Source organism: Crassostrea angulata, chromosome 3 (assembly GCF_025612915.1).
Source record: "Crassostrea angulata isolate pt1a10 chromosome 3, ASM2561291v2, whole genome shotgun sequence".
In the NCBI taxonomy this organism is placed as follows: domain Eukaryota; kingdom Metazoa; phylum Mollusca; class Bivalvia; order Ostreida; family Ostreidae; genus Magallana; species Magallana angulata.
The window spans coordinates 19,607,296-19,895,653 of record NC_069113.1 but is presented as its reverse complement, the minus strand read 5'-3'; the positions used below and the strand labels follow the sequence as shown (position 1 = coordinate 19,895,653).

The 288,358-nt window shown below is 34.0% G+C and overlaps 15 protein-coding genes, 3 long non-coding RNA genes and 5 pseudogenes across 34 annotated transcripts; 15 read left to right on the top strand and 8 right to left on the bottom strand.

Annotated features, from left to right (window-relative positions):
- Positions 1-11,637: 11,637 nt before the first annotated feature.
- On the bottom strand, positions 11,638-31,103 carry LOC128176458 (uncharacterized). Of its 3 annotated transcripts, none has more exons than XM_052842823.1 (7): positions 30,438-31,103; positions 23,402-24,614; positions 19,006-19,247; positions 17,978-18,167; positions 17,528-17,557; positions 13,346-17,110; positions 11,638-12,875 (listed from the first exon to the last, which is right to left on the bottom strand). In XM_052842823.1, the coding sequence occupies exons 2-7, from the start codon at positions 24,317-24,319 to the stop codon at positions 12,774-12,776; spliced, it is 5,247 nt and encodes a 1,748-aa protein (XP_052698783.1). In that variant the 5' UTR covers positions 24,320-24,614; positions 30,438-31,103; the 3' UTR covers positions 11,638-12,773. The 3 variants fall into 3 exon arrangements, with proteins under 3 accessions (XP_052698783.1, XP_052698784.1, XP_052698785.1); XM_052842824.1 differs by lacking the exon at positions 30,438-31,103 and adding an exon at positions 29,766-29,905; XM_052842825.1 differs by lacking the exon at positions 17,528-17,557 and having other exon boundaries at positions 30,438-31,101.
- A 13,108-nt stretch (positions 31,104-44,211) lies between these two features.
- On the bottom strand, positions 44,212-65,382 carry LOC128177290 (proto-oncogene c-Rel-like). 3 transcript variants are annotated; one of them, XM_052843950.1, is made up of 15 exons: positions 65,017-65,382; positions 59,440-59,537; positions 57,333-57,439; positions 54,926-54,950; positions 53,839-53,930; positions 52,057-52,212; positions 50,822-50,973; positions 50,311-50,426; positions 50,059-50,187; positions 49,489-49,608; positions 49,112-49,182; positions 47,809-47,941; positions 47,360-47,437; positions 46,711-46,767; positions 44,212-46,552 (listed from the first exon to the last, which is right to left on the bottom strand). In XM_052843950.1, exons 3-15 carry the CDS (start codon positions 57,354-57,356, stop codon positions 45,606-45,608), a joined length of 2,100 nt encoding a protein of 699 aa, XP_052699910.1. In that variant the 5' UTR covers positions 57,357-57,439; positions 59,440-59,537; positions 65,017-65,382; the 3' UTR covers positions 44,212-45,605. The 3 variants fall into 3 exon arrangements, with proteins under 3 accessions (XP_052699910.1, XP_052699907.1, XP_052699909.1); XM_052843947.1 differs by having other exon boundaries at positions 52,057-52,229; positions 53,841-53,930; positions 65,017-65,379; XM_052843949.1 differs by lacking the exon at positions 59,440-59,537 and having other exon boundaries at positions 52,057-52,229; positions 53,841-53,930; positions 65,017-65,379.
- Positions 65,383-68,593: 3,211 nt separating this feature from the next.
- Positions 68,594-84,494, bottom strand: LOC128178147 (exportin-5-like). 2 transcript variants are annotated; one of them, XM_052845183.1, is made up of 32 exons: positions 84,300-84,494; positions 83,980-84,101; positions 83,311-83,383; positions 82,973-83,110; positions 82,233-82,415; positions 81,623-81,829; positions 80,200-80,276; positions 79,789-79,891; positions 79,192-79,275; positions 78,756-78,881; positions 78,384-78,474; positions 77,530-77,646; positions 77,021-77,190; positions 76,550-76,645; positions 76,205-76,336; positions 75,978-76,084; positions 75,716-75,808; positions 75,211-75,310; positions 74,742-74,807; positions 74,391-74,506; positions 74,085-74,185; positions 73,463-73,559; positions 72,796-72,932; positions 72,495-72,592; positions 72,146-72,186; positions 71,710-71,801; positions 71,232-71,362; positions 70,918-71,022; positions 70,503-70,643; positions 69,761-69,829; positions 69,231-69,332; positions 68,594-69,107 (listed from the first exon to the last, which is right to left on the bottom strand). In XM_052845183.1, exons 1-32 carry the CDS (start codon positions 84,399-84,401, stop codon positions 68,958-68,960), a joined length of 3,567 nt encoding a protein of 1,188 aa, XP_052701143.1. In that variant the 5' UTR covers positions 84,402-84,494; the 3' UTR covers positions 68,594-68,957. The 2 variants fall into 2 exon arrangements, with proteins under 2 accessions (XP_052701143.1, XP_052701144.1); XM_052845184.1 differs by lacking the exons at positions 68,594-69,107; positions 69,231-69,332; positions 69,761-69,829; positions 70,503-70,643; positions 70,918-71,022 and having other exon boundaries at positions 71,633-71,801.
- A 41-nt stretch (positions 84,495-84,535) lies between these two features.
- On the top strand, positions 84,536-87,466 carry LOC128177026 (uncharacterized). The gene is made up of 2 exons (XM_052843534.1): positions 84,536-84,675; positions 85,912-87,466. Exon 2 carries the CDS (start codon positions 85,912-85,914, stop codon positions 87,442-87,444), a length of 1,533 nt encoding a protein of 510 aa, XP_052699494.1. The 5' UTR covers positions 84,536-84,675; the 3' UTR covers positions 87,445-87,466.
- An 8,825-nt stretch (positions 87,467-96,291) lies between these two features.
- On the top strand, positions 96,292-105,056 carry LOC128175135 (uncharacterized). The gene is made up of 2 exons (XM_052840556.1): positions 96,292-97,739; positions 103,399-105,056. The coding sequence occupies exons 1-2, from the start codon at positions 97,463-97,465 to the stop codon at positions 103,884-103,886; spliced, it is 765 nt and encodes a 254-aa protein (XP_052696516.1). The 5' UTR covers positions 96,292-97,462; the 3' UTR covers positions 103,887-105,056.
- On the top strand, positions 104,386-107,362 carry LOC128175800 (transcription intermediary factor 1-beta-like; annotated as a pseudogene).
- Positions 107,363-118,996: 11,634 nt separating this feature from the next.
- On the top strand, positions 118,997-121,747 carry LOC128175799 (transcription intermediary factor 1-beta-like; annotated as a pseudogene).
- A 6,428-nt stretch (positions 121,748-128,175) lies between these two features.
- Positions 128,176-132,897, top strand: LOC128175798 (transcription intermediary factor 1-beta-like; annotated as a pseudogene).
- Positions 132,898-139,326: 6,429 nt separating this feature from the next.
- LOC128175794 (transcription intermediary factor 1-beta-like) lies at positions 139,327-142,077 on the top strand (annotated as a pseudogene).
- A 6,637-nt stretch (positions 142,078-148,714) lies between these two features.
- Positions 148,715-150,650, top strand: LOC128178699 (E3 ubiquitin-protein ligase TRIM71-like; annotated as a pseudogene).
- A 6,462-nt stretch (positions 150,651-157,112) lies between these two features.
- LOC128178698 (tripartite motif-containing protein 2-like) lies at positions 157,113-159,353 on the top strand. Its single transcript, XM_052845989.1, has one exon. The coding sequence runs from the start codon at positions 157,195-157,197 to the stop codon at positions 159,097-159,099; it is 1,905 nt and encodes a 634-aa protein (XP_052701949.1). The 5' UTR covers positions 157,113-157,194; the 3' UTR covers positions 159,100-159,353.
- A 1,374-nt stretch (positions 159,354-160,727) lies between these two features.
- LOC128178700 (uncharacterized) lies at positions 160,728-163,240 on the bottom strand. The gene is made up of 2 exons (XR_008242988.1): positions 162,891-163,240; positions 160,728-161,181 (listed from the first exon to the last, which is right to left on the bottom strand). It is a non-coding gene; the product is annotated as an uncharacterized LOC128178700 (long non-coding RNA).
- A 1,378-nt stretch (positions 163,241-164,618) lies between these two features.
- LOC128178391 (UDP-galactose transporter senju-like) lies at positions 164,619-169,907 on the top strand. The gene is made up of 5 exons (XM_052845527.1): positions 164,619-164,832; positions 165,645-165,762; positions 166,044-166,090; positions 167,135-167,274; positions 167,948-169,907. Exons 1-5 carry the CDS (start codon positions 164,748-164,750, stop codon positions 168,593-168,595), a joined length of 1,038 nt encoding a protein of 345 aa, XP_052701487.1. The 5' UTR covers positions 164,619-164,747; the 3' UTR covers positions 168,596-169,907.
- A 2,069-nt stretch (positions 169,908-171,976) lies between these two features.
- LOC128178987 (GTPase IMAP family member 4-like) lies at positions 171,977-187,554 on the bottom strand. Of its 4 annotated transcripts, none has more exons than XM_052846438.1 (3): positions 187,467-187,554; positions 173,274-173,324; positions 171,977-172,970 (listed from the first exon to the last, which is right to left on the bottom strand). In XM_052846438.1, the coding sequence occupies exons 2-3, from the start codon at positions 173,317-173,319 to the stop codon at positions 172,168-172,170; spliced, it is 849 nt and encodes a 282-aa protein (XP_052702398.1). In that variant the 5' UTR covers positions 173,320-173,324; positions 187,467-187,554; the 3' UTR covers positions 171,977-172,167. The 4 variants fall into 4 exon arrangements, with proteins under 4 accessions (XP_052702398.1, XP_052702395.1, XP_052702396.1 ...); XM_052846435.1 differs by lacking the exon at positions 187,467-187,554 and adding an exon at positions 187,238-187,436; XM_052846436.1 differs by lacking the exon at positions 187,467-187,554 and adding an exon at positions 186,467-186,598.
- Positions 184,671-189,346, top strand: LOC128178988 (GTPase IMAP family member 8-like). 5 transcript variants are annotated; one of them, XR_008243029.1, is made up of 2 exons: positions 184,671-185,258; positions 187,829-187,962. XR_008243029.1 is itself a non-coding variant. In XM_052846440.1 (2 exons), exons 1-2 carry the CDS (start codon positions 186,636-186,638, stop codon positions 188,533-188,535), a joined length of 735 nt encoding a protein of 244 aa, XP_052702400.1. In that variant the 5' UTR covers positions 186,621-186,635; the 3' UTR covers positions 188,536-189,346. The 5 variants fall into 5 exon arrangements, 2 of the variants coding, with proteins under 2 accessions (XP_052702400.1, XP_052702401.1); XR_008243027.1 differs by lacking the exon at positions 184,671-185,258 and adding an exon at positions 186,560-186,676 and having other exon boundaries at positions 187,829-187,966; XM_052846440.1 differs by lacking the exon at positions 184,671-185,258 and adding an exon at positions 186,621-186,663 and having other exon boundaries at positions 187,829-189,346.
- Positions 189,347-189,525: 179 nt separating this feature from the next.
- Positions 189,526-192,536, top strand: LOC128176596 (uncharacterized). Its single transcript, XR_008242796.1, has 2 exons — positions 189,526-190,802; positions 190,955-192,536. It is a non-coding gene; the product is annotated as an uncharacterized LOC128176596 (long non-coding RNA).
- On the bottom strand, positions 191,904-229,348 carry LOC128176594 (uncharacterized). The gene is made up of 3 exons (XM_052843027.1): positions 229,060-229,348; positions 196,366-196,539; positions 191,904-193,697 (listed from the first exon to the last, which is right to left on the bottom strand). The coding sequence occupies exons 2-3, from the start codon at positions 196,382-196,384 to the stop codon at positions 192,952-192,954; spliced, it is 765 nt and encodes a 254-aa protein (XP_052698987.1). The 5' UTR covers positions 196,385-196,539; positions 229,060-229,348; the 3' UTR covers positions 191,904-192,951.
- Positions 196,473-199,242, top strand: LOC128176590 (GTPase IMAP family member 4-like). 2 transcript variants are annotated; one of them, XM_052843022.1, is made up of 4 exons: positions 196,473-196,543; positions 197,952-198,002; positions 198,195-198,242; positions 198,343-199,242. In XM_052843022.1, the coding sequence occupies exons 2-4, from the start codon at positions 197,957-197,959 to the stop codon at positions 199,188-199,190; spliced, it is 942 nt and encodes a 313-aa protein (XP_052698982.1). In that variant the 5' UTR covers positions 196,473-196,543; positions 197,952-197,956; the 3' UTR covers positions 199,191-199,242. The 2 variants fall into 2 exon arrangements, with proteins under 2 accessions (XP_052698982.1, XP_052698981.1); XM_052843021.1 differs by lacking the exon at positions 196,473-196,543 and having other exon boundaries at positions 197,942-198,002.
- Positions 205,923-213,431, top strand: LOC128176595 (GTPase IMAP family member 4-like). Its single transcript, XM_052843028.1, has 3 exons — positions 205,923-206,245; positions 212,158-212,227; positions 212,548-213,431. Exons 1-3 carry the CDS (start codon positions 206,168-206,170, stop codon positions 213,399-213,401), a joined length of 1,002 nt encoding a protein of 333 aa, XP_052698988.1. The 5' UTR covers positions 205,923-206,167; the 3' UTR covers positions 213,402-213,431.
- Positions 217,579-224,914, top strand: LOC128176593 (GTPase IMAP family member 4-like). 2 transcript variants are annotated; one of them, XM_052843025.1, is made up of 3 exons: positions 217,579-217,701; positions 223,624-223,674; positions 223,995-224,912. In XM_052843025.1, the coding sequence occupies exons 2-3, from the start codon at positions 223,629-223,631 to the stop codon at positions 224,846-224,848; spliced, it is 900 nt and encodes a 299-aa protein (XP_052698985.1). In that variant the 5' UTR covers positions 217,579-217,701; positions 223,624-223,628; the 3' UTR covers positions 224,849-224,912. The 2 variants fall into 2 exon arrangements, with proteins under 2 accessions (XP_052698985.1, XP_052698986.1); XM_052843026.1 differs by having other exon boundaries at positions 217,624-217,701; positions 223,605-223,674; positions 223,995-224,914.
- On the top strand, positions 228,359-234,004 carry LOC128176591 (GTPase IMAP family member 4-like). 2 transcript variants are annotated; one of them, XM_052843024.1, is made up of 4 exons: positions 228,359-228,627; positions 232,657-232,707; positions 232,898-232,927; positions 233,105-234,004. In XM_052843024.1, exons 2-4 carry the CDS (start codon positions 232,662-232,664, stop codon positions 233,956-233,958), a joined length of 930 nt encoding a protein of 309 aa, XP_052698984.1. In that variant the 5' UTR covers positions 228,359-228,627; positions 232,657-232,661; the 3' UTR covers positions 233,959-234,004. The 2 variants fall into 2 exon arrangements, with proteins under 2 accessions (XP_052698984.1, XP_052698983.1); XM_052843023.1 differs by lacking the exon at positions 228,359-228,627 and having other exon boundaries at positions 232,647-232,707.
- Positions 234,005-239,473: 5,469 nt separating this feature from the next.
- Positions 239,474-246,627, bottom strand: LOC128178050 (uncharacterized). The gene is made up of 2 exons (XR_008242897.1): positions 246,373-246,627; positions 239,474-239,904 (listed from the first exon to the last, which is right to left on the bottom strand). It is a non-coding gene; the product is annotated as an uncharacterized LOC128178050 (long non-coding RNA).
- Positions 246,628-267,856: 21,229 nt separating this feature from the next.
- On the bottom strand, positions 267,857-281,768 carry LOC128176132 (repulsive guidance molecule B-like). Of its 2 annotated transcripts, none has more exons than XM_052842210.1 (4): positions 281,727-281,768; positions 275,901-276,046; positions 275,054-275,556; positions 267,857-270,097 (listed from the first exon to the last, which is right to left on the bottom strand). In XM_052842210.1, exons 1-4 carry the CDS (start codon positions 281,753-281,755, stop codon positions 269,411-269,413), a joined length of 1,365 nt encoding a protein of 454 aa, XP_052698170.1. In that variant the 5' UTR covers positions 281,756-281,768; the 3' UTR covers positions 267,857-269,410. The 2 variants fall into 2 exon arrangements, with proteins under 2 accessions (XP_052698170.1, XP_052698169.1); XM_052842209.1 differs by lacking the exon at positions 281,727-281,768 and adding an exon at positions 278,832-279,643.
- Positions 281,769-288,358: the final 6,590 nt, after the last annotated feature.

The following is a 288,358-nucleotide window of genomic DNA, read 5'->3' as shown; positions in this document are numbered from 1 at the left end:
TAAGCTAGATTAATTCCTTTCATGTAAAGAACATATTGTAGAATTCTCTCTGCTTTATTTCTCACTTCAATATTCTCCTACAGAAAGATTTTAAATTGACCTTTTCGTATAAAAAATCTTGGTGATAAATATATAGATGAATATATTAATTGATGGAATAATTGATTCGTGTTTAATCAAAGGCAATTAACTGTAATATTAAACCCTTTAATAAAAAAAATATGTGAATTTTATTAATCAACGAAACAATGTAAACAAATGTAGCTGATTCTATATTGTTTTTTACCTACATTACTGATGGCTTACAAATTACACACATAATTGTAGTCACCACTAGCCATATAATTATAAAACATTTCTTAATGTATGGCTTACGGTTGACCCGAAAATATTCCTTGAATAAAAAGTAAGGAACGTCCTCAGAGGTAGTTTGTTGAAAGCCAGTAGCAGCTAAAGTTAGCATATCCTTATGTACAAAGAATAGTTTTCCTTCTTCACATTTATGTAAACATAATTATCAAATTTGAGAGAAATTTTCATGTTATATATACACTTACATAGAAAGAATTACCATTTCATTATTATTTCAATTTGTTCGTTTTTATCAAAGTATTGATATGAAAAATTGTTCAATAAACATGGTAACCGGATATTCTAAATTAAACAGAATTCTCAAAAATCGACTTCTTTAATCAAAAAGTGAAATACAATTATATGTTCAAAAATTGCCGTTTAAAAATAAACGATATATATATTCTACAAGATATCACATAAACATATTTGAAGCCAAAAGTCGTCTTTTAACAAAAAGGATTATCATATTACAAATCATTGTTCTAACGTTTTCAAATTATTTTTTTTTAAAGTATCAAGAACCCAATATTTAAACCTTGAGATAAAATTGTTCCATCTCCGAGTCATGGACGTCTAAAATGCAATGAGTTCTTTGGTAGAATCAAACCAATATACATGTACACAACTCTCTTTAAGTAAAAGCCAAAAACTAATTTTCACTTTGGATCCACACAGAACACACCAATATGAATTTGGTTAGCAAACATTGTCGAATGAAAAACTGATTGTTTAAAAAAGATTGAGATCAATTGCTTCTCGACTAAGAAATAAAGATGTTCTATTCTGAAAATGTTTGAACATTGTAACCAAAGTTTGAAAAAAAAAGGGAAAAAAAATAATTTATTTGGCGTAATGCATCAGCTAGAACAAAATGATGAGAAAATAACTCTTTCATAATTTACTAGCAATATTTAGAAAAGAGTATCTAAATAGCACCGAAAGACCATGAAACAAGAGTTAAAAAATAGAAACCATCATAGGACAAATAATATTGGTGTCCTTAATAACGTTATGACTAAATTATGGCGGGATCGTAAATTTGGACAAGCTTTGTTATACTACATAACATGACGAGGACATCATTTAATTCTTGGAAATGGTCCTTGACTTATTTAATACATTGTAGTATGATTGAAAGGGCAATTTATGTACATTGTAACATATATTTTCAGAAATGTATATAATATTGCATTTTTTAAAAACATTGTAGGCTTTACGTTTCAAATATTTTTATTTCAAAAATCGAATTTTTTGAAAACATAAAAAATTATGCCAACCTTAATATTTTATGTCATGCTTCATTATTAAGCAAAAAGAACATTTAAAAAGTAGAGATTTAATGGACCGGTTATCAAACAATGTTTTGGGGTTTTTTTTTAAATTGAGTAATATTTTGTGGGCCGTACCCCCTATATGAATCTCTTTACAAAAGAGCTTTGTCTAAAGATACAATATGTTTATGAAAAATTGACATTCTTGCCTAAAATAATGAAACTGTTCAATACTAAATGACAGTTTATGGCTTAAACATAATGTCTAAAATTTAGAAAAGATAAATTTTGTGGGCAATTTGTTGGACATCCAGCTTCCTTAGTGAAAGCTCTATATATACTGCATGCGGAAAGAAAATAATAGTTGAGCGTCTTTGAGGCTAGCTCTCGATTTGATCATGTTATTAAAAACGTTTCGGGTGATTATTATAAAATGGATCGGTTAAATTTATGATATTTTGTGTGTGGTAGTGGGTTGTCGCAGTAGCAATTAAGCAGTTAAGCATATCAATATGATTTGACGAGATGTAGTTCTTTGATCTTTTTGAAAAACTGCAATTTCAAACTTCAGTCTCAAGTGTACACTTATTTTACCAATTAATGAAAAATGTATCATGTAATAACAGCTGTTGAAGATTCTAACTGTTAGAATAAATTCAAAATATTTTTCGAAATTTGAGCCATTTCCTGTACAATTACCCAATGAGAATTAACTTCAAGTATAACGTAATACAATGTAAAATAGAACTGAATACATATAATTGACAGATGACCAGTTGACTATCTTTAACAGTTCTTAAGGTAATTCAAAATGTAATAATATACTGCCATGCATATTAAATTAATATAAGTATATAAACAACAAACATTAGATTGGCACGGGACAGTTTTTTTGAATACAATTCACTGAAGTCAGGGGATGTGTGTCCTGTAAACTCTGTAAGTAGAATTTCCTCAGTTGCCATTCAGCACAAATAGCTTTAATTCATTCCGAATAGGGCCTATTACCAATTCTTAAAAAAAAATTACTAGTCATGACCTTAAAATTTTCTACATTGTGATTTTTCCGTTCTCCGTTCGCCCATTTTTCCAGATCGTTTTTAGCTTTGTAGTCCTCCATCAGCTAACCACCTGCAAAGGGTTGACAATCCGTACCATGTATACGTTGCACCTTTACATGTCAGGGACGTACGGGTATACAGTTTCTATGCACTATCCACCTATTTTGGTGTTATTTTACCTCCCGTCTGTATCTTGCAATTTTATTTATGTAAAGTCAACACAACATTTTGTAGCCGCAATTTTTGCATTTTACTTTTGATTCTTATTTCTTAACATTAGGAACCTACATTTTGCATAACAATTTTAACAGGAAACGTTCATATAACTAAAGATAATCAGTGAAAATCATAAACCATTTCACGAACTTAAGCAACACTCATACGCCATCAAGTACAGGACTATTCAATTTTACAAAAATATTGAGCGGTACTTCATCCTTAACTGTCCCTTTCTACCTAAATAATATATAGTGAACACCAATATGCTTGTTCTCTAACACAATTTTCAGAATAATTTTATGAAAACTAAAATATATTACAATGTAAAAGCGATATATTAACAATACTCAATGGAGTTTTGAGGTGCCCTGGCTCTTGTTAAATTGTGTATAAACTGTACAACATTAATTCTTTTTATCAGAGACAGTTTCTCTGATGGATTTGTATCATATAATTATATGGTTATTTTGATGCTTTAAAGACAAATAATAATCACCAAATTTAGTTTCATAGTTTCATATATTTAAATACATGTATTTAGAAATTTATGCTTCAATTTAATAACTAATTTACATTTATAAATATAAACATTACAATGTATAAATACATGTACGTGCGTCACCTATATAAAATACAGAACACGTTATTCTTAGAAAACTACCTGAAAGTATATGGCTTTTAATTCCAAATACAAACAGAGGCTTGTAATTGTTTGAGAACTTTATGAGACATTTCAACTAAGATAAATAATCAAATAAATTTCCTTTTATTACCTAAAACTATGTAAGCCATGAAAACTTTCTTAATGATCTCAAAAATGAATGACTTATAAAAAGATATACAGAAATGCGTTTGATTATGACTTCAAAGTTAAAAAAAATAACCGACTTTTTTAAAAATTGAGACTTTCAACGTTTCTAGATAATATTGAACAAACGGTATATAAATTAAGTTTGTAGACAACCCTTCTATTACAGATGCTTAGCTCATCAACTACCCCCATTTCAACCGAAGGTCAGTATCAAATTCGGTTCATTTCGGTACGTCCCGCGAGAATTTTTCTTGTTTTTTCAACGATAATGATAATGCATTTCCTCTGAACTCCCAAGACTTCAAATAATCTTCTATAATTGTGGGAAAAGGCTGAAGTTAAAAAAGCAAATATCTTGAAAATATTTCTGATATGACGGATTCTTATCTCTAAAGCGAGGGCAATCTACTGATTTATGTGAGGAACATATTTTAATTTTTACCTTAAACGAATCTGGAAAAGTAATCTTGCCTTTATGGTGGTTTTTATCTTAATACCTTAGAAAAATGAAAATGCATTGGATATATATAAAACAAATATGTTTCAAAGAAAATTAGCAAATTTTAATTTTAATGACCACTCTGAGTGAGGTAGGGGATTGTTAATCGCGCTGTATTTTGGTATATCTTCACATGTTGATTAAAAGCATTAATCTATAACCAGTTAAATTAAAATAAGAAAGGCTTCATAAATTATACCAAGGATATAATTATATAATCGCGCTGTATCTTGGTATATCTTCACATGTTGATTAAAAGCATATATCTATAACCAGTTAAATTAGACTAAGAAAGGCTTCATGAATTATACCAAGGACTTTTTTTATTCTCATTGCATCAGTCCGCAAACTTAGCAAATGTGACATAAGAATATATCATTTCGTGAAATTCTTCGGTTGGTAAATATCAATATTTTCATTCTCCTTTTTTGTAATATTTTATTCATTGAATTAAATAGTTTGGCTTATCATAGTCTTATATACATATATAACATTGATCTTCTTCTCAGTTTAGCTCATGCCTGAATTTAAACTTAAGAATGTTGGACCAATTAAAACTATCATATTCAAAACGGAGTTTTAAAGTTATTCTTACATTGAAACGGTCTTGTGATTTATTAATTTTTTATTGGATTAAAGCCAATTGCTAGCCTCTTTTTGAACAGAGGAATACTACACTTGGCCTTGAGTGTGCAGGATGGATGCGATTGAGTAATGCGGTTATCTTTCAACCTCCTTCCATTTTCCCTACACCAAAAAACACATTTTGATTCATATTGTCAGAGAGATCTTTTTCATCATATGGAAAGAATTTTCTACAATGTACATCTATTGCGTAATTGAAAGCCTGCGCAACATGTGTGTTTGCCTTCTTCATTTCACTATTTCATCGTTACTTTGAATTGCATTTTTTTAAAAGTGAAAATATCTCATTGTCTACCTATCAAGAATCAAATAAAATTTAGAAAAAATAGAGTAATACTATGTCTTGGTCTTGTATTTTAGTATTCAAATTGTTAATGTACCTACGGATTCAATTTCTGTTAAAATAACTAAGTTTTGGCAAAACTGAAGACAATTTTTGCTTTATTATTCTTTAATTATTCTTTAGTCTAGGTAAGAAATTTGTACTAATACTTATGCACATGAGCTATGTTTTTTGCCGCTAAATAATTCTTAAAAATTATTACACTAATTTTTTTTTTCAACATGAAATTCACAAGTGAGAAAATATATAACTTTACAAGTCATTAATTATCTCGGAAACTGTCATTTAATGAAATTGGAATAGCTAGAGAACGTGTATCATTAACTTTGAATCTGTGTAAATTTTAAATAAAATTGATCGTGTATTGCAGTTTCATAATGTGATTGAAATCCTAGTAATCTTAGTTTTTAATAAGACTACGCTATGAAAACAGAAGACAAACAATAAGATTCAGTTGCAAAACAAAACAAACTGTTTGTTGCTTTGATTAAAATACAAATAAGACCAACATAGGTATTATCTCATCATTCTTACTTCTTAATGAAAAAGATAAATGAATTTCTATATCTAACTGACATTCAATCAAAATAATTATTTCTGGGGGTCATTGTGTTTTAAAAATTACATACTAGTAAGTAAGAATTTTAACAATTTTGTTTATCTTAAAGCAATTCTTTTTTTTCAATTATATCCAATAACTTCTCCTGCTAGTCTTTATGAATAGGATTAAGTAGATTCACAGTTCAATTTTTTTTTCCATTTAATTATTTTTCCAATTTAAAAAATCTCACATTGGTTATAGGGTAGATATTTGTATTTGAGTAAAACTTTAATGAAGAATGTCTTAGGGTGTTGGTATTTTTTTTTATTCATACAAGAAATTTTACTTATAAGATCCAATAATGGTGAATTCATTTTTTTCAAAACAATTACATGAAAAATGAGAATACCAAACCCTCATCCATCATATCATTTATAAGAAACAGACACATGTACAGATACTTAAAAAAAATGAAAATTAAATAGTTTTGTTTTAAAGATTTAAGGCTATAACACAATGTTAATGCAGAAATGTATTTTTATTTAAAATATGATATATAATATAATAATTATAATAGATCAATCACGATAACGCATGAGAGGCGTGTTTTGTAACCGACAATTGTTTATTTCATAGGAATGAGTGTTGTTTAGAGGTTTTTCTTGCATGTACTTAGTTATTTAATATTTTGCAAAAAAATTGTTTTATCATTTGTTTTCGTGCTCAGGGTTTCCGTTTCACAAAGTTCCTCTTTATAATTTCAGAAGTTTGAAATTTGAATTGTTATTCTAAATTTGTTTGTTTATTTAGTTTATGGGAATTTTTCCGAATATCACAAATCATCAAACATTTTTGAAGATGTATATAATATCTTAACATAAAAATGAATTGTAATCAAGATCATTTCACTGCGCAATGTGTTACAAATACCCAGCCTTACTTTAAAATTAACACATTTTTCGGAACAAATTGTTATTTGTAGGTGCTAGATTGAATAGGAACACCTTGTTTGAACTGTATTATCTAATTTCATGTCCAGACATAATGAACACGATTCAATCTACAAGTGGGCTCCATAACACATAACTCATCTGTACTCTTTCATCTTTTTGGTCAAATGCTAGCACTGAAGTGCCACTTGAGCCCATAATCATTTTTCTATATCATAAGTGACGGCTTCGTCGATTTAATGCCATCGTACGTGAGAGAAATTAACAACGTAACCATACATTCCCATTGGAATCCAGTCACCTTTCGTTCGAAAAGATGGAATTATTTTTTTCAGAATGGTAAGCTTGGTTAGCTTCTAAAACAAACTGATACTGTACTATACAAGGAATATTTAATTTTTTATTTACAGTAACTGGTTTTTTTTTAAAACTCTTCACTTGTTGCATTTTTTAAATTTTGAACAAAATAAATATAGTGATACTTTATTGTAAAATGTATTTGCATTAGATGTTTTAAATTCAGTTTGATAAGTAAACTCTCTGTCTTATATTTATAACCAAGAACAATAGAATTTTGAGTTTTAAAACATCAACTGTACAATAGAAATACCATCAATATAAGATATCTATATGCTACGCGCATTGACAACTCGTTGGAATGAAAATGGAAAAAAATGCAGAGATGTCACTTGTCAGTGGTCCATTACACATTTCTACTATCCAAAAAAGTAGGAAAAAAAATAATCCGATTAGAAGTGGAGAAGAAGAGCTCTTTTAAAGCTTTCAGGTCCTTCAGAAATTGTCATTTACTTTCGTATGTCTCTCCATCGCTGCACGTGCCTCTGTTCTCATGTCTCCCCGTCAGTCTCACATAGGCGATTGATCACTCGGGGTCTTCAGTGTCATCGCTGAAGAACATATCAATGCGGTTAGAACGTTGACTGGGGAGATTTCTAAAGCCGTGAAAATGAACAGACATAGTCGATTGGAATTTCACTGGCCGCGTCCCTTTTCAATGTATCGGTTAACAATTAGAGACTGCTAAAGTGTACCTTATTACAATGCTTTATGACTGAGGGGATTTTAAGTAAAAATATCAAAGATTTATAAGAAATTCAATGTTTGACATAAATTACTATTCAAACTTCAACAAAATTTAAGCAAAATCCTTACAAAAATATACACGTATAGAAAATGTTTAGTTAATAATTGAACACAGTTAAATAAGAACTATAAAATGCTTTCAGAAAAAAATAATTCTGTTTCTTTCATTTGAAATATTCATAATAAGTACTTGTATAGTCATCATATATTGAAATCATAAACAATATTTATAAATCCTTTGATATTTTAGCATAAAATGTTTAACTTCAGCTTCATATTTTTTTATTCATGCCGATATACTTATACATAGATTGCGACTTTTGTCCTTTAATATTTTTTAAAATGCTGCCTATCTAATTTTTAAAGAGACCACAACCGCATTTGTTCAAAAGTTAATGTTATTAACTAGACAAACACATAATATTGGCAATTCTAGACTATCTGTATCTCATTTCGAACAAGAACTTTGTATAAAGATGTACGAACAAGTTCAAATTTTAAATCTAGATAGTTAGGAATATTCTTACTTGAATGGCAGTTATAATAGTTTTAAAATCGTGTATAAGGTTTTAAGGTACATGACCATCCAACATCCAATAATACATTCAAGGTTCATAAAGACACACATATTAATTCAAAAATACGAAATTGGTTCTTCGAGATGATATTTAACATGAACTATATACCCCTGATCTAATTTCATTAAATATTAGTGTTTGATTTTGAATAGTTCAAAATTACTGCTATATTAATATGTACACGTGCCTTTGATAGTCCTATCTTAAATTTTCAAACATTTCTAGATCGTAGAAGTATTCCATTCTACAAAGTTGCTTAGTTAAGTGAATTTAAATAGTGATATCCGTTCTTATTTGCCAATTGTATTAATTTTTATCCTCCGTGCCAATACACAGTTTCAGGCAGCTTGCGACCCTTTTATAAAAGTTACCTTGCCCACATCATATTTTTACAAGTATTTGATCCCGGTATAGATACACTTTTTTAAAACATATATTCGAATTTCGTATACCAGCGAGAACTCGAATTCAGATCATTATACAAAGTGTTTAGTAACTGGAAACAAAATTGAAATATATGATTTATTTCATAACGAAAAAGTTTTGGAGGGAATAGTTCCTATATTAACACTGAACAGGTTTTTTGTCATGATTGTTTCAAAAACTATTTTGATAACGGTTTGTTCCTCAAATTATGGTCGTGGTACATGTAAAACCTAGCCAAAGCCGCAGAAAAAGACTTAATCGTAGAAAAAACTACAGAAAAAACAAAGAAATGTTTTTAAAAAATTATTGAATAAATTATGAATAAACTGAAGGTACTTATATCTGTGCCGAGATGTATTTATTTCTTTTGATGCGAAATATAAATTATATTCAATTCATTATTAGAAAAGTAACATGTTCAAAACTTAAAGATATTGATGATGATATCAAGAGGTTTCTTTCTTACAAGAAAACTTAAATATGACAGTACGAGTCAATGATATACATTGTAACTTGAAAGAAGTCCTTACACGACACCTCTATCATCACTGTTTGGTTAAAATAAAAATCCTAAACTAGAATTAATATTACTTGAATGAATTCATCTCATTCAAAAAGAGCAATAACTCCCTTTAAAATTAAGGAAAACATGTTTAGATAAGCATTATACCCCGTTGATCTCTCTTAGCTTTCTGCCCATTAGAAATGTGGTTTTATCAAAATGTATGTCGATGTTTTTAGAGCTGTGTTTGATTAAATACCTCAATTTGTAAATATTTCAGTCTCGTTTAACGATTTTCCATGCGATTAAAAAAAACCAAAATGATTAACTAAATAATGTCTGTATATTTATATTTAATTTTTCAAGAAGAACTTTCGAGTGTAAGTAACAAAAACTATCGATTACCAAAATATACCAATTTAAAATTACCATATACTTTTGTCTTATATATTAACTACAGACTTAAGAAAGATAATTGTTTTAATGATAAATTATTGCAAAATAATTGTCCAAGGGTTCATTTTATATTTCTCTGTTTGATACACTTGAACATCGTTGTTCAATGACATGTTGTATTTTTGCGCGTTTAATCTAGATCTTCATATAAGAAAATCATGTGTTATGTAAACTTGCAGCGACTTAATCATTCTCTCCTATACAGTAAACTGTACGTCGAATTGACAATTGTATTCATTTAATTTTTTTAAAATATAAAACATTTTTATAGAAATCATCAAAGTGATCTATAATTGTTAGGCATGTTTCCTATAAATAGGAAAAAACTGTTTGACAAATTGCTGACCTTCATTTTTAAAAACAAAAATATTTTTTTTTTTAAAAAACAGGAGATCAATACTATATTCTATAATATATGATGTCCGGTGAATATAATATAAAAGTAAAAAAAAAACTATACATTACAAAATATATATAGCTAAGACCCAATGAAAAATGAGAGTTAACTATTCTACAAATGACACTTTTGCATAATGTTTACGTGCATATACATGTTCGTGTTTGATGATTAAAGAATTTTGCAACATCACCACCTACTTTAACCGTTGATTATTAACAATCATTTTCATTACCTGTTTTTTTTAAAATGTTTTTAAAGATTTTTCCACCATTTAGTATTTTTTTCCACATTACATGATTTTTTTCACCCATGATAATATAAAATTTTATGTAATGGAAAACCTTTACAATTTTCTACTTTGCAACAAATATATCATCGATAAAACTTATCATAACTTAAAAAGTCTTGTACTAATGAGGTGTTAGAGCTAGATCAATTTCAAAATGTATGACATAACGCCTTTATATTTTTATGGACCTTATAACGGAGATTAAAGTTTTCAGTGGTAAAATGTAAAGTAACTTGCGTTTTATAATCAAATGTTCATTTGCCAAAACACACGATTATTTACAATTAACAAATAAATCAATATTTTTACATTTAATCATAAACTTTTTTTGAAGTATCAGTTTTATAAATCACCATATATTTAATTTCTACTAAGAATTTTCTCCACAATTTTTTTTTTTACAATTTAATTGTTTCAAGTAACTATAAAAAAAAACAAAGACATAATTAATATATATCTACCATAAATAAATTATTTTATGTTAAGTTACGCACTCTTTTAACTGTGTATAACAAATTGATATTGTTCAATTGTGTTGTGCTTTATACTTTTAACATTTACATTGCGCGGATTATTTCGTAATGATCGAAACAATTAGTGCTACGTCTAGAGCACTAACTCCATGAACTTGCACGGACTGACCTAAGATTTTCAAATGGTTGTTATATAGTATTCTTTTTATTGTAAAAAAAATAATTGGCTGCTCATTCCCTGTAAGGAGTTAATCAAAAATATTGATAATCAAGTTATTAGTCCCCTTTCGATGATACGTGGGTCATTATCGCGCTTTGTCATTCATTCTGTCCCCTCTTCGTTTTCCAGACAGACTTTTTTCGTTACGGCAATTTGATTTCAAACTTCTTGTGTAGCTTCATAAAGACGCCCTGCAGAAACAATTTAACTGAATTTACATTTAATCAAAAGGCATTTACGTATTGAAATTTTAATTGTGACTCCTATTTACGCTCAAGTAAGATTAGTGTTCCAATATATGAGGGTAAAAAAATTAAAATATGACATATTGTGCAAGTCCTATTGTACCTTTGCATCAAACATCAGTTATCACTCACCAAGCTCGATCGCAATCGATACAGAAAGAGTTTTATTTTGCAATACTAGCTACCTTAATGCCCAAATAAAACAACAAAGATTTTATTGTTTACATAAGACGAAGAGAAAAGTACTTGATTTGTATATTTAATAGTTTTATTGCATAGATAACAAATATAAATATACTATCACAGTTTTAAAATGGCATCGATACAAAAAAATAAACAAGTCTATGGTTTCAGAAAATGTTAGTAAAAATGTAGATGTACGTATAATATGAAGGTTGCATCAAAATCACATTATAAGTGATCCAAAATTTAAAAAAATAGCAAAAGAAAATAAAGCTTATATATGTGCCCTTTTCTATGCTAAAACATATTTTTTGATGAATTATGTAAAAATATGTTCTCTTGATATTAAAACAAAATCATCTAATTCATAAAGAAAACAAATAAGTATATATCTTAATGTTCCAACAATTGAAACGTAAAGCACCAAAATGATATAATGCATGACAAAAATGATAAAGCACAAGAATTACACTAAAATTTCAACGAAATATGCTCACTTAATGGTAAATGCAAATATCAAGTTTGGAGTACGGAACAACTATTATCTCCTTATCGTTTTTAAATGAATAGTATTATGGAAAATAAAGTTGCTAAATCATTGATGCATTAAAAAAATCAAGTTAAAAACAATACAATGGAGTTTTTAATGGTTTACATGTATGTACTTCTATTATTAATTTTTTTGTAAGATAAGTCATTCCGAGTCTCTATTGCTATCCGGTCAATTGTTTGCTCTTTATTTATTTTAAATGATTTTTTTCTTCTCATTACACACTTCGATATTTATCCTAAAAATTGAAGTTAGATGTACATATAATAATTGCATAATTAAATAGCAAGAGATTTTTTAACAATACAGCGCATACCGGTATAGAAATAGAATTTTTTCGTAAAAACTATTTGGAAGACAAGTGCAAAATTTTTCAAAGAAAATTACATTTTTTCTCACACATTGAAAAATACGTATCTGTGTTACCAACCATGCGCATCTAAATTTAATTGTTAAGTAATATTTACTTTTTATTAGGTTAATTGTGCATGCGCATTGAATAAGAAGACTTCGAGAAAATAGTTTTATCAAATAACGTAACAAGATTTTGCATGATATTTCAATGACATGAACTGAAATTGGAATTCCGCGATATATATATTAATTTGGCACGAATGTGATGCAATTAATAAATGCGTAATATTTCTGCAGCTTTAAAGTTCTGTTTCCTTTACAGGATCCATCAATTGCATAACGAGGTCAAAAGAAGTGGGCGGGGTTTCACTCAGCCAACATTTGTTTACGATATCCAGTAGCTGAAAAAGAACAGAAGCCATGCATCAGATTAAATTTGAGCAACATCTTGTTAACAAATAACAAAACTTTCAAAGTAAAACATTCTTAACAAAAATCTTTAAAAATCAATGATGAGGGTTTATATATTATCCGGAAATTGCTCAGCTCAATTGAATGGTCTATAGTTAAAACAAACTCAATTCGCATGGCATAATACAAAGGTAGATACTTGTGTAGAAAGCAATTTCAGTGTATAAGATATCTTCAAATTGGATAAAATTTATTTTTAAAATCAGTTCAGCTTTTTCGAAATCATAGGCCTACATATCTTGCGTTACTTTCCCCCCCAAGTTATTTACATTGTCCGAACAGACCCTAGATACTTTATTACAAGAGAGTCAGAAGGACAATGTTTTATTGTTAAATAAAGCAAGCCCTCTCTTTTAAAAAATGTGTTGGTTCTTATGTTTAATGAGCAAAAATGTCATACCTGGCTTCCTACTTCACCAAGTTGGCCAGCTTGTTTAAGCTTGATTTTCATCATGTTAAATCCTTCATGTGTTGCAGGTAACAAATCATTAAAAGACACAAGGTGAAGGGCTGAAGTCAGTTTTTGGCAATTCGTTACATGTTTGTCCGATACTCCTTCTTTCAAAGGCACGTTTATTATGATTCTTTCTTCCTCTCTTCCGTGGTCGTGGACCGGTTGAATATCAAATTGTTGATCAGTTTGCGTAGGTTTTCCATTTTCAAGAAGAGGAGAATCAAAATCGGGATCCAAAATCGGAGGGTGGGGCTGATTATGTTCTGGTGTTTGTTTTTTAGAGTAAAGGCGATCTATGTACAATTCGGCATCTACCATTAAAGCAGATGGGTTTTGGGGATTATGATTTGGTGAAACTTGATTTGAATTACTCAAAGTTACATTGTGAGTACTAGATGTCTCAGAGTCCTCGCTTTGTGGCTGATTAAACATAGCAACTTCGTTCTCAGATACATGTGTAAAGGAATCGTCAAGAATACCATTGTTAGGAGCGTAATTAGGAGATAGATGGCTACCATTTGGAGATTTATGTACAGGAGAATGGTTTGAACAAACAGGACTTTCTCTAACAATGTCGTCCAAACCCAACGTAGTCTGTTGACCATCTAATTTATTTTTCTTTCCTTGATCAATTCTTGATTTCCTATTGAGAGAACCGTAGGTCCGACCAGGAATTAGTTTTTTATCTCTTTCAGTTTGGAAAAATCCTTGTGAATCTAAATTTATGAACAATTTCTCGTCTTCTGGCTGTAAATGTTGCGTTTCACTGTCTTCTTCATTCAACAGACAGCTTGATCTATTTGGGTTTTCGTTCACGGCCACTTCTGAAACTCGGAGTGGAACTCCTTTCTTAACAAGTTCCCTATACCGTCTTGCGGCATCGGCAGTGTGACTGCTTGCCATCACATTTGGACCTCTCATCTCTTTAGATATTCCTGGTGTTTTGGGACGATTACTACTTGGTGTTTTAGGACGACTTGAACAAGATGGGTTAAATATCTCACCACCTGACATTTTATCAACACGGGGGGAACTTACTCTTTCAATTTCATTGTCAAAGTCCATTTCCTTAGTTTGGTCTGGAGATGCTGAAGAAACTTCAATGATTCGGGAAAGACTTGATGTTGGGCGAAATTCTTCTTTCCCTTCAACTAGTTCTACATCATCTTCAGGAAGACACTCGATCTCAAGATCTGGTGAATCGGTCACAGTTTCAACAATCCTTGAATTTATCCCAGTTAGACAAAATGTTTTTTCGGACATAGGTATTGATTGTTTACTGTATTGACTCGAAGAGCTTTTAATATCCGTCACTACAATATCTTGTTTTCTGGGATTTGACCTTCTAGCCTTGGTTTCATGAAAAGCTGAATCATCAGAAAGATAATTGCTTTGGGGACCATGCGAAGATATTTCGCTGCTCTCACTGTCAAACCCACTGTCGACATTTTTCCTTAATCTGCTTTGAATTACCTTTTTCATATACACTTCCTTGGCAGGTGCATCGACATCTGTCGCAAAGTCATCGGTATCAGCATCAGCTTGGGAAGACAGAGAGGTTAATTCGCCACTTGTAAGCGAAACATCTGCGTGTCGACCTCTTATTGAGCCCCTGCTACTGAAGCTGTCTGTACTGCTGAAACTTGAGAATCTATTCAGGTTTGTTTTTAACTGTTTATCAGTAATGAACCTTTTTTCTACACTGTCCTTTTTCGGAGCCTGAATATAATGTCGTTTGAAATGTGCGTCTTCTTTTTCCTTAACATTTGGCTGGTTTGTTTCGATAACTTCGAAATTATTTTCAATTCTTTGCACATTTTCTTTATTTTCTGTATGTGTTTGTATGCTTAGTTTTTTAACATTTGCAAATTTTACATCCAACTTTTCATTCTTACTGTTTGTTCTTTGAAAACTAAAATCTCTCGATTTTCCACTGAGAGCTCTTTTAAGTGCGTTTCTGGCTTTTGATCGTTTATGTTCGTTATCTTCTTTATCTTCCATGTTTTGGCAAATTTCCTTTTCGGATGGAGGTGGTGGTGCTGGGTGCTTTTTAATCGATTTGGATCGTTCTTTTTTCTTCGTAGATTTTTTGTCCTGATTCATCGCTTTTGTTTCCTGTGGTTCTTGGATAGACTGAACTTTAATTTTATTCGTCTTTTTATCCCGCACCAGTTGATGAGATTTGCTGTTTGAGTACGATTCTTCCTCGTCCGTGGCTTCAGTTGCTTCCATTATTTCCTGAAGACCCGAATTTGTTCGATGTAAGACCTGAGTCCCTGAAAAAGTTCGATGCACGGGGAGAGACACGATTTGTGAACCAGATGATGTTCTGTGAAGAGAACGAACTGGTTGTAACTTTTTAACGAACACACCTTGCAACTCGTCATAATAATCAACAAGTTCAAAGCGCTGAGGTCCTGGTCCATCATATTGCCAGTATGCTTTTGGTCTTGAACCTATCCTGTCTCGAGCATTCATTATCTCACTTAGTTTAGGTCTATTCCTTGGAGAATCCAGAGAATCTGCCATTCCCGGAAGACAATCAATAATATGATCTAAGTCGTCTCTTTCAATATCAATAGATTCCAAAGGAAGGGGTAAATTTGACCAAAGCGAGGCTCTTGAATCAGCAGACACTGTATTTTTCAAACCATGTGGACGATACTCCATGTCGCTACGAATGCTCCACTGATCACTTTTTTGTGACACTGTTCGATGTAACGAGTTTTCGGACTGGAAAGATTGAATTGAATTCTTTGAATCTTGTCTCATTTTTTTATTCAATTTGTATCTATCAAATGGAATTTCTATTTCTTCCGTTTCTTCCTCTGATATTTCACCAGCAGATGAATCTTCTTTATCATTAGATTTAAATGCAGATACAGTTGTTTCAGAGCCAGTTAAGTTTTTCAATATAGAGACCGGTTTAGATAAAAGGCGTTTGCTGTTAGATTTCTTGATATCTTTATTTTTGCCTTTGATTTCAAATGCCTGTCCTTCAAGAGTTCTGGAATGAGATTTTTTACCCTTTCCCTTTTTCTTTTCCATGGGGGATTCAGTCCTTCCCTGAGCACTTTCTTGAATCGTGCTTCTTTTGTGAAACACCTCAGTTACTTCAGAACGAGCAGACGTTTGTTGTTGTAATATGTCATCTGGTTCAGGAGTTCCACTTCTTCCATTAAAGAGAGTAGTTGCAGACTGCGCTGAGGGAGATCTATGTATCATTCTCTGTCGATCTGGAGATACTGTTTTTGACCTTGTGCTGCGCCGTGATTGCGCTGACATTGGGCGACTTCCTGGCGACATACTTCTACTGCGTCGTCTTACTTCTTCGATCATTTCATATGGTGACCGTATACCATTGGCTGGTTGCCTTCTCACGTAGTGATCTATATCTGAATCATCAGACGGGTCATTCATGAGACCAAAATCCGAATGATGGGTCTCAGGGAGTATACTGGGCATCACAACAAAATTTCCATTTCTTTTGATGAGATCGTTTGGATCTTGATCATAGTCCCATTCATATTGCATGCTTAGGAAGCGTCGCTCACATGATTTTGTCACAATTTCCAGTGCAACCAATGCAAACGATCTGATGTCTGGTAAGAAGAACTGTCGTTTGCTGCACACAGCTGTCTCTGTCTGCTGCATTGATCCGTAAATTTGTGTATGCTCAAAATCACCAATAGCTGCCCTCATAACCATATTCTGAAACGAATAAATCAAATTTCATTGTATATTATATTTATCAGCAAAATGCTAAACTTTACATACCACAAATATCAAATTTTTTTTTCAACAGTGAAACATAATTGGTCATTAAGCAAAGTAAAATAAAAAAGAAATGTAAAGGAGAACAGGTATTACTTAAGGATGATTATGTTGAAGATCGATAGCAACAAGATTTTACCCGCATTATAGTTGGAAAGGTAATAAATAAAACGTAAAAAAAAATCTACAGCTTTTGCAAACCAGGTTTTTTTGGAATTTAATATCGTAGCAATTGGAGAATATATAAATAAGCACCATAAATAAACGTAAATTTGTTAGTATAATGCTACATATTTGGTATATATATGCTTATTGGAAAGACAAGAATGGAAATTCTCTGCATGAACCTCCTACCCTATAAATTGGCCTGTTGTACTCTTTTTCCTAGTGAAGGTCAAAATGTTAAATGAATACATGCATGCCTATGAAAATCAATACCATCATGCATTTCATGCAATCGAGTAAAATTGCGAAAGCTCTATAATAATGTAAGAAAACCTTTGTAATATAATTTAGCCGAGCTTTTTAAATATTAATTGTATCTAAAGCATATACGTACATGTATATATTTCATTCACTCAACTATTAAAATAATTCCATGTACACTAGATTTGTGTGAAGTAACCTTAATTATTTCTTTTGCTGAATTGTAAATGTCTAACGAAGACTAAAATAAAAAAAATGTTCAAATCAAATGAAATCAAATAGAAACAAAACCTAGTTTGTCTACGTAATACAAGATTTTGTTTTTCAATCTCGAATCAGGATATGTAGTATACATGTAAATAAAATATTTCAATTTACCGGAAGGGATCCTTTGAGGTAGATGCAGGAAGAACTGAGGTTGTTATGGAGAATATTTTGGCTATGAAGATAGAAAAGTCCCTCTGCAATATCATGAACGACCATCCTTTGACACGTTTCCGGAAGTGAAACGTCTTTCTGAAATAGTTCTTCCAGGCTTCCATTATTTGTCAGCTCCAGACAAATAATCCTGAATTATAATAAAATCAAATTTAAGAAGTAAAAAAACTTCAAAAAAAAAATGAATATTCCATTAAAGATTTCTAGAAAAACAACGACGCATGCAAAAGACCAAACAAGACAATGTGAACAACATGTATATATCTGTAAAAGTGAACAGAAGTCCCAATGTTATAATACAAATAAAATTGATTTAGAAAAAAAAATGATATTATTGCATAACATATGTTCTTTATTCTATGAATTGCATTTTTGTAAGTCACAGACACATTTAATATCAGATATACGAAAAACTTGTGTAAAATTATAATTTTGCATGGTATGCATTTTTTTTTTGGTGCTTGACATTTTAACAATAAGGAATTCCTTTATTTCTGTAAATATTATCGTTTCACATCATTAATTCATCGAGTTTTAACAACCATTGTCTAAAAGCCTCATCATTTTTTCACAATATTCAAGCAGAATTATGCAATAAAGTTTGACAAACGTAATCAACAATAAAAGGTAATTTTGATCACATTTCGATCAATTAAAAGTAGCGTAATAAGCTATAGCCTCTGTTAAAGTAAATTTAGACAATTCTTGTAAGAAATGTTTGTATTGCATAACGAATCGACCACTTTAAATGACGTTCAAAAATCAATACTTTGAATGCTAGTGAATGGATTTTGGTAAAAGGACTGCTACTACTTATGTAATACTTTGCTAGGAATTATGAAATACGGCATATACATACTGATTTGTAAAATTTATAATGAAAGTCATTAACGGTTCTTAGCTTGTAAATTACGTCACATGTTTCAATGCATGTTGGCGGCCATTTTGCAAACTGTAAAGTCGTGTACCTTGAGTCACTAGTTATTATCTCCCCTGTGATCAACGTCATCGTTTCGTAGTAAGGGTTGGAGCTGCTGGTCCACAGACATTGCAGAAGGCTCGGATGCTGCGCCTTCCTGAGCATGCCCAGTACAACAATTTCCTGTGCCCAAGCTTTGACGTTGTTTGAACCATAAACCTTCATAAGACCCCGTCTGACAGTTCCCCTGGATACACTCCATGTTGCCTTCAATCGTAGCTTTCCGGCTTCCTGCAAAATGTATTTTAAAATATCGTGATTTTCATATTTGTTTCCTTTATTTAATGAATTATAATTTTGCATTTAAACATCTTTAAAAATTGTTGGCTGTTAATGGTATATTTTGCCCTGTCTTTAACTTCTTAATATAAACGTTTATTCTTAACCATAGAAACGACCTGCGTGCAAGATAGTTGTAATAATTGCGGTGGTTTTAATAAAGTGTCGTGATGATGCAAGTAATAAACTGCAGTTATCGACTTACGTATTAATATTTACCTTTCTAAATAAATTTATCAGGTATTGTATATTGACACTTTAATTGCCTGTTTTGGGGTAGTAAAATGCATTTATTCGTGTAATTTGAGTTAAAGTACAAAAATCATTGCATATCTCCTCTAGCTTGTCAAGAAGGAAGGCCAACTTGATTCTTTACGACCGATCGATTCAGAAAACAAAAAATCATCAAACATTTACTGAAACACAGCCTTTTTCTAGAGATGTATTCAAGAACACTGTTTGGTTTTTTTGGTACCAGCTACTTGAGAAGTGCTGTGCGTGACAGAAGTTTACAAACCGATTTCAGCGGCCCACTTGACTGTTTCTGGGCATAAAGACAAATTATAAACTCTCCTTACAGCTCCGATTTAACTGTAACGGAATCAGGTCTACTTTTTCTGTGTTTTATTTCCAATTATATGCCTTTTAGGTTTTATCATTGTTTTCTTGTTATAGTGCGGAGCGGTGGAGATAAATTGCTAGCTAATATTTATTCAATGCATTGATTTATTTCAATATTTTGTGAAAACCCCTGGTAAACATAACACTAACTGGTTTCTCCTTTCCAAAGAGAGATGGGGGATGGGTTAAAATAAAATGTATATATGTTCTAGAAGGTAAGGTAAATGAACATATATGTATGCATTATCTAAATGGTATCAATAACCAAAAAGGACAAAATGAAGGTATTAAATTACTAAATTGAATGTAAACAGAGCTAACAAAGTTTTGAAAAATACATTCAAAATACAATTGGGTTTTAATGGTTCTTTCTGGAGTTCTAAATAGTGGTTAAAAAGTACGCATCTAGTTATACATAAAAATTCAGATGATATTTTGAAAACGTTCAGATCAATAGTCTCTTTTGAGATGTATTGAGACAAAATCAAATCATTGAAATCCACTTTAATTGATAATGTATATTAATTTCACTTTTCAAGCAATGGATAGCCATTAACTTGCAAAATTATGCCTAAATCTTGGCTCTTCATATATTCTGTTGAAATGTTGGTTTTCTTTACAGGAGTTTCCGTGATAAATTGGTATCTAATCTAATGGGGTCTCCTTTTGCCAAATCCAAAGGTTTAAAGGGATAATATCGGTGAAAAAAGAGTTAAAGCAATACATGACATTGAAATTTTTATCAATTCAGGATAATAAATGATTTTGGCTTTATGTTAAGTTGAGATATCGAATGAATAATGGTTTTTTATTGTTGACTTAATATCCATTAAATATTTGAAATGCATTATAATGCACACTTTTTGATATAAAAATTGACTTTTGGCAGTGTATAAATTTTAAAGATCGACATCATCTAAATGAACTTTCACCAAATTAGGTCTTTCATTTCATTTCTCCTTTCTTAATAATTTACAGAGACCTTATTTTGAAAATGATCTTTGATAACATTTGCATTAAGTTTAAAAACTATTCTGGATATATCTAAAGGCCTTTCATTATACGAAAACATCTCTATCATTTCTCTTTCATGACATTTTGAAAGGTTTGAAAAGTATAATGTTTAAAGTCGAACCTCTCTCACACTTTTATGGGATTAAAATTTACATACAAAAAGTTAGGACTTAAATAAATTCTAAAAACTGTAACAAAACGCTGATGAGGAGATATGAAAATCATCTCAAATCCATTAACACCCCCCCCCCTTTCGTGTTACTAAATTAGAACTCAATTCGAAGGATTCGTCCCTATCAAAAGCAGATAATATTTTTTTTTTATTCCATATTATTGTCTCAGTAACTTCCAAGAAGCTATTTAAGTCATAAACAGTCTACTAAAAATAAAAAATATGACTTTAATTAGACTCAGTCTTTTAAAAACGCTTTTATAGCATTGAAGATATTTCATTCATTCTATAGAAAACTTGTAACTATGTTTTGGTTCCCCTAAGACAACACTTTACTTCACAAAATCAAGTTACAAAGTCTTCAAGGTAACAAAAAATTGTTAAATTTTTCTTTACAACATTTAATAAGACAGTTTATTAAATTCACCTTATCCCAATCTGCATATTGGGATATTTAAACTAACCCAAATTCTAGCCCAACCCACACCTTTATCCCGTTCCAACTTTTTTGGATTTCATTTCGATAGCAAAATCCAAATCGCCCTACCCAAAAAGATGTCAAAAATATCCACCTTATTCGAATATGCCTTCACTACTTAATAATCATTAGGTTACCATCCAGGGGGGATTCATAAAAAAGAGTAGAGGGGTTGATTTACCCTTAGATAACGACCGGGGCATAATCACGCATAGTGACTTAATGATATGTCACCTATACTTTAATAAAGATTTCAAGGATACTAACTGTTTCGGTAAATATCAATGACAACCTCTCCCTCTATACATAACCAATCATTTTGAACTTTAGTCTTTTAAAAACAGAGTTTAGAGATTAGACCCACATAAAGCAATTCTTTGAATATGGTTAACGGTACGTAATGAACATATCCAAGACATGCGATTTTAGAGAATACCCTTTTAAATGATTGAAAAAAGTGTGAATATGATTTTGTTTATTATCAAACATCTTTGACGCTCGAATTCGCCAAATTAGATTCAACAAAGACGTACGAAATGTTTCTACTCTTTATCAGAACGAGGTTAAGTCAAACAATATTTCCTTTGAAAATTTTTCAATTTAAATAGATAAAAGATTATTTTTGTGAAGGTGAGTGGGTCTCACTATTGACATTTAGTTGTGTATTCGAATATTTAAAAATGTTTGAACTTGCTAGGTAACTAGATTCGTGGTAGGGCTGTTTATCTTTGACAGAAATCTGATAGTTGCGTATATTTCAACCACCCTCTGACATCGTTAAACTTGAAGGCCTCTAGGTACAATTAACTGAAAACAATTTTGCAAACGTCAAATTTAAATAATGAAATAAGAGGACTAAACAATTTATTATTTTTATTGAACAAACTTTTTATTATCCTGTACCTTTGGTATTTGTGCAAATAAACCCTTCATTTTCCAAATGTTTTATACCCCTCCACATTTCTTAAAATGGCTGCTACAGTTCTGCAGTTCTATGCGAATAATAGTATTACATTTATTCCCTTCTTTTTTGTTAAGGTTTTGTGGGTATTTTTTATTTTTGGCATTTTACTTTTGTAATATAGTCAATATGTGTATGTGCGAGAAAAACATCATGATTCCATGTGTAAGTGAAAAATTGTTTTAACAAAAATCATCCAAGAACATTTGTCGTTGTTTTCACTATTAATAAAAACATATTTATATTATCTTTTTAGAGATTACTGGTTTTGCTTTCTTTCCTTGTTTTTAATTTGATCCCGAATTAACTAAAATAACATCACATAACATTATGTTGCTAACAACGGAAACCCAAATAGTTGTTCTTTTATTTATGGCGCAGAATGTTGGTAATAAAGTACATGTGCATGTATAACTTGTTTTGATATTTTATGGCCGTTTTATACTGTCGACATTAAGCACTTACAATGTAACATATTCAAAATAACATTTAAAACACTTCAAACATTGAAGTAAAGAAAGTTTGGGTAAATAAGACTTGATTTTTCGTTTTCTTTTTCTCCAAAAGTTGGTTAAATTATCTATTCTGGCTTTTAGATTTTTAAGGAGAATAAATAGTAAAGTTTTTTGTGTAGACTTACTCGGATAAAATTTTTAATTTTAATTTCTCAATATGAAATACGAAATACAGGTAAACCTTACCGTTAATCTAAATTCATTAATATTCATTTATGCCTATTGAAATTAGTCATTGAATGTCAAAATTATATTAGACACTTATTCCTATCATTTACCATGGACGTGGAAAGCAAAACAAAGTCGTTTGATAAAAGAGTCTTTTAAGGACTTATCTTAACTTACCTCTACGTTTATCAGTTCAAGTCGCTTTAGTTTATGTTGTGGTTCTTCCACATCCCTTTTCGATCCACAGCAGCAGATGCTCCACATTGCATTGCCAAACTGAGACCACACACTATGAAGAACGGTGGCCAAACTTAAGGATACCCACACAATCCAAGTGGCGGAATCAAGATTTCCGGAATCGTAATATGTCACAAAATTAAACAAAAACAAAACAAGGAGCCACAGTATCAGCTCACATAACAGTAGCCTCTGGAACCTCTTGCCGTCAATCACTAATTGTGACTGCCAAACATTGACTGTGGAGGAATGAATTCGGTTGCTGAATCCTTTCCATAGTTTCACAGCGCTGATGACACAAGTCAGGAAGGCAACCAGAAGAGACACCCAAAGAACTCCAAAGTTTACAAGTCCCAATTCACCGCCATCTTCGTAGGGCTGAAGAATCCGTACGCATGTGATAGCAAGACTCTTTGAAAAGAGGTTGCTTCCTAAAGGCGTAAGAGGCAAGGTCGACAGAAGCAAGGATATGAATTTCTCGGGAATGACAATGAGCAAAAACACATTTCTATGAAACGTAGAAATTTGTGAGGATTTTCCCGGGTTGTAGATCCCGAATAGAATGATCCCCGCTGTGAGGAGACCGCATATACAGTCAAAAACCCCAAAGACGATCAGAAACCCCGCGGCACGACACACTGGCTCCGATCCAGAAAGTTTAAATGAAATTGAAAGAATCAACCCTACACTTAAAAAAACATGCCCGAAATCAATAGATAGGTAGGCATACTTCCAGAGCTTAGGCAAAGAGAATTGCTTTCTCTGTTTATAAAATATTGACACAAGATTATTTAAAAGACCCACAACAGAACAGACAAGGACAATGAATGTTAATGGCGTGTTTTCAGTGTCACCCATAATGTGCTGGCCCACTGCAGTTTAAAGGGCTGATCACACATTGATTGGTGCAGGTTTTCATAACTCTTAGTATGTGTGATACTTGACGTATCTTATATATTTAATTGGCCCTGTCTACGTGTCTCCATTTCCCCGTGCCGATAGCATGCATCTCCAGAAAAGCTTCATTTATTTCTTTATGTAAATGAAGTTCTTTTTTTCTCTTGTGATTTGGCCTTTAAATGGATGCCTCAAAATAACTCTTCTTTACTCAACATGACTCTGAATTCATTAGATGTCAATGACGGTTGTATACCTGTAAAATAATTTAGAGCAAGATATAAGCATTTTATGACATTAAATTCTGTAATCACGCACAGAGCCAAGCCCTTTTATTGCCCCACTAGGGAAGGGTTTTTAAATGCTTTTCTTCAATCATTTAAACCATTATATAAAACTGTGTTGGTGTGAAAATTCACATATACAGATGTCAATAAAATCAAAACATTTTTTGCATGGAGAATGACATATGAAGCGGAATCAAGTTATCAAATGGTGTTATTTTCTTTTCTTCTCTTTTTGTACTTTTTAAATATCCATTTGCGTAATCTGCCCTTTCATTAAAAGTTATGAGAAATGCAGAATTTTTTATAAGAAGTTATTGATTTGTCGGTAAAAATCATTAAAGATCGTTGGCGTTCGCTTCATGTATATCAATTGTTATTCAATGCGAGTTGTCGGTAGTGAAAAGGGTTTCATTAGGCTTCACTGAAATGAATCCTGCTAAATTGGGAGAAGATTTTAAACAGAGCTAGAATTGGATTGATCTTAGCCATTGATAATCGGCATCCATTAAATGATTATAAGGATTTTTTCACGCGTCATACAGGGGATACATCATTTTTTATTTGGATATGAATGCAATAGTAGATATCAGTTTGACGCATTTTTTTTTTACATCGTGGAAATGGAAATTAGATTGTCGAGGGCGGGGGTGGGGGGGGGGGTGGGGTCGGCTGTTTTTGAGAATTTCCTTTTTCGTAGAATGTATACATGTATTCGTGGAATCATTAAACCAATATCTAATGCATATCGAATAAAGTTTTTTTCGAAGAATAGATATTTGAAATTTAAATCGGAGCCTTATTAGCAGCAGGAAATGGATCGAAATATTGCCAATGCGGAAGCATTAATAAATAATGAAGAAATACCAAGACAACAGCGCTCCATGTAAAACAGCTGCAGTTTCTGCAAAATATATAATTTTGCGTCGCATAAAGGAATCTTTTCACTGACACGATTCCTATTTAGTTATCGTTGAACAAAAGCATCCCGTTGACAATGCACACTTACAAGTTGGATATTGATGAATGAGCTAGTTATTGTTTAGGTTTACTTGACTAATGCAACGTTCTAGATTAAATAGCTTTTACATCATTTCAATAATGGAAGGGTAAGGATAGAAGTAAAATGTTCAGAATAAAATTCGATCGTATATATGTACCGGTAATTCCATTTGTCATAATTTATAATTTTGAGAAAGTTTTGATAATATGACATGCAAAAAGACATGTTATGGGTACCACAGGCAATGTAACTCTCTCTCTCTCTCTCTCTCTCTCTCTCTCTCTCTCTCTCTCTCTCTCTCTCTCATATTGACTTCGGTAAATATTCTCTTTGAAGATCTTATCGTAAAATCGAAGAATTCTTGAACAAAACCAAACATTCTTTTTCCAAAAGTCCCTGACAGCATAAATCTTTCTGTAAACATTTCAAACCTCGACAATGCTATCAAAATGATAGCGGAATTAGCAGTCGGATTGTAGACTCAACAGGTAACGGTTCAAGGGGTCTCCTTGTTGAACACATTTATCTAAATTTCTCATTTCAACTTATAAATTCTTATCTCCTTGACGTTTGTCACTCGAATCAATGAATGACAAAGTTCGGGCACCACCTGCATGGTCAAAGAAAGTTCATAGAGTGGGTACAGGATTGATGGCTTTAATGAACCTCTCCGATTAACATTGTCCATTTCACATGTTACGTGAAAGCAAACACTTGGAATGGTTATCAAAAACCTTGACAGTTCTTATTAAAGCAATGCTTTGATGTTGTGAATTTTGGTGCATTTCTGTTAATATTAAACAGACAAAGGATGTGCATTAATAAAATGAAAGAATGCATCCTTCGAAACTGCGTTCTATTCCATGGCAAAAGGGTTGTTATGTTTTTTTAGAATGTGGAGGAGAGAAAAATGGTTGCTACTTGTTTATTTATACAACATTTAAACCGTGGGTCAGCGTGTTTCAAAGTGACAACAACAACTAATTGATTGTCTAAACACTACGGAACCATTATATATGACTACCCATAGATACTTCTTAACACGTGAAATGTCTTGTTCCAAAGGAATACTTAGCGAGAGAAATCCGAAAAGCAAACAACCCTTCACAACTGGCTTGGTCCCCTAACTAAATCCAAAATCTATATAAGCATTGTCATACATATCCACCAATTGTCAAATCCTTAATAATATATACGAGGGAAATAACATGGCTGTCATTGTATCAATGGGCGCGGGCCGAACGTTTATTCTTGTATTCCGACTAAATGCTAATAGATACAGTTTGAAAAAGTAGCTTTGGTGTAACGAGGTTCGATATTTTTGTTTGCTCTGCGACAATACTTAATATTAAACTGTTTTGTCAATAGTTTTAATTTCCGATACACAGAGAAAGTAAAATGAAAGACGGGCTCTTTAAATATTTTGAGTACACATAAATTGCATTGTAGAAATAGGTATCGTTCATTAAATAATTATTTGAGAAGAAAATGAGCTGCACTTATTTCTCAAAGAGATTGTTAAACATACAGAAACAACTTAGTCGGATTATATCGAATTATAGGACTCCTCAGATACTTTTGAAATTAGTTACTTAAATATATTCGTAAAAAAAAAAGCAAAACTATTAGCAACTCTTTCACATTTTGATATACAATGTAAATTTAAAAAAGATTTTTCTGTTGTTACCCATTACCGATTTATGTTTCTTTTATTATTATCTATGTTACATTTTCATTTTGGAAAAAAAAATTAATTAATAAATTAGTTTCCTAAAAAGTTTTTAAAATCTTATTTATGTCAATCTCCAGTATTTGATTTTTTCCTCTATGGGAGTAGATTTGTCTCATGTCAACTAGTTCTGAAATGTTCCTTGCATGCAATTTCATGGGGTTTTATTCATTTTTAATACCTGTTTTAACTTCTATTAAAACTTAAAGAGTTGTCGCTATTGTTTGAAATATGATTTTAATAGAGGTTATTTTAATAATTGGGTTACATTATAAGATCAAAGTAACTTTCCCAAACAAATCTTTTTTATCAAAGAGCCTATAAACGGAACGAACTAATCAACTTGACGAACCGGCAGAGCGAAAAATTAAACAATTAAACAAATCCATCTGTCACGTTGTAAATTTTAAATTTACTGGGTGGCGGTAAATACAAAATTTACAACATGTCACAACTAAATTTTGTATTTACTGTCACCCGGTAAATTCAAAATTTACAATATGACATATCGACGAAACGAATATATTTACGGAACGAACATATCACCAACAAATCAACGAAAATTATCAACTTACAAGAATCTATCAAAGGATAGAACCTATCAAACGAAAAAACCTAAGGGTTCACCATGAGATATTTTACTTACATGTATTTCAAATTGCAACTTTCCAATAACTTTAATTTTTTCCTCAAAATGCAGTTTACGCACTTTGCAGTAAAATTTGAAATTTAAAACGATGGAGAAACACAAAATTGCAACTGAACGAACCAATCAACGGAAAGATCTTTTCAACAGAATGAACACATTTATGAAACAACGAAAACCAACCGAACAAACCTACCGTACGAATCTTTATAATTATATAAGATTGTAAACGAGTCTCAACCAAATGCTAATTTGAACTTACTAGTTATAATCCGCTATACAATACTTTGTCCTCCATAGTTAGGAACGAAAATGCCCGTTTATGTGTGGGTGAGTTATGGGTTAACTGCTAGAGTTCACTTTTTAAGGGTACATCACTCGTGAAATTGATGACAGATTGAACTAGATAATGATCAATGAATAAATTTACGCGAACATTCTGTCCAGAATTGATTTCACATAGTTTCCATTAAGGTTTGTTTTTTTAAGTAACCATTCTGTGATAGTTTTTTGTTTCTTTATAAACACCCTTTTTTTTTGCCTGCGTCAATAAAGTATTGATTCCATCAAGTTAATAGCAGCAATAACAGTTTTATGAAGAAAAAATAAACCCGATCTTGTTGATATCAGATGTGGCGGTTCATGCTATAGCAATTAGAACTCCCCAAAAAGATGCAATGCTAATTAATTATATTATTTTGTGGGTTTTTTTTGTCACGACCTTTCCTTGTTTAGAATGTTCTTAAATACATTTATCCATAGTTTCTCTACGTTTTCCTTCGGTTTGGAGTTATCCATGATGAATCAATATGTAATTAGCAGAATTTACGGAAATTGATTATATTAATATTTATGTTCAATTTAATTGCCCTTGACTCGGTTGTCATTCGTCATGAGGCTTTAAATTATCATATATACAATTTCACAGTTACTTGAGTTACCGATTTTTTTTTTTTAAATATGTATTGATTTATATAAAGAAATTGTATATATACCTACGATTTACTAATTTAAACCTGTAAACAATGGAGGAAAAAAACAAAGACGATTTGAGGGATAAAAATCCCCTCCCCTTGGCTACTGTGATAGAAAAACGCCTCCTTTGAGTCTATAATTATAAATTGAGTGACTTTAGGTCGCTAAAGGAGAATTTGATAATCATGTCATCAACTCAGAACCATAGAGAAACTTCAAAGCGGGTCTATGAGTTCAGGGCCAGAAAAATACGACTTCCAATATGGATTCCACTCACGACAACAGTCTTTGTGCTAATCTTTTCTTTTCATAAAAACGATCTATCTCGTTTTTTTAAAGGTATACTCTGGTCGAGTTTGTTCGGGGTTTATTTTATTTTAATTTGTGAGTAGTTGCACCTTTATGAGATTAAGGCTTTTCAATAAGTATTATCGATGAATATTGGGTTTCTTTCAAAATAGCCTCTGAAATGGTAGTTAAAAGCATAAGTTTTTTAATCAAGTTTTTACGCTCTCTGTGTCTTTTTATAACAAAATGATCATTTTATTTAATATTAATAGAGAATATTTTAATTTTGATCTTGATATGTACAAATGTACATAAACAGACTACGTGAGGATTCGTAAATAGTAAATTACAGCATATACAATGCCATATAATTGATTTTATCTGCTTTGAATACCATGTACAATATCTCATGCAAGAAAAGTGGTGGTTAAACGAAGAATGTCTTATAATCTACTTAGAAAACACGGTAATTGAAGACCTACCTTTTGATGACAAAATAGAGCGTTTATACAGGATTAAAAAGGGACACTTTCCAGTTCTTTCATTTCTATCTCAGTTTGGGCTTATCCGTATATATCAAATCACGTGAAATTATATTAACTCCCAGTGCTGTATCTTTTTCAAAATCTAATAGGAAATAATGATATTAATTTCAAAACAATTAACTTTAGCTGATTCATATAGTTCAGAAACCCGAGACGTCAAACTGCTCCATGAGTCTAGACCATTGTCAAAACTTTAAAGAGTGCCCGTCCGATTCTGTTTGTATTACAGAATCAGTTATTAATTAAATCGCGAAATTTTAATTGATAAGAGATAAGACAAACCTCTAATTGATAGGTAGTTTGCCAGATTGATAGTATCTTGATTTGAAGTTAACTATAAGTATTTATCTATGACGTTAAACATTTGCAGGAATAAGATCGAAAATCTAGGCAACCTAACGCAATTACCGAAGACCTCCCCCCCCCCCCTCTTAAATTCAATTCAAATTACATCACTCGTACCATGGTATAATCATGGTACATGACTTGTATACATGAATATTTACAATTAAGCAATTTATCAAACGTAAAACATTTCATAAAATAAGACAAAAATATATTCATGATAATTCGATTTATATAGCTTTGAACATACCTTTTCAGTCTTACCTTTCGAGTTAGTTTCCATCAAAATAACATTTGTGAATTATTTCCATTTTACGCAAAAGTCTCCGTTACACTTTAATTGCTCCGACTATAATTATTTCCTTTTCTATTGCAGCGAAACATAAACTGTCAAAATAAATGACAGAAAATGAGGGTCAAATATCACCTATCCGTCGATACATTGCAATCCACACAGTGAAAAGGAGGCGCCTCTTCTAACAAAAGTTTAAGCAAGTTTTACCACAATATACGCGATCAACCCCAGACAATTAAGTCCATTATCATTCTACGGGATTGATCTCTGAACCATGAAGGGAGAGAGAGAAAAAAAAGAAATAAATAGCTTTAAATACACACTGAGCGGTGAGATATCTGTTATTGATCGAAGCAGATAGTTCCTGCCATCGCGGATTATTGGAATTGAACAGACGAGTTGGGACCTTATTACATGTAGTAGTACCCAACTACCGAGTGCTTGCCAAAGTTCTTATCAGGTCCCCTCGAGAGGACCCTTGTGATATATCTGTTGGTTTTACTTTTTGGTCCTTGATAACAAGTACTGTCACCCATTGGATCAATAACTTGGTGAATCGTGGGGTGAAGCTTTTACCCAGTCCCCCAGGTGCCAAGTTAAATTCTCCAGGATGCATGCAGTGAACTTGATTAAAATTATGTAAATCATAAATTATGTATTTCAGAGGAAAATTTATTTAGGTTTTGTTTTTCCGGGACTAGAAATCGATACAGCAAGTGATGAATTTTAATTTTTTAATGAAACTTTAATGGCAAATTATAAAAAATTATCATAGAAATTTAGGACCTGAACATAAACAAATTAGCCATTGAACTTGAAATAATAAAATATGTATATATAAGTCCATTTCTTATTAACAAATGACACTTTTCGTGTTGAGGCAATGAGTTGCAAAGTCATTCTTTACAATGAAAAAAAAAAACACACATACAATCAAACGAATATTCGGTATTCGTTTTAAAGTTTTTTCATGAAAGCTCTTTTCTTTTTTACCGACACTTAAATAAAACCAAGCAGATTTAAACATTTTGGAATTACATCTTTGTATGCGCAATTTGAACCCACTCGTACCCGTAGTGGCAATATTAAAACTCTTGCAATTCAGACCCCTTCGAAGCAATTAACTGGAAGAATAGCGAAGTACATAATCCAAGTAAAACACTTATTGGATCATTAAGCGGTTATTTCGATATCAATGGTGAAGCTGCCACAATTGTGAATCAACTCAAATTAACCGCCATACTGTACAGATCAGTGTCAACATGAGTGTTGTTTTCATTTCAAATATAAAACTAATGGACAATTCAATGTTGCATTGGATTCCGTGCTTGAAATTGATATAGTTATCGTATAATCCATTATGCAGAGGGCAAACATAGGTCAAGTTAGTTTTTAACCGTACGTCATCATATTGAAAGATTATCTGCAGTATAAAGTTTGTTTTGTCGATATACCCATCGTAGGTCCTTCATGATTTGTCAAAATACTTCCATAACAATGATAAAATGTGTTTTTTAACCAACTTGTTTCATCATGAAGTTCTTGGTAATCAGTATCGCAATATTTGTAAGCGGTCGTCGTTCAACGCTAAAACATGCGTTGAATTAATGCGATGAAGAAGAAATGTCTATATAACAAGTAAGACCACACGGAAGTACAGTGTTACATATTGTACTAGATGAATGCTAATCAAAATTTCATGCATTAAGTATTGTTTATACATTAGTCACTGAACTAGGCAATATTTAGGTCCCCGCAGTTTGTATGGGCGTATGCTGACACATGTCGGCAATCTACTGAACAATTGTGCAGCGCTGGAAGAACATTTGTATAGAACCATTTTAACAACACCTTGGACTTTCGGTATGACGTAGCTCTCTATTTCTTGCATCGATTGCGTAGTATTAGCTCAAAAGCCAGACAAGTACTGTTGATTTCAAAGAGCCATGGCTCAGTGGCGAACAATGAAATAGACAGGTCTACGTCACAACTACACAAAGTCCAAACTCTTGTTAAAATGGTTCTGAGAGTATGATCATAATTATTTCTGCGACTGTAAAACAAAATCTTGCATTTTGAGATGTCGTATATACTTTGCAAAAAGTAGGATGGTTATGAGAGGCCACGTAAATTACTAGTAATGCTAATGACGACCAGTACGTTACATAAAGAGAACAGCTAAATCTTCCATATGTAGAAGTTTACAACAATTATTGCGTGGACCCTGAGGTCCACGCAGAAAATATATAAGCGAGGTTAAACCGGATGCAATGGGGAAAATTCAGCCTGTGCATGAGCTAGCCTGGTTCCTGTGCGTAATGGGTAGCTCAGGGAACCAGGCTAACACACGTTTTATCTGAATCGGGATCGGGACACATATGCACACATAAGTTCAAAGGCGCTGTAAAGTTGTCGGTAAACAGTACAGAAACAAAGTATTCCTATTAAAGAAATGATTGGCATGTGATATGAACTATCAGAATTACGAAATAAGCCGAAACTACAACATGCATCAAATAGCATAATAAGCAATGTTTTGTTGTTTTTCCGAATACACAACTTTTATAGAAGGCGAAGCTAGGGTACTTCCCGATTAAATTTTTTTAAGCATTAAAGTATGATTGAATAATTATGTCCCTGTATAAAAGTTAAAATCTCAAGAAAAATGCATCAAAATATGAAATTTTTAATTTACAAAAAGCTGTCTCTGCATAGTTAACAAAGTAGTGCAAATCATAATGTGTGCGCAAATACTAAAATTCACCGAATGCCTGATACTATACATGCAAACTTCATTCATAGATAGATCATAATTATTTTTAGTAGTATGAACACTTTAAATTCTGAGATAAAAAGTCAGGGCTATAAATATATGTATACGTAATACAACGTACAAAAGTGATTAAAAGCAGAGGGCTAGAGTCGGTGGAATCTCTGATACTAGTAGTCTTAAGGCTTTCACGTTTTCGTTGGAAACACATGCAAATGGTCCACGTATTGTAGTCCTTTTTTAAAGGACAGCAACTTGTTTGGAAGTGTATGTCTGTGCATCCTGTGCTTCCAATGTAGCTAAATCCACACATAGTTAACCTCAGAAGTAACAAGAGGCCAATAGGCCTTAACGGTCACCTGAGTAGCATATATAACCCATACACAAATTTGTCGAGGAGTCTCATAATATTACTTATTAGGTTTGTTACTGACTGTTTAAAGAAATTTGTGGGGTCGGTAAAGTCCATAGAAGGCAAGGCGAACCTTCTATGGACTTTACCGACCCCACAAATTTCTTTAAACAGTCAGTAACAAACCTAATAAGTTATTTGTTTTGTCGAGGACCTAAAGTTTGATATGTAAACAAACGTTTGTGTAGAAAATCAGTTCAAATAACGTTACGTCCGCCATGTTGCCCTATAAATTTTGACGCTTGCCTTTTAAAGAAATTTGTAAGGCAGCCACGTGACGCGTTTCATCCAATGACGTCGCGACATTCTAGTCCGAGGCAAAACAAATGCATTTAATTGGGTTTCATTCTGGAGTAGAAATATTATAAATTTGTAATGACGACCACCTCCCTGCCTGGAATATTTCAAAAGAATACTATGAAACCTATAATTTTGGCGAAAAACATAAAGATCTGGCTACACAATCATGAATTCAGTTTTCCTTTCAGGTGTGTGGAAGTAAAGAAGACAATTTTAAACATTATATGCATTAACACCTATACATCCATTTTGACAATGTCCTAGAGTCAAAACACATACTCCAGGGGACAAAATTTAAAATTTTAGTAGAGGACTTTGTGGTAAACATAATTATGAAGTCAGTTTTTCATACAGATGTGTGAGAATAGAGAGGAAGATTTTTAAACATTATATGCCTTAAAACTATATTGCCATATTGCCCCCCATGTCCTGAATTCCTGACCCAGGGGCCATGAATTTCACAATTTAAGTAGAGGAGTTAGTGGACATCATAACCATGTATGCTGTTGTAAAACAAAATGTGAAATTGATGTGTGGGAGTAGAGAAGAAGATTTTCTAAGATTTAATACATTTTTACTATATAGCCATATTGGTCCCACCTTAGAGTCTGAACCCCTGACACAGGGGTCATGAATTTCACAATTTTGGTAGAGGGCTTCATGGACATCATAATCATGTATTTAGTTTTGAACAAATACATACGGAAGTAGAGAGGAAGATTTTATAAGATTTAATACATTTTAACTTTATAGCCACATTGGCCCCACCCTAGAGCCTAAACCCCTGACACAGGGATCATGAATTTCACATTTTGGTAGAGGGCTTCATGGACATCATAATCATTCATTTAGTTTTTAACAAATATATATGGGAGTAGAGAAGACGATTTTCTAAGATTTAATACATTTTTACTGTATGGCCATATTGGGCCCACCTGAGAGCCTGAACCCCTGACACATGGGTCATGAATTTCACATTTTGGTAGAGGGCTTCATGGACATCATAACCATGCAACCAGTTTTTTCCATATATGTATGGGAGTAGAGAAGAAGATTTTTGAAAATTTTGCGGGTTTTTTTGTTGTTGCAAATTTGGCCCCACCTGTGGTGCCCCGGGGGTGGTAGAACCATGCATTTCACAATTTAGATTCTTCTTACCATAGAGATGTCTCACACCAAAAATAGTAACAACCAGCCTTGTAGTTTTTAAGAAGAAGTTAAAAATGTAAAATTGTTAATGCACGACGGACGACGCACGACGACGGACGAAAACGGATAGCAATAGGTCACCTGAGTTTACTCAGGTGACCTAATAGAAAAAAGACATAAACTATAAACATAGTTCAATATAGCAACCTGAAGAAACGATACTAGATACATCTAATACTGCTAAATGATACGTCTGAAACCAGGTTTGAAAAGTTAAAAGAAATGCAAATGTTCTTACGCAGAAAAAAGTTACTCAAAACTGGTTAAATTAACATACAACACCGGTGGATACTGTATAAGTGTGACAGAGGCAGTAGGAACACGATCGGATTTAAGAAAAAATCAGTTGATATAGATAGGAGTTTATAGACGGTAGGGTATGTGATTTAGCATATCTTTTTTTTATCTTAAAGCCGCTTCCCTTTGATTATTTTTAAAACATACTTCACTGTGTTTGATATTACATTCATACGATGGTATAAGTTGTCAAAAACGCTGCAATGTAATTTAACCCCCAGTACAAACAATTGAAATTTTCATAAATGCATGAAAACAAGTATAATAGTTGTATCATCGATGAAAAGTAAATCTCGCATGGAATTGAATGCTTTGAACTCGCTCATACTTTACATGTGTTTAACAAAATCACCTGAAAATCAAAGTCTTTATCAGCGGTTTTTCATTGTATCGATCCAATGTTTACTTTATGTCGGAACAGTTGGAGCCATCCCGCTTTTGATCCATATATCAATTGGGCCACAAATCTGTAAACTTTGAGAAATTCTACAGATTAAAGTGCTTTTAATTTACAAAAGCAAATGGGCCCAAGATATCGTTTTGTGAAAAATCGCACAAGCCGGTCCAAAAATATAACAAGTGGTGGTAATGCATGACCATGCAAAATGCTCATATAATAAGTGGCGAGGCATGGGTAGAAGGAACTTTTTTTTATACTAAAGTAGGACCACAAATAATCTGCAGGTAGGTCCGAAAAGATGGAGCAGATTTAGCTTAACATACGGCGACTCGATTGAATTTAAGAAATCGATATTAATATACGTTTAAATCACGGATTCAATTCAAATCGAGTTTGATAGCAATAGTTCCAAATATCATACAATCTCTCATGACAAAACCTTAAACCAACATACATCGTAAGTTCCAACAAATACCGCTGAAAAGTTACAATTAAGGTATTCAATTTATAACGATCAACTTTTGTACCTAATCATGGGATAATTTTGAAAAAGATATCAAATAAAAATTAATTTTTTCGATTTTTGTGCAATTAATTTCACGTGAAATTTTAATTGAGGTCTATAGGTAGCGCATGATTTATTAAGATGTTGTAAATAGTAACTTAAATGTCATGCAAATCTCTTGGTGAATATATACCGTATTCATAAACTCCATCTTTTTATAAATATGATATAAAATATAAATCATTTACAGTGGATACTTTGAAAACTTGAAAATGGTTGGCTTCTTATATGTGATCAGTCAAGTGAATTTGGTTTATTTCACTTTTTAAATATTTAACTTATCTAAAATGATTCAGATTTGTTTAACATCCCTTCATTATACATGAACAAACATTGAATATACCTTTAAAACGGGGACAGGCATCTCAAGAACATAGTAAAAGAACTTCGCAAAACTCAATCAATATCCCTAGACTTACTACAAAAGGTAGTCTAAAAAATAGACCACTAGGAGTGAATACTATACTAGTATATACAATATAAAATACCAAAATCCCTATGTTGAACGATTAATAAAGCATAGAGATGTAACAAACCTATAGAAACAGACATTTTGGAAGATAAGCGCAGATTGCATCTGTTGAACAGGCGTAGAGAAGTAGACCTTTTGGTACAAAATACTAACTACAAATGTAACCTTAGCAACAGAACCAAATATTATATACACACATTTAGCGACACAAATTAATCTTCGGGATTTAGAGAAACAATCTTTTGGCAAAAACTTTCTCAATTTGATTTAGAACATTAAACTTTGAAAACTAGACACAAACACCCATGTTAACCTTGTAAGGAAATGCTTTTTATTGAATAAATCCACTAAATATGTTTTTCTCTATTCTTATGATACGAAATGCCTTCTGACAAAATCGAGTGGGGACCTAATCAGACGACTGTTAATTGATTTATCAGCAGATTAATATATTTGCATGTAAACAATGTAAACATTTTACGAACTGTTTACAATTATCGTCCAACACATTATTTAGCAGCGCTCAGTTTATCAAGGGACAGCGGCGTTATTCAAGTACAATAACGATCGATGTTCACAGTTTGAACTTTTTGATTGAACATGATATTTTATAGACACAATGTCAAAAGGATCAGACACAACTTCAGAAACTTATTCTTCTCCTTATACAATATCTTTCATACTTGCCAAAATAAAAATACACATATCGATAAATAGTCTATCTACTACATGTACTTGGATTTTGGTCCCATAGTTCACTTTGGGCAACTGTTTGTTAGTCTGTAACAACATCATGCGCAGCAATGGCCAATAAATCTATAAAAGCTTTAAATTAGTTGTATTATTTTCTTGATGATCTTGAAGAACTTTTTTTTATATCTGTTGATAATAATGTCTTCTGTAAAATATGTTATATTTCATACTTTTGAAGTTACTGTTTAATTAGCTGCATTAAAAAAGGAATTCATGGACTGGTATCAGACTTTTTCTACATCATCACTAAAACCTCCATTATTGAAAGAAACGGTTCTTCTCTATACGTAACATATACTGATCGGCAATCGTGATAATTATTTTGTATTTTTACTAATCCTTACTTATTTAAGCGAGATGTAAAAAAAAAAGATTCCTTGGTGATTTATAAGAGATATGACATAGGCGTCGGAACAGGAGGGAGGGGGGGGGGGGGGGGGGCTTTGTCCAGCACACTTTTTGTTGCAAAGTTAGACATAACCAAAACCAAAACCATTTGTTTGTTTTGTTTTGTTTTTGGCTTGTCAAGTTTTCTAATAAGTTCAGCCCCCTACTTTCAATTTGCTTCCGATGCCACTGTATGAGCTATGTTCAGTGAAGGGCAGTGATCATTACAGAGCCCGTGTGTAATGATTTTGTTGTTGCAATGTTCGCTACCTAGATATCGACATGCACCAAAACATTTTATTGTTTGAAAAGCAAAAACAACTGCTTCCGTTAAATATCATATCATTCAATACCTATATACGAATGTTGTCTCAGATAAAATATGGTATATATAATATTTATCCACATATTTAGACCACCAAGATGTAAAATCAACACAATCGAACAGCAACAAACTCTACTGAACACTTAGGGTCAGGTCATCAACAACACTGGAATCAGACTATCGGAAATACTGGTCAGCAAAAAAACCAATGTTCATGAATAAAGTAATGTAATCACTAATAATCATTGCAACTAAGGAACAAGAGGCCCATGGGCCACATCGCTCACCTGAGGAACAATGGGTATGATAAAATCAGCTTAATGAAGTCATAATACAAACAATCTGGACAATGTACAATAATACATGTAGATCCTGTAGAAATAAAATCCATTTTTCCCCCTGGATATTCTTATGTTTATAATCATTAGTCCCTTTTCTAACAGGATGATTTTATAGTCATATCACATATTGAGTATTGCAGTCCTCAAAAAGATCCTTTACAATTGTTTATATATGGGATATTAAGCTACATCAAACTCTGAACCTTCTTGTGAGGCCGAAGAATTGTCCTGGAGCCAAAGTCTTAACAATTATAAAGAATCATCTGGTTGATTAGTTTCTGAGAAGAAGATTTTAAAAGATTTACTCTATATATTCCTTTGTAAAACTTTAACACCCCCCCTTTGTGGCCTCTCCCTACCCCAAGGGATCATGTTTTCACAACTTTGAATCTACACTACCTGAGGATACTTCAACACAAGTTTAAGCTTTCCTGGCTGTTTAGTTTCTGAGAAGAAGATTTTCAAAGATTTACTCTATATATTCCTATGTAAAACTTTGACCCCCCCCCCCATTGTGGCCCCACCCTACCCCTGGGGGTCATTATTTTCACAACTTTGAATCTTCACTACCTGAGGATATTTCCACACAAGTTTCAGCTTTCCTGGCTGATTAGTTTCTGAGAAGAAGATTTTTAAAGATTTACTCTATATATTCCTATGTAAAACTTCGACCCTCCATTGTGCCCCACCCTACCCCCAGGGATCATGATTTTCACAACTTTGAATCTACACTGCCTGAGGATGCTTCCACACAAGTTTCAGCTTTCCTGGCTGATTAGTTTCTGAGAAGAAGAATTTTAAAGATTTACTCTATATATTCCTATGTAAAACTTCGACCCTCCATTGTGCCCCACTCTACCCCAAAGGGTCATGATTTTCACAACTTTGAATCTGCACTACCTGAGGATGCTTCCACATAAGTTTCAGCTCTCCTGGCTGATTAGTTTTTGATCAGGGGATTTTACAAAGATTTACTCTATATATTCCTTTGTAAATCTTTAACACACCCCCCCCCCAATGTGGCCTCACCCTACCCCTGGGGGTCATGATTTTCACAACTTTGAATCTACACTACCTGAGGATGCTTCCACACAAGTTTCAGCTTCCTGGATGTTTAGTTTCTGAGAAGAAGATTTTTAAAGATTTACTCTATATATTCCTATGTACAACGTCGACCCCCCATTGTGCCCCACCCTACCCCCAGGGATCATGAATTTCACAACTTTGAATCTACACTGCCTGAGGATGCTTCCACACGAGTTTCAGCTTTCCTGGCTGATTAGTTTCTGAGAAGAAGATTTTCAAAGATTTACTCTGTATATTCCTATGTAAAACTTCTACCCCCCATTGTGGCCCCACCCTACCCCTGGGGGTCATGAATTTCACAACTTTGAATCTACACTACCTCAGGATGCTTCCACACAAGTTTCAGCTTTCCTGGCTGATTAGTTTCTGAGAAGAAGATTTTTAAAGATTTACTCTATATATTCCTATGTAAAACTTCGACCCCCCATTGTGGCCCCACCCTACATCCAGGGGTCATGAATTTCACAACTTTGAATCTACACTACCTGAGGATGCTTCCACACAAGTTTCAGCTTTCCTGGCTTTTTATTTTCTGAGAAGATTTTTAAAGATTTACTCTATATATTCCTATGTAAAACTTCGACCCCCCATTGTGCCCCGCCCTACCCCTGGGGGTCATGAGTTTCACAACTTTGAATCTACACTACCTGAGGATGCTTCCACACAAGTTTCAGCTTTCCTGGCTGATTAGTTTCTGAGAAGAAGATTTTTAAAGATTTACTCTATATATTCCTATGTAAAACTTCGACCCCCCATTGTGGCCCCACCCTACATCCAGGGGTCATGAATTTCACAACTTTGAATCTACACTACCTGAGGATGCTTCCACACAAGTTTCAGCTTTCCTGGCTTTTTATTTTCTGAGAAGATTTTTAAAGATTTACTCTATATATTCCTATGTAAAACTTCGACCCCCCATTGTGCCCCGCCCTACCCCCGGGGGTCATGAATTTCACAACTTTGAATCTACACTACCTGAGGATGCTTCCACACAAGATTCAGCTTTCCTGGCTTTCTGGTTCTTGAGAAGAAGATTTTTGAAAATTTCTCGAAATTTTTCATTAATTTCTAATTATCTCCCCTTGAAAACGAGTGTGGCCCTTAATTTTCACAACTTTGAATCCCCTTTGCCTAAGGATGAGTTGTGCCAAGTTTAGTTGAAATTGGCCCAGTAGTTCTTGAGAAGATGTTGATAATGTGAAAAGTTTACGGACAGACAGACAGACGGACGGACAGACGGACAGACAGACAGACGGACGACAGACAAAATGTGATCAGAATAGCTCACTTGAGCTTTCAGCTCAGGTGAGCTAATAATTATTTGTTGCGTAGCAAAAGGGAGCACATGGCTCAGTGACGACGTGCGTTAGGCCGATAACCGCAAGGTCACTGGTTCAAACCCTGCTGTGGTCAATTAATGTTGTGTATTGTGCACTTTAATAATGCACATCATCTACATTGTCTCAGGGTTACGCTATGGGTTAACCTGCAATGGATTGGGGTCCCATCCAGGGGGAGTCATTGACTATCATCCGCCTAGTTAGCAGGAAACTGGGGATAAGCACCAGCCGTGTGCGCCTTCATGGCATGGAGAAGGATTTAACTTAAATTTAACTTAACAAAGTAAAAATCATTCAAGTAAAATAACATTTTTATTTTGCCATTGAAAATTTCATTATACATTACACTTCTGTATAGATGAATACAAAGACAAAAACATTGTAAACTGAAGCTGCACCAAAGATCAAACTTTAAAGAAGGATTTTCTATACACACTGTATGGCCATTTGGTTTTTTTTCTACTTGTGAAACAATATTCCGTAAAAATCTTTTTTCTAGGAATAAAATATGGACAAAACAACAAATTACATTTATAGATCGATGAACAAAAACCTCTTTTGGTGACTTTTGTTTTGGGGATATACATTATTTTGATTAACAACTTTGTGCTAAGTACATATACAAAGCCACCATAACTTTTTTTTGAAAAAATCAAGTCAGAGACATTTAATTATATAAGATAATTCAAATGACCTGGATGTTTATTAAACAACATTGGATTATGGGTAATGCAATATTTTGAGTTTATACGATGTCTATGTATGAAGTATTACATGGATCTCATACACAATCATGTAATTATCAAATAATACATTAGATATGCACAGAAACACAGAAAATCACAATTAATAATTCAGGTGTTTTGCTGTTTCCTCTAATGGGTATACGTAAAGGAAGTTGGATTATATTTTTAAAAAGGTTTTTTTACCTGTACAAAGAAGTTTTGTGGGGGGTTTTTTTTTTTTGCTGATAAGTATATATTAGCAAAAATATCCTTTTCACTCAGAAAAAAGAAATTTTAAAAACGTGGATACGATATGACATGACTTCATATAGCCTAATAAAGCATTGTATAGTAGTGGGTGAATCAATTTGCATGAGGTTTTCTTCTAGTTTGTAACATACCCATGATACAACTTCATACATTGTGTTCACAAACTCAATATACATGTATGTATGCAAGGTTACATAAAAAACACATTAAGAATATTATATGTTATTGAGGGACATTGAACCACAAAGTATGAACAATTACATTTCATTAACTACCAATACATTGCATTAGATTCATTTTCTATTGTTAACATCAATCTAGCAGGCAATATGGTGTGGTTGATATGCAAATATTTGCATTTCCATTGTTCTTTCCCACTGTAAGCCCATACGGAGGAGCTGCAATTATTTCTCTATAATCGCAATTGCTCTGTCAGTATACTATGACGTCATAAAGGTGTAACGTTATATATACTTTTCCATGACGTTATAGATTTAAACCACTATACGATACATCATGTGTTTTTCTCCATCTCCATTAAAATTGACGCATTTACATGTAATATTAAAACATGTTTTTGATAACAATTTAAAGGAATTACTGTTATAACATATCATTGATTCTTTTAACAAATCTATGTGAATTAAAAAGATACATTGCAGTCTGAATGTTTACTTTTGATGTAATAGCTAAATGTCAAGGTCTAGGCTAATACAGGGTATTTGCGAGTGGTAAAATGCAAATATAAGTAATAAACAACGATTATTTAGTGAACATGGCGTTATGAATAGCAACTGCTCTGCTGGCATATTTTCCATGATGCGCTAGCGCGCATCATGGAATATGCCAACAGAGCAATTGCTATTCATAACGCCATGTTCACTAAATAACGTTGTTTATTTCTTAACAAAATGCAAAAACAAAACACAAGGTACATATCTTAAAAAAAACCACAATTCCAGTATGGATCAATTTGCATACATAAATTGATGAACATGCATGTACAACAAACAAATGTATAATTTAAATAATACAGTACTCATCATAAAACTTAAAATTGATATTGTGAATCATATTTCACAATCACGAGGCATTATTTACAATACTGATTAAAACAAAACATGTTAAGAAGAAAATACAAAGGCTAACAAGTTCATCGAATAAATATCAAAATGCACACAATCTTCAAAGAAAAAAAAACATATATTGATGCATAGTATAGCATGATTTTTAAAAATAATATGTTTTACGGTGCGACCGTTGGGGCGAGCGCAGCAGGTGATCAAAATGAATTATGATAAATCAATAAAAATAAAAGTAATGACGTAAAGTAAATGAATTTGAATGCAAAATAAAATAAATATACCTATTTTTCCAGTACATTTTCATTATTCATAATTCATAAGATTTTTTATTTATTTATATACCAATCTGATTAAAATCAGATCTTTGTAACGCTCCGAAATTCTGATAGTCGCTAACCAAAGTGTAGCGACATCAGAATTTGTCGGAACGGATCAAAGATCTGATTTTAATCAGATTGTTTATATACTGGTCGCACGCCAATATAGAATTTATCTCAGATAAAATGTTGTTGAATAATAAAGATTTTAACATAATGTACTTTGCAGTTTATTTCCTCTTTTCTTGCACCAGACATTTTTATTAAACTTACAAATAAAAATTGACTCATCACAGATTCCCCCTCCCTATTTTAAACAAAAATCAAATTTACGTATAAAAAAATTTGTTGATCACATAAGGAAAATGGATCCCCCGGGAGCATGTATTATCGTAAATAGTAGTGAAAATAAAGACACTTTTGAGCAGCTAAAGAGCTAAAGGCATACCACGCACTCCCCATTCCCCACCCCGATTAGAATTTTCCTGATTTTGAGAATTTTATTTTCTTTTTGCTTATGAAGATTTTTTGAATGATGTTGCCACGCCCCATTTAAAAAACGTTCCTGGAAATTACCGTAAATATAGTGAATAAAATAATTGTGAGCATTCATCCATAGAGAGCAAGTTACAGCTGTTTCCTATCTCTGAAGAAATGTCCCGATTCGTTAGCTCTGCAAGATTTTGAGAAGATTTTGGTATTTATATTTCAGCAGATTTACAATAACTACTTAGAGTAGTTTCCCCTTATTGTGACGTCAAAGTTCACGTCAGTCAAGTGTAGTCTGTCTCTTTGAAAACACACTAGAAAAAACTACGCGAAAAATACTGTTTGGTTTACTTAAAAAGCATGATGTTCTGGAAATTACACAATTTATCTGTTTCTCAAAAGTTTTACTTTGATTCTCGCGAGATGGTATCCAGTCTAGTGAGATCGGCCGACATTGAGGAATTGCATTGTGGGTCTAAATTTACTGACTCCGAAAAATTCTGTCGGATCAATGTGTAAGAAATCCATTGTGACGTCACTCGAAAGGACGATAACTCCGGAAATTGGCGTTGTTTCAATGCATGTACGTAGTCTTTTATCTTGTTCTCGTGAGAGTGTGAAATGGGAAACCATAATTACAGGGAACTACTGGGACGATTAAAACAAGGCATTACTGGTCCGATTTACTGACGCCAAAAAAATCCGTTGAATGAATGTGCAAATAGTCCGAATTTTCTATTCACACACGCCTTGCCGGTAGAGCTCGCTTCGCGCCGGCGCTGCGCGCCGGCGAGCTGCGCTCGCTATAAAATACATGTATTGCAATGATAATATATATGAAAATTTACTGTGGAATCATCTTTTTTTTTTTTGGAGGGGGGATATTCATGGATTTCTTAGGTACCCCTCTTCAAAAAGAATTATTCATCCTTTAAAAAAGTACAGGGCACATTGTTTATTCTTGAATTATGATTAACTCAAATAAATTGTCTGTCTTTGAACTGTCTCTTAATGCAACTATATTTCATCACTGACAATCATGCACATTCACAAGTAAAAGCCCTGGAAAATATTATATTAAGTGTCAATTTGCTTCCAAATAAAATCCTTCAATACGAACCATTTCTTTGTGCATGCCAGCTGTGATTTTATTTCCTTGCTTCAGTATCCTATGTACATGTACACTTACAATGGATAGGCGTTTTCAGTGCAATTTTTTTTTAGGTTTTGTTCTGTTTCAATTCCATCTCTAATACCTGCTTCAATAGCATTAATGATACTGTCCCATCATTCTATTTCTTTATAATAGTGTAGAGGGTTTATTTAATACACATTGCCTAGCTTCAGTTACAAGTAGCCTGTTTCTCACTTCTCAAATTGACAGTGTACTGTGTTCATAAGATGTGAAAATCTTTTTAGTTTAAGAATCACTGCAGTCTTCCAAATTCAACTATTTATATACACTCTTTAATGAGTGATTTGGGTTTTTTAATGGACTGCACTACCAGGTACTCAAATACTGGCTTTCAAATCAAAAGTGAATCTTTTTATCTATTTGAAATCAGTAACTTTTCTGATACCTGAAAACAAAATTCTAGATATCTTTCAACTCCAGGCTCATTTGTTCCATGCTAGTAGCCGCTACATCCACATCATCACCAATGTCTATTACATCTTCATCAAAAGCCACCTGAGGGGTTTCCCTTCCTGGTGAAGAGCTGAGTCTGCTTTCACTGTTTATCACATCTGATGATTCTGAGACTTTTACCTCTGAGGAAGAAGATGGATGATCTGCACAATCCCCACCAGCATCATCCACCTCCAAGTCATTATCAGAAGCATTAGAGAGCGGATTAATTGACAAGGTATCACTCGCATCACTCATTGGAAAGCCCATTCCATTAGACTGGTCATACATGGAAGGACTGGTGATATTTGGAGGCATGGAAGTTATATCCTGTACAGCTGATACTTCATCATTCTGCCCTCCCAGGACAAGTAGAGGCTTTCCAAACTGGTCGATCAGAAGCCACTGGTTGGTTCCAGCAATGGCGACAGTCTTAAACTTTCCCATGTTGCTCATGGGGGAGGGAGGTGGTTGGGGGGAAGTCACAGTGCTGTTTGCCATAGTAGTCGACAAGGAATACTGAGACTGAAGGGATCTGGCTGACATACTGTTATCTAGAGACTGCATCGGCATGTTGATTTGAGGTGTTGGGACTGATAACGCGACATGGGCTGATGAAACTGGTACCTGATAATTAGTTGATGGGTTACTGGTATAAGCCATGTTCTCATGCAACATTGAGTTTTGACTGGAAGTGGTTTCCATATAACCTGGTTGTGTTGAAGAATGGAATGAAACATTCGAAGGCACCACAACAGCAGGGAAGTATGGTGCAGATGTTCCAGGACTGTTCTGAAGGAAATCGACAGCAGAAGTGTTATATACCGCTGATGACATGGTTGGGTCACTAAGACTGCCTTCCATTGGTGCAGCAGCACTTGGAGGTGGTGCAGTGGCGGTGGCACTAGGTTTACCTGCCAGGTGAAATGTATATTGACAATTTACAACGTTTTGTCAAAAAATTTAATCAATTTCTCTTAACATGTAAACATCCGAATCATTGATGATAAGGTTTTTGTCAAACATCTTAATTACGGTAGCCAACAGAATGCACTAAACAAATAGTACATACTCATCTTTTTTCTTCTCTGTTCCAAATGGGACTTCACTCTGAATTTTGTGATTGCACCTATAACATCATGAAATGGTACAAATTACCTCAAATTTTATCTTGATCTTTTAATATTTTATTCTTATTAAAGTCATGAAGAAATTTAATACTCTTTTTTCCTCATATCAAATGCAATATTCCAAATGTTAAGAACACTTTTACAAATGAAAATAAATCTTTTGAGATGTCAGGCCTGTTCTCATGAATTAGCTCTTTGTTAAAAATTCAGCCAAGTCTAATGTTCACATACTAGTATTAATCATGGGCAAACTAATAGAACTTTTCTCATTTTCATAAATGTTCAATATTCTAAATCAACCAACAAGATAACATATTTATTATATATTAAAACAGTTCACATAAGCACACTTGTTTTCATATGCATGCAATAGCATTTATGAAATGTGAGGAGTAGACAACCAGAATATGGCATAAATTATTCATGAGAAGAAGAAATGTTCAGTTAATTGTCCTATGGTCAGTAAGTATAAGTTAAACTGGTTGTTCATGGGTGTTCAACAAAGAGCTTAGATCAAGTCTACACATTAATTTACATATTTCATTCTGAAGCTGTACACTTAACATCTCATCTGAGAGTAGGAGGCCTTACTTGCTTCAGAGACAATGTCTTCAGGTATGTTGCTGTAGTCTTGAAGCTTCCTCTTTTTACTTTCAATAACTACTTTTCCTGCAATCAAAAATAGATCAAAGTTTTTATTTTAGTAACATTTACCAATATTATGTGAGAGTATATATGTTTCTTTTTCAACAAATCTCTGAGAGTAAAGATAACATAGAGGTTTTTGCAGTATTGTGATAGAAATTTTTAGTCCATTTTTTAAAAGATGACACATTTTTCAAATAAAGTAAATGGCACAATGCACCGCAGTAACCCCCCCCCCCCCCCCACACACACACTTTCAATTTGCTTCTGGCTTCTATGCTTATATAAAAAAGAATAACAAAACAAACTTTTTTCCTCAAATTGAGAGAATTAAGATATTAATCTGTCATCAAATAAATCTTATACATTTCATTTTCCAAATATATCTTAATTACCATCTGGTGTGTACATAAAGTCCATAGGCTTGGCCTCCAGGTCCACTTTGCCATCTGATTTCACATAAACCTGTATCTGTTTTGGATTTTCAATTTCCGAATTTTTATATGGTGGAATTTTGACCTCCAGAACCTAAATTAATAGGTAAGAATTTTTTAAATATAACATTGATGTTCTCCACTCAGCATTATACAAGTATACAGGGGCTAAACCAGAAAATTGTTTTGAAATGATATACATTTGTTAATTTTACTCATCTCCAAGAAAAATACTGATATGAAAAATACTGATATGAGGCCCATGAGTATTAACATTAAATCACGTAAATATATTAATTTAAGAAGTATTTTATTCAAGTATATAGATACATTGAAATGGATTGAACAGCAGGCATAATGCCTATTTATGTTCTCTCCTAAATATATTAGTGGCACCGCCCTATAAAAGATCAATAAGAATAAGCTTTGATAAAAACAAAACCATCTTGTGTACTTTAAAAGATCTGTATGCTATTGTAGTATCATTATAATGACATAAAACAAGGCGGAAATGTCTTCCAACACCAACCTAGGTTCATTCTTTTCAGTTCACCTCTGAATTACAAAATAACAATTGAAAGATAACACAGTACATTTACGTATTTATGAAGCAAAATCAAATATTGAACATAAATAATATTGTTTTTTAATCTTTAAAATTTACAAAGGTGAAATAAATAATGTACCTTAATGAATGCTGAATTTTTAAGGGGAGAGGGGATTAAGAGCTTGGTCCACAGACCAACAAGAAAAGTCCCCCAATTGACCGATGATGGTTGTATTTATACGCTTACAAACAATAGAATTTAATTAACAATAGACCGAGCATCAATAGCCTTAAAAATATAAACAGACTATAAATTTCCAGAATCAAACATACAAATACATGTACATATCGATATATACCACACTATTCAGGATATTGTTTAACTTGTGAACAATTTGGGAAAAAGGGTCTCATGATAACACTATAATGCACTTTCATATGCATTTTTAAATAAATCTTAATGCATGAATAAAATTGTATGGGTTTACATGAGGAGGGGTCTGAAAAACTTGAAAGTTAATTATCTCAAGAAAGACAATTCATGCATCACAACATTGTGATCATGGTTATTTTGGATACCCACAAAGGATTAATGGTACAAATTTAGTGACAGTCTTGGACTTTAAACCAATGCTAGAATTATCTTGTACTTCATAAACTCTTCAAATATTATTTCAAACTATTATCTCATAGGTTTTCCTGTAAAGGGAAACTTACATTTTTTATCACATTTGGCTTTTCAGCTTTCACATTCCAGCCTTCATTATCTGTAAATCGAACTTCTATCCCTGCAAAAAATATAATGATAGGTTTTCTAATCTACATTTTAAAAAATTATAAAATTACCTGATAATTTTAAAGTTTGGTATAATGTTGATTTTGAATCTCTCAAAGTATTTTATCTTTATAGCACTGCTGAAGGGGTTTGAATCCATTAAAAAATTCTTGTCTCATCATGATGGCTTTTGCCACTGCATTGCGAGTTTCAAGTCGTTTATAGATCTATTGTACATTAACTTCTAATACGAGACAAAAGAAGGTTAAAAATGTATCACCACTAATATGAAAGTATAGGTAAGTAAAACTTAAATTACCTTTCGGAATGAAAGAGTCACCAGTGAGAACAATCAACATGTATTCGTTGGGACTTCTGGAGCCTAAACAGGAGTGAGCAAAGGGACGAATGGTGTGGATGCTGAAGCTTCTTCCCTCCTCTGTAATCAAATCATTATGCTAATGAGCAAGCACATGTTCTGGTTAATTGCTGTTTGGTTGTGTTAGTTTTTTAGAGGATGGGGTGCAGATAAAAAAGGAAAAAATAACTCAAATTTTCATGTCTATATACTGTAAGATAATAAAAATTGAAAGATTATAATGTGAATTGATTATTCAAAGCAAGTGTATACAGTCAGTGTATAAAAAATCTGAAACATCCTATTCTCAGAATTTCCATCCTTTGAACAAGTCATATAGAAAAAAACCCTTATTAATAACTTTTATAAGTACAACACTATATTAATGTATTTAACCACATGGGTTTGAACCTGTGACCTTTCATTACCTAGACACAATAATTTTATTCAAAACAAGCAATATAAACATTTTTTGTTTTAAGAGAAGCTGACAAGATGAACTTCATTCAACACAAGCATTCAAACACTTACTGGCATTAAGCAAACTATGGGTGGCATCTGACAGCATGAACGTCTGTTTTCCGACCTTGTAGAAGGCTTCCACAAATAAAGACACACACTTGCATTCCTTTACATTTTTATTTATGTTCCAATACCCAGCTGCCAAATTGAAACAATACTGCATATCATTTAATGGACGATAAATAGTTAAGTATGTGATTTCATGGATCAATCCCCAATCCCCTGGCCCCACCCCCTGCATGCCCTTTACAGTGAACCTACCTTTCTTCATATCTTCACTGTATATGCCCATATACTTTTCCATTGCTTGCTTTCTTTTTGCAAGTTCATCTTCATATTCTCCTCTCTTGGGAATTTTAATTGTTGCTTTACATGATCTGAAAAAATGATATCATAAACATAAATAAATTTTTACCAGTCAAAAAACTTATTTTAACAATTAAAGAATAGGGAATAATTAACATTCTTTGGTTTTTGCTTTTGTCTGTGATATAACTAAAATAATAAGTCATGATAAAATTCTGTAGATTCTGAGAAATAAATACCTGCGTAAAACCGCAAGAAGCAAATCTTGGCGATTTTAAAATCTCGCTTTTACATATATTTTTTGGAAAGCTAGTTTTTCACAGAACTTCAAAATGTAAATATAAAGTCCTAAACACTTTACGTCCTCTATATTCCTAAGATCTACTTAGCCCCTGTTCTTTATACTGAATGAATTCATTATATTCATGCTTTTAATAACCTAAAAAAATATTTTTCATGTACTTACAATGTACACTTATTTTCTGTTGTTGGAATGAATTTTTCTACATACAGTCCATTTTTACACTTATCACCAATCAGACAATATGGGTGAGCCTTCTTGTTGCTGGGATCTATCACGTGGATTCTCACAAAAACCTCTGTATATATATTGAGGAACTATAAAAAGAAGTTTAAGAAGGATCAACATAATATGAAATAACAAAGTTGAAAACTTTCAAAATTATAGCTAGTATTTATCAATTTCATTTTTAAAATATCACAAATTGATTCATTGAAAATATTCAAATATGTTTTGTTCTTGACATGACATATTATATACACTATCAATTTTTAAGTACATGGAAAATTTAAAAGATTCTTTCAAAAATCATAATTCAGTGGTCCATTTTTATATAAGATTTTGCCGATTTTGTTTGTCTTCTTTAAACTGAATTCTCAAGAACAAAAAATTTGTAATGATATTTTTATGCATGCCCGTTTTTCCTTTTTACTGAGTATGGTATATTTTCTCATCACTCTAGGACTTTATGTATATTCTTACAAAATAGAACAACTCAAGATAGAAAATCTAATCTGGCCCCATCGTCACCAACATTATAAAAATAGTGTCTGTTTGGGAGGGTCAGTTGAAATTGACAACTCGAGAAAAAACATTGTTAACCTCCGCTTTGCGTCGGTTGACAAAGCGGAGGTTGACAATGGTTTTTGAGGGATGACAATTTCAACTGTTACCCTCCAAAACAGGCACTATTTTTCTTTTATTATACTGTATGTCAATTTCAAACAAAACTTACTGCTTTTATATAGAAATGACTTTAATTCTAGGGTGAACCGTAAGCACATAATTTACACACATGTAACAATTCGTTTTATTATACTTTCATGTTAAATACTGAAATCTGATTGGTTTAAACGCAGTTGATAATCCGTTCTATTACCCTCAGCGTTAGCAACACACTTAGCAACGGGCAACACAACGAATTGTTACATGCGCATAAATCAATTTTCCGCTTTGCGTCGGTTGACAATGGTTTCCTCGGGGTGTCAATTTCAACTGTTACCCTCCCAAACAGGCACTATTTATATAGTGTTACCCATTGCCAAATGTGTTGCTAAGGCTGAGGGTAATAGAATGTATTATAAAGTGCGTCTAAACCAATCAGATTTCAGTATTTAACATGAAATTATAATAATCCTATTTGATGCATCACCTTCTTGAATGTCTCTTAAAATATCTACCCTAATGGATACGAGCTCCTCCTTGCCAATGTTTCTGTTGTTAAGTTCCGTGTCATAACGGAATCGTGTCATCTTGTTAGTGACGACAACCTCCATTGTGGACTGAGGAATTCTGTGTCCATTGGTTGGTTCAACTTCAGGACCTGGGGTCCCAGAGACATGTAAACCAGAACCTAAAAATTTTCAACACATCTTAATGACATATAATGTATGAAATCAGAAATAATATACATACCCCCCAAAAAAATGTGACAGAGACATGCAATCATAAAAAGCATTGAAATTACCGGTATTGTCCCTATATGTCAAATGCAGTTTCTCTTTGTCTGCATTTTGCAAAAACAGTGTTCATGAATGATTCCTATACCATTTTGGCCCTTAAAGGCTCTTAAAATTAATTAACATAAATAATGATTTTTTAATATTTGTGGTACCAAACCTCATGCAGCATAAAAGCTTAAGGATTCATAGTAACTGTTCTACAATTTGATTGATATATATGCTTTCACAAAAATTTCAGAGAAGGACAGATTTTCAAGAAGGCATTAATTTTCACAAAAAATTAAGGAAAAAGAAGAAAGGAAGAGAAAGAAAAAAGAGCAATTTAGGTCAGGCTTTGAAAAATGTGATCCACTTTTTCCTCAAACCTAATTGCAAGTGTTAAAGCATAGTCACCCTTGATATGAATTTGCAAGCTAAAATATTTAAACTTATATGCAGCGTATACTTTGTTCGAACAGATTTCAAGTCATGTGGTCAAAAAATGTATACATATTTGGGCCATGAGGTACATAGAACAACACTCTTAAAGAGCTTGGTCACTAGTGAAATGTGAAAGAGAATAGCAACTGCAGTGATCATGATTCAGTAACTTAAAGCAATATGAGCTGCAATTTTCATGCTGAAAGTCTTTTTTACGAAAATGTTATTTTCTACTAAAATGACGAAAAATATCGTGGTTTTTAACTTCTGTTTGCCCTATTCTTGTGGAAAAGACCATTAAGAAGCTTTAATTGAAATAAAATTGAATTATTGTCCTGTACAAAAATTGACCTGCTATATATTCTTTAGAAGAGAAATCTTTCTTCTGACAAAAATTAATAACTTTTTTCAAACCTTTTTTTATCATAAAAGTTTAAGTTACATGCAGGCTTATCATACAAGCAAGTTTTTGCAGCAAAATAAAATTCTAAAAAAATACAGCTAATATTGCTTTAAGGTATTCAATGTATAATGAAGGGATATTGAACAATTTTGAATCATTTTAAACTAGTTAAATATGTATTGCTAGATAACTATGAAAGTGAAATGAACCAAATTCACATGACAGAAAACATATAAGGAGCTGGTAATTTCGCACTTTAAACTTTTTTAAAAGAGTTATCTCCCCTTGATGAAAAAAAAAAAAGAAAATTTTGATTTTGTCAAAATATCTGCGGTAAATGATTCATTTTATTTCATATTTCCATAAGAAGAAAGTTTATGCATGTATTAACCAAGAGAGTTTAACAAATCTCCAAGTTACTTTTTACAATATCTTAATAAAACATACGTTGCCCATAGACTTCAATGCAAAATTCAAGGTGTCATTAGTTGGACCATAATCAAAATTTTGAAAATTCCTTTGGTGGAGTATTTATATTTGATAACACCTTAAAAATGATATCATGATTAAGAATATCAGACCATTCATTTATAAGGTACAAAATGTGGCCATTATACATCGAATACCTTAATTATAACAAGCTATTCATTAATTTCTTATATTTATGTATTAATATTACCACTTATTAAGTCTTTTGAATCCTCTGCATTGATGGTAGAGTTTGAATTTGCACCAATTCCACTAAAAATTAACTCTAACGTAGTGGGATCTAGAATGGAAAGGTTAGATAACAATATCAATAAAGGAAATTTTACAAACAGCTTTAAATTGTCTCGTCCTTGTACTTAGCAATACTGACAGTACTGTACCAGTTACTGGCTAAGGATTTCTTTTCGTATTTCCTTATATTTCTTGATATTTTTGGATAAAACTTGATAATACTTTAAATGGTGATTTCCTTGTTTATACTCATCTGTTATATCATATCATATCATTATGAAGAACTGAAAACATCTTGTTTTTGTGCTTTTTAGCACACCCCGAATTTGTTGGGTTTTATGATTTACTGTACCAGTGATTGGCTTAATTTGTGATAATAACATAGTAAAATCCCTGTACATTTTCAGTTGATACTCTGCATAATGTTATTTGAATTATGCTCCTTTTGGGGTCAAACTCATGATCAAGGTCATAGGGGTTATGATACATATTAAACAAAACTCATAAATTATTCGTTTGCTATCATACCGTAATACACAAAAATGTAGACTATTCAATACATGATATTGTGCAATCAGGTGTTCAACTACGCTATGAATTTCTCAGAATTTAATGAATTCCTTTTGTTTCTACATGTTATATGTATAAATTGATGTTATATCAAAGAACGTATATAATTACTATCACAAAGAGGTAATATTCTATTTTCAACTTATTACGTCACTTTATCCCCAACTACTGAAAGTGCGAAGATGTAAATCAGCAATCATTTAAGCTCATAGTTAAATCATATTCAAGAAAGTTTTCAAGCAAACTTACTTTTCTTTATTCAAAACAGACGACTGAATATAAAAATCCGGATAGTCGCGTGCTATAAACCCAAACTCTCAGTTTAGCCGATAACTGTTACAGTACCAGCACATGTACTTCTAATGAATTTTACCATATCAATTGTCATCAAATATTTGTAGTACAAAGTATCTTTTATTTGGATAATAAGATTTTACTTATGTTAATCTGATGAAATGTTATTAATATATTTACCAAATAAATCACTCAAAGGTTCCTCCTGCAAAAAAATAATCAGTAATTTAATATAAAAAAAACAATTTCATTAATTTAGTTAGATATGGTTGATTTCACCATTAAACTTCAAAATATTTTAAAAATGTATACACAAAAGTGTCTAGGATATAGATTTAACCAGGCTTTGTAGGATGAATAGTCACCAAAAAAATTAATTTACATATACATCATACCATCTAACAAGAAGCCAACAGGCCACATTGCTCACCTCCGCAACAATAGCTAGACACGATTTTAAGATGAAAAATTTTATTTTTAATATTTATATGTGTAAAAGATGGTCATTTTGAATGATTCACCAAAATTTGAATGCTAGAAGTCAAGTTACACATGGAGATACAGAGGAAAGAAGTTGTAGAGTTTTAATGTTTATGTACATATATTACTAATAGGTATGTTAAAATTATAGATCATTGTGGCTCAATAACATCCAGTGATTATGTTTTAAACAAACATTATACTACACTATCTAAGAATGCTTTAAATAACATTATAAGGTTTTTACTTTTCTTGAAAAAAAAAAATTCAGAAAGATTTTTAAAGATTTTCCACTATCCTGTTATGTAAAGATTTGGCTCACCACTGTGGCCCTATTTTACCCCCAGAATCCTGATTTGAACATGTTTGTACATGTTTCATCTCACCCCCCATTCCTACAAATTCCAAGACAATTTCCTACATGTGACCCCCCCCCCCCCACAACATGAGGAAGCTTCCACATTTTCTGTTCAAATGGTTTTTGATAAGAAGATTTTTAAAGATTTTCCCATACAAATTCCTATATTTGACCCTCCATTGTGGCCATACACCATCACCAGGGATCACGATCTGAACAAAACATAATTAATCTACCCCATCAGGGGATGCTTTAACATTATTCTTTAATTTTTCTGGCCATATGGTTTTCAAGAATATTTTTCCCCGATTTATTCCTATGTTGACAATGACAACAAAGACAATGGCAGACAACAGTCAAATCTTATCAGAAAAACCCATTTGAGCCTTCTGCTCAGGTGAGCTAATCAAAGTACTGAAGTACTGTCGGGAGTTGATTTTATTGATTATTATCAATTTTAAAATAAACGATATGGTATTTTGCCTGGCAAGTAGTTTCTAATCTGTATTTTAATTACACACATTTTTTCAATATGAATTGTCAAACTTTTCCGACAAGAATTTCGAGAAAACCCCATATGATAGCCTAATTCCATCAAACTGTGTATCAGTAATCGAAATGTGTCTAAAATTGTACAAGTCTGGATCCTAGCAATATTGAACTCTAGTCTCGTTCAACCAGACGCTCGACTGTCTCCGTTAATCTCCGACTACCAAGAGAGACTCTCTGCTTGTCATAGATTTACGGAGACAGCCGAGCGTCTGGTTGAACGAGACTATACAGAACTTTGGCGTAGGAATACATACAATTACAAAAAACATTTAATTGTTCGTACTATATAAAATCTGACTATTTTCAAGGTATTTATAAATACGTTTCTTTTGAAAAACAATTATGGTACTACATACAGTACACCAAATTAATCTATTATTTTCAAGATCTACGTCTTGTCAGCGGTGATGATTTGTGCTTATGTCCAAACACTGTTTCAATTTCGGTTTGTCAGAGTAACTGCATAGGAGAGTTGATTAAAATCAACTCCCAAAAATGAAAATACATCAATTTGTAAAATGGTGAAATAATACTTAGTGTTGATAAAATTCTTATAAAAATTAAGTGATTTCACAGAAAGGACAATATATGATAAGGGCCTAAAATGGCCCCCTAAAATGAACATCATCATTTTAATATCATTCTCTGTTATCTTAGTACAGATATATATGTGATGTGTTTACATTATATTCATTTTGGTTCAAGTGCCCACAATTTAGAAATATGACATTGTAAAGACAACCCTTTCCCGCCATTTTTGCATTTTTAGCGCAAAACAGCTTGTTTTCAAGCAGTTTTTCCTTCCGAAAACATAGAGCGCATTCTTGAACAAATAAAATATTTTAATCAGAGATGTATCTAGCCAAGACTGATAAGTGACAAAAATATTTTCCTTGTTCAAGCATGCGCTCTATATTTCCCATTCGTAAATAGATAAGAAAAATGTCAATTTTTGGCTGATTTTGATTGAATTATAGAAATGGCGTCACTTCTGACGTCATATACTGCCAGTAAGTGCAAATAAATCAAATAAATATATGAAAAATATATTTTATATCAACTCTTCTAAAAAATTAGTTAACATTTTATTGTACCCGAAACACTTAAAAATGGCGAATTATGGGGGCCAAATTTAACTCTTATCATATATAGTTCTTTATATTGTATTATAAAATAATTTTATCATATTCTATTTACAGAGTCCTTCTGATCCTCTGCCATTTTGCAGTCTGTGATGACTTCAACCAAAGTTTGTAGACCTAGTCATATAATACTTGCTGTGCACTTCAGATTCCAAAATACTCCTACAAATAAAATAAAAAACATTACATGCTGGATTAAATTTCCCTATATTGATAATACATGTATATTGCATTTACATAATTATCAATTAAGCCATGACTACAGCGTTTATTGCCCTCATACCCTAAACGAAGTATTAGAACAAATGAAACTAGAAAACTGACCAGTCAGGAAGGGCCCCGCTATGACAATTAATATAGAGAAGTGAAAAAAACTTTGAATTCCATCCTCTTTATATTAACAATGATGAGAAATAAATGCCCAGCATAAGATGTAAAGAACTGCAATATATAGGATCTCGTGATTTGTAGTTGGATATGATTTTCATCCAACAATTAAAGTGTTTTTTTCTTGAGCCTTAGTGAGGGGATAAAACACACAAGTTGGATAAAAATCATATTATACTACAAATCATATGAGATTCTATTTATCCCATGTTTTATACACCACAATCAATGTTTACACTGTTTATTAAACTGCACATTATTTTACTTCATTATGCCTACGCAAATCCCGTTGTAAAGTCACAACTGTGGGATATCCAAAAAATATCCAATGAGTCATCTCCATGGGATAAAGGAGGTTAACATGGGATGAAATAAAATTTGTTAGAAAAACAAAGAATTGATACCAATGCAATGATACCTAGACTTTGCCTCAACTTCAAACAAACCACTTGCATACACATGTGTACGGTAATACATATAACAGATAAAGACAGACCTTAGATTTTCTGAAACAGGCAAGATAATTAATCTCAGGGAATTAATTATCCTGCTCTCATCCATTTATTGAATTTAATCAGGGCTTACAGAAGGAACGTTTTCAGGTACTATTCTTAAGTTTCCTTTAATATAAACATAGCAACCAAAAACAACAACACCAAAACATCCATTAAAAAGAAAAAAAAAAGAATCAAAAAACTGATATCTAATAAATTATTTTTTTTTAAATTTATTGTTATTCTTATATTTTTTTTTATTTTACAGAATATAAGTATTTGGACTAGAATGAAATATATTCTTTATCAAATACCATCCCTTAAACTGAGGGGTAAAAATATTAGGGTGCAGCTCATGGAATGAGAGTTTAATTTGCTTCAAAACAAACATCAGTGCAGACAAAGGTGTTCATTAATCTCGATATGACAGATAGAGATAAGCCTCTAAATTTTCTGCAGCAGGCAAGATAATTAATCCCAGGGGATTAATTGTTCTGCTCTCTCATCCTTTTATTAGGATTTTTTTTTCCAGAAATGACAGAATGGGGTTATTATCTGATTACCTGTTAAAATTAACAGCATTAAGGCAGAAAAAAATAAAATAAATAATTAAAAAATAAAATAGTGTGGAAGGTTAATTAATCCCAAAGGACAAATATTGCACAGCCTTCAATGTATACAATGGTAACATTCTAAGCAGTTATCTATCTTTGCCCATTCATTCTCAGCAGTTATCTCTCTTTGCCCATTCATACTGGAATCTACCCCACCACCCCAGCTCCAAACCAGAAGACATAGAGAACCAAACTTAGCATCAAAATATGTATTTCTGCCTACTGAACTACCATACCAAATTTGAACTTGATTGGGCAACCATAAAAAAAGTTATTAGAAAAAAACACGAAATTTGTGGACGGAAGAGTGACAGACGGACGGACAGAAGGACGGACGGACAGAGTGATTACTATAGGGCACCCACAAATCCTTGCGGGGCCCTAATAATATTATAAAATACTTTGATAGGTACACTATCTTTCCATTTTAAACTGTTTAAGATAAATATTTACCACAGTCAAACTTCGTTATTTTGAACTAGATGGGACTGTTTAAAAACTTCGAGATATCCGAGTATTCGAGATATCAAGGGCAAAATACTTAAAAAATAAGTGGCTGGGACTTAAAAATCACTTTGACATATCCACTGTATTCGAGATATCGGTGTTCAAGATATTGAAGTTCAACTGTACTATGACCTTGCTAATTTATTAGAATTTAACACACCTCTTTTTTTCATTGGCTGATCCAAACTTTTGCACCAATGAAATTGTTCTTCTCAATTATTTTTGTTTCTCAAAGCCTTCACAGTTAATTCAACATTACTGTAAATATCATTGAAAACAATTTAGATCATCATTAAATGGAATATTTTAGCTACTGCTAATTAGACAAAAAAAATTGGCTTATGTTTAAAATGGTATTTAATCCATTAAATCTCTACTCTTAATCCATGTGTTATAACCAGAGGGAACCGCATGCAAAGGGGACTTGTAACTTGCATTATAATGTACATGTTAATCAAGAACAGAAAAAAAAAAACATTTTAACATGCAGTGTACATATATTATACCAATATAATTAAACCCTTACCAATGCAATATGTTCTACCACACAAAAATTAAATCAATTTTATGAACAAACTACCTCAGGTACATGTATATATATTCTTTTGTACTCAAGAGGATTCTCAAAGATATAAATAGTTTCTGTTTCTATTTTTATTTAAGGAAATTTTTTTTATATCTTTTTAAATTCCATGTTTTAAAAAGATATGTGCCTGATCCTCGACATCCTGTGACTTTTGACTTTTTATGACAACACGTCACAACATGTGATATTTCAAACCACTGGGAAATTGTTTACATGTATATACTAAAGTTGCCAAAATTGGGTATCATTCTATGTAGTGCAATACTGACCAAATACAGCTTCGATCTACTGTATGACCCGCAGGTCCCAAGATGAGGACATTCACACACAGCAGGGGTTTTTATTTTATGAATTGTAATATATAATAAAGATGTTTTTTTTCTCCCAAAGTGATTTTTGTTCTCGCTGTCATTTTAAATGTCTAACACATGCTGCAAGCTAGCTACAATTTCACATCCCTACGAATATAAATTTAGGCTTGTATGGGAACTTTTCCCAAAGGTGTGGAACCTCCTAATAGGTGATGAAAATAGATATCTGCTATACAGTTCTGTTAGCAGATCTAACAATTGTTGTGTGTGTGTGTGTGTGTGTGTATGCGTGTGTGTGTGTGTGTGGTGGGGGGGGGGGGGGGGGGACCATGGACGAACTGTATGATATAACAAAAAGGACTATAGAGATGATGTGCTATACATATATTTGCCCCTGTACATGTAACTATATACCTATACATGTATAATAATGATTATATTTCTTACATGTATAAATTTATAAGCATACACTATCAGAATTTACACCTTGCATATAATACCTAAAGGCCTAAATCTTTTCACTTCATCATTCCTTCTTGCAATTGTCTTAGATCAGTGAATTTTTCCTTAAAGGCTTTCACAGATTTTGCAATAGTTATAACAAGATTATATATATACTTAAGTTCTGTTCAGTACATGGCACTATAAATATATAAAACAAACTAAAGTAGATATATCAACTTTCAAAAATTATTTCTTGTGCAACTATAATGCATTAAGATTGAAATCTAAAAAGAGGCGAGGGGGACAGGTCAACTCGGGGGACTGGATTCTGAACAATCTAAATCCTAAATAAATCAAACAACCATTCAGTTAATTTACAATCCTTTCAAATCCAGAATTTAAATGTTTCTGAAATGGGTTGGGTCCAAAGGACATTATCCATGGGGGAGTGGGAGGGGGGTCTATAAGGCTAGTTTCTTTTCCAAAATTCCAGTAGAATCTTGACCTAACCCTTTTGACCCCCACCCCCTTTCCCTCCACATCCATATATGACTAACCCCTGTGTAAATTTTCACCTGGATTTAATTTTTATATTTATAGATCTTTAAAATTCCCATCTATAAATAAATATCAGATACTTTAAATGAACTTGCATGAAGACAATATAGGCAGTTTATATACGTACTAGTTAATATAATATTTCATTAAGTTATTCTTATTTGAAACGAAAGAAACAAAAAACCCAAAGACATTTAACTTTAACAGACTTTGCACTTTCATGCATTTAAATGAGGGAGTATAGTGTATTAGTTGCTTAGCCTTTTGATTGAATATACTAATGTGAAACCATCCTGCACATGGGGTATTTAAATTTCTCAAAATATAATGAATAAACATACAATACATGTATTTCAAATATTTATCAAAGTCAATCAACAGATTGTTTGTATGTAGATACATGTATACATACCTGTAAACAAGAACATGATAGCAGAAATATGAAAATTTTGACAATCTATTTTTGTCCAAAGGATTTTTTGAAAATTTTATCAAATTCCTGAAAGTTTTCAGTAGGGGCTAGGGAGCAGTACCTAAAAGGGTTTACATTTCAATAAAAGCAGAGAGAGAGAGAGAGAGAGAGAGAGAGAGAGAGAGAGAGAGAGAGAGAGAGAGAGAGAGAGAGAGAGAGAGAGAGATGTACATGCATGTTGATCACTTTTAAGAAAGAAAGAGAAGCTTTTTGAAAGAAAGAGAAGCTTTTTGAAAGAAAGAGAAGCTTTTTTTAAATAATAGAATATTAAAAGAGTGGGGAAGAATGATGGAAAAGATAATTATAAGCCATGCATAAAGAGAGTGTTAAGCCATCTTCACAAGAAGTTAAACGAAGAAATAATGTTTATTTTCTCTCAAACCATATCAATGGTACGTACGTACATGGGGTAACAAAAATGAAATATTTACAAATGTACAGATACAGAGGGTGGGATGATCAAGGGGTCATTTGAGGGAGAGAGAGAGAACCAGACATAAAAAGTTGTCCATGATCTATCTCTAGGTCAGAGTCACTCAGAAATGCTTGGTGAAAGAATATGAAAGTGGGGGATAACCCAGTGTTTTTAAAAGAATGAGGAAATATTACATGAAAACTAGGGTGAAAAAGATGCACATAGGAAAACTTGACAAAGAGTTTAACACATACTATGAAAAAAAGGAAGGAACACATGTTCACTGAATGATGAATCTCTGAGAGATATAATGACAAGACAGTTTCAGAGGAAACTAACTTTATGTTTATATATATATATTTTGGTGGGCATTCCCATTTTTGTTAAGGTGGCTCACTACATCTCGATCACTACACCAAATAAATATATGTCATAGAGTGTAGCTCGGATAGGATGCCCCTGTGAATCAACGTTGTGATCCGCGGCTCACAAGCCCATTTCTTTAACCACTGAGCTATGATGATATTCAACCAATCAATTGAATGATACAAACAATTTAACATCTTGTGATGTAGTGTCTTAAAAAGAAGTGAGGTACATTAAAGCCAGCAGACAGAGCTTTACTGTCATGCATTGAAAATTTTGATGCACTACAATTCTTAACATTCAGTTTTGGTGCCTGTATAAAATAATCTAATTTTTGTGTCATTATGTATACTTATATCAGAAGAATATATGAGGAGAACCCATGGGTGGTGCCTATAGTATAAATAATATATATGCATGTGTAATGCTTATAAAGCTATATTTGTACATGTATTATATATACATGTAAGTCATGTTTGGAACAATTTATATCCATGCAACTCATTCTTTTTAAATTACTGGCCAAGATACAATGTAGCTTGATTCACATTTTGCTTTTATTACTCGATATCTATAAATACCTTAGGGTTCAAACGATGTTCATTCATAATTAGGAATGAAAAGAATTCTTCTTTAAATCGCCCCATCTAGCTTATCAGGTTTATATACACAGCTTCAATATGATGTCTATGTGGATTTTGCATTGCAATACTGAATATACATTAATTAAAGTACATGGATGATAACATTTAAATTGAAAAATTGTGAAGGTATTCCAAGCTAGTGACTTCAGAATTGAGAAAAAAATGTCAACATTTCCAGTTATAAATCTCCATAAGAAATATATTTTTAATCCTGTGAATTTTTCCAAGAAAAAAAAAGATAATGTGTTGTGCATTTTTCCTAGCTTTCATCAACTTCTTTCCCAGGTATGTGTATTTTTATTAAAAATTGTCAAAATGTGATAGTTCAGTAACTTGGGACAGACTATAGTACATTGCATTCTTGCCACAACATCTATCATTGTTCAAGTTAAATTTTGATGCGTTATTGCAATGACAAGATATGGTACTGCAGGTATACTTAAATTGGCAAGAATTAGTTCTAACTTATATGCCAGTATGGTTTTTACAAGAAGACAGTAATCAACATATAGTGATGGAGAAAAAATTAAGCACAGAGACTCAGGGGAGTCTTAAGCTCTTCAACAATAGAGCTAAAATACCAATAATAATACACCCCCTTGTTTTACAAAACTAATAGGTGTAATCATGCAGTATCCCCGAGTACCCAAACTCCGTCACCATAAGCAGAAAACCTCCCGCGTTTCTCTGTAAATTATTTTTTGTGGTTTTTATCATTTGCAATCACTAAATGTAATCTGAAACAATATAATTTATAAAATTATCAACAAAAATATTTTTATTTTTATTCAAATAAGCCCTCTGAATACGACGTTTATCACACGTGCTATCATAACTTATGAACCTAACTCCGTCACCCACATGCTCTATGATATGGCAGGGAATGAAGACACATTAACAATTTAGTTAAAACTCAATTTGTATCTAGGCCAAGTTATAATAAGTAAAAATGGTGCATACAATTTAAATTGTATTTAATTTCATCGAAATGAAATGATCGCCAGAATAAAAGATGGGTCCATGTAACAACAATCACAATGGCCTTTTCAGAATTTATGGATGCCGTTTGATTTATGTCCTTATATATTTCAAATATTTTATATCATTAATTAATATATTACTTATTAAATTATTTATCTATTACATTTTTAGAAATGTAGCATATTCTAAATAGCGATATACCGGATATGTCTATACCCTGTATAAGGCAAAAGTATCGGCATGAGCGATTTGACGTTATCATCAAGAGTAGTGCATAAAGGCTATTGCGGTCTAAAAAAAATGTATTAATTACCTTATTCAAAAAAGTATTACATGTGAAATGTTTCATCTTGACCTCTCTAAAAATGGCTGATCACCGTAAATGATCGAATGGGCCCGCATGTCAGAAATATCGATATTTTAGTGCACCCGTGAAAAAGTTTTAGCTGATTTCACACAATTAATGGTGCATAAAATGAACAAGGTTTAATTCTAGTTATTTTTTGACATATTTTTAAATTTAACCGTTGCAAGTTGTTGACATTTGATTAAAGATTTTTGACATGTAAAAAGTGACGTCATAATCGTACTTGATTTCAAACGGCGAGGAGTTTCCCAAAAGTGACGGAGTTAGGGTAGTGACGGAGTTAGGGGGCTATGCGATATATACTTTTGATAAAACATGCAATTACAACCCTTGTTTTACAAATTCAACTGGGGTGTGATATTTTCTTAATCTAACTGTACAACTGATAAAACTACAGACCCATGTGATATGTGAAATGATTAAACTGTCTGTTTCTGTAGTCAGCTCATCATCATGTAAACCAGAGACATAAATATTATTTATGTCTCTGTGTAAATATATCTTCATAACAAAGACAATTACAAATACATAAGTCCAAAATACATTGTACAATGCATCAAAAACTTGTTCAATTTTAACTATTCTATACTTACGATCTTACTGTTCAAACTGAAAACACAACTGGTCGCCTGCTTTCTTTATATATTAAATTCATGGATTTTTCGAGGGGAAATCACCTGACGAAAATGTCTATTTTTAGACCTCTACTTTCACTTTTACGAACTGTCCTATCTGTGGGTCGTTAAAACGCGATATATCATCTAATTAAGACTGGTCCATCACATTTGTGGAGAAATAATATTACAGCCGACATTTTTTGAAGAAGGAAATAATACGACGAAATTCTTCCGTAATATTCTTTCATTCACGATGGTTAAATTTCAAACTGGATCGTTTGGAAAGAATTATTCCGATTCTGAATATTCAGAATAGTCCGATTCTGTGACATCTCAAAGGTTACGTTTTCAAAGCTAATTAAACATAAAATGAATCAATTATTTGTATAAAATTTGTCGATATTGTTCATGATGTAAAGGAAATATCATACGTAATTAAAAGAAAATGTGAGAATATGGAATAACAGAATATGGAATAACAGACGGGGGGGGGGGGGGGGGGGGGGGGGGGGGGGTTAAGCTCAAGATGAAAGGTGCCTTCAGGTTTATAAAATTTAAGATATAAATTCTTTCAATAATGCTTCATAACAATAGCTAGCTTTGCTTGATAGGGTGAAAAAATCATGTTTTAAATTTTTTCATTTTCAATGAAATGTAAAGGAGTTAAGGAACAAATTTAAGAGGTTTGTCAATTTTTTTTTTTTTTTTTTTTTTCAAATAGACCTAATCCAAAAAACGGAATAAAACAGGCTCTTGATCACCCCCAGGCTCCCTAACATAAATAATGATGTCAAATTGAATAAAGGTATCGGGATTAATTTTCCCATGATTTAACATAAAATGTCAAGAGATTGTTTAACTTTCTACGTAAAGTACGGGGATATATTCTTCAAACCAATTATCGAGTCATAATTTGGCTCTAGCACTAAAAAGACGCTCTGGAATCATTTACCTTAAGGTCAGAAGCGACCTATTTTCCATTATAAATTTCTACTTTTTTTTACCATCACCTCAATGTGAAGATTTCTACTAGGCTACGTAATTCCAAAATCATTTTTTCATGATATATGTGATATTTTTCTATTTGGATATATATAGTTTCAATTGAAAATATATACTATGAATTCATAATAAGCATTCAATTGCATTTTGTATACAACTGCAAAGGAAATTCAAAATATTTTAACTCTGTCAACACACCCTGGAATTTGGACAGTAAATATTAAAGACGAAATAATCTTAAGGAAAATAATCTAAAACTCGGGAACGTCGCGCGTGTCCTTCAGATACAATGTACGCATGTTTAGTGTATCATAGAGGAAACAAATTTACAAACCCTTTTTTTAATAGGGCCAATTATTATAATGAAACTGTCCTTTTTGTTTCATACCAACCTAGGAATCAAAATGAACACTGATAATACCGGTTAGCTTTAATGCATCAACTTGACGCTTTTGAGTGTCGAGCACATTCAGCATTTATTTACCAGCAATATGAACATCCCTCTATGATCGAGTGAAATATTCTCAAACAGAATTATAAAGCATAGTTTTTCTCCTTCAGTAGTAGAGCATTTTGAAATCAGATTCAACTATCATCAGCGTTAACAGAGAGGCAAGATTTTACCCCCATCATTTTCTTACGGTGTATAAAAAAAACAACGACAAAAACATTTTCACAAAAACAGCACTCTACAATGTCAATGAATGAAAAAAAAAACAGCTTTTTTAAGGAACGGGAAGAAAATCGGCACTCTATAATGAATGGAAATTTGAAGTGGCCCAGTGAGGTTAATTTCAAATGTTGAAATCAATCTTCGAGTATTTAATCAAATCAAATAAATCCCAAAAGGCTTTTTAATAAATTTGATCAGGCTCGATCGTAATTGATCATTAATTTGATACATGTATTAATATTCAAAGAATGATTCCTTATAATTATATAACATTAAGCAACTGTACGATTAAAAATTAACAGTCATTGATGAAGTGTATTGAACTATACATAACTAACTGGATTCGTAGCGTTATCAGAGACAAGAACACTGGAAAATGTAAAAAAAAAAAAAAAAAAATACGAGATAAAAAGTTGTAAAGACGAGATAAAACGCCGTTATTTCGCCTTTCAAAAAGTCTCATTATATTAGAATATCTTCAATATCAGTCGATCTCCATGAACATGTTTGTGTTTCAGAATCTATTTGATTGCTGATGACTCTAGAGGAAATCAGGATCCATGGTATATCTGTAAAGACTCTCTACTGGAGCAGAAATAGCAAGCAAATATAACTAAGTCAAAAGTTCGGGAGATTCCATTACATTTCGCTTTTCCCGAATTATAATGAATATTAAATGATTTATTTTCATCGTTACACATTGTACATAGTAGCTGTAACATGTTATCTAGAACCAGACGAGACTGTTTAAAAACTTCGAAATATCCAAGTATTCAAGATTATCGAGGGTAAAATACTTAGAAAATAAGTGGTTGGGACTTACAAATCACTACGACATATCCATTGTGTTCGAGATATCAGTTTTCAAGATATCGAAGTTCAACTGTATTAAGTACAGATATCAGTTGTTTAAAAGTATCTTCGAATATGTCAAATAAAATATAATAAAATTAAATATCATAAATTTTACTTTCCATTGTAGAAACAGAGACATTTTATCTCGTAATATTTACATTTTTTGGTGTCCTTGCCTGAGATAACACTACTTATCGATTTCCACTATACACTCCAATAAATCCAAATGACGTATAATTGGGGCACAAGTGGGGTTTGCTTAATTATATTTAAAATTGCTGAAAATTATATAAATATAAGTAATAAGTAAAAATTATTTGAATATTTTGGTCAGGGCGTGATCAAATCTATAGTAAAGCTTTGGGCTTTATTGGATTTTATCATGCCCTGACCAATATTATAACCTCATAATACTCAAAGAATTCCTTAAATAACGTTAAAAACATAATATGTCACTACTACATCTTTTTCACGTGGAGTATTTATGTAAACTAGCTGCATATCTGAGGCTCTAAAGGAAACTGTTGATGAAATGTTGTATGACATGCCAACCTGTATTTTCCAACTTCACATGGACAGCCTCTTAATTATAAGTCACCTGTTTAGTAGCAGGTATACAAACAACTATCCTACAGCAAAAACATCATACATTAGCATATTTCATCATTTTAATATGCATTAAATTAGATTCAATATCTTATTCAAAGACACTGTAAATTAAGTCAGTCATACATATCTATTATGCATTTGTATACAGATACATAGAAACTTTCAACCACATATTCAATGATTTGAGAACTTTAAACAACGTATCTAAGTATCGTTGGCAGTTCATATGATCCACATCCATGTACTCACAACTTTTCTAATCCAATGGAATACAGAGTTTACATAAGATGCATAGCCATGTTATAAAACTAAACTTGCATCCATTGTACTCAACTGATGAGCTTTAAAGGCACACATCCATAGAATTCATTAGTGTAGCTAACATCCCATGGATATGAGAGCCCCCCCCCCCCCCCCCCCCCCCGATTTCATACCACAAATATATATGTACCACAGGTTGGAGAGTTCATTGAGCCAACATTCTTTTGGTATCCAATGATGAAAAGAATTAACAAAACTTGCACCAAATAGTTTCAACTACATAATCCCCAGATCCCCAAAAAAAGTGGATTAGATTGCTTTGCAATCATACAATATTCATCAACAGAATCAAAATTTCAGACAGCACACTTTCAATCAACTCCCAAGTTTATCCATAGGATTGGAAATATCACACAGCACTATTATTTTCTTTGTTTTCCCCCTCGACTACTGGATGTACGTGTAAACGTACATGACCTACACACTTTAAAATTGAAGCCAGCACAATGAATGTCCATCAGTCATCTGTCGGATTAAAGAGCTCACATAGCCCGCTAGCTCCTTCCCTCTGCTCTAAGACACTGGTAGATTTTGGAGGTCTGATTCTAAATATCGGAGGTAAGTCTTTGTACTGGGTCTCCCGTTTAAACTGCTGTCCAAGATTTTTCTGTAATTTAATGTATTTCATTCAAATATTTTGACAAACACAAAATTTTATCATTTAACAACATTGATGAATATATAAGTTCCCATTTCGTGAAAAAAAAGGATCAATATATTAAATACCTACCCCTATTACATCAGATAAGATCTTTTTGAATGCCTCTCGTCGTTTTTTGTCATTCATGATTTGTTTTTGTGAGGCTGTCTGAAGTACTTTAGCATCAAGATCCTGAAATTAAGAGATTACAAAATTAAACATACAAACTACAGCTGTAGATCTAGCAAAGATTCCATTTCTTCTGTCTCAACAACGTCCTAAAAATGGTCAATATATAATCTTTATATTTATTCATTTCTAACAAGCACATTCATTTAACAGGTGTTTTACTTTGTAACCACTGAAACTATATACCGGTATATTTTGTACGGCATTTATGGGGTTCAATATCATGTACATGTAATAATATATACAGTAAAACATGCTTATAATGAAGTACCAGGGATGGGCAATTTTATTTTGTTAGATGCGTAACTCATTTTATCAGTCAAGTTTACATGGAAGGCAAATCACTTTGCTGAAAGCGTCAATCCATTATAAGCGTTTTCACTATAACCGTGTTCTACTGTAAACAGGTGGTTGATTTTCATCCTTCATACCTTTATATCTGAAATGGTACAATTTGGAACTTGGAGAAGAACATTGGACAGATCAGGAAATACAGGTCTCTGAAATCACATAAGCATTACTATTTAAATTTCAGGCTCTGTGCTGAATTTACATAATTTCTGAAAATTTGAGAATACAATAACTACAAATATTCTTTCCCTACAATTAACATTTAACATATATATATATAAAGTTTTGATTCAAATATCAAAACCAAAATTCTGTTTGATATTTGATACATGCAAATCACTTTACATTAGTTGTTAGCTATTACCAGGTAACCTTAGGAACTTGTTACTTAGCAGATGTATCTAAAGAATATTGGTATATCATAAAATATTAAAAGGTAAAACGTTTCTTGCCAGTGAGTCATACTGCAATAATTCATGACTTATAATCAGGTCCTGCCTCATCATATTGTGACTTACCAGCAGTTCATACATCCTTGAGCAGTTCCTACCTCATTAATTATTGGTAAGTCACGATTTACCAGCGGTTCATACCTCAGTTAATCGTAATTTACCAGCAGCTCATACATGTACATGTACCTCATTCAGTCATGATTTACCAGTAGTTCAAACCTTACTAGGTCATGGCCTACCAGCAGTTCATACCTAATTGAGTCATGACTTACCAGCAGTTCATACCTAATTGAGTCATGACTTACAGCAGTTCACACCTCATTTAGTCGTGACTTACCAGCAGTTCACACCTCATTAAGTTGTGACTTACCAGCAGCTCGTACATCTGGGTGATCAGTCCCAGTAAGAGAGCCAGTGGCCCTTCATGCTGTCCATGCACCTGTAGTCCATAGATCACATTACACAGGAAGTTACTGGCTATGTCCAGAGTCATGTGACTAGTGCTGACCAACTGTGTAAACAACAATTCAATATACTGGTCTCATTGCTTTACAGTGTTTGCCATATTTCTCAAAATTTCTAGTAAGTGCACGTCAAGAGTATCACGCTAACAAGTTATATGATAGTTTTTTAAGAATCTTATCTTTTAAGGCAAGCATTGGAAAGTAAATATATTTTAATATGTAAATTCTACATACTAGAAACACAACATTAATGTGAAATTTATCATTCATAATACATTGAAAAAACAAAGTGACTGTAATTGTTTGGTTTATATCACTTACTTGTCTGACTGTGGACCAGCAAAGAGGGACTGATTTATTGCAGGCTATGGTGTCCCTCCATGATAGAGCCCCAAACACACACATCATTACAGAAGGATACACACTCTGCCAAGAAATCTACATATGCATTCTTTGATATTCAAAACTACAAGTAGTCTGCTATTCCAACAGTTTGAGGTCTGATTCTATATATACCTCATATGAGGTCCTAGATCTTAAATTTTACAGTCAATTTACTTCTAAATCATTAGAAGTCCAAGCAATGGTATACATGTATTTGTTTAAATCACTTAGGACACTATCCTGCCACTGACCTCACACCTCATACACAGCTGTCCTAGATCTGTCATGGCTTCCTCTTTCTGTGTCACAGGAATGTTCTCCGCATCATCCATCTTCACATCATCAGGGACAGGGTCTTGTTTCAACTTGTGAAATATGATTCCTGGAAAATACAATTCAACTATTCAACTATTCAACTATCAACAATTCAATTCTAGCCACATATATTACCCGGTTGAATGTCAGGCTACATGTAGATGATCATCAAGTCAAAACTAAGCACTGACTAACCCAAGAAGTCAATGTTTTTCTAGCCCATCTTTAGCAAGTCTTTACTTATCTTTGACTTAAATTACCCAACAAATTAATGTATTTCCTGGTTAATTGACTGGCTAGCTGATCTTCATCAAGTCTAGACTTATCTTTGACTTACCCAACAAGTCAATGTATTCCCTGGTTAACTGCCTGGCCAGCTGATCTTCAGCAAGTCTAGACTTATCTTTGACTTACCCAACAAGTCAATGTATTCCCTGGTTAACTGCCTGGCTAGCTGATCCTCCAGGATTTCCTGAGCTTCCATGTTGTCCTCTACACCATCTTCACTGGATTAAGTACATGTACATGCATGTCATAAACATCACATGGATAAAAGCATTTTGGTAGATCAAAATTACTTATAGCTTTTAAAAAGAATATTCTTGTTTTCTTCACGAATTATGTGAACAATTACAAGTAAGACAAGAAATAGATAATGGTGAATTTTTTTTATGCAAAAGATGTTTTCAAAACTATTAACTGGTCCCAGAAAAATACCAATATATTCTAAGGTATGCACAAAGGATTTACTTTGATTTTGTGAACACATCAGTTGGCAAATTGTCACTGATAATAAGACTATAAAATGTTTATCTCACTTATAATTTCACACGGCTTTTTTATATTTTACCTCAATCTTTGGTTAATCAGCTGCCATTTTGAATTTAATTTCTGAAAATGTAAATGTAACATACATAAGACAATAGAAAAAAAAAATTATTTGAAATTTTTAAAATCTAACGACGATAACTGTTATGATACATGTAGGTTAGCTATACTTCATATGAAAATATACACAATCAATCTTCTTTCACTGAATCTGAAATAACATGAATACAAGTAAGACTCTCGAAAACTACCAGTACATGTTGTGAATTGAAAAAGTGGCAAGATCATGTTTTAAATTTGTTTTGAGTATATGTGGTACAATGAAATATTTTAAAAACCATATTTTTGAGCCAAGTATTGCTAGAGCTCACCTGATAGAAGTAGGGACAAACAAATTCCAACAATGGTATCACAGCTACTGAGTAGAGATCTTTGGGACAATTCACAATGAAAGGCTTGAGTATAACCCCTGAACTTTTGTCAAGGATGATAAATTCAATCATTCAAATATAATTACTTTTTAACTTTCATAGAAAAAAAAAATTATCCAAGGAGACATTTTTGATCTATACTAAAGATCCCCCTGTGCTTTGGCATCATTTTGCGTATAGAAATACAATCAAGAGTTGCAGAAGACATGCAGATGTTTTCCAAGATTACTGTAAAGGATACTTATGAATGGTTTGATTCTGTAGTCGGGTAGATAGTCTAGATTGGTGAACACGGTGGACAGGATGGACTGAGGAAGGTTAGGAATGGCGTAAAACTCGTACCCAAGGCACTGTCCAGCATTGCCCAGGATATGGCAGCTGAAAATTAAAAATATACTACATCTTTATGTTGACTCAAACATATTTTTGTCTTTAGATGTTCTCAAAGTTTCAACATATACTGGAAGGCAAAGTTAATAATTTGCATTTCCAGGTCTTTTTGAATCACATAATACGTTGGATGACATATGCAATCAAGAAATTTATCCATCCTCAAGGTTCAACTGAAATTTTTTACTTAATTATACATGTATACTGGTGATGCTTTTATCTGTAATGTACTATTACCTTTCCAATGGGAACAAAAGTACATGTACAATATATACTAGTATTACTCTCAGAAAGGATGAAGTGGCTGTGTAAAACAGTTCGTAACTAAATTTCACACTTTCTGTCTGTGAAAAGTTAGCTTGGCCTTACTACATCAGATTCTACTGGTAAGTAATTTTATTGAGACTTGATATACAATGAAAATGGCATGTGCTTGCTCTAATATTGCACAGTGTGGTTTCTATATACCTGGTATCTAAACATCAACATGTACATAGAGAGCATGGTGTCTATCTTACCCATAGTCATGCATGGTGGTGAGAAAGTTCTGTATGCGTGTGACCGGGTTCTTACACACAGGAGAGCTGGTGTTGTCCACACAGGGCATGGGGATTCCTGTACATATATAGCAACAAGCAGGTATGAAGCCTGAACCCAATCAAAGATGAAAAAGTAACATCTACATCTGATTTTCATGCACTTGTTGATCCCATCATAATCTGATAACGGTTGAACTTGATCAGTGGTTTCTTAATACAAGATATCAAACAAGTTTAATTTCAAATCTCAAAAGCATAAAGAAAAAGAGTGCTGCTAAAAAGAGGATAGGTTAAACTGGTACAAGATTAGCTATTCATCCTAGCCCTCTCTTAGTTCTTTCTTGCAATCAGTAATCAGTTTATCTATAAAGATTTATGTCTCTACTCTATAATGGATGCCAACCCTTCATCAAATTGAATAAAATGGGTAGGAAAATATCAAAATCATTACATCAAAATACATGTACCGTAATTGACATGCAACAAGAGAAACACTATCCAACAATTCTTAACTTCTCAATAACTACACATTCAAGTTTGATTTTTATATTTACAGAATCTTTGAACATTTAAAATGTTAATAAATCTTGACTTGGTTTACCTAAAATTGCATATTTTTCATTTTCAACCAGATCAAAGGATTTTTCTAACTCTGGGTGTCTCCTTTGTAACATGTCTGGATGCCAGCTCCCATTCATGCTCCTGTGGAAGAAAAACATGGTTTTCAAATATAATAATTTCAAAATATCTGCATTTACTTAACAAATTCACAAAAAATTGGTAACTTTTACATGTATCTATAAGATTCAAAGCACAATACTTTATCTTTACAACTTAAACTATCTAACAAAAGAGGAAAGGGCAACTTATTACTTGCAATTAAGTTACATAAAAGAGGGAAACATACTTCATAAAGAGGAGTAGATTTTCCAGCATTCTGCTGACATGGACGGTGGCAGGATTCTTAAGAATGACTGATCCATCATCTCGCTTCATAAGTACAAAGCCACCATTTTCTGCAACCTATAATGCACAGACATATAACTTCTTGATTTGTAAGGAGAATTTTAAACATTCTACCCACATTAAGAGAAAAAGAACTGGTGATGCAAAAAAAAAAAAATAATTGGGAGTTATATTTATATGTACATAAACATCTGATAAAATGTATTTGAATATCATTCAAACTTTTAAAAGAGCAAATAAAATTGTTCCCCCACCAAAAAAATAAATAAAAACCATCATTTAAGAAGTGAACCTGTGGGTCCTCTGGCCATTTGCTTCTCTTTAAGACAGCCATCATCATGTTGATACAGTAAGCTATCTACACCATACAATATAAAAAATATATCTGTGTCATTTATGTAACCTTTAACCATATGTCATCTATGTAGACTCTCACATGTGAAAATATAAAATAGTTTCTACCTTTAGATATGCATAGTTAAACTAAGTGATACTGTACCCGTGGAAATATCTGTGAAAGGCTAATGTACACTAAAGACACAAGAAGGCATTTACCTTTGAACTGATGAATTTACTGAACATATAATTTTTTCTCTCAGAAAAATGTTTCCATTTCGAGGAATCAAACCTACAGTAAGTGAACCATTTCCATCTTGATTTTGCATAATTAACAAAATGTGAAAAATTTATCGTAACAGTATGTTTAAAATTCATGCAATCTAAACCAGTTTAACAAATAAATAATATGAGGGCTGACTTACATGTGACCTGTTAATTCCACAGGTGTCCTCTGAGCTTGGTTCCCGTGGGGCCTGATCTAGGCCTATATACGACATCCACTTGTCAGATCCACTGAAGGCTCTGTAATGTACATGTACCTGTATATCTGTACATCGTGTAGTTATCCAACAAAATAAAGAAAATTTGCACTATTCTGATCGTTATCTATAATAGCCTTCACATTTTTCAAACTATTTTCTCAATACTGTGGAATCATTAATAGTAATGGGGCCCCTCAACCTTCATGAATTTTATGGGTCCCTTACTCAGAAGTTAACATCCCCAAAGAGTTACAATACACAGTTTCTAATGCATGTTCAAAAGATCACAGCAAAACAAGCTTTAAATGATGGAAAATCCATGAAAATTGGCCCCTATGAATCTAAATGAGTATTCTAACTTCAATAAATAGAGAACGAATGTCTTAAAGACCAAAAAAAGACCGAAAAGACCAAAGACCAAAAACAATTATAGGAAAAAACTTACTGTTGGAATTGCTCAGACAACCACAATTCTTTGGCAGGCTGTAAAATTTCTTCCAGGAAAGATGACTGTTTTTCGTAATTGTTAAATCTATTGCTGAGAAACAGGAAAAATATGAATACATAGTCATAATTAAAGTAGTGGTCTATAAAAAAAATAATGCAGAGAAATTTACAGAGTGTTTAGAAAGTTACTCAATCTACAAATGACTTCTATTTATTTTCCCATTTTTGATGAACAAGAGCCTAAATAAAATAGGTTTTACCATACAAGTATAAGGGCCTCTATCAATATACACTTCTCCATCTGGGAAAGCTGCTCGACGTCAGAGGAAATGTTTTTTATGTATTGATAGAGCTCGTCAAACACAGGCTGAAAAAAACCCACCACAGACCATAAGAGCTACTTATGAGGAATCATTACCTTGCACATAAATTACAAAATTTTAATTATTATGAATGAGTATGATGTCCTCACTAAAGCAATACATACAAAGATTAGATCGGTCTGGGTTTTGCAGATCGTCACAAGCATGGAGCAGGCGTGTTGTCGGACGTTCTTCACTGACCGACTCCTGTTACTCTTATTCTGCCCAGGGAAAGCAAAAGTCACTCCCGAAAATATCTGTCGGAAGAAAAAAAGAAAATGAGGACCGAGTCAAACATAGTTTAAATGAAACTATCAGCCAACACGTAGATAATGAAGGAAAATATGGTAAGTGTTAAATATTTTAATGTTTGAAAGGTACTGGTACACATTAAGGCTTACTTTCTGAAATATGAGTCTTATTTTCTTGAACATTAATAACTGCTTTATTTTCTGGAATACAAGTCTTACTTTCTCCAGCACAGCTGGAATGGTTTCTGTGGAATTTCTCAAGAAGACAACCAAAGCTGACAAGCACGACAACAGACTAGACAAAATCAATGGATCCTGCCAAAATCAGAAGTATAAGAGACATTCAGGCATACATATACATTCATCATTTACGATTCTTCACAACTGTAAGAATCAACAAGAAGTGTTTTTTATGCACTTTATCCCTAAAGGTAGCCACATAAGATGGTCACTAATCTTACTGTAAATGGATTTTATGGCCTTCAACTTAACCTGACTTGACCTATATATACATCTTTATCAAAGGAAATTAAAAAAAAAAAAATCTATCTATGAATAAATTTTTGATAAAAAAAAAAACCAATATTAAAATTCTCTCAACTTTTAAGTTTCTATTAACTCTAAACAGTATCTTGGTTTTGTTTTGTTTTTTATAAAGGGGGGGGGGGGGGGTAACAACAAAATAATCACCTGTGACTGGTAGGCTAAGGCACTTTTGAGCAGAGCCACTCCCATATTTGGGTCAGGACTGTAATCTGTCATTGCTATACGTGACATCACACTTTCTATAAATAGAGTCATGGCATCCCACTCCAGAAAGGAAGGAGAGGACAAGTTACACATCACACCATCTTCTGTACCTGTCAATCAAAATGTCATCTCAAATTACCAAAATAATTTTTTTTTCATTCAAAAATCAAGTAACATTTAGCTATAGATATTCAAATAAAAGTCGATTATAACGTCTTCTCAAATTACCAAAAGTTATTTTTTCATTTATTGGTCAAGTACATACATGTGATATTTAGCTATAGACATTCAATAAAAGACAGAAAAGTAGACTAGGTTGAAGATACATGTACTGCATTAAAAGTTTGTGGGAAAATCTTGAAGAAATATGAATTAAAGAAACTCAAAACTTATACGAATTAGTTCTACATGTACAAGTGTATTCTGATCACAGTAGAATATTCTATTACCAGTGTCAATGGGTTTACATATGGTGGTTTCCAGCCATTGTTTGGCAAAGTTGAAGGCCAGCTCTGGTTGTAACAGGACGGCCTGACGGACCATGTCGGCAACCTCTGCTCTGTATCCTGCCAACCAATCAAAATACATGTAACTCTCTGAGAAATCATACACAATACCTGTCATCACAATGACTGAAATATGTAAATAATATAAAACTTTCAGATGAATAGTATTCAATGTATCCAGCACACAAATAACCTATCAATGCACCAATAAAAATATAGTTCATGTCAATTCCACAGAAATACTGTAGAGTCATTTTTATTCGTGGGTAACAATTTTCATGGGTAGCCAAAATTTTTCTGGTTCGTGGGGACATAACTTAGGCAATAGCAAGTTCTACTTTGTAAATAAATACTAAACAAATGATTGTATATATGTTCGGGTGGAAGTAAATTCCTGTGCAATGGTTACCCACAAAAGCCATGAACATTGGTCCCCCACGAACAATGATGATTCCACAGTCGTAAAATAATACCAATACACGTATATCCAACTAAGATATCAAACATGTAATATTATACACAATATGTCCTATGATAAGTATCCTGCCAATGATTTAATCAAAGTTTTCAAAATTCTAATATTAAATTGGCAATAAAATCAGTGAGTTTTACCAACTGTACATTAATAAATTTGAAACATACCTGTATTCGAAAACAGTCCACTATTTGAATTAATGCAATGGACATCTATTTACAAATGTTGAATTTAAAGGAAGAAAACAACAGTATTTTTACATAACTGTCTTTTATTAACTGATTGTCATTGATGTTTTAAAACAATTTGCAAAAGAACTTACGGGAGAAAAAGGCAGAGAAATCTTCATCACTGTCAAAATCCTGCCTGGAATAATCACAGCTTGGAGAGTTGTCCTTGGATGGAAAACCAACCTAAGAAAATTAAACACAGTCTTGTTGATAAATCACCAAGTTGTTAAAAATCTTATATAGTGTGTTAGAGTAGTTTTTATCATTAATATTTTCCAATGAAAATTATTTATAATACAGAGTTTGTCAGTATACATTAAAGAGAATATTTAAAGAGAAATCATTTTTAAACTTGACTGTTTTGTAACAAAAGGAATGAAAGTAGTGATGCCCCTGAGAGTTATCCCTCTGAAAATTTTATGTAAAGTCACAAGGAAACTATCTATTGTTGTCAACGCACTGACCTTCAACAGGATTTTGGTTGATGTTTCAAACAACTTTGGTATGAATGACAGGAGAATGGGGTCCTTACTGATAAACTCATGTCTCATGAAGGCCTGCCACACAGACTGGGTGTAACTGCTCAAAATCTGTTTAAAAAAAAATCTCAATCTTATGACAAAGCAACATAAAAATTCACCTTTATTTTGCATCTAATTTTAGGACAAAATCTATAAAAAACAACAAATCCATACAAGGTTATAATAAAGAACCAACATAATTAAAATTTAAAGTAGAAAAAACATCTTTACAATACATGCTACGAATGAACAAAAAATTTAAAGAATTATTTTTGGTAGTATATTAATATTTTGTCAATTCTAATGAAGTACACATATTTCATGATTTTTATATTGTTCTTATTTACATGAATATTTGTGACAAAGTATCAACCCTCACTTGACTTGGGTGCTGCGTAAAGGCCATCAGTGCTTCAAGGTACATGGCAAAGTTTGGGGGCTGCTTACAGTCTGGTACCACACCCTGCACAACAAACAAACGTATAAACAGGGAAAAACTTCATTGAGATGTTTCAATATGTTACCTTTCAATGTGTTACATTTCATTGTGTTCACTTTTAAATGGCCATATACTGTAGAAATGACTGTCAATATACTTCACCAAATGTAAACAAAAACATGAAAAAATAGTGAGCTCTGTATCTTGCTTGAAACTCTACGAATGACACTCAAATTTTGGTTGATTAGATACTGTAAATAAATGATTTTAAAAAAGTCTTTCTTTTTTATTTGTCAATAACATCTGCAATGGTTAAATTTCTGAACAAAAACTATTTTGCAGTCATTCTCCTTCACCACCAAAACATGAAGAAATTGACAAATCATTACATTAAAGAGATTGTACCTTTCCATGTGCAACTTTTAGTTACATGTACATCATATCAAATACATGTACAACATATCAAATATCGGCTTTTGAGCCCAATCAGGCAATGATTCATTTCACAGTATGCATTGTTGCAAAAAATAAGCCTACCCAGAGAGCACAGACTTGCTTCCCGAGATCTGTAAGGACCAAACACAGCTTCTTCAGAAACAGATAGTAGTACTCATCATGGGCTGAACTCTTCTCTGCTGCCCTACAAAGCACAAAACTCATGTAGTACTACATGGACTGTTATATTCTATATACATGTATACATGAGCTGATGACTAATTTGCAGTTATTTTTATTATTTTCTTTCATATTGGTTCCTTGTATATTAAAACAGCTGAAATGCCGAACAAGTTCCATTTCAAATACCTGAGTAGAGTAATAGGTCCAGATTTTTAATCCTGAATTTCTGCTAGAGTGTTGTAAGTACATGTGTGCATTTATATAAAATAATAATAAAGTAACCACATGTATTACAACCTCCTGGAGGATGTGAAGATACTTGACACTTACGCTGCTGTGCTAAGGATGATTTTCATGGCCTCATCACTAAACAGCACTAATAATGGCTTCCTTTCTTCAACCTTTCCCTGCACACAAGAAATAATAATACATGTATTATTAGCTTAAAGAATAAAGATGTATGATAGCTGCATTGAGAGAAGGTTCAAAAGTTGATGATCACAAAACAGCTTCTTCTTAAATGACAGTGTAAGAGATAAAAGAAATAATAAACACCTAACAACTGTGGTCTTCCAATCTTTTATCTTTTGATCTACCGTATTTTTGGGAAATTAGGTCGATACGGTTTATTGGGCGAAGGAGGCCGTTTTAGCCAAAAAATAAAAAAAAAGTATAAATAGGTTGACTTCGAAGAATTGGTCGAAAAATTACCGCTAGTTCTAATGAATAAATGGTTTAAACCAATAACGTTATCATATAGTAGCCTTTAATCTTATTTCACAGTTTTAAACAAAAGGGAAATAAAATGTACTTCTTGAAAACATCGTAAGAAAATGTCTGAAATTGCGTCAAAATTTTCAAACCAATTAAATCAGTACGGCCGGTTTTAATTTAAGATCGTTTTTTATTACTTCCCTGCCATGTGTACAAACTGGTGTTTACCGGGGGATAGTTACCTAGCCTGGAGGCATCACTACAGTAGCACATGCCACCCTGTGTCTCTGTGTGACTTTTTACTGTGTATATACACACGAGTCAACCTCTGATCTTATTGAAGCCTGCAGGCATGAGTAGCACGTGCGGAGAGTTCAACTGTGTATAAACAAAGTAAGCACTACCCAGACTGATTTCAGAGACACCTGGCTAAAATTTCATCGAAAGTTTTATGTTGAATATACAGAAAAAAACTTGCTCATGTATTCTATTATGAAAACAAATTGTTTTTTTTTTAATTTCTACCCGACGATATTTCCCCCCATAATTACCCTTTGTACGGTTCTCATTTTACTTTTACCGCGCGAAATCGATTTCCTGTTTATCGTAAGCACACGATCAAAATGCATGACAGCATATAATGATTCAGTCAGTGATCTAAGTAATAAATGTAAGAAGAAATAAATCTATTTACATTTAATTTTGTTTAAATAATAAATTACTACAGTTTATCGATTAAAATCCATACTATTTTTACACAGAAATTCAAGTAGTATTATAGTAAACACTCATGATTTTATTGGAGGGTTGCATAAATTTTTGCTAAATTTCATATCAAATTTTCCAACCAAAAAAAAAAAAAAAAACATAAATTGGGCGAAGCGATGAATAGGGCGAGGTCCACATGTCAGGGGGAAAAAGTATCGACCTAATTTCCCAAAAATATGGTATATACAAAATGTACAACATTTACCATGATTTTTAGTGTAAATACAACACCTGAAAAAACAAATGAAAATACTTCCTGATTATAATTTACCTTTCTTCCAACAATGGTGAGCAAGCATTCTGCTGCCAAGAGTTGCAGACTACTATTGCCTAGCAACAGACAAAGCATCTGCAGCAGAACACTGTTGTTTGTGAAGATGAGGTTCATGCTGACCCAGTCCAGGTATCCGGCCAAGGTGTACAACACGGCCTCACTGACCCGTAGGTGGGCCTTACTCTTCTGGGGGTCAGAGGTCAACTGTATTAAGGAATAAAACTTAAGGTAGAGTGATCCTTCCGATAGGAGAGATATCTCTCACTGCGATAAATGACTATATATTTCCCTTAAAAAATCTCTTGACAATTTTGAAAATTATTTCTGTCAGATTTTGGCTGCAATGCATGCTGAAATTATGAACATTTCAATCACAGTCAAGATTTTTTAAGGGGAAATTATTACAAAGTAAAATTTCGTAAATGAATGTACATAGGGATGTTACTACTTTATCTCATGTTTACAAATAAAAAACTTGTATATTTTTCATTTGATTTGAAAACTTTACTATTTCTTTAAATGGCTGTTATTCTTAGAAAAAATCATATCCTTAAACATATTGTTGTATATAGGTAGGTATCATAGAATCCCCATGCCTAATACGTACATTTTCCTCGGCAAGGTTTGTGTGAAGGCGGAGAAACTGGACGAACATTTCAAACAAGTCCTTCATGTTGGCAGTCAGTCCCAGCATGATCTCGCGGCGCCTCTGGTGGGGGATGGTCTGTAAGAGGACAGCATCCTCCACCAGGCGGAGGTAGACCTTTAGCACCAGCTCTGTCTGTGTCTCCTGCCACAGGGAAAAACAGAATTAGATTAGTCATAGTGTTCATCTATACACAGAAATACAGCCAGGTTTACCCAAACCATTCATCTACACTGTGAAATACAGCCTACATTATTAAACTACACTGTGAATAATAAATTTGGTGATCAAAACATGTACAATTCATCTACACTGTAAAAAGATATGAAATATTGTGAATTGCAATGCAATAAAAATTAGTATCAAAAATATTTTGGCACTGCAATTCAAAAGTGAATTTTCATCATAAATATTGTACTTAAAACTAAATGAATTTCCATTTCATTGATACAATATCTAAGTTCTGAGGTTCTTACTGTTGACAGTTTTGTGTTTTAAGGAGAAAAAGTATGGAAGGAGCAATAAAATTAAAACTTCCTTGTTATTGCTTTGGGTTTTTTTCCTTCAGTTTTTTATTTTTATCCAAACACTAATACCCTATCTTTCCAAGATAAGAACAACCAGAAAACCATTACAAACAAAATGAAACACAAACAGTCACTGTCTCAGACACTCTGGGTGAATTAACAAATGAACATTACCCCCATTTGACAGAGTTTGAAAAGGTCTTCCTGAAGGGAGGGCCATAGCTGTGGCCATTCTCTCTTGGCTAGTTCGACTGTAATTCGGGCTACAGCATCTTTTATATGAAACTCCTCCTCCAATATCCCAAGAGTACCCTGAAAACATGAAATATTTAAACCCTATAGTATCAACTAAATCAAAGATTAAATATATGCTATTTTAAACAAAAATTCATTATTGATTTGTGCAAATACAGTAACTATATTTACCTACGTATGTTAACTAACAAGTGAAAGAATAATTATCAGCATAAACATTTAAGATCAACTATCATTATATTTAACAGCAGACTTACATTGGCCATAAACTGTAGGGCATTTGTCTTCAAATATTCCTTCTCCTCTGTTTTCATGTCAATCCATCTGAATCTAGAAGAATAATTTAAATATTTACCCATTTAAATTTTAAATGTTAAAACTTGAAATGAAAGGGAAAAAGATTTTTTTAATTAAGGTGATTATTAATCACCATGATTAAAAAAAAACTTTTTTCCATTCATTTCAAATTTTAACATTTAAAATTAAAATGGGTCAGTGCTCTATTATAATTGTTTGGCCTTGCTCTGACATGAATTAAGTTATGTCAATGGATAAAAGTCTCATGATTGCAGGAATGGAAACAAATTTATAATGGGAAAATCTGATATATCTTTTTCCATTTGAAAGTCACTTCACACACCCAGGCGTTATCAATTTGACTCTTACATGTTTTTTTTGCTGAGCTGTGTAATAGAACCTTATAGCTAACCAAAAAAGCTAGAGTCAGTGGGAGTTAAAAAGGAGAAATCTTGGAATTTTTTCATACATTTCAATGCATGATCATCATCTGATTGAACATTAATTGTACTCATGTGAACCCAGAGATAGTACGGTAATTATTTTACATAAATATTAAAATAAATAATGTGCAGTATTAGATCCAATATCTTAGGACATTTCTAGCATAAATTGCATCCGTCTCTTACTTAATGGCATGTTCCAGCAACTGCAACCCAAAATGTCGTACCACGGGTTTATAAGATTTGTCAGCCAAAACAAGACCAACAGGGACACAGAAGGGAGAAGAATCCTTAAACTCTTCACAGATCTGCAAAAAGAGGAAACTGTTTACAAACAGCTGACAAACAAGCAACTGGTAATTCAGTTTTTACTATTAACAAAATATGTTTAGAGGTAACCTGAGAGTCTTTGACTCCTTAATAACAAAGTTCTCATGAATTAAAAATATACAAAGCCAGAAAAACTTAAGGTAGATGTACTGTTATAATCTCTCTAAATTTCTTACCTTGTGGGCTATTTGTCTATCATTCTGTGAACTAGAGGGGTTAAGAATTGTCTCTATTGAATTTGAAAGTTCGTTTGCTAAAGAAGAAATTTGCGGATCCATTTGGATATTAATATTTGCGAATAGTGTATCATATAAATGATCAGAGAAATCACATGCTACACATTTTCATTTTCAAATAGAGTTACTTCCCGCTTTTACAACGCCAAATTTTTGAATGCCAAACCCGATGCCAATGTCATTGCAAACAAATTTATGATCGGGACCGACATTCAATCGACAGAAGAAAGGGAGTTCACAGGAAAATAAGAAAGTTTTTAGTTAGACGCCAAGAAAGAGTAAGTGTTGGAGAGCAAAACTATTGCTAGCCAGAGAGGTATGTGATGTCATTACATGATTCTTACTAAAGATTTTTTTGCATCAGATCATCGACTCCTTGTTTTTGAAGATCTTGGCAAAATACAATGTTTATATGAATATTAAAGCTGTGTTACATGTATCACAATCATATTATAGAATTTGCACCAATTTATATCAGAATATTATTAGAAAATATATATGAAAAACTCTATTGTGTCTTGGAATAAATTAGTAGCGGATAAGACAGCTTATGGTAATAGTTTGAGAGAGATGTTTTATTTTAATAGCATAATGTGTATTGTCAATGTGTGCATTCGTTTGGTAGTTCAACAATCAGTGGGCAGTAACAGGGTCAGCAAATAGTATATACCTATTTACTGGCTATGAGGATGATAGCAAGTTTATAGTCCCCCAAGACAGCAACTATATGTCACGAGGCGAAGCCCAGGGAAATAGTTGCTGTCGAGGGGGACAATAAACTTGCTATTGTCCGAATAGTCAGTAAATAGGTATTTAATTATACTGGAAAAAACTTGATTTGTCGGCAATGCAGAATTTTTTGATGGAAAACAAAATTAGAGTTATCAGACTTTGAATTTAATTGAGTAATCGGATTACGTTAGAGGTGTTCCAAGGTTGAATAGGAGGGATATCGAATACTGCCGGTGAATAGTTTCGATGACTATTCATCATGGGCAGTTAACACGGAAACTATTTTATGGTTAGATAGAACAGTGTGTTTATTCGTTGTAATTTTACATAGAAAATATTCACAGAGGTATAATAACATATTTTATTTGAAATCTCATTTGATATTTTTACATGTTGCTTACCCAACCTATACCATATTACCTATCCTCTCCCTTTTATAGCCATGGTTGCAGTTAAGATTGGCCTTTAATAAAATTAAACCTTTATTAAGGCCAATCTTAACTGCAACCATGGCTATAGATGGGAGAGGATCATGGGTAATCTGGTATTGGCTGTGGTGAGAAATAATGAAGGCAACAATCATACAGCTCTGTTTCCTTTGAAAGAGGATATGAATGTTATTCTCGGAAAGTATGTTAACTTTATTATTAAAGTTGGAGATAAATACTGTGTGTTGCTATTATCATACATGTACAAAATTGTTGAGGTGAAAAAAATCCATAAAACAATTACCTAGCTGTGCTCTTCAATAGTAATGCTATTTTTCTTCTTAGTTTTCTTCCTAGTTATCTATCTTAAAACATTGTTTTTTTTATTCCAGATGTATAGACCATATTACAACAGACGGTCACACTACAACAGGGAATATTCCCCCTATCCAGATTATGAAATCGATCAATCTCAAAGAAGAATATGCTCCCTTTTCCAATCAAGAATAACACCCAGGTTGGGTAGAATAATGCAAAAGCACTATCAATTTACAAGGCCTTGGAGCCCTTTTGATCGATGGGAAAACCAGGCATTGCCCACTCTATTGCCATCTTGCTCAAATCTAGCACAGACTGTTTATCCTGACCCATCTCCTGACTACAACATGGTTGCGAGAAGACTCTCAAAAGAAAAGGAACAAATTGATGAAGTTAATTTATATCCAGACTTTGAACCTAATAATCACGTTTCTGGGGGTAGTTCAGCCAATTTGAAAGAGAGTTTTTCGGACCCTAGAAATGACAGTGGATTTGGTTCTATATCAGATACTCCATCAAGCTCTAGGCTGCCAGATTTCATTCCATTGAATTGTGAGGAGGACAGCACTTTTCGTGACCAGAACTCAAGTGCTCAGGATTTCCGTCCAGTAACTAGTGATAGAGCTAACATTATATTGTTGGATGATGATGATGATAACAGTGTTGTTGCAATAAGTGATGATTATGATGAAGATGACAATGAACCAAATGTTGGGGACTTCTTCGCAAAAGAAGAAAACTTGGCAACTTCAACTGGAACAAGTGTTAAAAATAATGCCAAAGCCTCTAACAAGCCTCCAGTCCTTAGCATACAGGATCAAATAGCATGTAATGTCAAAAACCAAAAACGCTTTTTCAAGTGCGACTATTGTGATTTTAAGGCACCAAATAAAGGAAAGATGATGAATCACTTCAATACAACTGGACACACAAGCAGTGCTGAAATTATGGGGTCCTTTGAGAACGAAACATACCACTGCAAGTCCATCATTGATCCAGCTGCTGTTCATTTGATTACAAGGAAGAGAAGTTTGAAAAACGTAACCGACTTGGTTATCTTGTGTCCTATATGCTTCAAATACTTTCCCTCAATGTATCAGTGTGCTAACCATGCGAAACGGGACCACAATGAAAATGTGTATGGTGTAGGAAAAGTTGTAAGACAACAGACAACCCATGTAGCCATCGGCCTGAAATGCCTATGCATGAGCCAGTTCAACCACGAATCTGAAGTTGCAAAGCATGTGCACAAATGCAAGAATTACCAAATCAATAAGGAATCCAACATGTCTTACATCTATGTCTGTCCGTATTGCATCCGAATGTTTGACAGCGTAATGGGATGTCATTCCCACATTCAGAGGGAGGCGGAGAAACATAAAGTAAAATATAACGTTCAGGTACCTATACTTCTGGTCAGTGAGGAGATCCCCAAGAAACCAATGCTACCGTACGCTTGTGGGCCAACTCTACAGGATACCTCAGAAGACAGAGTGATTTATCACCAAGAGAAGAAAAAAGTCATGAAAGCATGGAGGAGAAACAAAAGTGTGGTACTGGGCAGTTACCATAAAAGTAAACAGAATATGCGGGCAATCAAACATTGAATTTAACACCATCCTTTACAAAACTGACTTTTGAGCATCAAGAGGATCCAAAAAAGGGTCTAAAAGCCATATGGGTTCCTCTAATCCTTTTGGGTACTTTTGGGTAGCTCAGTATACCGACTAACTTGAATGTTTTATGTCCAAGTTGAACTACCATAATATTCATGCAAGCTAATTTAAACTTTGTATTAATAAAGTTCTCTGTACCTCTAGTAACTATTTAATGAAAGAAAAGGAAAATGATTTTAAATCATGCAGTTAAATATCTAACTATTAAAGATATTTTTTTAAAAAGTATTTGATTTACTTTGTACGTGTAATTGACTTGAATGTATAAACGGTGCAGATTATGGATCCGATGTTGATTTATGAGGAGTGTCATTACACTGTTTGGCTTGTGTTCAGTTATACACATGTATTATATGTAATACTCATACAATTTCTAAACTGTCTGATGAAGCCTATAAAAATACCATGGGTTCTGATCTTTCTGCAGGGCAATGCAATTTGGAAATTAAACTTTAAAAAAAAAAATACAAAAAAAGCAATTAACCATAGCAAAATTGATACCATATATTGCAATGTCATTATTATAGATTTGATTTATCTAAAAGGAAATGCTGTTACTACATTATGTACATGTTTTCAAGGGGCATGGTCATAATTTTGGTCAAATATATTTTTCCGATTTTAATGTTTTATACACTGCTTCAGTTAGACATTTTTTATAGGCATTCAAAATATGAGTGTCTTTAATTGAGCAATAATGAGTTGCATAGCCTACAATTCTTTGCTTTGTATACAAAGCGGTTGTTTACATTCTAAATGTTAAAGTGAAATTCCAGTTTTAAAGCTATTTTAAAAAAAAAAGTTAATTGTTAGAAACTGTTTATTTATGCTTAAAATTAAAAGGAAGATAGACAAATTAACTTGAAAAAGATTCTTTACTGGTATAGTGAACCTATCTAAGCAAAAACAGGGCGCAAGCATTGTTTACATGACAAAGAATTGTGAGCTCTGTATCTTGCTTTTAACTCTACGACTTGTTCTCAAATTTTATTTGATCATTAGAAAGGCAATCCTAAATGATTGTAAATAATGATAAGCGAAAAATAGAATTTGACCAAAATCATGACCATGCCCCTTGGATTTTTGTGCATGAGGTATCTTGATGTTTCTGAGACTGTTTCTGTTGTATGTATATGTAAACAAGCTTGCAAAAATGACTGGCGGAATCATAAGGTGAAAATATGAAAGGGGTATATAATTTGGATATCTATGATTTCAAATGACAGTTTGACTCCATATAATATTCATTTATCAGTTATTGAGTACATGTTTATAGTGCAAAAAAAAAATGCAGAAATAATGTTCATTTGTTGAGTTGCGAGCACTGTGTAATGGTTATTATAACTCTACACCTGGCTTGCAAATTTTTGTTCAGTGACCATTAAAATTTGTCCTATATAGTTAAATGTTAGGATAGTCCAATCCACACTTTGCAAAAGTTGTTCCCCTTTGCGGGGTCAACACAAAGGTCAAAAGGGAAAAAACAACTTTTCCCTTCTTTATGCAACCAAATATTTGGGCGTCCTGTGAAGAAATCTCTTGGAATTTAATTCATTCCTTCGATGTGTGGGTTGCCCCAACTTGGGGCAATTCAAATTCACAGTAGAAATGGATTTCTAATGTCAAATAACGAAGTTACAACCCTCTAAACTACAAAGGCTACTGTGAGAAATATATGGGGTTTTCCCCAAAGATGGCGGCCAAGGGACATAACTTTTGTAAAGTGTGGATTGGTCTATTGTAAACAAGAAGAAAAATAATTTTCAGCTATTAGAAAGCGTTAATTTATACAAACCAAAATGAACCATATTCGACCAGACTGACAACTATATTAAAGAATTGTTGGATTTTATATGAAACAAAAATTATGGACCTAACCACGGGCCCTGGAAGTTATTGTAAATATATTGAATGTGCATGTATAAAAAAGTACCTGAGTGCATCTAATAAAATTTGTAAATTTTGAGTGAAAAATTTTCATTCCGGTCAAGGTTTTGAGCATTTAAATCCAGTTTGATATATAAAACTAGTCTATATATTGTCTGAAAGGTGTATACCCAAGGATGAAAAAAATATTGACCGAATGGAAATATAATCAATGGTTTTTATGATACAGGTGATTATTTAGAGATGACTGCACGATTTCAGCATTCTTTTTTAACGAAAAATTTCCATTCCGGTCAAGGTTTTGCATACTAAATCTAAAGATATCGATTTAATTTTTTTACATTTTATAGGCCTGGTCGTTGTGATTAAAAAAATCGTTTCCGAATGAAAAAATATTTATACCTTTTTGAGATATTAGGTGTTTTATGAAGTCGACTTCGTCATTCCGGTGTAATGAAGAATAATGACCCCCGTAGAATAATGACCGGGGGTCATTTTTCTACGTAGAAAAATGACCCCCCGGTCCTTATTCTACGCAGAAAAATGACCCCCCGGTCATTATTCTACGTAGAAAAATTACCCCTTTGCCTGAAGAATAAGTGTCATTTTCATAAAAATGAGCACACTCCACATGAAGAAAAGTGACCCCCTGTAGAATAATGACCCCCTTGTAGATTAAAGTTTTTCAGTATATTTTTTTTATTATTTGTGAAATAGTCTTTACACTATTGCAATTTTTACTGCTGCAGTTTACAGAAAGTAACAGAATTTATAATTCATATTCAAATAAACTTAAAGTGAAAGAAGGGGTATATCTTAAAAAATAAAAATCCTTCCGTTATAACAAGATATTGACGTATTGCATCGGGGTATGGTTGTCATCTTAACAATTACATTTACATATATCTATGGTGTTCCGATAGGGCCACTTCGACCTTAGGGCGAAGATGCGAAGTTGCAAATGCGATAGTGCGAAGGCGAAAGAGCAAAAGTGCGAAGATGCGATGACGAAGCGCGAAGATGTGATGCCTAAAATGCGAAGGTGCGAAGGCGAAGGAGCGATACTTCTATCGCTCCTTCCCAACTTTGCACTCTGGCCATCGCATCTTCGCACTTTCGCCGTCGCCTTTTTTGATTGCATTCAGCGATTCTCGGTCGATTACATAGAATTTTATACAGGCACCGTACTCGCCAAGGTTTTCAGATTAATCCATGCTATTATTGGTACGCATGCGCTAGGCCATCGCGCTTACTATGAATGTTTATAAATATTTTAATGTGTAAATGTAACATATATGTTTACCAGTGCTGGCTATGCCTAATCATTATCTACTCCACACAAAATTTAATGTCCGCCATAATGTGTACATATGCACTTCCAGACTCAGGACTGTCACTTACCAGCCGTCTCTTTACCGTGGACCAAACCCAGTAACAATGTAATTTCATTATGCGACACTCCTTGCTCATGCATGGATCTAGAGGGGAAAAGGGGGTCCGCCCCCCCCCCCCCCCCCCCGGAAAATTCAATATTAATTATTTCACGCAGTAAAAGGGGAGAGGGAGTTCGGACCCATCCCCCTGGATAATTTTATTTTATTAATTTTATAAAAATAAAATTTCCAAAATATGCCTCGGAACCCTTTCAACGATGGAGAGCTCCGCAATTATAAAACATAGGTAATCACAGATTACAAAGCTCACCGAGACGAGGCATCACCTTTATGAGGCATCACCTTTATGAGACCACCTTTCTCATATTATATGAAAACCATCCTTTATGATCTTGGATATTCATGGATTCTGTTTGGAAACAATATCGTATATCATCTGTTAAAATATTGTATGTTATTCATATGTTCATATGTTAATCAATACAATAATATAAAATTAAAATTGCATCCTATCATAATTACAATATATATCATATAATACCATAAAATACCGTGAAAAATTGTGAGATATGATATTGTAACGTATGATATGACATTGTATTGTGTTATACATTATTGTATTTGATCAAACAATACAATATCATGAAAAATAATACAATATAGTATTATATGAAACAATATTAAACTGCATCAATACATCATAACATTGAAACATATGATATTATATTGTATAATTAAGCATTGAATCATTATTGTTTGAAAGATGTGGTCTCATATAACTGCAACGGTGTGTGCATACAAATTGTATAACGCGACATGTTGCAGTTATGAGACCACATCTTTCAAAAAATAATGATTCAATGCTTATATTTACGTTTTTTAAATATGTATTTCCTTCCCGCAAATATGATTTTTTTTAAAAGGCTCTGTCTTATTTAACAAGTAATGCGAAATTAACAGAATGGCCACTGGAACAGCCGAAATATACTGACAAAAATAGTACGCAGCGTTTTAAATTCTAATAGCACAATTATTTTTTTTTCTTTCTGTAATTTAATGAATTTACTCTTGGTATACTAAGAAATTAATCAATTGAATTAATTTGAGTGTCAAAATATATTTACATCAATGAAATATTAATCAGCGAGTATAATATCAGGTCGTTATCCGGTTTGAAGTCGCGAGAAGAGTCAGTTCTTGTTCTTCGAGAAATACTGAAGAAATACTGAATGTATTCATACGCACCAGATTTGGTGATTGGGTCTTCTGTGTTGTTTGTAAATATCACTAAAATTAACTAATGCAATTTAATAGAGGGAAAGAAAGTGAATGTAAACATTATAGTATGACATTGTATTGTATGATACTGTATCATATTTGATACGTAATATGATATTGTATTATATAATACAATATAATTTGATAAACATTCTATCATATCAAATGATACAATATCATGGGATAAAGTAAAATATTATATAAACAATATACAAATATTGACTGGGGTTGAGGGCAACATTGATTATATTAGCCCCCGAGGGACAAAATATTGCCCGACGCGAAGCGGAGGGCAATATTTTCGTCCCAAGGGGGCTAATATAATCAATGTTGCCCGAAAACACAGTCAACATTTGTTTTGTTATATGAAGAAACAAACCAAAATTAAGAAAGTAACTGAAAACAGATCGCCATAATTTTCTCAGCTCAACAAAGAATTCACGAATTCAATTTTGTGCAAAGTTCATTTCCAAAATATCCTCAGCATCAAACGGTCACTGGTGATATTCCGCCGACCATAAGAATTAACATACATATGTTCTGCCTTATTTTACTTCACAGGAATTCGCAAATCCTTATATCCGTTATGATAGCAAACCGTCGCATTGCGCGTCCGTTGTTTACTTGCATTGACTGACTGTCTATTATGACGTCACCTTGTTTTGGAGTCCCGAAGAGTTATTTACGTCATCGTTTACGAATCAACCAATCAGAGGCGATTATTTGAAATAGAGGGAATGTTCTCTAGATGTTATTCCTAGCCGGTCAATATCAAAAAAATATTGACCGGTCAATATTTTTCGGACGAACTAATATTACAGTTATTGACTATTTGTCTATATAGAGTTATATAGTGAGAATATACTACTGAATACATTACTATATTATACACATTGTATCATATGATACAATAATATATATTAAAATCTCATAAAATACAATTTCATGTGATATGATAATATATCATATAAACCAATATCATATTTTACAATATCGTATGATACGATATTTTATAATATTACAATATCATAGGGATCATGTTACATCATTTAACAACAACCATATCTATCTATCAAGCAGGTTTGAGTGAGGTAGGAGATTTCTTTAGCATCCTTGATAATGGAGATCAGGCTCTGCATCTGAAGCAACCTCTGCGTTTCATTTATAATATAGTTAAATCAACTATGCAAGCTATCTATCTAGCTATAAAACATGTGACCTGTTCCAAAAAACTAAACCTCATCAAGAATCATAAACCTATGGCTCTGATTCAGCATTCAAGCCTGTCAGGTGCATCAGTATCATAAGACTATATCAATGCAAGATTGGTGAAGTTAGGACCAGTAATAATACGATATCGTCATCAGAGGGCACATGTTTCAAAAACTTTAACCAGCTCTTAAAATCTTAACCTCCTCCAGCATCCGAAACCTGTGGCTCAGATTCAGCATTTAAGCCTGTCAGGTGCATCACTATAATAAGACGCACCATCCATACAAGTTTAATGAAGTTAGGACCAGTAGTAACTAAGATATTACATAGGCGTCGGAACCGGGGGGGCTAGGGGGGGCTTAGCCCCCCCCCACTTTTTCTGCAAAGTTATACCTAACCATTAGAAACATAGCATGATAGAGGGTTCAGCCCCCCCACTTTTTGTCGCAGGAAAGATAATTGTACCTAAATTTACCTTGAAAGATTGAGAAGTTGGATTCAGAAGCATACTCCCCCCCCCCCCCCCCCCACGGATTAGGAATTTCGTGATTTTGAAAAAAATATATTTTGGTAAGTAAGTTTTTTTTGTTTTAGAAGTATAGGTACTCCCCCCAAGCCCCCCCCCCCCCCCCCCCCCCCCGGATTAGGATTTCCATGATTTTGGGAATTACTTTTTTCACAACATTTCTGAGGATTAGTCTAGCCCCCCCACTTTCAATTTGCTTCCGACGCCAGTGTATTATCATTAGAGGGCACCTGCTCCAAAAACTTTAACCAGCTGCAAAAACCTTTACCTCCTCCTGCATCTGAAACCTATAGCTCAGATTCAGCACTCAAGCCTGTCTGGTATATCAGTATCATAAGATACACCATCCATGCAAGTTTGGTGAAGTACGAACCAGCAGTAACTTAAATATTGCTCTTTAAGGCACCTGCTCCAAAAACCTTAACCTCCTCCAGCATCTGAAAGTTAGGAACCAGATTCAGTAGGTCCAGATGCATCCTCCATGTAACTTTGGTGAAGAGAGGACAAGTAACAGCTTAGATACAGGAGCTGCAACTAAAACTTTAACCAGCTCCGGACGCCGACGCCGGGGGTATAGCATATGCTCCCATTGACTTCGTCTCGGTGAGCTAAAAGGCGAAAGCGCGAAGATTCGAAGGCGAGAGTGCGAAGTTGCAAAGGCAAGAAGCGGTAGTAGTTTCACTTCTTCGCCTTCGCAACTCAGCACTTTCGTCTTCGCATCTTCGCGCTTCGCCGTCGCATCTTCTATATTCTCCATATTATTCATGAATTATACTTGCATTGAGGATTTCCGCAATACAAACTGCTCGGTATACAAGTGCATCACCCAGAATTAATGATGAAAGCAAAATTATGAAAAGTTTACTCCACTGTTAGGCATTATAGCCAAGCTGAAGTTAGAGCCATTACGCCAGTAGTACTTTATCCTCGGCATACTTTAGTAAGTTTAGTTAATATCAAGATGATTAATGCATCAATAGTTTGTATAAGCATTGGTAACGTTGGATACAATAAAGATCGTGTGATCAAAATCAAGCGGGATATAAACCCCTAACATGGGTCCTAACCTCTTATCAACGCTTTTAGAAACAATCTTTTCTTATCATAATCGATCAGTGTTTATTATTATCTATTAAGATTTACTATAGTCAGGTACTCTTCACAAATTTGCTGTCTATCCATGATCACAAATACAACATTACAACAAATGTTTAGAATATTGATGTTCATGTATTACGCAAAAGAAAACAAAACTAACGCAGAATGCTTTTTTTAAAAATTACTTTCCCCAAGAAATGTAAATAAGAAGTATTCGTATTCCTACGTTACCTGCCCCCTTAGTCTTTTTCCATAAAGATATATATACAAGTATCATTCTTCGATTGACAATTCATTCACCAATGAATATTGCTTATATTATTACAACAATTATTCTTTCATGATTATTGTTCGTTAATTATCACACAATATCCTCATTGTGTATGAATTTTTCTTTATATGCGTCATTTCCCGCCGTTTGTCGACGAGAGAAGTAACGTAACTGTTAACAATCAATTTGTGGCAATGTAAGAGTGTTTTGCGTGTGCTTGCTACGGATATGAAAAACTATATACAGCGATTTATTTACAAGATCGGTGTTTATAACTTCAAAATCAGTTGAACAGAGTGAAAAATAAAGAAATTTCAAAGTCATATCTTGGATACGGGGTAACCAATTTCTATTCATGTTTACGGGGGGGGGGGGGTCATTTTTCTTCATGTTTAACATGAAGAAAAATAACCCCTGGGTCTTTTTTCTTCAGAAAAATCCAATTATTCTTCAGCTAGGGGGGTCATTATTCTACGTAGAAAAATGACCCCCGGTCATTATTCTACGAGGGTCATTATACTTCATTACACCGGCAGCTAATTTTTGCGATCATAGCTCATTCCGGTCAAGGTTTTATGTATCAAACATGTACCTATCAAAAATGCTTTTACATATATCGATAGCCCTATATCCACAGATTGAAAAACTGAAAACCGAATGGTGATAGATTATACCTAACACAAGTTATCGACCTTTTTATACATGTCACTACGTCTATTCCGTCGCCATTCCGGCGATTAGTCCTCACCAGAAGATTTAACTGCAGAGGTAGAATGTTCGATTTGCTTAGAACAATATATATAAATCACCAGTGAGTTTACATTGTTCACACTCCTTCTGTCAAACGTGTCTATCAACACACATTAAATCGTCATGTGGGGACTGCAACACACTTGTTATTAATATTTCAAATAATGAAAAGGTTTTTTTTTTCATTTTTATACTTTTTCTATTATAAGGTCAACAAAATTAATTTGTTCAGTGTTTCAGTGAAACGGATTCTTTGGCGATTCTATCAATCGGGGAACAAAATATAAGAAATAAAATTCAGAAGCAACGTGACAACATCAGCATGGACAATTTTGATCGGGATTGGTATGTAACAAATTTGTTTATTTTCATTATACAGTTTGCATTTTTCTTGAAGTTTTTACAGTTTAAACAGTTTATTGTCATTCTTAAGGTTCAAATACTTACTGTTGATCATTTAATTCTTTCTACTCTCATATTTTGAACAAGTTAAAAATTATCCTATTTATAGTTACACTTCTACAGGAAATAGTATCCATGTTGTCACTTTTGCCTAAGTTATAAAGTTACCTGTTCTCTGATTGGCTAAGTTACTCTAGTTTCTTTGGTTTTCATTGGTTAAAATTAGTGAATAGAATACAGGTATATATAAGAGAGTGTTCGGTCAGTTTTCTTTACTTGGGTTAGGGAGTGATTACCTTATGGTAAGTTTCCCTTTCTATTCTTGGCACTTAAACCTCTTGGTTTTACAGCTATGAATAGGTTAGAGTTAGGTTTAGCATAAGAAAGCATGATTTATGTAGAGTTAGGATTTAGTTCATTTTTGTAGGGTTTAAAGCATTCTTTTTTTTTTATAATGCAGATTTTCCTTAAGGTTTTGAGTGTAGGTTTAGATAGGTTTTCCCTTTCCCAGTCCTGGTTCAAGGTGTTGTAGATAACTTATTTTTATAAGGAGGATTATCTTAGTCATTTTTACATTTATTTGTCATAGAGGAGAAATTTAATATTTATAGAGATGTAGCTCGTTCCTTATTCATCGTTCCTCGTCTGTTATTATTAAATCTATTGTTAGATTCTATGGTGGCCCAGTAGGAGCATATTTTGATTTTTGGCAATTATTTGGCATTTTTGCATTTTCTTATTTTTTTATTAATTGTAGAATTTAATTAAGTTATCAAGAATCCATTGTAATATCAGTTCATTATAAATTCAGATTATACATATTTTCAGAGTAATTTTCCCTTTGAGTACTTCTGTTTGTTAATTTCCATAATTTTGTCAATTATTATAAAATTCTTGTTGCTATCCTTGACTTAAATCAACTCTATAAACATTAATAAATTGTGTTAAATCTTACTGGTGTTTTCATTACAAGTGTTGACCATAGTTCAGGAATCCCCTTACCTGGGTTGATTTTTATCTGAGCCAGTATTTGACTTTAGAGATACTTTGATCACAAGAGTTATTGCCCTTGTCGTACTGGTTCCGGTTACATAATTTTGGTGCCGTGACCAGGATTCCTGAATAGAAACCATGGCTTCACTTAATTCTATTTTTGATAGTGTAGGGCGAGCTACATCTACTCCTAGAGTTAATGTTAATCCCTCACAAGGTGCTAGAAGTAAACTTTTGACACGAAGTAGACAGTCAACATCCCCTCCTGTAGAGAGAGTGATTGAGAGTGAAAGAGAGCACATTAACACCCAAATTTCAGATTTGGAGAAAGCTCTTCAAGACCTTACATCTGACTACCAGAGATGCAGAGCAGAGCTTGAGCAGACCATAAGACGCAGACGCCACATATCATTTGGTAATATATCAGGTGTGCATGAGCAAGTAAGAGAGACAGAGACTCCTCTTGCAAGTGCGACAGAAATGAATGAGAGTCGAGCACCTGCACAAATAAACTTGGCACAGAGTGAAAGAAATGAGAGAGCTCAAGATGGGTTGGAGACAACTTTGTCTTCCTTCCCCAGAGATAACTCCAATAGGCACAGGTTAAGAAAAGAGAAAGAGCCAGACAAATTTGATGGTAAAAGTGTAGCTTGGCAAGATTACCTAGTGCATTTTGAACAAGTATCTCTTTGGAACAAGTGGTCCTATGTGGAAATGTCTCAACAGCTTATTATGTCCTTAAGGGGGGAGGCACAAAGAATATTAGGTGACCTATCTCAGAGTCAGTTGAAGGATTATAATTCACTTAGGTCCATTTTAGCAAGTCGGTTTTGTCCACAGGAACGTACAGTTGCATATAGAGTAGAGTTTAGATCTCGTTCTCGCAAATCAGGTGAAACTCCCTCTGATTATGGGTATGCTCTCAGGAGACTGGGAAATTTAGCTTTCCCAGACATGTCTTACTCAAATAGGGAGATAATCATTGTAGAGCAATTCATGAATGGTATTGGGAATAGTGACATTAGGTCTCATGTCATTTTACATCACCCTAATACATTAGAGACTGCCATTTCTTCAGCTACAGAATTTGAAGCAATTAAGGGGCCACAACTCTCCATCACTAAACCTAGTGTTTCTTCTGTACAGTCTAGTGAAGTTAAGTCCCCTGATGAGTTGTTAAGTGCAATAAAGTCTTTGGAGATTAGCATTAACAAATTGTCTAATAGACATCGAGGAGGACTAAGCCAGTCAGGAAAAGCTGTAAAGTGTTACAACTGTAAAATGTTGGGTCATATAGCAAAATATTGTAAAGCTCCAAACACTTATGTCCCTTTGAACGAGGATCAAAATAACACTAACTCTGCTTCAACCCAGTCTGTAAATGCTCAGGAAAACAAGTAGGGGTTACCCTAGAAGCCCATAGTGTGACCTATGATTCTTGTGATATTAGGGCTCCTCAGAGAATTCAAGTGAATTTAGTACAGAAGTCATGTTTTAGTGTCAGATGTGTGCTAGGTCAGAATGTAAATATGTTTTTAGTTGACACTGGTTCACAGGCTTGTTTATTAGATGCACATGTTTTTATGACTTTAGATAAAAGACCCCCTTTGAAACCTTGTTCATTGTCCTTGTCAACAGCTGATGGTAGAGATATGAAAGTTTTGGGGAAGATTGACTTAGAATTTGAAATAGGAGAGATTGGGTTTTGTCATGAGTTCATTGTTGCTGAATTAGGAAATTTGAGAGGAATAATTGGAATGGATTTCTTAGAGAACAATGATGTGATATTTCAGATATCTAGAGGTCTCTTAGTTATTGGAGGTCAGTCTATCCAGTTAGAGAGAGAGACAGCTCCTGTTTGTGCAAGAGTCAGAGTTGCTAAAAACATAGTTGTTCCCCCTGATTGTGAAGTAGTAGTTCCTGCTTATTCAGTTGGAAGTGTTGACAAATCTGTAAATAGTTTGCTTGAGCCATTTCAATTTTTGTCTCAGAAGGGTCTGTTAGTCGCTAGAACTTTGGTAAATCCAGAGAAAATTTTGTTTTCAATTGTAAATATTTCAAATAGGCCTGTAAGAATCAAGAAACACACGACAGTAGCTTCTGTACATGAGGTTGATATTGTGCAGTCAGATTCACCTGAAGGTGAACATGTTGCTTCAGTCCTCCCTTTGCATTTACAGTCTCTTTATGAAAGATCTTGTGACAAGTTGTCTGAAACAGAAAAATGTCAGTTGTTACAGCTTTTGACAGAATATCAAGATATTTTTGTTGGACCTGATGGTAAATTTGGAAGAACTAATCTTGTCAAACATAGTATAGATACTGGGGATTCTAAACCCATTAAGATTCCACCTCGTAGACTTCCATATTCTCAGAGAGAAATTGTTGAAAATGAAATTGCAAAGATGCTCGAAAATGATGTGATTGAACCTAGTGAAAGTCCTTGGTCAGCTCCATTATTGTTAGTTGCTAAGAAAGATGGGTCATGGAGATTCTGCGTTGATTACAGACAACTTAACTCAGTTACCAAGAAAGATGCTTATCCCTTGCCTAGGATTGATGAATCCCTTGATTCTTTAGCAGGTGCTTCTTATTTTAGCACATTAGATTTAGTTTCTGGGTATTGGCAGATGGAAATGGAGGAAAAAGATAAGCATAAAACAGCATTTTCTACTCACATGGGGTTATTTCAGTTCAAAGTATTACCTTTTGGCATGTGTAATGCTCCCAGTTGCTATGAGAGGTTAATTGAGTTAGTTCTTAGAGGTCTTAGATGGGAAAAATGCCTCTGTTATTTAGATGATATCATTGTCTTTGGAAAATCTTTTGACCAAGCTTTGCAAAATCTTAAGCTAGTGTTTGATAGACTTAGATCAGCCAGTTTAACATTGAAACCTTCCAAGTGTGTCTTATTTCAGAAAGAAGTGCCATTTTTAGGTCACATAGTTTCAGACAAAGGTATTCAGTGTGATCCTAGTAAACTTGAAAAAGTTAAGGAATGGCCTGTCCCCAAAAATGTGTCTGATGTTAGAAGTTTCTTGGGTTTAGCTGGATATTATAGGAGGTTCATCCCTGAGTTTTCTACCATTGCTTCTTCGTTAACTTATTTGACTAGAAAAGGAAAGAAATTTTGTTGGACTCTTCAATGTCAGAACTCCTTTGAGAAACTTAAAGAACTTCTTTGTACAGCTCCTATATTAGCATATCCAGATAGCACATCAGAATTTATTCTAGATACAGATGCTAGCATGTCAGGAATAGGTGCTGTCTTATCACAGATACAAAATGGTGAGGAGAAGGTTATTGCTTATGCCAGTAGGACATTAAACAAGTCTCAAGTCAGATACTGTACCACTTACAAGGAATTGTTAGCAGTAGTTACATTTATCAGGCAATATCGACATTTCTTGTGGGGAAGACATTTTACGATCAGAACCGATCATGCATCGCTTATATGGCTCAAAAATTTCAAAAATCCAGAAGGGATATTGGCTAGATGGCTTTCAGTTTTAGAGACATATGATTTTTCCATTCAACATAGGCCAGGCAGGTTGCATTGTAATGCTGATGGTTTGTCTAGACGACCTCCCAGTTATTGTAAGCGCATGGATTGTCCTGATTGTCATTGGGGGGATTGTCATGATTCTGGTGGTCAAACAGTTACAGTGCCCGAGCAAATGGACAGTAATACATTGTCCTTGCCCGCCGGGACTGTTTCCGTTAGAACCATAGAAAGGTTCGATTTGATGGAGTCAGAATCTGACAATTCTACGGATGACAATGGTGCAAGTTGTGATTCAGAAATAGTGCCTAACTGGTTAGATACTTGGTCAGTTGATCAATTAAGAACTTGGCAACATCAAGAGCCTGCAATTAGACAAATCATGAATTTGAAAGAAAATTACTCTGTAAAACCCCCTAGAAATGTGGTTTTGGATGCAGCTCCTGACTTAAAAACCTACTATGGTTTATGGGAATCTTTGATAGTTAAGAACAACATGCTGTATTATAGATGGATTGAACCAAATGATAGGGAGACTTTGTTATTAATTGCTCCAAGACAAATTAGGTCCAAGATATTACATGAATTGCATGATAATAGAACTTCTGGTCACTTAGGCAGGGACCGTACCATCAAGGCAGTCAAGCGTAGAGTGTATTGGCCTGGTATGTCTACAGACATTAAAAGGTGGTGTAAAGAGTGTGATGTTTGTGCTAGGGCAAAAGCTGGTCCAGGTTTTGGTAAATCACCTCTTCATCAGTCAGTCATTGGTGCTCCTTTAGACAGAGTAGGCATAGATATAGTAGGTCCTTTACCCCGCACAAATAATGGTAACGAGTACATTATAGTTCTCTGTGATTATTTCTCTAAGTGGTCTGAAGCTTGGGCAGTACCTGATCATACTGCATTGACAGTTGGAGACAAGATAGTAACAGAGTTTTTCTGTAAGTTTGGTTGTCCAAAACAGTTACACTCAGATCAAGGTCGTGAGTTTGAGTCGGAACTTTTTAGTGTCCTGTGTTCAAAATTAGGCATTCAGAAGACACGCACTACTCCATATAGGCCACAGTCAGATGGTTTAGTTGAGAGAATGAATAGGACATTATTGCAAATGCTATCTTCCTATGCAAATAAGAATAGAGATAATTGGGATGATAATCTTCCCTATGTCCTTACAGCCTATAGGTCTACTGTACAAGAGAGTACTGGTTGTTCTCCGAATAGAATCATGTTAGGACGTGAGACAGTAAGCCCAGTAGATCTTATCATAGGAAATCCTCCTTCTTCTCCAACTCCTGTGTGCCCTATTAAATATGTAGAGTGGTTACAGATAGTTCTAGCCGATACTTATGGCTTTGTATCTGAAAATTTAAGAAAATCAGCTGTCAAACAAAAGAAATTTTATGATAGGGGTCTTAAACCCAGAGAATTTTCTGAAAATGACTTTGTTTGGAGGTGGTATCCACCAGCAGCAGGTGTAAAATTAGGTCTGGGTTGGACAGGACCTTACAAAGTGACCAAAAAGATCACAGATGTAACGTATCAAATACAGAGAGATCCCAAAAGTCCTTTGAAAGTAGTTCATGTTGACCAACTTGAACCCTATAAAGGTATACTTCCACCTAAAAACTGGTTACCAGTAGATACCCTTTTAGACGAGTCTATAGAACCCCCTGAATTTAGCAGGTTAGAATCTTCAGAGTCTTTTGAGCCTGAAGATGCAGAGATAGATTCTGCTTCACCAGATTTTACTGTGCCCAGTGCTGAACCTTTCAGACAGTCAAGATGGGGTAGAAGAATTAAACCTCCAGTTGTCTACTCACCTTGAACCAGTATCTGGGCATATTTTATTATTTTTATGCCTTATGTACATAGTCTGTTTTTATATTTTTCTTTATTATTCATTAAATAATTATAGAGTTGATAAAATTTTTGTTTAGTATGTCAGGATAGCATAACATAACTGATACATAGAGGTAAAATCTAAGTTTAATTATAAATTACTAGTCACATCTAGATTGCTGGTTGTTTTGTTTGTGTTTCTGAGTTGTTTTATTTCTTGCTCTTGAAATTAACCTTCAGGTTATACTGTATTTGAACTTTATTGGATAAAGGATAGTTATGTGTTTTAATTATTAAGACATGATGGTATCTTCTAATATAATTATCTAGAAGTCAAAACAGTACATGATAGATATTTTTAATATCTAGTATCGGTAATACATAGATACGAATCATTGAGAGTTTAGCATTCTTAGATTAATGCTTTCCGTAGATGATCCTTAGTTTATCTCCCTTGTACTGAACTAGAAGCAACCCTACGGTTTTTCATATAGTTTATCTATAGGGAGAGATGCATTTAGGCATCTTTTATTTTCGATGTTTTTCTATAGGAGAAAACATATTTTGAATAGATAGCTATTGAATTACCCTTTATATAGTACAGTTTACAATAAAGTCTTAGAATTTAAGATTTTATCATCAGTTATTTCGGAGTAGGTTATTTACAATTGAGAAATGCTTGCAATTCTTATCATTAATCTGGGTTATCCTATTATTCTTTTATTTTCAGCTAGGATGGCCGATGTTTTACAGTTATCAGTTGAGCAAGAGGAGATGGAGGAGCTCTTTGGTACATCTTTTCCTAAGGAGTGGCCCTCAGATGGACAAGCGTGTTCCATTCCTAGCTGTCCATCTGGGGAGCACGTCTTTCACAAAATAGGATCGTACAGGGCCCACTTCATAAAATTTCATAAGAAATTTGTGCCGGTATATTATTGTCCTAAGGAAGGATGCTCCTTCAGAGCTTTTAAAATTTCGCCTATCCGTAAGCATTGGGATAAGAAACACCCAGGACTTCAGGGGTGTATTTTGTGTCGGAACATTAAGAACCCAAGATACTGTGATCCTGGACAGATAGATATGCCCTTGCCTACTATACATAGGGACGCCAGGGACAGGGCAGCAGAAGCCAGACGTCGAGCATCAGCCTCTTCTGCACCACTTTTTAACCTCCCAACATGTTATAATGCTAGGGACATGAAACCTCTTCACTTTTGACATTTATATGTAATTAAACAAAATCTGTGATTTTGTTTATTTTTAAGGGGGGAGGAATGTAACAAATTTGTTTATTTTCATTATACAGTTTGCATTTTTCTTGAAGTTTTTACAGTTTAAACAGTTTATTGTCATTCTTAAGGTTCAAATACTTACTGTTGATCATTTAATTCTTTCTACTCTCATATTTTGAACAAGTTAAAAATTATCCTATTTATAGTTACACTTCTACAGGAAATAGTATCCATGTTGTCACTTTTGCCTAAGTTATAAAGTTACCTGTTCTCTGATTGGCTAAGTTACTCTAGTTTCTTTGGTTTTCATTGGTTAAAATTAGTGAATAGAATACAGGTATATATAAGAGAGTGTTCGGTCAGTTTTCTTTACTTGGGTTAGGGAGTGATTACCTTATGGTAAGTTTCCCTTTCTATTCTTGGCACTTAAACCTCTTGGTTTTACAGCTATGAATAGGTTAGAGTTAGGTTTAGCATAAGAAAGCATGATTTATGTAGAGTTAGGATTTAGTTCATTTTTGTAGGGTTTAAAGCATTCTTTTTTTTTATAATGCAGATTTTCCTTAAGGTTTTGAGTGTAGGTTTAGATAGGTTTTCCCTTTCCCAGTCCTGGTTCAAGGTGTTGTAGATAACTTATTTTTATAAGGAGGATTATCTTAGTCATTTTTACATTTATTTGTCATAGAGGAGAAATTTAATATTTATAGAGATGTAGCTCGTTCCTTATTCATCGTTCCTCGTCTGTTATTATTAAATCTATTGTTAGATTCTATGGTGGCCCAGTAGGAGCATATTTTGATTTTTGGCAATTATTTGGCATTTTTGCATTTTCTTATTTTTTTATTAATTGTAGAATTTAATTAAGTTATCAAGAATCCATTGTAATATCAGTTCATTATAAATTCAGATTATACATATTTTCAGAGTAATTTTCCCTTTGAGTACTTCTGTTTGTTAATTTCCATAATTTTGTCAATTATTATAAAATTCTTGTTGCTATCCTTGACTTAAATCAACTCTATAAACATTAATAAATTGTGTTAAATCTTACTGGTGTTTTCATTACAAGTGTTGACCATAGTTCAGGAATCCCCTTACCTGGGTTGATTTTTATCTGAGCCAGTATTTGACTTTAGAGATACTTTGATCACAAGAGTTATTGCCCTTGTCGTACTGGTTCCGGTTACAGGTATGTAAAAAAGCATAAACCGCAACTTCGTAACATAAATTCTCTGAAATGAACTTTCGTTTTAGATTATCATGGCAACATCACACATACAGGAACAAAGCTTGAATGATGAGGTATCATTATGTTCTATATGTCTAGAACAGTATAAATCACCAGTTAGTTTCGTTGTTCACACTCCTTTTGTCGAACTTGTGTCTCAACACATATCAAAACGTCATGTGGGGACTGTGACCCGCCTCTTGGATTTCCGTGTCCTCTGTGCCGCGTATTTATTCCGGCACCAGGTGAAATAAATCAGTATTCTGTGGACGAATGGGTGACAAAATTTCCAGAAAACAAGTTCTTTACATCTGTAGCAGGTGTCTGTGTTATTTTGTGTAAACCATGCCAAGAAGACGGAGATGAAATGAAGGCAAACAGCTGGTGCAAGGATTGTTCTGAAGCGCTTTGTGAAGATTGTACAAAGTATCACAAAAAATGTCGACCTTCTCGCCAGCATATAGTCATTTCTATCAACGAATGGTCAGACATTTATCAAATTCCAGATACGTTAGAAATATGCGAGACCCACGGTGGTCGTAAATTTGAACTATTTTGTAAAAGCCATTTCCTCCCATGCTGCTCTGTTTGTGTAACCACAGATCATAACAATTGTTCTTTCTGTCAACTAGAGGAAGTTGGTAAAAATTTCATAGAATCTGAAAAAGTTATGGTTTTGCAGAGCGGAATTGAAAAATTCCGTTGGAAAGTGGAAAATATAATTGAGAAAGAAAAAGCAAACATAAACCACATTGACGACGTAACTGACACATTTACGAAAGAATTATCAGATTTTACAACTAATATAATTCAGGCTGTGAAAAAACAAGAGGAAGAACATTTAAATGAACTCTCCAAATTATCGAAGGAAAGCAAATATAAGCTTCAAAAGTCTGTGAATTCTTTCGAGCAAAGGCTTCTCTATCTCAAACATTGGAGAAAACTGTTGTCAAAGGATCTGTCGAATGAGACTGCATCAGAAACCAAAATGGTACTTTCATACATTAAACTGAAGAACATTCATGAAAACCTCAAAAAACTGAAATATACAAAGTTAAATATTTGTATTAAGACCAAACTATTAGACGATGTGAAAAAACTTATTAAATTGCCTCGTCTTGCTGATGTGTCTGCAAATGAGAATTTAGATCAAGTTAATTTAAATGTAAAGAATATTGATTACATATATGCTAAGGTGAACAAAATTTCTGAATTTACAATACAAGGTGCTAATATAAAAGGTGGTACTTTTATGAGTAGTGGTAACTTGTTCTTAGCTGACAGTCATGGAAGATGTATTCTTTGTGACAGAAATGGAGTTATATTACAAGAAGTGAGATTACAAGAAGAACCTTGGAGCGTATTTACAGAAGGTCAGGAGATTTTTGTAACGAATCCTGATAATAAATCGATTTTGAAGATAGACTCTACTTCACTTGAAATCAGAGAAACCGTTCCTGTTGGTTGTAAGTGTCATGGAATAGCTACGTCTGGAAACACAACCGTCATTGGTACTGGTAATTCTGTTGAAATCTTTGATAAAGGTTTTGATGTTACGAGACGAAGAATACTGTCAACTGGCCTTGGCGGTGTTTTTGGCGTAGTAATAGACGTAGAAAAAAATGTAATTTGTAGTAGCTTTCATCAACACGTTGTTAAAAAGCTAGACTTGCTGGGAAATGTTTTGTTCACCTATACACACAAAAAGTTAAAATGTCCATATGGAGTAACCACAGACATTGAAGGAAATATATTCATAAACGGCTTCATCAGTAACAACATCCATATTTTGTCAAGAGATGGCAATCTCCTACGTATCATGGAAGGAGTAACACGTCCAAGGTACATTAAATTCCAGAACGCCACACACAGATTTTTTGTAAGCAATTTAAACGGAAATGTTAAAGTCTTCGAATTCAATGAAAGATGAATTTGTATTTGTCCCAATCAATTGCTGATTATGTTTTTATGTATCTCCGAACGATCTTCAAAAGTCAATGGTTGATGTCTCTAGTTGTCTCTATCTGTTGGGTATTCTACAAGAATGTTTAGGAATTGATCATGTCTGATGAAATTAAATAACGAGGTGATGACTTTAAATGATTGTAGCTAATGAGTATTCAGTGTTTTATTATTACTTTCATTAAATGAATAAACTTCATAATTTTTGTTTTATTGTTTATAAAAGGGAAAAAATCAGAGTTTGAATTACATGTAAATACTTATGCTTTCATTTTCAGCAATAACTGGGATTTATTTACACATTTAAACACGATGCTAATTATACCGTCATGTTAACATATTGTATACACACGAGAACACAAATTATATTTCTCATTCAGTCCTATATATATCATCCGATGCTTATGGTTTTGTGCGTTTTAAGAAATCATGTATATCTCTTTCTAAGCGATGTAAATGCCAAACTTCAATTGAATTTTTTTAATTTAATTTCTGTGAAAAAAATTTTATCACTTATTTTTATCACCATTGGTGATAAAATATCCGATTTGTCTCACTCTAAACTATTTGAAGCAATGATATCTTTCCTTTAGAAAAACTTAGATTATTTAGATACTGAGATACAAATCAACATTTGTACATGACATGTCAACTAGTAAAAATAGAATTGTATTCGTACTTGAATTGAATTTAAAACTAAGACGTATATTTATTCTGGTGTTTTCGGATAAATAAATCTTAACTTTCAATATGTATTGGCAATAAAAATTTCAATCATATATTTAAATTTCTTAAATTGGCTTCCCTTTTTTAAAAGAGATGTCATCAAAATCCTGTAAATGATGATAATTTTTAATTCATGATGGGTATATGATGTATCATACAAATAGCATGACTTTTACACGCTACAACTGTTAGACGCTATTGATAAAGAAACAGATCTGATAGAACCGTCTATCTTCTAATGTCCGGAAAGTGCCTTCGTAACTAGATAAGAAAGTAAGTAAGTAAATAATTTATTATAGTGACATGTGTTATAACAATTACAAAATGTTGTACAAAATAGATAATGAAACACCCGGCCCATTGGGCCTATATGTCACTGCAAATACAATTTTAACATATATACACATATTACGCATTGCGTTTTTTTTTTATACAATAATGATTGTCTGTAAAGGTAAGATTTCAGTAAATATTTAGAGGTTTGTCTCGGAAAATTTGACAGTAGAAAACTAATACCGTCTAAATTTGACATTACCAGTGTTAGATTATATCCTATATTATTAAATAATTCCCTTCTAAAATCAGAATAGATTGTACAATTCAACAGAAAATGACTCTCGTCTTCTATTTCATTTAATACACAAAAATTACATATTCTTTCATCGAGAGGTTCCCCCTTATATCGCCCCGTTTCAATTCTAATTGGGAGTATCCCACATCTGAATTGTGCCAAAATAGATCTTTGAGATTTTGAGATGTTCATTTCAAGGTAATTTTCAGTTTTAAAATTTGTTTTAATGCTTTTATACAATCGCAATTTTGGTAGTTGGTTTATCTTTCCTAACCATTCATTTTCATAAGTAAGAAACAGCATGTTTTCAAATTCATTAACATCACAGATTGATAAATCATCGTAAATATGTAACAGGTTCATGGATTCAAAAAGTGATTTAATGCGTAATGTCCATCTAGATAAACCAGTTTGATTAAAGTCCCACAGGAAAACACGCTTTGTTAGCCGATCGTCCTCCATTGTCAGCAATCGATTTCATAATCGCACGGCGTTAATACAGTGTCTATGATAACAGAGTTTCCATCCAAATTCCCCGTGTAGCGCTGGTAAAGGTGTAAATCTGTGAACGCCTAAGTAAAAACGTAGGACTCGATTCTGTACCATTTCAATAGAATGATAATTCTGGAGGCCCCACACTTCACTACAGTAATCCAAAACTGGTGCTACACAATTTAAAAACAATTTTTCAAAAGTTGAAATTCCTCTTTCTTTATATGGACGAATTTTGGAAACCATGCCTCCGAGAGCGCGTCCACCAGCTTTTGATAAAGTATCGGCGTTGTTTTGGAAATTCAGTTTTTCATGAAATATTACACTAAGGTATTTATAATCTGTATTATACTGGAGAATATCACTGTTAATTTGGAACTGAAAATCGCTTCGAATTTTTTTTTTCGTAAAATGTATAATTCCTGATTTTTTCCTATTTATTTGAAGACGCAATTTTTCACACCAGTAAGACACAGTATCCAATATTTTTTGCAAATTTTCTTTTGAGTCGGATAAAATAGCAATATCATCAGCATTCAGTAAAATACTAAAATTGATTTCGCCCACCGTTATACCTTTCCTCAGTTCTTTCATTTCTTTTGCGAGATCGTTGATGAAAAGAGCAAAGAGGGTCGGTGATAAGTTGTCTCCTTGTCGTACCCCAGCTGAAGTAGAGAACCAGTCAGTACACAGCTCACTGACTCTTACACACGATACTGTGTTTCCATAAATAGATTTTATTGAATTGTAGAAATCCCCGTCGATTCCATTATTTAAGAGGGAGAATTTTAAGAGGTCACGGTCCACTGTATCTAAAGCTTTTTGTAGATCGATGAACGCAACGGATGTTTCTTTTCTATTCTGTATAATACTGTTAAGTGTAAAAACGTGGTCGGCACAAGAGCGTTCACGTCGAATTCCATTTTGCTCATCAACAAGCAGGTTGTTATCTTCTAAATATGATACCAATCTATGATTTAAAATGGAACTGTACATTTTATAAATAGTTGATAATAGACTGATTCCTCGATAGTTAAGCGGTACTCTTGGATCACTGTTAGAATCTTTTAAAATAGGACATATAATAGCTTGTCGCCACACAGAGGGAATTATATGGGACTCAAAACATAACATGAAGAGGTGATGAATAACTTCTATTACACAATCGTATTTGAGCACTTCATAGGGAATTTCATCTACACCAGAGGATGGTGTTGTCATATCTGGAATCTTCCAGGTCGTGTTCACGTGACATTGTATAGCGCCACCTGGATGTGAAAATGCTAATCAGAGTCAATGAACTAAATCATATAATTAACAATTATTGCTGTTTTTCGATAAATACGATGACTTAGCTACCCTCGAATACAATATTTACCTCGCCCTCCGGGCTCGATGAATATGGTACTTCTCGGAAAGCTAAATTAAACCATCGTATTGATCTAAAAAAACAAAAGAGCCCAAAACAGCAATAGTTGTATGATGTTTTCATATTTTCATAATACATATAATATATTTATAAATATATCTAGAATATTTAGAAGTTATGCCCATCATTTTGTAAAAAAAAAATATACACCATGGAAATGTCCTGCTTTAAGTACATTTATGAATAGCTAAATTCGCCATATGGTTTAGCAATTGACAAAGAAGGGTGAATATTCGTCAACGGAAAGGAGTAACAATGTCCATATATAGTCAAAGTATATTATTATACTTTCATGTTAAATACTGAAATCTGATTGGTTTAGACGCAGTTGGTAATCCGTTCTATTACCCTTAGCGTTAGCAACACACTTGGCAACGGGTAACACAACGAATTGTTACATGCGAGTAAATTATGCGCGTACGGTTCGTCGTAGAATTCACTTCATTTCTATATAAAAGCAGTAAAATTCTCTTTAAAATTACATGTAAGACATTCAGTATAATAAAATAAATAGTGCCTGTTTGGGAGGGTAACTGTTGACATTGACACCCCGAGACAACCATTGTCAACCTCCGCTTCGCGTCGGTTGACAATGGTTGTCTCGGGGTGTCAATGTCAACAGTTACCCTCCCAAACAGGTACTATTTATATAATGTCAAATGTCAACAGTTTTGGTCAGTTTCTTGCAGAAACAATCTTGTTCAAGAGATGTTTACATTCTCATCCTCAACAGGTCTAGGCAACCTCCGTGTTTGGAGGATAGCTCAATTTCAAGATGGCTGCTGATTTTTACCATATATGGATAGTCACTTTGCATTGTGGGTGAAATTATCCTCCATTTTTGGATGATAGCATGGGTATATTTCAAAGGCTTCGTGCATATATTTAATGAGAAAATGCAAGCACCAGACCATATGGGAATTAAAGTTAAGGAAACTAGAGCAGAGCTCGTGGCAAAGCCACGAGTAGGTCTTCCGTTGTTGCTGCGAGTTGAAAATGTATGTGATATGGTGTCAATAAATTATAATGACTAAACTTTCAGTTCTGCTTTTGTTATAAAAATGTGTTGTGATTGAAAGCCTGTATATAAAACGTGTTTTGAAAAAGAAAGAAAGAAAATGTTTAAGGAAAACTATCTGTCGAACACAGTTTATGTAATCGTTTCAAACATTTTTTTAAAAATGAGATGTTTAATGGGGAGTTAAATTTTCAGAGGGTATCAAGCATTGTTACATGTACTCATGATTCATGTCAGGAATTGTGTTTTTGGGGAGTTGATTTTAATCATCTCTCCTATGCAGTTACTCTAGCAAACCGAAACTGAAACTGTGTTTGCACCTAAGCACAAATCATCGCCGCTGACAAGACTTCGTTCTTGAAAATAATCGATAAATTCGATGTTATATACGCTGAAGCATTTTTTAAAGGAAACTTATTTATAAATACCTTGGAAATAGTCAGATTTTTAATGGTACGAACAATTAGAAGTTTTTTGTAGTCGTGTGTATTCCTACGCCAGAGTTCAATATATAGTTTCGTTCAACCATCGGCTGTCTCCTTACATCTCCGGCAAGTAGAGAGTCAGTCTATATTTAGAGGTCGCATCATCAAGCTATCACGTGACCAGGTATCTCTTACTTGTCGGAGATTAACGGAGACAGCCGAAGATCTGGTTGAACGAGACTAGAGTTCATTATTGGTTGGATCCATACAATTTTTGAAATATTTGGAATACCAAAACACAGTTTGATGAAATCAATTCTATTTCAAAATATAACACAACATGATTCATTAGAGGTTTTCTCGAAATTCTTGTCGGAAAAGTCAGAGAAATCATATTATAAAAATGTGCATAATTTAAATGCTGATTACAAACTACTTGCCAAGCAAACTAGCATATCGTTGATTTTAAAATAAATAATATTCGATAAAATCAACTCCCGTCAGTACATCAGTACTTTGATTTAAAAACCGAACCCGCCTACAAAACACGTAACCTTTTCTGTAAGATAACTTCTTTATTTAAAAATATTTCTAAATTTTTTAAAACTATGTGCAAGTTTAGAATTGTTGCGTGATGACAAAATTTACAGACCCTGAAACGTACTACTACACCAAAAACGTGCGACTTACGTGCGACAAACGTTTCGTGTAAACCGTTTAGCGTTTCGTGTGATTGTGAAGCGTTTCGTGTAAACCGTTTACTGTTTCGGGCAAAGCGTGTAAATCGTTTCGGGCAAAGCGTGCTAGAACCGCGTGAAACATTCATCAGATTTCATTTGGAACTCTCTGACAATTTAATTGTTTCAAAATGGCGCCCGTGTTTTACATTACTTTAAACTGTTTGTGATTGGCAAAACTCTTTTGTACATGTAGATATTTTAATGAAAAAAATTCTACAAGAAATGATGAAGCTTTTAATAGGCATTTCCTCCAGAAAAGTTGTTACGTAGTGTTTTGACTGACTTTTGTCCATTCAGATTGTAGAAGGCGGAGTTGAGACAATACTGGTCGTGACTTAATTTCCACTAAGCATCCGCCTTCCTTGCCTTTCCTTTACACTACATCTAAATTCATCATGTTCATAAGTGATCATTCGTTCGCATTTCAAAATATTTAATGTCCGTATTCTCGGACTCCATGCTCGGAAATTTAGTTGGATATAAGCTACGTCATTCTTATCCATGTGCATGTTGTTGACGGCGCGCGGCCGAAGAAATTTTCACCATCGTTTTTAAAACGCTTTAAAGTTATACAATATAGGATATACATGTAATTTTTATGTACAGACTTTAATTAATTTGTTTGCAAGTTTATAACTAATGATTATTCCTTTATCGGCACCACTTATAATCTCTCTCTCTTTTCTTTCTCTCATTCAAGTCACGAGCGGCAATGTCTTAACTCCGCCCAGCTACGATCTGATTGGACAAAGGTCAGTCAAAACATTAGGTATAAACTTTTCTGGAGTAAACCCCTAAAAACGCTTCAATGTACTTCGCTGTAACTTAAACGATCATGTTTTTATAAGCATATATATTTTTTTATTTATTTACATCGATAACTCTTACTGAGACCATTTGACTGTGTACAAGCAGGACACATAACCTCGGACATCGGGTGTCTTCTGCACCTGGCTGAACCTGTCAATCAAACTCTGTGTATTTGTTTTCATTGGATTGTCAAGCGTCTCTTTTTTTTTGTCAATAGCCAATGGAAAATTAATGACTTCAAGGTAATCGGAATCAGTATTTGATGAAGCATACAATTTAAATTACAAAAAATTTATTAATTATCTGAAAATTATTTAAACCACTGTTAACGGAAAACAAAGAGTCTTAGAAGTAATTAACACACAGGGATTTGCCTACAATGTACACAGTCATGCAATTACTAGTAATTATTATGGGAATCTTTACGCATGGTATTTAATTCGAACAGATTATAATAATCTATACACTGTACGCCGTTACACATGTACGAAGCGCCGGTAATATATACGAATATTGAGTCAAAAAATTAAATCATTTTTATTTCTTGTTCTTTTCAATACAATGTGAAATTACTTTCAGAAAAAAATTCCGAAATACTAATTACAACTTTCTTTTTTGTGTAATCATTTGATTTTTTTCTGAGGTACATGTATATATATGTACAGAACATACTTATTTACGAATGATACGACATAGGAAAAAATAATCGGTTGTTCGTAGAACATTTTTATCTTACGAATGTGACTAATTTAATTTTAAATATTTTTCAACATTATCAATGTAAATAATATCAGGTGTATTTACTGTTTGTGTTTTTACATCGTAATCTCTGAAACCAATAAAAATACTAATGTTAGCAGAAAAATCAAATCCCGCCGAATACTGAAAAACCGATTTCAGTTTGCAATCATACGGATTTTATTTTTGGTATTGACTATTGAGTTACGGTAACTTTTTTTCTGGATGATTTTATTATTTATTATTTTATGTAAAAGCACAATGTCAACTGTTACTCAATTATATAACAATTGATGACCTGGGGCTATGTATGTTCAGAGCTGTGTGCGCTGAAGCGACACAAGATTCTCGGTCGCACGTGGCGATTGAATTTACACAGACTGACCGAATAAACAAACGGGTAGGAAAGTAAAACAAAATGTTACACATGAAAAGAAGCCACCAAAAATGATTTTCGATAGATCTTGACAATTAAAAAAATCCAGCGCGAACTCCTGTCAGCGGGACGGGAGGGGGGGGGGGGGGCAGCAATGAGTTCGCTTCTACAAAGAAACGAACGACCATGCAGAAAAACTACAGAAGGGATTAATATGTGACCGATAGAATCTAATCTAAAGTTGTTTAAAATTTATGTGAAAATTTAAAAAAAAAAATCATCGAATGCCTCAATTCAGGACATTTTTTTTTATCGTGCTAGCACCTACCGCAAACATGTTACATGGAGCTTTGATTATAATTTGATTTTTAAACTACCTTGTACGCTATCTATAAATCAATGCTTAATCAACTGTACAAGTTTAATGAATTTATCTTTTTATCTTTCTTTTCATCCTAAACGAATATACTAGTTGAAAACATAATAAAATGTAGTTGTGTCCGTGCAAAATATGAAACATGAACGCGTGATAAGGTACATGTAGAAGAACACGAAGTTCTCCTCAGCCATGTGCGAGGGACGATCACCATTTAAAGCTTTACTATTTGTGTGTGTGTGTGTGGGAGGGGGGGGGGGTGATTTAAAACATTATTTGTACAGTGTTTAAAATATTTTACATTAACAAATTTAACTAACCATTAATTTATGTCTTACGATGTGTACGATTTGGAGTAATATCGCTCATTAATATTCATTTACACTCAAATGTTCAATTGAATAAATACAAGATGGAGTTCCCGTTTTTACGGCTATATTAACTCAAACACGTTCATATGCATGTAAGTGTGCGTCGCGGTGTGAGAATCTTGTCTATTAAATAACCGCTTAATTACCGCTAGGTAGTGCAGCCGTGGCTGATCTCATCGGCCGTGGGCGAAGGATATATTACGTAAAGGTACATGTACAACGCACAGACAGGCACAGCTCAGAACCCAGGAAGATTTGAAAAGTTTGCAGTATAATGAACATACTCTATCAAATAGAAGTTATTTATTTTAAACTTAAAACCCATAATTGATCTGTGTCTATTATTGCTTTATATTGAGAATGACATTGCCTTTATTAATTAACTGAACGATATCTTAATTGACACCCAATCGTTTAATCCATAAAAAATTGTGTGTAATCAAAACGAAACCAATTCTTGAGTTCGCGGCTAAATAAACTCATACATGTATATGAGAGACACAGCTCTCGTGTATTAGATAACCGCTGACCGCTAGGTAGTCCAGCCGCGAGCATGGTGACCGATATTCTCGGCCGCGGGCGAGGGAGAACTTACGTAATGGTACACATACACACAGCTCTGATTCAAGGTAGATTTTAAATGCATGGAGTTCATAAATAAAATGTAATGCAAAGAGTTCTTTAATTCCATATTTTGTGGTTTACTAGAAAAGAAAAAGAATGTTTTGTTTTCCAATTGCCGTTTTTAATGATTGTGCACTATAAGAACTTAGCAACAATGACTTAAACTCCTAAAAAAAAAGGCATGTACTCCAACAACAAAAAAATATTCTAATAAATTATTGCCTCCTGTATAAACCAGCATACTTTCTGCGGCAACTTTATGCCAGTTGTACGCACAAAGACTTTCGTTTACTTGTCAAATGAAAACAGGTACATGTCAACATGTAAAGCTTTTTACACTCATACTACACAAATCACTTACAAAATAATATTGTTACGACCTTTATGAGATCCCAACAAACAACTTTTCCAGCGACAACCATATCAAAATCCTAACCGTTTTTGAGTTATAAAGCAAACACTTTTAGGGGCTATTGGCCCTTAATTTAAGGGTCCAGCCCTTTTTTATTGGTGTCAAATAAAAGCCCTTGGTATTCTGCACAACTTTTATTCTACATGTTTTAACAAATTATTTTTCGTTTAAAAGATATAAAGGAAAATATGTCTAAATTTTTGCAATTTTTTGAATCCTGTTTTTTGACCCCCTACCTTTTTCTAAATAAGGAAAGTAATCGAAAAACAAAAACCGATGTGCACCACTACAATGTCTCTGCTATTCAAATTCGTTGGATTCCCATTCCCTGCTATCATAGTCTCGGAGCCTTTGTCTGGAAACAAAAGGCCCTAAAAAAATTTAAAAGGGGAATAACTCTTTAATTAAAAGGGAATTCTAAATTCTATGAATTGCTTAAGATAGTGTTTTGTAAAGTACATTAGCCCTGCAAATTTGAGCAAAAACCGTTCAGAAATGAGCAAGATATGAAGCCTCAAAGTTTGCGTCTAGGAAACAAAAAAAAAAAAGAAAAATAAGAAAAATCTTAACCCGCACAATAATAGAAAGGTCTTCCGTTTCCAACGGAAGACCTTAATAAACTAATGATTGTATGCGGCGATTTGAAATTCTATGTATAGTTTTTTCACAATATGCTTTGAAAAAGTGTACTTCCTGTGTTCAGTTTTACAAATGACATAGACTATTTACATCTGTTTCATTTAATAAAAATCACAAACTAGTGATGTTTATTCCTCATTAAAACATTAATGAGTTCATTCACGTTTAGAGACACATAATAGATATCTTGATCTGCTATATTGTACATGTACAAAGTAAATGTTTGCATATACCTTAGGAACTTTGTAGCTCTTATTCTAATTAATTCACAGGTTATTAAGTATCATTTAAATTTAATCCCTTCACACAAAAAGACATTGTTCAATTTTATTAATCAAAATGATACCATTTAAAGATATCAATTATCCTGAATATTGAAAAAAATGTGAGACTCTTCACATGAAATATTTTTCTTTAAAATCAGCCCTGCAATTATTTAAACTTAAATATTTATTAAATATTATCAATAAATATAATTACTAATAGCTAAATAAGGTGATATTTTTATTGTCTAATAATTATATTTTATTCATAGTTAACTCCCTTTGTAAAATCAGAGTTAATTGCCCTTCATCTGAAAAGATCCACCAGGGGGCGCAAACATCTATCCTCCGTTTTTGGAGGATAAAATATATCCTCCAAAAACGGAGGTTGCCTAGACCTGCTCAAATGTACAAGATGGCCGCACATCCCCTTAAGAAATACATGAAGAGGAATCATTACTCAGTAGATATAAAATAGTATTATATATGGATTTATATAAAAGACGGTAAATTAACAAGATGGTGTTGCTAGAATGGTGTGTATGTACACTCGAATACAAAAGTTCTCATTCAGTTAACTTTTGTATGAGTTCCAGATAGAGATATATAACAATCATATACATTAACAATTTTTAAAAATTTTAAAAAAAGTTTGAATGTACTTGTTATTAATTCCATGCATAGCAATTGTACAAATATTTTCATAACTTTGATACCATGCATCTACAAATGAAAACGAAAGCTACAGTTTATAGAAATCTAAAAGGTCTTCCAATGCTTATAAGATGCCCTCTGGTCTGCATAGAACCATCCTCTCGAAACTAGACATGATGTAGTAGTCATATCTGGATTTCTCCACGTAGTTTTCGTGTGACATTTTAGAGCGCCACCTGGATGTGAAAATGTTTTCAGAGTTAAAACATCAATGGTTACATCTGTAGAAGTTTACAGAAATCCAGTATTGTGAGGTTCGTAGTGACATGCTACCTATAGTCAGAGTATACCCGAACTAATGCAGACAGAGTTAGACAGAGTTTGTTTTCGCCCCATATGTTTTTAAACTCTTTTACACTTGCAAACTGTTTACCCCATCTTGGAATCGCCTAGCTGCAGGCCTGTTGCTCCCGGTCTGAAACAATTCGGATGGACGACCTTATTCTCTTTTGAAAAGTGGACAGGCATAGCCTACACCCACTTCTCTTCGCAAGCCCTCATATTTTGATTCTGGAAATCGTGTAAATGTCGGAACCGAAGACGGTCTACGCTTCGATCCATGTTTCGACTCTGGACAGTTTACCTGAATTTTCGTACAGACCTATTATTTCTACATTTTAAACATTATTGCATCCATGTATTACAAAAAAATCAGCACTAACCCGCTGTCAAATCATTTTCCCATCTTCTACATCCCGGGTTTAAATTTTGTATATCAAAATTGTATTTGTTCACTTTTTAATAATCTCTTAAGGTGACAAATTTGCTCTACATCTGTTTTTAAACATTAAAACGAACATTGATTAATAAAACAAGCAACAAAGATCAAAATAAAGAGTATTTTTTATGAGCCACAGTTACTTATTTAATCGTATGTATTTTGTTAATTTTTCGTGAATTGTAAACCCACTATTTAAACCTCTTCAAATTATAAAAAAAAATTACCTTTAATCTAAAGTCTACATCCGAACAATATTTTCCGATTTCTCCGACTATAATGTTTCTACTTTTTAAACTACTTATAGCGAGAGGTCTCATAATTTAAACCCGGGATGTAGAAGTTGGGAAAATGATTTGACAGCGGGTTAGTGCTGATTTTTTTGTAATACATGGATGCAATAATGTTTAAAATGTAGAAATAATAGGTCTGTTACGAAAATTCAGGGAAACTGGAGTCGAAACATGGGTCGAACCGTAGACCGTCTTCGGTTCCGACATTTACACGATTTCCAGAATCAAAATATGAGGGCTTGCGAAGAGAAGTGGATGTAGGCTATGCCAGTCCACTTCTCAAAAGAGAATAGGACGACCTGTGAGCTACAGTGCCCCCCCTAGTAAAAATCTGCAATTTACGGCGCACAAAAAATGCGCTAGTTTCGGACTGATTAATCTCATTTATTAACCACTGTTAACACATTCTGTACAAATATTTGATCACCAAAAAATCCTCAGACATTTTACTACAGATATCGTCACTTCACTTGCCTCCGGTAATCTTTTAAACACCATCACCAGCCCTGTATATACATCATTTTCCGAGGTCGTCATCGCCATCTTGTGACGTAGTGTCTTAAAAAAGTATAAGTGCAGGTGTAGTGAGGTACCTTAACCGGTTTGTAGAGGTTTTCTTGCTTACAAAAATAGTTCATTTAAATACTTACTTACTAGTAATTGTCTGCTAAATTAACTTGTATTTAAATGGATATCATTTCTTGATATCAAGATAAATATTTCGTTACTTCAAGGTAATCATGTCATGTAAATACAAGATATCTTCTCGTTATACCAATTTCTATGTACTTGTTATAATTAGTATTTCAAATAATGAAAAGGTTTTTTTTCATTTTTATACTTTTTCTATTTTAAAGGTCAACAAAATTAATTTGTTCAGTGTTTCAGTGAAACGGATTCTTTGGCGATTCTATCAATCGGGGAACAAAATATAAGAAATAAAATTCAGAAGCAACGTGACAACATCAGCATGGACAATTTTGATCGGGTTTGGTATGTAAAAAAGCATAAACTGCAACTTCGTATTACTAACATAAATTCTCTGAAATGAACTTTCGTTTTAGATTATCATGGCAACATCACACATACAGGAACAACGCTTGAATGATGAGGTATCATTATGTTCTATATGTCTAGAACAGTATAAATCACCAGTTAGTTTACATTGTTCACACTCCTTTTGTCGAACTTGTCTCTCAACACATATCAAAACGTCATGTGGGGACTGTGACTCGCCTCTTGGATTTCCGTGTCCTCTGTGCCGCGTATTTATTCCGGCACCAGGTGAAATAAATCAGCATTCTGTGGACGAATGGGTGACAAAATTTCCAGAAAACAAGTTCTTTACATCTGTAGCAGGTGTCTGTGTTATTTTGTGTAAACCATGCCAAGAAGACGGAGATGAAATGAAGGCAAACAGCTGGTGCAAGGATTGTTCTGAGGCGCTTTGTGAAGATTGTACAAAGTATCACAAAAAATGTCGACCTTCTCGCCAGCATATAGTCATTTCTATCAACGAATGGTCAGACATTTATCAAATTCCAGATACGTTAGAAATATGCGAGACCCACGGTGGTCGTAAATTTGAACTATTTTGTAAAAGCCATTTCCTTCCATGCTGCTCTGTTTGTGTAACCACAGATCATAACAATTGTTCTTTCTGTCAACTAGAGGAAGTTGGTAAAAATTTCATAGAATCTGAAAAAGTTATGGTTTTGCAGAGCGGAATTGAAAAATTCCGTTGGAAAGTGGAAAACATAATTGAGAAAGAAAAAGCAAACATAAACCACATTGACGACGTAACTGACACATTTACGAAAGAATTATCAGATTTTACAACAAATATAATTCAGGCTGTGAAAAAACTAGAGGAAGAACATTTAAATGAACTCTCCAAATTATCGAAGGAAAGCAAATATAAGCTTCAAAAGTCTGTGGATTCTTTCGAGCAAAGGCTTCTCTATCTCAAACATTGGAGAAAACTGTTGTCAAAGGATCTGTCGAATGAGACTGCATCAGAAACCAAAATGGTACTTTCATACATTAAACTGAAGAACATTCATGAAAACCTCAAAAAACTGAAATATACAAAGTTAAATATTTGTATTAAGACCAAACTATTAGACGATGTGAAAAAACTTATTAAATTGCCTCGTCTTGCTGATGTGTCTGCAAATGAGAATTTAGATCAAGTTAATTTAAATGTAAAGAATATTGATTACATATATGCTAAGGTGAACAAAATTTCTGAATTTACAATACAAGGTGCTAATATAAAAGGTGGTACTTTTATGAGTAGTGGTAACTTGTTCTTAGCTGACAGTCATAGAAGATGTATTCTTTGTGACAGAAATGGAGTTATATTACAAGAAGTGAGATTACAAGAAGAACCTTGGAGCGTATTTACAGAAGGTCAGGAGATTTTTGTAACGAATCCTGATAATAAATCGATTTTGAAGATAGACTCTACTTCACTTGAAATCAGAGAAACCGTTCCTGTTGGTTGTAAGTGTCATGGAATAGCTACGTCTGGAAACACAACCGTCATTGGTACTGGTAATTCTGTTGAAATCTTTGATAAAGGTTTTGATGTTACGAGACGAAGAATACTGTCAACTGGCCTTGGCGGTGTTTTTGGCGTAGTAATAGACGTAGAAAAAAATGTAATTTGTAGTAGCTTTCATCAACACGTTGTTAAAAAGCTAGACTTGCTGGGAAATGTTTTGTTCACCTATACACACAAAAAGTTAAAATGTCCATATGGAGTAACCACAGACATTGAAGGAAATATATTCATAAACGGCTTCATCAGTAACAACATCCATATTTTGTCAAGAGATGGCAATCTCCTACGTATCGTGGAAGGAGTAACACGTCCAAGGTACATTAAATTCCAGAACGCCACACACAGATTTTTTGTAAGCAATTTAAACGGAAATGTTAAAGTCTTCGAATTCAATGAAAGATGAATTTGTATTTGTCCCAATCAATTGCTGATTATGTTTTTATGTATCTCCGAACGATCTTCAAAAGTCAATGGTTGATGTCTCTAGTTTTCTCTATCTGTTGGGTATTCTACAAGAATGTTTAGGAATTGATCATGTCTGATGAAATTAAATAACGAGGTGATGACTTTAAATGATTGTAGCTAATGAGTATTCAGTGTTTTATTATTACTTTCATTAAATGAATAAACTTCATAATTTTTGTTTTATTGTTTATAAAAGGGAAAAAATCAGAGTTTGAATTACATGTAAATACTTATGCTTTCATTTTCAGCAATAACTGGGATTTATTTACACATTTAAACACGATGCTAATTATACCGTCATGTTAACATATTGTATACACACGAGAACACAAATTATATTTCTCATTCAGTCCTATATATATCATCCGATGCTTATGGTTTTGTGCGTTTTAAGAAATCATGTATATCTCTTTCTAAGCGATGTAAATGCCAAACTTCAATTGAATTTTTTAAATTTAATTTCTGTGAAAAAAATTTTATCACTTATTTTTATCACCATTGGTGATAAAATATCCGATTTGTCTCACTCTAAACTATTTGAAGCAATGATATCTTTCCTTTAGAAAAACTTAGATTATTTAGATACTGAGATACAAATCAACATTTGTACATGACATGTCAACTAGTAAAAATAGAATTGTATTCGTACTTGAATTGAATTTAAAACTAAGACGTATATTTATTCTGGTGTTTTCGGATAAATAAATCTTAACTTTCAATATGTATTGGCAATAAAAATTTCAATCATATATTTAAATTTCTTAAATTGGCTTCCCTTTTTTAAAAGAGATGTCATCATAATCCTGTAAATGATGATAATTTGTAATTCATGATGGGTATATGATGTATCATACAAATAGCATGACTTTTACACGCTACAACTGTTAGACGCTATTGATAAAGAAACAGATCTGATAGAACCGTCTATTAAATCTCAGAGTTCTTCTAATGTCCGGAAAGTGCCTTCGTAACTAGATAAGAAAGTAAGTAAGTAAATAATTTATTATAGTGACATGTGTTATAACAATTACAAAATGTTGTACAAAATAGATAATGAAACACCCGGCCCATTGGGCCTATATGTCACTGCAAATACAATTTTAACATATATACACATATTACGCATTGCGTTTTTTTTAATACAATAATGATTGTCTGTAAAGGTAAGATTTCAGTAAATATTTAGAGGTTTGTCTCGGAAAATTTGACAGTAGAAAACTAATACCGTCTAAATTTGACATTACCAGTGTTGGATTATATCCTATATTATTAAATAATTCCCTTCTAAAATCAGAATAGATTGTACAATTCAACAGAAAATGACTCTCGTCTTCTATTTCATTTAATACACAAAAATTACATATTCTTTCATCGAGAGGTTCCCCCTTATATCGCCCCGTTTCAATTCTAATTGGGAGTATCCCACATCTGAATTGTGCCAAAATAGATCTTTGAGATTTTGAGATGTTCATTTCAAGGTAATTTTCAGTTTTAAAATTTGTTTTAATGCTTTTATACAATCGCAATTTTGGTAGTTGGTTTATCTTTCCTAACCATTCATTTTCATAAGTAAGAAACAGCATGTTTTCAAATTCATTAACATCACAGATTGATAAATCATCGTAAATATGTAACAGGTTCGTGGATTCAAAAAGTGATTTAATGCGTAATGTCCATCTAGATAAACCAGTTTGATTAAAGTCCCACAGGAAAACACGCTTTGTTAGCCGATCGTCCTCCATTGTCAGCAATCGATTTCATAATCGCACGGCGTTAATACAGTGTCTATGATAACAGAGTTTCCATCCAAATTCCCCGTGTAGCGCTGGTAAAGGTGTAAATCTGTGAACGCCTAAGTAAAAACGTAGGACTCGATTCTGTACCATTTCAATAGAATGATAATTCTGGAGGCCCCACACTTCACTACAGTAATCCAAAACTGGTGCTACACAATTTAAAAACAATTTTTCAAAAGTTGAAATTCCTCTTTCTTTATATGGACGAATTTTGGAAACCATGCCTCCGAGAGCGCGTCCACCAGCTTTTGATAAAGTATCGGCGTTGTTTTGGAAATTCAGTTTTTCATGAAATATTACACTAAGGTATTTATAATCTGTATTATACTGGAGAATATCACTGTTAATTTGGAACTGAAAATCGCTTCGAATTTTTTTTTCGTAAAATGTATAATTCCTGATTTTTTCCTATTTATTTGAAGACGCAATTTTTCACACCAGTAAGACACAGTATCCAATATTTTTTGCAAATTTTCTTTTGAGTCGGATAAAATAGCAATATCATCAGCATTCAGTAAAATACTAAAATTGATTTCGCCCACCGTTATACCTTTCCTCAGTTCTTTCATTTCTTTTGCGAGATCGTTGATGAAAAGAGCAAAGAGGGTCGGTGATAAGTTGTCTCCTTGTCGTACCCCAGCTGAAGTAGAGAACCAGTCAGTACACAGCTCACTGACTCTTACACACGATACTGTGTTTCCATAAATAGATTTTATTGAATTGTAGAAATCCCCGTCGATTCCATTATTTAAGAGGGAGAATTTTAAGAGGTCACGGTCCACTGTATCTAAAGCTTTTTGTAGATCGATGAACGCAACGGATGTTTCTTTTCTATTCTGTATAATACTGTTAAGTGTAAAAACGTGGTCGGCACAAGAGCGTTCACGTCGAATTCCATTTTGCTCATCAACAAGCAGGTTGTTATCTTCTAAATATGATACCAATCTATGATTTAAAATGGAACTGTACATTTTATAAATAGTTGATAATAGACTGATTCCTCGATAGTTAAGCGGTACTCTTGGATCACTGTTAGAATCTTTTAAAATAGGACATATAATAGCTTGTCGCCACACAGAGGGAATAATATGGGACTCAAAACATAACATGAAGAGGTGATGAATAACTTCTATTACACAATCGTATTTGAGCACTTCATAGGGAATTTCATCTACACCAGAGGATGGTGTTGTCATATCTGGAATCTTCCAGGTCGTGTTCACGTGACATTGTATAGCGCCACCTGGATGTGAAAATGCTAATCAGAGTCAATGAACTAAATCATATAATTAACAATTATTGCTGTTTTTCGATAAATACGATGACTTAGCTACCCTCGAATACAATATTTACCTCGCCCTCCGGGCTCGATGAATATGGTACTTCTCGGAAAGCTAAATTAAACCATCGTATTGATCTAAAAAAACAAAAGAGCCCAAAACAGCAATAGTTGTATGATGTTTTCATATTTTCATAATACATATAATATATTTATAAATATATCTAGAATATTTAGAAGTTATGCCCATCATTTTGTAAAAAAAAAATATACACCATGGAAATGTCCTGCTTTAAGTACATTTATGAATAGCTAAATTCGCCATATGGTTTAGCAATTGACAAAGAAGGGTGAATATTCGTCAACGGAAAGGAGTAACAATGTCCATATATAGTCAAAGTATATTATTATACTTTCATGTTAAATACTGAAATCTGATTGGTTTAGACGCAGTTGGTAATCCGTTCTATTACCCTTAGCGTTAGCAACACACTTGGCAACGGGTAACACAACGAATTGTTACATGCGAGTAAATTATGCGCGTACGGTTCGTCGTAGAATTCACTTCATTTCTATATAAAAGCAGTAAAATTCTCTTTAAAATTACATGTAAGACATTCAGTATAATAAAATAAATAGTGCCTGTTTGGGAGGGTAACTGTTGACATTGACACCCCGAGACAACCATTGTCAACCTCCGCTTCGCGTCGGTTGACAATGGTTGTCTCGGGGTGTCAATGTCAACAGTTACCCTCCCAAACAGGTACTATTTATATAATGTCAAATGTCAACAGTTTTGGTCAGTTTCTTGCAGAAACAATCTTGTTCAAGAGATGTTTACATTCTCATCCTCAACAGGTCTAGGCAACCTCCGTGTTTGGAGGATAGCTCAATTTCAAGATGGCTGCTGATTTTTACCATATATGGATAGTCACTTTGCATTGTGGGTGAAATTATCCTCCATTTTTGGATGATAGCATGGGTATATTTCAAAGGCTTCGTGCATATATTTAATGAGAAAATGCAAGCACCAGACCATATGGGAATTAAAGTTAAGGAAATAAACTAATGATTGTATGCGGCGATTTGAAATTCTATGTATAGTATTTTCACAATATGCTTTGAAAAAGTGTACTTCCTGTGTTCAGTTTTACAAATGACATAGACTATTTACATCTGTTTCATTTAATAAAAATCACAAACTAGTGATGTTTATTCCTCATTAAAACATTAATGAGTTCATTCACGTTTAGAGACACATAATAGATATCTTGATCTGCTATATTGTACATGTACAAAGTAAATGTTTGCATATACCTTAGGAACTTTGTAGCTCTTATTCTAATTAATTCACAGGTTATTAAGTATCATTTAAATTTAATCCCTTCACACAGAAAGACATTGTTCAATTTTATTAATCAAAATGATACCATTTAAAGATATCAATTATCCTGAATATTGAAAAAAATGTGAGACTCTTCACATGAAATATTTTTCTTTAAAATCAGCCCTGCAATTATTTAAACTTAAATATTTATTAAATATTATCAATAAATATAATTACTAATAGCTAAATAAGGTGATATTTTTATTGTCTAATAATTATATTTTATTCATAGTTAACTCCCTTTGTAAAATCAGAGTTAATTGCCCTTCATCTGAAAAGATCCACCAGGGGGCGCAAACATCTATCCTCCGTTTTTGGAGGATAAAATATATCCTCCAAAAACGGAGGTTGCCTAGACCTGCTCAAATGTACAAGATGGCCGCACATCCCCTTAAGAAATACATGAAGAGGAATCATTACTCAGTAGATATAAAATAGTATTATATATGGATTTATATAAAAGACGGTAAATTAACAAGATGGTGTTGCTAGAATGGTGTGTATGTACACTCGAATACAAAAGTTCTCATTCAGTTAACTTTTGTATGAGTTCCAGATAGAGATATATAACAATCATATACATTAACAATTTTTAAAAATTTTAAAAAAAGTTTGAATGTACTTGTTATTAATTCCATGCATAGCAATTGTACAAATATTTTCATAACTTTGATACCATGCATCTACAAATGAAAACGAAAGCTACAGTTTATAGAAATCTAAAAGGTCTTCCAATGCTTACAAGATGCCCTCTGGTCTGCATAGAACCATCCCCTCGAAACTAGACATGATGTAGTAGTCATATCTGGATTTCTCCACGTAGTTTTCGTGTGACATTTTAGAGCGCCACCTGGATGTGAAAATGTTTTCAGAGTTAAAACATCAATGGTTACATCTGTAGAAGTTTACAGAAATCCAGTATTGTGAGGTTCGTAGTGACATGCTACCTATAGTCAGAGTATACCCGAACTAATGCAGACAGAGTTAGACAGAGTTTGTTTTCGCCCCATATGTTTTTAAACTCTTTTACACTTGCAAACTGTTTACCCCATCTTGGAATCGCCTAGCTGCAGGCCTGTTGCTCCCGGTCTGAAACAATTCGGATGGACGACCTTATTCTCTTTTGAAAAGTGGACAGGCATAGCCTACACCCACTTCTCTTCGCAAGCCCTCATATTTTGATTCTGGAAATCGTGTAAATGTCGGAACCGAAGACGGTCTACGCTTCGATCCATGTTTCGACTCTGGACAGTTTACCTGAATTTTCGTAACAGACCTATTATTTCTACATTTTAAACATTATTGCATCCATGTATTACAAAAAAATCAGCACTAACCCGCTGTCAAATCATTTTCCCATCTTCTACATCCCGGGTTTAAATTTTGTATATCAAAATTGTATTTGTTCACTTTTTAATAATCTCTTAAGGTGACAAATTTGCTCTACATCTGTTTTTAAACATTAAAACGAACATTGATTAATAAAACAAGCAACAAAGATCAAAATAAAGAGTATTTTTTATGAGCCACAGTTACTTATTTAATCGTATGTATTTTGTTAATTTTTCGTGAATTGTAAACCCACTATTTAAACCTCTTCAAATTATAAAAAAAAATTACCTTTAATCTAAAGTCTACATCCGAACAATATTTTCCGATTTCTCCGACTATAATGTTTCTACTTTTTAAACTACTTATAGCGAGAGGTCTCATAATTTAAACCCGGGATGTAGAAGTTGGGAAAATGATTTGACAGCGGGTTAGTGCTGATTTTTTTGTAATACATGGATGCAATAATGTTTAAAATGTAGAAATAATAGGTCTGTTACGAAAATTCAGGGAAACTGGAGTCGAAACATGGGTCGAACCGTAGACCGTCTTCGGTTCCGACATTTACACGATTTCCAGAATCAAAATATGAGGGCTTGCGAAGAGAAGTGGATGTAGGCTATGCCAGTCCACTTCTCAAAAGAGAATAGGACGACCTGTGAGCTACAGTGCCCCCCATAGTAAAAATCTGCAATTTACGGCGCACAAAAAATGCGCTAGTTTCGGACTGATTAATCTCATTTATTAACCACTGTTAACACATTCTGTACAAATATTTGATCACCAAAAAATCCTCAGACATTTTACTACAGATATCGTCACTTCACTTGCCTCCGGTAGTCTTTTAAACACCATCACCAGCCCTGTATATACATCATTTTCCGAGGTCGTCATCGCCATCTTGTGACGTAGTGTCTTAAAAAAGTATAAGTGCAGGTGTAGTGAGGTACCTTAACCGGTTTGTAGAGGTTTTCTTGCTTACAAAAATAGTTCATTTAAATACTTACTTACTAGTAATTGTCTGCTAAATTAACTTGTATTTAAATGGATATCATTTCTTGATATCAAGATAAATATTTCGTTACTTCAAGGTAATCATGTCATGTAAATACAAGATATCTTCTCGTTATACCAATTTCTATGTACTTGTTATAATTAATATTTCAAATAATGAAAAGGTTTTTTTTCATTTTTATACTTTTTCTATTTTAAAGGTCAACAAAATTAATTTGTTCAGTGTTTCAGTGAAACGGATTCTTTGGCGATTCTATCAATCGGGGAACAAAATATAAGAAATAAAATTCAGAAGCAACGTGACAACATCAGCATGGACAATTTTGATCGGGTTTGGTATGTAAAAAAGCATAAACCGCAACTTCGTATTACTAACATAAATTCTCTGAAATGAACTTTCGTTTTAGATTATCATGGCAACATCACACATACAGGAACAACGCTTGAATGATGAGGTATCATTATGTTCTATATGTCTAGAACAGTATAAATCACCAGTTAGTTTACATTGTTCACACTCCTTTTGTCGAACTTGTCTCTCAACACATATCAAAACGTCATGTGGGGACTGTGACCCGCCTCTTGGATTTCCGTGTCCTCTGTGCCGCGTATTTATTCCGGCACCAGGTGAAATAAATCAGCATTCTGTGGACGAATGGGTGACAAAATTTCCAGAAAACAAGTTCTTTACATCTGTAGCAGGTGTCTGTGTTATTTTGTGTAAACCATGCCAAGAAGACGGAGATGAAATGAAGGCAAACAGCTGGTGCAAGGATTGTTCTGAGGCGCTTTGTGAAGATTGTACAAAGTATCACAAAAAATGTCGACCTTCTCGCCAGCATATAGTCATTTCTATCAACGAATGGTCAGACATTTATCAAATTCCAGATACGTTAGAAATATGCGAGACCCACGGTGGTCGTAAATTTGAACTATTTTGTAAAAGCCATTTCCTTCCATGCTGCTCTGTTTGTGTAACCACAGATCATAACAATTGTTCTTTCTGTCAACTAGAGGAAGTTGGTAAAAATTTCATAGAATCTGAAAAAGTTATGGTTTTGCAGAGCGGAATTGAAAAATTCCGTTGGAAAGTGGAAAACATAATTGAGAAAGAAAAAGCAAACATAAACCACATTGACGACGTAACTGACACATTTACGAAAGAATTATCAGATTTTACAACAAATATAATTCAGGCTGTGAAAAAACTAGAGGAAGAACATTTAAATGAACTCTCCAAATTATCGAAGGAAAGCAAATATAAGCTTCAAAAGTCTGTGGATTCTTTCGAGCAAAGGCTTCTCTATCTCAAACATTGGAGAAAACTGTTGCCAAAGGATCTGTCGAATGAGACTGCATCAGAAACCAAAATGGTACTTTCATACATTAAACTGAAGAACATTCATGAAAACCTCAAAAAACTGAAATATACAAAGTTAAATATTTGTATTAAGACCAAACTATTAGACGATGTGAAAAAACTTATTAAATTGCCTCGTCTTGCTGATGTGTCTGCAAATGAGAATTTAGATCAAGTTAATTTAAATGTAAAGAATATTGATTACATATATGCTAAGGTGAACAAAATTTCTGAATTTACAATACAAGGTGCTAATATAAAAGGTGGTACTTTTATGAGTAGTGGTAACTTGTTCTTAGCTGACAGTCATAGAAGATGTATTCTTTGTGACAGAAATGGAGTTATATTACAAGAAGTGAGATTACAAGAAGAACCTTGGAGCGTATTTACAGAAGGTCAGGAGATTTTTGTAACGAATCCTGATAATAAATCGATTTTGAAGATAGACTCTACTTCACTTGAAATCAGAGAAACCGTTCCTGTTGGTTGTACAGACCCTGAAACGTACTACTACACCACACGCTCGCTGCACGCTCGCTACACGCTCGCTAAACGGTTCACACGAAACGCTGAACGGTTTACACGAAACGCTGCACGCTTTGCCCGAAACGCTAAACGATTTACACGAAACGCTGAACGGTTTACACGAAACGATTCTCGCACGAAGCGATTTGCTCGCTTTTCACACGCTTTGGACACGCTTTTATCCTGATCGATTCGGGTCCTCTCGGATTTTACCCTTTCTCTTTCTTCTTGGAATTAATTTTAAGAAAACACGAAATAATTGAAATACTGATATTAGAAACATATATGTACATAAGTATTGAATTGATTAATTCAATTAATTTGGTACTTATATTTAAAGCAAAAAATTATTTATTCACAGAACTAGTCAGAAATATTACTTCTATAAAAATATTTATTGCTCAAAAGAAATATCCATGATTCTTATTAGTCCAGTAAATAATAAAAATTCCAGAGAAAAAAGTTACCATAACACAATATTCAATACCAAAAATAAAATCCGTATGATTACAAACTGAAATCGGTTTTTCAGTATTCGGCAGGATTTGTTTTTTCTTCTCACATTAATATTTTTCTTGGTGTCAGAGAATACGATGTAAAAATACTAACTGTAAATAAACCTGTAATTATTTACATTGATAATTTGGTTTTTCAGTATTCATTGGGATTTGTTTTTTCTTCTCACATTAATATTCTTATTGGTTTCAGAGAATACGATGTAAAAAAAACTAACTGTAAATAAACCTGTAATTATTTATATTGATAATTTTGAAAGTTATGTAAAATTAAATTAGTCACATAAGTTAGAAAAATGCTATAAAACAACCAACTAATTTTTTTTATGTCGAATCATTCGCGTAAATAAATGTTCCGTACATAACATCACAGAGAAAAATCAATGGATTAAACAATAAAGAAAGTTGTCATTACTTTTTTGGATTTCGGAAAGAACAACAAATAAAAAAATGATTTAGATTTTTGTCTCAATATTCGTATACATAACCGGCACCCTGCATAAAGGCGTACAATATATCTATCATAAATTAATCTATTTGAATTAAGTACCATGCATATAGATTCCCATAATAATTAATTGCATGTGTACATTTTAGGAAAATTTCAGTGTGTAAATTACTTGTTGTTTTCCGGTATCAGTGTTTAAATAATTAAAATAATAACTTGTAGAAATATTTTTAATCGGGATTCAGAAGAATTTACTTCCCGCATTTCATAGAAATGAACAGTATATTTCTATGTTTACATTTAATTTTGTTTAAATTAATGTTAAATAATCTATCATTGAAATTGTGTGCATCATCAAATACTGATTCCGACTACCTTGAAGTCATTAAATTTCTATTGGCTATTGACAAAAAAAGAGATGCGTGACCATCCAATGAAAACGAATACACAGAGTTTGATTGACAGGTTCAGCCAGGTGCAGGTCTTACCCGATGTCCGAGGTTACATGTATGTGTACTGGTTGTACACAGCCTAATAGTCTCAGTAACTAGTCTTCTTTCAATACGCGTACTTTTCTTTTGTTTGTTAAAAATTAATTCAAGTTTGTAAAAAGATAAGTATATTATTTCTTATAGATTTATTTCACGAGAATATCTCAAAGGAGTTTTGCCAATCAGTTTAAAGTAATGTTTAACACGAGGGCTATTTTGAAACAATTAAATTGTCAGAGAGTTCCGAATGAAATCTGATGAACGTTTCACACAGTTCTCGCACGCTTTGCCCGAAACGATTCACACGCTTTGCCCGAAACGCTGCACGCTTTGCCCGAAACGCTAAACGGTTTACACGAAACGCTTCACGATTCACACGAAACGCTAAACGGTTTACACGAAACGCTAAACGGTTTACACGAAACGTTTCTCGCACGAAAGTCGCACGCTTTTTTGGTGTAGTAGTACGTTTCAGGGTCTGTAAGTGTCATGGAATAGCTACGTCTGGAAACACAACCGTCATTGGTACTGGTAATTCTGTTGAAATCTTTGATAAAGGTTTTGATGTTACGAGACGAAGAATACTGTCAACTGGCCTTGGCGGTGTTTTTGGCGTAGTAATAGACGTAGAAAAAAATGTAATTTGTAGTAGCTTTCATCAACACGTTGTTAAAAAGCTAGACTTGCTGGGAAATGTTTTGTTCACCTATACACACAAAAAGTTAAAATGTCCATATGGAGTAACCACAGACATTGAAGGAAATATATTCATAAACGGCTTCATCAGTAACAACATCCATATTTTGTCAAGAGATGGCAATCTCCTACGTATCGTGGAAGGAGTAACACGTCCAAGGTACATTAAATTCCAGAACGCCACACACAGATTTTTTGTAAGCAATTTAAACGGAAATGTTAAAGTCTTCGAATTCAATGAAAGATGAATTTGTATTTGTCCCAATCAATTGCTGATTATGTTTTTATGTATCTCCGAACGATCTTCAAAAGTCAATGGTTGATGTCTCTAGTTTTCTCTATCTGTTGGGTATTCTACAAGAATGTTTAGGAATTGATCATGTCTGATGAAATTAAATAACGAGGTGATGACTTTAAATGATTGTAGCTAATGAGTATTCAGTGTTTTATTATTACTTTCATTAAATGAATAAACTTCATAATTTTTGTTTTATTGTTTATAAAAGGGAAAAAATCAGAGTTTGAATTACATGTAAATACTTATGCTTTCATTTTCAGCAATAACTGGGATTTATTTACACATTTAAACACGATGCTAATTATACCGTCATGTTAACATATTGTATACACACGAGAACACAAATTATATTTCTCATTCAGTCCTATATATATCATCCGATGCTTATGGTTTTGTGCGTTTTAAGAAATCATGTATATCTCTTTCTAAGCGATGTAAATGCCAAACTTCAATTGAATTTTTTAAATTTAATTTCTGTGAAAAAAATTTTATCACTTATTTTTATCACCATTGGTGATAAAATATCCGATTTGTCTCACTCTAAACTATTTGAAGCAATGATATCTTTCCTTTAGAAAAACTTAGATTATTTAGATACTGAGATACAAATCAACATTTGTACATGACATGTCAACTAGTAAAAATAGAATTGTATTCGTACTTGAATTGAATTTAAAACTAAGACGTATATTTATTCTGGTGTTTTCGGATAAATAAATCTTAACTTTCAATATGTATTGGCAATAAAAATTTCAATCATATATTTAAATTTCTTAAATTGGCTTCCCTTTTTTAAAAGAGATGTCATCAAAATCCTGTAAATGATGATAATTTGTAATTCATGATGGGTATATGATGTATCATACAAATAGCATGACTTTTACACGCTACAACTGTTAGACGCTATTGATAAAGAAACAGATCTGATAGAACCGTCTATTAAATCTCAGAGTTCTTCTAATGTCCGGAAAGTGCCTTCGTAACTAGATAAGAAAGTAAGTAAGTAAATAATTTATTATAGTGACATGTGTTATAACAATTACAAAATGTTGTACAAAATAGATAATGAAACACCCGGCCCATTGGGCCTATATGTCACTGCAAATACAATTTTAACATATATACACATATTACGCATTGCGTTTTTTTTTATACAATAATGATTGTCTGTAAAGGTAAGATTTCAGTAAATATTTAGAGGTTTGTCTCGGAAAATTTGACAGTAGAAAACTAATACCGTCTAAATTTGACATTACCAGTGTTGGATTATATCCTATATTCTTAAATAATTCCCTTCTAAAATCAGAATAGATTGTACAATTCAACAGAAAATGACTCTCGTCTTCTATTTCATTTAATACACAAAAATTACATATTCTTTCATCGAGAGGTTCCCCCTTATATCGCCCCGTTTCAATTCTAATTGGGAGTATCCCACATCTGAATTGTGCCAAAATAGATCTTTGAGATTTTGAGATGTTCATTTCAAGGTAATTTTCAGTTTTAAAATTTGTTTTAATGCTTTTATACAATCGCAATTTTGGTAGTTGGTTTATCTTTCCTAACCATTCATTTTCATAAGTAAGAAACAGCATGTTTTCAAATTCATTAACATCACAGATTGATAAATCATCGTAAATATGTAACAGGTTCATGGATTCAAAAAGTGATTTAATGCGTAATGTCCATCTAGATAAACCAGTTTGATTAAAGTCCCACAGGAAAACACGCTTTGTTAGCCGATCGTCCTCCATTGTCAGCAATCGATTTCATAATCGCACGGCGTTAATACAGTGTCTATGATAACAGAGTTTCCATCCAAATTCCCCGTGTAGCGCTGGTAAAGGTGTAAATCTGTGAACGCCTAAGTAAAAACGTAGGACTCGATTCTGTACCATTTCAATAGAATGATAATTCTGGAGGCCCCACACTTCACTACAGTAATCCAAAACTGGTGCTACACAATTTAAAAACAATTTTTCAAAAGTTGAAATTCCTCTTTCTTTATATGGACGAATTTTGGAAACCATGCCTCCGAGAGCGCGTCCACCAGCTTTTGATAAAGTATCGGCGTTGTTTTGGAAATTCAGTTTTTCATGAAATATTACACTAAGGTATTTATAATCTGTATTATACTGGAGAATATCACTGTTAATTTGGAACTGAAAATCGCTTCGAATTTTTTTTTTCGTAAAATGTATAATTCCTGATTTTTTCCTATTTATTTGAAGACGCCATTTTTCACACCAGTAAGACACAGTATCCAATATTTTTTGCAAATTTTCTTTTGAGTCGGATAAAATAGCAATATCATCAGCATTCAGTAAAATACTAAAATTGATTTCGCCCACCGTTATACCTTTCCTCAGTTCTTTCATTTCTTTTGCGAGATCGTTGATGAAAAGAGCAAAGAGGGTCGGTGATAAGTTGTCTCCTTGTCGTACCCCAGCTGAAGTAGAGAACCAGTCAGTACACAGCTCACTGACTCTTACACACGATACTGTGTTTCCATAAATAGATTTTATTGAATTGTAGAAATCCCCGTCGATTCCATTATTTAAGAGGGAGAATTTTAAGAGGTCACGGTCCACTGTATCTAAAGCTTTTTGTAGATCGATGAACGCAACGGATGTTTCTTTTCTATTCTGTATAATACTGTTAAGTGTAAAAACGTGGTCGGCACAAGAGCGTTCACGTCGAATTCCATTTTGCTCATCAACAAGCAGGTTGTTATCTTCTAAATATGATACCAATCTATGATTTAAAATGGAACTGTACATTTTATAAATAGTTGATAATAGACTGATTCCTCGATAGTTAAGCGGTACTCTTGGATCACTGTTAGAATCTTTTAAAATAGGACATATAATAGCTTGTCGCCACACAGAGGGAATTATATGGGACTCAAAACATAACATGAAGAGGTGATGAATAACTTCTATTACACAATCGTATTTGAGCACTTCATAGGGAATTTCATCTACACCAGAGGATGGTGTTGTCATATCTGGAATCTTCCAGGTCGTGTTCACGTGACATTGTATAGCGCCACCTGGATGTGAAAATGCTAATCAGAGTCAATGAACTAAATCATATAATTAACAATTATTGCTGTTTTTCGATAAATACGATGACTTAGCTACCCTCGAATACAATATTTACCTCGCCCTCCGGGCTCGATGAATATGGTACTTCTCGGAAAGCTAAATTAAACCATCGTATTGATCTAAAAAAACAAAAGAGCCCAAAACAGCAATAGTTGTATGATGTTTTCATATTTTCATAATACATATAATATATTTATAAATATATCTAGAATATTTAGAAGTTATGCCCATCATTTTGTAAAAAAAAAATATACACCATGGAAATGTCCTGCTTTAAGTACATTTATGAATAGCTAAATTCGCCATATGGTTTAGCAATTGACAAAGAAGGGTGAATATTCGTCAACGGAAAGGAGTAACAATGTCCATATATAGTCAAAGTATATTATTATACTTTCATGTTAAATACTGAAATCTGATTGGTTTAGACGCAGTTGGTAATCCGTTCTATTACCCTTAGCGTTAGCAACACACTTGGCAACGGGTAACACAACGAATTGTTACATGCGAGTAAATTATGCGCGTACGGTTCGTCGTAGAATTCACTTCATTTCTATATAAAAGCAGTAAAATTCTCTTTAAAATTACATGTAAGACATTCAGTATAATAAAATAAATAGTGCCTGTTTGGGAGGGTAACTGTTGACATTGACACCCCGAGACAACCATTGTCAACCTCCGCTTCGCGTCGGTTGACAATGGTTGTCTCGGGGTGTCAATGTCAACAGTTACCCTCCCAAACAGGCACTATTTATATAATGTCAAATGTCAACAGTTTTGGTCAGTTTCTTGCAGAAACAATCTTGTTCAAGAGATGTTTACATTCTCATCCTCAACAGGTCTAGGCAACCTCCGTGTTTGGAGGATAGCTCAATTTCAAGATGGCTGCTGATTTTTACCATATATGGATAGTCACTTTGAATTGTGGGTGAAATTATCCTCCATTTTTGGATGATAGCATGGGTATATTTCAAAGGCTTCGTGCATATATTTAATGAGAAAATGCAAGCACCAGACCATATGGGAATTAAAGTTAAGGAAATAAACTAATGATTGTATGCGGCGATTTGAAATTCTATGTATAGTATTTTCACAATATGCTTTGAAAAAGTGTACTTCCTGTGTTCAGTTTTACAAATGACATAGACTATTTACATCTGTTTCATTTAATAAAAATCACAAACTAGTGATGTTTATTCCTCATTAAAACATTAATGAGTTCATTCACGTTTAGAGACACATAATAGATATCTTGATCTGCTATATTGTACATGTACAAAGTAAATGTTTGCATATACCTTAGGAACTTTGTAGCTCTTATTCTAATTAATTCACAGGTTATTAAGTATCATTTAAATTTAATCCCTTCACACAAAAAGACATTGTTCAATTTTATTAATCAAAATGATACCATTTAAAGATATCAATTATCCTGAATATTGAAAAAAATGTGAGACTCTTCACATGAAATATTTTTCTTTAAAATCAGCCCTGCAATTATTTAAACTTAAATATTTATTAAATATTATCAATAAATATAATTACTAATAGCTAAATAAGGTGATATTTTTATTGTCTAATAATTATATTTTATTCATAGTTAACTCCCTTTGTAAAATCAGAGTTAATTGCCCTTCATCTGAAAAGATCCACTAGGGGGCGCAAACATCTATCCTCCGTTTTTGGAGGATAAAATATATCCTCCAAAAACGGAGGTTGCCTAGACCTGCTCAAATGTACAAGATGGCCGCACATCCCCTTAAGAAATACATGAAGAGGAATCATTACTCAGTAGATATAAAATAGTATTATATATGGATTTATATAAAAGACGGTAAATTAACAAGATGGTGTTGCTAGAATGGTGTGTATGTACACTCGAATACAAAAGTTCTCATTCAGTTAACTTTTGTATGAGTTCCAGATAGAGATATATAACAATCATATACATTAACAATTTTTAAAAATTTTAAAAAAAGTTTGAATGTACTTGTTATTAATTCCATGCATAGCAATTGTACAAATATTTTCATAACTTTGATACCATGCATCTACAAATGAAAACGAAAGCTACAGTTTATAGAAATCTAAAAGGTCTTCCAATGCTTACAAGATGCCCTCTGGTCTGCATAGAACCATCCTCTCGAAACTAGACATGATGTAGTAGTCATATCTGGATTTCTCCACGTAGTTTTCGTGTATCATTTTAGAGCGCCACCTGGATGTGAAAATGTTTTCAGAGTTAAAACATCAATGGTTACATCTGTAGAAGTTTACAGAAATCCAGTATTGTGAGGTTCGTAGTGACATGCTACCTATAGTCAGAGTATACCCGAACTAATGCAGACAGAGTTAGACAGAGTTTGTTTTCGCCCCATATGTTTTTAAACTCTTTTACACTTGCAAACTGTTTACCCCATCTTGGAATCGCCTAGCTGCAGGCCTGTTGCTCCCGGTCTGAAACAATTCGGATGGACGACCTTATTCTCTTTTGAAAAGTGGACAGGCATAGCCTACACCCACTTCTCTTCGCAAGCCCTCATATTTTGATTCTGGAAATCGTGTAAATGTCGGAACCGAAGACGGTCTACGCTTCGATCCATGTTTCGACTCTGGACAGTTTACCTGAATTTTCGTAACAGACCTATTATTTCTACATTTTAAACATTATTGCATCCATGTATTACAAAAAAATCAGCACTAACCCGCTGTCAAATCATTTTCCCATCTTCTACATCCCGGGTTTAAATTTTGTATATCAAAATTGTATTTGTTCACTTTTTAATAATCTCTTAAGGTGACAAATTTGCTCTACATCTGTTTTTAAACATTAAAACGAACATTGATTAATAAAACAAGCAACAAAGATCAAAATAAAGAGTATTTTTTATGAGCCACAGTTACTTATTTAATCGTATGTATTTTGTTAATTTTTCGTGAATTGTAAACCCACTATTTAAACCTCTTCAAATTATAAAAAAAAATTACCTTTAATCTAAAGTCTACATCCGAACAATATTTTCCGATTTCTCCGACTATAATGTTTCTACTTTTTAAACTACTTATAGCGAGAGGTCTCATAATTTAAACCCGGGATGTAGAAGTTGGGAAAATGATTTGACAGCGGGTTAGTGCTGATTTTTTTGTAATACATGGATGCAATAATGTTTAAAATGTAGAAATAATAGGTCTGTTACGAAAATTCAGGGAAACTGGAGTCGAAACATGGGTCGAACCGTAGACCGTCTTCGGTTCCGACATTTACACGATTTCCAGAATCAAAATATGAGGGCTTGCGAAGAGAAGTGGATGTAGGCTATGCCAGTCCACTTCTCAAAAGAGAATAGGACGACCTGTGAGCTACAGTGCCCCCCATAGTAAAAATCTGCAATTTACGGCGCACAAAAAATGCGCTAGTTTCGGACTGATTAATCTCATTTATTAACCACTGTTAACACATTCTGTACAAATATTTGATCACCAAAAAATCCTCAGACATTTTACTACAGATATCGTCACTTCACTTGCCTCCGGTAGTCTTTTAAACACCATCACCAGCCCTGTATATACATCATTTTCCGAGGTCGTCATCGCCATCTTGTGACGTAGTGTCTTAAAAAAGTATAAGTGCAGGTGTAGTGAGGTACCTTAACCGGTTTGTAGAGGTTTTCTTGCTTACAAAAATAGTTCATTTAAATACTTACTTACTAGTAATTGTCTGCTAAATTAACTTGTATTTAAATGGATATCATTTCTTGATATCAAGATAAATATTTCGTTACTTCAAGGTAATCATGTCATGTAAATACAAGATATCTTCTCGTTATACCAATTTCTATGTACTTGTTATAATTAATATTTCAAATAATGAAAAGGTTTTTTTTCATTTTTATACTTTTTCTATTTTAAAGGTCAACAAAATTAATTTGTTCAGTGTTTCAGTGAAACGGATTCTTTGGCGATTCTATCAATCGGGGAACAAAATATAAGAAATAAAATTCAGAAGCAACGTGACAACATCAGCATGGACAATTTTGATCGGGTTTGGTATGTAAAAAAGCATAAACCGCAACTTCGTATTACTAACATAAATTCTCTGAAATGAACTTTCGTTTTAGATTATCATGGCAACATCACACATACAGGAACAACGCTTGAATGATGAGGTATCATTATGTTCTATATGTCTAGAACAGTATAAATCACCAGTTAGTTTACATTGTTCACACTCCTTTTGTCGAACTTGTCTCTCAACACATATCAAAACGTCATGTGGGGACTGTGACCCGCCTCTTGGATTTCCGTGTCCTCTGTGCCGCGTATTTATTCCGGCACCAGGTGAAATAAATCAGCATTCTGTGGACGAATGGGTGACAAAATTTCCAGAAAACAAGTTCTTTACATCTGTAGCAGGTGTCTGTGTTATTTTGTGTAAACCATGCCAAGAAGACGGAGATGAAATGAAGGCAAACAGCTGGTGCAAGGATTGTTCTGAGGCGCTTTGTGAAGATTGTACAAAGTATCACAAAAAATGTCGACCTTCTCGCCAGCATATAGTCATTTCTATCAACGAATGGTCAGACATTTATCAAATTCCAGATACGTTAGAAATATGCGAGACCCACGGTGGTCGTAAATTTGAACTATTTTGTAAAAGCCATTTCCTTCCATGCTGCTCTGTTTGTGTAACCACAGATCATAACAATTGTTCTTTCTGTCAACTAGAGGAAGTTGGTAAAAATTTCATAGAATCTGAAAAAGTTATGGTTTTGCAGAGCGGAATTGAAAAATTCCATTGGAAAGTGGAAAACATAATTGAGAAAGAAAAAGCAAACATAAACCACATTGACGACGTAACTGACACATTTACGAAAGAATTATCAGATTTTACAACAAATATAATTCAGGCTGTGAAAAAACTAGAGGAAGAACATTTAAATGAACTCTCCAAATTATCGAAGGAAAGCAAATATAAGCTTCAAAAGTCTGTGGATTCTTTCGAGCAAAGGCTTCTCTATCTCAAACATTGGAGAAAACTGTTGTCAAAGGATCTGTCGAATGAGACTGCATCAGAAACCAAAATGGTACTTTCATACATTAAACTGAAGAACATTCATGAAAACCTCAAAAAACTGAAATATACAAAGTTAAATATTTGTATTAAGACCAAACTATTAGACGATGTGAAAAAACTTATTAAATTGCCTCGTCTTGCTGATGTGTCTGCAAATGAGAATTTAGATCAAGTTAATTTAAATGTAAAGAATATTGATTACATATATGCTAAGGTGAACAAAATTTCTGAATTTACAATACAAGGTGCTAATATAAAAGGTGGTACTTTTATGAGTAGTGGTAACTTGTTCTTAGCTGACAGTCATAGAAGATGTATTCTTTGTGACAGAAATGGAGTTATATTACAAGAAGTGAGATTACAAGAAGAACCTTGGAGCGTATTTACAGAAGGTCAGGAGATTTTTGTAACGAATCCTGATAATAAATCGATTTTGAAGATAGACTCTACTTCACTTGAAATCAGAGAAACCGTTCCTGTTGGTTGTAAGTGTCATGGAATAGCTACGTCTGGAAACACAACCGTCATTGGTACTGGTAATTCTGTTGAAATCTTTGATAAAGGTTTTGATGTTACGAGACGAAGAATACTGTCAACTGGCCTTGGCGGTGTTTTTGGCGTAGTAATAGACGTAGAAAAAAATGTAATTTGTAGTAGCTTTCATCAACACGTTGTTAAAAAGCTAGACTTGCTGGGAAATGTTTTGTTCACCTATACACACAAAAAGTTAAAATGTCCATATGGAGTAACCACAGACATTGAAGGAAATATATTCATAAACGGCTTCATCAGTAACAACATCCATATTTTGTCAAGAGATGGCAATCTCCTACGTATCGTGGAAGGAGTAACACGTCCAAGGTACATTAAATTCCAGAACGCCACACACAGATTTTTTGTAAGCAATTTAAACGGAAATGTTAAAGTCTTCGAATTCAATGAAAGATGAATTTGTATTTGTCCCAATCAATTGCTGATTATGTTTTTATGTATCTCCGAACGATCTTCAAAAGTCAATGGTTGATGTCTCTAGTTTTCTCTATCTGTTGGGTATTCTACAAGAATGTTTAGGAATTGATCATGTCTGATGAAATTAAATAACGAGGTGATGACTTTAAATGATTGTAGCTAATGAGTATTCAGTGTTTTATTATTACTTTCATTAAATGAATAAACTTCATAATTTTTGTTTTATTGTTTATAAAAGGGAAAAAATCAGAGTTTGAATTACATGTAAATACTTATGCTTTCATTTTCAGCAATAACTGGGATTTATTTACACATTTAAACACGATGCTAATTATACCGTCATGTTAACATATTGTATACACACGAGAACACAAATTATATTTCTCATTCAGTCCTATATATATCATCCGATGCTTATGGTTTTGTGCGTTTTAAGAAATCATGTATATCTCTTTCTAAGCGATGTAAATGCCAAACTTCAATTGAATTTTTTAAATTTAATTTCTGTGAAAAAAATTTTATCACTTATTTTTATCACCATTGGTGATAAAATATCCGATTTGTCTCACTCTAAACTATTTGAAGCAATGATATCTTTCCTTTAGAAAAACTTAGATTATTTAGATACTGAGATACAAATCAACATTTGTACATGACATGTCAACTAGTAAAAATAGAATTGTATTCGTACTTGAATTGAATTTAAAACTAAGACGTATATTTATTCTGGTGTTTTCGGATAAATAAATCTTAACTTTCAATATGTATTGGCAATAAAAATTTCAATCATATATTTAAATTTCTTAAATTGGCTTCCCTTTTTTAAAAGAGATGTCATCAAAATCCTGTAAATGATGATAATTTTTAATTCATGATGGGTATATGATGTATCATACAAATAGCATGACTTTTACACGCTACAACTGTTAGACGCTATTGATAAAGAAACAGATCTGATAGAACCGTCTATTAAATCTCAGAGTTCTTCTAATGTCCGGAAAGTGCCTTCGTAACTAGATAAGAAAGTAAGTAAGTAAATAATTTATTATAGTGACATGTGTTATAACAATTACAAAATGTTGTACAAAATAGATAATGAAACACCCGGCCCATTGGGCCTATATGTCACTGCAAATACAATTTTAACATATATACACATATTACGCATTGCGTTTTTTTTTATACAATAATGATTGTCTGTAAAGGTAAGATTTCAGTAAATATTTAGAGGTTTGTCTCGGAAAATTTGACAGTAGAAAACTAATACCGTCTAAATTTGACATTACCAGTGTTGGATTATATCCTATATTATTAAATAATTCCCTTCTAAAATCAGAATAGATTGTACAATTCAACAGAAAATGACTCTCGTCTTCTATTTCATTTAATACACAAAAATTACATATTCTTTCATCGAGAGGTTCCCCCTTATATCGCCCCGTTTCAATTCTAATTGGGAGTATCCCACATCTGAATTGTGCCAAAATAGATCTTTGAGATTTTGAGATGTTCATTTCAAGGTAATTTTCAGTTTTAAAATTTGTTTTAATGCTTTTATACAATCGCAATTTTGGTAGTTGGTTTATCTTTCCTAACCATTCATTTTCATAAGTAAGAAACAGCATGTTTTCAAATTCATTAACATCACAGATTGATAAATCATCGTAAATATGTAACAGGTTCATGGATTCAAAAAGTGATTTAATGCGTAATGTCCATCTAGATAAACCAGTTTGATTAAAGTCCCACAGGAAAACACGCTTTGTTAGCCGATCGTCCTCCATTGTCAGCAATCGATTCCATAATCGCACGGCGTTAATACAGTGTCTATGATAACAGAGTTTCCATCCATATTCCCCGTGTAGCGCTGGTAAAGGTGTAAATCTGTGAACGCCTAAGTAAAAACGTAGGACTCGATTCTGTACCATTTCAATAGAATGATAATTCTGGAGGCCCCACACTTCACTACAGTAATCCAAAACTGGTGCTACACAATTTAAAAACAATTTTTCAAAAGTTGAAATTCCTCTTTCTTTATATGGACGAATTTTGGAAACCATGCCTCCGAGAGCGCGTCCACCAGCTTTTGATAAAGTAACGGCGTTGTTTTGGAAATTCAGTTTTTCATGAAATATTACACTAAGGTATTTATAATCTGTATTATACTGGAGAATATCACTGTTAATTTGGAACTGAAAATTGCTTCGAATTTTTTTTTTCGTAAAATGTATAATTCCTGATTTTTTCCTATTTATTTGAAGACGCCATTTTTCACACCAGTAAGACACAGTATCCAATATTTTTGCAAATTTTCTTTTGAGTCGGATAAAATAGCAATATCATCAGCATTCAGTAAAATACTTAAATTGATTTCGCCCACCGTTATACCTTTCCTCAGTTCTTTAATTTCTTTTGCGAGATCGTTGATGAAAAGAGCAAAGAGGGTCGGTGATAAGTTGTCTCCTTGTCGTACCCCAGCTGAAGTAGAGAACCAGTCAGTACACAGCTCACTGACTCTTACACACGATACTGTGTTTCCATAAATAGATTTTATTGAATTGTAGAAATCCCCGTCGATTCCATTATTTAAGAGGGAGAATTTTAAGAGGTCACGGTCCACTGTATCTAAAGCTTTTTGTAGATCGATGAACGCAACGGATGTTTCTTTTCTATTCTGTATAATACTGTTAAGTGTAAAAACGTGGTCGGCACAAGAGCGTTCACGTCGAATTCCATTTTGCTCATCAACAAGCGGGTTGTTATCTTCTAAATATGATACCAATCTATGATTTAAAATGGAACTGTACATTTTATAAATAGTTGATAATAGACTGATTCCTCGATAGTTAAGCGGTACTCTTGGATCACTGTTAAAATCTTTTAAAATAGGACATATAATAGCTTGTCGCCACACAGAGGGAATTATATGGGACTCAAAACATAACATGAAGAGGTGATGAATAACTTCTATTACACAATCGTATTTGAGCACTTCATAGGGAATTTCATCTACACCAGAGGATGGTGTTGTCATATCTGGAATCTTCCAGGTCGTGTTCACGTGACATTGTATAGCGCCACCTAGATGTGAAAATGCTAATCAGAGTCAATGAACTAAATCATATAATTAACAATTATTGCTGTTTTTCGATAAATACGATGACTTAGCTACCCTCGAATACAATATTTACCTCGCCCTCCGGGCTCGATGAATATGGTACTTCTCGGAAAGCTAAATTAAACCATCGTATTGATCTAAAAAAACAAAAGAGCCCAAAACAGCAATAGTTGTATGATGTTTTCATATTTTCATAATACATATAATATATTTATAAATATATCTAGAATATTTAGAAGTTATGCCCATCATTTTGTAAAAAAAAAATATACACCATGGAAATGTCCTGCTTTAAGTACATTTATGAATAGCTAAATTCGCCATATGGTTTAGCAATTGACGAAGAAGGGTGAATATTCGTCAACGGAAAGGAGTAACAATGTCCATATATAGTCAAAGTATATTATTATACTTTCATGTTAAATACTGAAATCTGATTGGTTTAGACGCAGTTGGTAATCCGTTCTATTACCCTTAGCGTTAGCAACACACTTGGCAACGGGTAACACAACGAATTGTTACATGCGAGTAAATTATGCGCGTACGGTTCGTCGTAGAATTCACTTCATTTCTATATAAAAGCAGTAAAATTCTCTTTAAAATTACATGTAAGACATTCAGTATAATAAAATAAATAGTGCCTGTTTGGGAGGGTAACTGTTGACATTGACACCCCGAGACAACCATTGTCAACCTCCGCTTCGCGTCGGTTGACAATGGTTGTCTCGGGGTGTCAATGTCAACAGTTACCCTCCCAAACAGGCACTATTTATATAATGTCAAATGTCAACAGTTTTGGTCAGTTTCTTGCAGAAACAATCTTGTTCAAGAGATGTTTACATTCTCATCCTCAAATGTACAAGATGGCCGCACACCCCCTTAAGAAATACATGAAGAGGAATCATTACTCAGTAGATATAAAATAGTATTATATATGGATTTATATAAAAGACGGTAAATTAACAAGATGGTGTTGCTAGAATGGTGTGTATGTACACTCGAATACAAAAGTTCTCATTCAGTTACTGTGGAATCATTTAAATTCGTGGGGACCAATTTTCGTGGATTGTGAGTTTTTTGTTCATTCACGGGGATGTAATTTCGTTGATGCGTTGGTTACTGTTTCAGTAACAAAGATAACTCTTCCTAAAATTGTTCTCGTTGAGGATTTAAATTCGTGGGAGAGAACTACCCACGAATACCACGAAAATTGAGCCACCACGAATATTAATGATTCCACAGTAACTTTTGTATGAGTTCCAGATAGAGATATATAACAATCATATACATTAACAATTTTTAAAAATTGTAGAAGTTTGAATGTACTTGTTATTAATTCCATGCATAGCAATTGTACAAATATTTTCATAACTTTGATACCATGCATCTACAAATGAAAACGAAACCTACAGTTTATAAAAATCTAAAAGATCTTCCAATGCTTACAAGATGCCCTCTGGTCTGCATAGAACTATCCTCTCGAAACTAGACATGATGAAGTAGTCATATCTGGATTTCTCCACGTAGTTTTCGTGTGACATTTTAGAGCGCCACCTTGATGTGAAAATGTTTTCAGAGTTAAAACATCAATGGTTACATCTGTAGAAGTTTACAGAAATCCAGTATTGTGAGGTTTGTAGTGACATGCTACCTATAGTCAGAGTATACCCGAACTAATGCAGACAGAGTTAGACGGGGTTTGTTTTCGCCCCATATGTTTTTAAACTCTTTTACACTTGCAAACTGTTTCCCCCATCTTGGAATCGCCTAGCTGCAGGCCTGTTGCTCCCGGTCTGAAACAATTCGGATGGACGACCTTATTCTCTTTTGAGAAGTGGACAGGCATAGCCTACATCCACTTCTCTTCGCAAGCCCTCATATTTTGATTCTGGAATTCGTGTAAATGTCGGAACCGAAGACGGTCTACGCTTCGATCCATGTTTCGACTCTGGACAGTTTCCCTGAATTTTCGTAACAGACCTATTATTTCTACATTTTAAACATTATTGCATCCATGTATTACAAAAAAATCAGCACTAACCCGCTGTCAAATCATTTTCCCATCTTCTACATCCCGGGTTTAAATTTTGTATATCAAAGTTGTATTTGTTCACTTTTTAATAATCTCTTAAGGTGACAAATTTGCTCTACATCTGTTTTTAAACATTAAAACGAACATTGATTAATATGACAAGCAACAAAGATCAAAATAAAGAGTATTTTTTATGAGCCACAGTTACTTATTTAATCGTATGTATTTTGTTAATTTTTCGTGAATTGTAAACCCACTATTTAAACCTCTTCAAATTATAAAAAAAATTACCTTTAATCTAAAGTCTACAATCCGAACAATATTTTCCGGTTTCTCCGACTATAATGTTTCTACTTTTTAAACTACTTATAGCGAGAGGTCTCATAATTTAAACCCGGGATGTAGAAGTTGGGAAAATGATTTGACAGCGGGTTAGTGCTGATTTTTTTTGTAATACATGGATGCAATAATGTCTAAAATGTAGAAATAATAGGTCTGTTACGAAAATTCAGGGAAACTGGAGTCGAAACATGGGTCGAACTGTAGACCGTCTTCGGTTCCGACATTTACACGACTTCCAGAATCAAAATATGAGGGCTTGCGAAGAGAAGTGGATGTAGGCTATGCCAGTCCACTTCTCAAAAGAGAATAGGACTACCTGTGAGCTGCAGTGCCCCCCATAGTAAAAATCTGCAATTTACGGCGCACAAAAAAATGCGCTAGTTTCGGACTGATTAATCTCATTTATTAACCACTGTTAACACATTCTGTACAAATATTTGATCACCAAAAAATCCTCAGACATTTTACTACAGATATCGTCACTTCACTTGCCTCCGGTAGTCTTTTAAACACCATCACCAGCCCTGTATATACATCATTTTCCGAGGTCGTCATCGCCATCTTGTGACGTAGTGTCTTAAAAAAGTATAAGTGCAGGTGTAGTGAGGTACCTTAACCGGTTTGTAGAGGTTTTCTTGCTTACAAAAATAGTTCATTTAAATACTTACTTACTAGTAATTGTCTGCTAAATTAACTTGTATTTAAATGGATATCATTTCTTGATATCAAGATAAATATTTTGTTACTTCAAGGTAATCATGTCATGTAAATACAAGATATCTTCTCGTTATACCAATTTCTATGTACTTGTTATTAATATTTCAAATAATGAAAAGGTTTTTTTCATTTTTATACTTTTTCTATTTTAAAGGTCAACAAAATTAATTTGTTCAGTGTTTCAGTGAAACGGATTCTTTGGCGATTCTAACAATCGGGGAACAAAATATAAGAAATAAAATTCAGAAGCAACGTGACAACATCAGCATGGACAATTTTGATCGGGTTTGGTATGTAAAAAAGCATAAACCGCAACTTCGTAACATAAATTCTCTGAAATGAACTTTCGTTTTAGATTATCATGGCAACATCACACATACAGGAACAAAGCTTGAATGATGAGGTACCATTATGTTCTATATGTCTAGAACAATATAAATCACCAGTTAGTTTACATTGTTCACACTCCTTTTGTCGAACTTGTGTCTCAACACATATCAAAACGTCATGTGGGGACTGTGACCCGCCTCTTGGATTTCCGTGTCCTCTGTGCCGCGTATTTATTCCGGCACCAGGTGAAATAAATCAGTATTCTGTGGACGAATGGGTGACAAAATTTCCAGAAAACAAGTTCTTTACATCTGTAGCAGGTGTCTGTGTTATTTTGTGTAAACCATGCCAAGAAGACGGAGATGAAATGAAGGCAAACAGCTGGTGCAAGGATTGTTCTGAGGCGCTTTGTGAAGATTGTACAAAGTATCACAAAAAATGTCGACCTTCTCGCCAGCATATAGTCATTTCTATCAACGAATGGTCAGACATTTATCAAATTCCAGATACGTTAGAAATATGCGAGACCCACGGTGGTCGTAAATTTGAACTATTTTGTAAAAGCCATTTCCTCCCATGCTGCTCTGTTTGTGTAACCACAGATCATAACAATTGTTCTTTCTGTCAACTAGAGGAAGTTGGTAAAAATTTCATAGAATCTGAAAAAGTTATGGTTTTGCAGAGCGGAATTGAAAAATTCCGTTGGAAAGTGGAAAATATAATTGAGAAAGAAAAAACAAACATAAACCACATTGACGACGTAACTGACACATTTACGAAAGAATTATCAGATTTTACAACAAATATAATTGAGGCTGTGAAAAAACTAGAGGAAGACCATTTAAATGAACTCTCCAAACTATCGAAGGAAAGCAAAAATAAGCTTCAAAAGTCTGTGGATTCTTTCGAGCAAAGGCTTCTCTATCTCAAACATTGGAGAAAACTGTTGTCAAAGGATCTGTCGAATGAGACTGCATCAGAAACCAAAATGGTACTTTCATACATTAAACTGAAGAACATTCATGAAAACCTCAAAAAACTGAAATATACAAAGTTAAATATTTGTATTAAGACCAAACTATTAGACGATGTGAAAAAACTTATTAAATTGCCTCGTCTTGCTGATGTGTCTGCAAATGAGAATTTAGATCAAGTTAATTTAAATGTAAAGAATATTGATTACATATATGCTAAGGTGAACAAAATTTCTGAATTTACAATACAAGGTGCTAATATAAAAGGTGGTACTTTTATGAGTAGTGGTAACTTGTTCTTAGCTGACAGTCATGGAAGATGTATTCTTTGTGACAGAAATGGAGTTATATTACAAGAAGTGAGATTACAAGAAGAACCTTGGAGCGTATTTACAGAAGGTCAGGAGATTTTTGTAACGAATCCTGATAATAAATCGATTTTGAAGATAGACTCTACTTCACTTGAAATCAGAGAAACCGTCCCTGTTGGTTGTAAGTGTCATGGAATAGCTACGTCTGGAAACACAACCGTCATTGGTACTGGTAATTCTGTTGAAATCTTTGATAAAGGTTTTGATGTTACGAGACGAAGAATACTGTCAACTGGCCTTGGCGGTGTTTTTGGCGTAGTAATAGACGTAGGAAAAAAATGTAATTTGTAGTAGCTTTCATCAACACGTTGTTAAAAAGCTAGACTTGCTGGGAAATGTTTTGTTCACCTATAAACACAAAAAGTTAAAATGTCCATATGGAGTAACCACAGACATTGAAGGAAATATATTCATAAACGGCTTCATCAGTAACAACATCCATATTTTGTCAAGAGATGGCAATCTCCTACGTATCGTGGAAGGAGTAACACGTCCAAGGTACATTAAATTCCAGAACGCCACACACAGATTTTTTGTAAGCAATTTAAACGGAAATGTTAAAGTCTTCGAATTCAATGAAAGATGAATTTGTATTTGTCCCAATCAATTGCTGATTATGTTTTTATGTATCTCCGAACGATTTTCAAAAGTCAATGGTTGATATCTCTAGTTGTCTCTATCTGTTGGGTATTCTACAAGAATGTTTAGGAATTGATCATGTCTGATGAAATTAAATAACGAGGTGATGACTTTAAATGATTGTAGCTAATGAGTATTCAGTGTTTTATTATTACTTTCATTAAATGAATAAACTTCATAATTTTTGTTTTATTGTTTATAAAAGGGAAAAAATCAGAGTTTGAATTACATGTAAATACTTATGCTTTCATTTTCAGCAATAACTGGGATTTATTTACACATTTAAACACGATGCTAATTATACCGTCATGTTAACATATTGTATACACACGAGAACACAAATTATATTTCTCATTCAGTCCTATATATATCATCCGATGCTTATGGTTTTGTGCGTTTTAAGAAATCATGTATATCTCTTTCTAAGCGATGTAAATGCCAAACTTCAATTGAATTTTTTTAATTTAATTTCTGTGAAAAAAATTTTATCCCATTGGTGATAAAATATCCGATTTGTCTCACTCTAAACTATTTGAAGCAATGATATCTTTCCTTTAGAAAAACTTAGATTATTTAGATACTGAGATACAAATCAACATTTGTACATGACATGTCAACTAGTAAAAATAGAATTGTATTCGTACTTGAATTGAATTTAAAACTAAGACGTATATTTATTCTGGTGTTTTCGGATAAATAAATCTTAACTTTCAATATGTATTGGCAATAAAAATTTCAATCATATATTTAAATTTCTTAAATTGGCTTCCCTTTTTTAAAAGAGATGTCATCAAAATCCTGTAAATGATGATAATTTTTAATTCATGATGGGTATATGATGTATCATACAAATAGCATGACTTTTACACGCTACAACTGTTAGACGCTATTGATAAAGAAACAGATCTGATAGAACCGTCTATTAAATCTCAGAGTTCTTCTAATGTCCGGAAAGTGCCTTCGTAACTAGATAAGAAAGTAAGTAAGTAAATAATTTATTATAGTGACATGTGTTATAACAATTACAAAATGTTGTACAAAATAGATAATGAAACACCCGGCCCATTGGGCCTATATGTCACTGCAAATACAATTTTAACATATATACACATATTACGCATTGCGTTTTTTTTATACAATAATGATTGTCTGTAAAAGGTAAGATTCCAGTAAATATTTAGAGGTTTGTCTCGGAAAATTTGACAGTAGAAAACTAATACCGTCTAAATTTGACATTACCAGTGTTGGATTATATCCTATATTATTAAATAATTCCCTTCTAAAATCAGAATAGATTGTACAATTCAACAGAAAATGACTCTCGTCTTCTATTTCATTTAATACACAAAAATTACATATTCTTTCATCGAGAGGTTCCCCCTTATATCGCCCCGTTTCAGTTCTAATTAGGAGTATCCCACATCTGAATTGTGCCAAAATAGATCTTTGAGATTTTGAGATGTTCATTTCAAGGTAATTTTCAGTTTTAAAATTTGTTTTAATGTTTTTATACAATCGCAATTTTGGTAGTTGGTTTATCTTTCCTAACCATTCATTTTCATAAGTAAGAAACAGCTTGTTTACAAATTCATTAACATCACAGATTGATAAATTATCGTAAATATGTAACAGGTTCATGGATTCAAAAAGTGATTTAATGCGTAATGTCCATCTAGATAAACCAGTTTGATTAAAGTCCCACAGGAAAACACGCTTTGTTAGCCGATCGTCCTCCATTGTCAGCAATCGATTCCATAATCGCACGGCGTTAATACAGTGTCCATGATAACAGAGTTTCCATCCAAATTCCCCGTGTAGCGCTGGTAAAGGTGTAAATCTGTGAACGCCTAAGTAAAAACGTAGGACTCGATTCTGTACCATTTCAATAGAATGATAATTCTAGAGGCCCCACACTTCACTACAGTAATCCAAAACTGGTGCTACACAATTTAAAAACAATTTTTCAAAAGTTGAAATTCCTATTTCTTTATATGGACGAATTTTGGAAACCATGCCTCCGAGAGCGCGTCCACCAGCTTTTAATAAAGTATCGGCATGTTTTGGAAAATCAGTTTTTCATGAACTATTTCACCAAGGTATTTATAATCTGTATTATACTGGAGAATATCGCTGTTAATTTGGAACTGAAAATCGCTTCGAATTCCTTTTTTCGTAAAATGTATAATTCCTGATTTTTTCATATTCATTTGAAGACGCCATTTTTCATACCAGTAAGACACAGTATCCAATATTTTTTGCAAATTTTCTTTTGAGTCGGATAATATAGCAATATCATCAGCATTCAGTAAAATACTTAAATTGATTTCGCCCACCGTTATACCTTTCCTCAGTTCTTTAATTTCTTTTGCGAGATCGTTGATGAAAAGAGCAAAGAGGGTCGGTGATAAGTTGTCTCCTTGTCGTACCCCAGCTGAAGTAGAGAACCAGTCAGTACACAGCTCACTGACTCTTACACACGATACTGTGTTTCCATATATAGATTTTATTGAATTGTAAAAATCCCCGTCGATTCCATTATTTAAGAGGGAGAATTTTAAGAGGTCACGGTCCACTGTATCGAAAGCTTTTTGTAGATCGATGAACGCAACGGATGTTTCTTTTCTATTCTGTATAATACTGTTAAGTGTAAAAACGTGATCAGCACAAGAGCGTTCACGTCGAATTCCATTTTGCTCACCAACAAGCAGGTTGTTATCTTCTAAATATGATACCAATCTATGAATTAAAATGGAACTGTACATTTTATAAATAGTTGATAATAGACTGATTCCTCGATAGTTAAGCGGTACTCTTGGATCACTGTTAGAATCTTTTAAAATAGGACATATAATAGCTTGTCGCCACACAGAGGGAATTATATGGGACTCAAAACATAACATGAAGAGGTGATGAATAACTTCTATTACACAATCGTATTTGAGCACTTCATAGGGAATTTCATCTACACCAGAGGATGGTGTTGTCATATCTGGAAACTTCCAGGTCGTGTTCACGTGACATTGTATAGCGCCACCTGGATGTGAAAATGCTAATCAGAGTCAAAATAGGTATAATTAGAAGACACAGTCCTACAATGGCACAGATGACGAGGGTGTTCTCCAGGGAGTACCTAGTCCCCATACTCCATCTGTAATCATAGGCAGAAAAGGAACATGATTAATAAATGAAGTATTGTTTAAAAAAGGGTAATAAATTGCTTTGAAAAACTGTCTTTTTATGGTATTGTAAAACGGAAATCAAATCATTTTTTTAACATACGTAAAGCATACATTCGCGTTACTCTCTGTGTACAGCGATGAATCTAACGCTAAAGAACTAAGTAAAGGTGATGAGATGATAATCAATGTACTAAATCATATAATTAACAATTATTGCTGTTTTTCGATAAATACGATGACTTAGCTACCCTCGAATACAATATTCACCTCGCCCTCCGGGCTCGATGAATATGGTACTTCTCGGAAAGCTAAATTAAACCATCGTATTGATCTAAAAAAACAAAAGAGCCCAAAACAGCAATAGTTGTATGATGTTTTCATATTTTCATAATACATATAATATATTTATAATTATATCTAAAATATTTAGAAGTTATGCCCATCATTTTGAAAAAAAAAAAATATACACCATGGAAATTTCATGCTTTAAGTACATTTATGAAGAGCTAAAGTCGCCATATGGTTTAGCAATTGACAAAGAAGGATCTATATTTATTAACGGAAAGGACAGTAACAATGTCCATATACTGTCAATATTTTAATGATCATGAAAAGAGTTACATCTTTGATCTGGACCAAATTTCAAAATGGTAGGAACATATTATCTATTGGTAATTTACCCGAAAATGCAAAGTTTCAAAACTATTGAAAGTTAGACGTCGTGTTATAATTCATATATCTATCTATCTATATATCTATCAAGGAGTATCATGTGTTCTTCTATCATTACAAATTATTCAAGCCATTGATAAAATTAATGTTTCTTACTTAAGCAAGAGACATTTTGTGAATTTGTTTTCTTCAAATAAGCCATGTAACTTTTATTTTTCGACGGAATGAAATATTTTTGAGTGTTTTTAATGTAAACATTCGTTTCTATCTTAAGAAAATCTATTTTTTATTCAAATTATCTGTGACCTAAAAATGGAATTTAAACATTTTATGCAATAGGGAAGATTTTTTTTTTTTTTTTTTTTAAAGGAAAAAAATCGTTTCGTTATCATTTGGTAGCCATCTGTATATATTTACATTTTCCAGTGTCTTCGCCTGTGATAACACTACGTATCGATTTTGTACTATATAACCCATAATACAAATGACGCCAAATCGAGGCGCCAGCGGGGTTTGCTTATTTATATTTAAAGATTAAATCGTACGATGGCCTAAAATTATATAAATATAAGTAATAAGGAATCATTCTTTGAATATTATGAGGTGATAATTTCGGTCGGGGTGTGATCAAATCTATCATAAAGCCCTTCGGGCTTTATTGGATTTGATCACGCCCCGACCGAAATTATCACCTCATTATACTCAAAGAATGATTCCTTATTCCTTATAAAAATCAAAAAGTATGTTCTTTATGATATCTGAAAAAATTATGTAATTATGTATATTTGTTGTTTATTGTTGAAACAATTTTGAAAGGCCTTTATGATTTTGTGCTTAGATTAGTTAATGTTTTATTTTCATACTTAAACCAATGTTATTACTTTTATTCCTGTACAAATGAAACAAAAAAAAGTGGGAAGTTGAGTTTCGCTTTTATCCTAACTTGGTGTTTAATAATCCTCAATATCCACGTCTCAGTCACGCATAGGTTTACAGTTTACAGAAACATAAGTCATAGATAATGAAAACATGGATTCTCACTCCAAGTTCCCCATGGTTTTCTGTAAAAAAAAATTCGGCGTAGGTAAAAAAAAAAATAGTCATGTCTAATTCGTGTTTAGAAATTGTAGTCTGACATTATCGTGATTTATATTTATATTTCATGCAATCGATGGTTTGCGTAGGCTGCTGAAGGTTCCGTCCAATTGATAAATCGGTTAGAACTTAAACGTAAAGATTTCAGTCCTGTCAGTTTTTGTGAGCTATGAATCAATTGGTTTTCTTAAGTAATACATGAAAAATTCCTCGGTAGATAGAATAGAGATTACACCGTATACACCGTTTCTAGAATGGCGTGTATTTACACTCGAATATAAATGTCTTGTTAACTTTTGTTTGCATTCCTGATAGAAATTTATAACAATCATATGCATTAAAAAAATCTAAAATTGTCGAATTTTGAACTTACTAGTAATTATATCCATGCTAATGCAATAATATTCTTATAACTTTCATATCATCCAAAAATGAAAACGCAAGCTGCAGTCTATAAAATCTAAAAGCTCTTCCAATGATCACAAGTGCCATCCATGGTTTGCATAGAAATATTTTCTCGAAACTAGACGTAATTATGTAATCATATCTGGATTCCATCACCTTGTTTTCGTGTTACATTTTATAGCACTACCTGGATGTGAAAATGTTTTCAAAGCCAAATAATCAATGGTCAAATAGACAGGGATTTAATTTTAAAAGGCACACTCCTACAATGACACAGATGACGAAGATGAATATTCTGATCACATCAGTAATCATAGACAGTTTAAGACTTAAGAGCTAGATCGGGAGGCAGTAGCATCAACAGTGTTTTTTATAAATTCTGAAATTAGGTCGTACATGTGGATATAGTAAATCTGTAGAAGATGACAGAAATCCAGTACATGTATTGTGAAGTTCGCGGTTACAGGCTACTTTGTAAGTGTATATCCGAATTAAAATGTAGACAGAGTAAGACAGGGTTATTTTCACCCCATGCTTTTTCACTCTTCTACACTTGCAAACGGTTTCCAACATCAGGAATTCGCCCAGAAACAGTAAGATATGCATACTCTTTCTTATTAGCACAGTTATTTACTAGAAATTGTTTTAATTTTGCCAAGTGTTAATTTAAATTTGTACACCGACAATCGAATTAAAGTGTTAAAATAAAACGGAGGCGAATATTTCTCTGTAGTTAAATCTCAAAACATGTACCGATGAACCTGAATTTAATTTTATAGATGTTTCCTGGCTTACAAAAACAATGCATTTCTATACTTGTTTAATTGTCTGCTTAATTAACTTGTAATTGAAAGGATATCATTTCTTCATATTAACCAGATAAATATGTTTTACTGCGAGGTAATCATGACATGTAATTACAAGATTTTGTTCTCGTTAAACCAGTTAGTCCTACCTTTTCTTTTCTTTTTTACACTTTTTTCCATTTTTAAGGTCAACAAAATAGTGTCAGTGAGACGTATTATTGGATGATTCTATCAGTCGGGTAACAAAAAATATGAAGCGATGCGACAACATTAGTATGGGCAATTTTGATCGGGTTTGGTATGTAAAAAAGCATACATCGCAACTTCGTAACAAACAAATTCTCTGAAATGAACTTTCGTTTTGATTATAATGGCAACATCAGATATACAGGAACAGGACTTCAATGATGAGGTATCATTATGCTCTATATGTCTTGAACAATATAAATCACCAGTGAGTTTACATTGTTCACACTCCTTCTGTCGAACTTGTCTCTCAACACACATCAAATCGTCATGTGAGAACTGCGACCACCCCCTTGGATTTCCGTGTCCTCTGTGCCGCGTGTTTATTCCGGCGCCAGGGGAAATAAATCAGTATTCTGTAAACGAATGGGCAACGAAATTTCCAGAAAACAAGTTCCTTACATCTGTAACAGGCGTTCGTATTATTTTGTGCAAACCATGCCGAGGAGACGGAGAAGAGGTAACTGCACAAAGCTGGTGCAAGGATTGTTCCGAGGCGCTTTGTGAAGAGTGTACGAAATATCACAAAAAATACCGACCCTGTCGCAAGCATGTGGTACTCTCTCTCGCCGAATGGTCAGATATTTCCAGAATTCCAGTAACGTTAGAAATATGTGAGACTCACGATGGTCGTAAATTTGAACTATTTTGTAGAAAACATTTTATCCCATGCTGCTCGGTTTGTGTAACCAAAGATCATAACAGTTGTACAAATTTCTGTGAACTAGAAGAAGTTGGTAAACATTTCACAGAATCTGAAAAAGTAAAGGTTTTGCAGAGCGGAATGGAAAAATTCTGTTTGAAAGTAGAAAACATTATTGAAAAAGAAAAAGCAAACATAAACCATATTGACGACATAGCTGACACATTTACAAAAGAATTATCAGATGTTACAACTAATATAATTCAGGCTGTGAAAAAACTGGAGGAAGAACATTTAAATGAACTCTCTAAATTATCAAAGGAAAGCAAATCTAAGCTTCAAAAGTCTGTGGATTCTTTCGAGGAAAGGCTTCTCTATCTGAAATATTGGAGAGAACTGTTGTCAAAGAATCTTTCGAATGAGACAGCATCAGAAACCAAAAGGGTCTTATCTTATTTAAAACTGAAGAACATTCATGAAAATCTCCAAAAACTGAAATATACAAAGTTAGACATTTGTATTAAAACAGAAGTATTAGATGATGTGAAAAAACTGATTGAATTACCTTGTCTTGCTGATGTATCTGCAGAGGAAAATTTAGATCAAGTTGATTTAAATGTAGAGAATATTGATTACATACATGCTAACGTGATCAAAGTATCTGAATTTCCAATACAAGGTGCTGATATAAGAGGTGGTATTTTTTTGAGTAGTGGTAACCTGTTCTTAGCTGACTTAAGTGGGAAGAGATGTATTCTTTGTGACACAAATGGAGTTATTTTACAAGAAGTGAAATTACAAGAAGTACCGTGGGACGTGTTTACAGAGGGTCAGGAGATTCTCGTGACGAGTCCTAATAATAAAACGATTTTAAAGATAGACTCTACTTTGCTTGAAATCATATACTTCGTTCCTGGTGGTTGTAGTTGTTATAGCATAGCTACATCTGGAAACACAACTGTAATTGGTACTAGTAATTCTGTGGAAATCTTTGATGAAGGCTTTGATGTTACGAAACGAAGAACACTGTTAACTGGCCTTAGCAGTATTTATGGCGTAGTAATAGACAATGAAAACAATGTAATCTGTAGTAGTTTTGATCAACACGTTGTCAAAAAACTAAGCGTACGGGGAAATGTTTTGTTCACCTATAATCACGAAAAGCTACAGCGTCCATACGGAGTAACCACAGACAGTGGAGGAAATATATTCATAAACGGTTTCATCAGTAACAATATCCACATTTTGTCAAGGGGTGGCAAACTCCTACGTATCGTGGAAGGAATAACGAATCCAACGTGCATAAAATTCCAGAATGCCACAAACAGATTTTTTGTTGGCAATTATAAAGGAAGTGTTACAGTCTTCGAATTCAATGAAAGCTAAATTTTAATTTGTCCCAATCAATTGCTGATTATGTTTGTATGTATCTCCGAACGATCTTCAAAAGTCAATGTTTGAAGTCTCTAGTTTTCTCTATCTGTAGGGTATTCTACAAGAATATTTAGGAATTGACTTGTGTATTGGAATTAAATAACGAGGTGATGACTTTAAATGATTGTAGCTACTAAGTATTCAGTGTTTCACAAGTACTTATATTAAATGTATAAACTTCATAATTTTTGTTTTATTGTTTGTATTAGGGAATCAATCAGAGTTTGAATTAAATACTTACGCTTTCATTTTACAGCAATAACTTGGATTTACTCACATATTTAAACACAATGCTGGTTATACCATCATGTTAACATATTGTGTACAAACGGAAACACAGATTATATTTCTCATTCAGTCCAATATATATCATCGGATGCTTATGGTTTTGCGCATTTTAAGAAGTAAGAAGATGGGTGAATAAAGCGTGTAAAATACCCATACGAGGAACGATTAGATACTGCAAAAATAAAATATCATTAAATCTGATAATTTTTTCAAAAATAACTAAAAACAATGTATATTTAATGTTACACCGGTTTGTGGCCCATAAATATTTTAAATATGTGTAATAGGTTGATTTAAATTGGGTATGCGTGTCAAAACCTCCAAATAAAGTCATTTTTATAACTTCAATGTCTTTTCTTTAATAAAGTTGGTCTGAGCTCCCTATTTTTTTCATAGTCTATATGCAGTTTAATATTAATGGAATTTAAACTGATTTCAATCAACAAAAATATGGAAAGATGACCCACTATACTTTAAAAATGTTATTTTGTAGCCCAACAATTGAACGTTTTAGAAAATAATACAAGACCGTAAATTCGTGGCCAACGTCTCATATAGCATTTAAACAACGGACGTTGTTGTGATTGAAATGGCTTAGTGGTTACTAGAGCACCAGACATTAGATAATCTTAGAGAACTTGGGTTTTTAGGTTGTGGGTTCGAAACCACCAAAACTTTAGGATTTATTTTTTCTTATCGTTTTTTTTAATAATTCAAACTGAATATAGTTAGAAATTACCCTTTTTTAAACATGTATTATAACATATCAAATATATTTAATTGAAAAAAAAATGTTAAATTGAAATTGTATTTTACGACTAAACCAAATGGGCAGTTGCGCCATCTTATTCCCCCATCTTCTTTTGTGAAGCAGGTAAACCGTATCTCTTTGTAAGCGATGTAAATGCCAAGCCTCAATTTAAATTTTTTTAACTTAATTTCTTTGAAAAAATTGTAGGGAATAATTATTAGAAAAGGCAGGCAATACCTAGACACTGGTTACCGAAATTGTTTTGTGTGTTTCAACCTTAAAATAAACATCAGAATCAAAATTGTCTACCAAATATATAGTTAATAACAAAAGTGATAAAAATAACTAATTTGTCTCACTCTATACTATTTGAAGCAATGATATCTTTTCTGTAGAAAAACTTAGATTTTTTTAGATACTTAGATACAAATCAACATTTGTACATGACATGTCAACGAGTAAAAAAAGAATTGTAGTCGTACTTGAATTGAATTATAAACTAAGACATATCATAATTCTGTTGTTTTCGGATAAATAAATCTTCAGTTTTAATATTTATTAACAATTATATTTCTATCAGATATTTAAATTTCTTATATTGGCTTCCCTCTTGAAGAGATGTCATCCAAATCCTGTAAATGGTGATAATTTTCAATTCATGATGAGTATATAATGTATCATACAGATAGAATGAGTTTTACACGATACAACTGTTAGACGTCAGACAAGGAAACACGTATCTGATAACTCAGATTTCTTCTAGTGTCCGGAAAGTGCCTTCAGTAGTCCACATGGAACTGTCCCCTTCGTAACTAGATATGATGGTGTTGTCATATCTGGAATCCTCCAGGTCGTGTTCACGTGACATTGTATAGCGCCACCTGGATGTGAAAATGCTGATCAGAGTCACAATAGCAATAATTAGAAGGCACAGTCCTACAATGGCACAGATGACGAGGATGTTCTCCAGGGAGTACCTAGTCCCCATACTCCATCTGTAATAATAGGCAGAAAAGGAACATGATTAATAAATGAAGTATTGTTTAAAAAATGGTAATAAATTGCTTTGAAAAACTTTATTTTTATGGTATTGTAAAACGGAAATCAAATCATTTTTTAACATACAATGTACGTAAAGCATACACTCGCGTTACTCTCTGTGTACAGCGATGAATCTGACGATAAATAACTAAGTAAAGGTGATGAGATGACAATCAATTTGATTTAATGTATCAGTTTGTCACTAAATCATATAAATAACCATTATTGCTGTTTTTCGATGAATACGATGACCTAGCTTCCCTCGAATACAATATTCACTCGCCCTCCGGGCTCGATGAATATGGTACTTCTCGGAAAGCTAAATTAAACCATCGTATTGACCTTAAAAAACACCCGCCCAAAACAGCAATAGTTGTATGATGTTTCATATTTTCATAAGACATATAATAGATTTATAAATATTTCTGTTAATAAAATAGGATCCTGTATCATAAATAAACAATACAATGCTTTAATGGAAAGTCATGTCCTCGATATTACAAGTATATACCAAAGCATACATGGCTATCTTTATAGATTAATTATTGATCTAGGAATACGAAAGTTTATCCTTAAAGCATATTATACTGAACGTGCATTTGCATACGCTCTAGGTTATTAAAGAAATTGACTCAATGTAGAAAAGCATAATGAGTTGTTGGGGAGAAAAATAAGCCTAAAAGATTTTTGAGGATGGTTTTAAACACTCTGATATACGTAGGGTAGCGTACACTCCAAATCTATACCCTAGACACGTTAGCTCAACTTCTATTCTGAAGTATATACATGTACATGTAGATATTCTCACATTTCATTTTATTGGTTGTATATAATGTATATAGTTTCAAAATGAAAGCCCATATTATCAGTGTAAAATCCAATGGTAGCAAGTAGATACTCTTAGTATACAATGGTGGCCTGCATATACTTAATTAAAAATATTGTCAGTGTACAATAATCCCATTTAAGCATTTTGATATAACTTTCATTGTAAATTCCATTGGTGTTTAAAAACGTGTGCAAATTATTGATATTGAGACATTGCACTGCGGCTTGTAGAAACAGAAATTGTGCATTTAGAAAGGTATGTACAACATCAATAACATTCATGAGGTAAAACTCTAACGAAATCGAACGCACTCAATAAAATGGAATGTCCTGTACACTCTTACTGCAGCTAGCGGCTGAGGGAGGGATATAGTGAACCTTGAGGAAATACTGTGAAATCAAAAGAAGAAGCAAGACGAGGAACAGTACAATATATTGGTACTATAAGAGATGGGGAGTACCTATGCCATCAGCAGTATTAGGGAGATAATGTTGGAATTATAGTACTTAAAGTAAATCTGTAGAAGTTAATATGAATCCATTACATTGTATTGTGAATTTCGCGGTAACAGAATACTATAGTAACTACATGTAGTTAGTATAAACCCTGATAATCCATCCACCCCATCCTCGGGAAAAAAAATCAAATTAAATTCTCAAAACCTGTACCAATAAACCAGAATTCAGCAGTATTTCATCCAATATTTCACCCTTTTATACATGGATCAACGAATCGATTTACAGTCAGCAGCAACACAAACACACCGTTGTTGAGTTACTGAAAGAAAAATTCATCGGTAAAATAACGGGGGAAAAAATGAAAAATGATATTCACCTGTGATGATGTTGCACTACCTTTCTCTTGCGACCCTTCAATCAATATACGTGTAGATGGGTTTCACTGTGCTGTCCTCTCGTGTTATCAAGATGTTCGGAGAAGTGAATCACAAACCTGGCATCTCGGTCGAGTTATTTTTTTCTTCTTCTTCTTTCTTTTTTGATAGATGCCCAAATGTGTTTAATCAATAAACGTGCGGCCGCAATGAATAATTAACCTGTGTAGAAATGTTTCGGGGCTCCATTAATTCACCGCCTATCTATCCATATCGACCTATATTTGACAGCTGAAGTTGTCGCCGTCTATATGTTTATTAATTGATGAGAATCAAGATAAACACCAGTAAAAAGCCGTGTGTAAACGTATTTCAAAAGTATCAGTAATCTACCAGAATTTCTTCATCGACTCTCTCTCTCTCTCTCTCTCTCTCTCTCTCTCTCTCTCTCTCTCTCTCTCTCTCTCTCTCTCTGTGCATGAGGAATTGGGTTTGTAGACCTGTACTCTTTTTCTATTAAAAAAAAAAGTACTACATGTACATACCGGTATTTCAAACTCTCTCTTTCTTAATATGTACGTACATTCGTTCGCTACTATCTTTTAAACAGAAAGTTGTTTAAATGTAGATAATACATATTAAAAAAAGACAATACCAGTATAATATTGATGTTGACTTTATTTAGGTTGCATTTCAACTCATTTTAGACATCAAATAAAGCCCTAAATGACTGCAGTTCTGTAGCTCCCAGTCTGAAAAAATTCGGATGGACGGCCTGGGAGCCAAAGTGCCACCCACTGAAAAAAATTGTGTATTGCGCACAAAAATTTACAAAAATGATTAACCTTATTTATACGCCAATCCTGTGAAAACAAATCATACCATTAAATTCTTCATGCAATTTACTATTGATATCGTCTCTTTACTTGCCTCTGATATTCTTTTAAACACCCAGGTCGTCCATCCGAATTTTTTCAGACCGCGAGCTACGGACCTGCAGCTACCCCGAAAATTGCGACACGTACAGTAGGGACTCTTTTATCGTGATATATAAGTTTTCTTTTATTCTGGTGTACAGAGCATTCTATGTAGTATGGAGAGAGAGAGAGAGAGAGAGAGAGAGAGAGAGAGAGAGAGAGAGAGAGAGAGAGAGAGAGAGAGAGAGAGAGAGAGAGAGAGAGAGAGAGAGAGAGAGAGAGAGAGAGAGAGAGATATTCTTTATTAAACGCATGCATGTGCGGGCCAACAAGGGGGTTAGTAAGAACAAGATCCCGCTAAAAAGACTCAAACAATAGGCTTGGACTTACCGCAAACAAAATTAAATCGGCTTGGGAAAAAAATCTGGATCCGCGCATGGTTGGCATTTTTTTATTTACCAAAAGTACCTGTATATTTGCCTTTATTAGATAGTTTTATGTGGAAGAACTAAAGAAATACTATATTTAGTAAAAACTCTTATTAACTGATTTCTTTGTATATAGCAGGTTCTTTAGTAATTGTCTTAATTCGAATTGGATTGATAATTAGTCCCGTTCTAAGAATTCTACACAGATTTTGTAATATATTTAAATGCAACTAAACTGAACAAAATTGGTATCACAAATGAAAATATCACCACGATCACTTTGAAATCAACCAAAGTGTTAATGAAAATTTGTTCCGGAATAAAATCGCCCATACGTTTTCTTTTTTCTTAAGCGTTCGGTTGCTATTGATTAACAAGCGTTGAAATAACATTGATTAGTTTGTTGTATGGACTTGTAGTCGTTGTAGTTTGATCCGTGTGCATGAAATTGATCTCAGGGGCACAGTTGGGTTTATTTTGATATTTCTAGCAAGCATTGAAGAAGTGAATAACCATGGGGTTGTTTTCCGGAGATTTGTTTCCAACGAAAATAAGTTTTATAATATTTATCTCGTATATGGGATTGTTTATAAACCAAGGTTAGTAGTTGAAGCTCTTGAGGTAAAAAGGAAAAAATAATCTAAATTGATTGACTGATAATGAACGATTTAAATGAATTTAAGATTGTCAGCATTTTAGTAATTATTGGTAAATGAATATTCGCCCAAATGGCCAAATCATACAGTACTAATCAATCTGATTAAAATAAGATCTTTGATCCGCTCTGACAAATTCGATGTCGCTACACAAAGCTTTGTGTAGCGACATCGAATTTGTCAGAGCGGATCAAAGATCTTATTTCAATCAGATTGAGTACTAATGTAACAGGGTGGGAGAAATAATGAAAGTCCAGACCAGGATTTGAAACCGGGTCCCCTGAATCTCAAGTTAGATGCTTTACCAACTAAACTACCTGGCACCACAGAATGAACTTTTCTGGCAGTCACATTTTACCCCTCGAAATGATCATATGGCATTCTTAACCGATCAGCATCCAGCTTCTTTCCCTGTGTTAATCTGTCAGTTCCAGGAGTTTGCTTAGATTCAAATGTAACTAGAATACTAGATGGGAGAAATAATGACAGACTATAGACTTGGATTCTAACCCTGGTTACCTGAATCTTTAGTTGATACTCTACCAACTGAGTTTTTTGGGAACGGATGATTGAACCGGTCTTACCGTTACACTAAAATAGATACATATATATATAACTAACATTTATCCTGCAAACGGTTTACTAAAATGTGTTGATTTTTTTTTCCTTGTGTGATAGGATGATTTTGCTCCTCTAAGTTTGAACCTTTATTTATAATGGTATAACATAAATTGTTATTGATATTTTACGTTCAGGTATTTTGGTGACTGCTTCTAAAAACAAGAATAACACCTACAGTTACAATACTGTCACAGTCGTCCTGTTGACAGAACTCCTGAAGCTGGTTGTTTCTACTGTTGTGTATCTGAAAGAGTAAGTCGCAGACTTTTATGATTTTTCATTTTTTCTTTTGAACTCTGCATTTAATTTAAGATTAAAAAAATACATTTTAAAGTAAACTATCATTGTTCTCACATTAAATGATCAGTCCTTTTGGACTATACGGGTACATTGAAATTTTATACATGTATTTGTAAATTAAAAAATAAATCATTAATTAAAAACCCAGAATTGACTACTATTGAAATAACTGAATTGTGCATTGAAAAATTAATGTTGCTTACTATTTAAGTTTTTCATTTTCTTTTTTTCAGTAATCCTGTGTCTAGCTACTTTTCAGAAATCTACAAACATAGAAGTGGTAAGCTTGTATGAATTCATTGACAAATGTATTTTATATTACCCAAATAAGTTTGTTTATAGTTTCTACCAGCTGTGTACATAATTTACAGATATTTATAAAATTGATTTGCAACAGATTCTAGGTTCTGATAATGTATCTCTGAACAAAAGGGCTTTGTTGATGTTTGATTGCTTGTAGTCTGTTCCCAACCAGAAGAAATGTGATACCAAAATGTCAATAGAATTTCTGGTTGTTAATTAATCCTAGCTTTTCTGAGCCAGATGTTTCAATTAACTTTTCTTATTTAAAAAATGTCTAAATTTTCAAGTTGTACAAATAGAATAAAATCATAAAAATAAATTGATTACTTTAATCAGTGACAGTTTCTTAAATGCAATGTATTTTAATGGATGCAAAAATAATCAATGAATAAAATACATGTACACAATAAAAACTTCTTTAGTGAAAAACATATACACGTTCAAAAAGTGCTAAAAATTAATAATTAGAGGAATCAAGTGCAGTGTCTGCCTACAAATTATATACAATGTGCAAGTAAATTTCATTCTCTGAAGTAAACAGTCAAGAAGGCAAGAAAGAAACTATAATCAGAATTTCCAAATGTAGAAGCGACTGTAATTTTTTTCTAAACTTGAACTTAATGATATTTATCACTGGTCCCTCCCCCAGCTAACCCCCCCCCCCCCCCCAAAAAAAAAAAACCCACAAAAAAAACCAAGAGGGAAGACAACATTACCGCAGCTACCTAAGTCCTTTGATAATTCAATACTATAAAAAGATAATAAAAACTCTGTGAGCATTTTATCATTATATTCATGACAATCAGAAAAATCAAACATCAGTTTTTCTAGTTACCTTGCACGTAAAACATTGATGAAATTATGTTTTAAATATTGTAGAACCTGTTAATAGGCTGTAAGTTTCTTGCGCCCTCATAATAAGCCTATGGCCACCGATTTATAAGCTTTGATATTGTATAAGATGCCGTAATTACGTACATATGGTGACTTTCAGTGCATTGTTCTACATGTGTATTTCCAGTGCTGCTGTACTACTTTGTCCCGGCTGCTTTGTATTGTTTGTACAACAACCTACAGTTTGTAAACTTGGCAACCTATGACCCCACAACCTATTACCTTCTTCTACAGTTCAGAGTGGTTGTAACGGGAGTGGTATTTCAGGTTTGAACATTAAATGTTATTAAAAATTCCACATGAAAATGAACTTGGTTTGTCATGTGATCAAATCCTGTGAAGCTAGAATGGTTTCTAAGAAGATTTGTTCAGGTACCAACAAGTTCATATATCCTTTTAAACTTTTCAAGTTTGTTGTTCATACATGAACCGTTAAGTCCTAATTTTTACATTTGAGAGTGTCAAGCTGTTCAGAATTTTGAATGTTGTAACCATGTTTTTCTATTCTTTATTATGCAACAGAAATTTTTAGTAAAATGATAATTGTTACATCATCAATATGACCTCTTGACCCATTTTAAAATAGCTCCCACAGAAAGGTTTTGATCTTCTTTAGGTTCATATAAGGAAACATATTTGCAAATGTAAATACATGTGCATAATACATTGTATTAATGTTATGACAATCTTTCCTTGTATATGAGGGAAGTATTATGTTGTTAATAGAAATTGCTTAACACAGATAAAAGTAAGGTCCATGAAAATATATTTTAGTTATTATTTTTATTGATAATTATTCATCTATGATCTATTTTCAAGTAATATTTAGTAAAAATATATGCATAAAAAAATATTCCAATTACAATTAATTCTTTCTTTAAAATCCATGAAAATATATTTTAGTGATTTTCTTTATTGATAATTATTCATCTATTTTCAGGTAATATTTAGTAAGAAGTTGAACAGGAACCAGTGGATCTCGCTGATTTTCCTAACCTTTGGTTGTATCATCAAGGAGTATGGCCATGACAGCAAAGCGTCGTCCGACTCCGCCTCCACCGCCAGTCCCCTCGCCGCGTACCTTAACCCCCACCTTCTCCTCATCATGGTCCAGGTGTTCAGCTCCTGTTTCGCTGGGGTATACAATGAGTACCTGCTGAAAGACAAAGGGGTGGATGTCCACATCATGTTGCAAAACGTCTTTATGTATCTGGACTCCATCGTATGTAATGCTGTAGTGTTAGGATTCAAGGGAGAGCTTTCCACTGCGTTCACGCCCCAAAATATCTCCGCCATTTTACATCCGGGAGTGCTGATCATTGTTGTAAATAATGCGGCCATTGGGATTGTTACCAGTCTGTTCCTTCGTAACTTGAATTCTATTCTAAAGACTTTTGCCAGTGCACTTGAACTAATGTTCACGGCTGTGCTGTGCTGGATGATTTTTGGCATTGCTATAGACATTTACACTGTAATTGCCATTTTCATAGTTTCTGCTGCTACAGTATTGTATGCTCAAAAACCAGTTGTGAATCTTGCCAAGACTGACATGCAACCACAGTCTGATGCTCAGAAGGAATCTGTGTAGATTGCTGACTGTTGAATTAATGTTTCATTTTTGAAATGTTTTAATTTATACACAGCCATGCCAAGCATGAAATCCTCTTCTTTCTTGTGTGCAAGATACAATCTGTGTGTACATGTGTGTGCCAATCTTTTATATTAGATCCTGTTTTAGCCTGTTTATCATTGTATCTGTGTAATACATTGGTAAATCTGTAACTGACACGTGTGTATGAAAGCGTAAATGTATGTGTTGTGTACATTTATGTATGTATCTGCTCTACATTATTTGCAGTGTTGTATTACATTTAACTTCTTTTATGACCCAATCAATATTAAAATGCTATGGTTTTGAAATTATATTACAATGATAATCAATTCTTCATCAAATGTAACTGAATGTTTAGTTTATGTTGTAAGTTGTTAATAATAGAATGCTACAGTCTTAAAAGTATCCTCTGATGATGACATTTATCAACCCTTTTCACATCTACATGTAGCTTTATGTTTAGTTTATGTTGTACATGTGAACACTTATAAATATATTAACATTTTTGTATGTCATAGTCATCTCACCAACTCATTGATACTGTACAAAGTAGTCGAATGCTTTTATTTTTTTATCATAGTCCGGCAAATTTCCTATTTTGAAGGTTTAAGAAGTTTTGGTTTTTGTGTAAATTATATCAGTAATCATTGTGTCCTGCAAGTGGTTTTTTTTCTTCATAATATTTAGATACATGAACTATTATATAGTTCAAATCAATCTATTATATAATTCAATTGATATATTCTTTTAAGTGTAAAGTTTTTATTTGTATTTTCATCATTATTTGTAATGTGTGTAAATATAAAACATACACTTGTAAATGTATTCACACATTTGGGATTTTTTTTTGTTCTTTTTGAAACTGTGAATTTTTGGGTTTTCTTTTAGTTTGGTTTTAAAGCTCTTAATTTTTGTCATAATGGAATGATCAGGGTGTATTTCTGTCTTTGTCATTTCTTTATTAGCTGTATGAAAATATACGCATCACTGTGTGTAGATATGCTCGAGTCAAGTTATGTTTAGTAAGTACTGGTATGTTCAAATTCATTTTTTTGAAGCTTGTTAATATTCACATATTGTTGGGAAAGTTTCATGTGTCTTATATGCATTTAATTGGTGTATTTACATGTACATTTATTAACCCTTCTGTGATATAATCAATTAAGGGCAACAGGGAAGCTACTCTTACATTGATTTGAAACAATCCTATGCAGATAAAAGCTGCATATCAAGTAAATGTATTTGGATACTACATGTAATTTTAAAAAAATAAAATAATTGACCGGAGTCTCTACTAAATGTTTACTGAATAGATTTTGTGTTGTCTCCCAGAGTAATTCAATATTTTAAACAGAAAACAATTAATCTTGAAGTAGCGTTCCAAAAGATCTTGATTAGCATTGCATGTTACAATCTACTTGTATTAGTTGTCAGAGTTTAATTAATTAGTCATAAAAATTTGATTTAAATCAGATTGAGTATCAAAATTAAATGTCCTTTCTTCATACTTCTATTTTTTTTTTTAGCATCAGTTTAGTCTGGTGTACTCTTTATTTGATCAATGTCCGATTGGAAGAGGGAAGTGTTGTAACTCCCAGGGCAATCCAGTTTACAAAGATACAATATGATATCTGTCTACGAAATCACCTCTCCTGTCGTACAATGTTTTGTTACAAATTACCTTATATAATACTTTTATATATTTCGTAACAATTTTGATTTATTATTAAAAATTTTTAATTCATCAACTTTTTTTCGCTATACAATGATAGATAAAATTATATGTTTAATATTCGCTTTATCTGCTAGTTTAATTATTTATTAGTTAAAAAAGATTTAACCTTTTTTTGATTGGCTTAAATGTATTTTTGTTATTGATACAATACTCCTATTGAAATACATACATTGTAAATATTTAAAGACATTATTTTTAGAAGTGCAATATATTAGCATTTCTTAAAATGCTTATTACTGTGTTTATACTTTTCTCAACTCGCTTATGAATAGCTATATGTATCAACACCCTTACAATGAGTCAATAACGGATTCAGGTTTTTTTTTCTACTTTTGAACTTGGTTTACTGTCTGTATTTTTTTTCTTTCTCATACACAACTTATTCATATGACGTTGAAGACCATAGGTTGTCATACAAGCTTAAATGCATGACCAATCTGTATGCAATCTAATTAAAATTAGACTTGTAGGAGCGGAATTACAAGTCTAGTTTTAATTAGATTGAATCTGTATGTTGGCCTGATTAAATGCATCAATCAGATTTGAATGTTTAACTTTGTTATTTAAAAAACCTCTAAAAATCAACATTTTGTTACAAGTTTATAAATTGAAAAAACATGATTGTAGAGTTTTTCCTCACTGGTACTTGTTATGATGAAGTGTAAATGAGTAGGGTTCATAAATATCATTAACTTTCTCACTGTTGCTATTTCTTATCTTGAAATTCTCCAAGAACCATATCCTCGCCACTTGTTAAATTGTAACATTTCATCAGAGACATAAATTATGTCTCTGGTTTCATTGCAATGGCAAGAGTTGTTCTTAGACCAGTACTTTTTTAACCTCAAAGATGGCAGCCATCTGACAACACTTCTCAAAGTGTGGATTTATATCATTGTATGGTCATTGTCAAGATCATCATCGGCCGTTTTCAGCCAATTAATAGTAGAACCATTATAACAAGAGCTTGGACTTTGGGTTGTTTGTGTCAAACAGCAACGTGACATTTGCCTGTCTATTTCATTGTAGGCCACTCAGCCATTGCTTATTGAAATCAACAAAATTTGTTTGGCTTTTCAGCTAAGACTATGCAATCGGTGCATATTTCACTCGAAACCAGCCTCATTTTTAACTTGTTTTGACGCAAGAAATACAGTAGACAGTAACGTCCTACTGAAAGTCCGAGGCCTTGTTAAAATAGTTCTAAACCTCACAAAATATGATTTTTATTTGATAAGTAATATGATCTATTTTTAAAATCCAATTTCTTTAAGAGGGCTGACTGGTCGTTGCCAAGGCTATATTTACCTCCTGTAACGAAGGGCTTTGTATAAAAATATAGGAAAATGTTAAAATTTTAAAGCTAAAATATTTGGGATTTTTAGGGCCCCGCTCTGCGGGCGCCCTATAGTGATCAGTCTGTCCGTCCGAGAACTTTTGTTTTTACTGTAAATGATGTTATACTGTTAAATATCATACTTAACAGTTTAAGCAGCTCTAGCTGATAAAAAAAATATTTGTTTACCACTCAGTTTCCTTAAAGATTAAACCAGATAAAAAATATGTTGGCTGAATGTATTGGCCCTTATCAAATCAATAAAAAATTGTTTTACGTAAGCAAACTTCACTTATACACCATTTATTTGTTTATATGATGATCAAATCAAAAGTCAAAGATCTGAAAGTATTTAAATCAAGTATGTAAAGCAAACTAGGTAGAGGCAAGAGTGCGTTCAAAGATAGTGAATACCCATTAAAAAGTTAATAAATAGGAGAGTAGACCAGCGCGCAATGTATCGACATGCAATAGTTGTCAGGAAATGGAGCAACAATTGGGGTCCTTCAGACCTCTCAGTTCTGTGTCACGTGGTGAAAAACCTTCCGTCGCTCGGGATCTAACTATTTCGAACGCCTCTCCCTCGCTTACATTTGGATGGTCTCTCATGTAGTCTTCTTTATCCTTTTCCAGTATTCTCGTTGCCTTTTCGTAGTATTTATGAGTATAATACTCTTTTCCTTGCCACTCATTTTCCTTGATTAGTTTAGTAAGAATATCATCAAACTGTCTCACACACTCGAAAGGAATGTTTTTCGGATCATCCCCGAAGATGACATGTCTGCTATTGCATTTGACGTTTAATTTAACAATTTCAGGAGCCTCGCACATCATTTTACCTAACTCATTCTCATCATTTTCTAATTTGGAAATGACAAGAATCATATATTTATACGCACTTTGTCCCAATAGATCATCAAGCTTTTTAAGCATCTGCAGGTCTTCCTTTGTGATCCTCTCAGCAGCCGACAGAACCAAGACAATGGCGTGGAAACCTGGGGACGTACAGTACAAGCATCGCCTGATGTCCTCCTCCACGTTCACGGTCGTCTGCAGTTCCTCTGGCGAGTTTACACCCGGTGTGTCGTAGATTCGATACAGGAACCCGTCTCTAGCGGCTGATCCATATTTGCATTGCCTTGTCACTGATGACCAACAACGTTTGCTTTCGAACTCCGTTTTTCCCAATATGCCGTTCCCGCTGTGGCTTTTGCCTGCTCCAAGTTTTCCAATGAGAATAATGCGTCTTTCCTTAAGTGTGATTGCTTGGGCTGTGGACCCTTGTTAAGAAGAAAATACTGTGGTTTCATCAATATTCGATGAGTACCAATTTTCGTGGATTTCGTTGTAAAGTTTATCAATGAAATCAAATGTTCATTGAAGTGCAATTTCTATTAACATTTTGTATTGAGAGGATCATTGGCAACGAATTTACGTATCCTTGAAACTGTGATTTTCACTTTATCCACGAAAATTGATACCCTTGAATATTAATGAAACCACAGTAACAAAGCATAAAATTTCATATATAGCATTGTGAAGAACATACAGAAAAATTGTGAAAGTGTTTCAATGAATTCTACCTTGAAGTTCTTCGATTCCTGCAGGCTTGTGAACTGCCTCAGCCATATTATCTAAAAATACAAATATCAACATCAACACTGAAGAAATCATAACAAAAATTCATGACGAGAAGTTTTTTATTGATTTGATAATGAAATTGCATAAATTGTTTCCCATGTTTTTTTTTAAGGAAAATTTTACATATCAATGCCCAATTGTAGAAAGGATTACACATTTGTGTCGAATGCAATGCATCATCCCGGAAAGCTGAAGAATGGCCAGCAATGGGAACATTTCAACTTGAAACCATAATGCGACGTGCCTTTTTAATATACATCGCACAGGTACATTATTTCCATACCGGTTAATTACTACTTTTTTCGTATATATTAAGGACTTTGCTAATATGCGTTCAAACGAACCAGGCTGAAGCTAGCAGCCACTAACAGCAGCCACTAAGCCCGTAGAAGCTAGCAGCCAATAAGGAAATTCATCAAAGGACTGAGAGTACTCGAACAGAAAAATTATATTTCACCTAATTATCGACATATTTTAATTAATATCAAAATGATTAATGCTCAATAATTTGTACGAGCATTACCGACTTCCAAAGCAGTAAAGCTCGCCTGGATAACAGTTATAAATGCTTCTATGTTGGATAGAAATGAAATACGTCTATACGGGTCATGAGTTATGAAAATAATGTTATCCTAAGTGTAGACTTATTGATACAAATAGAAAAACTATATGCATCGTATTGAGTGATATGCAAGCGTATTGTGATATAAAAGAAATGATAAATTAAAGTAAATTAAAAGGCATAAAACGATACAAATACAATAAAAACTCAAAGCCAACTCAGTGTGGCAAGATAATTTGTTTACATCGACGTTGAACATGTGCGTGTTTAAAAATTTATCCTCGGGCCTTTTTACTCCTCCGGAAACAACATCAATCAAAAATTAAAAAGACATCGTATTATTACAAATATGAGACAGTAGAACACCCAGCATTGTGGTTTTATTCTCATAAGTAAATTATTATATGTCGCAGTCAAAAACAGCGAAAATCATCAGGTGAAATTGGGATTATTTTGTATCGGCCATGTTTTGACGTGAACCTTCGAATACAACATTGACAATGAAAAGGGTCGGGTTAGCTCACCCGAACTTTGTCATATTTTAGCATTTCACAATGATATAGGGGTTAAAAGTGGCCCATTATCTTCCTTATCTTTGAAGTGTGCATCAAACGAATAACAGGGTAGTGTAGGGGGCATATGGGGCTAATATGTCCCGGTCTCAGATTTGGGCTGTAGGGGTACCACCAAGTGGCTCCCAGGGGTTCTGGCTCATTTCAGGGATTTATATCTCACTTGAGATTGGCCACAGGAACTTGCAAACACTTGGATTAAGTAGAGGACCTCAAGAGGTATTCATAATAAGCGTTAGAGGGCACCTATGACCCCTACAAGGGTCGGGTTAGCTCACCCGAACTTTGTCATATTTTAGCATTTCACAATGATATAGGGGTTAAAAGTGGCCCATTATCTTCCTTATCTTTGAAGTGTGCATCAAACGAATAACAGGGTAGTGTAGGGGGCATATGGGGCTAATATTTCCCGGTCTCAGATTTGGGCTGTAGGGGTACCACCAAGTGGCTCCCAGGGGTTCTGGCTCATTTCAGGGATTTATATCTCACTTGAGATTGGCCACAGGAACTTGCAAACACTTGGATTAAGTAGAGGACCTCAAGAGGTATTCATAATAAGCGATAGAGGGCACCTATGACCCCTACAAGGGTCGGGTTAGCTCACCCGAACTTTGTCATATTTTAGCATTTCACAATGATATAGGGGTTAAAAGTGGCCCATTATCTTCCTTATCTTTGAAGTGTGCATCAAACGAATAACAGGGTAGTGTAGGGGGCATATGGGGCTAATATTTCCCGGTCTCAGATTTGGGCTGTAGGGGTACCACCAAGTGGCTCCCAGGGGTTCTGGCTCATTTCAGGGATTTATATCTCACTTGAGATTGGCCACAGGAACTTGCAAACACTTGGATTAAGTAGAGGACCTCAAGAGGTATTCATAATAAGCGATAGAGGGCACCTATGACCCCTACAAGGGTCGGGTTAGCTCACCCGAACTTTGTCATATTTTAGCATTTCACAATGATATAGGGGTTAAAAGTGGCCCATTATCTTCCTTATCTTTGAAGTGTGCATCAAACGAATAACAGGGTAGTGTAGGGGGCATATGGGGCTAATATTTCCCGGTCTCAGATTTGGGCTGTAGGGGTACCACCAAGTGGCTCCCAGGGGTTCTGGCTCATTTCAGGGATTTATATCTCACTTGAGATTGGCCACAGGAACTTGCAAACACTTGGATTAAGTAGAGGACCTCAAGAGGTATTCATAATAAGCGTTAGAGGGCACCTATGACCCCTACAAGGGTCGGGTTAGCTCACCCGAACTTTGTCATATTTTAGCATTCCACAATGATATAGGGGTTAAAAGTGGCCCATTATCTTCCTTATCTTTGAAGTGTGCATCAAACGAATAACAGGGTAGTGTAGGGGGCATATGGGGCTAATATTTCCCGGTCTCAGATTTGGGCTGTAGGGGTACCACCAAGTGGCTCCCAGGGGTTCTGGCTCATTTCAGGGATTTATATCTCACTTGAGATTGGCCACAGGAACTTGCAAACACTTGGATTAAGTAGAGGACCTCAAGAGGTATTCATAATAAGCGATAGAGGGCACCTATGACCCCTACAAGGGTCGGGTTAGCTCACCCGAACTTTGTCATATTTTAGCATTTCACAATGATATAGGGGTTAAAAGTGGCCCATTATCTTCCTTATCTTTGAAGTGTGCATCAAACGAATAACAGGGTAGTGTAGGGGGCATATGGGGCTAATATTTCCCGGTCTCAGATTTGGGCTGTAGGGGTACCACCAAGTGGCTCCCAGGGGTTCTGGCTCATTTCAGGGATTTATATCTCACTTGAGATTGGCCACAGGAACTTGCAAACACTTGGATTAAGTAGAGGACCTCAAGAGGTATTCATAATAAGCGTTAGAGGGCACCTATGACCCCTACAAGGGTCGGGTTAGCTCACCCGAACTTTGTCATATTTTAGCATTTCACAATGATATAGGGGTTAAAAGTGGCCCATTATCTTCCTTATCTTTGAAGTGTGCATCAAACGAATAACAGGGTAGTGTAGGGGGCATATGGGGCTAATATTTCCCGGTCTCAGATTTGGGCTGTAGGGGTACCACCAAGTGGCTCCCAGGGGTTCTGGCTCATTTCAGGGATTTATATCTCACTTGAGATTGGCCACAGGAACTTGCAAACACTTGGATTAAGTAGAGGACCTCAAGAGGTATTCATAATAAGCGATAGAGGGCACCTATGACCCCTACAAGGGTCGGGTTAGCTCACCCGAACTTTGTCATATTTTAGCATTTCACAATGATATAGGGGTTAAAAGTGGCCCATTATCTTCCTTATCTTTGAAGTGTGCATCAAACGAATAACAGGGTAGTGTAGGGGGCATATGGGGCTAATATTTCCCGGTCTCAGATTTGGGCTGTAGGGGTACCACCAAGTGGCTCCCAGGGGTTCTGGCTCATTTCAGGGATTTATATCTCACTTGAGATTGGCCACAGGAACTTGCAAACACTTGGATTAAGTAGAGGACCTCAAGAAGTATTCATAATAAGCGTTAGAGGGCACCTATGACCCCTACAAGGGTCGGGTTAGCTCACCCGAACTTTGTCATATTTTAGCATTTCACAATGATATAGGGGTTAAAAGTGGCCCATTATCTTCCTTATCTTTGAAGTGTGCATCAAACGAATAACAGGGTAGTGTAGGGGGCATATGGGGCTAATATTTCCCGGTCTCAGATTTGGGCTGTAGGGGTACCACCAAGTGGCTCCCAGGGGTTCTGGCTCATTTCAGGGATTTATATCTCACTTGAGATTGGCCACAGGAACTTGCAAACACTTGGATTAAGTAGAGGACCTCAAGAGGTATTCATAATAAGCGTTAGAGGGCACCTATGACCCCTACAAGGGTCGGGTTAGCTCACCCGAACTTTGTCATATTTTAGCATTTCACAATGATATAGGGGTTAAAAGTGGCCCATTATCTTCCTTATCTTTGAAGTGTGCATCAAACGAATAACAGGGTAGTGTAGGGGGCATATGGGGCTAATATTTCCCGGTCTCAGATTTGGGCTGTAGGGGTACCACCAAGTGGCTCCCAGGGGTTCTGGCTCATTTCAGGGATTTATATCTCACTTGAGATTGGCCACAGGAACTTGCAAACACTTGGATTAAGTAGAGGACCTCAAGAGGTATTCATAATAAGCGTTAGAGGGCACCTATGACCCCTACAAGGGTCGGGTTAGCTCACCCGAACTTTGTCATATTTTAGCATTTCACAATGATATAGGGGTTAAAAGTGGCCCATTATCTTCCTTATCTTTGAAGTGTGCATCAAACGAATAACAGGGTAGTGTAGGGGGCATATGGGGCTAATATTTCCCGGTCTCAGATTTGGGCTGTAGGGGTACCACCAAGTGGCTCCCAGGGGTTCTGGCTCATTTCAGGGATTTATATCTCACTTGAGATTGGCCACAGGAACTTGCAAACACTTGGATTAAGTAGAGGACCTCAAGAGGTATTCATAATAAGCGATAGAGGGCACCTATGACCCCTACAAGGGTCGGGTTAGCTCACCCGAACTTTGTCATATTTTAGCATTTCACAATGATATAGGGGTTAAAAGTGGCCCATTATCTTCCTTATCTTTGAAGTGTGCATCAAACGAATAACAGGGTAGTGTAGGGGGCATATGGGGCTAATATTTCCCGGTCTCAGATTTGGGCTGTAGGGGTACCACCAAGTGGCTCCCAGGGGTTCTGGCTCATTTCAGGGATTTATATCTCACTTGAGATTGGCCACAGGAACTTGCAAACACTTGGATTAAGTAGAGGACCTTAAGAAGTATTCATAATAAGCGTTAGAGGGCACCTATGACCCCTACAAGGGTCGGGTTAGCTCACCCGAACTTTGTCATATTTTAGCATTTCACAATGATATAGGGGTTAAAAGTGGCCCATTATCTTCCTTATCTTTGAAGTGTGCATCAAACGAATAACAGGGTAGTGTAGGGGGCATATGGGGCTAATATTTCCCGGTCTCAGATTTGGGCTGTAGGGGTACCACCAAGTGGCTCCCAGGGGTTCTGGCTCATTTCAGGGATTTATATCTCACTTGAGATTGGCCACAGGAACTTGCAAACACTTGGATTAAGTAGAGGACCTCAAGAGGTATTCATAATAAGCGTTAGAGGGCACCTATGACCCCTACAAGGGTCGGGTTAGCTCACCCGAACTTTGTCATATTTTAGCATTTCACAATGATATAGGGGTTAAAAGTGGCCCATTATCTTCCTTATCTTTGAAGTGTGCATCAAACGAATAACAGGGTAGTGTAGGGGGCATATGGGGCTAATATTTCCCGGTCTCAGATTTGGGCTGTAGGGGTACCACCAAGTGGCTCCCAGGGGTTCTGGCTCATTTCAGGGATTTATATCTCACTTGAGATTGGCCACAGGAACTTGCAAACACTTGGATTAAGTAGAGGACCTCAAGAAGTATTCATAATAAGCGTTAGAGGGCACCTATGACCCCTACAAGGGTCGGGTTAGCTCTCCCGAACTTTGTCATATTTTAGCATTTCACAATGATATAGGGGTTAAAAGTGGCCCATTATCTTCCTTATCTTTGAAGTGTGCATCAAACGAATAACAGGGTAGTGTAGGGGGCATATGGGGCTAATATTTCCCGGTCTCAGATTTGGGCTGTAGGGGTACCACCAAGTGGCTCCCAGGGGTTCTGGCTCATTTCAGGGATTTATATCTCACTTGAGATTGGCCACAGGAACTTGCAAACACTTGGATTAAGTAGAGGACCTCAAGAGGTATTCATAATAAGCGTTAGAGGGCACCTATGACCCCTACAAGGGTCGGGTTAGCTCACCCGAACTTTGTCATATTTTAGCATTTCACAATGATATAGGGGTTAAAAGTGGCCCATTATCTTCCTTATCTTTGAAGTGTGCATCAAACGAATAACAGGGTAGTGTAGGGGGCATATGGGGCTAATATTTCCCGGTCTCAGATTTGGGCTGTAGGGGTACCACCAAGTGGCTCCCAGGGGTTCTGGCTCATTTCAGGGATTTATATCTCACTTGAGATTGGCCACAGGAACTTGCAAACACTTGGATTAAGTAGAGGACCTCAAGAGGTATTCATAATAAGCGTTAGAGGGCACCTATGACCCCTACAAGGGTCGGGTTAGCTCACCCGAACTTTGTCATATTTTAGCATTTCACAATGATATAGGGGTTAAAAGTGGCCCATTATCTTCCTTATCTTTGAAGTGTGCATCAAACGAATAACAGGGTAGTGTAGGGGGCATATGGGGCTAATATTTCCCGGTCTCAGATTTGGGCTGTAGGGGTACCACCAAGTGGCTCCCAGGGGTTCTGGCTCATTTCAGGGATTTATATCTCACTTGAGATTGGCCACAGGAACTTGCAAACACTTGGATTAAGTAGAGGACCTCAAGAGGTATTCATAATAAGCGTTAGAGGGCACCTATGACCCCTACAAGGGTCGGGTTAGCTCACCCGAACTTTGTCATATTTTAGCATTTCACAATGATATAGGGGTTAAAAGTGGCCCATTATCTTCCTTATCTTTGGAGTGTGCATCAAACGAATAGTAGTGTAGGGGGCATATGGGGCTATTATTTCCCGCTCCTAGGGGTTCTGGCTCATTTCAGGGATTTATATCTCACTTGAGATTGACCACAAGAACTTGATAACACTGGGATTAGGTAGAGGGCCTTAATCCAAGTGTTATCTAGTTCTTGTGGTCAATCTCAAGTTAGATATAAACCCCTGAAATGAGCCAGAACCCCTGGGAGCCACTTGGTGGTACCCCTACAGCCCAAATTTGAGACCGGGATATAATAGCCCCATAGGACCCCTACACTACCCTGTTATTCGTTTGATGCACACTTCAAAGATAAGGAAGATAATGGACCACTTTTAACCCCTATATCATTGTGAAATGCTAAAATATGACAAAGTTTGGGTGAGCTAACTGGACCCTTGCAGGGGTCATAGGTGCCCTCTATCGCTTATTATGAATACCTCTTGAGGTCATCTACCTAATCCTAGTGTTATCAAGTTCTTGTGGTCAATCTCAAGTTAGATATAAACCCCTGAAATGAGCCAGAACCCCTGGGAGCCACTTGGTGATACCCCTACAGCCCAAATTTGAGACCGGGAAATAATAGCCCCATAGGTCCCCTACACTGCCCTGGTATCCGTTTAATGCACACTTCAAAGATAAAAGAGATAATGGCCCGCCGCTCACCCGTATAGCAGTGTGAAATGCTAAAATATGACAAAGTTCAGGTGAGCTAACTGGACCCTTGTAGGGGTCATAGGTGCCCTCTATCGCTTATTATGAATACCTATTGAGGTCATCTACCTAATCCCAGTGTTGTCAAGTTCTTGTGGTCAATCTCAAGTGAGATATAAACCCACCCCTGAAATGAGCCAGAACCCCTGGGAGCCACTTGGTGGTACCCCTACAGCCCAAATCTGAGACCGGGATATAATAGCCCCATATGCCCCCTACACTACCCTGTTATTTGTTTGATGCACACTTCAAAGATAAGGAAGATAATGGACCACATTTAACCCCTATATCATTGTGAAATGCTAAAATATGACAAAGTTTGGGTGAGCTAACTGGACCCTTGCAGGGGTCATAGGTGCCCTCTGTCGCTTATTATGAATACCTATTGAGGTCCTCTACCTAATCCTAGTGTTATTAAGTTCTTGTGGTCAATCTCAAGTGAGATATAAACCCCTGAAATGAGCCAGAACCCCTGGGAGCCACTTGGTTGTACCCCTACAGCCCAAATTTGAGACCGGGAAATAATAGCCCCATAGGTCCCCTACACTGCCCTGGTATCCGTTTAATGCACACTTCAAAGATAAAAGAGATAATGGCCCGCCGCTCACCCATATAGCAGTGTGAAATGCTAAAATATGACAAAGTTCGGGTGAGCTAACCGAACCCTTGTAGGGGTCATAGGTGCCCTCTAACACTTATTATGAATACCTCTTGAGGTCCTCTACTTAATCCAAGTGTTTGCAAGTTCCTGTGGCCAATCTCAAGTTAGATATAAACCCCTGAAATGAGCCAGAACCCCTGGGAGCCACTTGGTGGTACCCCTACAGCCCAAATCTGAGACCGGGAAATATTAGCCCCATATGCCCCCTACACTACCCTGTTATTCGTTTGATGCACACTTCAAAGATAAGGAAGATAATGGGCCACTTTTAACCCCTATATCATTGTGAAATGCTAAAATATGACAACGTTTGGGTGAGCTAACTGGACCCTTGCAGGGGTCATAGGTGCCCTCTATCGCTTATTATGAATACCTATTGAGGTCATCTACCTAATCCTAGTGTTATCAAGTTCTTGTGGTCAATCTCAAGTTAGATATAAACCCCTGAAATGAGCCAGAACCCCTGGGAGCCACTTGGTGGTACCCCATCAGCCCAAATTTGAGACCGGGAAATAATAGCCCCATAGGTCCCCTACACTGCCCTGGTATCCGTTTAATGCACACTTCAAAGATAAAAGAGATAATGGCCCGCCGCTCACCCATATAGCAGTGTGAAATGCTAAAATATGACAAAGTTCGGGTGAGCAAAACCGAACCCTTGTAGGGGTCATAGGTGCCCTCTAACACTTATTATGAATACCTCTTGAGGTCCTCTACTTAATCCAAGTGTTTGCAAGTTCCTGTGGCCAATCTCAAGTTAGATATAAACCCCTGAAATGAGCCAGAACCCCTGGGAGCCACTTGGTGGTACCCCTACAGCCCAAATCTGAGACCGGGAAATATTAGCCCCATATGCCCCCTACACTACCCTGTTATTCGTTTGATGCACACTTCAAAGATAAGGAAGATAATGGGCCACTTTTAACCCCTGTATCATTGTGAAATGCTAAAATATGACAAAGTTTGGGTGAGCTAACTGGACCCTTGTAGGGGTCATAGGTGCCCTCTATCGCTTATTATGAATACCTATTGAGGTCATCTACCTAATCCTAGTGTTATCAAGTTCTTGTGGTCAATCTCAAGTTAGATATAAACCCCTGAAATGAGCCAGAACCCCTGGGAGCCACTTGGTGGTACCCCATCAGCCCAAATTTGAGACCGGGAAATAATAGCCCCATAGGTCCCTTACACTGCCCTGGTATCCGTTTAATGCACACTTCAAAGATAAAAGAGATAATGGCCCGCCGCTCACCCATATAGCAGTGTGAAATGCTAAAATATGACAAAGTTCGGGTGAGCTAACCGAACCCTTGTAGGGGTCATAGGTGCCCTCTAACACTTATTATGAATACCTCTTGAGGTCCTCTACTTAATCCAAGTGTTTGCAAGTTCCTGTGGCCAATCTCAAGTTAGATATAAACCCCTGAAATGAGCCAGAACCCCTGGGAGCCACTTGGTGGTACCCCTACAGTCCAAATCTGAGACCGGGAAATATTAGCCCCATATGCCCCCTACACTACCCTGTTATTCGTTTGATGCACACTTCAAAGATAAGGAAGATAATGGGCCACTTTTAACCCCTATATCATTGTGAAATGCTAAAATATGACAAAGTTTGGGTGAGCTAACTGGACCCTTGCAGGGGTCATAGGTGCCCTCTATCGCTTATTATGAATACCTATTGAGGTCATCTACCTAATCCTAGTGTTATCAAGTTCTTGTGGTCAATCTCAAGTTAGATATAAACCCCTGAAATGAGCCAGAACCCCTGGGAGCCACTTGGTGGTACCCCATCAGCCCAAATTTGAGACCGGGAAATAATAGCCCCATAGGTCCCCTACACTGCCCTGGTATCCGTTTAATGCACACTTCAAAGATAAAAGAGATAATGGCCCGCCGCTCACCCATATAGCAGTGTGAAATGCTAAAATATGACAAAGTTCGGGTGAGCTAACCGAACCCTTGTAGGGGTCATAGGTGCCCTCTAACACTTATTATGAATACCTCTTGAGGTTCTCTACTTAATCCAAGTGTTTGCAAGTTCCTGTGGCCAATCTCAAGTTAGATATAAACCCCTGAAATGAGCCAGAACCCCTGGGAGCCACTTGGTGGTACCCCTACAGCCCAAATCTGAGACCGGGAAATATTAGCCCCATATGCCCCCTACACTACCCTGTTATTCGTTTGATGCACACTTCAAAGATAAGGAAGATAATGGGCCACTTTTAACCCCTGTATCATTGTGAAATGCTAAAATATGACAAAGTTTGGGTGAGCTAACTGGACCCTTGTAGGGGTCATAGGTGCCCTCTATCGCTTATTATGAATACCTATTGAGGTCATCTACCTAATCCTAGTGTTATCAAGTTCTTGTGGTCAATCTCAAGTTAGATATAAACCCCTGAAATGAGCCAGAACCCCTGGGAGCCACTTGGTGGTACCCCATCAGCCCAAATTTGAGACCGGGAAATAATAGCCCCATAGGTCCCTTACACTGCCCTGGTATCCGTTTAATGCACACTTCAAAGATAAAAGAGATAATGGCCCGCCGCTCACCCATATAGCAGTGTGAAATGCTAAAATATGACAAAGTTCGGGTGAGCTAAACCGACCTTTTTCATTGTCATTGTTGTATTCTTCGAAGGTTCACGTCAAAACATGGCTGAGACAAAATATTCCCAATTTCACCTGATGATTTTCGCTGTTTTTGACTGCTACATATGATAATTTTTTTATGAGAATAAAATCACAATGCTGGGTGTTCTATTGTCTCATATTTGTAATAATACGATGTCTTTTTAATTTTTAATCACTTTATACGATGTATATAGTTTTTCTATTTGTATCAATAAGACTACACTTGGGATAACATTATTTTCATAACTTATGACCCGTATAAACGTATTTCACTTTTATCCAACAAAGACGCATTTATAACTCTTATCCAGGCGAGCTTTACTGCTTTGGAAGTTGCCAATGCTCGTACAAATTATTGAGCATTAATCATTTTGATATGAATTAAAATATGTCGATAATTAAGTAAAATAAAAACTTTTGTTCGAGTACTCTCAGTACTTTGATGAATTTCCTTATTGGCTGCTAGCTTCTACGGTCTTAGTGGCTGCTGTTAGTGGCTGCTAGCTTCAGCCTGGTTTCAAACGACCGAAGAATATGAAAGTGGATGTTACTTATCAAAACGGATTTCCTATGCATGGAAACTACACACTTATAGCATAATGTTATGTTGTGCATGACTTTGTCAAATAGGATGTCGCTAATTGCCTTCGTTCAAGGTTATTGCAACATTTTTATTTTTTGATTTAACAGAGTCCGGAAATCTGGCAATGTTACTTTGAAATCATGATTACACTTGTGTAGCAATGGTAATTGAATAGCTGAAGTAAAAATGTTGCAATTGATTTTGTTGTAATATATACTAATTTTACAGATCGTGAAGTATTTTTAGATTAATGAGTATGGTGCATGACCTTCCCGCAATATTTAACAAACAAACAAAATGCGCTAAGGACATTTCCTTTTTTTATTTGGGCTTTTCCGTATTTAATATATTTTTTTTATTGTTGATATACAATTTTTAGTTATCATACTCACGTGATATAAATACTTTTAGATAGAATCAAAAAGAGATGTAAGTATAAAGAGCAAATTAAAATGCTATATCTTTGATGATTCAAATTGATACATGTACAAGCTATGAAGGTAGCTAACACTGCATAAACACTGTTTATGATGCTTTTCTTCCTCTACATCAGCCTTACTCGTCAACGAGAGGAAACATTCGACTGGCACAAAAGTTTGGATCAGATAATGAAAAGGTTGGTTATACTCGAATTGCATCTTATATTATGTTAGCGATTAAAAAGGCTTCGCTCCCTCTGTCACTTCTTAATTGCAAACATTTTACTTACCTATATATACTAGTAATCAAACTACATGTATAACAAAATTAGGAAAGTGGTGTCTGGTATACTGAAAATCCCGGTAACGCGATTTTTGTAGCAGGGAGTAAAACCAGAAAAAAAGCATAAACACTCGACAAATAACTTACAAGTTTTTTTAAAAGTTAATATTTACATTTTCAAGTGTCAAGTGTTTAACAATACGTATCGATTTTGTTCTATATAACCCACAATGCAAATGACGCAAAAATCGAGGCGCCAGCGGGGTTTGCTTATTAATATTTAAATATATAATCGTACGTTGGCTTAAAATTATATAAATATAAGTAATAAGGAATCATTCTTTGAATATTATGAGATGATAATTCCGGTCGGGTGTGATCAAATGTATCATAAAGCCCTTCGGGCTTTATTGGATTTGATCACGCCCCGACCGAAATTATCACCTCATAATACTCAAAGAATGATTCCTTATTCCTTATATTAAATCATATTTATTTAGAATGTAAAAATGATGGCATCAGTAAAGGAAACGCACAAAAAATCGTTTTGTCATGTTAAGAGGAAATGTTATTATTAAACCATCTAGCCGTGGATAAGTACATGTATGTTGACAATATCTGGAAAAACCGTTGATTTTTTTAAAAAGTAACGAAGAGCATTACAAGTATAGCTGGAAACACGGCATCATATCGGTAGAGATCATTGTAATAGAATTAACCCAAAGTTATTATGTTTCTTGACTCATAACATGTTCTTAGTCAAGATTATTAGAAAGGTCGACACCTTTCTCGGCCATATACCAGACAGTGTATTTGCTTTATTTCGTTTAGATCACATGGCTGTATAATTAAACGCGAAATAAATGCAATGATATGCCCCAAATATCTGCGATCAATCACAATCATTTTTGTGTTTAAATGTAAAAAAAAAACTGCGATTATACGCAATAAAATATGTGTTTAAATGAAATGAATCAGCGTTGTAGACAGATAACAGAGTGATTACTATTAAATTGTAAAGTTTACATGACAAACAACATGCAGTACTTAAAACAAAGTGGGCATAGCATGCAGTGACAATCTTAGATCAGAATAGAATACAATCGATAAAATTTTGCTTACTTTATTGACATCTGAAGACCGTACTATAACAAAACACTTGTTAAAACCAAAAAATGCAGCGCATTTAGATTCCCGCTGAGTGTTTAAAACGAGCTGACGAAGTGTGTGTACGATGTACTAGTATACTTGTCGCCAGGATTTTCATGAGACTTCCTTAAAACTTACAATAATGACACCACGTTCAAAATGGCTGCGTAGTAAGTGTTAATGGTAAGATATTTTTTCAGCATTGTCTTTGATTAACCATCTTATTAATCAATATCACTTTAGGTAATATTTTGAGATAACGAATGTAACGGGCAAGATGGGAGAGTAAGTTGAATAAAAAATAGATTGACGATGTACTTGAGTTCACGCCATGTTTGATGAAACTCATGTAAGAAAAAGTAAGTTAATGTTTCGACCTTTCATGAAAGTAGAAACAAACTACGTATTAATAGTAAATGCAATAGTTGGATCATTTGAATTTGAAATTCAACCCAATGAGACACCGATTTTAATTTTTTGAAATTGAAACATAATCAATTTTTCTGTTGTCAGATATATCACCACTGAAAATATTATTTCAACAGGTCTACATTAATACTAGCGTTTGCAGTGTCTACATTGCAATGCCATGCATCATGGCTCAACTGTAGCTGCTATGAGTCTAGACCTGTGAAACATTCTAGTTTGTATCTTGAAAAAGACCCCATAATTTATAAAATTCATTTGAAGTATTGTCTTTTAATCTTATCGAACTTTTGTAAAATCTAAAATTTTCAACCTTACCAATTTTTAAAATCATGTCTGCATGTCGACTTATCGTGCATGTTTATGCTCTACTGTCAGTCCCCTTTTACGTTTTTATATAACAATTTTTCTGCCATTTACATTAATTATATTTCCAACCCGTTGTGCAATGGCACAATTGTTTATTACATCATAATTACTTGCAGTGTTTCATTTAACATACTAGTTACTATCGTTCAAACTAGGCTGAATAATAAAATCAAATTACCAGATTATATTTTCTTCTTCCTTTGTCATATGAGATCTTGCAGCGTCTACAGTATGCTGAAATTTTCTTAACAATGATTCAATGCACAAGGAAATAAATGTTAATAATCGATTATGTAAACTCAGTTCTTACTTTATACTTATCAGAAATATAAGGAAATATTACAATTTTGTACTTGTGATATAGTTATACCACTTGCCGTGTTACAAGCAAGAATAGCAAACAAAAGTCCCTCGAATCACGTTTCAACAACTAATGTAAATAGCTTGGCGGACATTTCCTTATGCATCTATGTATTTTCAGTAAGTTTTATAATTATATACAAATGTTTAGCTTTGAATAACTGATTCAATATTTTGCAGGTACAACCATGGAAATGTCCGAATTCCCAACCCAAAAGGATGTTCCAGTCTCTTTGGTTCTCGTTGTTGGTGGGATAGGGCAAGGTAAAAGTTCCTTCATCAATTCTGTTACGGAGAAATACGAATGCAAAGTAGGGGACACTTGGGGTGTCGATCAAACCATAACGAAAGAGGTCCAAGAAGTTGACTTGAAGCGAAAGGATGATATTATTACTTTCATTGATACACCCTCACTTAGGACGCTGAAATCTAGCCCTAAATTTCAAGACTTGAGCAAAACTGGGTTCCATGCTATTGTTATTGTATGTTCCGTGAAGTCATATAAACCTGGATCTCCAGTGTTACAAGAAGTGAAAAATTTGTTTGGAGACGATATTTATAGATATGCGTTGATTGTTCTAACTTTTGAGGACTACTTATCTGATTCAACTGTCGAGGAGTTTCTGAAAGCTAACACGGAATTGAAGGAATTCTCGAAGAAAACGGGAGATAAATGTATTGCTTTCAATAATTCACTAAAAAATGGGAGCGAAGAGGCCAGTGAACAGAGGAAACGCTTCTTTGTGTACCTTGACGCAATCCTCAGACAAAATGATGAGCAACCACTGCAAAGAAAAGGCGCATGCGCACAATGTTGTGTTCGACTTTGTTCGTGTTGTCGATTGTGTTTTACGTGGTGTAAACAAATCATAAATGGGGATAGGTAAGAACAAAGCGACACCGGAAACCATATACCCAGCTGAGCTTTCCCAGTGGATTTCTCTGATATTCCTCTTTGACATAACATAAACCGCATTAACGATAATAGCATTTTGGTGACTGATCTTTTACAAATAAAATATTTCATTGATAATTTTGTTAAACGACAACAGTCTGTTATCAAAATACTTCATGTTATAATATTTATATTCTGTATGATAAACGTCCAAACTTTGAACAGAATTGATCTGGTGCGTTTCCATCATATGACGTCATTCACATGTAATTAATCAACTTAAAAAACTTCTTATTACTTTTAAAAAATGCAAGATATTTAGAAGAGAAATTAGTTTATAGCCAGTATATATTCTTGTGTGCAAAAATTCGCTATTTGGATGCTAAATTTTTATCTCAGAGAGGCATATTTGAAAGACTTAAGATCTATGTAACGGATAGTATCATACATGTATATGGATTTAAATACCGTAAATTTAGTTAAGAATACACGAGTCTTTTAATAAGGCGATACATTTAATTTGTATAATATTTGTTTATGGTAGGATAAAAATATGCAATTGGCATGTCTAGCCATTATAAACAAATCGATTAGGTTAAACGGGTCAAAATCTGTTGGCAGGTTAACATATAATCTTCATAATTTTTTTAGTCTTACGCCCTTTATACTAATTTTTGACTGACCAGAGTTTAGAGTTCAGGGTATATTTTCTTCCTGGGAACTATTGTTGCCATTATTGTGTACTTCGTTATCTTGTCTACAAGCAATTTTCTTTTTAAAAACAGATAAAAAAAAATACACATTCGTTCGTAAAGGGATTATTGGGGGGGGGGGGGGGGGGTAGCAAAAAAAATAAACATGATTAATTCACGATTGTTTTAATCACTCAAAATGAAGGAGACCAGCCCGAAAGAAAGTGAATCATCTTAAGCTTAAGTTAAACTATTTATAGTATATGTATATTGACATTATTTGAAGAACATCAGACCATATTATTACTTACTAGGTTAGTTACTGACTCACTACTTAGTGAGTCAGTAACTAACATAATAAGTGTTTTATTTTCTCGAGGACTATCAAGCGACATATTTATTCAAAAACAGCGATGATCTACGCAAAGCCATGTACAAGATGCCTAACATTTCGTCCAATTTAACCCATTTAAACTCTTCAACATTTTCAATATCACCTTTCAAATACTCTTTCAAAATCTTTGCTTCACCCATGTTAACGTACAATGTTTTGTTGCTATTCAATTTTAAATGTTTTCTCCCTTTCTCTGCAGAGATTTGAGCAAATTTTGACGCTGCCATTTTGTTCTGCTCCAGACAAAACAATGTGACGTCAATATTCTAAGGGCAACTACTCTAATTTTAAAGAATTTCAAAGGGCAACTACTCCAAATACTTGAAGAACTTACTGCAAGAAGTTTATGTATAAAATACTATGACATGTCGAAATGAGTAAGCGAAGCGTCGACCAATGACGGCCATATTGCCTAATATTATTTCTCACAGAACAAATATAGAGATATATGAGGCAATCACGTGCTATGTTTAAACCAATGAAAATGTGACATTTCAGTCCAAGGGAAAACAAAAAGCTGTATTTCAACCTTTAATTACAATAAGTTTAACTATTGTACAGTACACAAATATGCAGCACTATACACAAGAATTAAATCTGACTAATTGTTTCGTCATCCCAGAGTTAGTCGCCAAGACCTTAAAAAAAATTAAGTCAAAATGTAAAATATATATATAAAGACACGTGCAATAAGTATTCGGTCAAAAATGGCGGCGTGTTTACGCTTGAAAACGAAAGTAAAAAAATAAACGACCTTGTCCGACAATTTTAGCACTACAGGAAGTAGAATTGTTTAAATTTAGAAATTAGTCACGTGACACTTGTTTATCGTCTGTTTGTTTACAAATAAAGAAAACGTAGTTGTTATAGCCATGGGCCGGAAAGGAAAAGAAACGGGAGCGGACGCCAAAAAAGTCATTGTGAATTTAATGCAAAGTGGAATTTCACGGAGAAAGATAAGTGAATTGTTGAAAATACCCAAATCAACAGTTATTGACATTTGCAAAAGGTTTTCAGAGACGGGTTCCCTAGAAAACAAACCGAGAAGCGGCAGGCCTCCAAAAATCAAGCCCTGGGATTATATATCGCAAGCTATAAAGGATTGTAAAAACAATTCGGAGGTGTTCCCTGTCAGATATTACTGCCAAATTTAACGAGGAAAGACCTGAACCAGTGAGTAGAAGGACTATTCAGCATAATTTACATAAAAATAATTACAGGAGGAGTATTGCTAAGAAGAAACTTGTTATAAAGGAAAACAATAGGAAGAAGCGGCTTGCGTGGTGTCGGGGGAAAAGACAATGGTCAGTTGAGAATTTTTTCAGATGAAAGTAAAATCATGATTGGCCATGACGACAGAGTTCGGATTTGGAGGAAAAAAGACGAAGGATGGCGACCCGACCTCGTTGAGAAGCTGAATTCACAGGCGAAGTATGAAGTCATGATATGGGGGTGCATTTGTTGGGAAGGTGTAGGGACTATGACGCCGGTAGAAGGAAACATAAATGCTGCCAAATATCAAGACATTTTAGAGGAAAACTTTTGGCCCGTTCTTGCTAGACATTTCCCCCAAAATGGATATTTTTTCCAAGACGACAACACCCCCGTCCATCGAGCCAGATCAACACAAGAATATGTTGCAAGAAATCGAATCAACTGTTTAAGCTGGCCTGTCCAGTCATCAGACTTGAATATTATTGAAAATGTGTGGCTTTTCATTCAAAGGAAACTTCAATCACGCTGTGGCGCAATTAAATCAAAGGAAAATTTGATCGAGGAAATTCGGCGAATTTGGACTCAAATTACGCCTGCTTACATTAAAAGTTTGTATGGCTCTATTCCAAACCGTATCCAACACGTCATCAGACTTAAAGGACACCTATTAAAATATTAAACCGTAGGAAGTTTTTTTTTTATTTCATCAGTTTTTGTAGAAATTAAGCATGTTTTATTCGTGTGCATTCGTCGCCAATGTAAACACGCCGCCATTTTGTGACCGAATACTTTTTGCACATGACTGTATATACATGTACTTTATAATATAATTTCAAAGATTCAAAGAAATTTTTATGCGAGTGTATATGTTTGCGTATGATGCAAATGTATGATGTTGTAAATTTTGAATTTACCGGGTGGCAGTAAATACAAAATTTGAAACATAACAACTTGTAAATTTTGTATTTACTGCCACCCGGTAAATTCAAAAATTACAACATGACAGTTGATAAAAGGTAGAAGTACTACAAAATAAAGTTAATTCAAATAAAACACGACACAAATGTAAATATTTTGACAAACTATTTAAAAGAATAGTAAAATAACAATAATTTTGTCCAACCATTCCATATTTGTTTCTTTCTATCTAATTTATTTCGCAAACAAACAAGTTGATGTTATACGCGTAATTATAAGTGCAACATTCTAATTCATCCTTTTAAATCTCAATAAAAGCATATCAAAGTAACAAGCAAATAAAGTATAATATAATTTGAAATAATAACTCATAAAATCAAAAATCAAATTATACCATAGAATCTCTCTCTCTCTCTCTCTCTCTCTCTCTCTCTCTCTCTCTCTCTCTCAGCTGGGAACGGGGTTCGTAGGTACTCTTTTTGTGTAAAAGATAGTATTTTTTTTCCAACCCCCCTTATAACAAGTATATATAATCAACTTTGCGAAATTCAACAAAAAACTCCAACCTCATTACCATTTTCAATGATTTAGCAAAACTCGTATGTACGGGTGTAAAAATGCATCAACACATAGATGTATTGCAGGGGGGTGGATATAATACATTAAGTGAAAAATCGTTAATTATACTATTTGAAAACGAACATAATTTAATGGCTGGATTTTAGAGCTTAGAATCTAGAAGTAAAAGTTAATAATAAACAGTTGCCAAAAAAATGAACAGCTGTCATAGAGGATTTCTAAAATCAAATTTCTCTCCTTAAAATCAACATAATATGATTAAAGAGAAAACAGTACTTATAAGAAATTGCAGCATCCGTTATGGACTAAAACATTATATACGTACAGTGTGAAGTTTACAATTTAATTCTTATTATACACAGCACTACTAAAATTCGCCGTTGTTTCATTAATATTCGCCGGCATCAGTATGTAAAATCGTTGTCAATGGCTTTACAAATAAAATTTAACTTATGTAATTTTTTCCCCGATAATCATCTGATTTCGTGTAGATTGACCATATAACGACATCTACAATAAATTGTTATTAACAAATAAAGATGAAACCCCAATAATAATAAATCATGTCATCTTATATGATGTCAATCAAGTTCTGAGCAGGAGTGCTATGTCACACAGAGAAGTGAATCACAATACTAACCACTATTACTACAGTCACCACAACACCAGCTATACACAAAACACGTGGAAGTGAGATCTTTGTTGTCTTCTTTGATAGTGGCGAAACGTTTCTCTTCAGTATAACATCTAAATGGCTGAAAAAAGAGTCTCTCTGCTCAGTTGCTTTCGGGCTATTTTTCTCAGCTGTATTACACATAGTTACAGCCTCCACGCCTGTTTTCTGCAAGAAGTCCTTTAGTTCCTTATTTGTGTTTAAAAATTCCTGTAATGTCGCATCCTCCAAATAATCTTCGAACGTCAAAACCACCAACGCATAGTCTTTTAATCCGTTCTCGAACAGGTTATTTACCAGTTCTAGTACAGACGGACGAGATTGCGTGAATGCTTTGATGGAATAGACGATCACAATCGCTTGAAAACCATTCTTGTACAAATTCTGGAATCTCGCGTTTGACTGCAGTGTTTTTAGTGAAGGTGTATCGATAAAGATGATTCTTCCATCTTGACCAGTAAAATCGACTTCCTGTGCCTCTGAAGTTATGGTTTTGTCCACTGCCCATGTTACTCCCACGGCGCATTTATCCTCTCCAATTACAGTGTTGATAACCGAGCTTTTCCCATGGCCTGTGCCGCCAACAACAACGACCTTGGGGGGAGGGGCTGCTTCTCTTGTCTTCATTGTCGTTAGCTCTATGGAGCTTTCCTCCATTAAACTGTCGGACTTAGGATGTCTTTCTGAAATGTGAAAAGATGTTAAGCCATTAAGGAAGACTTAATACATGACTGTATATAATGTAATCGTTGTCTCCAGGGAGCTTTCCTCCATTAAACTGTCGGACTTAGGATGTCTCTCTGAAATGTGAAAAGATGTTAAGCCATTAAGGAAGACTTAATACATGACTGTATATAATGTAATCGTTGTCGTTAGCTCCAGGGAGCTTTCCTTCATTAAACTGTCGGTCTTAGGATGTCTTTCTGAAATGTGAAAAGATGTTAAGCCATTAAGGAAGACTTAATACATGACTGTATATAATGTAATCGATAGTTCGTCAGGCACGTAGCATTTGGGGGGGGGGCAGCCCCCACACTTGTCTCTCCCCCCTCCCCACTTTTTTGCGCAGACAAAGAATTTACATACAAAAAATTGAATTAACATAGAGTTGCCCTCCCCCTCCCCCACTTTTCTGGGACCATATAAAAAATTGAATTGAAAAAAAGGAAATAAACAGTGAAATTGAAGTTAAAAGTATACTTGTACATGTGCCTCCTTTTAATACATTTCTTTAATTATTATTTATCATGATAACACCAGAGACAATTGTACACATTCAAATCCTAATTTTTAATAGACCAATTTTGTGTTTATTCTTTCTCTGTGGAACTTTGAATCCCTCCTGACGCCCGATTATTGGTCTAAAGGTCACGATTTTAATAATTTAGAATTTACATTTAATTCATATAGTCTGATTTAGCTTTATTACCAACAGTACGTATGGCATATCTGGTCGACTGGATTTTGAAAAGATCTATCCTACTTTTACAGTTTTGTGATTATATTCCCTTTGAAAAGTATTTGCTTCTCTATTTTGATAATATAGATACCCATTCCCATAAGCGTGATTTGTATCAAGATGAACCCATTCTTTGGCTCAAGTATTGGTCCTTAGTTGAAATTACGATCAGGTTCCATATGTCAATTGTTTTCTTTTCACTATATATTTCATTGAAAACCAACATTTTTCAAAGAATCGTTAAAAATAACCCCTTCACTGATTTCGAAAAGACTTGGATTGATAAATTTAGTATTCCTCTAGCTTTTTTGGCATCAAATTTAAATATTTTTGCAACCTTCAGTTCTTGAGATTTGATATTCACAATCCAAAGTAAGATTTTTCAGCTCGCATATTGCAAAGGATTTTTAGTAGAGCATTTAAAAAATATCTTCGTGTTGTGTTTGATATATCAAATTTTACAAAAAAGTTGTCACAAAACCAATTCTATGTATGTTAAAAAGTGCAAATTGAATCTACTTTAATCAATAAAAATTTCTTCAAAATCTGACAAAAAATAACAACAAAAGCCCTTTTAAATACAAGTCTTGTTTTCAATGAAATATATAGGGAAAAAAGAAAAGTTGACATACTTTTGGCACGTTATTGTGTACTTTGTGTTATACAGTAGTTCTAGAGATTTATAAATATTTGAAAAGAATTTCCTTTCTACAGGGATTGATCCAAAAGTCACACTTTGCTTAAACACGTTCACTTTAGTTCCATTGAATAAAATAAAAAAAAATCTTTCTCTACATTACATCCAGCAAAAATTATTAAAATCGGCAATGTGTTTTTTAAGATCCATGTTCAATTACCTAAGGAGTTGAAGAGTTTTTCTCTAGAGTCTACAGAATTCAGAATTATTCTCCATCGGATAAGTTTTGAATATTTCACGTCATGATCTCTCTCTCTCTCTCTCTCTCTCTCTCTCTCTCTCTCTCTCTCTCTCTCTCATGTACCAAAACTTTATACTCGTTTGGAACTACTGGTGTGCTGTACAGGCACATAGCATAATATTCGGCCTCTCCTACCTCTTCTCACAGCAAACAGTTTTTATGGAAATTTAAATTAGCATGGAGCCCCCCCCCCCCCCACACACCTTTTTAGAGATGTAAAAAAAAATTAAGTGAAAAAAGGAAAGACTGAACAGATGTTTTATGTATATGTTGCAATCTTAATTAATATAGTTCATATTTATGTTGAACTCTGAGGTGAAAGGTCAGTGTTGTACGTGATACAATGTACAAATGTAATGGTTAATAGGACTAAATTCAGACTTACTACTAAAATATGTATCATAATTTTTTTGCAATCAGAGGTATCCTCTGTAGATGTCTTCAGGTGCTAGGGGGCTAGTGTAGTGTACGTGAATACATGTATGTGATAAATTTAAGGCTTTAACGTTTTCGTTAGAAACACGTGCATATGGTCCACGTATTACAATCCTTTTTTTTAATTAAAGGACAACTTGTTATAAGGTTACATGCACAACCCATTTCGATTCTGCTTCCCTTGAAGGTGTTTTATGCAATGTCTGAACTTATTTAGCCTTCCGGTTCAGGTGAGCTAAAAAAGAAATCGATTTTAGGTGTAAGAGTGGGGTGGGGGGGGGGGGTAAAATTCCAAATAAAGAGAACTAGTCTTCTTGTTGTCCCCTATGACACTGTTTTTCTATAAGGGCTTGACATTGAATAAATAGTCAAAACGTCTGTATACTAGATTTATTTTTATGCCTAAACAAATCACTTCTACATCGTAAAATATGTGTACATATGGTGTCACGGAAATAATATACGGTTCGCGAGGAAATAATATACAATTTTATCACATTAAACGGTAAAAATACTTACCAGAAGCTCTGTAATGCATCGGCTACTGCCTAGGCAAACGATACCAACGCGACGTTGAGCAGTGATGGATAACACATACTTTGGAATGTGTGTATGTGTGTGTGTATGACGCAGCAAGCCAGACAGCGGTTCCCATAATGCCACAGGATTTGATGAGCCAGCCGACTCAATTCTCTAAGTAAGTACATTGCACAAGAATTGAATCTATCGACATTAATAAAATCTGCTTGACGGTTTTGATATGCAGTTTGATTGTTTTGTCGCAATATTTGGGCGTAATTGATTAAATTCTTTTATACCAAACAGGTATACATATAATAATATTTATGGGGAAGTCTATTTATACTTGGTGGTAGCCATGCATGGGATCAATTATAGATGCACAGCAGAGGTATTTTTACAAGACAAGAGTCATGTTCTTTTACATGCTGAAATATAAAAAAAAATTATGATGCTTTCGAAAAGAAGGGTAGGAATAGCTAGCTTTGATTATTGGACAAGGCGATTATAATTACCGAATGCCATTTATGTACTGTACAAAACGATGCACAATATACATTATAACAATAACTTCAAGTTGCTAATTCAACTACGTTTATCTATTAGATTAAAAGATAATGAACAACAATACCGCTTACCTAGATTAGGTAAGCGGTATTTTTTCATGAAAAAAAAATTAATATATGACGTCAGGTGCCTGTGGCAGCTTTATATTTATCTTCATTCCAGAAGCACGTTCGCCCCGTCCTCCAATGTTTATCTAGAATTGAATGAATCGGTTCATAGAACAGACGCAAGATTTGAAACAATTTTAGGAAAGACAAAGTGATTGATTTATTTGATCGACGTCCTTGTTTTTTTTTAACGTTTTTGTTTTTTATGTTTTTGTCTTAAAATGGTAACCGTCTTTATCATTTCTTGGTACAACATCGGCAGCAATTTCATCCATTGTTGGAAATAACTTCAACATTTACCCCAAGTCTAACATATTGTTAAAATTAATGTGTGAAAACTTAGTAGGTATGAACTACTTGTAGTATGTAGTCCATTACCTATCTGGGACAAACGGTCCGCGATCCAACCTGAAAACCGATAGTTTTGAATTTTCCGAATTTTAAAACTTTAATGTAATACATTATCAACCAATAGTTAAGTTGCACACGAAATGAGATTCTGACGAGGAATGAATAGGACCGAGGAAGGCCGTGCTGATTTCTAAGGAGTGCTTGTGTCCTAGAGGGGCTAAGCTATAAATTGCCCGACGCATGCTGAGAGGCAGTCTTGGCCTAAATACGTAAAGAGAGGAATACCTAGGTCATTCTACTTTAACATGTTAAAAATATTATATGATTAGTTTTTCCTTAAATGCTTCCATACATGTACAGTATATTTTCCAACCTTATTCCTTCCCTAGAAATTTATTCTAAAGAAAATTTAGTGTTACCAATAGCCATTTTTTTTATCTAGTTGGAAAGTTTGTAGGAAAATTCTAAATAAAAAAAAATAAAATTTAGGTGTTAACAAGTTTTTCTTTCATTTCTTATTTATTCATTTTTTAAAATTTTTGTTGGACCTCATGTTCGCAGATTTGATGGGCAATATGGCTGCAAAAGAAGCTGACATAGAAAATGCTTCAGGTGTGTATGTTTATACATAAAAATTGTTATAGAATTTCAAGCACTTTGTCTTATATCAAATAAAGCAGATCACATGTTTACACATTTAATGGGTAATATTGCTACGCAAGATACTCGGTGAGTAAATTCGGGTATGCACACTCATAAAAACTATCTTGGAAATTGTTTGTCTTTTTCAAATCATATTAACAGATTTCATGGATGATATGGATTCGCAAAAAGCTGGTGGAGGAAAGTCGGGTGAGTAAATTTCTACATAAAATGATTTATAAATTTCTATTAGAGTATTTTTCAAAGATAGATATTTATTTTTAAATGTACATTTATTAATCTAAAACAGACGGCCGTCAGTCACAAGAAGCTGCCATGCAAAAAGAGAAGCCGTCTGCGTCTGCTGAATCTAATAGAAAAATAGAAGAGAGACGGGTTATTCTTGTTGGCAAACTTGGAGCAGGCAAAAGTCATAGTGGAAATGGAATTTTAGGAACTGAACAATTTAAGAGTAAACAGTGCTGGTCCTCTGTAACTCGGAAATGTGATTACGGTACGGCCGTCAGGAATGGAATTAGATATCGAATTTTTGATACACCCGGAATTAACTCACCTAAGAATATCAGTAATGAAATTGATGTAGAAACTGAAATTCGTCGATGTTTATTCTGTACGTCTCCGGGTTTCCACGCCATTGTTCTTGTTTTGTCGGCTGCTGAAAGAATCACAAACGAAGATCTACAAATGCTGAAAACCCTTGACAAGATGTTAGGTGAAAGTTCGTTTAGGTATATGATCCTTGTGGTAACCAAATTAGAAAATGACGAATCTCTCTTGAACGAGATGATTGCAGCAGCACCGGAAGTTGCGAAACTAAATGTTAAATGCGAGGAAAGACGAGTTATTTTTGGCGACGATAAGAAAGAAATACCACCAGAATGTCTGCAAAAATTTGATAAAGTTTTAACAGAACTTATTGAAGAAAATACAAAATACGGTAAAGAGTATTACAGACACAAGTATTACGACCAAGCAACTGGAATACTGATGCTAGATAAGGACGATTACAAGAAAAAGCATCCAGAAATATCCGATAGTGAGGCTTTTGAAATAGTTAGAAACGAAGCAGCAGTTGGGCGTTCCCCACGGGATAGCGAACTTCGAAAAATTACAGATTGTCAATGTATTATTTCATGAAGTTGTATGTCTTATTTTTGTAGAATATCATAAATCTTTGTCTGGTGATGTATATGTTTATTCTCTCAATTTGCTATTTCGCTGATCACTATTGGTCTAAATGTATCGTTTTAATTGCTAATCACTGTCGTCGGAAGCAAATTGAAAATGGGGGGGGGGGGGGTATACCTATACTTCCAAAGAAAAATTTCCCCCTCGAAATCATGTAAATTTTAATCCATGTGTATGGGGAGTGGGGGTGGGGGGTATACCTCTACTTCTAAAACATAAATTTATTTACCCAAATTTCTTCCCCCTCCCCCCCCCCAAAAAAATCATGAAATTCCTAATCCCGGGGGGGGGGGGGGGGGGGGGAGTTGGCATATTACTCCAACTTTCTTAATCTTTCAGGGTTACTTTAAGTACAATTATATTTCCGGCCATAAAAAGTTGGGGGGGGGGGCTAAATCCCCTATGATGCTATGTGCCTAATGGTTAGATCTACATTAACAAAAAAAGGTGGGGGGGGGGGCGCTACGCCCCCCCCCCCACCCCCCTAACCCCCCACCCCTGGTTCCGACGCCTAGCTATGCCAATCATACATTGTAATTATAAGTATCTTTGACAAATCTGTAAATAAGGAGAAAAATTCAATATTTATTCGTTTTATATGATATAAAATGGTTTTGGGCAGTTTTTGCTTTATAAACTGCGAATCTGTTTTTAAAAAAAGCGTAAAGTGTTTCAATCAATTTTATATCGCATAAAACAAACAAATATTGAATTCATTGCTTATTACATATTTTTTTTCTTAATTGCAGATAAAAACGGTCATTTGACCTAAAAATGACGTCAAATTGTACACAATTCAAAGGTAACATCGGGGCGGATTGATAAGTTTTTGACATTAGTTTTAACTTTGACGTAGGCAATTTAATCTTTTAATTATATGATATAAAACAATTTTTAACCAATCAGGAATCGCGTTACAACCAGAATTGAATTAACGCTCCTTTATCAAAAACCAATAAATTCTTCCTTTCCAATAGTCAATATTTTGGTCAAAAAATATTTTTCTGTTTTAAGTGTTAACAATGTTTTTGACATTAGTTTTAACTTTGACGTTGGCAATTTAATCTTTTAATTATATGATATAAAACAATTTTTAACCTATCAGAAATCGCGTTACAACCAGAATTGAATTATTATGAGTTTACGCTCCTATATCAAAAACCAAAAAATTCTTCCTTTCCAATAGTCAATATTTTGGTCAAAAAATATTTTTCCGTTTTAAGTGTTAACAATGCTTCAGTAAGGCATTTCTAATCGTCAACTAATGTGAGTGTCAATAGCCGACTTACAAGCGAGATACAGGGCTCATAGTTCTTTGTTACGTAAACACTTGAAATTTATATGACAAACGCTTAGAACTTTTTGATATTTAAAACATTTAGGAGATAAATATTTGCTTGAAAAAGAACTTTTCTTGGTATATTGAACCAGTGTAAACAAAATATGGCACGAACCTTGTTTACATACCAACAAATTGTGAGCTCTGTATATTGCCTATAACTCTTTGACTGAAACTCAAATTATGAGTGATTATTAGAAATGCATTGATAAAGCATTGTAAATAATAAAAAACAGAAAATAAATTTGATCAAAATTGTGACCATGACCGTTCAAAGGTATCTATGCCGTTTAAAATGAAAACTTTGAAAGAAAGAAGTATTTTCATTTTCCATTAAGCTACAAAAGTTATTAACTTTCTGCAAATTATACAATTTAAATCAAACACATTTAACAGTTTTTAGCCGGGCTCTGCTGAAAGCAGAGCCCTGGCTGTAGACAGGCAAATCGCCAATGTTACTATAAATAGCACAACTTCAAAAGTAAACAAAAAACCAAACAGCGTCAAAGTAAAAGCCTCCGCTATACCAAATATAGTTACATAAAGAGCCACGTTTTGTCAAAAGTGTTGGCACTGCATGTGTTTTTATTTTAATTTCGAGAGAACTGTCTATCTTTTTAGTTTTCTTATTAATAACGTGTTTTAAATACAAGACTATGCATTTTGGACACATACATTGCGAATGAATTTCATGAACTAATTTGCTGCGCGTTGAAGAAATGGGGGTTGAATCAATCGCAACTTCTCGGGCCTTTCCGGCAAGCTCGGAAAAACACCTCGAATGTATTACCTAGGCGTCCATGACCCCCCCCCCCCCTTTTTATAAAACTTGATATAAACACAACACATTTTACGATCTGTTGAGATCTAAGCTAGACTTCATTAAAGTAAATGATATACCCTTAAATATAATACAGAAACGACTTATAAGGCTGTCTAGCCGATACTTATTTTAATGGGAAGCGACTCCATTTTGTATAAAATTCTAACATCCGGTAATGTTAATACATTCGAGGTGTTTTTCCGAGCCTGCCGGAAAGGCCCGAAAAGTTGCGATTGGGGGTTGAATATTTAACGCTTGTTGCAAAATTCAAGGCAGCAACTGTTAAAATTTTTCTACTAGACAGACATATTTATTATTGTTTATAGCCGCTTACAAAAATTGGTCGCTCTCTGACGCTTTGCCGACATTAAAAGCATGAGAGAGAGAGAGAGAGAGAGAGAGAGAGAGAGAGAGAGAGAAAGAGAGAGAGAGAGAGAGAAAGAGAGGGATATGATACAACGCATTATACACCGTCTTTCGCAGCTACTCTGTATGTACAGTAAAGTATTTGTTGGTTTTTAAATACACTTGATATGGAGAGAGAGAGAGAGAGAGAGAGAGAGAGAGAGAGAGAGAGAGAGAGAGAGAGAGAGAGAGAGAGAGAGAGAGAGAGATTTTCAGCCTTTACTACACAATATGCATAAAGACACACCAAAAGAGCCCGGCTTTCGGTACTTCAGTACTTTGATTAAATAAGGAATAAGGAATCATTCTTGAGTATTATGAGGTGATAATTTCGGTCGGGGCGTGATCAAATCCAATAAAGCCCGAAGGGCTTTATGATACATTTGATCACACCCGACCGAAATTATCACCTCATAATATTCAAAGAATGAGTCCTTATTACTTATATTTATAAAATTTCAAACCATCGTACGATTAAATATTTAAATATATATAAGCAAACCCCGCTGGCGCCTCAATTTGGCTTTATGAGTTAAATAGTACAAAGTCGATACATAGTGTTTTCACTGGCAAAAACACTGGAAAATGTAAATATAAGAAATTCAAGTTTATTATTTTTCTGACCGGGCCGGTCAATAAACGCCCAACTGTAAAATATTCTTTAGCATGTGATGTGAAAAGCTAATTTTAGAACGTACACAAGAGGAAACGTGGTCGGTCCGATGATAGTGTAATAACGCGTACGAAGAGAAAAGAAAGAAAGAAACTGTTCGACAGAAAATGTAGTAAAATGAGAATTTAAATTGAAGACCTCTTTCACCCCTGCGAATGTGTTCGGAATGTTTTCTTTATCGTTGCTAAGTATGTAATAAATTCAGAGGTGCTCGAATGAAAGTTCACGAGACTTAACCGAGATTTGTTCAGTTCCTGTGAAATTTCGAGCGGAAGTATAAGTGTTCGGATAATATTCTCAAAATACGTAAGTACTGGTCGTTTTTCATATCATATCCTACTTGGATTTATGTTAAAACATGAACATCTTTTAAGATGTATGTCTTATTTCACCATCTAGCGGTTATTTATATTAAGCGATAATATTCAGAACAGAGTTATCGTCCGTTTTCAACCACGTGTAGAGTGGTTGAAAATTTAAACATTGAATTGCTGAATAAAATCATAGCCATTTTTGATGCTTGTGGTGTGCATTACCATTTTTTTTTAGAAAAATATTGAGTATCTGTTTTGCATAAAAAACTTAATATATCGAGTCATTTTCAGGGAACATTCTGCATAAAATAGTATGGTCTGTTTCACTATTGATGCTATTACTATATAGGTCAGGCGCGGATCGAAAATTAATACTCGGGGGGGGGGGATCTCAACAAGCATGTTATTGTTGCAACAGCAGACAAAAACTATTTTTTGCCTTGTCGCATTTATTTCTAGAACACATTTTATCCACCTATTAATGAAGACAAAGTTTAAAATCAAATAACCTGTAGATTTTATATTTGCCTACAAGTACCTAGATTCTATGAAATAGACTATAAACACGAGGCATGATTGTTACTGCGAAACTGAAAGGGTCAAATAAAATCACGTGGTATAAAATTTAAATGACAATAACATTCGAAGGGGTGCCTTTGAGCGGTGGACACGTGATAGAAAGTTCGTGTTTAACTATGGGCTTGTCGGTTTCTTGCGATAGACAGGTGGGTCATGCAGTTGTTTGTTTTCTTTTTTAAGAAGATATTTACTCATAAAGGAAGAGAAGGTTATGTGTATGGTACAATATTCATTGTCTGAATATGATAAAACTTATATAGCTATCAATCAAATACTTAAAATCTATAAATTGTATATGTTTTTAGTCGAGCGAGCCCCAGACATTTTGACGTTCTATTATCATGATGACAATACATGTTGTCAATGTATGAAAAAAATGGTCTCACCGATTGTCTTCGACACCGATACGCAACCATCCTCATAAAATGCAGATGACAATATCTGATATTTTTCTTATTACAGCACACAAATCTGTTTGAATTCAAACAAATGTAAACATATCTGTCGTATTAATACCTCGTTCTGCATGTTGCTTTTCTAAATTACTACTGTAAACGTGGTTATATTGACGAGTTCAAAATTTGACGATTTTTTAGTAAGAGACAATTGGCGAGTTTTAATTTTGACGAATTTTTGAATAAGAGTAAGAGTTATCTATCTTTGATTTCTTATAATGCCAGGTTAGAGTTATCTTTCTTGCGAACTCTTTTACAAGCGTTGGTATTAATAAAATTTAACTTTGATTGAAAAAAAAGTCTGTACAGATTTGATGGAATAACATTGTTCTTTGTATTTTGTTTTTATTCACTATACGATATTGCCTGAGGTAATAAAGTAGGTCAAACACGGCATGATAATTACGCGTGCAAAGATATTATAGAATGTTGTGACGATTGAGTGATAATTGCATTTAAAACATGCTTGTTTAGATTTTATGGGCTTTTTAAATGCTAATTACATGTTTTTATAGCTATTTACATAAATGAATCATTAATTTTGATCTAGTCCTAACGGGATGATGCCGATAAAAAATTCTGGTATTAATACGCTATATATATGATGTGAAGTTTGGCGAGTGGAAATTTTGACGAGAAAATAAAAATCGCCAACATAGTCAAAATTAACACATCGTCAAAATTTCCACGTTTACAGTATTCCCGCGCACATGCGCAAATCCACCACGTTAATCGTTTATGAATATGCATAGGTAAATCGCCGTTATTCATTTTCAAATTATGGCTAGTACCTCGTTGATATTTAAAAATTGCAAAGTTTTCTATAAACTTCTTTTTCATATATATATATATATATATATATATATATATATATATATATATATATATATATATATATATATATATATATATATATATATATATAGTCATGCTGACAACATTTAGGTCTGGTTTTCAATATTGCAAAAATGCCGTTAAAAACGAAATATATACTTAAATATGATTTCATTATTCTAAGACGGACGCATGCTATTAATGAATTTAGATAAATTCATTTGATCATTTTATAACAAATATATCCTGTTATCCTGCTTTGGGCCTGTGAATCCCACTTCATGAGTTCGAATCTATTTGGGGCTTTTATTTACTGAATTGAAGTTTTGAAACTATATTTTTGTAAATCCAAAATTGACCTTTTTCCGCCTATTTGACTTCTATACTTCGTATCCTTCATGCTATATATCATAATAAAGGTAGTTTTTGTTAATTTGTGAAACCATTTCAAGGTGTAGAGGGCCATCTAAAAGGAAAAGGAACACCAATGATAAATTGTAATTGTACTCAACAGTGATATAAGCATCATTTAATAATCATGATTATTAATAATCTGAACAGACAAGACAGTAACATTTTGCATTAACAATGATTTTAATGAACACCTAGATCATAATTTGGACAATGTATAATCTACTCTCTATATTCTGATTGAATCTTTATTAATTATACTATTATGACATATGTAGTGCCTGGTTTTTTTTTAATCCAATACAATATCTGTAGTATCGTGATTACATGTATCTTTCCTTTGTATCAAGTTTAACCACTTCTTTGGCCCAAACAACGGTCCAAAGCTAACGGTATATATATACGTCTTAGAATAATTGTATATTTTATCAAGTTACTGTCATCGTATATCACATGTTCGAGCATTGGAGATACATTATATTTACATTTCTAGAGAAACATTTTTTTTTTTACAGAATCTTCCTTCTTTATTTTTATAAACTTTTATCTCATCTTGGGTCCATAGTATTGATCCCAATGTCAAGGATTAAAATTGACGACCCGCCTAGGTTAAAAATGTTCATAAATCCATAATAATCATTTTTATAAGGGTTTGACTCATTTAGTTTTTCCTCTTCCCATGAAGTTGATTTATGCAGAGTTTGAATGAATTTTGTTTTTCGGTTCAGATGAGTAAATAAAAAAGAAATCAATTTAAGATATGGGATTAAACAATTTTAAAAAGTTATAATTAGTGTTCTCTTTTCCCACTTAAACAATGTCTTTTATAAGGGCTTGGAAATCGTTACTTATATAGGCAAAGCGTAGGGTCATTTTAATTACTAGTAATGCCTAAACAAAAATCCTGAAATACATGTAGCCATACGGTTTCAAAAGACTTAGTCTTAAATGTTATGAGTTTAAATACACATATTTGCACATTCTATGATAAGAATACATACAAAAAGTGTTGTACTGGATCAGTTAGGAAAAACAACACGACGTTCAGCAGTGATGTACAAGATATATCACACATGTTTAGGAATGCGTGTGTATGTGTGAGGCAACAAACAAGACGGCGGTAACCCATAGTTACATAGGATCGGATAAGCCAGCCGACTACTTTCTCTCAGTAAGTGTTTAAGGTATTTAATTTTTTTAGATTAAAAAAAATCTGCTATAAGGTAGATATGATTTTGGTGTAAAATTTAAAATTATTAAACGAGAGATATATACATATGACAATTTAAATGAGGAAATCTAATTGCCCCAAAAAAGTAATCATGTGTACATTTAATTGTATTTACATCTACCGAGTATTTTCTCATCTATTTTTTAATAAAAAATTTTATTCATAGCTCTGTAAAATCATACAGAACTTTTATATATAGATTCATAGTACTGGTTATTTTGTGGTGTCCTTTTACATGCCTTTTACATGCCGACATATAAACACAATTCATAAAAAATTAGCATGCTCTCAAACATTATTGGACAAGCGAATGCCAGGTCCGGACTGTACAGCGTTACATGTAGCTTTATATCATCATATATGAATATAATATAAGCGTACTTTCCGCGACCTCATTCCTTGCTGATGTACATAGACACATAAATGAGGAAAATGACAGATTTACCTGTAATTTCATTCATCTGGCCGGAAAAATGATATTGTACATGTAACTGGTTTAACACCTAGTCTCTCATTCATTGTAACTTCGTTACTAGTTTAACCAAACTTTGCTCTCTCTCTCTCTCTCTCTCTCTCTCTCTCTCTCTCTCTCAGATTATGTTTCGTTGTGTTTTGGACTTTTGCCAGCTTTGATGGTGATCTTCAACCCAGAGAAGAGCATTTGATAAAACGTTCGTCCTCTCCATAATGTCGTAGGTTTTAAAGAATAAACAGACACTTTATTTGAATTTCAGTTGTAATTTAAACAATTTTGTAAAAGTTAAGGGGAATGTTTCTTTTGATGTATGTCAGGTTTGGGGGTTGAGTGGGGGGTATATTTTTTTTTTGGGGGGGGGGGGGTGGGGGTGGTTGGGTGGTTTTTGGCTATTTAGCTCACCTAAGCTGAAAGCTCAAGCAAAATTTGTCCGTTGTCTGTCGTCGTTGGCGTTGGAGTTGTCGTTGGCGTTGTTGTAAACTTTTCACATTTTCATCTTCCTCTCCAGAACCACTGGGCAGATTTCAACCAATCTCGACACAAAGCATCACTGGGTGAAGTGGATTCAAATTTGTTCAACTGAAGGGCCACACCCTTTTTAAGGGGGAGATAATTTAGAATTATTGAAAATTTGTTGGCATTTTCAAAAATCTTCTTCTCAAAAACTGTAAGGCCAGAAAAGCTTGTATGGAAGTATCCTCAAATAGTGTAGATTCAAATTTGTTCAAATCATGGTCCCCGGGGGTAGGGTGGGGCCACATTGGGGGATAGATTTTTACATAAGAATGTATAGAAAAAATCTATAAAAATCTTCTTCGCAAAACCTTTTGCCCAGAAAAGCTTAAACTTGTGTGGAAGCATCCTCAGACAGTGTAGATTTTATTTGTTCAAATCATGGTCCCCATTGGAAGTTTTCAGTCCAAAAAGCAGTAAATTGTGTGAAAGCACGAGTCGTGCAAAAAAAAAAAGCATGATTCCCTAGAAAAAAGAAGGGCCATAAAGTTGGGGGGGGATATAGGAATAGAGAAAAATCTTCTTACAGGGACAACAACAAAAGGGGCTTGGTAATTACCCCAAAAATATGGGGATAAAAATCCGCAGATTTAAGAAAAAATTGACCAAGATCTACTGTACTTAGGTGTCAAGATATTTTGATTTTGATACTTTAATGCTAATTTGATCAGAGTTAAGGTAGTTGTTGCTCAGGTGAGTGATATGGCCCCTGGGCCTCTGGTTTTTGTATTTGCTGACTGTTTTAGAACCGGGTGACTTTTATTTTTATTTTCTTGGTAAAACGAATGTATGTTATCGGCAGCATTTTCATTTCAAGATAAAAAGATTCATTGAAATTAATGCAAGTATGTCTATAACCAAATTCAGAGATGTATATGAAGTAAAATAAAGAAAAGGTGTAGATATCAGCTTTAAAGTGGAGACGATTACCCAAAGACATATCTTGTTCGAATTACATGTAATGTCTGAAACAGGTAGGTATGTCTGTTGTCCAATAGCAGTCTAGGATAAAAAGTTCCTGACCCGACCTGAAAAAGGTGAGCCTGATTAGGGTGGTTCAGTTGCAAATACAAAATAGTCCTGTGAAGTCATGGCCTGCATTGACTTTGACTGCAGACCAAGTTATAATCAGAAGAAAAATCAAATGCATGACCAGCCAAAAATTAGACAAAAATGAGATTCTGTATACGGAGAATAAAGAGGACAGATTAAGGGTATACAGGTTTGTTTTGGTTTGTCTGTGTGCTAGACAGTCCGATTAATTAAAACCACCCCCTCTCTTTACACTTGTCAGGAGACCCTGACGAGTGTAGAGAAAAGAAGGAAAATCAGTCAGACTGTGCTTTTTTTCTTTGCTATGAGATCTAGAGGTAAAGAAGACATTAAAAGTGAATTTTAAAAAGTGAAAATTACAATGCTGCATTTTACCTGTTTCCTGCAGTTAAGGGAGGCCGATAAATAATTAATATTCCATTGAATTACAAAGTTGCACATAGATATTACATGTATTTTTATACCCCGTCTCAGATTTCTGCTTTTACCACTTTTTAAGTGATATCTTGATAATTTTAAATACGTTTGTGTCCGGTCGAACCTTCAACAACCTAAGAAAAATCCCGAACTGCACGAAATAACCATGCAGATAAACATCAAAATAGATATAAATACAAGCATTGAATTCTTATTTTTGGATACCGTCGGTCCTATAACACACCAAGCCACGCAGACAAATTGAATACCGTGCTAACGTGCAGTATTCAATTTGTCGACACTGACCGACGATATCCACAAATAAGCATTCAGTGCTTAATTAGAAGAATAGAGGGGAGATATCTACACAGAGATATCTAATGTACAAAGATCTAATTAGGTTGGTTGGGGTTTTTTTTTACCTCACCTGAGCTGAAAGCTCAAGTGAGCTATTCTGATCACATTTTGTTTGTCGTCCGTCCTTCTGTAAACTTTTAATATTTTGAACTTCTTCTCTAAAACCGCTTGGCCAATATCAACCAAATTTAGCATAAAACATCCTTATGCGAAGGCGAATATAAATTGCAGAAATGAAAGACCGATTTTTATTCAAAGCGGAGAAAACTTCGAACCTGTAGAAAAAGGGGGGGGGGTGCATTTTTAAAAAATCAGCTTAATTTAGCATATATCATCCTTATGGGAAGGAAAATATAAATTGCAAAAATTAATTCTGTTTTGAATTTGAGTAATTTACAAAAATAATGATAAGACAGAGAGAATGGGGGTCAATCAGTTTAACTTCGGGCTCGATATTTCATATATCGAAAACCAGTTTAGAGGACCATTTGTTAGAAGCAGCCATCTTGAACGGAGATGAATTTGATTTATGTGCAACAGTTAACGTGCGAAGGGATTATTTGAAACATCTAAAATATATTTGTACCGTTTAGATTTATGTGAAGTAAATTGAGGTTAAACATTTCGATGCGTTGACATTTTCATTTGTGACGGTGGTTTTAGCTTGTTTTGATTTTCGTTTAGCATGTTTAGTTTCTTATTATTTTAACTTGAGAGAAACCATTGTCTTTATTTTAGAATTTAAAATGTTCACGTGTAGACCGGTAAACAAGACAGCTGATTGTTTACATACACCTGCGCAAAATCTGATGCACTAACAACATATTATTTAAGAAATAAACAACATTATTTAGTGAACATGGCGTTATGAATAGCAATTGCTTTGTTGGCATATTTCATGATGCGCGCTGGCGCCTCATGGAAAATATGGCAGCAGAGCAGTTGCTATTCATAACGCCATGTTCACTAAATAATCGTTGTTTATTACTTATAATTGCATTTTACCACTTGCAAATACCCTGTATTAGCCTAGACCTTGATATTTAGCTATTGCATCAAAAATAAACATCATCAATTCAAGTGTATTTTCAAGAAGATTATATAGGAAATTGCATTCTCTAGAAATGTCTGGTAAGGTAGCCTAATTTTTTGCAAGAAAGCTTGTCAGAATAGAAAGTTTTCCGGTCAATTTTTTCTTTGATACGTCGATGAATAGAAAAAATTATAATCTTCATTTCTTAAAACTGTTTGAAATACGTCGTTTTTATTTACTTGTGTTCGAAAAACTATCAAAAATTTAGAAAAATTATTATCTTCATTTCTTACCAATTAATAAAACATTTTAAAATCAAAAAGTTGAAGTGTCATTGATCAAAAATGTAAATAATGTAAATGAAGCGGCGCGTATGAATACAAAACAACAACAGCAAGAATATTCAAAATGGATGCGCCTTCAGCTGATGCAGAGCTATTGAGCTGAATTTAATGGATTATACACAAATAGTGAGTTAAAATCTGAACCGGATGAATTGAAAACGAAAGGAAAATACAAGCGATAGCTTGTGATATGACATGTATTTACTGTGCAGAAAGATTCGTAATAAAACTAGTTTTCATGTGAAATCGCTGGAATATGCAACTGGACATAACCACCCAAGGAGAGGCGATCGTGGACGAAAATATGTTGATATGTCGGCAAAGAATAGTATGTAGGGCTGGCGTACTATATATTTCAATTTCCCTCCTCATTTCCTAATTTTCATATCAATTTTTTTCATACTCCCAAAAAAGTGTGTGGGGGGGGGGGGGGCAACTCCATGATAATTCCATTTTTTTATATGTCAATTTTAAAAAAAATGTTTCTGCGAGAAAAAGGGGGGCCCCTGCCCCCCCCCCCCCCGATGCTACGTGCCTGAATAAACAGGCAGCCTCGCAATAATGTTGATTGATCTCAAGATAATAATGTTTTTTGTTTATTTTTGAAGGTTAAACTTTCAAGTTTTTATGTTTATAAAGTTGTATTTTGTTTGCTGACATTAAAACAGACACAACTTTACATTTTGTAGACAGTGTTTATTTTGGAAATTCCCGTTCTATAAATAGTGTTAGATCAGAACAGTTGAGAAAGTAGATCCGGCAAAAAAAATTTGATGCAGGTATCAAAGAAATTTTTCGACCAATCAGAAGCGTCAATATCTCATCAAACGAATAAATATTAAATGATTCCATAGTCCTGACACATTATTATTATGAGGATAAAAGCATTATCGTTGTTCTTAAAAGTTATTGCAACGGAAAATCATCTTTGTTTGTAGACATTTATATTTTTTTTTATAAAGATGAAAATAATGGGTGGGCCTTGGTACAATAGAGCGACATTCCTGTCAATACATTGATTTGAATTATAGCTCTTTAACATATGTGACAACATTTTTCAGTTAAGTTTATCAGTCAAGTGAGTAAGGATATGAAACGTCATACGCAATGAATTCATGCCTGGTAAACGACAATCGTTTATAATGGAGAAAACCAATTAAATTTTTCAATGTTTTTAATTTGAGGAATTGAGCGCATTCATTTTGGTGCATTGAGGAACACTTCTTTAGATATAGGACTTTTTAAGAATAAAATACAATAACTTGTAAGTAGTGGAGGGGGAAAATGTACCTTTATGCTCTCATATATTTTAATCGTTTTATAAAGTGATGAGGGGGGGGGGGTTAAAATAAATGGAACTGGAAGTTAACCGTGAACACCAACTGAAAATTTAGTTATTTATATTGCAAATGATCTTATTTTCGGTAAAAATGGTATTCCATAAAGGTAAATGTGTCAAAGATTAATCATATGCAAAAATAAGTGTAAAATTCGGATATTCATTTTTTGTTAATCTACCGAGGGGCCATATGGCAAAATATCCTTTGAACGCCCATACAAAGCCAGTGTTGTTCCGGTGAGCGATGTGGCCCATTGGGCCTCTTGTTTTTAATGTTTTGTGTCATTTTTACAAAAGCAAATAATTCTTTAATCAAATAAGGATGACTTGATGTTCACATATTTGATGGGCAATATGGCTACACAAGAAGCTGGAAAAGAATATTCTTCTGGTGTGTATATGTCAATATAAAATTATTTTAGAAGTACTTTGTCTTTCACTTAATAAAGTCGATCTAATGTTCACACATTTCCTGGGTATTATTACTAGGCAAGATATTGTTGAGGAAATTCGGATGTGCATATTCATAGAAAATATTTTTTTAAATCTTTGTCTTTTGCAAATCATGTTTAGTTGTTCATTATTTGTTCATGAATCTAAATGGAATCTATTAAAATATATTTTCTGTTTTTGGTAAATTAAGTAAATATTACATTTCATAAATTATGTACATTGATGTACAATATATATTCATTCATTAATCTAAATCAGACATTTGTCAAGCACAAGAAGCTGTCCTACCGAGAGAGGTACCGCATGTGTCTGCTGAACCTAATCAAAAAGTAGAAGAAAGACGGGTTATTCTTGTTGGCAAACTTGGAGCAGGCAAAAGCCACAGTGGAAATGGAATTTTGGGTACTGAACAATTTCAGAGTGAACAGTGTTGGTCGTCTGTGACACGGAGATGTGATTACGGTACGGCCGTCAGGAATGGAATTAGATATCGAGTTTTTGATACACCTGGCGTTAACTCCCCTGAGGACATCAGAGATGGAATTGACGTAGAAACGGAAATTCGTCGATGTCTATTTTGTACGTCTCCGGGTTTCCATGCCATTGTTCTCGTTCTGTCGGCGACTGAGAGGATCGCAAGAGAAGACCTAGAAATGCTTAAAAATCTTGACACTATGTTAGGTGAAAGTTCGTTTAAGTATATGATCCTTGTGATCACCAAGTTACAAAATGACGAATCTCGCTTGAACGAGATGATTGCAAGGGCTCCGGAAGTTGCGAAACTGAATGTTAAATGCGAGGCAAGACGAGTTATATTTGGTAAAGATGAGAAAGAAATACCACCTGAATGTCTGCAAAAGTTTGATGAAGTGTTAACGAAACTGATTAAACAGAATAAAAGATACGGTAAAGAGTATTATAGACATAAGTATTACGATCAAGCAACTGCAATACTGAAGCTAGATAAGGACGACTACAAGAAAAAGCATCCAGAAATATCCGATAGTGAGGCTTTTGAAATAGTTAGAAACGAGGCAGCGATTGGTCTTTCCCCACGGGATAGCGAACTTCTAAAAATTAAAGATCAAGATTGTCAATGTGTTATTTCCTAAATACCCTTTTCATTCTCTGTTTTGCATAAAATCAAATATATGTTTGTTTATGTTTTTCTTCATTTTTTCAATGGTCAATTCCGCTAATCACTACTCACAAAGTCTAGTCGAATTTCGGAGGCTTTATTCAAGCGATAGTCGAGTACTCGTTGATTTATTTGAAACTGTATGTCTTTTTCAAATCAAATGATGCTACTGTCACATATATACACAGTATCTTGAACTCTAAAACCTTAAGAAAATTTTAATTAACGTATTTCGTTTCCAACGGAAAACCTTTTAGTGTTTATAATGTTTTTTCTTTCTTATTATTTCCCCCTTTATTGTCGGCAGAATTTCTCAGAGATGGTTACCTATGTAGATATTTTCCTGAATTTATGGGGAATAGAGAATGATAATATCTCGAGGCTTTCTATTTTTGATTTTTTCAAAATTGATTTCATCTCACCCGTTTCCTGTTCAGTGACGAAAAGTGTGTGGCATCGAGATCTCAAAAACAATAAAGACTTGAACATCCATACTTTTTTTTATGTTCGTCGTAACTTTCGGTCTTCATCGGAAGTACTTCAAAAATCATTTTTTACGTATTAAATTTATTTTGCATAGAATGAATAAACAAGTATTAATTCTTACAAATGTCATTTATGCAATGTTAAATAAACAAAACACTCTACTTTTGATTAGATATCACTGTCTCGGTAGCCTTTTTAAAACAAATCTTGTATACCCGCAAGATCTAAAAAAAACTGTAAGTGATCAAGACATGAAACTTACAAGGATGATAGACATTTCAAAGTAAATATGTTAAACGAGTTTCATTTTTTCGGCCGTCACTTCGGGTCCTCACCGGAAGGGGTAAAAAATGAACATTTTTTATAAGTTTAACTGTTTTTCTTTGACAATTTTTGTTAGTTTGATAAAAAAAAAATTAAGGTATAATAGAAAAAATTACAAGAAATTATTACTTTTATTTTTAATGTTAATGAGCACTTCTGTGTGTCCGTTCCCTGTCCCGAGAGAAAAACACTGTCTCCACGAAACTTAAAAACGGTAACGACGTGAACAACCAAACTTTGTTGGATGAAATACCCACATATATATGCATAAGTTTAGTACATTATTTTGTTTTATCCGGCGTAACTTTCGGTCGCCACAGGAAGTACACCATAATTTGATTTTTTTGATTTTGGTAATGTTATATAGCATGGAAGTAACATTTTAGTAATTGAAATACAATAGGTCATCCACACATTGTTAAATAAACGAAACAAATCTACTTCCGGTGAAACATCTCAAAAACTGCTACACATTGTCTGATGGATTTGGCAGAAAAGTTTCTATGGTTTTTTTCTGGAACAATATGTAAAAACAATGAATTAGTAAAATGCAATAAGAAAATTAATCGAAATACTGGAATCGGACATTTTCAAACCATAGCGAGATACGGGTTCACGGACTGCTGTCAGTACACTAGTTTTTAAGTGTGCATCAGGCAAATAAAGATCAAGTTTAATGGCCCTTTAGAGCTAACATTTTTCGCTCTCTTAATCGGACTGTTACAATCAGTCCCCATCCTACCCATGTTGACCCACCATTGTGGAAAAATAATATGAAATGTGGGCATACCTCGGACATAGCTGCAGGTCTGTAGCTTCCGGTCAGAAAAAATTCGGATGGACGACCTGGGAGCTACAGTGCCTCCCATAGTAAAAAACTGCAATTTACTGCGCACAAAAAATGTGCTAGTTTTGGACCGATTAATCTCATTTACGATCATATTCTGTACAAATCTTGATCCCAAAAAATTCCTCGAACATTTTACTACAAATATCGTTAATATTCACATATTGTTGGGAAAGTTTCATCTGTCTTATATGCATTTAATTGGTGTATTTACATGTAAATTTATTAACCCTTCTGTGATATAATCAATTAAGGGCAACAGGGAAGCTACTCTTACATTGATTTGAAACATTCTTGTGCAGATAAAAGCTGCATATCAAGTAAATGTATTATTATATTAATATATATTCTTTAGCACGTGATGTAAAAAGCTAATTTTAGAACGTACACAAGGGGTCGTCGCGGAAACGTGGTCGGTCCATTGACAGTGTAATAACGCGTTCGAAGAGAAAAGAAAGAAAGAAACAGTTTGACAGAAAACGTAGTAAAATGAGAATTTAAATTGAAGACCCCTTTGAGCGGTGGACACGTGATAGAAAGTTCGTGTTTAACTATGGGCTTGTCGGTTTCTTGCGATAAACAGGTGGGTCATGCAGTTGTGTGTTTTCTTTTTTAAGAAGATATTTAATCATAAAGGAAGAGAAGGTTATGTGTATGGTACAATATTCATTGTCTAAATATGACAAAACTTATATAGCTATCAATCGAATACTTAATATCTATAAATTGTATATGTTTTTAGTCGAGCGGGCCCCAGACGGGATAATTTTGACGTTCTATTATGACAATACATGTTGTCAATATATAAAAATAATGGTCTCACCGATTGTCTTCGACACCGATACGCAACCATCCTCATAAAATGCAGATGACAATATCTGATATTTTTCTTATTACAGCACACAAATCTGTTTGAATTCAAACAAATGTAAACATATCTGTCGTATTAATACCTCGTTCTGCATTTTGCTTTTCTAAATTACTATTCCCACGCACATGCGCAAATCCACAACGTTAATCGTTTATGAATATGCAGAGGTAAATCGCCGTTATTCATTTTCAAATTATGGCTAGTACCTCGTTGATATTTAAAAATTGCAAAGTTTTCTATAAACTTCTTTTTCATTTATATATAGTCATGCTGACAACATTAAGGTCTGGTTTTCAATATTGCAAAAATGCCGTTAAAACGAAATATATACTTAAATATGATTTCATTATTCTAAGACGGACGCATGCTATTAATGAATTTAGATAAATTCATTTGATCATTTTATAACAAATATATCCTGTTATCCTGCTTTGGGCATGTGAATCCCACTTCATAAGTTCGAATCTATTTGGGGCTTTTATTTACTGAATTGAAGTTTTGAAACTATATTTTTGTAAATCCAAAATTGACCTTTTTCCGCCTATTTGACTACTATATTTCGTATCCTTCATGCTATATATCATAATAAAGGTAGTTTTTGTTAATTTGTGAAACCATTTCAAGGTGTAGAGAGCCATCTAAAAGGAAAAAGAACAACAATGATAAATTGTAATTGTACCCAACAGTGATTTAAGCATCATTTAATAATCATGATTATTAATAATCTGAACAGACAAGACAGTAACATTTTGCATTAACAATGATTTTAATGAACACCTAGATCATAATTTGGACAATGTATAATCTACTCTCTATATTCTGATTGAATCTTTATTAATTATACTATTATGACATATGTAGTGCCTGGTTTTTTTAATCAAGTACAATATCTATAGTATCGTGATTACATGTATCTTTCCTTTGTATCAAGTTTAACCACTTCTTTGGCCCAAACAACGGTCCAAAGCTAACGGTATATATATACGTCTTAGAATAATTGTATATTTTATCAAGTTACTGTCATCGTATATCACATGTTCGAGCATTGGAGATACATTATATTTACATTTCTAGAGAAACATTTTTTTTACAGAATCTTCCTTCTTTATTTTTATAAACTTTAATCTCATCTTGGGTCCATAGTATTGATCCCAATGTCAAGGATTAAAATTGACCCGCCTAGGTTAAAAATGTTCATAAATCCATAATAATCATTTTTATAAGGGTTTGACTCATTTAGTTTTTCCTCTTCCCATGAAGATGATTTATGCAGAGTTTGAATGAATTTTGTTTTTCGGTTCAGATGAGTAAATAAAAAAGAAATCAATTTAACAAATGTGATTAAACAATTCGAAAAAGTTATAATAAGTGTTCTCTTTTCCCACTTAAACAATGTCTTTTATAAGGGCTTGGAAATCGTTACTTATATAGGCAAAACGTAGGGTCATTTTAATTACTAGTAATGCCTAAACAAAAATCCTGAAATACATGTAGCCATACGGTTTCAAAAGACTAAGTCTTAAATGTTATGAGTTTAAATACACATATTTGCACATTCTATGATAAGAATACATACAAAAAGTGTTGTACTGGATCAGTTAGGAAAAACAACACGACGTCCAGCAGTGATGTTCAAGATATATCACACATGTTTAGGAATGCGTGTGTATGTGTGAGGCAACAAACAAGACGGCGGTAAACAATAGTTACATAGGATCGGATAAGCCAGCCGACTACTTTCTCTCAGTAAGTGTTTAAGGTATTTAATTTTTTTAAATTAAAAAAAATCTGATATAAGGTAGATATTATTTTGGTGTAAAATTTAAAATTATTAAACGAGAGATGTATACATATGACAATTTAAATGAGGAAATCTAATTGCCCAGAAAAAGTAATCATGTGAACATTTAATTGAATTTACATCTACCGAGTATTTTCTCATCTATTTTTTAATTTAAAATTTTATTCATAGCTCTGTAAAATCATACAGAACTTTTATATATAGATTCATAGCACTGGTTATTTTGTGGTGTCCTTTTACATGCCGACATATAAACACAATTTATAAAAAAAATAAGCATTCTCTCAAACATTATTGGACAAGCGAATGCCAGGTCCGGACTGTACAGCGTTAGCTTTATATCATCATATATGAATATACTATGAGCGTACTTTCCGCGACCTCATTCCTTGCTGATATACATAGACACATAAATGAGGAAAATGACAGATTTACCTGTAATTTCATTCATCTGGCCGGAAAAATGATATTGTACATGTAACTGGTTTAACACCTAGTCTCTCATTCATTGTAACTTCGTTACTAGTTTAACCAAACTTTGCTCTCTCTCTCTCTCTCTCTCTCTCTCTCTCTCTCAGATTATGTTTAACGATGTATGTTTCGTTGTGTTTTGGACTTTTGCCAGCTTTGATGGTGATCTTCATCCCAGAGAAGAGCATTTGATAAAACGTTCGTCCTCTCCATAATGTCGTAGGTTTTAAAGAATAAACAGACACTTTATTTGAATTTCAGTTGTAATTTAAACAATTTTGTAAAAGTTAAGGGGAATGTTTCTTTTGATGTATGTCAGGTTTGGGGGTTGAGTGGGGGTATATATTTTTTTTTGGGGGGGGGGGGTGGTTGGGTGGTTTTTGGCTATTTAGCTCACCTAAGCTGAAAGCTCAAGCAAAATTTGTCCGTTGTCTGTCGTCGTTGGCGTTGGAGTTGTCGTTGGCGTTGTTGTAAACTTTTCACATTTTCATCTTCCTCTCCAGAACCACTGGGCAGATTTCAACCAATCTCGACACAAAGCATCACTGGGTGAAGGGGATTCAAATTTGTTCAACTGAAGGGCCACACCCTTTTTAAAGGGGAGATAATTCAGAATTATTGAAAATTTGTTGGCATTTTCAAAAATCTTCTTCTCAAAAACTGTAAGGCCAGAAAAGCTTGTATGGAAGTATCCTCAGATAGTGTAGATTCAAATTTGTTCAAATCATGGTCCCCGGGGGTAGGGTGGGGCCACATTGGGGGATAGATTTTTACATAAGAATGTATAGAAAAAATCTATAAAAATCTTCTTCGCAAAACCTTTTGCCCAGAAAAGCTTAAACTTGTGTGGAAGCATCCTCAGACAGTGTAGATTTTATTTGTTCAAATCATGGTCCCCATTGGAAGTTTTCAGTCCAAAAAGCAGTAAATTGTGTGAAAGCACGAGTCGTGCAGAAAAAAAATTAATCAAAGCATGATTCCCTTGAAAAAAGAACGGCCATAAAGTGGGGGGGGGATATAGGAATAGAGAAAAATCTTCTTACAGGGACAACAACAAAAGGGGCTTGGTAATTACCCCAAAAATATGGGGATAAAAATCCGCAGATTTAAGAAAAAATTGAGCAAGATCTACTGTACTTAGGTGTCAAGATATTTTGATTTTGATACTTTAATGCTAATTTGATCAGAGTTAAGGCAGTTGTTGCTCAGGTGAGTGATATGGCCCCTGGGCCTCTGGTTTTTGTATTTGCTGACTGTTTTAGAACCGGGTGACTTTTATTTTTATTTTCTTGGTAAAACGAATGTATGTTATCGGCAGCATTTTCATTTCAAGATAAAAAGATTCATTGAAATTAATGCAAGTATGTCTATAACCAAATTCAGAGATGTATATGAAGTAAAATAAAGAAAAGGTGTAGATATCAGCTTTAAAGTGGAGACGATTACCCAAAGACATATCTTGATCGAATTACATGTAATGTCTGAAACAGGTAGGTATGTCTGTTGTCCAATAGCAGTCTAGGATAAAAAGTTCCTGACCCGACCTGAAAAAGGTGAGCCTGATTAGGGTGGTTCAGTTGCAAATACAAAATAGTCCTGTGAAGTCATGGCCTGCATTGACTTTGACTGCAGACCAAGTTATAATCAGAAGAAAAATCAAATGCATGACCAGCCAAAAATTAGACAAAAATGAGATTCTGTATACGGAGAATAAAGAGGACAGATTAAGGGTATACAGGTTTGTTTTGGTTTGTCTGTGTGCTAGACAGTCCGATTAATTAAAACCACCCCCTCTCTTTACACTTGTCAGGAGACCCTGACGAGTGTAGAGAAAAGAAGGAAAATTAGTCAGACTGTGCTTTTTTTCTTTGCTATGAGATCTAGAGGTAAAGAAGACATTAAAAGTGAATTTTAAAAAGTGAAAATTACAATGCTGCATTTTACCTGTTTCCTGCAGTTAAGGGAGGCCGATAAATAATTAATATTCCATTGAATTACAAAGTTGCACATAGATATTACATATATTTTCATTTGACATTCTTACCTTAATCACGTAATTTTGGATCTAAATCATTTTTTTTTTGCTATACCCCGTCTCAGATTTCTGCTTTTACCACTTTTTAAGTGATATCTTGATAATTTTAAATACGTTTGTGTCCGGTCGAACCTTCAACAACCTAAGAAAAATCCCGAACTGCACGAAATAACCATGCAGATAAACATCAAAATAGATATAAATACAAGCATTGAATTCTTATTTTTGGATACCGTCGGTCCTATAACACACCAAGCCACGCAGACAAATTAAATACCGTGCTAACGTGCAGTATTCAATTTGTCGACACTGTCCGACGATATCCACAAATAAGCATTCAGTGCTTAATTAGAAGAATAGAGGGGAGATATCTACACAGAGATATCTAATGTACAAAGATCTAATTAGGTTTGTTGGGTTTTTTTACCTCACCTGAGCTGAAAGCTCAAGTGAGCTATTCTGATCACATTTTGTTTGTCGTCCGTCCTTCTGTAAACTTTTAATATTTTGAACTTCTTCTCTAAAACCGCTTGGCTAATATCAACCAAATTTAGCATAAAACATCCTTATGCGAAGGCGAATATAAATTGCAGAAATGAAAGACCAATTTTTATTCAAAGCGGAGAAAACCTCGAACCTGTAGAAAAAAGGGGGGGGGTGCATTTTTAAAAACTCAGCTTAATTTAGCATCTATCATCCTTATGGGAAGGAAAATATAAATTGCAAAAATTAATTCTGTTTTGAATTTGAGTAATTTACAAAAATAATGATAAGACAGAGAGAATGGGGGTCAATCAGTTTAACTTCGGGCTCGATATTTCATTTATCGAAAACCAGTTTAGAGGACCATTTGTTAGAAGCAGCCATCTTGAACGGCGATGAATTTGATTTATGTGCAACAGTTAACGTGCGAAGGGATTATTTGAAACATCTAAAATATATTTGTACCGTTTAGATTTATGTGAAGTAAATTGAGGTTAAACATTTCGATGCGTTGACATTTTCATTTGTGACGGTGGTTTTAGCTTGTTTTGATTTTCGTTTAGCATGTTTAGTTTCTTATTATTTTAACTTGAGAGAAACCATTGTCTTTATTTTAGAATTTAAAATGTTCACGTGTAGACCGGTAAACAAGACAGCTGATTACACCTGCGCAAAATCTGATGCACTAACAACATATTATTTAAGAAATAAACAACATTATTTAGTGAACATGGCGTTATGAATGGCAATTGCTTTGTTGGCATATTTCATGATGCGCGCTAGCGCCTCATGGAAAATATGCCAGCAGAGCAGGTACTATTTATAACGCCATGTTCACTAAATAATCGTTGTTTATTACTTATAATTGCATTTTACCACTCGCAAATACCCTGTATTAGCCTAGACCTTGATATTTAGCTATTGCATCAAAAATAAACATCATCAATTCAAGTGTATTTTCAAGAAGATTATATAGGAAATTTTAATTCTCTAGAAATGTCTGGTAAGGTAGCCTAATTTTTTGCAAGAAAGCTTGTCAGAATAGAAAGTTTTCCGGTCAATTTTTTCTTTGATACGTCGATGAATAGAAAAAATTATAATCTTCATTTCTTAAAACTGTTTGAAATACGTCGTTTTTATTTACTTGTGTTCGAAAAACTATCAAAAATTTAGAAAAATTATTATCTTCATTTCTTACCAATTAATAAAACATTTTAAAATCAAAAATTTGAAGTGTCATTGATCAAAAATGTAAATAATGTAAATGAAGCGGCGCGTATGAATACAAAACAACAACAGCAAGAATATTCAAAATGGATGCGCCTTCAGCTGATGCAGAGCTATTGAGCTGAATTTAATGGATTATACACAAATAGTGAGTTAAAATCTGAACCGGATGAATTGAAAACGAAAGGAAAATACAAGCGATAGCTTGTGATATGACATGTATTTACTGTGCAGAAAGATTCGTAATACAACTAGTTTTCATGTGAGATCGCCGGAATATGCAACTGGACATAACCACCCAAGGAGAGGCGATCGTGGACGAAAATATGTTGATATGTCGGCAAAGAATAGTATGTATGGCTGGCGTACTATATATTTCAATTTCCCTCCTCATTTCCTAATTTTCATATCAATTTTTTTCATACTCCCAAAAAAGTGGGGGGGGGGGGGGGGCAACTCCATGATAATTCCATTTGCCCCCCCCCCCCCCCCGATGCTACGTGCCTGAATAAACAGGCAGCCTCGCAATAATGTTGATTGATCTCAAGATAATAATGTTTTTTGTTTATTTTTGAAGGTTAAACTTTCAATTTTTTATGTTTATAAAGTTGTATTTTGTTTGCTGACATTAAAACAGACACAACTTTACATTTTGTAGACAGTGTTTATTTTGGAAATCCCCGTTCTATAAATAGTGTTAGATCAGAACAGTTGAGAAAAGTAGATCCGGCAAAAATTTATTGATGCAGGTATCAAAGAAATTTTTCGACCAATCAGAAGCGTCAATATCTCATCAAACGAATAAATATTAAATGATTCCATAGTCCTGACACATTATTATTATGAGGATAAAAGCATTATCGTTGTTCTTAAAAATTATTGCAACGGAAAATCATCTTTGTTTGTAGACATTTATATTTTTTTAAATAAAGATGAAAATAATGGGTGGGCCTTGGTACAATAGAGCGACATGCCTGCCAACACATTGATTTGAATTATAGCTCTTTAACATATGCATGTGACAACATTTTTCAGTTAAGTTTATCAGTCAAGTGAGTAAGGATATGAAACGTCATACGCAATGAATTCATGCCTGGTAAACGACAATCGTTTATAATGGAGAAAACCAATTAAATTTTTCAATGTTTTTAATTTGAGGAATTGAGCGCATTCATTTTGGTGCATTGAGGAACACTTCTTTAGATATAGGATTTTTTAAGAATAAAATACAATAACTTGTAAGTAGTGGAGGGGGGAAATGTACCTTTATGCTCTCATATATTTTAATCGTTTTATAAAGTGATGAGGGGGGGGGTTAAAATAAATGGAACTGGAAGTTAACCGTGAACACCAACTGAAAATTTAGTTATTTATATTGCAAATGATCTTATTTTCGGTAAAAATGGTATTCCATAAAGGTAAATGTGTCAAAGATTAATTATATGCAAAAATAAGTGTAAAATTCGGATATTCATTTTTTGTTAATCTACCGAGGGGCCATATGGCAAAATATCCTTTGAACGCCCATACAAAGCCAGTGTTGTTCCGGTGAGCGATGTGGCCCATTGGGCCTCTTGTTTTTAATGTTTTGTGTCATTTTTACAAAAGCAAATAATTCTTTAATCAAATAAGGATGACTTGATGTTCACAGATTTGATGGGCAATATGGCTACACAAGAAGCTGGTAAAGAATATTCTTCTGGTGTGTATATGTCTATATAAAATTATTTTAGAAGTACTTTGTCTTTCACTTAATAAAGTCGATCTAATGTTCACACATTTCCTGGGTATTTTTACTAGGCAAGATATTGTTGAGGAAATTCGGATGTACATATTCATAGAAAATATTTTTTTAAATCTTTGTCTTTTGCAAATCATGTTTAGTTGTTCATTATTTGTTCATGAATCTAAATGGAATCTATTAAAATATATTTTCTGTTTTTGGTAAATTAAGTAAATATTACATTTCATAAATTATGTACATTGATGTACAATATATATTCATTCATTAATCTAAATCAGACATTTGTCAAGCACAAGAAGCTGTCCTACCGAGAGAGGTACCGCATGTGTCTGCTGAACCTAATCAAAAAGTAGAAGAAAGACGGGTTATTCTTGTTGGCAAACTTGGAGCAGGCAAAAGTCACAGTGGAAATGGAATTTTAGGTAATAAACAATTTCAGAGTGAACAGTGTTGGTCGTCTGTGACACGGAGATGTGATTACGGTACGGCCGTCAGGAATGGAATTAGATATCGAGTTTTTGATACACCTGGCGTTAACTCCCCTGAGGATATCAGAGATGGAATTGACGTAGAAACGGAAATTCGTCGATGTCTATTTTGTACGTCTCCGGGTTTCCATGCCATTGTTCTCGTTCTGTCGGCGACTGAGAGGATCGCAAGAGAAGACCTAGAAATGCTTAAAAATCTTGACACTATGTTAGGTGAAAGTTCGTTTAAGTATATGATCCTTGTGATCACCAAGTTACAAAATGACGAATCTCGCTTGAACGAGATGATTGCAAGGGCTCCGGAAGTTGCAAAACTGAATGTTAAATGCGAGGCAAGACGAGTTATATTTGGTAAAGATGACAACAAAATACCACCTGAATGTCTGCAAAAGTTTGATGAAGTGTTAACGAAACTGATTAAACAGAATAAAAGATACGGTAAAGAGTATTATAGACACAAGTATTACGATCAAGCAACTGCAATACTGAAGCTAGATAAGGACGACTACAAGAAAAAGCATCCAGAAATATCCGATAGTGAGGCTTTTGAAATAGTTAGAAACGAGGCAGCGATTGGTCTTTCCCCACGGGATAGCGAACTTCTAAAAATTAAAGATCAAGATTGTCAATGTATTATATCCTAAATACCCTTTTCATTCTCTGTTTTGCATAAAATCAAATATATGTTTGTTAATGTTTTTCTTCATTTTTTCAATGGTCAATTCCGCTAATCACTACTCACAAAGTCTAGTCGAATTTCGGAGGCTTTATTCAAGCGATAGTCGAGTACTCGTTGATTTATTTGAAACTGTGTGTCTTTTTCAAATCAAATGATGCTACTGTCACATATATACACAGTATCTTGAACTCTAAAGCCTTAAGAAAATTTTAATTAACGTATTTCGTTTCCAACGGAAAACCTTTTAGTGTTTATAATGTTTTTTCTTTCTTATTATTTCCCCCTTTATTGTCGGCAGAATTTCTCAGAGATGGTTACCTATGTAGATATTTTCCTGAAATTATGGGGAATGATAGAGAATGATAATATCTCGAGGCTCTCTATTTTTGATTTTTTCAAAATTGATTTCATCTCATCCGTTTACTGTTCAGCGACGAAATGTGTGTGGTATCGAGATCTCAAAAACAATAAAGACTTGAACATCCATACTTTTTTTTTATGTTCGTCGTAACTTTCGGTCTTCATCGGAAGTACTTCAAAAATTATTTTTTACGTATTAAATTTATTTTGCATAGAATGAATAAATAAGTATTAATTCTTACAAAGTTCGGTCTTTATCGGAAGTACTTCAAAAATTATTTTTTACGTATTAAATTTATTTTGCATAGAATGAATAAATAAGTATTAATTCTTACAAATGTCATTTATGCAATGTTAAATAAACAAAACATTCTACTTTCGGTTAGATATCACTGTCTCGGTAGCCTTTTTAAAAAAAAACAAATCGTGTATACCCGCAAGATCTAAAAAAAACTGTAAGTGATCAAGACATGAAACTTACAAGGATGATAGACATTTCAAAGTAAATATGTTAAACGAGTTTCATTTTGTCGGCCGTCACTTTAACTGTTTTTCTTTGACAATTTTTGTTAGTTTGATAAAAAAAAATTAAGGTATAATAGAAAAAATTACAAGAAATTATTACTTTTATTTTTAATGTTAATGAGCACTTCTGTGTGTCCGTTCCCTGTCCCGAGAGAAAAACACTGTCTCCACGAAACTCTAAAACGGTAACGACTTGAACAACCAAACTTTGTTGGATGAAATACCCACATATATGCATAAGTTTAGTACATTATTTTGTTTTATCCAGCGTAACTTTCGGTCGCCACAGGAAGTACACAATAATTTGATTTTTTTGATTTTTTTAATGTTATATAGCATGGAAGTAACATTTTAGTAATTGAAATACAATAGGTCATCCACACATTGTTAAATAAACGAAACAAATCTACTTCCGGTGAAACATCTCAAAAACTGCTACACATTGTCTGATGGATTTGGCAGAAAAGTTTCTATGGTTTTTTTCTGGAACAATATGTAAAAACAATGAATTAGTAAAATGCAATAAGAAAATTAATCGAAATACTGGAATCGGACATTTTCAAAGCATAGCGAGATACGGGTTCACGGACTGCTGTCAGTACACTAGTTTTTAAGTGTGCATCAGGCAAATAAAGATCAAGTTTAATGGCCCTTTAGAGCTAACATTTTTCGCTCTCATAATCGGACTGTTACAATCAGTGCCCATCCTACCCATGTTGGCCCACCATTGTGGAAAAATAATATGAAATGTGGGCATACCTCGGACATAGCTGCAGGTCTGTAGCTTCCGGTCAGAAAAAATCGGATGGACGACCTGGGAGCTACAGTGCCTCCCATAGTAAATAAACTGCAATTTACTGCGCACAAAAAATGTGCTAGTTTTGGACCGATTAATCTCATTTACGATCATATTCTGTACAAATGTTTGATCCCAAAAAATTCCTCGAACATTTTACTACAAATATCGTTAATATTCACATATTGTTGGGAAAGTTTCATGTGTCTTATATGCATTTAATTGGTGTATTTACATGTACATTTATTAACTCTTCTGTGATATAATCAATTAAGGGCAACAGGGAAGCTACTCTTACATTGATTTGAAACAGTCTTGTGCAGATAAAATCTGCATATCAAGTAAATGCACTATTATATAAATATATATTCTTTAGCACGTGATGTAAAAAGCTAATTTTAGAACGTACACAAGGGGTCGTCGCGGAAACTTGGTGGGTCCATTGACAGTGTAATAACGCGTTCGAAGAGAAAAGAAAGAAAGAAACAGTTTGACAGAAAACGTTGTAAAATGAGAATTTAAATTGAAGACCCCTTTGAGCGGTGGACACGTGATAGAAAGTTCGTGTTTAACTATGGGCTTGTCGGTTTCTTGCGATAAACAGGTGGGTCATGCAGTTGTGTGTTTTCTTTTTTAAGAAGATATTTAATCATAAAGGAAGAGAAGGTTATGTGTATGGTACAATATTCATTGTCTGAATATGATAAAACTTATATAGCTATCAATCGAATACTTAAAATCTATAAATTGTATATGTTTTGAGTCGAGCGGGCCCCAGACGGGATAATTTTGACGCTCTATTATGACAATACATGTTGTCAATGTATGAAAAAAATGGTTTCACCGATTGTCTTCGACACCGATACGCAACCATCCTCATAAAATGCAGATGACAATATCTGATATTTTTCTTTTTACAGGCACGAACCTGTTTGAATTCAAACAAATGTAAACATACCTGTCGTATTAATACTTCGTTCTTCATGCTGCTTTTCTACATTACTATTCCCGCGCACATGCAGAAATCCCCCATGCATAGGTAAATCGCCGTTATTCATTTTCAAATTATGGCTAGTTACTCGTTGATATTTGAAAATTGCAAAGTTTTCTATAAACTTCTTTTTCATATATCTAGTCATGTTGACAACATTTAGGTCTGGTTTTCAACATTGCAAAAATGCCGTTAAAAACGAAATATAAACTTAAATATGATTTCATTATTCTAAGACGGACGCATGCTATTAATGAATTTAGATAAATTCATTTGATCATTTTATAACAAATATATCCTGTCATCCTGCTTTGGGCCTGTGAATCGCACTTCATGAGTTCGAATCTATTGAGGGCTTTTGTTTACTGAATTGAAGTTTTGAAACTATAATTTTGTAAATCCAAAATTGACCTTTTTCCGCCTATTTGACTTTTATACTTCGTATCCTTCATGCTATATATCATAATAAAGTTAGTTTTTGTTAATTTGTGAAACCATTTCAAGGTGTAGAGAGCCATCTAAAAGGAAAAGGAACAACAATGATGAATTGTAATTGTACCCAACAGTGATATAAGCATCATTTAATAATCATGATTATTAATAATCTGAACAGACAAGGCAGTAACATTTTGCATTAACAATGATTGTAATGAACACCTAGATCATAATTTGGACAATGTATAATCTACTCTCTATATTCTGATTGAATCTTTATTAATTATACTAGTATGACATATGTAGTGCCTGGGTTTTTTATCCAATACAATATCTACCATATCGGGATTACATGTATCTTTCAATTGAAATGGATCCTCACAGTTTCAAAAGATCTAGACTTAGTCTTAAATGTTATGAGGATTAAATGCACATACTTGCACATTCTATGATAAAAGTACATACACAAAGTTTTGTACTGCATCAGTTAGGAAAACAACGCGACGTTCAGCAGTGATGTACAAGATATATCACACATGTAACTTAGGAATGTGTGTGTAAGTGTGAGGCAACGAAACAGACGGCGATTACCCATAGTAACATAGGATCGCGTGAGCCAGCCGACTCCTGTCTCTCAGTAAGTGTTTAAGGTATTTAATCTATCTAAATTAATAAAATCTGCTAGAAAGTTTCGTTAAACAATTTGATCATTTTGTTGCAGTGGATGTAATTTTGGTGTAATTGTTAAAATCATTTAACCAAACAGGTATACTTATGGCAATATAACTGAGAAAATCTTTTTGCCCCAAGAAAGTAATCATGTGAACATTAAACTATATTTACATCTACCGAGCATTTTTTAATTTACTTCTTAGATTAAAAAAACGAACTTTTTCATAGCTCTATAAAAGCTGACAGGGATTTTATTGGTTACTTAGATACATAGTAATGGCTATTTTGTGGTATCCTTTTACATGCCGACATAGAAACAAAATTTATAAATCCTTGTATGCTCTAAAACAAAAGGATAGGAAGGTAAGACAAGATTGGACAAGACGATTGTATTTACCGAATGCCAGGTCCTGACTGTACAGCGTAAGGGTGAACCAAATGATGCCTCATATCACTTTGGAATATAGTATGCCTGTAATCACAGCACAAGACTTTCCGCGACCTCATTCCTTGCTGATCTACATATGCACATATATGAAGAAAATGACAGATTTAACTGTAATTCCATTCATCCGGCCGAAAAAAGGATATTGTACATGTAACTACAATAACACCTAGTCTCTCATTCATTGTAACTTCGTTACTAATTTATCCAAACTTTGCTGCGAGTCTCTCTCTCTCTCTTTCTCTCTCTCTCTCTCTCTCACACACACACACACACACACACACACACACACACACACAAACACAAGAAATCATATTGACGCAAGCGTCAAATGGGCCGCAAAAAATATAATTGTTGTATGAATCATTGGTTGTTTACAGAAAAACACACCACAAAGAAGAAAATAAGAGTTGGTTGTACTAATTTTTATGGTGAATTTTAATATACTTTCAGCAACTTGTTTTGAAGTTTAACATTTTACTATTATCATAAGGAATCGATCTCGTTACTATAAGCATTTCTAACGAAAATTTTATGATCATTGCCATAGTATGAAGTAATGGAAAACACATTGATTTGTACATTACTCTAATACAAAGTTCAACACATCATTTGAAATTTATCTTGGAGATTATGTATTTCAAACCATTTTGGTATTTTTGTTGTTGCATTGTATTGAATAAAAACTTAATGCATTAGTTTAATATATGATTTCAAGAGACCTCATAATAAAATAAAAATGGATTAGTTCAAATTTTCCAGTCAATTCAAATTTTCATTTCTGTCATATTCTTGCGTAAATAATTGATATAATGTCATTTCATGATATTTTCTACCACATTTTACATGGAAATATAATAAATACACACGCAAAGTCATTTTATTTGACACGGCACATAGAAATTCAAATATATCATTTATATTAAATTTAATGACATTCAGGTCTTTAGTTTTGCAGGTCTTTAGTATGTCCCGCATACCGTTTTGAAAAGAATGACGAACTCCGAAATTTTTAGTCTCGTTCAACAAGACGCTCGGCTGTCTCCGTAAATCTCCGACGAGCAGAGAGGCTCTCTGCTCGTCGGAGATTTACGGAGACAGCCGACCGCCTGGTTGAACGAGACTACGAAATTTTCCGAATATATTATATAGTCTCGATAAAAACGCGCCAAATACGACAATCTACTAAGTATGACATACTTTTCATTTACGAGTAAAACAAAAAATTTGTGATATTTTCTAAAAGGCATAAAACATATTTCTACATGCAAATTTACTTTTAATTCATAAAAATAAGCATAAAATTAATTCTACTAAAAAAGAACTATCCCGCAGAAACGCAGTAACAATATTTTAAATGTGTATCAAATAACGGACCGCCTTCCGGCGGCCCGTAAATAAGGTTTAACGATGTGTGTTTTGTTGTGTTTTGGACTTTTGCCAGCTTTGATACTGATCTTCATCCTCCTCTCCATAATGTCATGATTTTTATAGAAGAATCAGACACTTTATTTGAATTTCAGTTGTAATTTAAACAATTTTGTAAAAGGTAAGCTGAATGTTTCAGATGATTAACGTTAGGTTTGGGGGTTGAGGTTTATGGTTTTGTTTTTTGTATTTTGTTAATTTTTTCTTTTCTTTTTTTTTTGGGGGGGGGGGGGTCTTTGACTCTGTTTTAGGACAGGGTAAGTTTCATTTTTATTATCTTTGTAAAACGAATGCATTTTATCGGCAGCAATTTCATTTCAAGACAAAAAGATTTATTGAAATTAATGAACTTTGACGGCAGACCAAGTTATAATCAGAAGAAAAATCAAATGCATGACAGCCAAAAGTTAGAAAAAAAATGAGATTCTGTATATGGGGAATAAAGAGGGCAGATTAAGGGGATACAGGTTTGTTTATGTTTGTCTGTGTGCTAGACAGTCTGATTAATTAAAACCACCCTGATGAGTGTAGGGAAAAGAATGGGGGGGGGGGGGTAATCAGACTTTGTACTAAACGTACTAAACTTAAGTTGTCTGGCACCTGCTTAGAAGCAGTCTTGACCTAAAGGGAAATAAATACCTTTCATTTAAAGGATGGATAAAGCTACTTTAACATGACATTGTATGAAAAATATCTTTATTATATTATTTCTTATTACTTTCTAAGCAACAAAATTTCTTCCCAAATTTGTTTGTTTTTTTTTAATTTCAAAAGAACTTTATTGTAGTGTATAACCAAGCGAGATGGAAGACATTTGAAAACATTTGAAATTTACGGGTAAAAGACGGGGTTTTTGTATAATTTATTTTTAACATTAAGGGTTATAGGTTTTTTCTTTCTTTCTTTTGTTTTCTTTTTGTTTGTTTGGTTTTTTTTGGGTTTTTTTGGGGTTTTTTTTCTTTTTTTTTTTGGGGGGGGGGTTCTTTGCTATGAGCTCAGCCGCTCTAGAGGTAAAGAAGACATTAAAAGTGAATTTTAAAAAGTGAAAATTACAATGCTGCATTTTACCTGTTTCATGCAGTTAAGGGAGGCCGATAAATAATAAATATTCGATTGACTTACAAAGTTGCATATAGATACTACATGTATTTTCATTTGACATTCTTACCTTAATCACGTAATTTTGGATCTAAATCATTCTTTTTGCTATACTCCGTCCCAGATTTCTGCTTTTACCACTTCTTGAGTGAGATCTTGATAATCATAAATACGTTTGTGCCCGGTCGAACCTTCAACAACCTAAGAAAAATCCCGAACTGCACGAAAAAACCATGATGATTTCAGACTCAAACTCCCATTTAAGACGACTTGGCTGCTTCAATTATCTAAACTCTGATTTACATAAACAACAATTTATCATTTTCGCTCATTCTTTACGATCAATTCATTAATTTGCTAAAAGAAAATTGTAAATATAAACGATAAACTGCTTTAATGATTCATCGGGATTACGAAGGATGCGATGATTGCTGAAAAAAATAACATAATGATTGAATGAAACTCGGATTACCATTTTGATTTGTACTTTTTAAATTGATCGATACATTTTTATCAATATATCTTTTTTATCTAAAAGTAAAAAAAAGAGTTTTCCAGCAAAGTTTCTGGCACTAGGCTTTTAGCAGCGAAAGTGCATTAAATAACAAGCTGTATGGCTGTTCCATCAGCTATACCAATAGTAGCATTCAGATCCCTGGCAAAGAGCGTATATATAATGGCTTTCAAGCAGTGATACAAAATGTTTCACACAGATAAACATCAAAATATATATAAATATAAGCATCGAATTCTTATTTTTCGATACCGTCGGTTCTATAACACACCAGGCCGCGCAGACAAATTAAATACCGTGCTAACGTGCAGTATTCAATTTGTCGACACTGACCGACGGTATCCACGAATAAGCATTCAGTGCTTAATTAAAAGAACAGAGGGGAGATATCTACACAGAGATATCTAATGTACAAAGATCTAATAAGGTTGGGTTTTTTTAATGTTTTTTGTCATTTTTACAGAAGCAAATAATTCTTTTACAATATAATGATGACTTGATGTTCACAGATTTGATGGGCAATAAGGCTACACAAGAAGCTGACAAGGAAAATTCTTCTGGTGTGTATATGTCTATATAAAATTTCTTCTGGTGTGTATATGTCTATATAAAATTATTTTAGAAGTACTTTGTCTTTCACTAAATAAAGTAAATCTTATGTTCCCACATTTCATGGATATTATGACTAGGCAAGATACTTGTTGAGGAAATATTTTTTAAATCGTAGTCTTTTGCAAATCATGTTTACAGATTCGCAAAAAGCTGGCGCAGGAAAGTCAGGTTTGTACATTTATACACAACATTAGTTGTTCATATGAATCTAAATGGAATCTATTAAAATATATTTTTCTGTTTAAAATATGGAAGATATTACATATGTACATTCATGTACAATTATATATATATATATATATATATATATATATATATATATATATATATATATATATAAAACAGACATTTGTCAAGCACAAGTAGCTGTCCTACAGAGAGAGGTGCCACATGTGTCTGCTGAACCTAATCGAAATGTAGATGAAAGACGGATTATTCTAATTGGAAAACTTGGAGCAGGCAAAAGTCACAGTGGAAATGGAATTTTAGGAACTGAACAATTTCAGAGTGAACAGTGTTGGTCGTCTGTGACACGGAGATGTGATTACGGTACGGCTGTCAGGAATGGAATTAGATATCGAGTGTTTGATACACCTGGCGTTAACTCCCCTGAGGATACCCAAGATGAAATTGACGTAGAAAGGGAAATTCGTCGATGTTTATTTTGTACGTCTCCGGGTTTCCACGCCATTGTCCTGGTTTTGTCGGCGACTGAGAGGATCGCAAAAGAAGACCTAAAAATGCTTAAAAATCTTGACACAATGTTGGGTGAAAGTTCGTTTAAGTATATGATCCTTGTGATCACCAAGTTACAAAATGACGAATCTCGCTTGAACGAGATGATTGCAAAGGCTCCGATAGTTGCGAAACTGAATGTTAAATGCGAGGCAAGACGAGTTATATTTGGTAAAGATGAGAAAAAAATACCACCTGAATGTCTGCAAAAGTTTGATGAAGTGTTAACTAAACTGATTAAACAGAATACAACATACGGTAAAGAGTATTATAGACACAAGTATTACGATCAAGCAACTGAAATACTGAAGCTAGATAAGGACGATTACAAGAAAAAGCATCCGGAAATATCCGATAGTGAGGCTTTTGAAATAGTAAGAAACGAAGCAGCAATTGGGCGTTCCCCACGGGAAAGCAAACTTCTAAAAATTAAAGATCGAAATTGTCAATGTATTATTTCCTGAATACCCTTTTCATTCTCTGTTTTGCATAAATTCAAATATATGTTTATATATTTCTTCATTTTTTGAATGGTCAATTCCGCTAATCACTACTCACAAAGTCTAGTCGAATTTCGGAGCCTTTATTCAAGCGATAGTCGAATACTCGTTGATTTATTTGAAACTATGTGTCTTTTTCAAATCAAATGATGCTACTGTCACATATATACACCGTATCTTGAACTCTAAAACCTTAAGAAAATTTTAATTAACGATTTCCGTTTCTAACGGAAAACCTTTTCGTGTTTATAATGTTTTTTCTTTCTTATTATTTCCCCCATTATTGTCGGCAGAATTTCTCAGAGATGGCTACCTATGCAGATATTTTCCTGAAAGTTTGGGGATTGATAGAGAATGATAATATCTCGAGGCTTTTTATTTTTGATTTTTTCAAAATACATTTCCTGTCATCCGTTTCCTGTCCAGCACGAAAAGTGTGTGGCATCGAGATCTCAAAAACAATAAAGACTTGAACATCCATACTTTTTTTTATGTTCGTTGTAACTTTCGGTCTTCATCGAAAGTACTTCAAATTTATTTTTTACGTATTAAATTTATTTTGCATAGAATGAATAAATTAGTTATATTTCTCACAAATGTCATCTATGCAATGTTAAATAAACAAAAACATTCTACTTCCAGTTAGATATCACTGTCTCAGGTAGCCGTTTTAAAACAAATCTTGTATACCCGCGAGATCTAAAAAAAAAACTGTAAGTGATCAAGACATGAAACTAAATGAATGATAGGTATTTCAAAGTAAATATGTTAAACGAGTTTCATTTTGTCGGCCGTCACCTCCGGTCCTCACCGGAAGGGGTAAAAAATGAACATTTTTATAAGTTTAACTGTTTTTCTTTGACAATCTTTGTTAGTTTGATAAAAAAAATAAGGCATAATAGAAAAAAATACCAGAAATTATTACTTTTATATTTAATGAGCACTTCTGTGTGTCCGTTCCCTGTCCCGAGACAAATACACTGTCTCCACAAAACTCAAACACGGCAATGACGTCAACAACCAAACTTTGTGGGATGAAATACCCATATATGTACACAAGTTTACATTATTTTGTTTTATCCGACGTAACTTTCGGTAGCCACAGGAAGTACACCATAATTTGATTTTAATTGAGCATGCAAGTAACATTCTAGTAATGGAAATACAATAGGTCATCCACACATTGTTTTAAAATAAACGAAAAAATTCTACTTCCGGTGAAACATCTCAAAACCGCTACACATTGTCCGAGTGATGGATTTGCCAGAAAAGTTTGTTGCCTTTTTTTCTGGAACAATATATAAAAACAATGATTTAGTAAAATGCAATAAGAAAATTAATCAAAATACTGGAATCGGACTGGGAGGAAATTTTCTTTATTTTCGAATCAAAGCGAGGTACGACTGCAGTCATTACACTAGTTTTTATGTGTGCATCAGGCGAATAAAGATCAAGTTTAATGGCCCTTTAGAGCTAACTTTTTCGCTCTCAGAGTCGGACTGTTATAATAGGTGCCCATCCTACCCATGTTGGCCCACCATTGTGGAAAAATAACATGAAATGTGGCCATGCATATCTCGGACACAACTAGTTGGCCCTCTGCAATCCAAATCAAAGGACAGTTAATGGTGGTAGCTCCATATGCTATTTGTATTGTTCAAAGTTTATGCAAATAAGAACCCAACTTAACTAACACCCATCTTATGATTATTGAGATATGAGGAAAAAATGATGAATAACGTTAAAGCTATACACGCTATAATTTACGTCAATTTTGAATGACAGTGAAAATGCATATGTTTGTATACTGATAAAAGTTATCCTTAATCTGTAAATTACAAGGGTGAATTCCATCTCGTTACAAAGATATAGATTTTTAATTGTTTATTTTCCTGCCAGGAAAATATACCTTTTTATGAATATTGATGAAGGAAGAGCAAACCGACCTCATTGCGCATGTCCGCGGAGAACTAGGTGGTCGTTATTGTTTGCCTAATTAAATATCCAACTTGATTTTTAATATGCTTAACAGTTGTTAATTTGAAATACATACATGTATAATGAGTAAAATACGTTTGTCATTCACGATACCCTTAATTCTGCATTAACACTTATAGGATCTATAAATAGCACACAGGGGAAAAACACAGGTCTACGTCATTTTTTTAAAGGAAGTATTCATATCTACTCACAGGCTTGTATTTTTTTCTTTTGTTTGCACTCGTATATCGGACAAATTTATGCTTTACTGAAAATATCCTTTCTTTGTGAAACTATCACAATTATGAAGATGTTGACCCTTCACCAGTTTTGGTACGATAGGCTAAATTTAGCTGTCGCTATCACGTGATAGATTGATATTCACGAGGAGGCATTACTTTCCTGGCAGGAAAATAAATATTTTTTATTGTTTAATATTTGATATATTTGTTACGTGATCGAATTGAGCATTATAATTAACAGCATAAAGGTAACTTTTATTAGTAATCAAACACAAACATTTTCCCCTTTATTCAAAATTGACGCAAATTATAGCGTGTATAGCTTTAAGTTGAGGTGAGCTATTTGGCAGTGTACATTACCGGAGATGACAAGGTCTTCCCTAACAGGTTCTTTTCTCCTCTCCAATGTGGGTTTGATTTGGTAGCAATAGTAAAGTTTCAAAGTGTGTTCCAAACCCGCAGTCAAAACCTGTTATTATACTTTCTTGTTAGATACTGAAATCTGATTGGTTTAGTCCGTTCTATTACCCTCAGCGTTAGCAACGCACTTGGCAACGGGTAACACTATATAAATAGTGCCTGTTTGGGAGGGTAACAGTTGAAATTGACACCCCTCGAAAACCATCGTCAACCGACGCGAAGCGGAGGTTGACAATGGTTTTCGAGGGGTGTCAATTTCAACTGTTATCCTCCCAAACAGGCACTATTTATTTTGTTATACTGAATGTCTTTTTAAAAATTTTTAAGAAAATTTTACTGCTTTTATATAGGAATAACGTGAATTCTACAGCGAACCGTACGCGCATAATTTTCGCGCATGTACTATTTTTTAATGTTACCCGTTGCCAAGTGCGTTGCTAACGCTGAGGGTAATAGTAAATATTATTAACTGCGTCTTCACCAATCAGATTTCAGTATTTAACATGAAAGTATAACAATATATAAATAGTGCCTGATTGGGAGGGTTCGCCGCTTCGCGTCGGTTGACAATGGTTTTCGAGGGGTGTCGATTTCAACTGTTATCCTCCCAAACAGACACTATTCATTTTATTATACTGAATGTCAATTTAAAAAAAAATTGACTCCTTTTCTTTAGGAATGACTTGAATTCTACGGCGAACCGTACGCGCATCATTTACGCGCATGTAACAGAACGGATTATCAACTGAGTCTAAACAAATCAGATTTCAGTATTTAACATGAAAGTATAATAATATTCACACATTTTGTTTCGTATAGGCGTCCGAATATTTTCGATCGTTTGTTGATTGATTGTCGTTGATTTTGATTTCAGCTGGTCTGATTCATATTTTTAGCATGTTTTTAAAAATTGATAGTTTATTTTGCTTTAACTTTTTTTTACCCTTTCCATAGGCCATACATGTCCCTTACAAACGAGAAGATTAACACAATGTTAAATCCAAATGTGTTTATTTATGGCATTTAAGATTTGAGACCACATTGGATTTTTTTTTTTACATTATCATCATGGCAAGTACATGTATCTTTTGACCCAAATAATTTTTATTTCGTAAAAGGAATCTACCATTCAGTTTGCTTATGAAGAAAAAATAGTAAGGAGGAATCTTTCAAACAATAACCTTTTATAATAGTATGTCTACTACAACACTTTACGATTAAACGTTTTTATCATGCCTAAACACCCAGGCATAGAACCTCTGCTTAAAATTGTCTATTCTATATATATATATATATATATTAAAACCATCTTATGATCTAGCTGTGGCGTTTGTAGAACGTCATTGCGAAACATCAACGCGCTAACATCTGTTACCTTGATTTGGGACGACCAGTCTTTGAAATCACTGTCTTTTTTGTTTATCACATGCTCGCAGATGTTACATTCGGACAAAGCTGTTCCGTTTTGGTTCTGGTTTCCATTCACGACCGTTGCTTGCTACGTCTTTTCAATTTGCCTCAGAAAGTTTGATCTAAGACAAGGACGACCATCTCCGCTCAACTCAGAATCTTACTAAATCGTCTTTAAAATGAATTTATTTTTGTGCTCATTTTCTTAAAGAATCAACTTCTCAATATCAATACAATTGGAGTCATGTTTTCTTTCCTTTTATTTTGTGGTTCTTCGGAATCTGCTTCAGTAGGAAGCTAATTCGGGGTTTTTTTTTCGTTGTTAGATTGAGTTGCTTGATGGCATGTCATTGTATTGGAATTAATTTCGATTCTATGATATGCTTCACTGCGCATTTACCTATTTATTACATGTTTATGTGGTAAATGAATTTGAAAAGTATCTTTAACTTAATAGTAGAATATAGGATGTCTGTAATTTAAAAAAAAAAAGAAGGACCGATTTAATTTCATGTATAATTGTAAAATATGAAAAAGATTCATTTTACAAGTTTTACAATAACATAATGTCAAATAAATCTAAATGCTCAATTTATGATTATACATAGTATGACCTGAACAGAAGTTATCTTTCTTTGTTTATCAACACTAAGAATAGATAAGGGAGTTGTCGATCGTAGGACACCCAGTTCTTTTTGGTTTTTAGTGTTGCTGATAAGTTACAACTGGGTTTTTTTTTACACCGAAACAGTAAAGTGTGTGGTACAGTTTATTTTAGAATAAACAGTAATTAGGAAACCGAGATTAAAATTCAAATGAAGTAAGACGGATTAACCAATTCAAGGAGAAACGTAATTTAAAATTTCTCACATCCTCTAAAGCCCACACATTCCTTGTAATCATCCATGATACTTTATACAGAATACATGTACCTAAGAAATAATGAAACAAAGGAAATATTACTGTTGACAAAAGAAAAACTATAGATAGCGATATCTATGAAATTTGAAAAATTAAAGTTTTGTATACAAATGTATACTAGATTATTTTTAACATAGATAAATAGAATTTTATGGAAGAATATGTATAATTTTGAAATGTTTATCAAGTAATGTAAATTCTATACATTCTAAAAAAATTACACTATATAAACAATTAAATGCTTGATGATGTCCAATGAGCCTTTGTCATTTTGTGCCAATAAAACATTTGATATGTAATTGTGTCACATTTGTGTGGGAAAAAAAATAAAACAATGGTACTCAACAAGTCTGAATTTTTCTTGATGCAACATCGTTATAACCACGCAGCCAGTCTTGCATTTGCTTGTAGCTGCCGGTATGTAGCTCCCGGTCTGAATCAATCTGACGGACTCCCAGGTCATCCATCCCAATTTTTTTTCAGACTGGGAGTCACTGACCGGCAGCTTATTCGCTTATTGACTAGTAATTCATACTGCAATTTGACTGGCTCCTTCAAACTTTCGTGAAGGGAATTTCACCAAACACGATAATACATATGCGTATATGCATCTTTCGTCAACTTCCTGTTCTCATGACGTTGACTTCGTTTTAATTTTACATGTACCTCCAAACATTTTAAGTTTTTTTCCTTTCTTGCTGTAGGATTAAAAATGATGAATACTATTTTTCATGAATATTCATGAAAACGAGAAAGGTGCAATGAGTTGGATCACCATCAGTAAGCGGTAAAAGAAGAGAACTTTTTCTTTGTTAATTTTAGCATTAATGACGGTAAACCAAACAGCATGGTGTCCTTTTTATGCCCTTGAACTTTGAACTACATGTCGAATGACTTGGAATCAAACTTTTTCTCAACATGATTCTAATGATGTTCCCTAAAATGAAAAAGATGGCAACTTGTTTAGTCTAAATGTATAAAAGAGCATGCAGTCGTTTCAATAAAAGAGATGCATATTTTGTTCATAATTAAGATAACCAAGGTCACTCTGATAATTAAACAAGACCATTCACTATTGAGTATCTAGACCATTTTCATTAACACGGCTTGAACTTGAGTTTTCCAGTACTTAAACCAATATGCAAAATTCAAGAACTCAAATTGAAATTCAATTAAAAGAGAATTTCCCCCCTTCTTTATTAACTATACAATTTTTATTTTTTTATTTTAATTAAAACTCGATGAAGAGACATGAGTTATTTAATAACGAGATAAATTTCTTTAAAACTTTTGGAAAAGTAAACACAGGGAATTGAAGTGTTGCATGGATATTAAGCCGTGGCTATTCTCCTCAAATGTCTGTCAATTGTGGAGTATTTGCAGGGCTTTGTCATCTTCTAGAGCTTGTCTTGTACTCCAAAGTTTAATTAGGGCTTGTATTCTTCCCTTGTAAACAAGACCAGTATGGACCAGGGTTCTTTACTCAAATTCAATCGATGTTTGCCAGGTCCTATTCAGCACAAAGCAATGAGCTGCTTTCGCGAAGAAAACGTCTTCTTTCAGAAGGAAGAGTAAATACTCCAATATTTCAGGCTGAGAGATCTCATAAAAATCAATGGCGTGAATTTGTGTCTTGGTATGTTTCAATAGTTTGAAGAGGAACTGAGAAAAAAGGGATATCAATTAAATTCTAATAACGCCCGTTTCAATGCGGGTCGGCCGGTGTAGTAACACCCATTCTTCAGAGAAATGGAAAATTAATATAACGTTCGGGGATTATGAAGCAGAATGCAAAGGCCTTTCATGTAGACCTATAATATTGATTAAAGTTGAACAATATCTCAATATATTTCGGGGTTATGCTAATGACGCTCGCGTGCATATTTTGAGGTGAATTAAAAAATTAATGATATCGCCCTGCATGAGAAATTGACTCTACGCATTCAGTACTGTATCAGCCCCAACGCTCCAAACGCATGCACTGTAAGTGCTTCTTTAATCCTTAGAAACTTTACCAAAAGAGAAGTCTAATTAACAAATCTATGTACAAAACAGGTGTGAAATTGTTGTTTTTTGGATTTTGTAAGCGGGTTTCACACAAAATCAGAAAGGTACAAGTCTATTGTCATACATTCTTTTGTAATATTTGTTCCATTATATAACATCACATCCTCCTCATCCACCCCTTATATTATACGAATCTAACAATGAATGGTATTATTCAACCCTAAGACTTAACTGCATATTAATCACCCAAAAAAAATATTGACACAAAATTCCATGTTCATTTGATCCTTAACATCTGAAGCCAATATTTAAACCTTAATAATTTCCGAAACAATCCTTAGACCTGGTTTCCGGAATTTTTACACTCACCAAAGAAAACCCATGGAAGCGAAAACTATTTACCAATAGACAATGTAACAGCTGGGGAGGGGAAGAAAATAAATTCATGAAATATTGACTCAAACTGACTGACTTTTAAAATAAGAGGCAACTGTTACCAAAAGAAATCACAATAGAGCCTTATTTTCGGTGTCGGCCATATAATTTTCATAGATTTAAAATATAAGGGAAGGGATCAATCGGGTAAGTCACAACAGGTGCGTTGTTTCCGGAATACCTAAATATACCTGTATTGACCAACAAAACAAGTGTCAGGTAAAGGTTCATTGTGCGGGTTGTTGTTTGATGGGTTTTTTTAACGTAATAATGTGAAATAAACACTAATTGTAATGCACCTATAAATTATTGATGCGTGCAAAAGGTCATTTATCTAAAACGATATAAAAAGATATGCTACGCAGGTGAGAGAGAGAGAGAGGGAGGGGGGTACACCATTGCACAATATAACATACTAATAGCTTGTGTCACCGAATAGCGGTGAAATACCCAGACACTTTGTACACATATTGCACATATATATCGCTGCTGCAATGGAGCAGGAGATTACAAGGGTCGGGTTGAACAAATATTGCCACCCATAGGTGACAACTAGCGCCTGATATGATACGCGATAGCAACCTTCATCAATCGAGTATATCTGTTTGACCTCGAGGTGATACATTGAAATGTTTGCTCGTATTTGCACTTTCATCTCATTTTTGGGTGTTGCTGTACTCTGAGAGTAAACACTGAAATTCGCTCCAAAAAATAATCTGTGTCAAAGATTACACCTTTGCAATGGATACCCGACAACAATCTTCTTGTTTGATCGATGGGGATCATTTTTCATATTGCATACACATCGGCTCCGTATCTTGTCAAATTCTGGTCGCGTTCGAGATCGCCAAGTCGGGGGGAAGACGGAACATTCCAACGCGAAAATTTATGAATCCCCGGGCGACGTTCATATTTTGGTGCAGGAAGATTTTTAAAAAAATCAATCCCTGACACACTCACCGTCGCTCTTTCTTACCGGCTTACTTTACAACCCTATCCGGCGTCCCTTTGTCTGCCGGGGCTTCAAAAAGGTCAGATTAAGTAACCCGGATGGCAAATTTTCTCCAATCAGATAATCCGTAACAATAGGCCGTAGTGTATCAGTTGCTCTTGTGATATTGAGATGCTGGAACGGAGAAACTTTTCCCCAAAAATTTTATCATTATAAACCATTTATCTAAATCCAGGTATTTTTTAACAATCAATAGTTAACTGTTAATATGCAGATCTCTTTAACAAATTGGTTAAATTACTGCAGTTATTAATTTATTGAAATAGTGCCCATACTGTTAAGTTTCTTGCACAAAATAGACGTTTCTATGTAAAAAAAAAAAAAAAAGAAAAAGAAAAAAAACCCATAAACTGGCTAATGACACGAATAGCGAGTGTATACCTTAAGTTCTCCGACTGCGAAGAAGTGTGCGATATCCCTATCGATTTCGCGACCCCGGAGCAGATTTGGAAGTAGTTTGTTTAAACAGTGCACTTGTTGCTTGAACAAAGCGGCACCAAATGCATGTAATCACGCACCTCCTTATCGTAAACCGTCCCGTCCCCGGTAACTAGTAACAGTCAGACTTATAAGGGACACCTAGAAAGCACACTGCCAGGAAGTTTTACTGCCTTGCGATACCCTGAATGAAATATAAAATTAAAGATGACTAGAATAAAACCATAGATGACTTGATCACTCAAGAACTGCTGTAAATTATTTTTTTGCAAGGGCACCATGAAATGGAGCCTTGTTCTAGAAAGAGGATTTTGTCGATAATGTCAATGCACTGATTTAGAGTTAAGGGAATGTGATTTGCATTACTCTTTTTTTTACAGCACATAGGTTAGAAAAGTTAATGTGTGTCTAGATCAAAATAGTTTCAGTTTTGCAGGAATTTTGGGAGAGGGGTGAATTTCTCACAGTACTAATAGATTGCTGACATTTTGTGACAATGCGGAATAGTCCATACGTCTAGTCTCTCTCGGTTTTAGGATTAAATTTGTTTTCAGTTTGATTAACGAAATCCAATTTCAATTAAACAACAATTTTTACGTGCCCTAGACGCGACAGACATTAGCTGAAAAGTATTGGTTTTGCCATTTGAAGCTTTTTGCATAAAAATTTGCTTGTATTTGGGCAAAATGTGATAATAAAATATATATATATATTTATTTAACAAAATTTATAAAGTGACCATATTTTACGAACACTAGTCACATGTGTTCTATTTTGCAAATTATGAAATCTCGCGCAATATTTAGTTTTTAGTTTTAGTGATGTCATATTCGAGGATTTACTCCATTTTCTGTGCTATTTAGACTTTTTCTTCAAAATTTCGTCTTCCTTACCTTGAAAACCTTTTGATCTGATCATTAAGTACCCTAATTCAACCTATCTGCACTCTCCAGTTTGACTCAAGCTTTATATAACAAGATTGCTACCCAAAAAGATTTTCGGAGATAAGGTTTGAATTGTTGGAAGTAGAATATGATGACAAAAATATCATGTGAATTTTTTTAACCAAAAATAGCAAAGATGCGGGGATGAATTCTTTTTGATCCCCCTTCAGCGTGTTGATTTAATCAGCATTTTTGGTGAAGGTTGTTTGACTTAAATCATCCCAGAAAAAAACTAATAGGATATCTCCCAACCTAATTAACCAATGATGAGAGAGCTCCACATAATGAACGAGTCCCAGATAAGATCTATATAGTACCAGAACAATCAATTGATTAAATTGTTTTTTAATTAAGAATCCGGTGTTCCAACACAATACGTGTCCACATTACCCCTAGCCCTGCGTGTAAAGCGTCATTTTCCGGTTGACTAATCGACCGTGTGAGCGATTCATGGCATGGAAGTAATTTCGTCCTTTTATTTCAAGTTGCCTTCTTCTACATTAGCTCAGTTTACTATCCTTCCCTTCTGAAAAAAAATCTCTGAATGGGGTCTTTAATTTTGTGGCTGTCCGTGTTGAAACACTATAGGGAGGGAGAGAGAAATGAAATTACCAAGTTTCCACAAGTGGTTACTGGAGCTGGAATAATACTCCGTCGATTACGGAACAAAATTGTTTTTATAAGAAACCCAAGAAAAATGGCTTTTTCTTCAATCGATTTCTGACAAACAGAACTTCACATGCTCTCTTTTTATGACAAATCTGATACCCTTTTTAGATTGAATTGCCCAAATCATGGCATTTCGGACTTCGTGTTCTTGCATTTCAGATCACGTGACAGTTATCGTCTGCTTTATATTGACATGCAATGTTTTTTGTTTTGAAAATGTTTGAATATAAGGGGATTGGTTATCAAACTAAACAGATATCGTTTGACGTCCCAAAAGCAAATTAATATTTGGGGAAATTTGAACATGTATCAAAATTGAATCAAATTGAATTTAAAACTCTTTGATACATATATACATAGTCCATGCTCTGGTTGAGTTAAATGGTTGTTATTGTCTATTTATATTTATCATACATACTAAGAGTACATTTGGGAATAATTAACAACGAAGGAAAAATATAAATAACTGCATATATATTCTTTATAAACTGTGAATTATTTCTTTAGTATTGAATTAAAATTGATTTTGAAAACTATGTTCAACAAAGCTATTAAAAATGTCGTTTTGTTGTGTATTTTTGGTATTGCCATGTTGGTCAGATCTCGACTTCCGGTCCTTTAGCAAGGTTTGATAACTCTTCAGTTTAAGGAATATTTGTTGATATCTGAAAATCTTTATTGTTTTCTAAACTTTGTGCTCTATAACGCTTGGTTTATTAACGAGGCTAGGTGGTCCAAAAATTAACCATCAGATCTGACCTAAACTTTGACATATGATAATATAGGCCATAAACTAACATTTACCAAAGAAAAAATCAAAATATTTTAGCTTTCAATTTTAAGTATTTCCATATATCTTTACAGTTTACACAGAACTCTTTTTCACACTGAGGTAAATATGGCCTAAAATGGTCATGAACATATAACTTAAGAGTAAAGTTGACTTTGATTGTTGTAGAAAGATGGACACTTCACTGTTAGGTAAGATTTTGTGAGCTATACTCTTCGTCAGTATTTTATTTTTACTCTATTCTAGTTTACATCTATTTTATCTGATAGCCTAACTTGGTTATGATTCTCTGTTTGCAAAACACAATGATACCATGGTATAATTTCTTTACTCAGTTAATGAAAATGCAATACTATAGAAAGCTTAAGATAATAAGACTTAGAAAATCAGAGAGTTGAAGGATGAGCAACCTTTTTGAGTACCAATCATTTGATTCTGTTTGGCTATGCATTGCTCAAACATTATGCAGGATATATTCAAGTAGCAAGTACCAGTATATGGCTTCAGTTCTGAACTATTTTCGAGGACCATTTAATTGTTTGAGATGTTCATCTGCCGCATCTAATCTGTAATGTGACATGGAACATTTATTTAATAAGCTACGCCATTCTTCATCAAAACACCCATGGGAAACCTCCTTAATGGTGTTACTATCGTAATCTGTAGTGCGCAGTTTGTTCAATAAACTTATAACTTCGGATTATGTCTGTCAGTAACATTAATTTCGTCGTTGTTTATGGCTTTATTGTGTCTTGCTATGTGCCATATCATTTACCAAAATACATGTAGTCATTTGAATACACATTAAATGTGTTACATTACATTTGTGTGATAACAAAATGTTGAGTTCTATAGACTAGATTGAATTCTTTCAGCTGGGTATATAGTCGTTTTTTCGCGAAATCTCAGCCCTCTTTTGGCAAAAAGTCCACAATGGTTGATTCTTACTAACTTCACTTTTGACTGACGGGCATACATTCTAATAAAATGTACAACAGAACAGAAAGTCCAGCCAAATCTGGTAAATCAAAGTATAATTTCAAGATCTTGTGCGCCTATCCTTTTTTCCGCTCAACGAGCGAATTTAGACAAATACAATAAAACACTTACCTGTGCTTTTATTGGCCATAAATCAATAAATTTGTGTTTATTTTGCATGAAGGACAAAGGCGCGAACGTTATAACTCTTTTCTCCTCTGAAGTGAAATCAACAAGCCGAGTGAGGGAGAGAGGCCCTGGCACGATTTCTTCCTAATGTTTCCAGCAACGATACTTGACCCATCAGGGCTGTTGTAAATTCAAGGTGTTAGTTGGTAACTATTCTGGCAAACTCGTCCATGTCTCATAAAGCAGTATATCTTTATGTATATTTGAAAAAAAAAACTTTTTATATATTTTTAGAGTTGTGAAATTGGTCGGTCTAATAAAGATACGTTTATTTTTTGTCGTTGATTCTCACATATAAAATATATTTTGTGTGTGTAAAATCATAAACCCCCTTTTTTTTTAAAAATGTTAAAACTTCAACTGAATCATGATTATTCCTTGGCATGATAACGTCGATCATCGATGAAATGAAATATTTAACAAGGATTAAACTCTTTGAGAACAAACCTAGTAAGATTGTATAAACAAAATACACAGTGTATATGATTATATTATGGACAATTAGGGCTTTTATATGAATTAATGCATCAGCCGCCCAGGGTCCACTAATTGTAGGCATCTATTTCTTGATTAATTTAAATTTCAAATGGGCGTAACGCATTCTAACAGATGTTATTTGTATGTTATGCATTCGTCATTTGCAGATTTCAAATCTTCCAATTTTCTAAAGGTACATGAAATGATATGGACAAAGACGATATCGTACAGAAGTTCTGTGTACGAGATAGTTCTATTAATATAAAACCCAAAATTTATTTAACTTACATATTTGAAGTTTTTTAAATAGTTTGATGTATTTCTTGTTTTAAAAATAACAATTTTCTCTCTTTTTGAAAACAACTGAAAACAATTTCAAATCTTAATTAAAAAAAACACAAATCTGAAAATTCCTCTTCCACAGGACGTGGACATTTTCTTATCCGTCGATCGATGTACCTATGCTTGCTGTTATCTCTCAAGCCCCGCGAAAATTTTCTCAAGTTCCCAAATTTGATGTCCGATTATTGTTTTATATCCCCAAGTTTTGTCTTATCGTGGCATTAAATATTATTGACAAAGTCCCGTCTTTGTTCTCTTTACGCATACAAGCCAATAATCCAGCGATCTTATGCTATACCTCCTCGACGGGCTAACATTTCGGATCATACTGTTTCATTCTATATTTTATTTTTTTTTTTACTTGATGCCTGGTCCTTGCGGCGCGTTGCCTCGCGATCGATCCAAGTTTTGGTGCCGTCTTTTGTAAAATGTTTTGATGTTTTCGCGCCTTCTTCTCAAAACTTTTGACACCATTTTGTAAGCTAAACCAAAAGGATGAGATTAGCAAAGGTTCCAGTTTGGCTAAGAACAAATCCTTCAGCGTTTCATTTTTTGTGAGTCACAGTTCAAAAAATGAATTGACGAACCCATTAGATCTAATATTCGAGTTTGATTTGATAGAAAAAGTTGAATAACTATTTACTTATCTTTTACATGATTTAATTTTTTTTCTCTCTCGATATGACACACTTGCTATGCTGACACACTCGCTATGCATATAAGGTTACGTTTACTTTTATCACCGAATAATGAACAAAATTAGCTAAAAGTTCTTGTAGGAATGGGTCTATTTTAATCTGTTTTATTTTAAGCATCATGAATCCAAAATCCGATTCCTTTTATCTCGGATGATCAGTGGCATGCTTTCAGAAGGACGAACGTTCCATTTAGAGCAAAAGATGTTCGAAACAAAGAAGATTTATTACCCTAAGAATCCGTTTACCATATCATTGAAACTTAAAAGTACTTTAACACTTTAGTAAAAAGAAATTTCCCGTGTCATTACCTTAATGAAATGTTGAGCAAAAGATCATTCAAGCAATAATTTCTAGGAAAGCCGTATTTGATAATCAGCTGGCAATAAAATGCGTATGTTTTCGGTTGAGTCCTTGCAATTTCATACTTTCAAAATCAAAATTCCTATAACGTAAGGCTTCATTATACTCGTAGGACCAATTGCTTGTCGCACCCTCGCACGAATATGCAATTTAGGTTGGCGTGCCCCAAACCGCAATGCACGTGTTCTGAACAGCGAGGTATTTATATAAACCATTAGTTGCAGTAACAGCAGTGAACTAATTTACAGTTAATTTGATTAATTATTTTCAGAATATCCATTATCATATTATTAGTGCATTAATATTAATACTGTGTTTATTTTTTTTTCAAGCCTTTGATTGGTACTTGATGACGATTTGCAAAACTCAGTGATTAAATTAAGACCGTTCGTTTGGTCAGTAATGCAAACTTGGCCCTACGCAGAAAAGAGCAACAAAGGCATAAATAAGGGTGTGCAAGGTATGACGGTCAAAAAGAGAGGCAGCGTTGGAGGAACTTACCTACAGCAGAGAACCTAATGATTACAAATGCAATTGCTCCATATGAAAAAAAAACCCTGAATCCCAGCTAATTGGATAGAAACTGTAACTTGACATCAGATGCATTTCAAATTCGTCTATTATGGTAAATTGCAGTCGTTCATGCTTTTCAATGAATAGCATTTCCGCCTTTGAAACCTTATGTTGACTTGCAAATCGACCATAAGTAGTACTGAAATACCATCAGGTTGCCATATTTTTAGAAATGTGTGAATCTACAAGGACATCTAGAGATGCTTCGATCGGAAAACGAAGAGCTAATCAATAAATAAAATTGCTCTTTAGATAGTCACACTCTATCATTCATGAACAGCTATTGCTCTGAGTATTTCATTATTTTTTTTCGTTTTTTGCATGTTTTCTGATGAGATCGGCTCGTTTTCTTTGACGAATTGCGTCACGGTGATGGTATGGGTTTTCCAATCGCAAAAATGTAGTCCACCTTTACTGCGTTCTATGTTTAGGACAGGGGGAAGTTTACCCCGACTTGCACTCAGAAATGTCTGACCTGGTGTGAAATGCAGATATACCTTGATTTATTTATCACCTGAAACCCGATTAACGTATAAAACACGACTTTAAATTAACTTTTGCCAAGTTGTGTTTGCTTATGAGAGCATATTATCTACCAATATATTGTATATCGCAGAAACGACGCAATGCAGTTGTTTTTTTGGTAACAACCCTGTACGTCGGGTAGCGGATCTTTCTCTGGGTCGTGCTTTATCACAACCTGGGGTTGATCTGGGCCGCTTGCACAAACAGCGGGATAGCTTGAAACGATGTAAATGAGGGTCGCTTAGGCCACATGATAAAAACTTTCAGACAACGGTTGGACCTTTTTCGTCCAGGATAGGCCATTTATCATGTGCACTTCAAATACAATACGATTTGCGGCTTATTTACCCTTGTTGAAAGCTGTCACATTGTTCAAGGGTGTCGAACTACAAGACTTCTGAGCAAACATATAAGAGTTCAACATGCAGTTCAGATTTTATCAGCACAGTTTGATATCCAATTAAGATTATCCGTCGTAGAAATTTAATCATAGCTGCACAAAAATGCAGACAAGAAACAAAGAGAGTAATATCCTGTATTAAGATTGTCACACCTCACGGCAGTAATGATTAATTCATTATCGAACACCATTTCTTCTAGAACGTGAGACCATTAGTATGGTGCATCTAGTGTAAGAGGACAAGTACTTTTCTGTCATGTTCCAATGCATACCGAGAAATATAATATACTCATGTAATATTTTGTATTTCAGGCCAACTAAGGGATCTGTTAGAGATACATGTACAACACGTCACGTGGTTACATATAGTATTCAGATGAGTGGGATTACACGCACGAAATACATTAAGAGAATGCATACACAATCTTGTCCCATGAGTACTTTGCCATTTTGACTGACCTTCGGTAGTATTGAAATCACTGACTACGTGGATACGTGTACCTTTTTATATGTCCTTCCTATTGCGTACCTTCTTCGACCTAACTTCCTCTCTCTCTCTCTCTCTCTCTCTCTCTCTCTCTCTCTCTCTCTCTCTCTCTCTCTCTCTCAAATAAACGGTTGTCGATTTTTTTTTGACAATTGTATGTTGCTAAGCTCTAGCTATAAAATGATATTTGTGCTTTCATCCGTAAAATGTATTATCATATGTTTATATATGTATGTGTTTATTGAACTGAATAAAAAATCATATTATTCCCAATATACTGTATAGGCCGTGTAGTCAGACTTCTCCCATCATACACAGCCGCACTGTGCGCCCTGCCTCACTGACGCCTCCACGCCGGAGTGTCAGACATGCATGTCATCGTACATATGGAGCGGATGCACGACCGAGGCACAGACTCTTACATAATATGCAATAGGTTGATCTGTCAGCGCTTCTGTAATTAGTGGCAAAATCTGTCAACGTTTGGGGGTATGTTGTGCTGTACCTAGGATTTATATAACCAAATAGATTCCGTCACCGACCGTCTGAGACAAGACTATAAACATGCGGCATTATCCCAAGCTTCGCCTGTTAAAAAATACTACCATCCTACACCTCCTAATTACTTCCTTGCGAGATGGAAAACATCCTTCCATTTCAGCTTCTCTTTTTCCTGAAATTTTATACGTAATGCACCTACTTTCAAACATCTGAATAAACAAGCACTAAATGTGAGAAAACACCAAAAATAAACAATAGAAATACGATTATTTTCCTACATCTAAACGATCGATGGAGTTTTTTTGGCACAGAATGTTTGAATTTCGATAAGCGGAATGACAAAGTCTTCTAAAAACTAATTACAGTTGAGAAACATTAACAGAATTTCCAATGGTGCCAAAGAACATTCAAATGAATTCTAAAAACCTCTCTCTCTCTCTCTCATTCTCTCTCTCTCTCTCTCTCATTCTCTCTCTCATTCTCTCTCTCTCTCTCTCTCTCTCTCTCTCTCTCTCTCTCTCTCTCTCTCTCTTTCTTTCTTTCTTTCTCTCTCTCTCTCTCTCTCTCTCTCTCTCTCTCTCTCTCTCTCTCTCTCTCTCTCTCTCTCTCTCTCTCAGGAAACAACATCTCAAAGACACACCGGTGACTGCTTTCTTTGCCTTCAACCATTGGGTGGGTGGTGTATTCTTACGTAAATCGCTGGATTAGAAAAAAAATTATGCCAACTGTTGAATTGAAGGTCGTTTGAGTAACCGGTAAATCCCAAGAATGAGAGGTCACGTGGTATGAATTATATTCCCGTAAGGCATTATAATTTTTGTCCATATCAAACTGTGATTAAAAGAGCATTGAAATATCTAATAATGTAAAAAATGGAATATAAACGAGATATAACGATCTGTGTTATTGATATGAATGACTCATATAGCAGATTTATGTGTAATCATGAAGTCAAATTATGGAGAGAAACCATTATTTCTATTAAAAAAAAACAACAACCAGAAGTGATTCAATTATATGTGAGCATGTATATACAAATATGTTGAATTTTATTTTGTTTGGGGGGGGTTTTCACGATGTTTTGTTTTCACAAAAATATCATCGGCGGTACCTCTAATTCGTGTATTAGAATACTGTATACTGTGGCTTTATTAATTTTTGCGGGGAATAAATTTCGTGGATTAAGTTAAAATCCCAGTTTCAGCGATACAAAATTTCGTGGTCAATGAACATATCAATACAATGTGTTATAAGGATTTGCACTTCAATAATCATTTACATACGCGAAAATTGATATCCAGTGAACTTTGATAAAACACAGTGAACACCTACCCCTACTGTGTTTTCCCACTTCAGTGAATTTGGTCAATTTAATCCTGTTAATTTTTATAGCTGTATATCAAATACGTTTCAAGACATTCTAGATAACTAGTAATCTCAGATAGTAAACTGTTATTGAAAATACGAAACATCACGTGGAACAGGCTCTATATTGGCCTTTTTTTGTCAAGACGGGGGGGGGGGGTGCTTTCATGTTGTCCTTTTTGTGTAGATATATTAGTAACTTCTAAAAAATGAAGAATCTAGACTGATATTTCTGTAAGTTTTGGATGAAACATTTCAATGGGATTTTCATCAGACCTTTAGGATTAATTTTATTCTGTTTGTATAAATTACTGTCAATTTTGCTGTTGTTGCATAAAAAAAATTTCTAAAAATGACCTGGGACTTTGTAAATGAAAAAGAAATTTCACCACCAAAAAAATGAAATCAATAAACGCACGAATGAATTATTTGCATATACCAATGAGGTCAATGTGCTCTCAATGTCACTCGTCAACCGAATTTTTTTTTTGATTTTGATATCGAAAGAATTTTGTCAACAATTTCATCATTTATGAAATGCAGATTTCTGAAGGTTTTTTACGCATAGATTTAAAGCGTCTTTTTAGGTATTTAAAACCACCCCACGCAATTTCAAATAAAAAATACCTGACAGTTCTTTTTGTTTCTATTAGCATAGAGGGTCTTCATAGGAATATTTCTGTCAATTAAACACAAAATGGATACTAGACAACGTGACACGTGGGTCTCTATTACATAACAGAGGGTCCGTTTCCCGGGAAACCGAAGGTTTGGAAGACCTTCTTTAAAGAAAGGTTAAATGTCAAACATCTCGAAGGTGCAACTATAGGATCAATGGCTTGCACAGTATGATTCTAATGGCCTGTCCCCCACCCGGTGATCTCGAGTGTTCTATCAAACTCTTTTTTATCTTTAATTCTGGCCTAGAATTTCATTTCATCTCGTTGATTCAATGTCACCAGCCGCGGACGAGGTGTCATGTTTAGCAGAAATTAAGTAACTTATGATTACTTTATCCCGTTTCCTCTAAAATCTATCACTTTGATATCGTTAAACTTTGAAGATCTTCTTGTACATCAAAAAATCTTCAATAAACTTGTCTGAATTTTCATGCCTTTGGAATGGTTCAAGTTGGTGGTTTGTAAACAAAATCTGTAAGCGCTTTGCTATCTGCGAAGGATGCAAATACACCGATATCTAATCTAAGAGAATATTTCAATGTTTTTAACCGTGTGTTACATGTCATAGCAAGGGCCTTTCACGACGTCATTTTAACTTTTCCATTCACGACCACGATTATTTGAATGAAAAAAAACAAATGAGCAAGTGTAGTGTAGTGTTGAGCAGTGATGTGTAGTGCTTAACAGATAAGTGTAGCGTAGTGAGATAAGTGTAGTGTAATGTAGTGCAGAGCAGAGCAGTATTGTGAAGTACAATTTAGTGTAGTGTTGAGGAATGTAGTGTAGTGTAGTGTAGTTTAGAGCAGTGTAGTGTAATGTAGTGCAGTGTAGAAAAGTGTAGTGTAGTATAGTGTAGAGTAGTGTAGTGTAATGTAGTGTAGTGTAGTGTAATGTAGTGTAGTGTAGTGTAATGTAGTGTAGTGTAGTGTAGTGTAGTATAGAGAAGTGTAGTGAAGAGTAGTGTAGTGTAGTGTAGTGCAGAGCTGTGTAGTGCAGTGCAATTTACTTTAGAATGCACGAGATTCGAAAATTAAGGGAAATAATTTATTTTGAGTTAACCTGGCACTGTTTAAACAGCTGTTTGTATATAAAGAATGCAAAACTCATATTTATTACGATGGACGTGTTAAAACCATTATTTAGAATATTCTTTGCAAGCCCCACTCCAAAATATATATCAGTCGCTTGTTGAAATGCGTTGGATAAATAGTACATACAAATGTATACAAATGTAGTCGAATATAATTATGACATATCTGTTATTTGGTTTAAGCGGGTCTCTGTTTGTATTGGTTACACTATATACTTATCCAGCAAAAACTACTGTCCTTTACAGTTCAGATTATTGATAATCAAAATTTGTACATGACAAACCAGTTGTCATGTACAAATTTTGATTATCAATAATCTAAATTTTTGTTAAGACACTACGATTAAGATTTTTAAAAATAAATGGAAAATTTAAAGAAAGTTTGTTTATTAAAGAACATTTTCATGAAAATTTAAATTAAAAAAACGAAACCTCGCTGAGAGTGATGCTGTGGCGGCTACATTTTTATTTATAATATTTATAGAAATACAGTCCCAATTAACATCGTAAATGTATACTGAGAGTGTAAAAAAGGGGTTGGGGGAATATATGTTGTGTATTTTCTAGGGAATCATCATCCACTTATTAACCAAGCATTCGGCTCCCAGGCTAACGGATCGTACTTCCATGTAATACCTAAATCTCAACATCAATAATGTTATACAAATATTTTTTCATAAACTTCTGTTTTCTGTGGAGATATCTCTGATTTTGAACACATAGACGGAGATCAATGGTTTTTAATCCCATAGATTTCGTCAAAAATTCATTCGTTACTAAGTCAAAGAAAAATCTCTCTCTCTCTCTCTCTCTCTCTCTCTCTCTCTCTATCTCTCTCTCTCTCTGTTTGTCTTTTCTTTCTCTCTATCAAAGAAAAAAAACCAGCAGAATATTGAACACACTTTATAGTTATATGCTAACATACGCGTGTAGTACTAGTAAATTGAAAAAAAAAAACTATAATTCAAAATTTATTAATATGTTAATGTTTTCTAGCTTTAAAACTTTGCAAGTAACTAAGATTTACATAAAAACTTTAACGGGATGGCAAGGGTGTTGTGTTTGGGTTTTTTGGGGTACAGTATCGATTTTCATTACTAAGCTAGGGTAGAGCATGCCGTTTCTACAATACGAATGCTTGTGTCGCTTATCAAAAAACAGCATTCTAGGTAATAAAACCGACTAGAAACTGTGAATAATCTATTTTCTGTCAAACAAACTTGGATTGAGAGGCACGGTAATATCGCGGCTTCCAAAATGCAAACAAATCGCCTGCTATCATCAAATAAGGATTTATTTTGAGTTGTGCCAAAATTCGCACCTGTTTCACACCTGGAGAGAATTAATTAATGTTTTTCTTCACAATACATGTGTCCGGAGCCCAATTTTATCCGATTTTCTGCCTTTTCATCTTGCGACACCTGTTGTTGGCTCGTTAGAGAAGTTTTTAAGAAGATTTGGAGAGTTTCTCGACTCAAAGTGTCTGCGGGCTTGGAAGACGTTATGCAATATAGACTTGGGGAAACATTTATAATTAAAATCGATCAGCTAAGGCGTTGAAGATAAGAATTTACAAACATATTCAAGGGGGAAGAAAGAAGGGCTATTGCTCATAGATGGTATATAGTTGATTCAAACACTATTTTTACTTCCACCCTTGAAACAACACCTTGGGGTCGAAAATAACAAGAGGCCAGTAAGCAACAGATGTTTCTCACCAGTAATTAAATTTTTAATACTATCAGTCCCTGTACTTTTAAAGAAGTCGGTATCCTCAAAGAATGCAAGCAACACGTTTCTGGGGATATATTGTGCAATGTTATTAAAATTAATTCACAATAAATTCTCATAAACACTAAAACCCGTGTCGATTTCTATACAATACATGCAGGTGTTTCCATTAGTATATAATTTCCCTTTAATGAGGATCAAATTTGATGCCAATGATATTGTGTAATCGCTCTCGGATATTTAAATGAAACATATTTTTCGCCCGCTTGCCTAAGAATATGATTGTTTTGACAAATTTTATTGTTGGTGCCTAGTTCTGTCCAGAAACCTCTTTCTTATGGTTAGATAGTCATATTCGGAAGATCGTGTAATTAAAACTCGCAAATATGGAATTTTTATGCCCATATCTGATTAAGAATTCATTAAATGTGTCCCTCGGATAGGTGAAGGTTAATCAAATGACATATGCAACGAGATCATGCTTAAATGGGAATTTACACGTACTGTGAATAAAGCGAGAGAAGAAAATCCTTAAAATGGCGACTTATAAAGCTGAACTGTACAGGTGTGAATACAATAGAAATAGTCTGAAAAGCTGGATACCTCTCACAATAGCAGGGTGTTAGTAAATCCACTTGAGAGGGAATTTTTCCCTTCGTATTACCAACTTCTAATTGAGATACCTAACCAGCGAATCGTGTGATTGTGTACTTAAGCGGCCAACAAAGATCGAACTTACACACTAGTCTCAATGGGTAGGGTTTTGAACAACTTCAGAGGAGGGTATTTTTCCGGGTATGAAGTGGGTCAGGATTTTCACAGCGATCCCGTCTCAGACATCCACCGAGAGTTCTTCAGATTTTTCATTCCTTTTCATTGACTATTTCTTTTTGTTCATCTTTTAAATCGGGATATTTTTGTTCCAATGTTAATTACATTTTTCATTTCTACTATCCCAAATATTTGTTTGTAAAGACTCAAGACTCTCTATACTTCAAACATTGAAAGGTATAAATACTTTCAATTAAAAATAGTGTGTTTGGTAGGTAAGGGTTCCGTGGCCTTGTATATTTGTCAAAGTTTGAGTGAAATTGACAAGTGTCAACAAAGTCTTTAATACAGAGTCCAGCTGGGAATGCGGTTCAAAAGAAATCATATCTGAGAATTACCTAACACGGGACAATACCTGTACCAGTTCTTTATTGAATATTATCCTAAAATTAACTTATCTTTTGATTGAACTGCAAGTTTATATCAGTACATGTGTTTTGACTTGTTAACTATTGCGTAAGCTTTGGGAATATGAAAAACGCGAACGGTTAAAGGTCCGATGTTTAAAATGAATTATGATGAATCAAAATTAGGTTTAATTAAAACAGTACGTAACTTCCATATCATCAATGACGTAGCAAATCAGTGATTTTGTCACATCAAGGCAGCATAATTTTAGACAGGCGCATTTCCATTTCGTATGTAAAAGTAATGCATTGATTGCCAATTTGTTTTATTTAATAACCATATCTATAAAAAGCACCTGCTGTCAAATGTTTCGACTTAACGTGCAAAAAACTACACGCAAAAGGCGGTAAAAACTTTGTCGTCTGCCGCATATCGATATCAAATATGTCGCAGAGGTGTCGGTGTCACTTGCAAAAGAAATTGACAGCTACTAATACCGGATGTCTCTTCCGCTGACAAATTCATTGTTTTTTGTTTAATGGTCACTGCAAAGAAGTGACCGTTCTGTCACTGCACTTAACAGATTACACGTTTTAAGGTGTAATGTGACATCTATCACGTGACCCGCAATGGCCGCATTCTATCTTCTATGGTCTTTCAGCATATTACAACATAGAATTCGTCATGATTTTGAACTTCTTTGATTGCATATTGAAAGTTAGTGCATCAAATGTTAGTAAAATACCAATATTGATATTTAAACCGGTAAATCATAACTTAACAATAACATCTTTCTATCGACGCATATTCAAGCAAAACACAACTTGAATACATTTGAATTTTCTTTTCTCAGCTTTCCGGGATGGTCTGTATCCTAAAGGCAAATTCCAAATCAAGTGAATATATATACGAGTAAACAAATGCATATCTGAACAACATTTGATCGTTGACCTTATATTTCAATTAAGTCAACGTGATTACATTTTGATCAGTATCTTTCCATTCTCCCTAATGGGTTGGAGGATTTGTGTTGTTAAAAAATCGTTCAGAATTGCTTTTTCCATTATCTAGACAAAAAATCCCGATTGTATTTGAAATTCAATCGTCTGAGCCTATCAATTATTCAGAAATAAAATGTCAAATAACTTTACACTTAAATTTTTTTTCGAGAATGGGCTGGATTTTTTGCAAAATCATTCTATTTACGAGACCCATGCAAACCCCCATTCTGAGAACAATTTTCTTCCTTCGCAACAAGTTCAATTACTTTTTCTTTTCTCTTTCATTGGTTTGATATAGCCCCGCAGAATGACATATATTTACCCAAGTACGTTGTTCATAATGGGAGGACCGTGGCTATCAAGTTTAAAATTACTTTAAAGATTAAATGGAGTATACATTATACGTGGTTTTGCAGGTGTTGGGGAGAAGTAGACCTGTATTGCTTGTCCGTACCAAGTGATTTCTCCCCATGTCGCTGTACCCCTTATTCGTGTAAACACTTGACATTCGCTTAATGTTTGATGTACGTATTTGAACAAATAGAAAATTCAAGCAGGGTCCGGTCCATTAGACAACGCATCTGTAGAAAATGCAAGAAAGGGTTGTTTTGATGAAAAAAGGAACTAACGCAAAAGGCGTACATATACATAGTATGGACTCGGTGAAAATGGAGTTCGTATATTGTTTGACCAAAATTAAAAAAAATGACCATCTTTGAATGTTTTAGATTTGCAGTTGATATCATATGAAAAGTGCATCAAGGACTCTGTATAAAAGTAGGTATGTGTCTAAATGACGTAGATCGAAGATTGAAACAAAAGAGTGTACATAAATTTTATCTCTGTTCCCAACGGCTGACGAAGATTTAACCTTAGAACGTAATTGCAGCTTCTATGACTTTTGAGGTCCATTGAAATTATTTGCAATAAAGGAAGAGAAACGTAAGAGACCGCCATTGTCTGTGAAACTTTCCCTGTTTCACAAAAGCTCTGAAAACTTTCTTTTTTATACACTTTTAAAAGAGTAAAAGCGTCACAAAGCACATATGAATGCATTTCCTCCTCAGATCAATATTAGCTTTCTAAAACAAATCCCGGGCTTATTCTTTAGCTATTTCAGGGAACTGAATGCATCCGATATTTGCTAAGACTTATACTGTGTCAAAACGTTTGCTTAGAAAACTTAAACATATAGAATTTCCTTAGAGTGTTGACATTCGCAGAGGTCCGTATGAAACACCAGCCCCACCGTTCGATATTTACGAAGGATTTTCTTTTGTTGAAGGCGATCTCGTTTCGAAGTGTCGATTCTAGTCGGTTTACAATTGCCAGGATCTGTCGCCGTTGTGACTATAAAAATATCTACTTTAAATTTTTTTTTGTAAAATAAGATGTTTGTAGATTCTTTCTTTTTCTTTGCCAAAAACCTTGCGTCTTTCACCTATTTGCAGTTTGGTTCTGGACTTTCATTAAAAAAACACATTGTAATACATACACTTTTCAATACTTTACTTTTGTGTTTAATTGTAATTTCTTTCTGCTTCTTTTTTCACACAAGGAAATTCTATCGCTACTACGTATCTTTAATCATCTTCTAGCAAATTCTCGAACCTGTTATAAAAAACGTTTGTTTTATTGCTTTTATAGACACTAATCATAAACGTGTCTTTTGGCAATAGTATCTAAATCGACAATTGAATAATATCTTAATCCGCGACAAGAATCTTCCATATGATGCAATATTGACCAACAATCGCATCATGAGAGAGGGAAGAATAAAGGGCCCTCAAGAGTATTCTATTAGAAGATAAATTGGTGATATAGGGAATTAAAATGTAACCAAAAAATAATATATTGCATACATGTTCAAATGGCACTGAAAAAACTGATTAGTGTTTTATGCAAACAAAGGAGACCGGTTTAATTTTTTAAAATGTGTGTGAGCATTAACGTTTTTGATTTTTTTTCCTTTGGAGAGTGGAGGGGGTTAAGGTAATGTATAGAATTACAAAGACGAAAGTCAAATGAATCACTTGGAGTTTGTAATCGCATTGGTATGTCATTTGGTCCTCTGAATGTGTTAAATAAAATTGCCTTCACAATTTCAGCTGGCTTTTAGACAAATACACATTCAAAATGTCCGTCTTTATTGAAATTCTTATCAGAGATGTCTTCAATCAGTTTAATCCGGGAATCTACAATGAAATCTTATTGACAAGAGCAAGGTCAGTTCAGAGATGGACGGACGCCAGCCAAAACGCAATTTGCGGACACAATTGGAAAGGTGACGTTTACATTAACGACGCCGTTTTGTTAACAGGGATCTCAAATTTCATCCGTTGACCATCAGTGGTCAAACATTCTTTGTCATCGAAATAGTTTAATTCGGAATGTGTTAGTCCTTTTCGCCGTAGCTCTCTCTCTCTCTCTCTCTCTCTCTCTCTCTCTCTCTCTCTCTCTCTCTCTCTCTCTCTCTCTCTCTCCTGCTCTGAAATAAAGACTATCTCTGGGTGTATGATATTCAGAAAGCTGATCCCCGGCTGTTCGTTTTTTCATCGAAACAGATGTTTGTGTAGGGAAACACAATACACTCTACATCATAAAAATTGTTATGTTAACATCAAATTTTAGGATCAAGTTCAGAATTAATATTACAAGTATGTATTGAATTCCATATGCAGAGGCTTCATGTAGTTTCAAATCCGACATTTGACTTTTTTATGGGGCTACATATGTTATCTTGAATTGTTCATATATTGCCAAAGGTATTACGAGTATATCGGCGTACCCACGTACCTTAACGATGACAAAGTAGTTCAGTATTTTAGTGTTAACACCTGCTTGTATCAAAATACATACAAAACACACGTACTACCAAAACTTAAAAAAAAAAATCATCAAAGATCTACGCTGAAGGATAGTTCAGCTCAAGGAGAATGGAACCTGATGACACAGATGCATGTAGACCTATACAAATGGCGCGGGCTTTTACGGTTTGCTGACTTTTAACTGTACATATAACTTATCGTTAAGAAGAATGTTAACAATTTTTGTCCCTGCTCCATTGCGCGACAATGCTATCATAAATCGTCGTTGTTTGAAAGCTATAAGAGCACACCTGGTCCCCTATTTAAAACACCTGAGGACTTATACATATATATACATATATCTAAAATAAAAACCTTTCCCAATTCACAGTAGAGTGCTGACGTCATCATTCAGGGGAGATAGCTTATTGGCTTTTGCATTCACTTCATAAACGAATACAGTATACTCAACTTAACCGTTTTTGCCACGCGATTATATTGCAGAAACCCTTTATTTAAAAAAAAATAAGTCGTATGAACATTGGCAGATATGTTATGCTAATGAGCGTTATTTTCGAAGGAATAAAAAGACATGTCGATTTGTGTACTTTCATCATGCTAAATGCAGATTTGTAGATTATGGTAATTAGCATAGCTCCGAGAGTGCTCAGAGGGACAACAACATGCATAGGGGCAATAACATGTTTTCTATTCGTAGAAAAATTCAAAAACAAGTTTCACCTTTCCATTGTGTTGCGAGCGATCCCTTGGCCTCGTCTTTGTATCTTCGCCGGAAAATGTCATAAAAAATATGGTAGTTGCGGTCCCTATTACCGAAGACTTCATAAATGTATCATTTTTTACCATATATTACGCTTGAATTTCATACGCTTTTAAATCTTACATCGATAATTACTTTACCCATTACAAGGAGAGGAGATGACGCCTCGAACTTCAAAAGACGAGTCTTCGGTTACCTTTAAAAAAAAAAAGAGAGAGGAAAAAAGACGGAATTTTTTTTTCCCAACAGATACCCCTTGCGCTGGTGGCAAATCCCCCCGTTTTTACCCCTATATCGCACCAAATCTGAGAGAATATAAACAAATGAAGGAGGTATAGCGAGATGCCTGGCCGCTATCAGTCGCCTGATAGATTACTGTATGTACACCTGCAATATTTCTTCCTCTGTGTACCTGGTTAAAATTACAGTATTCTCCATAAAGGTTATTTACTCAGTATACACGGGAAGTCTATTTGGGAACTTGGGAGTTTTCCTTTGTATCGATGTGCACTTTAATTTGATTAAACAGCACTCTAGATCTAATATACTTGGTATACTAGTATATATTGTATCCAAAGCATACCTTTTTTTCTGAAAGATAGTTTAACGGTCTAAAGAGACTGCTGTACAAATTCAGGGGGGGGGATCATTAATTTACAGGGCGTAAAGCAAAGTACTGTATACTTAATCCTTACCTGTAACACGATGAAGAGAAAACGTTTTGAATCTATTTTTATTCAAATAATTTTGACTGTTTACGCGCACTTGAATCTCATAAACCATCGGTTCTGACTGACAGTACACTATACGCACTTCTTGTAAAAGTATGAAAGGTTACATAAAAAATCTAACAGAAAAGAAAGCTAAACTATTCAGAGAAGAACTGGATATTCGTTGAAATGTACTTTAGCACTTGATAATAGGAATAGATTAATCGTTTTCTTAATTTTCTTGGAAAGCGCAAAGAACTTAGGGTGTTAGCGAAAAGTTAAACGAACAGTACGAAAAAAAACGACAGAATGTGGCCACCAATCCTTCCCTCCGAAAAACGGTTTTGGCATGAAGGACCAATCGTCCTCAGAATGTCCTCAAGTGTTGCTAGGCAACAGGGTCACTCCGTTTATCTTTAAGCCGTTCCTCATCATTTGCAACAGCAGAGAATATTTCGCCCCAAAACGTGCAATGGGGCATAAATGCAATGAAGCGCAAGTTTTGTAAGCAGGGATTTTTTTTTTCGAGTGTCTGTCATAAAAATTGTCAAAAGAGACGAAAAAATTACAGGGTTAATCGTGAATTGAGCGAGGTATGAGCTTTTATTGCTGGGATACAGCGTACGGAATCTTTTCAGGACGACCATATGCGATGCCAAAAGAATTGTGCTCAAAAACATTTCTGTCACGACGAGATTCGTGACTTCATTTTCTTTTACTCCATTATCATATAAATGACAAAATTATTCAGCATCAGTTTACCAATCAAGTCAGTAGCATGACCCTAGTGTTCTTTCTGTATTTTTTGTTTCTTTCCACTTTTATCAAAGTTTCTTGTCTATGTTCTTGATCTCTGCTCGTCTCAAATGTCACCAAAGACTTCAGATAACGATTTTTAACTCCATCACAGAAGAGCTCATTGTTAACAGTTATTTCAGGAGGAACATAAACTGTATTCACATGTAGAAGTTTAATGTGTTTTTTAAAATGATAGCTAGTTAAGTGTATTGTTATTTAAAACATCTGGTTTTGATACCAAACCTTGATATTTGAAACGTGTACATGAATTATGAATTCAGAGATGATTTTTATCCGGTGACAAATCATTTTGGTGCAAATATTTGTGTTTACTGAATACATATTAATTGAAGCGAAGCTCATTTGACTCTTGGGCAGTTTATCATATAATAGGAGAAAGGTTTATGGTTTTTCATTAAAGTATGTTCTTTCTAAAGACATCTGATACCCCTAAAAATTTAATATACATCATTCTTATGCGTAACCGTGTGGGATTTATGCGATTGAATAAATGAAGAAGAAAAAAAACCCATCTCAAAGCAGAGATCGTTCTATAAATCATTGAACTTCCTATCCTTATTGCGGAGTAGATGAAATAAAAAAAGAAAGAAATAAAAAACGGGAAAGGGAAGTCAAGGCAATCTTATCTGAAGTCGAGAACACAGCTGCATTAGGTGAAGAGAACGTATGGCTTTCAGTGTAGATCTCGAGTTCTTGCACATGTTTTTGATGTTTTAAAGAGAGCGAGGGCCTAGTCCGCTGAGATGCGGAACGGAATGCTAAAGGAACATAAAAATTACATACAATCCACGCCATATGCTAAAAATGCAATTTCCATGATATATAAAGTACGAATCCTTGATAGAAACGCTTTGGAAAGAAAGAAAAGAAAAAGAAATCTATGATTTGCCCCTCTCGATTTTCAAGATTAGAAGAGGGGAAAAAAAATTCGGGTTCCGTGAAATGTGTTCTGAGCATCATCTGTTAGTAGATTTGTAGAGGATCGGGTAATTATAGGATAAGGAATTAATTATGTTGTGAATATACAAATTTTTCATATGTTTTGATGTTATGAACATTTCTTCAATCAGATAAGGGGCCATTACTTGGTTTTCAGAATCAAAGCAGAGTTTTGAAAGAAGCCATACAGTGTTTGTTCTTAAACAAGTACATATTATTGGGTGGAAGGCAAGAGCTCAGAAGGTGCAAAATCTCGCAAATTTTTATACAAAGCAGGGTAATTTTCGCACATCAAGATTTCTTTTATTGCCTAGCAAATCGGATTGCACTTTTCATTACATAACGATTAATCACTCGGCTAAATATATATCATTTTAGCTGAGTAAAACAATTGAATGATTAACGACTAACACAGTTTAATTGTTTTTTGAAGAAAGATTGAAAAAAACTTTAGTTTGCTGCATTGTCAAAGTAAATCTGGCCAAAAAAAAAAAGGATTTGGAACTAGAATTAAGATCAACTCTTTTATCATGCATACTGATAGACATTGTCTATGAATGTCTAAGTCGGTCTTCTGACACATTCCATTAAAATTTACGTTCAAAAAAAATCTGAAATTAAGTCTCGCGGCGTAAAGTTTATAATAGCGGAAACGCGAATTGCCTCATTTAATTTCAACAAGTAATTTGCCATCTGTTCACTCGAGAAACATACGCCCCGCTCTTAATTAATGTATACATGTTTGGTTTAACGACTCAAAAAACACATCATTGAATATGTATTTTATATTTTCGAATATGAATTTTTATAATGAAATTATCGTACACAGTTACACAGGCGGTTATTTTCTCTTTAAGTTTGCATGTGGTTTTCTTACTTTTTCGTATCTTTTAGAGCAGACAAAATATAATATTTTTTTTGACAATTGCACAATTGCTATAAGTCCATGTACCTGCATTGACTTTTAAATTGTTGATTTTATGGACATTGTCAGACCAATAAATGCTTACGTGACAAGTGCTCATTCAGCCCTGGCAAAAAAAAAAAATCTTGGCTCGGGTCGTTAATTTGGGGACCTTTTATAAAGTGTATCCCTTTCACGAAATGGTTTAGTCATGAAAAAAGGCCGCATTGAGCTCACGATTGAAAGATACCATATAATTTTCAGCTTGGTCTTATGTTGGTCGGGCAATAAAACTTTGAAAAACAATGATGACATTTAATTTCTTGTTCAGGGGGTAAGACTTTGTAATGAAACTGATGCCGAAGCGGCCTTTTAAGGAGTCGAGATTTTTCTTTTGATCTTAAATGAGTTAGAACGGCGTATGCTATTGTCTTTTTAGTACTTAAAATGCAGTTAACTGCAATACTATAGTATTAATGCCTTTTCACATAAAGCAACATAGTAAGGCAAAACACTTATCTCAAAGGAAAATCTCTCTAATAGATCTCGTGGAAACGTCATAATGGCTACGTAAAGAATTTTGCGCGAAGAGAAGGGGGGTGTTACAGAAACCTTGGAAGCTTCAACACATAATGGATATCGTTATAAAAGCAAGGGCGGGGATGTATTTTATTTCAACTTCGGTTAAACTTCGTCACCCATTTTGTTTTCGGCAAGACCATAAAACTTCTGTCTTTCTTATTTTGAACAACATTATTTCAAACGTTACAGAAAGGCTATGGGAACATGCATACATTATATAATGTTGGCCCTTTCATACCTAGCCATGAATAATTCAATTATCTGACACATAAATTTAAAGCTCGAATTTCACAGATTTTAATTCTCCTCTTTCACTCCCCCCTTAAGGGCCCCACCGGGATAATTCAGTGTTTCGGTGCAGGTGTGCAAATCTCCCGAGCAAGATTAAGCATTTGATAAGCGGGCTACCATAACGTTCAACCTTTAGGTAAAATGCCCTGAACCCAGCAGATACAGCGTTGTATGTATACATGTGTTTTAACTTATTACCCACCGCCTTTCTCCAAAATCAAGCCTATATGTTGACTGAATGAGGAACTAATTTTCTCTAATTGAGTAAAAGAAAAATGTTCAAAACGTATTTAACAATCTTTTAAACTTTTTTTTTTCAAAAATATGTCAAGTTACTGGGTCATTTTTTGATTGATCGATACTGGGTTTGCAGTTTTATTTTCCCCCTGGGGAATACGTGAACCAGCTAACAAAAACCTAAAAATTCCTGTCTTTTGTACTATGAATTAGAAAAGAAGACACATTGCATCATATAGTGCAATTCCATTAGGCAACGATAAACAAATGCATTCATTATATATGCAAATTGCATCCCTTTCTAACATAGCTGGTAAAACTAAATGGCTAATCAATCATGGTTTTTACATTTTTTCCAGTGTTCAAAACATCTGTCCTGGAACAAGGGTTTTAAAGAAAAAATGCCCAGGAAACTGTATGTGTACGTATGTACCCGATACATGGTCCCCCATGTGTTCTCTCGACGTGAGGATTTGTCTGGGTCAAATCGAACCTTGCAGTGAAATTCCAAACACTTCGTGTCCACAAAAGATGAGGAGACGTTATAAAAATTGACCGCCAGCATTTAGCAACATGCAGTGACCACCACCCCACCCCCTTTACGCCAGTGCTTGGTTCGGTCAACATGCCACGTTCACAAAAGAGTTCCAAGGAAACTTCCTTCCACGTTTTAAAAAAGGCCAATTAAAAATTTCAAGTAGTCGAGAAATGGACGTTTTTATTATTTCTTGCTGCTTTATATTGTCAATTTCTTGTTGCCTTTCTGTCCCGACTTCTCTGTTAAAGAAAGGGCCCTGCATATAATAAAAGTTCAAATTCATTTCTCGGGAGAAAATCTCCCTTGAATCAGAAAATAATGAAGGTTGGTATCCACCCCCTTTTGCAATGCTAGGCTGGCCACTATTTTCATGGGTACAAAAGAAATCAAACGCGTTAGGTCCCTTCTCTCTCTCTCCTTCGCTCTGTATTCACCATTTGGACCGGGTGGCCCATTAAAGGCAAGATGAGTTTCATTTTATGGCTTTCGGGGGTAAAAGAAAATCACGTTGGGAATTTTTCAATACGAACAAAAGGTCACATGTGGATCTTTACTTGAGCTAGCCTTATCAACGGACTGAGTTTTATGGGACAAAATTAAAGTGAATTAAAATTTTCTACGACCCTCGCTATTGTCAAGACGTGTTGTGTCTAATTCGGCCCCTGCATGTCACCGTTGTTGTCATGTTTTGAGGGTTGTCCTCTACCTTTAGCGAGCATTATCAACCCCGAGCTCTAGTGTTAAAGCTGCATGAACCGCCGACCCCCTTTTACACGTGGGTATCAATGCATACACATGCAGCATTCTCTTATCAGTTCTCTCACGTCTGAACCATTAATGTAGATGCCTTGATAAGTAACCCATATTACGTATGTACATCAAATCTACAGCGCAATCCCAAAAATCAGAAGAAAAAAAAACCACAGTGTCACTCCCAGAGTCTTGTATGGGGTTTTTTTATTTCTTCAACTTCAATCTTTCTCTTATAATCCAATTTTTTAAATTGTTCAACATTCTACATGCATGGAAATGCCTGTCAGTTTTTTCTTCTTTTTTTTTTTGTATTTTACCAGAAATCACAAATCAAGAGCAGAGAGGCTTGAGGACAAAGAAGAGCGGAGTGGACATGACTGTCTGCCCCACACCTGCACTACCTGTGTACACACTCAACGTGTCCAGGGCCCTGCTGGGGTCACTGAATGACAAATGGCTTCAGCAATGCTCTGATTAAACCAAGCAGCCATATGATAAACAATCAGGAGGAATAAACAACCAAAACATTCCGATAAATTCTTAACAATTTTATTGCTTTTTTGTTGTTCATTTTTTCTTATGTAGAGTCTTTCTTCACAGTCTGACTCAGCATTTTTTCCAGTTGGTTTTAGCCCTCTTGGTCATATATGCCTTAGAAAAAAATGAAAATAAAAAGTCTTTTGAGTTTTCCAGGACATGAAAAAGTAGAAACCATTTGCCATTTTGATGTAGACTTGAAAATGGTACGTACAAATTATGCAATATTTAGTTTGGGTTAAGTTAGGCAACACCAGCCTTGAAGTTTCAAACAAGTTGGTCGATCTTTATTTAAACAAACAGTTTTTAAAAGCTTTTTAGGTATCTTTTGATAGCCCTGGTCTCCAGAGTTTACACCTAATAACACCAAATCTTTGTGGCTGGTGTTCTTATAAAGCCGAGATATTTTAGAAGAGAAAATCAATATGAGGGGCTTATTTAAACATAACTGACACAAAGACCAAGGGGGCCAAAACACCACTGTGTGTATATGGAATTCAATACTCTGAATTGTCAAGCTATGAAGATTCACATACTGAAAAACTACTGAAAACATTCAATAACAAATAATTAATAAATCCGGTACAATCAGCAGTTGGCGATGAATTGTTATCTTTCTCACACAATCACTGCCACAGTCACTTACTGTACACACATACATGTCGTGCACACACACATACAGACATACACACAAATCACACACATGTCTATCCGTATCACTTCCTCCCATACAATCCATGTCTCATTACAAATGTTCATTAATATTTCACATATATCCAATGAGTTATCATACACCCATCACTTGCTTACATGAGAAAAAAATCTGCACAGAAATCGAACATTTGTTTCCATTTCCACGGAACATTTCTCAACAATCGTGGCTACATATTTCATAAGTCTGGTGGGTTTTGTTCTATCATACAGTATGAAACACAAATACTGTATATTTTTTTGGCCTCAAATCATACAACAAGGGTATCATATATTTCAATAAATTTCAAACAAATGTCTCTAATTCTCATGAAATAGAGGGGGTTTGTATTCTGATAGCAAATCAAATATGATGCAATCATATTCAGACCCAGCTTCAAAAAAGTTCATGTCACTTCCCATATATCCCGTTTTCATGGAGGTCTGAGGAAAGAGGAAAAAATCAATTGCTTTGTGCAGCATTACTAATGTGAATGCATTTAGTTCCTGACATCTAAACATAGGAAGGCCTAGATGTTTCTATTTTTTTTTTTTCAAACTACAAGAGATATAAAGAGAAATTGATTGGATCATTCCCAGTAAAAGAATTTTTTTTTCTCTCCCTCTTGAGCCGCGCTAGGATAATTATGAATCCTTGTACAGTGCAAGTATAATCTCCATCCATTGTAACAATTCTTTGTTGAGTAACAATAAAGCCAAGGCAAGATGTAGCTACCAAAAGGTTAAAAGTCTACACACAATTTACTTCATTGCAAAGTGCCATGATGCACTATAGAGTCGAGTCCAAAAAACTGGAAAAAATTAATACTTGCCAAGTTTCTAAAAATGACTAATTTGACTTGTTTGATCATCCGAATGAAAGTTTACTCCACATATTACGGGGTAATACTGGTATAGATACATGTGTACATATTGGAAGTGACATAGACATTGCTTCACCGGAGTCTGAATATGTTACCTTTGTTATGAGTTCCTCTGATCAAATAAAAAACACAAGAGAACTGCTAAAGCACAAGTCCAAGGAATAAAGTTACTTTTTAATCTGCAACCACTAGACGGATGGATTTCTTCGTAGTTCAAATATGTTCTATTTTCCTGAGTTTTTACAATGTCTGGCGATAGTTCTGTTAAATCCTCCAATAACTGATGTGCTGCAATGGTGAAATTCTCGTCCCCAGTGGTCATGAGATCAAACACACACGAATCGAAATAAAAATCCACAACTTGCGACTGCCGACACAACTCGCTCGCTCGTTCACTGGTCATTGCAATATCGCCCTGATTCAGGTCCATAATTTTTCGCTTCTCGGCCAGATATTTTTTATAATTAATTTGCTCCTGTTCGGGGCATCCTTGCACACATAATTGCTGAGTATCATCGCCTAGTGACTGTTCCACAATTTCTTGCGGCATTTTTATGGCAAAAGTGAAATAGCGTCCAATCTGTCGCACCCGTATGGTAGTATCAATGAACCGTAAATAAATTTCTACATGCTTCCCAGGTTCCATCACTTGTATGGCCACGCTTTTGTCTGGTCCGACATCGGAGCGGCCATTTTCGAACGTTCCTGGTAAGTAGTTAGTCCGCGCTCTATACGTCACAAAGTCATGTGAAGCACAGTCTTCATTCTTCTTTATCACAACAGTCAACTGAAGAAAAAAATTAAGAGAAATGATAAGAAAATTTTGTTTTAACTAATACATGTATGTATAATATACATGATGAACCCATTTCAAATGTGACTATGCGTACAATTTGTGTCTAAGACAAAGGCACTCTAAAAATTACCGGATTGACGGTCTTATAGATTTGATTATGTCTATGTCTGAGACACAATCAAATCTATAAGACTGACAATCTTATAGATTAGTGAGAGTGCCTCTGTCTTAGACACAAATTGATACTTTGTTAATGGTAAGTGAAAAAGGTGAAAAACATCAAACCCTTATTTTTTTCATTTTGATTTAGAGTGACTCTCCATTGTGAATCTTCTTATTTAATATATCCATGACAAGCATTGTAATTTTAAAGAGTGCACTTTTCTTTAAAGTACAGAGTTAATGTCTGTAGATGTACACAAATTTCAGTTTTAACTATTTCCTTGTGTCTTTGTAATATATGTTTTTTTTCTGCGGATTTTCATCGCATTCCTGATCTCGCTAACAAGTCTTCGTCCAAACCTGTCACATTTCCCTCCAGAGAAGTACGCTACATTTCATCTCGACATGCCAGAATTTTACCATGTTCAGTTAAAAGAATCCACCGCCACTCATTTATCTAGCTTTAACCTACTCCACAGCGAGAGAAGTGAAAATTTGGCTTGACAATTTAAAAAGTTAATGGAAGTGTTTCGACCTTGGATAAATGCATTGCTGCACACTGCATTCCAAGGTATCTGCCGATGTGCATTTAATAGGAGACAAAAGTTTGGTCGGTAATCTCACTTAATCAAACCCCGTGTGGACCACCCTAGGTCTCTTTTTAATGTCTAAGCAGTTGTGGGTTTATTACCCCCAAGTTTTCTGAATGAACCTGATAAAAACCCAGCTAGTAAGTAGTCCCCTAGCCGTGTGTTGCCTCATCCAGATGTACATATCAACATCAAAACGTGCTAACCAACATTTGAAAAAGATTACTCAATATCTTAAAATGAAACGGATATATTCCACGTGGTACATAAATTACATCTATATGTGCATTATCAAAAAAAGAACGAACTTGAATCATTTCTGCGAAGTAAAAATAAAAACCTGCCTCTGAACCTCAAGATCTCTAATATAAAAGCGATTTCTCCTTTGGAGTCCCCCTCCTAAAGAATTCAAGATAAGCATCAAACACTATCATTACGATCATAACTTTTGATATGCATATTAATTTTCAAATCCCAAAATAAGCTTCTGCATTCAGGGGCTTGTTTACAGAATCACTCAGGTGTACATGATAATTTAGTCCATAAATACCAATCTAAAATAGAGAGAAGGTGGGGGAAAAACTGACAAAGACGAAAAACCATCCACCTTGACCATTGGAAGAGAACTGGCCATCTGTCAACATAGACTAAATGACCCACAAAAAACACACAGCCAAATTGACCCCAGCCCCCCTGAACCTCGCTGAGAAAAATCTTCTCCATGGTTGAGAAATTCTTGAGATGGTGAATTAGAAATTTGGATGAACATACACATTGGGGGATCAGTACCTGAACTCCATGTTTGTATATATCAATCTGGGGGGCTTAATTGATAATCTGACTGATAGCATGTACATGTGTGTATAGGCATTGTACGTGAACAGTAAAAAATTTGCTTTTTTACACATTTCCTGTGCATAAGCTTGTAAAATTCTACATGATAAAAAATAATGTTTAATACTGGCTTGAGGCATGTTCGAATTACATAACCACATCTACAGTGTAACAAATAACATGCATGCATGTATGAGAACTAGTGAATATTATTGTACAGGGATTTGTTTCCATTTTTTTTTTTTTATGTGCAGGTGTCATAAGACAGTTTATGTACGTCACTTAGTCCTGTTGATTTAAATATCAAGCAAATAAACCCAGGCCAAACTTTAAAACCTCCATACATAAATCTACATTTAATCTCGCATGGCCACAGCTCCAGAATAATATTTTCATAAAGGCTCTCGTTTTGACTTGGCCGGGACTTTATACTTCACAACAACAAGGTATAGGCCAAAAAATGCTGCGACTTTTCTGAACACAGAGCCAATCTCCACCAACTAGTACCAGATTCCAGTACTCACACTGCATATATACTTTTATTAATATGCTAAGTAAATGGGCCATAAATTTGTTCATATTTGACACAGAGTTAATGAAGAGGCCAGGTGCTCAGAAAATAAATCAACACGATTAACTTTGTTTGCGAGTATTTTAAAACATTGCGAGGTTCACTGGTTTGGAATAAAGTACAAAAGGCAGGCAAATCGGGGGAATAAACCTAAACTGGTATTTTAGTGCGACCACGTTTTTTCCCCCCCTTTTTTTATTTTTAAAAGCCATCACAATGTGCATTCTTTCTGTGCCCTTTTTTTTATTTTTTAGATGGAAATGAAAGTCTTTAGAAGTAGAAATTAAACTTGCATGAAACGTTAATTTATGTGAATATCACGAGCCCGGGTCTTGATCACTTTCCCCTACTGCTCTGTGGCAGGCTTCACTTCTTACTGCTCGAGCTGGCCTACATACATAATAATTTGTTCAGGCTAACATTTTACAGACATTCTTCATTATCAAGAGGAACAGTTTCACAGCAGTTAACGTATTGTTAGAGCTTTAATGGCCCAGGAATTCTGAACAAACATTTGTAAAAGTAAACAGCACCTTATGTCTACAGTCCATGTGTCTGAAATTACATGTATCTTGCTTCCCAGGCCATAGATGGACCCTAAATGTTTTAAGCTCATGAGTATTAATGTTTTTTAACATTTACTCCACATTTTTATAATATCATTTTAAATCTGTGGAGAATTAATTAGCTTACATGTGTATGTATAAACACCTGATGGCTACCTATCAATCTGTCGTTCTCCTAGCAACATTTATAAACATTTCATTAAAAAAACAAACTAGAACTTGTTGTACTGACCTTAAAGTCATATACATTTCTTGTACTAATCAATGCTAACCTAAATCCTGATCAACCCCACAAAGAAAAGTCATCTAATAATATATATAGTTCAATGGAATGATGGCCATAAAATGTAGCAGTACAAATGTATTCCGTGAAACTGATGCGTAATTGGAATGGTGTTGTATAATGCTCGTGGAGATGGAGTGTTCCACCACATTTTGTGCACACATTGCGATTCTACGACTGATATACATGTATGTTGACATTTACTAACAGAGAAAAGTGCTGCCTGTCTGTGAAATGTGCAAGGTAGCCATATTCAGCTACAAAATGGATTCATTATGCATGGCCGCTTTGATCTCAGTGTTGAACAGAGAAATTCTATGTACACAGTACAGCATGTGTGTGATGAAAGACTTCTCCACTTATTCCTCAGGTTTTTTTTTTTTTTTTAGATAATACGGTCACATAAAATGCAGTTAAGAAATGAATGTTAAACTATACCTGCCCCTGAATATAAATTATTAAGTTATAAACATATATATGTGCAGCCATTGTTGGTACAATATATGTAACAGAGTTGCTATACCATTAAAAACTATCTACATTCACTATAGGATGTATCAACACAAGGAAGATCAGAAAATTCTACCTAATTTGGAAACAATTACCAGTATAGCACGAATATCACCATGCACAGGTGTTCATATTCATCTACTTTATCTAAACAGCCCATTTAACACAGCCAACCTGCATTAATTACAGAATCTAACCTCTTAGTCTTAGAATATAATTATGGACTGTTTTATATGAATTTTTTTTTTTGGTAAGTTAGGATTTTCTGTATATTAACAACAAATAAATCTTTCTTTCCTTTTTTTTTGTCTATATACCAGTATATAGAAAAAAAAATTAACTGAGGGAAACAAACGAAGTAGCAAGCACCTGTTTTGATAAGTTTAATTTAAATCTAGATAAGAAAATGCATATAGGCACATAAAACAAACCTGATATATTCCAGAGTGCTTTTGTAATAGTCTATTAATCATGCTTGTCTTGAATTTGAATGCCAGATAAAAAAAAATCTAATTAACCAATATAACACGAGATCTATACAGGGGGCTGTGTATATGCAATTATTGTTTACACGAAGAAAACACCATCGCTTTGTTTATAGGAGCCTCTGTTTGATTTGTATATATGCTGCAATGGGTAAAGGGATGCATCGCCAGTTTTAAATTGTTTTTTGTAGGTTGAACACATGAGAGAGTTTGAGTGATGAAATGCACAACTTTCATTTATTGTGACCCCTGTTCTCTCACTCTTTCAGGGAAATAGACACTGCTTTCACCTCTGGGTTATCAATTACTTAGGGTGGAGTTGAAATTATCTTGCTAAATTACATATTATACATGTACTTTATTGAAAATACTGTTCCAATGCCAGTCAATAATTCAGAACTACTTAATTTGTATGAATATATTGCTGTACATGAAAGTCTTTATCAGTTTCTGACAACTTCTAGAAACAACTGCAAAACTCATTACCTAGCACTTTAAAACTTATTGAATCTGGAAATGGAAGATATAACAATTTTGAAGGTATTTCCATTCTGTGCTGGCAATCCCAGAAGTCACAGGGATAATGTAAAGATATACGGCTGAATTATTTAACTGCACTTAAATCAACTTGCTGACGCTACCGTTATCATTTCTTTGAGGAGAACAAAAACTTCACACAGGATAAACGATTTCGAGAAACCTAAAAAATATCTTCTTCGGTATTCTTACATTATATGTGTTTGGTTTCTGCTGTCTCAGTTTTTTGTGGTTTTTTCCTTTTCTCTTCATTTCTAATTGATTACCAATCTTAAATGGGGTTGTCAATCAAACTTGTCCCACTTTCATGTACAAATAATCATATTCGTAACATATGAATAAAAAGAAGGGACATCCAAATCCATATGACATTTTCAATAATCAAATTAATATTATCATTAATAATTACCTTGCTTGTGGCAGTGGCTGCACCGTGGTCTTTTACTGGGTTATTTGTGACCATAATCATAATGTACTTGTTCTGTACTAGTGACCAAGCACCCTCCACTTTGCATGTTTGAAATTCGTCCTTAAACGTTCGTAAATGTGGATCACCGAACAGTCCACAATGCTGGTACTTGATCGGAGTTTTATCGTATTTACTTCGAAAAGTACAAATCAAATTGTTTGGCCGTATAATTATACCTTTGTCCATTACTGCACTCGCGTTAAAAACATCTCCACCTTCGTAACATTTGTCATTTTTCATTTTGTGGATTATTCCACGTTTGGTCATCTGATATTGCAAGTTGGTGCGGCAGTTTAGCTCCTCCGCTATAAGACAAAATAAGTGAGTGCGGTGTGCTACACATGCAGGAATTTCTCCATTAGGTGGTTTGATCAAGCCATTGTCCGCTGCACTTGCAGCCGTTCTCCAACGATCATAACACAATTGCATGCCACAGGCATTACCTAAAAGAAAATAAGGAATGTGGGTATTTCAATGAAACTTTTATTCATTGTTCATGAACAGATGAATTTCATGTCTCTAACTTGAAAAAAAGTTATGCATAATTACACTGACTCAAAAGTATTCACCAACAAAAATTACAATATAGATCTGTTTCACATTAAAAATCAAATTCATTATTTGAACATTTAGCCTAATATTGAATCGCATAATAAACATTAAACTATTTAACTCGAGTAATTTAACGTACAACTTCTTTAATGTTAAACACTCCTATCCGAGAAAAATATAGGTCCCGTATGGGAATGCATAAATAACAAATAAAACTCAACTAAACGTAACTTACTTGTGTCGATTAAGTACACCAGAATAAAAATAACCACCAAGCTCAGGATAGGGGGCATAGGTGGATAAGACAGGGAGGCCATACCCTTCCATTCGTGTACAGAGGGTTCAACTCGGCCAGCCGATGAACGTTCACTCCGATACTCTCTGTGAAACAAGAAACTCCATTTCAGTTCGACGCAATTTTCACATGATAAAAATCCTACGTCAACTTATTGTATATACATATTCCATTAATAAAATAATATTTCCTTCATAATTGAATTCACACACGTGTTAATTTCTCACTAATTTGTGGCACATTCTTCAACTTGACTAGGCTGTAAGATCCCCAGTATTGATATGCGAGCGAATTATTCCGCCGAAAATGGGTCAGGAGGCGGGGCGTTAATAGGGTCTGTCAATCACGTTAAACTTTTTATGCGAGTGGTGCAATTCCATTGGTTCAAATTGTGTTGCTTATGAATAAACTTTTACCGTTCAGAAAATAAACAAAAAGTTGCTATATTTCACACGTACATATACATGGAGAACTTTGATTTTTCAGAATCAATCTATACCTCTGTTAAAATTTGGTATCATTATATTAATAGATGTCCATCTATAACTTTTAAAATTATCTAAATTATAAAAAATTTCACCTGAATTTTTTGCATTTAAAGAAAAAAATATCCGGAATCTAAATTCACCCTAAAAAGATGATTGTAGCATGAATTCATTTTAACCGTTAGCTTTGGATAACATTTTATATCGTTCAAAAAAGTATGTTGTATTCAGAAACTTATTCGGCCGTGTGTGTGTTAGAAGGGAAATAACTCCTATATTAACAATCAAAGACTTACCAAAAACTTTCTTATTTCCCTACAAAATGCCCTTCTACCCACAGAATCTCAAATTAACTGTAAATTTTCAACTGATCACGAAAATTCAGTTAAGATCATGCTAGTCTAATTGACTCACACTGAGACAATAATTAGCAATTATCCTCTTTAATAGTGATTGAGATGTAATTAAGTACACAGTGATCCCAGCCATGAATGCAATACAGAAAGAAAATGTCAGAAATGACAGTTACGGTGAGTGACATATCACAAGCGGACCTTGAATTTAAATTTGATTTTAAAAAAATGAGGGAAAAACTCACTCTGTTTTTTTGCGCAGCAACTTTTTTTTTTGGTGTAACGAAAAATAAAAGAGCTATATAAAAATCTTTTTGGAATGGCTTTACAAAATTAAAAAAAAATGTATATATATGTATATGTCATATTGAAACTTAAATATTTTTTTTACGTTCCAACTTTGCATTTATTGAATTCTGTGATGTGAATAATTTCTGTTCTGCGTGATACATTCACTCAACAACTTCCCTGGTTATCAGTGCAGTCAACGAGGCTTTGACGAACACTCAATAGTGAATACAGAGGAAACTATAAACTGATGGAGCTGACATAAGATATTTATTTCCTAAATTCCAAACACTTAGAGAGAGAGAGAGAGAGAGAGAGAGAGAGAGAGAGAGAGAGAGAGAGAGAGTATTGTAACAGGGTTTTTTTTTTTAGCTTTGATTCTTCCCCTTGACATAAAACACCCCCCAGAGATCGAGGTAAAATGGCTTTTGCTATATTATAACAAAATAATATTTTCTGAAGCATCAAGATGTTCTGGATATATATCTCCCTGATTCATATCATCAAAGATGGGCCATAAATGTGTTTATAACTTTTCATTTGAGTTATCACGCATTTAGGAATGTAGTGAAGCCGTTATACAAGTTGCAAATGTTTCGTTCAACACGCCTAAAATGTAAGGTTCTTTTGAAACATCTGTTGAACACTTTAGCATGCTAATGATGCTTTCAAAGAGGCTCGGATTCCACCAAGCAACGCTCTTCCGAAACTTGCAGAATTCTTTACCAGACATGCCGAAAGGCTCTTCGACAAAAAATGGCCAAAAGATATCTATGCCTCTTTTTTTTTTTTTTTTTTTTTGGTATCGAGATCAAACTAACGAGTAAAAACTAATTGGAAGTCTGTACTTCACAATCTCGAGCTATACAGATGTATATGATGAATATCACTCCCTAACAGCGTTTTCGATACATACATGTATGTTCTGTTATGTTCGCTGAATATTGAATTATGGTTGATTAACTCCTACGTGGAATGATTTGATAGATTGGCACTCTCTTATTTGTTACATAATTTGGGGTTGTTTTTTTTTTTTTTGTACATACGACATCCGCGGTAACGTTTCCCATGGAATCTGCGCAGGACATAAACAGGTTAGGATCTTATAAAAATCGAACCAAACTTGATAAATACTGGTAATGTGATCCTTCATGAGGTACCCCCTTTTCCGAAATAATTACATTTTTCTCTATACTGCCTGAAATGTTTTCAAATGGCGGATTATGACCACGTGTTTCTTGTCAGACCGATCCGAATATGTAACACGGTAATCCTTTTTCTAAATACGGGTGAAGAGGCTAGCTTCTATTCAACAAAAATTCAAAAATTTTAAGCTGCTATTTCTTCGGTTTCTTCCGCACTAGTGGTCAGGGAGAAAGGCCAGTATAAATCCGCTTGAACCAATCTCTATCAAATATTACTCCGAGTTGAAAAATAACTTGGGCATACAGTTCAGTTTAAAGGCGAGTGTGGATTATACTTCTTACAAATGCAAGGGGCTTACAGTAATTCTTCACACCTTTAGCGATAACACCCACAGTAAAGTGAAAACATTAACAACACACTCAAGTCTTTATCAGCCCTTCGTGTATATACTAAATCTTTGACTGCAATCTGGTATAATTATAGGGAGAAAATAAATTACATCTGAAACAAAGAATAGAAAAAAAGGAGAGAGAACAAGTTTAGTGTGTATTTTAGGGGTAGAAATATTTTTTAAAAATAAAAAAAGGGAAACCGCCTACCTGGATTTTGCTCTCTGTTTCAGAATGACAAACATATGTTAAACTTCACCATCAAAGTGCTCCTTGGAACAAACCAGTCAAACATTTTATTTCTCACAAATTATATTTTTTTCCCTCTCTCAAGAATGATTCACCGAAATTCACACATCTGAAAGTTTCAGCTGTTCGATGGGGTTTCCTCACTATATATCTCTGATGTTTGGGAGGAAAAGTCAGAAGCAATTGACACCTCCAAACATGCTACAAAACTAAAAGATGTTTTGATGGCCCCACGGCAAGCTTCCCTTCTTTCCTGTCGAATTTCTCACTATTTGCAACGGTCATAATATAGTTATAATTTGCCCAGCAGGTGCGTGGAATTAAATATATAACTTCACCACATAATTTATAATGCGACCTTTGTGTTCAATTCGGCTTATACTTGAAGTGCTATAGAAAGAGAAAACATATTCAAAAGGGACCACGTGCAAACAACCTCCCCGTGCTTCACTGAAACCCTTCTCCTCTACTCGGACTCACTAATATTATTTGTACAAAGGGGGGAATGAAAAAAGGAAAATTCTGTCACATGAAGGCGTGAATACTCCTTTCAGAAAGGATATTGTCAAGGCACAAATAATTTCCAGATCAAATACATAAATTTGCCAACAATACTCAGGTGGTTATAAGTGGCGATATAAATGGAAATATTCCGTGCCGTATCAAATACTAGCGGCTCACACCTATTTGTTTGCTCTGTGATTCACAAGATCTCGACAATGTTACCATTTTATTTGCCAAGGTAGTGAAAGTAGAGGTATTTGGATTCGGGATTATAAAGAAACACTCAGAAAAAATACCTCTTACTTTTTCTATATCAAGAGGAACTGATAAATGATTGTCAAATAGTAACCAAAAAACCGTGTTAGATTATGTACATGTTGTCAATGATCTATGTACCAGGAGACATACTTGCGAGCAAAAGTGTACCAAAAGTACAGAGGGAAATAGAAAAAAAAAGTGTACCAAAAGTACCGAGGAAAATAGACAAAAAAGTGTACCAAAAGTACAGAGGGAAATGGAAATGTGCATAAATGTTCAAAGTTAAACAGTTTACTGAGAGAGAGAGAGAGAGAGAGAGAGAGAGAGAGAGAGAGAGAGAGAGAGACCCGTTTACATAAACTGATATTGAACGATGATTTTTCAATAAAAAATTTGAAATAGAAAACCACCCTGATTTTAAAAAAATGTACCAACAGCCAACAGTAATTAGCAAAATAATGTCTGAAAGTTAGTTTAAAATATTGCCATACGATTTCCTGGCGTGGGGTTATATTAAAACTAGAATCTATTCCTACGTATAGTCTAAATGTACATTGTTCCTTCAAGTTTAATTGAAATGTGATATTACAATAATGCTTATCCATAAAAAGAAAAAAACATCGCAAGTAATGTGACAAGTTTCTCAAATTCGACATCTTAATCTCCCCAAACCTGTTCAGAGGTAATGGACCATGATTTTAAGTTGAAAATAAGTGGATAAGAATTCAACGTAAATGAAAATAGCACAGTATAGGACGAGGATTGGCATAGGCAACACATATTTAATGAAAAAATAATAGAAAAACACATCGTCTTGTCCAGCCCTCCATTGTAAAATAGCGACGGACCGGCGTTGACGGTTTGAGGCCGGGAATCTTATTTCTTCTTTGGCGCGCCAGAAATGGTAAAAAATATTGAGAATCTGTAAAGATGTGTCTAACACTTTGATGTACTGAATACATGGACTCGTGATGTATAGCATACAACCAGAATCTAAAATTGTCTATAGATGATTTATAGGAGAGAGAGAGAGAGAGAGAGAGAGAGAGAGAGAGAGAGAGAGAGAGAGAGAGAGAGAGAGAGAGAGAGAGAGAGATTTGGACATTTCCATAGCACTTCTGCAAGAAATGAAACCGAAAACAAAAGCATTCAGCTATTCAACTACATACCTTTATATAAGGACAGCTAACGTTAATTTAATTCTAATTAATTAAAAAACAACTGTAAATAATAGTGTACTTCTTTTCTTTTGTTTTTTAAGACAATGGATAAAGTGTCCTTGATAATAAAACACTTCTGTTATATCATAAAACATAGATTTAAAAATTATATAAAAAACTATTAAAATAATACAGGTTAATTCTCCTGAAGACAAAAATGTCAAGAAAGTAAGTGAAGAAATAAATATCCTTGTGATAAGAACAGCACATGCTGTCAGTATGATGATCTCGACACATGGAATTAGGTCTAAATTAGCTGATGATTTGTAGCTCTACAAGAAAGTTCAGTCTGGTTGACATGTCAATGGCATTGCAACCCGAATTTTCCCGTGGAGATATAGATCTGCAGCTATACATACAGAATGGAGGACAGTCTTGAATCGAAATAAATCTGTTATTATTAGATGTAATACAAAACTTCGATGGCATTAGAGGTAAAGGAATGTATTAGTTACAAATATAAGGCAAAAAGGAAAAATTATGAGAGAGAGAGTCGAGGCTACGTGTATTTTGGTATTAATTTTGATTGAACAATTAACAACTTGTTACATTTGGTTGACTCTTTATGTGAAAGAAGAGATTACAAACAGTGCACGATGTAACATGAACAAACGAAATAATGAAAACAGACCCTTACATTTCATGAAAAAAAACCCGCATCATCTTTATACACAATATTCAGCTTGTTGAAATGTTTAAATAGCATTGCTATATAGTTACAAAATAAAGTATTGACTGTTCAGAAAATAATAACCAACACTATATATACATATTGATTGCCCTGTATAACAGAGGAGTTGTTAGTTTTACAGATGTATCATTATCACATTGCGTGCTGTTCTTGCCAGAGCAAATTAAAAGATACTTTGCTTACCTGCTATTCAAGATATGATCACGTGACATCCTTTAAACATAAGAGATGCTATATGTTCATCGATGTCCTTTCTTTATAAGTTAGTTGCACGGCATTTTCTCGTATGATATATATATATATATAAAATTTTTAAAGTCTGAAGCAAATTCCACGGGAGGTTTTGTTCACAACTTTCATCCGTTGAGGCATTTGAATCTGAATTTAATTTCACCCAGGTGCATAGTTTTTTTTTCTTCTCTTTGCTTGGTCTACGCGCCTAGATGTATCGACTTCTATTTTCTTCCACAAAAGTACTATTTTTTTTTTGCACAAAGCAGCCAGACTGTGATTAAATGCTGGACAAAGATATCAGGCGCGTTATAATATAGTAATCTACGGATAGTCTTATTTCAAATAAAGAATGGGGAATGGCACGCTGTCACGCAAGTGTTCCTGCATCAAGATGGCCAAAATGAAAAATTACGAACCAAGCAAGGTAATGCAATCCGCCAGTATCCCCTGTTTATTTTGCTTGAACTAGAAATAAAAGCCGGGAGCCTGTCATCATTTGGATTATATGATACCACTATTGAAGCCCGGATGAATAACTACATCTTAATTAATGCGCGCTGGATTTGTTTATGACTTGATATTTTTTCCCCTCTTCTCTTCGACGAAGAAAGCATAGTTTTTTCTTGTAACGTTATACTGCTGGTGTTGCCTTGACTTAGGAGAATATTTGATCGGTAAATTATACCCGAAAGGGAATACATGTATTGCCATAGGGGTCCGTGAAAAACGTCTATTTGGAACACAGTCAAAGAAACAGAGCATTATTCCTTCAATACTTTTGGTTGGTTGGATGCTTGGTTGATATTGTTTTGCAGAACCGGTTCTGACCAAATGTTTAAAAGTTACAATTCGGTAGAATGGTCGAATATAATAAATTATATTTTTCAACACCGTTAAAGAATAAAGATAAAGTAATTAATTCAGCGTAAAATTATAAGTATATGTATGTGCTCTAGGACAAGAACACCTTACCAAATACTGTAAACGCAGATAAATTAAGTTTCGTTTATTTCGTGAAAAGTCAACATCAATTTATGATTAGCGTGGACAATGTCAATAAACGGACAATATAAAGAAAATTAAAATTAAAACTAAATAAAACAATTTTGTATCACAGAATATTTTCTTTTTAGGCCAAATTGCAACGCTAAAAATATTCATTTATTAAAAATCTTTCCTTGGCCCAACTGGATCTTAGTCTCTTTCATTTCTTCAGTAGAGCAAAAATATAATTATTTCTTATCGGATTATTGAAGATATGTTGACCGACCGATTTTTAGAACTGTAATAGACTTACTCTACATATCTATAGTGGGTACCTGTAACAATATCGAAACGGTGAGGGATCCTGGTTACGGCACCAAATTATTTTTTCTAATAATCGTGTATTCCTTCAGCCTAAAACCCGAGGCACTTTTCGAAAAATTATTAATTTGTATTGTGTTGTATTTTATATATTATAAATGTTATATTGGAAACATTGCCTTTTGTTTATAAATGATCAAGTTTTGGATTCCCCCGTTATGCAGAAACAATAAACTTTTATTCACATTTTTCGTCAACATACATCTTAAACCGTATCCCTATGTTATATGAACTCAGTAACGCTAACTTTTCCTTTCTTTCTTTCTTTCTTTCTTTCTTTCTTTCTTTCTTTCTTTCTTTCTTTCTTTCTCTCTTTTCAATTAGCCAATCAGACATATGAATGAATGATCGTAAATGTTGATCGTAAACTTGTCTTAAAATGACAACCAATGTTTTCAGAGAAAATCAGGATAAACATTAAATTTGAGAATAAAAGCATTGCTGGTGTAGAGAAACAATTTTCCTCTGGCTAATTCTAGTAAAGTAATATCAATGCATTAGAATCTCAGTAGATTATAGCTGTATAGAATAAAACTGCATTATGGGGACAAAACAAAAGCCATCACATGCAAGTGGAAGTGACAGAAGCAGACAGATTTTCGCTAATTTTGTTTTATGTTCTGAGAAGTGTTCAATACAAGGCGGTGACAAAAGCGCGTAAAACAGATATTCACTCCAATCACTTCTATCTCTTGTCATACACGCACGCAATTAAAATACGCAAAGAAAGGGGAGATAAATCATAATCATAGAGGCCAAGAAATAATCTGTACTCTTGTATTATAGAGTAATAGGAGAATTAACAGAAAATGGTTATGTAATCCACTGTGATTAATTCCTAACGCTAAAAGATGCCTAAATTGCATAACCCTGATATAATCTGCAGAGGATATAAAAAACGCGCGAAAACGGGGGTTTATCGTTCTGCTCGGCCTAATTGTGCGTCATAAATATCAATTCTTTATTCAGACGATATTATTTCAATTCCAGATGGTGTGAAGACGATGCCAAGAAGTGGCTGTAACAAAAATTATGCAGATACAGTGAATAAAAGACTTCTGTTGTATTTCAAAGCTTGCTCTTTGCATGGATACAAATATTACTCATAAGAAAGTAAGAATCCTATTTTGCAAATGAGAAAAGTTTCTATACGTGCCCATATCATAACCAAATCCTTTTTTTTTTTGCCCTTTAACGAATACTCGATAATTATTTGTTTTCATAATTAATATTCTTATGGAAACACATTTTCATACATGTCGTGTTTAAAATATTAACATTCATTCCTCTTTTGTCGGTGAATTTAAAATAAAGAAACGTTAAAGAGAGAGAGAGAGAGAGAGAGAGAGAGAGAGAGAGAAAGAGAGAGAAAGAGAGAGACTAAAAATCAAATTGTTAGAGCAATAGTAGACAAAATGGTCATCGCAAGTAGTAATTAACCAAGGAAATCTCAAACATGTATTTTCACTGGAATAATATATTGATATATTCTTATATACATGTAGAAATCAGTTCCACCGATCGACGCCATTGTCGAATGACTCTTTGGCTGTTACATTCTGACGTGTATCATTTTCTCTCTGATTCTGGGAGAAATGTATGGTTTTGTTTATTTTATTTTCCAGTAAAAAAAAAAACTTCTTGAGATCAACTGTGGTGGAAACGATTTCCTCGAAGATTTCCACTTTTTTATTGCGGAAATGAGATACAGAGCGTATCGGAGAATCTGCAGCTGCAAATTTAACAGATTTAATGTCCAAATAAAAATAGCTTTCAAGTGTCAAACATAGGGAGGAATAGAAAGGTTTTTGTTTTGCATTCAAATGACTCTTGGGGGCATGGTGCTTCAAGGCCGACTTTGACAGAATTGCGATGCAAGAGGTGTTAGGGTATCAAAGATTCAACCAAAAAATACCATTTTTTACGTTTAGCACAAACACGTGTGTGTATTTTCTTCTGATGACGCCGAGTCTTCCCAGAAAACAATGCAGACCAAGATTTCTTACACTTTCGGAATATTTCTGACAGAACTGTATTCATTCACGTTGACTTTCATTGATATGGTGTCAAAACAAATGCTTTCGCTCTCCTCTGAATTCCCCCTGCCTCATTTCGATGTTTACGAGATATCGCAAACACCATAAAACGTCGCCCTGTTATCTACCGCGTCCATTCCATCTCCATCTTCCTAAAAAATGATAGTTGCAAGTGCACATCTGTGTTTGCTATTCCTTAAAATATTGTTTTTCTAAATAACAATCATTGACATTTTTCAAGAGCCCCCAACAGGTGAGAGTCAGTCAACGCCCAGAATAAGACACAGGTGCTAGACATTTCAGATTTCTTCCCCCCAAAAATAACCCGTGTTGCAGGGGTATCGCTTGCCTCCTTTGGGTGCGAGTTAATCACTACTTGCTGTTATTTTTTCTCGCCACGTTTTGAAATTTGAGCTCCGAAACTTATGTTTAGTGCATCAATGGGCCACCGGCGTTGTTGGTTTTCGGTCCAAGACTGACGGACAAAATGCAAGAAAAATCCTTTATATAAAACTTGGTCATATTTGATTTTTTTTGTCGTTGTTAATTTGTTCAAATTAACAAGATGTTCAAGCACTATGAAGTTGAGGGTTTTTTGGTGTTTTTTTTTACACAAATTGTGTGCCAAATACGAGATCTGTTTTCTCTTAGATTGCAAACTTTTGCACGATTTTTGAGATCTTGGAGTGAATTTGAAAAGCTACACCTGCTGAATTTAGTGGGTTTAATTAGAATACTTCTGTCTGTTGAAAGTGCTTCTTATCAAAATAAATGTCAGCCTGCTCTAGATTAAAACAATGCCAGAAAATTTCAATCCTTTCTTAGAACAGTAAAAATATACATACCGAAACAATAAACAACGAGAGAGAGAGAGAGAGAGAGAGAGAGAGAGAGAGAGAGAGAGAGAGAGCACAAAGAAAGACAACTCTATCTCAGTGGATATGAAAAGCACAAAATATAAAGAAGGGGTTTCGTGCATTATCCAAAAAATAATTATCCTTGATGAGACATTACATCACACCAAAACAGACAGGTCCTGACATTTTATCCCTCACCGACGATTAAGGCATTAACTTGGCCACCAAAGGTGTCAATAAAAAGGTGATCAAACATGCATTATTGAGGCGCTTATTTGCAATAATCAGGACCCACACGCCCCTACAGAGCGCACTTTTATCATCATAAGGTTACTGATAGTCCAAGGAACTTTCACTTCAAAGATGGGGAATAAATTACAGATAAGTTTTGAATCAAAATCGAAATATTTGAAGAAATTGATATCAAGGTTTAAACGATACATTTTACTATTAAAATATTTGTAGTTTTTAATTAGGGTTTTTATTTCTTCAATAGAACTTAAATGCTGTGATTGAGATATATTTACGTCTCTCTGGGTGTATTATCTTTCACAGAGTTAGCATTTGGGTTGTTTTGTTTAATAAGAATATAAATTACTTTGTTACTTTTCCTACCACTACCCTGCTTGCATACAGTGCTCCGATGTTGTGTATAATAAGACCAACGGGCTGGGTGTACCATACTTTGAAAATATAAATGACAATGATATAGTGTAAACATGTTTACACAATGAATTTGTACACAGGTCACCATAACATGAATTACTTAGTTTATTCACTCAAACATATATATATATATATATATATATATATATATATATATATATATATATATATATATATATATATATATATATATATATATATATATATATATATATATATATATAACAGAAGTCTTATTTGTATAATTTTCACTTTGATATAAAGAATTAGCCCGATCAGGAAGACAGCATCGAAAAAATTTGAAATAAATACACATATTTTTCTCAGAGATTTACAGCGAGACGATATGTTGATGTACGTTTTTCTTAGTTTTACAGGTTAAAGCAAGATGAGCTGCATTTTTCATGTTGATTTTTTTTCTACTAAAATGTTCTTTTCTACTATAATGACAAAAATATAATGGTTTTTAAATTTTTGTTAGCCATATTTTTGTAGAAAAGGCCGTTAAGAAGCCTTATTTGGAGCAAAATTGAATTATTTTCTGTACAAAAATTGATTTGCTATATATTCCTTAGAAGAGAAATATTTCCTCTGACAAAAATAAATGATTTTTTTTTTAAAATCTTATTTATCATAAAAGTTTAAGTTATATGCAGACTTATCATACTAGCAGGGTTTTGCAGCAAAATAAAATTCTAAAAAATACAGCTCATATTGCTTTAAATAATTTTCGAAGCAAAGATTATTAAGTAAAAATTATACACATATTAAAATTCTCGAAGAACAATTTACGTCGTTAGACCACATAGTACAAGTTGGTCTTTTAATCTCTGTTGTACTGTTTGAGCTAGCCATTTTTTATAGACAAAAGTTTGCCTGTACCGGAAATAAACTAGTACATGTATATGAAAGCCCCCGCTATGTTTAAAATCATTTTAAAACAATTTCTCCATGGGCTTAAAATTTCGTGAATTTCATTAATAAGTTATGAATTCAAATTATTCTGCATACAATATTTACAATTTCGTTCAATCTCTGGTCTTTTTTACATGTCATGCAAAACATTGTTAGATTTCTAATCTTACATGTAATTACAATCATTCTATCATAAAACATACGTAAAAAATGTAAATGGACAAAAGGTACAGGTCATATTACATGTATAAGTACTTATAAAAGGTCTAGAAGAGCAAGGCTAGGATATATTATGTTTAGAGGAAGCAGACAATCTCATAGATTTTAGCGAAGAACAAAGAAAGTAAAAGAAATTATAGACAATTGATATTTGTCAACATGTTGCATCAATTGCACTGTATTGTGTATAATATATTATATCAATATTATTTGACATGTAAGAATTTTTTAATTTGCATGTACTGCATGACTTTTATTTGTATCACAGATTTATTTTCATTGAATTGGAATGATATATTTTTATTTGTTTGTTAGTTTGTTTAGGTTTTTTATTCTCTTCATAAACATACATTGAAATAATATACATGTATTAACCAAAAGCCCCAACCTCGTACATATCTCAGGATCCAAAAAAAACCCCCAAAACAGCAACAACAAACAAACAAACAAACAATTAAACAAAAAGAAAAAAAGATTGCCCCTCCCCCTTCCTTTCGGGAGCATGTAAAAAATTGAATTGAAA

Excerpts from the sequence above, each read along its gene's own strand:
- LOC128176458 (XM_052842823.1), bottom strand. The coding sequence starts at position 24,319 with ATGGGTGACACTGAAAACACGCCATTAACATTCATTGTCCTTGTCTGT. Across the intron at positions 19,248-23,401 it reads TTGAACTGATAAACGTAGAG|GAAGCCGGAAAGCTACGATT; the intron begins GTAAGTTAAGAT and ends TACATTTTGCAG. Across the intron at positions 17,111-17,527 it reads ACAACAGGCCAATTTATAGG|AATATGGTTATGAGGGCAGC; the intron begins GTAGGAGGTTCA and ends TATTCGTTTCAG.
- LOC128177290 (XM_052843947.1), bottom strand. The coding sequence starts at position 57,356 with ATGGCAGAGGATCAGAAGGACTCT. Across the intron at positions 50,974-52,056 it reads AGGAGCTCGTATCCATTAGG|TTCCTCAATATATATACAGA; the intron begins GTAGATATTTTA and ends TTCTTTTTATAG. Across the intron at positions 50,188-50,310 it reads CAGTGAAGATATGAAGAAAG|CTGGGTATTGGAACATAAAT; the intron begins GTAGGTTCACTG and ends TCAATTTGGCAG.
- LOC128178147 (XM_052845183.1), bottom strand. The coding sequence starts at position 84,401 with ATGGATCCGCAAATTTCTTCTTTAGCAAACGAACTTTCAAATTCAATA. Across the intron at positions 82,416-82,972 it reads TCAAACTCTGTCAAATGGGG|GAGACACAGACAGAGCTGGT; the intron begins GTAATGTTCATT and ends TCCCTGTGGCAG. Across the intron at positions 77,191-77,529 it reads ATGTAAACCCATTGACACTG|GTACAGAAGATGGTGTGATG; the intron begins GTAATAGAATAT and ends TTTGATTGACAG.
- LOC128177026 (XM_052843534.1), top strand. The coding sequence starts at position 85,912 with ATGTATAGACCATATTACAACAGACGGTCACACTACAACAGGGAATAT.
- LOC128175135 (XM_052840556.1), top strand. The coding sequence starts at position 97,463 with ATGGCTTCACTTAATTCTATTTTTGATAGTGTAGGGCGAGCTACATCT. Across the intron at positions 97,740-103,398 it reads CAGACGCCACATATCATTTG|CTAGGATGGCCGATGTTTTA; the intron begins GTAATATATCAG and ends TTTTATTTTCAG.
- LOC128178698 (XM_052845989.1), top strand. The coding sequence starts at position 157,195 with ATGGCAACATCAGATATACAGGAACAGGACTTCAATGATGAGGTATCA.
- LOC128178391 (XM_052845527.1), top strand. The coding sequence starts at position 164,748 with ATGGGGTTGTTTTCCGGAGATTTGTTTCCAACGAAAATAAGTTTTATA. Across the intron at positions 166,091-167,134 it reads AATCTACAAACATAGAAGTG|TGCTGCTGTACTACTTTGTC; the intron begins GTAAGCTTGTAT and ends GTGTATTTCCAG. Across the intron at positions 167,275-167,947 it reads TAACGGGAGTGGTATTTCAG|GTAATATTTAGTAAGAAGTT; the intron begins GTTTGAACATTA and ends ATCTATTTTCAG.
- LOC128178988 (XM_052846440.1), top strand. The coding sequence starts at position 186,636 with ATGACACCACGTTCAAAATGGCTGCGTA. Across the intron at positions 186,664-187,828 it reads ACGTTCAAAATGGCTGCGTA|GTACAACCATGGAAATGTCC; the intron begins GTAAGTGTTAAT and ends AATATTTTGCAG.
- LOC128178987 (XM_052846435.1), bottom strand. Across the intron at positions 172,971-173,273 it reads AGGAATCGAAGAACTTCAAG|GGTCCACAGCCCAAGCAATC; the intron begins GTAGAATTCATT and ends CTTCTTAACAAG.
- LOC128176590 (XM_052843021.1), top strand. The coding sequence starts at position 197,942 with ATGTTCGCAGATTTGATGGGCAATATGGCTGCAAAAGAAGCTGACATA. Across the intron at positions 198,003-198,194 it reads TGACATAGAAAATGCTTCAG|ATTTCATGGATGATATGGAT; the intron begins GTGTGTATGTTT and ends TCATATTAACAG. Across the intron at positions 198,243-198,342 it reads AGCTGGTGGAGGAAAGTCGG|ACGGCCGTCAGTCACAAGAA; the intron begins GTGAGTAAATTT and ends AATCTAAAACAG.
- LOC128176595 (XM_052843028.1), top strand. The coding sequence starts at position 206,168 with ATGTGTGAGGCAACAAACAAGACGGCGGTAACCCATAGTTACATAGGA. Across the intron at positions 206,246-212,157 it reads CAGCCGACTACTTTCTCTCA|GATGACTTGATGTTCACATA; the intron begins GTAAGTGTTTAA and ends TAATCAAATAAG. Across the intron at positions 212,228-212,547 it reads TGGAAAAGAATATTCTTCTG|ACATTTGTCAAGCACAAGAA; the intron begins GTGTGTATATGT and ends AATCTAAATCAG.
- LOC128176593 (XM_052843026.1), top strand. The coding sequence starts at position 217,624 with ATGTGTGAGGCAACAAACAAGACGGCGGTAAACAATAGTTACATAGGA. Across the intron at positions 217,702-223,604 it reads CAGCCGACTACTTTCTCTCA|GATGACTTGATGTTCACAGA; the intron begins GTAAGTGTTTAA and ends TAATCAAATAAG. Across the intron at positions 223,675-223,994 it reads TGGTAAAGAATATTCTTCTG|ACATTTGTCAAGCACAAGAA; the intron begins GTGTGTATATGT and ends AATCTAAATCAG.
- LOC128176591 (XM_052843023.1), top strand. The coding sequence starts at position 232,647 with ATGTTCACAGATTTGATGGGCAATAAGGCTACACAAGAAGCTGACAAG. Across the intron at positions 232,708-232,897 it reads TGACAAGGAAAATTCTTCTG|ATTCGCAAAAAGCTGGCGCA; the intron begins GTGTGTATATGT and ends TCATGTTTACAG. Across the intron at positions 232,928-233,104 it reads AGCTGGCGCAGGAAAGTCAG|ACATTTGTCAAGCACAAGTA; the intron begins GTTTGTACATTT and ends TATATAAAACAG.
- LOC128176132 (XM_052842209.1), bottom strand. The coding sequence starts at position 278,866 with ATGTTTGTCATTCTGAAACAGAGAGCAAAATCCAG. Across the intron at positions 275,557-275,900 it reads GGTGTACTTAATCGACACAA|GTAATGCCTGTGGCATGCAA; the intron begins GTAAGTTACGTT and ends ATTTTCTTTTAG. Across the intron at positions 270,098-275,053 it reads CAGCCACTGCCACAAGCAAG|TTGACTGTTGTGATAAAGAA; the intron begins GTAATTATTAAT and ends TTTTTTCTTCAG.